The sequence below is a fragment of the Tetrao urogallus genome, assembly GCF_951394365.1.
Source record: "Tetrao urogallus genome assembly, chromosome: 1".
In the NCBI taxonomy this organism is placed as follows: Eukaryota; Metazoa; Chordata; class Aves; order Galliformes; family Phasianidae; genus Tetrao; species Tetrao urogallus.
Window position 1 is genome coordinate 178779151 of NC_136813.1, and position 248801 is coordinate 179027951.

Here is a 248801-nt window from a genome sequence, read left to right on the forward strand (position 1 = left end):
CCACTCGGTCCTAATCCCTGCTGTGGGCTCATGGCCATCCCCCAGCTCAGGCTGCCCAGGGCCTCATCCAACCCAGCCTCTACAGCTCCACAGTGGGGCACCCACAGCTTCCCTGGGCAGCTATACCAGTGCCTCACCCTCTGAGAAAATGTCCCCCTAACGTCTAAACTGAACTCCTCCTCTCCTAGCTTAAAACCATTCCCCTTTGTCCTATCACTATCAGACTATGAAAAAAGTTGATCTCCCACCTGTTTATAAGCTTTCTGTTAAAGTACTTGAAGGATACAGTGATGTCAGTAACCTCAAATTTACCTTCTACAAGTCTACAAGACTTTGCCTTTGATTAGCATTGCCCACTAAGCCTCTCTCACCACAGGAACTCAGTATGGCAAGGAAAAGCTAGGAGTCATGCTTCAGAACTTACCACCTCTTTTAAAATTAAGAAAAAAAAAACGTTTTACCTAAGTATTCTGTATGATTCTATATGATTCTAACATGTTGCCGTGCTAACCTTCCTACTAGAGAATCTAAATGATGCCAGTTCATTATTCTTCATTATTATCTAAACCTTCGTCTGACCTCCAGAACTCAGTAACTTTTTTTACTTACTGCTGTAGAAGTGTGTCCGACAAAAATCTGGAACATAGCTTTACATCGTGAGGCCATCTCAGCATGGCAGCTAACATAGCAGGGAAATCACTATTTCCTATTATCTGAAGAATGGCAACCTGCTGGTTTTATCACAAAATTATGGGGCCTTTTAGGTTGGAAGTAACCTCTATTTCATCCAGTCTGGCCTCCTGCTCTCAGCACGCAGCCACTGCTTGCCTTTCTGAAAGCAGCTGGATGTCACAACACAGCTGTGTGACATGTGAGATGTGGATTTGAGTATGTCTTATAAGCTGATTCTAAATAGCCATCTTTTCTTAGTGTCTGTGTGCTCCATTTAAGAAGTGTGGACTTCTAGTGCAGGCTTTAAAACTCTTTTTAGGGACAGAATCCTACCACATAGGCACTTCAGGAGGTAAGTTTTAGGTGTCAAAGACTTTTCTGGATTTGGTACATAAAAATCTGTCCTGACTAAAGTCGTGTGAAACAACTAGATCACAGAAGAGAGCTGAAGAAAGCAGCATACAGTTATTATTAGTAATTCTCTGAATTCCCTCTGTGCTTTGCTCTGTCTTAGCACTGAAATTGTTCCTGCCTCAAAGGGATTAAATTAGGCTAAGGTTCAACATGTGAATTTTAGAGATAAATGCAGAGGATGGGCAACGAAGAGCACACAGAAAACAAATAACACCAGATAATTACTTCAGTTGATAAAATCAGTGAACAGGGACAGTGCAAAGTTATTTATCTAGGTTTTACTAAGGAGATTGATATAATTGCTCATCAAATGATATGTTGATTAAAAAGTAGCGCTACACAAAATGAATGCAGCATGTGCTAAGAAGATTTTAACTCAGAAAATAATGCTAGAGAGCTTTATAATGGCATGGTTTGGGATCAGTTCTGTTCAATGTGTTTCTCATTTACTGGGAAACTTCACAGATACAACATAATGGAGACCATTAGTAAGGAAAACAAGTAATTCTATCAAGTGATTGTTCTATCAAGTGATTAGGATTTTATTGTAAAACAGGTTCTCTAGAGTAACGATGTAATGTAACTGAATGCAAACACGTTCCTCTAGGACTCAAAGATACAGATTACACATGTAATATGCAGAGCTCTGTTTTGCAGAGCAGAATTTCAGGTGTGGAAGTAGAGACTGCAGCTGCAAACAATGTATCGTGTGATAGAGTAGGGGAAGGTGAGTGCAGTCCCAAGCACTTAAGATGGGAAAATATTCCCCCTCGGTAAACAGTATTTTGCACACACTAGTTTTAATAATAGAAAGTTTTAAAGGACTGAGAGGAAAATAATTTGCAGCAAGCAATACACTTGCTGCACACCAGCCACAGCCCTCCTCCCTTAGTCATGCCCACATCTCACTGTATAATCATGGAATCATAAAATCATAAAACCACAGAATCATAGAACGGTTAGAGTGGAAGGGACCTTTAGTTCCAATCTAGTTCCAACCCCCCCCCCCCCCCTTTAACCCAGTGCTGGAGCTGATATCCTCAGAGACAGTGTAGCTGGTGTCCTGTTAGCTTGCATTGTCACCTGCCAGAAAGGACTTTGCAGCGTCATCTCTCTGTTTTGGGAGAAGCCATAAAGCACCTCGTGCCCTGCACTTTGTGCAGCTGGTCGCTTCTCTGCCAGCTGTGCTCTGCCAGCTGTGCTGTGTGCGGGTTGCTCCTCCCTGCCACCAGCTGGCACAGCAGCTCCATCAGCAGTGGGCTGCTCTGGTGTCTCTCTGGATTATTTCACAGAGAATTCCCTGAAGTGTCTCAGCTCTTAGGAAAGGCTCAGCGGCGCGTGGGGATGCGATAAAGTCATTGCCACTGAGAGGAGATTCCTCAATTACTGCCTTAGTGAAAGCTTCAATCCCTCTCCTTGGATTTCTGTCAAATCTCTCTCTCAAGCAATTTACTGAAATGTGGAAGTTGCCCAGGCTTTTCATTTCCCAGTGCCTTAGCTGATTTTAACAGAAATTCTCTAAATATCACAAAATACTTAGGAATTTTATATCTGTTAATTCGTAATGTGTTGTCTATCATATTCGTCAGCTCCTGTTGTCCCAGAGGGATTCAGAGTGGGCACAAAATCCTGCTGCTCCCAAGGATGGCCATTCTGCTTTGAACAGGTTCAGGCTTATCCAAGCAGTAAGACAGGTAGTGTCCTTATGTATGTATATAACAACAAACAGCATGAGTTTACCCTTCAATATTGCTTCAGATTGCAGGATTTTTCTCATGTGAATTATTAGCTCTGCAAGAAACACTTCCAGATAGATGGTTTTCCTGCAGCTTCAAGGAAATGCCTAAAGCTTTAGAGTTTTCCCATGTGTTGCATTCACTGCAGGACTAAAGCAACAGGGAAGGAGCAACCATGTTGGGCTGTATCAGTAAGACTGATCACTTGCTTATTTTTGGCTAGATGTCAGAGTGAGATTAAGGAGCCACTTAGGCCACAGAAAATTATGGATGACCTTTAATCTTCACTCAGCAGATCCCTCCCTGTCTTAGGAAGCCTCTAGCTGAACCAAACCAGGCAGACAGGCATTGCTGTCATACATCCAGGATGTGAGGACCTCCCAAATGTAGCATTTAAATGATTTGCCTTGCTCTTCTCTTCTTCAGATCACTTTTACTTAACAATTTCTTTTCAAAGGAAACTTCAGGAGGCAGATATCACTCTACTAGTGTAATGGGTTACATGATGTTACATGTTTGGTTCCCAAAACCTGGCAGGACTGGAAGCAGAGCCATGGCTGGATGGGGAAGAGAGGGAAAGCCATCACACTGCAGCTCTGCAACCACCATCTCACAAAGCTAATGGGGAAACTGCAGCCCCCTGTCCTGCCTCCTGGACAGCCTCGCCCACACTTTGTCTGCTTCTTGCATTCATTTCCCTCTCTGTCTGTGGAGGATACTGTTATGAGTAGCATAAGCTGTTCTGTCCTTATCATTGCTGTTTCACTGTTATGATATTCGTTGTTTTTCTACACCTTTCATAATGAAAGACATTATGTAGGAGATGATGGGCCACTTAACTGCTTTGCAAATCTGGTTTGCCCAGGAACTTCCAGAGAGGAGATCCTGGGAGCAGAGCTCCTCCTCAGGATGTAGCTCTCCACCTGCACTCATCAGGGATCCATCTGAGGAAGAACAGCTTGGATTGGCAGTCCAACCGCGGCCTGGTGCCCGATGATCCTCACAGCTGCCATTGGGAAGCAGCAATACCCAAGGGGTGGAAATATCCCATCTGGGTTGATCTACAGAGCAGCTGTGTGCCTGGGGCTACCGTGACCAGTGAGACCCAGCAAATGCTAGCAGTGGCATCTTTTGAGCAGGAAGAATCTCACTCTCTGTACCTTTATTTCTTGTGTTCAGCAAGACCACAGAAAATATAGCACTTACCAATAAGCCTATAGCAGTTTCTAGTCCCAAGTGGTGCAAAACAAATAGCATTAAGAAAAGAAACTGTAATAGGTTTGACTTGTTAAACACATACAAGCATTTGTTGTGTAGGAACTAAACATAAAATTCATTGTAATTATGTCAGTGATAATAACAACTACATGGAAGATTAATTTCTTACTATCTCTAAATTAGCATTTTCTAGAGATGGAAAAAGAAGAAAGCATGGAGAAAGCATTTATGCTTGAAGGGGTGGATTTTGAGATCTACTTCTAATAAGATAATTATTGCTTTTTAAAGTTCATCAGGAGATATACTTACAGTGCTTAATGATGGCTCTATTAAGAACACAAAGCCAGATAAACAACAGTGTCTTGCCTTACGGGATGTATAACTAAAGGGTGCGATCTAAAGCAGCAAAGGAAGGAACAGCAGAGTAGGCAAAAGTGAGAGATAAACTGCTCTACTTGGAGGCTGAACACAGTAAAACAAAGGGCTGCTAAAGAGCATTTCAAGTATGTTAATTAAACTATGTCACCAGTACCAGTACCAGTAATACATAAGGTACTGTATATTTTACAGACCTGTGAGCATCATTAAAGCAAAAAATAAGTCATGTTTAAAAGGATATCCTTCACAAAGCAGTGTCTCAGTACTTGCTGATTTGACCTCTGCCCCTCAAAACAAAGTGCTGTAATGGTATTATAGATGTAACATTAGGAATCATAAAAGTTGATTTGTTATCGCAGAGAAATTAGAATTAGCAGGCTAAATTAATAAAGAAGAAGGAGAAGCATTATTTGAAGCAGGAGTATATAATACTCTATTGGAAGCTCTGAGTTCACCTCACCTCTCCCATAATGAGGCTGAAAGTTGTTCAGATTTCAGAAATGAGTTTTCAGAGGGGAAAAAGGCAATGCATTTTGCTAGTCCTTCCTAATGGGTGAGGAGAAGCTCAGACAAAATCAAGAAGACAAACTTCCCTGTAAATATTTTCTTCTGATTTCTTCCCAACTCTTCTCACCATTTTTATTAATTTGTAGGGAAAACTGCAGACCGAATTTTTCAAGCTTTATGAGCTGCTGAGAGCAATTTAGCCTGGAAGCTGATGTTTACCTTTGAAATCAGTACAACACAACAGGAGCAAATCAAAGAGTTAAGGCTTGGGGCTGAAAAGTCAGTATCTACCCCATACACTTCATGGCAGATTTATTTCCATATAGCCCAAATGCTCTGCGATGGCTGCCATGCACTGTGTGCTATCCTAGAGCACTTGCTCTGTTGAGTTTCATGTGAAAGAAATTCCTTTCATATGCTGCCAGACCCAAGTGTAGTAAATGGGGACCAGCAGGACGTTCAATTCAAAAGCTCATCCCAACCAAAATGCTGATACAGGAGAACCTATGTCACAAACATCACTTGCAAAGAAGTCACTGAAATTCTCTGGGTGACTCAAAATATTTAATTCAAACCTTCAGACAATTTCAAGTTCGGAAAGCAGGCAAAAATTTTGTATAATGTGTTTCATAATTCCCTTTTAAATTCTGTGTAAAACTTCCTGTTGTTCTATTTTTATGACCAGCTTAACACGAACATTTAATGTGCAAGTGTATTTTACGAGTATATAAATAGCTGCTTTTTCAAAACAAGGCTCAAATGTGTAGCTGCAGGTGATTCACTGTGAAGGAAATTCAGAAGCACTTATAATACATAAAAAATATGGTTGTCTGGTAAGTGTACACAAAAGAAGGTTCATCCATCTATGATGGATCTCTTGAAGACATTTCTGTCCTCTTCAAATTGTTGTTTCATGGTTTGAAGTTCCCTTTAGATGCTGAAAAACAAAAGGAGCTCATTCAGATTGGCCAACAGACCCCAGCATCTCCCTGTAAGCCCCGGTTTTACTTTCATGGCTTTTCATCTCCACGGTAATTGTACACATTGTGAGTTGGAGTTTCTCAAACGCCTTCTCCCTTTCTACCCTCTAACCCTTTATCATCACATGAAACAGATTGAGAAATAATAAAGTGCCATGTAGTTCGTGCATGATATTATTCTGTTTTATGTATTACAAAAAAAAAATTGTTTCTTCTCTACCATAAAGTGCAGTACCTCCAGCTGCTTGATCTAAAAACATTTCAGTCACAAGGAAGTGCTCTTTTGTCTTTACCAATTTGGCAGTGGCTCCTAACAGTTATCCTTTCAGACTTTTCCTATTGAAAAAAAAATAGGGGGTTATTGCATGTATCTTAAAAATTATTGTGGAAAGCTTTATATGTGTGCACATAAGTATTATATAGAGACAGCAATTATCATGCTTTTTATCCCAGTTTTCTCAGAATTATTCTCCAGTATGCATAATCAAGTGGTGAAAGAAATGATCCATACCAATTCAAAGAGTAGAGAACTGTCTCAGACAAATGTAGAGCAGGAAACCGTGGCAAGACTGAGCAGATCCCAGTGATCATGTAGGGATGAAGATAGGCATCTGGAGAAGGCAGCTAGCTATTGGCAGCATATTTCTCATGACAGTTTTGTTGTTGGTTATTTGTAGATCACAGGTATCCCATGAAACAAACATCTCATTGTCAGACATTGTTGTCTAATCACTCCTGAAGATGAAAAGCTCAGCCAGGAACCAAGGAGACACCAAGGAGTAAAAGAATGGGGGGTGAAATACTGAACAGCCTTTCTGCTGCATCCGGGTGTGAGTTTGATAGCACCTTAGAACACTCTGCTCTGCAGAGCTCCGTGGGCCTTGCTCTGTCACCAAGCACAGTGTTGTAAGGGAGAAGGTTGAATTTCACAGCATTTTTCCATTTCAGAAGAAGCTCCTTCATGCAACAACCAACCCCTGGGTTTGCAGCAGTTTGTACAAGGTCAGTGGCATGTATAGTTTGAGCACTTTCCCATCATCACCCTTGCATACATGTGCTCCCAGCAAAAAAAAACCCTGGGGGTCTCCTTTCCTCAGAGATGTGCTCACCTCGCCTTCCTTTCACAATCCTCCAAGCAACAGAACCTTCAAAATGAATTAAGCATTCAAAATATATTACAGATCTGAACTCAGCTGATTATACCAATAGCATTTTAAGATCTTAGTAACTGTGCAGAGGCCTCTGAAAGCACTGACTTGTCACAGAAATTCTAGTGTTTTGAAAAACCTACAAAACACCCCTTTCATTATTCATAACTGCAAACCCAAGAGTGATTGCTGTGATCAGTTGATATGACACAGGCTAAGAATACAGTTTTCAAAAAATCCTGAATTATTGAGCAAGCGTATTTCTTTCAGAAAAGCATTCATTTTTCATTTAAAAATCTCTGCTACAAGAAGATTTGCCACAGCTCGTGACAAGCTGTTCCAACAGTTAAAATGTCAGCCCCAGAATTTGTCTGGTTTCATTAATAGACACTAGAGCTCACCTTTGCTAGTTTAAACATCTTCTGACATCAGATTTTGGGTCCTTGGTGCTCTCACTGGAAGACACGTTTTCCAGACCTTCCAAAAGTTTTGTGTTTTTTCTCTGCATCAACATGTTTTTTTTTCAATATATCCCGTGAATTTCTGGCACCAGATTGTGTGGCAGCAAGGTAGGACCAGTCCAACATGGAAACAAACATTTCTGCCTTCACCTATCTGTATGCCTGAGATTGCTCTTCTCATTTTTTTTATTAAAATTTCCATTGGAAACTCATTACCCAGTAGTCATCCAACAGGACTCCAAATGTTCTCTAATGTGTGTTTGCTCTACCACTGCCCCTAATGTCACGATCTTAGTGGTCAGTGTGATTATCTCTGTCCTCTTTATGGTTCTATAAGGAAGAAGCCTGGAATTAAGTGGGTTTTGAAACAGAAATTAAGATTTTCTCTTTACAGAACTCCTTGAAGTTCAGAAGGACTCAGCTTTTGGTTCTTATAACTAACAAAGGCAAGCTGGAGAAAGAAGCTGGCTGCTGTCACTTTAAGTCCCAGCCAGAGAAGTTCTCTCTCCACTGAAGATTTATATCTGTAATAAATTTAATCCACCTATACCAACACTTGGGAAATTTCATTTTTAATCTAATCTAATCTATAAAGATGATGAAATATTTGGTTGCAGATTCTTGGATCCAATTCATGTCACTTGTAGCACCTACTCTGTTTTTGTGTTTTTGTCAGACTCTTTATCCTTCCCTCAAAAACAGAACAGAAGGGAATTGTCAGGATGGGAAAGAACATGAAATACAACCAGAACTTCAAAAAAAGAAATGTAGAAGATCCACAATTACACATACAACTCAGTGCTTGGAGAGGATAAATAGCCTGATAAACACATGCACACACACACAAGCACAATTTTTCTCTGATGGTCCTAAATCAAATGCCAACCAATGGCTATATTGCTTACTTTTATGAAATAAATGTGTGTAATCAGATCCCCGGTGAATGGTTTACAGACTGGTGATTTCCTGATGTGTTCACTGATGCTACAAGGAGTGAGAGAACAAGAAAGGAATAAAATTCAGGTTGCAATACAAGCCTGAATAGCACATCGGTACTGTTAGGAGTATATTTTTCTGCTCTTATTTTATTAAAAAATATGTGAAATTGCTAGGTTAGTCACTGATTTCACAGAAAGCCAACAAGCATCAGCTGCCATCATGTAGTTATGATGCAAGGTCTCTCAATGGTGCTCGAGCTCCTGCAGCAGACCCCTCTCCCAGTGTTTGTCACCCTTTATCCACACTGTCAGGCAGATTAGAGACAAACTCTCCTCACTAGACACACACATGTGCATCAAAACAACCCAAAATCCTGTATTGTTCAGCATCAGCTCTGCCTCTGCACATCCTGAGCTGACATCCTCAGCCCAATGTCTTCTTATCTTGTAGAGGGAAATATAGGGGTAGAGAGGGGTGCTTCTTTTTGTCTTTGCAAAGATCATGCTTAAGGGGAAAGTCTGCCTTAGTTTTCCCCATCTGTCCCACACTGTCAAACTATCTGTGCCAAGCAGCACTGAGCTTTCTGATGTGGAGCTGTGTCACAGTACAGACACATCCTGAGTCTTCAGACTTACGCAGCAGGTGCTACTTGAATTATGTTTTACAGCCGTGTGCTAGAAGGATGGTTGCCACATCAATTGCCTCAGATCAGCTTTTAACCCACTGCCCATACTCTAATCTCCCTCAGTCACTTCTCACCGTCTTCATCTCTGTCTGCCTGTAGCATCTGATCTCACTGCAGCCAGCAAATGCTCTAAGAACATCTAGGCCTTCAAATTTCACTGCAAGACCCAGTTCACAAAAAGCAACCTTTTACCAGTCAGACAAAGATGTGTTTATTCTGCAGTGAGCAGGAAATGGGAATTTACTTCTGCATTGTGGCTCTGGATAATCCAGAATAAATGTGTTCATGTAAAAACACCTGGATGAACTCTGCCATGCAGTACTCGAGCCGGATAATTGAGACGATTCTCATTCTTATCAAAAGACTTGCACTAACGTTAGTAGGTTAGTGAAGAGTTTCCCATTGAAAAGTAAGCAGTGGTGAATCCTTCGAGGGGACAGTATGCTGTGGCTGAGACTTTTTAGTGGTGAATTTTGAAAGACAAATCTGAGTTTTCTGTACTTCTTGCAACGTGAGATGAGAGAAGGGTCACAAACACTTTGAGAAGCTTGGGGAAGTCTAGCCTTCCTGCAATTCTCTGAGAGAAGTTTAACTGCTGGGAAGGGTTGTGCCAGCATCCTACACTGGATCCCAGCTCATTTGCGAGTTCTTTACTAGAGTAACTGTCAGCTGTGAAAGCTCTTATTGTTGCAAATTGAAACTCGAGTTTCCTTGAATAAATATCAAAAAAGGTAAAAATAATGCTATAACTTAGAGCTAAAAGTGTTGAAACAGTGGAGTTTGTGAAGTTCTGATCCAGACATAGTATAGATCCCCTGCCAGATGTCATTGGAGGTGTACTTTGGAGGGGAAGCAACCGTATGTGTGGTAAGATACCCCCACACTGGAAAAAGTCTCCAGAGAGAATCAGATTCTCAAAAGAAATTCCCCAGGTTTTCAACCAATTCTGTATGTAATGGCTGGATCCCAAGACGTACCCAAGCAGTGTTTATGACAGTACTGGAGCATGGATAACGAAAGCAAGTGGTCTCTGCAGCTGTAGATTTTGTAGTCTGGGATTATTGCCAGATGTAAAGCAGCCAGTAAATGGCAGATTCTATTTTATATCATAAATGGAATTAACAGCAGCACTGCAGAGACTATGAGCTGGAGGTCCTCATGATCTTGGGAGATTGTTCCCAAGCAAGCCAGAAGCAGCTGAGGTACAAAGCAGACGCATGTGCCCCAACCTGAGGAGAGATGTGTTTCAGAGAGTCATTCTCGGCCTCTCCAAGGACAAGGCTATGTGAGTTAAACTGGCTGTCCAGCTGTTTGGGCTTTTGTTTGTTTGTGGCAATGCTCATTAATTACTATTAAAAATTGTATTTAATAAATACTGAATTACAAATAATACACAGGAAAAAGGCAGACAAAAGGTGCATCAGCTACATTTTAATGGCCAAATTCTTCTTTATGTTAAAATCATCTGAGGTCAACATCTGAGGGCCACGGATGTCAGCATTTTCTAAATATTTTAATAAATTTCCAGGTTGAGTTCATGAGTAAGTGGGACAGAAATCCCCAAGATGAGTTTCTGTGGAAAAAAAAGACAAAGAAATAGTGAACAATCTTAGGTTAACTTAATAAAGACCATCAGAAAACAGGAGATACTGGGCTTAGGCCTTCATGATTCCCTCAACCACACCCGATAGGCAAAACTGCTCATCTGATGACAGCATCCAATTCAACATCCCTTTTAGAAATTCAGCAACACCTTAATATTAATTAGTGACATGAATTAGATATTAAATTATGTATACAATACTTGCCTCTCTCTCTGTTCTGTGTTAAATTTGGTATATTTTATGCTACCCATGTAATTTCCATTTTCACTTCTTCACCAGTTTCCATCATTACACTTCACAATTCATAATCTCTTAAAATGCATTATATCCATTTGAACCTCTTAGCTATTTCTTTGCCCTCCCACAAGTTCACGTTAACATGACTCTAAAGAGTCCATGCTTACATCACCTCTTCAAAGAGAGCAATATTTTCATCTTCCCTCAGGAACAGACCTCCACGACTACTTGGCCAGCAGGAAGTCCCCTTCTGGAATTACTTGCCTTGTACTCAAACTCAGAGCCAGATTCAGACAAAAATACTGCAGATCCATCCAAATCTTAACCAAAAAAGCACTGGAAAAACAGAAAGGCTGCACCAGCCTGAGTTTCTGCTCCTCAGCAGATGAAACATGGAAGAAAAATGACAGTGTTCCTATACAAAGGGCATTTCATTTTCAGCAGGAGCCTGATTCACAGAACTGCTCCTCCAGCATTGCTGCTGTGGTGACAGGAGAGTTCGTGTGGCTTTCAGGGCACGGTACTACCAGGGGAAAAAAAAATAAACAATCCTAATAATAGGAGGATTCCGTGGCATTACAAATGTCAGGGTAGCACTGCATGAACCAGAGAGAAAGTGGCTTATTAGTAAGCAAACTGCTTCTATTTATATACAAAAAACTACGGCTCAATTATGCACTTAAACAATACTTCTAGGCAAATTTGCTTTCTGTAATGCAAAAGCAATACAGTAGAAGCACTACTTCCTACTATCCTCCTTCAAACAATCTTTGTGCTTGTTAGACTATTATGCAGCATGTAATCTCATTAAGCCTGAGAGAAAGCAGCAAATTTGACATTTAGAATTCTTTTTTTTTTTTTTTTTTAATTTCAGGAGTTGTAAGTTTTCATATCTAAACCCAGGCTGCTAATGCTTTTTGGGTTGGTTTGTTTTTTTAGAGAGATTCTCATTTGAGAGGCTTATAGGCAACAGCATTACAATGGCTATACAGGAATGATGGGAGAGGCTTGACTACATCTCTTACAATAGTGAGAAGAATGTATTTAACTTGTCTCGGTTACAGTTTAATTTAAATGTATTAAATTTTGTTCAGGTTGGACTTCTGCTCCAGCAGCCTGGCGACTTTTTTCAGTGGTATTTGAAGTAATCACAAAGTCACAAAGATCACCTTTTGTGCTTTAATCAAATTTTAAATGACACTTCTGTGAGAAGCTTTATACTCTTTCTTAATCATCTTTTTTATGTTCTGCTGTTAGTGAGCAGTTATCATCTGGATCTCTGAGACTGGTGCTTTCGAGCATGTCTCAATGGAGTGTTTTCTTTACCCTGCCACATTTATGTTGCTTTCAGCTTGCTTAGAGGCAGTTTGGCTGTTAAACAATTTCTTCCCTGGAGGTAAGACTGATTACACTTATTTTATGACATTGTCTCTGAAAGTGAGTTTTTTATGATTTTCCATGGCAGAAATTTATTCAGCAATTTTCTTCTTTTACAGATTTCTTCAATAAAATAGATGTTAGAGCCAAGTTCATATAATGAGGATCACTCTTTGATTACAAATAAACTTGAATCATTAGGCCTAATAGGTAGAGTAAAAGATGTAATATCCACAGCTTGTTGCCTCAGCTCTGCACCTTAGAGCAGTGAGACAGTGATCAGCGCTACGCAGTGCCGGGAGTTCTCTAGGCTCAGACCTGAGCACCACATGCATTTCAGCTGTGACACATAACTGGTGACACATAGGGAACAAGTGACCAGAGACAGGGAATTTTACTTGGTGTTGCTCTTTTTCTCTATTCTTCCATGGTAAAGGAAATTGGAACTGTGTGTTAGGGCTGTCCTGCCCATCCCCTGTGCAGCATTTCCTTGCTGGCACTAAAGAAGCAGCACAGTACAAGCAAGCCATGGACACTGACCTGGGTTGCTGAGGCTGGAGAAGTGATTTTTCACTTTCAGACACTGAAACTGTAGCTGCTGTCTCACTGCTGCAACAACTTCCTTAGAAGCTCAAACACGTGGCAGAGGTTTGCCTTTCTTTCCTCTGATGGCAGGGGGGTGCTCATTAGAGCCAGCCACTTTGCATTCACTTATGGATGCCAAGTATTTGTACAAAAGTATCTCCGCCAGCTCTTTTCAGTAACCGATTAATAACTTTGACAGGTTTTCTTATTTTATCAGAATGATGATAACGCCCACAAAACAGGTAACATCTCTCCTAGTTTGTGGAAGTATATCTTCTTTTCATTATTTTTTAGCTTAAAAACATGAGAAAGAGCGTAGCTGTAATAACAAAGATTCACGTTTCCCATAACAACTTTTTCTGTAGCGCCTTTTTTTTCTAAAATTCAGACTGTTGTACTTAATCTCCGCTTATACTTGCAAATGTAGAAGTTGTTGACGGGAAAAGTTGCTACTCATAGACTATTCCCACTTCCCTAAGATTTTTCGTAATTCCTCAGCACAGCTCTTACCCCATTCAGCTCATAGGAGAAGGTATCACTACGGACAGCCCTTCCGTTCACAGCAACGGCATCAGGTCTCAGCTTCAGGCCAAGAATGGTGATTTTGTTGTACTTCAGAGAGTCAGCCCCTTGGTAACCATTTTTAAGTATTTCTGTCTTCAGGTGTCCCTTCAAAAAAAACCACAGAACATTTTAGGACTATCACATCTCTTTGGAGGTGACCTACTTGTGTGCCACTACTGTTGTAGTATCACTTTTGTCAACCAAGGTATGTCTTCCAGTGTAGAGAAAGAAGTCTGAGAACATAAAAGAAAATTTTCACACAGAAGGGTCTTGTGTATCATTGTAAGCTAGCCAGGAAAGAAACAAAATAGCATTTACAGCATTTATTTGGAATCTTCTTGGGCCTGTTTTCCTACTTGTAATCAATACAAATTTGGCTCTTGTACCCATTTACAGGGCACAGTAGCACATGCAAAACCAAAATCCAGATACAGAGATTCAATTAGTGACCTTGAGATTGATTTAATCAACATCAGCAACTGCTTTAAATGATTACCATCTTTCACAAGCATCACTTGCTAGATATTTTGCCTCTATTCTATGTCCTACATCTCCACAGTGCCTGCTAGGAATTTTTGATATACATATTCCAGACCCAAGGACGCTGAAGGAATACGTGTTCAAAGAGCTGTGTTTGTTCTGCTTCTAATTCACTGTATATCGTGTGTTTAGGGATAAACCAAGAGGATGTATGAAGTCATTAAACAAATTCATTTGGATCACCAGTGACATTAATTACCCATACAACAATAAAGAGGTATCATTGCACTTGTTAGGTGACTGAAGTTGTTAAGGAAATAAAGATGAACTACACTGCTCAGAAAATGAAGAATCGCTATGCAATCACAACTTTTTAAAAAGATGCCAAGGAGAAGCCCATGATGGAATATTTTGCATATATTAGCTTTTGTAATTTCAGTGGTGCATGGTGAACGGTTGAGCAAGTCCAGATCTACTCTCCTTCAAGGCCTCGGAGAGACTGAGATGTGGTAATCCAGGAAAATTAGTGACTTTACCCTCCCTAAGCACCTAGCATGATTAAAGCAACTGCCCTGGGTTCAATTTGGAGTTAGGAACCATACTGGTAGCACTCAAAGCCCTGTAAATGTAGAACACAAGCAAGTCCTGGAGCTGAGGCTGGCAGTCAGGACTTTCTCCTGCACTTCTGAGCATCAGTCATGACTTCTTCTCTTGCCATCTTGCTCTAGTGCTATAAAATCTATTCATCATTTATTCAAACATATTTTTTCCTTAAAATTGGACCTGTTTTTAAAAAAGAACTCATGTATTTTTCTAGATCAGTAGTTTTAACACATGAGGCAGCTTGATTCAGGTCACTTGGCCATCATGTGTACCAAAAAGAAAGGTGACGAGTGAGTTAAAGCTTCTACTGCAGCGAGGTAATATGCAAGGGCAGGCGGCTGGAACCATTCTCTAAGGCTTCAGTGCCTGCACTAATCCTGAATTCTCCTTTGGACTTCTTGACTGTTAAATGAAAACATAAAAGAGAGGGTCTACCCCTGCAGCTGTTACCCACAAAACTCTCAGGATCCAGAGTAAATGTTGTCATTATGTGATGTGATGCCTTACCAGTTAATCTCTGAGGGACCAAAACCTTGTGCTTTTCTAAAAGTAGAGGTCATTAAACTATTCATCCCTATTTTTTTTAGGAATATAGAAGTGTGCAACATACAGCAAGATGCTCAAAATGTTTCTCATATTTCTGCAATTTGCTATTTGAGATGGACTTTTTTCTTTATAAACATATAATAAAAAATTGGCATTCGAGATTATTGGAATGCAGATAGGGACTTCAGTTTTGGATTTACAACAGAAGTCAAATATGAGCAATGAGAAATGGAAAAGCCAGTAAATCAACAATCTAATTCACACAGACCAGAATTTAATATAAAACTGGATATTGTTTTTTTCTTTAGCCTCTCTGCAATAAATTATTATACACAGACTACAAAAAGCTGAAGTGATTTTTCTTCTGTTTTGCTGTTGAAAAATCCACCTCCCTTTTCTTTTTTAAGAGGAAAAAGTGCTTTTTCATGGAAAATAAATTAAAAATGTAATTTAAATTCTAAACAAGCAGCTTTACTTCCCAAAAAATACCTCACATACATACAGGACTTCATAACAAATCCCATTGGCTTACTCCTACTTGTTCTTTCTCCCAGAGGAGACACATTCTAAGAGCAATATCATCATAAGTATTTACATGATTTTACTCCTCTGAAGATTTTCTGTAAGACTACTTAGGTGAAAACTGTGCCACAGCGTATGCAAACACTGGAGTTGTAGATGAGATATAATTTGTATAGATTGCTGAAGTAGGTTAAGATTTTCTTCAGTAACTCCCACAACTTGCTGTCATGCATTTAATGAGTTTCCAGTGGGTTCATTTTACAGTACTTTTCTGTGTTGAAGCCCAGGCTGACGGGTTTTTTTATTTAGCTTTCTCAGGATATGCGTGAGAAGCGAACAGTACATGGAAGGCAGTGCTGCCCTGACTCTGAGCTTCACAAAGCATCTACCAGCACTACAGACTGCTGGTGGCTTGCTGAATTACTCCACAGGGTAACCCATGCAACAGAAAATACAAGCTTGGTGTGATCAAAGCTAAAAAATTGATGCCCTCTCCTACCCATAAAATAAAAAAGTGCTGGCAGCAGGAAGGCAAGGAAAACATCCCCCATATACAGAAGATGCAACTCAAGAGAAATATTTGAGCTGAAAAAGTAGATTTTCAAATTCGTATCACACCAGGGATGTTAATGGTGTGTCACTAGGACAGTCAACAAGGCAAACACAAAACTGCAGCCTCATGCCTGTAGCTGTCTGCAAACGAAAACATGAGGTAGGTTACCAGTTTAAAAGGCTGAGCTATAAGGAGAATGCTATTCAGAGGAAAGTTAAATATCAGTGTCTTACTGCGCTGATCAGCAGCTACAAGTATGTAGGTGCTGTGTGCACTGCTACTTACTGCGCTGAATGTATATTTAGCCAAGAAGTAGTTTTCATTTTCAATAGTATCTGTCAAAACATAGAACGAGGAGGATTAATATCAAGAAAGAAAAAAAACCAGAGCAGTTCACTTTAATTGTAGCAAGTGGCTAATGTCTCACAAGGATTACTTGCGGGTTGTTTAATCTCCTCTACTCTTATTGGCAGGTTTGCTGCCTTTTTGAGCACAGCAGCCATTTCCGATGTCGAAACATCAAAGAGGTTGGAACGGACCTCTGGAGATCATCGAGTCCAACCCTCTGCTGAAGCAGGTTCCCTGCAGGAGGCTGCACAGGTAAGCATCCAGGTGGATTTGAATATCTACAGAGAAGGAGACCACAACCTCTCTGGGAAGCTTGTTCCAGTGCTAGATTCCCTTAAGGTAAGGAAGTTCTTCAAGCTCAGGTGGAACTTCCTGGGTCCTCCCTTTATGCAATTTACTGTACCTCAGCCTTCCAGAGTATTCTGCTGCCATCCTGTACGTTCAGCCCCAGAACAGCATCCTGGCTGTGTACAGCAATAGTCACTACTTTTGAACCGCTGGGAAGGCAGCCAAGGGGAGCCCTGTGCAGGCCCTGTTTATGGGAGTTCAAACTCACCGATGGAATCACCGTCATCCCAGAAGAGGGACCCAGAAGCTTCTCCATGCTCATCCAGGGCTATAATGAGCCCAAATGGGTTCAGACGGCTGTAGGCAAACACATAGAAGAGATTTCAGTACAGGCTTCTGTCCACCATCCATTACACATTATTTAACAAAAATTTCTTAACACAACTATCTCTCATTTCAAGGTACAAAAAGGGCCACACAGACAAATAACCTAAAACAGCTCATGATGAAAACTTACCTTGCCTTGTTTAATTGAAGTGCAAAACTACCTACCTTTTGAAGTAATGGGATGGCCAAGTTCCCCTTGTCTCATGGCCTCACATATGACAACTGGGCAGCCTGGGAGGTGGCCAATCACTGAGGCTACCTCTCTGTGAGTTGGCCTGAGTCATACATGGAGCTGCTCCCTCCTCTCCTGCTCCCTTGGCCTCTCAGCATGAATCAGCCCTGAGGCCAGCACGTTAGCATGGGTGTGGGGAAACAATCTTCCTCAATGGAGACTGGAGCATCTCCATCTTGCCAGTGGCATTTGATAAATTCATCCAAGGACAAGAGGTTTGCATTTTCCCCTTGCATATGTTTCCTGTGGATGGCTGACAGCTGGTCAGTATAGCAGCAAGAGGTGCAAAGCTTCTCCCAGTAAAGCTGTAGAGTTTCAGCTGTGCAAGCAATGACGTGAATCACCTCCGGGGTGACTTTAATCCAACAGAGCAAGGAATGGGATAAAAATACCGTGCTTATCAGCTGGGAGGTCATCTAGAAGTTGCACATAGCCTCTTTTCCACATTTTTTTTACTGCCTTTTGGCTGGCTGTAGGTCTGACCCACGGTGCTGTTTCTGAAAACGGACAAGGATAATGACTTTACCTCTTGGTAGTTGTTGAGGCTGGAGCCTGTTCTGGCAGAATATGGCCTCCACGGATGAACAGAGGGATCTTGTTCAGTGGGGCGTAGACAGTAGCATATGTCTTGTGCCAGGTACTTGGTATCTTCTTACCCTAACATAAAAATTGACGCAGTTAAAAAAAAATGCAAAACTGGGCAATAATGTCATCATATATTGCTGGAAAAAAGACCAAAGGATGTATTTTCATCTCAAATACACTGGTTTTTCTCAAATAGAGACAAAAGGAGAATTCAGGAGTGTTATTCCAGTTCCTTTTTTTTTTAACATGAAAGAGAATTTAGCCCCTGCAGTGATGCATATGCATGAAGACACAACCGTCATGAATGAAAGCGTCTTTAAAGATGGTATCATTACACTGTATGCTGTGGAAAGAAAAAAAAAAAAGAAAAACTCATCAAGGCACAAAGCAAAAAGCAAAAGAAGCCTTTGCTTCGTCTTTTTATGCATATGGAAACTGTCACATTTCAATGTAAGGTGAGTGATTCATAATCATTGGGGAATGTAAACTGTAGGTTTTTCTTCTCTTTTAAGGACAAGCCTTTCCTTTTACATTTGAAGATGGAAACTGTAGGCAACTGGGATTAATCCTCTCCATCACTTCTTTCTGTTTTAATCCCTCCAAACCAGGTGTCAGTAGAGTAGGTCACAAGGGGGCTTGGCTCCTGTCAATGGTAATTACAGCTTACGGTTATATCCAGCCTTACTTCTGCACAAGAACTGTGGGTACAGCAAACAGGTGCCAAGTGCTGGGAACTGCACTTTGATAATACATGGGGCATGCCCCACAGGCAGGAGACACTAAGTACATCAGGATGATGTCCCCATGCCATCCCCAACACAGGGAGAACAGTAGCAAGGAGGTCTGAGCAAAATGGTAAAACCCCATGGCACCATGGGCTTATGAAAGTAGAAAAGGGAAAGAGCTGGAGCTGGATGAACACCCTCTGAGGACACCAGCCAAATGCTGCAGATGCCCAGAGCAACTCTAGTTAAAAAATAAGCCCAAATTTCCTTCCAGAATATCTCTGTCCTTCTTGCTGCTCAGGCAGCACAGCCCGGGGTAGCTAGCAGCAGCCTTGTGCTCCTGGGCTCAGGTTTCCAAAGCTCTTACCATCAACCTAACTACTGCTGAGCCCACTGCTGGTTTCATCCTGTGTATTTCAGCAGAGCACAGCTCAGAGCTGAGCCCTTTGGGAACCACAGCACTGGGGTTGGCATTTGAGTGGTCGAGCTGTGCAGGACCTGGAGCTAGAAGGGTTGGCTTCTTCCATGGAGCAGCTCAGTCTGCACCTCCTGGAAGCATCTTCTGGAGGGATCCTCATGATGCTCTGTGAATATGCCTTCTGCCAAGAATGATGCATGTGCAAAACCCCATGCACAAAACTGTTGGCAGCATGTTCTCAGGTTTCTGTCTGTTTTTACACAGGGGAGGATTTGGGTACAATAATTTAAGCATGCAGTGAGGGTGAACAGAAAGAAAAGAAATCTTGACAGTGTCATGAATTTCTAGGCTGTTCTTGAAAAGTCGGTTCTCTGAGTCTTCAGAGCTTTGCAAACCAAAAATAGAAAACAAAACACTACTGAAAGCAGTGCAATTTGTTCTCCCAGCTAGCCTGGTGCCGACTTTTGTGCTCCGGTTTTCTTAAACACAGATGCTGAGGTAAAATTATTGCTGAACATTGCTAAAAGTTATTTTGCTGGAATTGTGACATATTAAGTTCTGTAAAAATGTAGGAAACAGAATTTTAAAAATACTTACTGTGTAGTAGTCAAACCATGTTGCCTCAGGGAAATACACATCCACTGATCTCGCTCCCTGTAATTGTTATAAAATGATTAAGTCTGTCTCTTTTTACATTTCTGATATTACATTAGCTTTATTATATTTGAGCATGGGTAGATGTACACTCAGTCCTCTAATAACATAAAATCTAAGCTATGAAGGTTGAATTATTATCGCAGCAATGGACTGGTGCTGGCTGATCTATAATGCTAAATAGATGACCCTATCCCGTCTGGGGGTTTTTAGTGCATTTCAGTGGGATGAGTCAATATTAGAGGGTTATTTCAGCCTGGAACACAGCTCCATGGCTTGCAGACATAAGATCTGAGCAATGCCAGTGGGCCCTGTGGCAGGCTCTGCAGGGCCCACTGCCTGCAGAACAGGCAGAGAGAAAGGTCTGCAAGTAGGGTGCACAGATGCTTGCTTTGTTTGCAACCATTTAAAGTTGCAGATAAATTATATTAGAGAATGAACTGGTATTTGCACAACTGCCACACTTTATTTGGCAGCATGAATGGTATCGTGTTAATACACAAAATGAAGCCAAAGGCACTTCAAATTAATCACTCTAGGAAAAGTCAGAATCAAAGCATATTTCTTTTTTGGGGCACAAGCTACTCATTTCACAAACAGACTGACTTTGTTTCTTGAATCAGATGCCTGCTTTACAGAGTTATGGTCCTTCCCTGGGAGGATATGAACAGTCAAGGAAAAGAGCAGCGAGATGGCCACTGCTTGCCATAACAGGGATTGTTTTTCGTATTAACCAACAAAAGGATGAAGAAGTGGCTGATTTGTTAATGCATGCAAATCTTGTATTAGAACATGGTAATTGCTAAACTGGGAGAGTGTCCTGTCCTGTGGCCTGCCTCCCTCAGCAGCAGTGCTGGATGTTGAAGGGACAGTGCCTCAGCTCTGCAAGCAGTGTGGGGTAGCATACCCTGTCTGCTCATCAACTGCCAGCTGACAGTATTTGTAAAACACCTTGAAAGACTGAGAGAAATCTCAGTAAAGTCAAGATGCTCCTCTCCCCAGATTTATTCAGCATTGTTACAACAGCTCTGGATATTCTGGCTGGCAGAGGAGTGTTTGATTGCCATCTGACTATTAATTGCCTTAGCGAGGCCCTAAGTAACAACCAGGGTGTAAGGACATTCCCCATTTTCATTGTGATGGCTGTTCCCTATGTCTCAAGGCACAGAGGGAAAGCCACCCATGGTATCCTCTAACAGAAGATGTATCTATCTTCTCCAGGTGTGTGTGCCCTGTTGCAGCCACTGGTGGCTGGTGACACCATGGTGAAGGATCCGCAGGCCGCCTCTGCCCTGCTTGTAGGAACAAGCCCTGGCTGCCACCATACACCCAGCGAGGTGTCATTCCCAAGGCACTGCTTCCCCGTAAGGCCACCAGCACCAGGCCTTCTTTTCTGCTGCAGTCCTCCAAAAACACAAAGAATCACTAATCTAGATTCTCTATCATTTTATGTATCCTTATAATGATCCTTTTCATTTATTTATTTGCAGGAAGCAACCTCTGGCTCATTGCCCTCTTTCTCCACATTATTCATCACCTTGCTGGTCTGAGACCCTGTGAAATCTTCGTGTTAGTCACTAGCTATTAGAAACCTGGGGGAACATGAAGATGAAGGGCTGACAAATGAAGTGCCACAGAGGAGCTGGAATGAAGGAACTAGAGTTGCAATTTAAATTCACAAAGGTGCAAGGGTTATATTTAAAAAATGTACCAAGCAATGGCTTGCTTATGTGTTTGATCATCAGCATCAGGTAGGAAATGTCTCAGATATTCTGGCAACATACTGATCACAAACTGCTCCAGGATACATCACATGAAGGTGCTTGCCCTGCTCAGCTACACACTGCTGGCACTCCTGTCAGGCTGCACCCTGCTAGCAGCCATCAGCAGGCAAGGAGAGGAGCCCACCCTTGCTTCAGCTGAGCAATGAGAGCAAACCCACCTGCAGCTCTGTTCTGGGGTCCAGGTCAGCAGCTACTCCCCAGCCCCAACATGTGGCCAGCACAGCCATAGGAAAATGCTGGGTTTTTGAAATCTGCTATACCAGCAGCTGACATTGTCATCATTTTGTAATGATTGTGTTTGCATGTGGTTCTGGGTAACACCTAAATTGGCGCTTGAAATGCTGCAGTTCCCAAACACAGTGGGCACAAAGTGAAAACAAAACCAATTTGCTTTAGTGCCTCTGTGTTTCTCCCTCACCCAGCAATTATTGCTGTGTGTGCCCTTGGAGGGAGCTGCCAGCACAGATGTAGGAGCATGAGGGACAGTGTCCTGCCCGTTTACACCTGCATAGTGCCCAGCAGCAGGGAAATGCTGTGCCCTAAACTGCATCCTCCCACTTCCAGCGCCAGGCATCCCTACATTACTTGGGCTTGTCTTGAAATGCTTTCTGCAAGCTGACAGAGCAAGGAAGAAATGGATAGATATGAGGAAACATTCCCTGAATGTCATGGAATGCCCTAAGCAGATTTCTTTTATACTTGTGTGATGGCATTTTTAAATTATGGTACTTGCCTCTTGAAGAACAGGAGCAACCATAAATGCAGGTCCCCAAAGGAAGGCAGTATCTATCCCATGAGTCTGCTGATCAGAGGTAAATCTGGTGTCAAAAGAGAGACACACATTGTTAAATCACATTTTTATTGAACTTGCAACATGTCTCAGCATTACTGTCTGCCACAAGAAATCTGCTTCCTTAATGTTGGAGCAGCACTGTGTCCACTTCTGGGACTGGTAGGATGCAATGCATGGCTGCAGCTGGCACACTGCACAGGGGAAGGCTGGCTTTGGGTTTGTGGAAGCCACAGACCAGGACCAAGAAGAGGGAGAAAAGAAGAGGCAGAACATTGTGCTCTAGGATCTAATGCATTTGGAAAAAAAAGCTTGGATTCTGCTAGGACAAGAACCCAGGGGCACACACTGGCACACAGAGGTGCCACCTGAACACCAGGAAGAACTTGTGTGCTGTGCGGGTGGCTGAGCTCTGGCACAGCTGCCCAGAGAATGTGGATCTCCTCCTGAGAGGTGCTCAGGAGTCTCCTGGACTTCAGGTTCCTGAAATGCAATATGTTCGTTTTTCTGTCCTCTCAACAGCTTCTCAGTGCTTTTAGTTTCACTGTAATAAAATTAGAATATTGTTTCAATGCATTATGTTGTGGGAGGTTTCAGGGGAAAATCTGATCAAGAAATACTGGCAGCAGGGAAGCCAATCATCTTACTTGAGCTTGGGAAGAAGCATCTCAACATCTCACTAAGCACTGCTTCCTTTTGCAATTACAGCAACCACAAATTCAGCAAACAAATGAATTCTCCCATTTTGAAAATACAAGCCATTAAGCGCAGCGTGTTCGTGATCTATGAAAGATGCTGCATTCCATCTCCATGCTTCCCACGGTTAGATAGCAGCCTCTCTGCTGTTTTACTTCCCCCCTGGTAGGCTATTAAGCAGAGCTTTCCCCTCCAGGAGCACAGTAATGGATTATTACCCCCAGGTCTTTTTGGACAGCCAAGCTGCCAACATCTCTGGTTCACCAAATGAAAGCCTCTGCAGGAGACACTTAAAACATACACAGGAATCTACTGGGATTCTGTTCCTGTTTGTTGTTTGAAATGAACACCTAAATGTTTGAAATGAAATGAAAAATCTGAAATGACCGCATGAAATAGGTATTGCTTGGAGACTCTGCCTGGCCAGAGTTGTTTTCATGGTGAGGGCTGTGAATAACAGCTTCACCTGAAGAGCTAGTACAGTTTCTTAGTTGTCCTCTGTTTGTTACAAGAAACAGAAAGATTTGATGTAAAATTCCATCATCTGAACCTCAAAAATTCTGTTTCAGTTCTGTCTCTACAGCTCACATTTCTCCTTTTATTAGCATCTCAGTTACTTTCTCTGCTTGCACAGACACTCTAAACCAAGGAGCCTTAATAAGAAATAGTAAGAAATCCTTACTAAGTAACAACAGCAATCACAGCTAAGTAATAACAGTAAGAAATATTTTTAAGCAATTTCAGGTTCCAGCTATGGCAATATCAGCAAGTGATATGGCCACTAGGATGGTACCTGGGTAGTCAGTCTGTGCTGATCTCCTGATCTCTGCATTCCCTTCCTGCATTTTAGAGGTTTTACTTCCAGTAAAAACCTCAGTCTGGTACCACAGCTAAATATCAGTTAATGGTGGGAGTGCATCTTCTGGCATAGTCTCACTCAACAGGAGTTTCAGCTGGTGCCTCTGAGGCTGTTCTACAATTGAAATAAAAGCAAATTCAGTAATTCCGATGAGCCCAAGTAGAGTACAGATAAAATACACGGGGAATGGACAGATGGGCGGCCTTAACATCACTGAAGTCATGCAGTATTAGCAGAGATTAGCTAATATAATTCCCAAAGTAACTTGGTCATTCTCAATATTCACGTAAATCTGATTAACCAAAAATACTGTTAAAATGAGTCCTTGAAAGAGCATAAAACCCACGTAAGACAGGAGTCCCCATCAAACTGCTCTCAGATGTTACTCTCTTCAGTAATGTAGCAGGCTGAAAAGGGGGAAGGATACTGCCTTTAAAACCAATCAGTTAGCCATTACATTGAGTAGGCAAAATAGATTTTGTGTATTATCATTCTGTATTAGTATGTTCTGCACTTTAGAGTAATCTCAGTTTAATTTGCAAAGATGCCTTACCCTTTAACGAAAATGTTTTTAACCTAAAGGGAAAAGGAACATTAAACAGACCAGGACATAACCTGCACTGATAAGACTGAACTGTAGCAGAGCTCTGGGCAGTAGCCTTTCCCATGCATTATTTGCACTCCTTTTGCTCACAACTTTGCGTAACACATTCTGAAAAAGAAAATTTACCAAAGGAAGGTAGAAAATAAATTAAGGGTGCCAAGAGGGAAACTAGACCTCACTTTCTTCCAAAAAGAAAAAAGAAGACCTGTTCCAAAAACTGAGGTTGCATTTTCTGAGATTTTTTTCAGCATGTGTTTACTAATCTTCTCTGTGCACCTGCTTCTACACTTGAATGTTTCTATCTCTGTTTTCCTGTGCCGTTTGTGGAAACAGATGTAGGTATCACACATAGCATGCAGATGCAAGTGAGAAATTGGAGAATGAAAATACCGTGGATGACTGGAAAATGGAGCCTTCTCTCCATGAGGCTTTTCTGATATTCTGTGCCAGAACACAGATGTTATGGATTCGATTCAAGTGCAGAAAATATAGGTATTTGACCCCTAACTTTAAAAGAGAGGGCTGCATATTTGCCTAAAACTAGAACCTTCTTACTATTTCACTAAGGTCTTTTTTCAGTAGAAACAAATATAAGCAGTATTTTAATATGCATATCCGTCACATATGTTAGAAGTTCTTTTTGTTGCATATATTTAGATTAGATTTCCCTTTAAAATTGTTCTTTTTAAGAGAGAGCATGCAATGATCTTGCCATCACTATTACCAGGCAGGAGCCAATTTGGTTATACACAGAAGCTCAACTACTGTGAGTAAAATGGGATAAAGACAAGAGACTCCAAACTTACTCATGCATCAGTGACCGTACCACTGTGTTGCCATGGACGTGAGACTCAAAGAACAAGGTGTAGAGGTATGGCAGCAGGGAGTATCTGATCCGGAGCGCAGCTCGAGCTATCTTGGCAAACTCTGCTCCAAAAACTGCTGGGTCTTGAGCCTGTGAAGGAAAAGCTTTGATTTGCAGTGTGCGTTATAAAAATGGATGCAAATTCAACAGAGAAACCTGCATGCATCCAAAGGGAAGCTGTTGCTGGTTTTATCCTATGAAAGTGAATATTTGTATAAGCAAAAGTGATGATTTGCAAATGGGAAGAGTGTGTTAAGAACTACAAGTCCTCTGTCCTCTGGTACGGAGAAAGAGAAACAGAGGAAAAAGAGAAGGCAGACAGCCTGCAAACAAAGGCAAAACCATAATTATTTTATAAACATTTTTTGTACAAGGATGAAAAGTGGAAATAAATTCATGCCTTTGCAAAAGCTAATGGGAATGACCAAAGTTGCTGGGTGCAATGGGGAAAAATCTTCTCCAAACACACAAATCTCAGCTTCAGTTCTCCTCCTGTGCCCATTGCTTTGGGTGCCCCATGCAGGGAGATGCTCTCTGGAGCAAGAGGAGCGTGCATGCTGGATCCCACCATCAGGTGGACATTTTGGATCTATTTAAAAGCCAAAGTGTCCATCCACTGCCACTTGACATGGAGCACACAGCCCATGGCAGTGCTAGCGCCAGGAAGACCTGCATCTCCTCCAATCCCCTTGTCTTAACTTCACCAGCCCTAAATTGGGCTTACCAATAAGGCATTAAGCTCCCTTCTGCCTGCACAAAATTCCCCCATGAGATTCAGTTTTCTCATCCAAATCTCAGAGCATATAACGCATTCCAAGGATAATGGAACAAAAGAGGAACAGAAGTACTGGAGCGTTTTATACTATCCAGTACTTTGCAGTCAAGAAAAGTACTAACTAAACCATTTGAAATGCCCAGTGGGATAGGCAAAGTGGATGTTTATGGTTTTATTTTGACATTTAACTTAATGCTAACTAAATTCAATATTTAAGTTAAATTTCTCCATTACTACATCTATATTGGAATAATCTTTCCTGTGCCACTGAGCTCTGGAGCACCTGTCTACTTCTTCGAAACTTGCACTGTATTTTTGCTGTTGTAAGTCTAACACTGTATGAACATTGCCAAAGTTCAGGAAAAAAAAAAAGATTTCTGAGGTGGTGCTGAGTCACCAAAACACCATGTTCATTTCTGTCAGAGAACACGATGTTTTAAATGGCTTTAAGTGGTCCAATAAAACCCAGTGTATCCTCTGACCCTTCTGTCATTAGGTCACAGCCGAGTCGCAGCTCTCCTCACTTTTCCTATTAAATTGCCTATTAAGTCTTGAGAATGTTAATAACATTCACTCACCTGGGTCACATCCCAGTTTGCATGCCCGAAGGGACAAGTGAACCTGCACAGATAAGGGGCCTCTAATTTTAGTAAACAACGGTAAATAGAAAATAGTTATCTGTAACAGCACCTAAAGCCCCACAGCCACTCGTTCTCCTAGAGAGAAATACCAGCACATCTCAGGAATTATTGCAGATGACAGGTGCATGGGAACTGCCAGGTCACGGCCTGAACCAGTGGTTGAGCACCAGGTGAGAGGCACAACTAACCCAGGCAGCTATCCCTCCTCACTCTCATTTAGGAGATAGCAGCATCTCTGGATAGAGATTACGCTCTTCTTGAGCTGTCACAGCTAATCAGGAAGGATGAGCTACTTCTTCTTTGTCATCTTCCCTGATTCCACAGTGCTTATACCCCAGCAGAAGGCACTGCTATTGCCTTCTGTTGTTCCACAACAGAGTAAGTTCTGATTCTCTTACGCTGTAAGAGCATAAGAGCACTGTAAGTTATTGTTCCTGCTTTGCCCTTTTTCTGGATGGACATCATACTTTCATGCAGAAGAGGTCTTTGTGGGGGTTATAAACATTACAACATTTTGATGACAGGACTGTGAAGAAAACTTAAGGTTAGCTCATAATCTTAACCCCAATAATGCACAGTCCAGTTTACAGAAGAAAAAAGTAATAAAATGGCAGTTACTGAACTAGCACAATATTTCCATCAAAGCTGCATGTAACACAGTGTGCTTATGAAGACAGCAAGACTTGCAAATTGTTCGTAGTCAGAAACAAGATGATACTTATATCTGAGACAAGACTTGAAAGGACTTTATGATAAGTTGAAGCCACAGCTCGGGTCTGAGGCTGCATTATTTCATGCCAGCTATGAGCTCCTTGGCTGACAGCACTGACACCTGACCTTGGAACTTCTAACTCTTTGTCTGAAACTTGTTTTTAAACAGCAAGTTTCGGTATAAGGACCTCTCTCCCCTTCTTTTCAGTAACTCCTATTAAACTTGTACAAGCACTGAAACAAAAACTGACGTCAGCAAGTGAGGAAAAGAAGTGTGGACACTCAGCAGCTCTGAAATAAAAGCTGGGCTGTAGTAGGTGAAAGATGAAAAGAATAAAATCTTACCTCTACAGGGTTAGATACTATATATTTTCTCAGAATTCCTGACTAATCTTTACATTACGGATAGGAAAAACTTACTTCGCTTCCTCTTGTCAGTGCAGCACTCCTTATTTCCCAGTTAAGCTCACCCATGAATGACAGGTTAATTTCTGAGAAAGTAATACAAATCATCTTTGTCGATATCGTAATCATAGACCGCGGCTCTGCATAACTTTATTTACTTACAGCATTTCCCTCTGCATTGTGGTTTCTGGAAAATGGGTAGAAGGAGCCAAGCTGCGTCCAGCGCAAACAGAGCTCGTAGGTTGTGTTGGAGGCAAACCCACAGATGTCGGCACCAACCTGAAGAGAAAATATAATTGTGTCAGTGTTTGTGACTGTGGTGGCTGAGGCCCAAAATGAGAACCCAGAGGATTCTTAATAAAAATAATGTGTTGGAAGGAGATGCTGAATTCTGATGACTGTGTGAGAATGGTGCGGGATATGATGACACAAATTTTGCTGGGAATGAGATTTCACTGACTCCTATATCCTACATATCACTGTGGAAGATCTGAAATATTTCAGTAATTATACAAATCCTCCAGCCCAGCTTGCAGAGTCAGAAACCTACAGAGGCAAGTCAATGATAAAACACTTCACGGAGGTCTATTTGGGGTGGCACACGGTGATTTAATCTGAAGCTGGCAGTGCTATTTTTGTTTCTGTTTAAGCAGCCAAGATTGATGACATTTAGCTTTCCCTAATCTGCAGTTCCTTACGCCGTGCAGGCTGATACTGCTGGCCATCTCAAGCAGCTTATTTTAGAAAACATTTGAGTTGATTTAAAGTGATACTGGGACGAGGCAGCAATTGCTCGTAGGATTTCAGACTCACAAAGGGGATGCCAAAGAGGTTGAACTCCAGCATGCCGATGATGGAGTAGTGCATGTCCTTCCACTGAGAGTTGTTGTCACCCAGCCAGTGACCAGCGTACTTCCCGCTGCCGACGAAGGTAGAGCGACTCAGGACAAACGCCCGCTTCCCAGTTGCCTGCTGGACAACACTATGGCAGAATGCAACAAGGTCATTAAAAATAAGAGAGGCAACCAAAAACAGTCATGTGATCAGCATGAGCTTTCCAGCACAATTTTATTGGAGATGGTGTTATTCTTGAAACTTTTATTACTCTGATGTGAGTCATGTGAAAGTGTGTCTCCAAAACTGTAAACAATGAAAAGTTCTACTCAATGGCCAAAGTAAACAATTAAAATCTATCTCATCCATGAAACACTTTGTGTCAGATATGCCTAGGCTTCCTAAAAAATATTTTGCATTTCAATTATTCTCAATATTGTCTCAAAGTGAAAATTTAAAACAAAATTATTTCTATATTAACTCATTTTATTTAATGTCCTACCATTTCTTAAGAAGTAATATATATATTTTTTTTTTCAATATAAGATTTATTTAGAGATTTGTATTGGCAAATAAAGTCCTAATATTCTGGACTTAAAAGTTAGGAGGAAAAAGAAAGAAATGTCACCAAACCAACATTTAAAATCAACACAGAAAGCAAACACATAATCTTTCAAAATGTCATCCCTTTCTTGTCCCCTGATTTCCTTCATCATTTGATTTATGAGATTTCATTACAGAATTGGTGCCAGAATGAATTTTTCCTTGCCTTTTAAAAGTTATTTTGCTCACCATCAGAGGATGAATAAAGTGCAATATGCCTTATTTAACAAACCTATTAAACTGTTGATCAATATAGGATAATCTCTGTATGGAATTAGATACTGTAACACTACAAATTGCCAAAACTCAGGTTCAATTCTGCTGTATTAGAAATTTGGGAATCAAAACTCCTTAGATTATCTGGGAAATCCCAGCCTGAAATATTAACCATGCTGCTTACCATCCACCTCCTTCTCACTTTGCTTAATGAGATCTGTGCAAGAGCTTTCACCCATGCTTGTAATGGCCAACATTTCACTTTGTTTCTGTAGTGCTTCAGAGGCTTTAAAATCTATCATTTGCTTCCATAGGAAAAAAAAACCAATAATATACAAAACCACACCAAACTCAACAGTTTCCATATAGGCTTACAAATATGATGCTTATGGGCTGTGCAGAGCAGGAGACCCAATTCTTGGCCAAGAAGGACCTGCTTGGTTTGTGTTGTACAGCCACCACCAAGCTCAATGACTGTATTTTTGAGCACTGCGGGGGGCAGGAATCTCTTTTTCCTGAACCTTTTTAAGGTTGTCCTGCATACAAGTGCTCTGCTTTGTCTCTACAGTATGAATTTGGCTCTGCTTGCAAAAGTAGGTGCTAATGAGAGTAATATTGGATCGATGCAACTATGATCCAGATCTGCGCAAACAGTTTGCAACACGTAATTTATTGGATAATTTTCAGTCTATCATGAATCATTGCCAAAGTGATTCTAATGTTCTCAAATACATTTGTGGACTGAAATTATTTACAGAATATTATGTGTGAATAGCTCTTGGCCCTAAGCTATGCACGGGATGGTCGTAGCTAATTTGTTGTATACAAATTCAAGCCATCTGACTGCATACGTGGGTAAGATGACACATTTCCTATTCTCTGGCTTCATTAGCATAATTCTTTGAATTGTTTTATATATGATTATGAATTTGTCATTTATTTCAGCCAATATCCTACAGCTGATGCTGGTATGCTAAATATTCATGGCTTCCTCCACTCCTGAAGGAAGTTTGGCTGAATAAAATAAGCAGCACAGGAACACGTAATATTCACCATCTTGGAGGAGGCTGAAAGACAACCCTGGTGGGGGCTCCTGCAAGGGGAGCACCTTTGAGCAGATTGGGATGCTGGGCTGCATGGCCAGTGAGAGTAATGGCTGAGAGATTCCTGCTCTGCTCAGTGAAGCTGGGCTGCACAGGAGCCAGCAGATTGCTTCTGGCTTTTTCCCAGAGCTTTCCTTCCTCGAGGCTTGGCACAGATCTGCAAGTGCATCAACACCTTAAATAGGCTCACTTAGCCACCTCCCCTGGATGCCTCCACAGTACAATTGGTACAAATGTGTGCTAAGTGCTAAAATAAACCAGTGCAAGGACCCCTGCTTTGGCACTTACACTGTGTCATTAAACATATCCATGTCTAAGTTCTCTGCTGGAAAAAGCGTGATTTGTCCCTTTGATTTAATCAGTCAGTTTCCATGTCACTCCAGCCTGGCAGCTGCAGAGTCTGACTGTGCAAGCCCATTTTACGTGCTTCCCTGTTGCAAAGGGACAGCTTTACAGTAGCCTATTACCACTCTGCTGCAATGCAGCTCAGCCATGTCCCCACAGAGCTCCAGGCAAAATGCAAAATGCTGCCTGCCAAGATCAGAGGCGGCTCCAACAGCAGCAGGGAAGTTGAGTATGGATCCTTCACCAGCAGCCATGGAAGCTCCTTTGCTTGGGCCACTGTAGCGAAGCTGTTCCCTGTTGCTGCTCTGGCACGGGAACAGCTCTAACACTGGATGGATAACAGCTCTAACACTGGATATCTTGCTCTCCTTGCAGGAAATAAACAGTCAAAGAGCTAATTCTGATTTTAGCTGAGAAAAGTAAAAGTGGAAAAGATTCTGCTTCCTCTGACAAGAGTCTCTTTTCTTGAAATACTTAATGACAAATAGCAATGTGAAACCTGTAGCTGCTTCTTATCAGGTACCATTACAGATTTCCTAGGTAACGGCAGCTGCTTTTAAAATGTCTCACCATCACCTGAAACCCACTTGTAGAAATAGAGAACTCACTGGAAAGTTGGAGCAGTCTGTGACCAGCCAAAGAGAGAGTGCGTGTTGTAATGCTCCCCCAGGTAAGTCCTGGAGTCGGGACACAGAGTCTTCTGAGACAGGGAGTGATCAGTAATGCCTGAGAAGGACACAAAACATTGCATGTCACAGTTCAGATCTCTTTGTATTTCTACACTTTTAGGAGTGAAAATGTCAAGGGACTTGGTAAGAGGAAAGGCTGAAGAACTGCAGGATCTGCACCAATTGGAGGCCAGCAAATAGCTGCAGGCACAAGTGTCCTGACAGTATGGTGTAACCCCTGCTAACGAGGTTCAAATTCTATGTCCAGTAATTCAGAATGTTTGTACGGGCATCATGTACTCAGTAATAAACAGAGAGAAAACTTCTGCATTGCTAAGTTAAGAATATATATATGTATATATTCTTTACATAGTTACAGATTTTCCAGAATAGCAAGGAAAAAAAATAGCTAAAAAATCAAAATCATCACAGAAATTTAGATGCTAAGGGAACTTGTGCGTTCACATGAAATTATGACATCCAGGTTTGGATTAGTGCTCAACTGCACATATAGGTAGGCAGCATGACCCTGCTCTACTGTGGCAAAATTCATGTCTCTTTTCCCCCCTGAAGACTTAGGAGGCAGCAGGACTGATGGAACAGCCCCAGGTAGCTCGCGAGCAGGAAGCAGGGATGTCAGGGCTATAAAAGGGAGGGAATAGCATGAGATGCAGCAGTCCAGTCCTTGGGAGGCCATCTGCTATGGCTTGATGCTCTGCACAGAAGAGAGCAAGGACAGATTAAAATGGATGTATTCACAGGCGGATGGGTTATACAGTAACTCTCCATCAGCAGATCACAGGCAGTGGAGGCAGCAGCAGCTTTTTGCCTTCAATAATAGTCAGGGGCAGCCCTGACCTTGCTGGCACAGCTCCAATCCAGCTGAGCCAAAGGGAAGAAATATGAATTGGCTGCACAGATGCTGCCTGGTCTTTGATCCCACATTAAGGAGATGCTGGCAAGACTCATTTGGTGTGGAAATGTGATTCTCATCCTCTGCAGGTAGCCTCCCTGAAAATGCCATATGCAATTCAGCAGGAATTGGGCAGGTCAGACATTTGGGTTATACAGTGGATTTATTTTTAGAGATGGAGTTGCTAGTGTTACAAAATCCTCTACCCCCCAAATAAATAAAAAAGAGGCTGACAAATAGACCTCCTTTGTTTGCTTAAGTGAGTGCAAGCATTATTGTAAATATCTATCAATGAGCAGGAAACTTCAATGCCAAATCACACTTCACTGTACGTTTGCAGTTCTTTACTACAAAGTGCATTTCTCTGCATCTGAAACCCCGTTAGCCTGTCTGCTCTGCTGGGCCACCAATGCTGGAATCCTCCTCTTTGGATCTTTAGACAAAAAGGCTCCAGTGTGGCTGATCTGCATCAGAAATACTTTAATTTGTAGGTAATTTCCAAGAAATCTTATCTGGAACAGCATTAAAGAATACACTGATGTTCTGGGAAAAGTTACACTTAATGCCCCAGTGACACCCAGTTATGAACCCTGTAAAACGAGGTGGGATATGAAAGCAAATGCTGCCACGTAATATCATAACCTTCTGTTTCATTCCTATTCTGAATACTTTTCATTCTGCTTCAGTAATAGATTGCACGTGAATCTCCACTGTAAAGTGTTTTATAGAAAATTGATTTGAAGGACTTCTGCTTTTTAGAAGGTCAAACCATGGGTCCAGGTGATTGTGGTTATGATATGGGAAAGGAAACAGACGGCTGCCTTTCCAAACACCTGAGACACTGAGAGTGGGACTGCTGCAGGCTCAGGTGCCCGCAACAACAGTGAGCTCCAAAAGCCCTGCATAGGGAGATCTTAACTTCTTGTTGGACTGAGCTGCCCAGGCCCCATCACCGTACACCTGCTTCAGACAGAGGTGCAGACAACTGTGGGCACACACAGTGTTGGCAAAAAGTGGAAGACAATAAGAAACACTTAAATATTGATAGGAAACATCGGGTAACAGCTCTCCCACACTTTGGAATAAATTCCTCAGACTTCTGTCTGCAGAACGAAGGCCAACACTGTGAACTGCAAAAAGAAGGAAGTGCATTTGCACAAGAGAAGTTGATCAAGACCCACAGTGCTGAAATATGGCCGTTACAACAAAATGGCCCCCAAAAGGGAACAAACATCTAAATCGTATTTTAAAGTTCTGCTCCTGGTTTCAATAATTTACTATGTTTTTATTATTTTATGTCATGCTTTTGTTATATTTAAGTTTCTCTTGTACACTGAGTGAAGAGAAATGAGCTTTAATAAATAAAAGGAAGAATTCACATGACATTACAACAGCCTGAAGAAGAAAAAAGGACATTTCCAGTATTTCATTGTCAATACATCATTTATGTCCCAGTTTCCTGTTGTACTTCAGCCTTGATCAGGCAGCAGAGCTTTCTTAGGGAAACATTGGCTGGATTCAAGCGAGGAGCACTGTCACTAATTATAAACACTCAGGGCTTCCAGGGGGAGAATGAGCATGCCATTGTTTCAGCTATGGAAGAGGTGTTCCCCCTCTTAACAGAGTCCCATAGGCCTGGGCATTTTAAAATTTAATTTTAGCCTATAGATCTTGTCTAATAAAGGACTGATTTTTTTTTTTTTTTTTTCCTGGAAGAAAAAATAATTAAGCTATCAGGGATATGCAACCTTTTCTGTCATGAGTTGTAGAAAAGCCAGGGACTGCCCAGCCCTGGGTCCCACAGCATTTGTGGCAAGACAGGGTGGTTACTCCTTCCATAAATCTCCATCTGAGTCTACAGTTATTTTGCCCTTTCTATGGAGAAGAACTGTTGTTCAGAGAATGTCAGGGAAGGCCAGACTCTGTTGCGAAGCTGCTCTGGTGACCAAAGAAGGTATTTTTGATACTATGCTAAAGCTGAGCCAATTGTGTCCTGAAGGAATCTGTAGTACTGCTCTTGGCAAAAGAGAAGAAAGAAAATTTTCCTAAGAGTTTATGAAAGAGATTTGCAAAAAAGCTTTACTCACTAGGAATGTAAGGAGGATTATTGATATCATTAGCAGCACATCCAGGAAGTTGGCCTGTTAAGTCATTGGATGGTTCATTCATATCCTTTAACAAAAAGAGTAAGACATGTCAAAAGCCATGTTTTCTGTTTGGAAAAGAAGGGAAGGCAAATATGATCAGACTTACAATCCAGATCCCATCGTAGTCAAGGACATCCTTAAACTCCAGACACAACTGGGTCCACCATTCCACTGTTCTGGGGTTGGTGTAGTCAGGAAACACTGAGTATCCAGGAGGCAAGGACTAGAGTACATAGGTACAAATGTGCAGATACTTTTTCATTTCTGCTATGCATCTTCTTTAACACTTTGAAGCAATAGTAGATTCAGCACATAAGAGAATTTAGTAGACTGACCTTTCCGATAGCAGGAGTTACGCCATCGGAGTTGTTTATCCAGACTCCCATTTCCTGTCCGAGGTCATATGGCCTGTAAGTACCTGGTTCTTCATCCTTGCTTATAAACGGATCCTGAAAACAGTGGTTACACTTGATTTATCTCAGAGACAATGATTACTTTCTCTACTTCTATATTTCAGAACAATTTGATGTTATTAATACACACTGCAAAAATGTTGGAAGAAAACAGCGTTAAAATTTAGTAAGAGTAGAGAGCACGTAATACTTTAGAAAAAGTCATTAAAGAGTTGCTGGTATTTCTTGTGTAAGACCAAATTTAAGTGAAATTAATGAGCACCTTCACGTTTATTTTTACGAAACTATATTCAACAAATTTTGAAGAGGCACCAAATTTTATTTTCCTCCCTTCTGAGGTCACAAAACTTGGCATCTCTGGATTCCCTCCAAGAAAACTCCCATATCAGCTTATCCAACTTCAACATCTTAACTTTGGAACACCTAGAATATCTCAAAGAACTTGAAGTTGGGACACATCCAACCTTGTTAGACATTTCTTCAGACCCAGTGTCAACTGTGGTTGTTTTATGTCAACCCGGTGCAAAATAGCCCAAGTCCTCTACATCAAGTGGCCAAACTTCTCGGTTCCCAACAGGTGTGAAATCACCAGCAGCTTACATCCTGCAGATCATGCCTTCTGCCACCATCATGGCCCAAGAGTAATCACCAACTCCCACTGCTGCCCGTTACAGAGACACGGCCAGTTTCTCTGCCCCAGGATGGCCATCTATGGCCATCTAGCTCATTGAAAGGAGGCCTGAATTGTGCCTGGGTAGGATGGTGGCCCGCCATACCAGTAAGTAATAATAGTAGGAATACTCTGAGATGCCTGTGAAGAACTCTGCTCAGCAGCCAAGTGGGAATAAAAGGAGGTTAGTGTGCTTAGCAGAATGCCCCTAATTGGGAGCAGCTATCTGCTTTGTATTATTTAGAATGAAGGAAGTTTGCAGCCATTTTAGAAGGGAATTCTTCCCTTTTCTCTTAGGAAATGTTATCCCCTCAAGCTCTGCTTAAGGCAAAAAAAACTTTCAGTTACTACACACAAGAGGTAGAAATGCAACTGAAACAATCCTTCCTTGAGCAATAATACAAAGGAATTTTAATTAAAAAGTTATTGGAGTTTAAATACAAAACTGAAGGACAAAGAATATATGATCTCAAATGGTAATATCCTTTAAGGGCATGCTTTCAAATTCATTTTAGTGCCTAAATTAATTGCCTGATTTACTTGTACGCCCTACAACAGCTGTAGCCTGGTGAGGAAATTGTACTCTTCCATGTGTCAAAAACAAAAGCCCCTGCTAAACCCTCACCTTAACTGCAAAATAAAGTTCAGCTTTAACTACGTAGCTCCAACATCACTTCCATAATTAAAGAGTGTAAATGTCTATAGTGTTTTTAACTTATTGAATAGTTCCGTTCTGGAAAAGAGAAAACTGTCCATCTGCAGTAATTATCTTATTATTGTGGAAAATATGGCTCTCAAGAGACTTGAAGGCTGGAAGAAATCAGCTTAATTAGCTACTCCTAATCCAAACTTCTGGTATCCTTCAGCTGAAAGGTTATTCCTGTGCATAAATCTAATATATTATGCAGGTTTATCTATGTCCTAAAGAGAAATAAACTCTCCCAGTCCTAGTTTTGCATTCCATTGGTTGTTTATGGGAGAAGGAAGTTCATATCTGTTAAATCTTCCCTAACTCATCTTTTATCAGCTCTTAAAGAGGAGATGCTGAACAACCATGAGCAACCTCTGACTGGCTGCTCTGAAACCTGTGGGTCCTGGGTCCCCTAGCACTTACCGAGACCAGCACAATTTCACCTATAACCTCAAATATAGATTTTAACTCACATCCATAAAAACTCATTTCTGGAAATTTTAGCCTCTACAGCTCATGGAGCTAGATTTTAAAATGTTAAAGCTATTAAGTCTTGTTTTGAATCATAATCATGTTTGCACTGACTTCTTTTCTAAAAAAAGAAGAAATTCTCAGTCATGTCATCTCTAGCTGTTTTCGTTTTTCAGTGTTTTAATGGAAGGTATGCAAGGTATTGAATTAGAGCTCCTCTTCAGTAATAATGTTTATAATTTTCCATTCTAATATTTTTTTTTACTTTCAGAACTCTTCTTTGTTTCTAAACAATACATTTGTTCTGACTCAGAATAAGTCACAGCTGAAGTATGCACCTTATTCAGCACAGTAATGATGACAAAATACTGACACTCCTGCAAAATCTCCCTTACGTGGAGGTTGCTTCTCAAAGACAGCAGGAGAGAGAATTGCTGAGGGGCCGCACTGCTACCAGAGTGACCATAGACATAGAGAGCTCTCAGCATTGAATGAAATGGAACTTGGCTTCTGGATGGTGAGGCACCGGCTGCACACCAAATAGAGATGTGCAGAATCCATTCACAGCCCTTTCACTGGAGATTTTGCATGACATGAAGTGACAACAATCAGAGCACATCTCCTGAAATCAACGTGAGGTAGCCAACAGCCTGCTGCACTTGGGCAACTTACCCATTACTGTCACTACTCAAGGGGATCTAAACAGAAGATAATTCTTTCTGTATCAGACTGGATTATACTCATCTTGATTGAGGTTAGAATGGCTCTCATTTGGGAACAAAACTTTTCATATTGTTCCAGCTCCTGACTCAACTTATGGGAATGACGGAAATCACTAACAAAAATAACAGCCAAAATTTTGCAGAAATAGTAGCAGTTGTATATAATAAAGGAGAGGTAGAAAATGTCACTAGCAGTGTAACCTGTACTTCCCAGGAGATTTTCAGAAATGGACAGCAAACTGGATCTTGCCTATGTTTTTTCTCACAAGCGTATCTAAAGAGATGGAGCACAACACAGTCCTTGTTTACAGGTTAGTGGAGAGGGGGAAGGGGGACCTCTTAGTATTCACATGGGCTTATTGCATAATTGAAGAATGGTTACTATATTCCTTGCATCTGCCTAACTACTGAGTTTAGATTTATACAGCAACAGCTACTTGCCCTGCTCCAGCAAGTTCAGGAAGTGCTTTGAAAGCGTGGTTGAAGCTCGCAAGTAAGAAGAAAATGTACCTCACCCATTATAATGTGACTTCACCCTTGTAGCTTCCTACACAGCAGAAAGTGCAGAACAATTGGAGACATCCTAACTTTGATGAGAAAGGTGTGATTACCACGTATTTACCAAAGGGTAAGAGTGCGTACAGGAAGAGCTACCCCAAACTCAGTGCTTTACTCTTTATTCATGTCTCATAAACTAAAGATAACTCAATAAATAAGCAGGTAGTGTTTAAATGTTAGACCTGCAAGAGGCTAAGTGATCTTTAGAGAGGTGTTGAAAGATGGAGGGAGTGCAAACTGCAAAGCAATTGGAAAGAGCACTCATTCCTGTCTGTGTATGTGCTCAAGTTCAGATGGGTTAGCTATTTATAACGATGTATCAAGTTAATTTGGGGCTAATTTTTTCTTGAAATTGCTCTCCATCAGAGTGACTTAATATTGTTACTGTTTAAGAACTGTGCCTTGGACCTCCAATGACAGAAGCTTCCTCCAAGAATGGAAGTTTTACTGCTGCACCCTGGTACTTCTCAAAATTTACAGATGCAGTAGCACTGGGACAGGTAAGGAGATGTACATTTGAATTGCTGGCAAACAGTCCCACCATAAAGGCTGCTATTTCCATTACCAAAATGTAGGTGAGCTCTCAGTGTGTTTTTGTTTAAAATTCCTGTCTGTGAGTGCAATTATAGTGCAAAAAGTTAAAAATTAAGTCAATCGTAAGTACAGAGCAGGCCTATTACATTGCCAAGGAATCTGGTAACTGTTTTAAAAGGAGAAAACACTGCCATGGATCTTTGAGGTACTGTTTGGCCCATCGCCAGCAGTATGCTAAATTTCCAAACAGATTTTGGAGGAGAAATTAGACCAGGGAGACACTTCTGACTTGCTATTTGAAGAAGAATGTCATTTTTAAATTGAGAAACTGCGGAAGCTCCCGGTTACCTTAGCTTCAGGAAAGATTTAACATACCATCAACCATGAAAAAGGCATTATCCCACAGATTCGGACTCTGCTGTTCAGTATATTATTCCTCAAGCCTTTGAAGACACCGCCATTGATCAAGGAAGAAATATGACTTATTTTAAAAAGGCTGGATCAGCTTAGAGCTCAAACATCTGTGGTCTGCCCCTTCTCAATTCATCTGGATTAACTGGTAACTTTACAAGGATGAGTCACCAATATAATGGAGGCAAAAGTGATGCAGATCTGTGTCATATGAGGCATTTCTTTTATAGAATTAAGGGAATATTACTGCCATTCTCCAAACACTGGGGGAACATTGTCTGGAGACTGTGAAATCCAGGTATTTACTAGACAGACTGCATTCAAACTGGGGCATCTGTGAGGGAGAGCCACTACAAAGAGATCTGAAGCTCACACCCCCATTAAAAGGGAGTAAAATACCTTTGTTAATTTAAACTAGTGAAAAAGGGCTGAGGGAGAATAAGCTTCTGCAAATAAGTATATCAAGAGCGCAAACAGCAGGATGTGAGACTGGCAATTTGAGCTATGTAAGAACCTAATGAAAGGTATAAGCTGATCATTTAGGAGATGTCCCTGCAAGGTCATTGTCTCCTGTGGGTCACCTCAACCTGATTATATATTATATGTGTGTTTATTTATTTATAACTGCAATTTAAGGCACTTTTTTTTCCCTAATCCTGCCCCTTGTGATCACAGTGAATAGATTATGACTGTTCTCTTCAGCAGCACTTTGTGCCCACTTGCTCCTTTCTCTGGGTCTTAGCATCCCTGCACTTTCCCATCACAGAAATGGGAGGTCATGCCACCACCCCTGCCTTAGCCAGGCTGTACAGTACTGTGCTGCAGTAGGGCCCTGCAGAGCAATGTCTTATGGACTCATCAAAGACTATTATTTAATTTACTTGCCACTAGCTTCCGTACCACCACTGTCTTCTCTGTGGAGAAAAGTAATGTCAGTGCAAGGACATGTATGGGGACTGCTGGGGGGAGAAGGCAATCTTGCAGGAAAATTTGACAAGGGAAAATAGAAATATCTGATTTTCACTTCTGCTCAAATGAATTCTTTTGTGTTTTCCTCCCTGGGGACGACCAAAGGCCATCTGGACATAATCCTGGGCAACCAGCTCTAGGTGTCCTTGTTTGAGCTGGGCCTTGCACTGGATGACCTCCATAGGTTCCTTCCACCCTCAACCACTTTGTGATTCTGTACATCAATATTGGTTAAAGGTTTAGCATACGTTTCCCACAATTTTTTGTGCAAACAAATTTCTCTTACATTAATTCAGATGAAAAAAAAAACATAAGACAACATGATTTATAGTTACTAGCTCCCCAGATTGATTGTGAGTAGATCTTTTCCACTATTCAGCTATTTCTGTCTGCATGTTAAACTCATTTGCTCATTATCAGAAAAAGAACTGCATTACAGCAATGCTATCTCAACTCAGACCTGAAAAGAAGCAATTTTTTTTCTTAGATGAGTGGAAAAAATGAAAGAAAATTGATGTTATGGTAAAGAGATAATACTGGCACACACAGGTATCTGATAAATGCAGCACATTTAAATGTGACGTCTGCTGAAACTGTTGTTCAGCTCTTCTCAATAAATGACAAAAATAGAAGATGTTCCACAACAGCATGCATGCGTTAGCACCTGGATACTGCTATGAGCACTATGATGCAAATAGTTCTTATAAATGGAAAAATAATTAGTGACATTTTCAATTTACCAGAATAATGACACTGTGCATTCCTGCTGTCTTCAGCTCTTTGATGTAGTCTGGCAGACCCGCATAATTCGTTTTGTCATATGTGAAGTCCAGGCGACGATCCATGTAGTCGATATCGAAATGCTGGACATCCTAAGCATTTTAAAAGCAAACATTGATGTATTTTAAACAGAAAATCAGAATGGGTGCAACCGTGTTCCTAGGGAGGAATTAACCTATGAAATGAGACCTAAGAGATTGATCATAATAACCGTAAAATTCAGTCCCTGTAAGTTTATGTGGCAGCAGTGGGCAGAATGGATGCATGGAAGTCCTAGCTTAGCAACTACTTGGCAGTGATATGCATCAGCTCTGCCATAGTTTGTGTTTAAAATGCCAGCACCTTGTACTGCCACACACCAATAAATTGCTGTCATAGCGTTAAAGCACACCCAAGCCCAACCTGCCTGCAATGCAGCACTTAAATCTCATGTTTAAAGCCACTTCTAAATATTCTTTTGAGCTTTGTAAAACTATGTAAAGATATTGCACAGAACTGACTTGTGAAACCACTGCATAAGATTATGAGCATCCTTTTGTTCTACAGTTCTCTTCATGGGATAATCACATTTCCTCTAATATAATTTTATTCATCTCATTTCAGATTTCAAAATGAGCACATATGGAGAAAAATTCATGCTTACAAAGGGGATGTCGTAGTGATGCATGCGTTTGGCAGTTTCCTTTACGACATCGAGGCTGGCATAACCCCACCGGGACAGATGAAATCCCAGAGACCAGTAGGCAGGCATGTGTGGACGTCCAATGGCCTAGAGCAGGAATGAGGAATACAGAAGTTCAAATGGTGAGGTGAAGATTTTAGGGAGACAAATCATCCTGAAAGGCCAGGAGAGGCTCTCAGCTCATTTAAGCCACAAGGGTCAGAATACAAGTATCACACGCACTTGAAATACCCCTTACTTTCTCAGACAACTCACTGCACCACATACTTCATTGTAAAACGTACAATATGCTTTGCTTTAACAAGGGCTTTAAAACAGGTTCTCCTGGTGGACCTAACCCTTTGGTCAACAAAAGGCAAATCTCCAGCATTGCATGCATGTCAGCTTTGCTGATTTCTCTTGCCACATCCAGCTGAACTAATTCATCTGATGTTTATTTGAGCTGTCTGAAGTTTTAATCATATTTGCACACCTCCCTGATGAAATCCAGTTGCTCATGACCGACTGTTGATATTGCTGGCCCACAGCAATGTGTTGCCAGGTGTCACCAAACCCCCTCAAGGTCAGAGTTACCATTTGCTCTATCAAAATTCTCAACTGAAACACAGTTGCAAGTTAAGCATTACTTTATAAATATTTGATTTCAACCTGCTCCCTGTAATTCAGCTGCAAATTGCATGAGGAAACTTGTTTGCAAGCAGGGGAGTGTGAGATGTCCTGGTCTGCTTGCCAGGGAAGCTGCTGGGGCAGCAAACAACGACTGTAGGTCACTTTGAGAAAGATGGTGAAACCCTCCCTTGTCTCGTTGCTGTACACTGCTGTTTTCTGGGGGAGATATTTCAAAATCCACATTCCCATTTTAAACAGTTAGATCCCATGAAATTAGGTTTTGTTCAGTAATTCTAAGACCCTTGCAGGCAACACATGAAAGTCTACTAGCTAGTAAGAACCCATGATTGTTAATCAGTCACAGCTATTGACTCCCTTTGGCTACGTAACCATTCCTCCCTTGTTTCCTTATAAATCTCCATACCTAATTATGCTAGGAAGTGGAAACAATTAAACTTGAATACTGACAGGTAAAATCCATCAACTTTAATTAGATAAAAGAATACACTCCTGGCACTTCCTATCAGTTGCATGGCTAAGCCCTCCAGATATTTCAGTGCATAGAGGTATTTCTTCCTTCATGAATTTGAACAGAATCTGACCAGGGACAGTAATGCTGGACTTAAAATTGCTCCAGAAGATGTCACAGACTGTAGAGGTGACGGGAATTGCAAACTGCAGCGGACAGAAAAACAGATGGAGGAAAAGCAGAGGATGTTTTAATGCCTCTGAGCACTTCACAGAGGAACTTGCAGGGTCACTTGCTTGTCCACAAACAGATGATGGTTCGTGTACAGGCAGGTCAACTTCACACATTCATGATGACAGCATGACAGATTTGTCTGCACAGTACATTTTCACTGATTGGGATTTCTCACCTATGGCAAGCTGTAGGAGGCCAGAACATCTGGGGGTTAATGGTTTGAATCCTTCCAGCAAGGATGGGCTGACTGAGCACTGCACCCCTCATGTACTTGTTCCTCATCCCATTCCACCAGATTTAACCCTTTTCAGCCTCCTTACCTCCTATGTGAAGGTGGAGATGAAGCCAAGAGAAGAAGTAAGCACGACTACCAGCAGCTTGGTACTGCACCATTGCCCTGAGAGGCCCTGGACAGAGGAATATGGCCTCAAATCACATATAGGGGACACCTGAGGGCAGAGACCTCCACCACAGTGCAATCTCCCCAGTTGCACCTGATCCCGCAGGCCATCCTTCCAGCTCTGCTAGGGTTTCCTGTGGAGAGCTGGGCAGGAGCAATGGCTCGGGATTATCCCCTGGGCACCTGCAGCATAGTGCTGTGGTGTCCAGCACAGCACCTTCAGGGCAAGTTTGCTCCTCTATCACAACTGCACTCACCATATCACCAACAAATTCATCCAAGGAGGCAGCAGAGCTTGTTTTAGCCCAGATATGCTGCAAGATGGTCTCTGTGAACCCCACCATTTGTGCTCCAAAAGCAGCTGCACAGTCTGCCTGTGTTTTCTCTGCAGTAAACAGAGGATGACCTCTCCAATAAAGGTTAAAAAAACAGAACAAAACAAAAGAACTCCCCGATGAAACAAAACCATTTGTGTACAGGCTTCTTCCCTTGGATAAAAAGAAGATGGAGAAACAGCTGATAAATATTAATCCTGCTGCTGGATGCAGAGCCCGGTGCCCTGGCAAGATGCCTGCATGGCACAGAGACCAGCACCAAGGTCATCCTCTGAGCTGGCTGCCATCAGTCCAGAGGCAGTGGGAGGAAGCCTCCAATGCCCCAGGTCTTTCCTGGACACGGTACACTGCTGGTATGCATGCTGATGAACTTGGGACATCACCCACGCCAAATTCAATAGATGAATGGGGATTAATTTCCACCCTGTGTGCTGCACTGAGTGCCTGGTGGATGGCAGCAAGGCCGAGGTGAGGCTGGGGCCATCAAGGCACCAGGCAGGGCCTTCCCCTGGGACACTGCCTTGTCCCCAGCACTGGGGAATGCTGTGGGTTGGCTGCGCTCTGTGCCATGGCTCTGCAGACCTCAGAGCTGCCCTGAGGCGAGGCAATATTTTGTGACAGCATCCCTTGAGGAGCTCAGGATTACAGTTGAACAAATGGAAGAAAATCCACCTTGCAAGCAAGATATTAACTTTTAAAGCAATTAGTTCCCCAGGTTGGCCAGGCTGGAGCAGCTATGGTAAGCGTAATTGAAATGAACAGAACATTTGAAGAGGAAGGATGAAAACAGGGCAGCTGGGAAAACAAATGTTCTTTCTTCTAATTATGCTGTGGACTCTCTCTAATGGATCCCCCTGAAGCTTCCTGATAAAGTAAGTGGCATATGGTACCTACGTGCAGATGGATTGGCAGGGGCAGAGATGCGATTCTGCAAACCTGAAAGTTGTGTTGGATTTGATACATATTTAGGATCTAGTTAATTCATATAGATTGCATTCTGCATACAAATGAACATAAAATGCAGTGCACAGAAAATCTGATAGGCAAAACTGACTTGCGAAGAATCAGAAAAGGTAAATGAGGTATAGCAGGGGAACTGAAGGAGGAAAACATGAGAAATGCAGAAACAGCAAACATATGGAGGATCCAGACTGAGAAAAGAGAAAAAAAAAAAAAGAAAGATACAGTAGTGCAGAAGTAGAAAAATAGATCTTATTTTCAATACCACCATTCCTCCTGCACTTGGTTCATAAATAACTAAGCGTTGTTTAATAGGTTCACTGTCAGTTTACCCAGGTTTGCATAACTTAGCCTTATGTAATTTTTGAACTTTTCTCAGATGCACCTGAGAGCAGATACATCTGGGAGGTCTCCTGAATGTACTTCTCAGTGAGAACAAAGCTCAATGAGCAGCTAAAAGCTGTGCCCAGGAAGCAGGTGAACAGCATTCCCTCTCCCTGTGTTGGGCTGTTGGACAGATGACATTATCACCATGGGCATCTCAAGTGGATGATGATGTGAACTAAATTATAAATGTCAAACAATAAAAGGCAGGTCCCTGTGCTACTGCTCAAGTAGGAGGCTGGGCTGGATTGCTCCTGAGGTTCTTTCCCCCGGAACTGTCCCACAGGTCTGAGAGGAGGAAGTAAAGCAGCACTTAGCTCTTAAAACAGAGTTGGGAGTCATGCACTATGCTCTGTTAGGAACTCATGTTTTACTGCTGTGCACTTTTACTCCATCCTGAGCTGACACTGGTGCATTTGACACCCTTGATCCAATATGGCCTTTGGTTGCAAAGTCCCAGCTGGGCTCATCTCTTCAGCCCATCACTGCTTCTTCCCATCCTCCCACAGATCTGGGGCATTTGCCATAATACGTGAGATTACTATAACTGTTCTGCACACCGAACCTCTTCTGCAGTAGGAGAAAAGTGTGATTACCATCAAATAGATATATTTAACTGTGGCAGGACCAGCTCTGATTTGCTGGGAGCCGTGCCCCTCATGGCCAGGCTCAAGGATGGGAGGGACCAGAAGCACTGGTATGGAGGTTTCTTCTTCCCATTACACCATGCTCAACACACATCTGATAGTCACCATCACTGCTGCAGAGCTCAGTGATGCTGGCAGGCTATGTTCTGGAGCCCAGTTCATGAACTCTCTTGATCTGTTCCTCACAAGACACAGCAGGGCTCCTGCTTTCCACTCGCTGATTTCCCACTGCCTCCATCATCCTTGAAGCCAGCTTAAAGCAGATTAGCATGGCCTTCACTGCCATCCTTCTTTGCTCCAGGGACAGATGGGGGGGCTGCTGAGAGCTGCCTTACAGGCATCAGCCACACTCCTCACTTCCAACCCCTCTCCTTCCCTGGTCAAGTCCTCTTATTGTGAGAGAAAACATAATTGAAAAATAGTCTTTTCTGTCTCTTCCACCTTCCCACATATCTTGTACATAAAAGCCAAATCATTACCCTAGAGACTAATATGCTAATTGCAACATTTGTGACCTGGGAATTTCAGAATGTTTACTGAAGAAGTTATCATTTCACTGTGAAATTGCTACCATGCATTCTTCAGGATTCCCCAGACAGGCGAACACAAGCTCAGAGAATACAGAGCAGGGGATTTTTTGTCCTGGTGCGTGACATGTCTAGTTAGGAAATACCCACCAGCTCCCTTCTCCTTATTTTCTCTGCTCCAGCTGCATTTCCAGAGAGGCAGGGGTGGAAAGTGAGCTGCCAGCACTCCCCAGCTGGGGAGGGAGTAGTCTCTCATTCTATTTTCAGTTGTTGGCCACCCGCTAAGCCACAGAAACACTGCCTTCAAACACCAGCAAAACAAAAGAAACGGGGATGGTTCTCACCTCTGTGCAGTGATGCCCCTGAAATAGGGACTTTCAGCACAGAGATCACAACTCTGTCCGTGTGGATGGGTCTCTCGGCTTTTAATGCTCGATCACCAATGTGGAAGTAAAAAACCAGCTTTCTGGTTGATCTATGACATTGGAACTGCAGGGTGGAAAGATGTGCAGAGGGGTTGGGAGCTGCAGACTTCTGAGAGAAGGAGCCAGGTTAGGGTAGGCATAGGGTATAGAGGCTTTAAACAACCAGCAAGGGCAAAATGCTGCTTTCTTTACATAAAGAGTTTGGTTCCAAGACCGTGTTTCTGTGAAGGGCCCAGTTAATGCACCACTTGTATTTCGTGACCAGGAGGAGTATGTCACCTGCCATGTTTAGCAAGGTAGCTCCCACTGCTTACACACTCCTGAACCAGCAATTTCCCCATGTATTCTCAGTTCTTTGGAAAATACTGAGCAACTGAAAAACAAATAGTTATGCTGTACTCTGTGAGACAGGAGTAAATAAGGTTTTTCCACATCCCTGCTCTCAAATACCAATACACGAGTTTTCATTAGTGAAACACAGACTAATTTGTCCAGAATCAAAGGGCAGTTCTCCTGGCAAGCACAGGTTTGATGCCTTTGAAGTTCATTCTACACCTCGGTAGGCAAGCAGAGATAAAGCTCCCAAACATTCCCATCTGTGCTCAGCATCCTTTTAATGCTTCCTTCTCCCAGTTCTGTGGCAGAGCAGGAGAGATACAAGCCACCCTTTTGCATTGAAGCCTCTTCAAGCAGGGTTTGAAACTTCGGCCACTTTTACCCAAGAGCTCTAAAATATGAGGTGCCCACACGTTTTGTAAAAATCAGTGTCAGATCAGGGGAGAGTGACTCAAATCATCCCCAGTATCCCTCATCCTGCCCTCTAGCAGTCAGACTGCTGCCAGACAGCTCCCTGTCACTGTCACCAAGAAGCCCTTTGGAAGCTCCAGAATACCCAGAGTGAAGAAGTTGAACCAGATCAAAACAACCATGAGGGCCTTTTCTATGCATGCAAATGAAGGAGAAAAAAAAAAAAGAAAAAAAAAAAAAAAAGATGAATGATTTAGACTAAGAGGAAAAAACAGCTGCTTTAATCACATCAATAGAGCAGACTAAGCTCTTCATTATTGTTTCCTCCTCTCATAAGCTCTCTGATTCATGCAAATCAAGAAGACAACAAAGGGGAAAGGGCTGGAAAATCTGTCCACCTCCCCCAGCTGAATACCAAATGAAAAACAAGGAGAAAACAACACTATCAGCCACAAGTTTGGACGGTTAGTAGAACATATAGACAGTGTTCATATGTTGTGAGAGTGGGCCACACAATCAGAATCCAATGATTTACATAACTATTTCCCTTATGGGAAATAATATTTCCCTTATGGGGAAAAGTTTCCCAAAGTGTAGCAGTAGGAAAGTACCTCTGCTGTAGTAATGCAGCGTAGCCCAGATGCTGATAAGAAGGCTTTTGTTTACAATATTCATTGGATTTTGATCAGTTCCTAGCAACGCTCTGCCTATCAGCATTTCTATATTACTTTTCAATGTACCGATCTGTTAGAATCATGGAGCAGAAGTATGTATAATTATAAAATTATACCAATGAAAGGAAGGTTTGAGGAGCACCTGAAGTGGACCACAGCATCAATTGCCTGGCTTTGAGGCAAATCTAGATCAATATTTGGCCAACTTATTCTTACCAACTTCTGACAGAGCACATTCTCAGCCTCCTTGGATGGTCGATTCAAGTGTTCAGTTCCTATTATAGAAAAAAATGATTTCTCTGCCTCCAAATGTTCATCTTCTGCAGACTAAGGCAGCACTGTATTCCCATTGGAAACAAGGAGCAAGCAATCACCATTCTCATCACAAGAAGCCTGCTACTATTCCCCTGCTTTGAGTTTTGTGCCTAGTAGCTGAGTACAGCTGTGCAGGAAGGGGCTTCAGCAAAAATTCATTTCAAAGTGTCCTGTGTTATTTTCTTTTTGATAACAGTCTGTGCTCTCCTTAGTCTTCTTCTAATACTAATGTATTCATAGGACTTCTGTTTCTGCTGTTTGTCCTTCCTCACCACATCAGCTGCCACTATGTATGAGCGGTGGGACCAAGCTTTGGCAGAGTTGCATGCTGCTAACCCAGTACCGATGGAGCTTGTTCCAAGGCACTGCCCCACGTGCCCTAAGCGCTTCCTACTAACCTCTGTGTATTGCTGAATGACATTTTCTGGAGTTGGACCAAGGAAGAGATAGAAGTCAAGGATCCCTCCAATAGTGCGGAAAGTTAAGGATGGGTTCGGACTCAGAGAGACTTCTGAAAAGGAAAAACAGGTACTCAGGACTAACTTACTTTGCACAGTGAGTATGTGTGCTGGTCTCCTCCAAGCATTAATATGTCCCCCAGGTAGAAGTGCATGGGGGTCATTCCCTGATGCTTTGCCATATGATCTGATGGGCACACAGAACCTGTTCATAGGCTAGCAATTGTCCAGACTTTCTGCAGTCTGCATCTTCTGATTGGCATCCTGCAGCAATAAATCACAGAAACCCACACAGATAGGTTTGCCCAGAATCATTTGTCTCAGTTTCATTTATATCGCAAGAAACGACAAGCTTGTGCTTAATGTTCCACTGTGCTATTTTAATCTTCCTATTGGAAGTCATTGCCTGCCAGGGGAAGCTGCTTTTATAGACTGAATGAAGATTCCCCTTCTCTGAAATTATACTATTGGATTAACACAGTAAGGTGACCATGGCAACGCGCAAAACTACTCACTGCAGACAAAATATAGGACTAACCTAAATTGATTTGATTCAGTTATTCCAGTCCCAGAGGAAATTTATTCCACCTTCTCCTTTCCCTGTATATGCATCTATTTTTTAAAAAATTAATCATATATTTTCCCTGAAAATGCCTTACCTCGTTTAACAGTCATTCTGATGGAATCTCTTTGAAAACTTTGTAGCAATTACTGGAATCTCAGTTATGCAGCAGCCAGTTGTGTTGTATCACATTAAAAAAGCAATCTCCAAAACAGCTGGGTTTTTTTTTTGCATTTACTAATTTACTGCCTGTCTATATGCAATCAGTATAGGGAATCTGTACATCTTCCTACCTTGCGCATTGGAATTCAGAAGGAGAACGCCATGGGCATTGGAGTCATCCTCTACACACATATAGAAGGGGTGAACGCCATAGAGGTTGGCGAGTGGCTGAAACAAAAGTAACACATTAGGTATAGTTAATTTTTGCCATTTTTTCATGGTTTTGGTCATCTAGGTATGTATTCAAAGACAAGGAAATCAATTCATTCATAGAGACTTGTTTCAAAAGGTTGGAGATTTTTTTCGTGTAAAATGGCATGAAGTCAAATTGATAGAACAAGAGCTGTTTTTCTGCCTCAACACAGTTCTTATTAGCCTCTCTTAATACAACCTTCCGCATTCTGCTAAACTCTCTGAAAAGACAAGGGTAAAACATGCTCTTCTAGTGAAATTATTCATCATCCATTGACCTCAGTTTTGCCAAACTTTCAATAAATTCTGCTGAAGTCCAACTTGTTTGGGTGAACGGGGATCGATCAGGGAGCAAGATTAAATGCTTTCCTGACCCAAGGTTTTGATACATAAAACATTCTTTTTCTGATAAGTACTGCAGCATGAGAAAGACTCGAATGGGAAACATCAAATTCTCCTCAAAACGACTTATGATTTTGCCATTTAATTAAAACTTATGACACCTGCAATACACATGGCATTCAGTCTTTGCCATCAGCTCCCATCAACAGTGTTATCATGCACTCCCTGGGCAGAGCTCTGCCTCAGCGCTGCCTTGTGATACAAGCCCAGGACAAAGCGTCGCCCAAAGTGAATTACCGTGGGTGCCTGGTCCCTGCTGAACATGCTGTAGGTAGCAAAGTCCATGCTGTGTTTGAAGGACACATGCTCCTGCTCACCAAACCCATACACCGATGTGGATGGCACAGCTGTGGTAATCTGAAGATACTGGTTGGAGAAAAACAGATCAACCAGGGGACTGTCCCACCTGGGACAAATGGAGGGAAATGTGGTTAGTTTGCTCATCCTTGGTATGCACCATTTTAAGCACACATCCAGTTATTTACAATATTTCTGTACTTTGGAGAGTAATAATATGAAAAACGTTGAACTCTATGTATGCTTCTAACGTACTTAACACACATCGAATTCATCTTGCAGTGACTGCAGACATCTTGTCTACTTATACAATAAAATGCTTCTGTATAATTTCGAAAAGAACAACTGAAATAAGAGAAGACACTATCTATAATCCTATTACCAAAATAAATTGTTTCTTGCGCTATTTCTATGACAACCAATGGGGCCGGCTAAAAATTGTTATTACACAGTGGGCTTCAGAATGCTTAGTGAGAACAACAGGCACTTGGTTGTTATCTGCTTTAACTTTCTAACGCTTTGCAGGATGAGGACCAGATGCTTTTGTTACCTCAACTTTGCAGAGTGCAGAGTGCAGCAGAGTGACAGCGTCCTTCAGACTCTGCTCGGTGAGATATTTATGTTGTGATGGCTCTTCCCTTGCTTCTCTCGCCAGCCAGTGCCTTTATTTCTATTGACTCGTCTGTGGACACGGGCTCACATTTTAATTAGGTGTTACATTCTGTTTGCTATCTCCAGTGCTATAATGAACAGAAATCTAGATGGGGGAGAGCATAGTCAAGCTGTGGAGAAGTGTTTCATTAATGGTGCTGTGTATGCCATGAGTACCGCATTTAGATAGCACCCTCTCGAGCCTTGTTTAACCATGAATGTGTTACAGCTAATTAAAATAAATGAGCCAAAGCGACAGAGCATAGAAGTGGTATAACTCTCCTTTTAATGATCTTTTGTCAATGATTTTGACAAAATTAAATGTTTGATCAAATTAACCAGTAAATCGGCATAGCAGAGGACACACCACAATATGTGAAGGCCACGCTGCCCTGCCTGCAACCCACCAGCCAGCTTGGGAACCCTCTGCCTCTGCTTGCCTAAGGTAGGCATGATTCATTGCTGCAATCCCAGGTGAGCCCTAAGTCACACACCTGTGCTGAAGGGTGTGTGCCTTCTGTAAAACATCTATATGGCCTTTTTGACAAGGAAGAAAAATAATGATTTGCATTTAATTTTTGTCTTAGTTGCTCAACAGCAACAGCTCTCCCTCCCTTTCAGTACCTCCTCTATCCATGAACAGTGCTGAATAGAGCTGTTTTCTCATAGCAAGGCTAATGCACCCAAAATATTCCTGAAAACCAGGCCCAGCCCCTGGAAAACAGGTCTTTCTGTGAGAGGCTGTTGTGCTCCAGCACTGTGTGGCTGCACTCTGGAGGAGTGCACCACATAGCAAAGGATACCAGAGCAGAAATGCTTTTGGGAAGAGCTCTAATATCTGTCCTGACTCACTGAGCACTCTCAGTGATGTTTGTTCAGAGGACATGAGGCTTTGGATGTCTCTGGCACCTGGCACCTTGGCCAGCCCCTCCTGGGCAGGAAGGTACCAGGTGCTGCAAACCACAGCCCTGTGAACAAAACCTCTACCCCAACAAGTCTGCAATGGCATGGAGAGACCCTAATGCATGTCATGCATTCCCCCATGGCACTGCCATAAGCTCAGTGTCTGCATGGGATCCCAGAACTGGGTCCCATCCTGCAGCCCCATTTCAGCCATGGTCCTCCATCAACATGATTCTCCTATCAATCTCTGCCCAACACAGCGCCACACACTAAATACAGCATTAACAACCACAAAAAACAAACAAAAAAAACCCCACAGGTTATGGCTCTCTCATTTTTTCTAGGCACCATTATGTCTTCTCCATTTAAAAGAGAGTGTGGTCAGATTTTTCTCTGGCGCTGCTTCTGCCTCCCATCCCCAGCCTCTGCCCTACATGCATTGTGGTTGGCTATTCAATTATTTTCTTGTAATGTTTGCTGGTATTCAGTTGGCAAAGACCAATCATTTATATGAAAAAACAATGTCTGACATTCCTCAAGCACTTGGAGTTACTAAAAGAAAATGTTAGGTTTCTCCCACCTCCCCTCCTTGCATCTTAAAAACAGACAGAAAGAAGGAAACGGAGAGGAACTTGAAATGACACCGTGTGTGCAAGAATCTCCAGCAGCCTTGCAAACAGTAGCAGTGCTGTGATGGACAACAGCACTATGCTCGAGGAGGTTGGGCACGGCACAGGTAGAACATCCAACCCGGCCTGTACTGGAGCTGAAAACCAATGTTTTCACAACACTGGAGGGAGATGGCTACAAGGCAATGGTTTCAGAAGTGGAATCATCAGGCGTTCAGTGATACTGAGGTTCTTTGCCTGACTAAAGGGCTTGGCTGAGTCACATTTCTCAAAGCTGGACAGCTGCTTGTACAAGCTGGGACACCCTACAAAACCTGCAGATCCACAAGACTTGGAATAAATACACAATGCTTCACTAGGAAATGCACAAAGGAATACTCAAAATTGTCTTAATCTGGGCCTGATTTTTTCCTTCTTTTTGCCTTGAACCCAAGGGTAACGATCTCACTGCTTTAAGCTGTGAACACCCCTCTCCTGGTCTCACTCAGTGAGAACATCCTCTCTAACATCTGCTTTCCTTGGCCTCCAGACCCTTTGGAAGTCACAGCCACGTGAAAAGCTATAAATATGTATGTGGAAACAAAGGTGGAAAATGCAGATGTCTATCAGAAAAGAGGGTCCAAGCCTCCCAGCTGAGCTTAAGCATACTATTGCTATAAAGCCAGGAAAGCATCTTTGTGGCTGAGGATCATAGACCCTGAGTCCAGGAGGTGCCCAGATGCACCCAGCCCGCTTCTCCCCACTCACACTGCTGGGCAGCATCAGTGCAGAGCCCAGGCTTCCCCAGTTTTCCACTGCACTCAGATTTCCAAAAGATGCTTCCACTGTCTCACAACAGCCACACTGCTTCTTAACTACACATCCTGGGAAGACCAACTGGCCTGCAGAAGGTATGCCAAGAATATATATTTTTTATGTTTATCTTACTTTTAAGGTGATTTAATGAATAGGAGGAGAAAGTCAGTGCCAGCAACAAATCTTCCACAAATGCGACAGTTTAAAAAACAAGTTGCAGGGTATATTTACTGTTACTGACATAGCTCTGCTCTTCTTCTTCTACTGAATTCATTGTCATGGTATCAGGGCATCTTCTGTAAGTGGCTGGGTATATAATGCTTCATTTTTGTTTCAAAAAACACTTGAATAAGTGATATGCCTGCAATATTTCTCGCCTACATAGCATAAATCTTAATGATTAGAAGAGTAAAATAATGGCTCTTGCAAAGCAGGATCAAATCCAAGTTACCCATGACACATACAGTTTGCTCCCGTTGCTTTCAGCAAAACTGCAGCTTAAGACAATAACATTATAAATCATTCTAATAGCCTTGCCTATGTAAAAACATCTTCGCGGTAAGTGGCATCCACGCTTACTACCACAATCAATAAAAAAAAGCAGCTGAACTCTGCAGCAGACTTTTTGAAAACGAAGGAAAATCTTGATTAGATTTTTGTTATTTGTGCCATGTCCTCTCGAGTGCAAACAAAATATTCCTAACTCTTAATAGAGAGAAGGAGCTTTCACGTGGCTTGGGAAAAATGCTCTGCCCTCCATTATTCATATGACATCATGAAGAAAAATTCACTTGAAGAACAGATATTAAAGTGCAGAATCAAATCAATACTCCATCCTCCTGCAGCCTGCTCTCAGCAATGGCCCGTGCTGGGTATCACAGAGGCATAAGAGACAGCCCTGCAATAATCTGCTTACAGAGGAAGTTTCTGGCTGCTTTCATAGAATTAGCTTATGTTGTGAGACACAGAGACAGAAACATTTTTTTTGTACTGATGATTTTTCTATTATGCATCAATGCGCATCCTGCTAACTCTCCCGTGTCAGCACAGCCCTGGGGCAACGAGGCCCACAGAGGAATCACACACTGCAAAATTAGAATGTCTTTGTTATTTTTCGCTGCTTTAAAGCAAACAGTTTCTGGCCTTTTACCCTCTGTTCTTAAAGAAATCAGAGCTTTCTTTAAGCCTTCATACTCATGCCTCATACCACCACCAACAGCAATTGCTGTTGTTTGTGGCAGGAGCGGAAAAGAGCAGAGCATTCAGCCTGGGAAGGCATGCCGCTAACAATGCAGAGACTCCTGTCGGTTCCCTCACCTGTTTTATTACAGCCCAGCATTTTCACTCCTGTTTTCACTTGAAAAGGGCCCTGACCAATGACAGCCCAATTTCCCAGCAGAGCTGCAAGATCAGCTAGGATAGCATGAGCAACAGCTTATTCAACTAAAGCTGACTGCTAACTTTTGGCCAGTTTGGGCCACTCCACCAAGATAGGTGTTTTCCCAGGTAACAGAAGCAAGTTTGGGAACTTCACCTTCCCACAAATTTGGGAGCTTCATCTTCAGGGCAGAAGATCTGGCCCCAGTCCCTGTGCCTCGTGGTTCAGATCTGGGGCTTGTAGCCCTCCATTTTATTGCAGCTTTGGGTCGCATCCCCAGCAAGATGGAGAACACCTGCCACCTGCATAGGAATAGGTCTCACCCAACCTTGCAGACAGTGGCGGCTCTTCTCCCTCCCACAGCTTCTGATTGCTCTTGGCACAGGGAGGACATGCCCTCACCACTAATGGCACAGCAGGAATACAGGAGAGGGTAAAAACAGTGGGGCAGAGAAATGAAAGCAGTAAATGAGAAGAAGAGAGGTAAGAGGGAGGAAAGCCAAGGAAGAGAAACAAAGGCAGCAGGAGAGCTGCCCACCAGCAGCTGTTCATCCCAGAGCCACCAGCAGCACCTGGATCATTTCCCTGCATGACCCCATCTGATCCTCACCCTGTGCAGGCAAAGCAGAGCCCATCCTTGATTGCCAGAAAATGTGGCTGTACTTGGCTTTTTATTCCTGATCTGGACTCCGCATGAGGTTTGCAATCAGCTGCTGATGGCTCTTCCCTGACATAATTCATTCCTCTCCCCTCTTGTATTGATTGCAAAGCACTGGATTTATCCTGCACTCCTCAAGCCAGCACTCAGGAGGCTCAGCTATCACAGAGACTCCTTATATGCAGCTGGGAGGAACGCCTGTAAAGCACATCCAGGAATCTCTGCAGACTCCAGGTTCCACTGCTCTGCTCTGTGGTGCTGTGGATGCAGTGATAAATCGCTCCTCAAAGGAGGAGGCAGTGGGAGCACGAGTGGCAGAGCTGGGATGGGCTTTTATGTCAGGCAGATGGAGTGGGACCTTGCCACCAGCTGTCCTGCCATCCTACAGCTCCTGCGTCTGCAGCTTAGAATTACAAAATCATTTAGGGATGGAAAAATACCTTCAAAATCATAAAATCCAATCATCAGCCTGATTTAATGAGGCCCATCTCTGAACCACATCCCTCAGTGCCATGCCCACACATCTCTTAAATACCTCCACAGATGGGAATTCCGCCATTTCCCTGGGCAGCCCATTCCAACAGCTGACCACCCCTCCCCACAGGGAAATTCTAAATCTTTTCTGGGGCAACTTGTGATCATTGCCTTGCATCCTATTGCTTGTCACCACAGAAAAGAGACCAATGCCCTCCTCACTGCAACCTCCTGTTGGGCAGCTGTAGGGAGCAACGAGGTCTCCCTTCATCTTCCTTTCTTCCAGACTAAACAACCCCAAGCCCTTCTGTCACTGCTTGTAACTCACGTGGTCCAGCCCCTTCACCAGCCTCACTTTTCTTCTCTGTGTATGCCTGAGCTACTCAGCACCCCTGCCAGGGGTGACCCTTCAGCCTATAACTACCACCAATGCCGTTTGAGTGAAGCAGAAGCCCCCAGAAGCACAGAATTTCCCATCTCTAAGCAAAATGCTCCCTCTCTCTGCTGACAAAGATCTTTTCTTAGCAGTGCTGCTCAGAGGCTAACCCTGTGGCCTGGGGTCACCGCAAGGACTGAGCTCTCTGCCAGCCCTAGTTGTTGTGCAGGCACCTCTCCCTTCACTGTTCTAATTAATGAGCTTCTGCCAAAATCTCTCATTACAAAGAGAGGAAAATTGGGTCTTTAGCTTAAGCCCACTGCTTTCACAAAGCTGTTAAGTCTAACGAGGAATTAAATTATTTTTGTTATCGTGCAATGCATAATGCATTCCTTTACAATAACCTGCAAAAGGAAAACTTTACAGCATTGGCTGCAGTGCCCAAAAAGAGATGGCATGAGGCTGCAGTTAAAAGGACAGACAGCTAATTAAAACCCAGTTCCATCTGCAGCCATTCTAGAGGCTACATCACATCACACATGTGAAGCCATCCCTGTATTTAATGCATAGATTATGCTTATCTTTTGAATCTGTTTAACAAAGAGCTTCTGGAAAAAAACAAAAAAACAAAAAAACAACACAACAACAGTGATCTGACCTGCTCTGTTCATATTTGGCTGGACTCTTTTCAGTGGTGAGTGGAGACAGGACAAGGGGAAACAGACGGAAACTGCAGCATAGGAAGTTCCGCACAAACATGCGCAAGAACTTCTTTACAGTGAGGTGACGGAGCACTGGAACAGGCTGCCCAGGGAGGTGGTGGAGTCTCCTTCTCTGGAGATGTTCAAGACCTGCCTGGATGCCTACCTGTGCGACCTGCTGTAGGGAACCTGCTTTGGCAGGGGGGTTGGACTCGATGATCTCTGGAGGTCCCTTCCAACCCCTACAATTCTGTGATTCTGTGATATTTGGGGTTCCACTTGGATCTCAAGGACCCTCTGGGAGTGCACTTTGCAAAGGGTTCATCTGCTCCAACACTGGCAGAGTTGGTGCCAAGGACAAGGGGTGGGTGTAGTCAGGAGCTTCACCTCAAAACGTGCTGCTGATCTGAAGTGTTAATACAACCATACCCACAGCCTTCCACAGAGCACAATTTGATCCTCTCTCACAAGATCCTAATGCGAACATTCCCAAATTACAATGCCCTGTGCCTCTGCTCTGCCAATCTGAGTGATGCAGAAGTGATGTCTCACAGAGCGACAGGCCAGACCCACCTGCACCACCTCCTGCTTCCACTGGAGTCAGTGGTAGCTGGAGCCTGAGGGCTCCTGAGAACACGACTTTCTCAGGTGTACAACTGGGAGAGTGGCACAGGAGCTTATGCTCACCTTCTGGTGCATTACAGCACCCCATATTTCGGAAAACAGTGCTTCAGTACTTCCACAACCTCAGAACAGCAATGCCTCAAGCCACGTGCCCAGAAACTAGCAGTCTTAAAGCTTATTCGGCTTAACAGATCATCATTCTTGCGTGCCTGTGGATAATCACTCATTAGACAGGCAGATACCCTACTAATAATGAGGATTTTCAAGGAGCAACTGGATTTATGCTGGTTTGTGCTTGAGGCGGTGTCACACAGCAAAACCTGAGGAAGCAGCACTTGCCCCGTCCCTCCTACTGCCGCCAGAGCGCGGTGCTGGCAGCACTCTGTACTCACAGCACTGTGCCGGTGCTCTTCCTCTTCACTCGGAAGTGCGAGGAGTCAGATGATAACTCCACATCATAGTTGGCATCCTCAGCAGCCACCCCTGGGGCATCAATGCTGAGGGGCACTTCGAAGCGTTCCCGGCTGGGGTCGTACACCTGGGCAGGGAAAGGACGATGGTTAGCTGGTGCGGGGTTGGCCTTGTAACGGCATCATCCCCGTAATACTCACCTTAAACCTGAGCCTGTCCTTCGTCTGGAACTCCACATCCATGACAATGGGAGAGATGTCATCACCAAACAGTGACACTGTGCTGCGCTTGTCCAACGTCACCCTGTGACAGAAACCAGCCTCAGTCCCACTGCTACCTCTTGGTGCAGGGAAACAACTCAGCATTTCTACATCAGCTCTTAAAAATAATACATCAAGCATTAGTTGGTACAGAGAAAAAACCTGAGGTGAATCTCCCATTTGCTGAGATCCACCTCCTCATGGCTGAGTTGGTGGCATTGGGCTGCTGACTGCAGCAGAAGACTGAGCTCCCAGCACAGTGCTCAGCTGTCGTGAGATCACGGAACCAAAGAATCACTGAACAGTTTGGGCTGGAATGGACCTCAGAGCCCACCCATTCCCAACCCCTGCTGTGGGCTGGCTGCTCCCCAGCAGCTCAGGCTGCCCAGGTCCCCATCCAACCCAGTCCCGAGCGCCTCCAGCAATGGGGCACCCACAGCTCTATGGGCAGCTGTGTCAGGGCCTCACTGCCCTCTGAGTAAAGAAATTCTTCCTAATATCTAACCTAACAATTTCTTATTTTAGTTGAAGTCTTTCCCCCTATTCCAGCCCTGGCACTGACAATTTCCCCTATCTCTGATTATTGGCTTTTTGTCCCTATGGATGAATTCAGCAGCATGCAGTAGCTTTTAGTTTACTGAGAGTTAAGGCTAAAAATCAGATGACAAAGTCTTACATTGTTAGCTTGGCTCTTCTTGCCATTAACAGGCAAGAGATAATGGCCTCAAGTTTCACCTGGGGAGGTTCAGGTTGGATATGGGGAACGACTTCTTCTCCAAAAGGGTGGTGAGGCAGTGGCACAGGCTGCCCGGGGAGGTGGTGCAGTCACTGTCCATGGAGGAGTTTGTGAAACATGGAGATGTGGCACTGAGGGATGTGTTTAGTGGGCATGGTGGGGATGAGCTGATGGTTGGATTAGATGATCTTAATGGTCTTTTCTGAACTTTCTGATTCTGTGATGCTATGATTCTATGAAGTGTGTGGTTTCCATGCACTGGTGGCATGAGCAGAACCCCAACTGCACATGGCTTACAGAAACACAGCTGCCACCCCCTCCCTCACCAGACTCAAGCACAACGGCTCACTGCCAGCTTACCTCCAGCCTTTCACTGTCTTCTCCATGCTCCTGGCCAGTGAGTAGCCATAGGTGCTGTCCTCAGAGAAGAAGCACCAAGGAGCATTGGGGACATCGGTGGCACACCAGGTGCAGCCGAGTGCCTCGCAGCTCTGCTGGGTCGCACCGGGCTGGGGGTGGCAGTTTACACGTCTTGCTGCTGGCACCGTGCACTGCTCTGTGCTGGAGCCATGGCTGCAGCCTAAGGCTAAGAGACAAAAAGCAGTCAGGGAGCGTGGAATGACACACAGAGAGCCACAGAACAAACAGTAAGAGCTTCTGCAGTTGCTCTTCTTTTGATGAGGTGTTTTTGCCTCGCTTTAGGGCCAACACTACAACTCCCGTGGCTGAGATGTCATCAGAGCAGCATGCCTACTGGTGACCAAAATGAGCAGAACAAGAGGTTCTGTCCCCATGACCACCCACTGCTGTCCCAGTGCCTGGCTCCTGCACAGGGATCTACTGAGGGCACCCCTATCACATGGCATAGGGTAGTGGGCTGACAGTTGACTTCTGCCCTCTCAATCATTACCAGGGCAGGTTCAGGTTGGATATGAGGAAACATTTCTTCTCCAAAAGGGTGGTGAGGCAGTGGCACAGGCTGCCCAGGGTGGTAGTGGAGTCACCGTCCCTGGAGGTGTTCAAGAAACATAGAGATGTGGCACTGAGGGATATGGTTAGTGGGCAGAATTGGTGGGGATGGGTTGACAGCTGGATTAAGTGATTTCAGTGGTCTGTTCCAACCTTAATAATTCTATGAAAACTCGAGACTAAAGCTGCTTGAAAAATAATTATTCTTTTCCATAACATGACAGTCATCTTCACTTTTCACAATTTTTACCTGGACTGGTGTGTACCTGGAAGCTTAAAAAGTGTTTGCTGACACAGTCCGAAGTATTCCAACATAATGAAGTTCACAAGAAAATGTGCACAAGCAATTTTTACATATACTGAAAAAAATTACAGCATAAAACTGTGGGTTCACTAGAAAATAGCATCATTTGGCAATGTCAGAGTTTTTGTAGGTTGCTCTGAAAGTAATGCATCCTATCTATTTCCACGGAGACCACAACAGCTACAAAAAGCACAATAACACTGTTTGATAGAGCAAATTCTCAGCTACTGAAGTCCATTTTTCAACACAGTCACCACCATCAGCATCCACCATCACCAGCAGTGAACAAGAGCCTGCATGCCATACTCATAAAAATCTACAACAGCATAGGTGACTCATGTGGCCACTGCTGAAACGCACCACCCACTGCCTTACAGTGCTCGCATCCACTGGTGGTCTCCATAAATGATCAGCAAGCATCAATAAATGTCAGTGGGTGCCATTTTTTCTGCATGGAGGATTTCAATGACACATTTTTGCCCACAGCATCAGAGGCAGATGGTGGTGGCACAGCAGTAGGGGTTGAACCTTCCCTTCAGTATTTCATTGCATTTTGTTGCCATGTGACAGATGACAGCAGAGGGGCAGCCTGACACAATGGTGCGTGATATAGAGGTGCATATGAAGCAGAAGTGTGAAATCAGCCCACACGTGCCAGTTAACATCTGGGCAGATGGAGCACAGAGTAAAACCACCACATTTCACTATTTTTTCCCAGTAGGAATCAAATTTCACTCTTTTCATTACTTACAACATAACTGAACACACCAGAGCAGGTTATTAACATCTCATAGGAGACTCTTATCAACTTATTTCTGTCTTGAAATGTCTTCAAAACACTTCATAAGGACATTGTGAATAGAAAGTTTGATGGAAAAAAAAAATTGTTTCTGTAGGAGCCTAGAAAGCCCCCCTTCTGAATGAAGCTGGAGCTCTCCTGGAAATTTTGGTAGCATATTCAGGTCTGAGCAGCTGAATCAGGCTGCCTCCTTCACATCTTGTTCCCTAAATTCCTGCTATCCATACAGCATAATGGCAAGGGAAAGGTGCAAATTCCTCCTTCTACCCTTTTTTTTTTTTTCCTCTTATTTTTAATTTAAGGCCTTTGCATCATTTTTCCCCTGCACTTATTCCCTATGTTTGTAAGCATGTGTTGAAATGAAATGCAAAAGAGCAGCCAAACTCAGCAATAGCTGGGGCTACGCGCTCCTTTTCCCTGATAATTTCCATGGGAACAGAAGCTAAAGAGAGGGAGCTTGAAAGATAGAAATGAAAAAGCATTCCTGTTTGTTTTTAAAAACCCTTACTTTACTTCTACGAAATTGTTAAAGGGCGCTGCAATAAGGCGTGAGCAAGGAGTTAAAAATCACCATATTCCTTCTAATTCACAAGTACAAGCCCTTGCATTTTGGGCTCACCTTCACGTTTGCTGTTTCCCTCTACCTTTATCTCTCAACATAATGAGAATCAGCTCTATTCTCTCCTTATTAGACCCCAGACTGATTCACCACCGATACACACAGGTAAAAAAATGCCAGGAAGCAAATTATCCAAGGTAACATTATCTTTCAGCAGCTGAATGACTTCAGTCCATCTGCTCTGGTACCCAAGAGCTGAATGCACCATTGGACTGGGGTATATTTATAAAATGAGCCAGCACTGTTACCTTCCCATAGAGTCACCTCATGTGGAGTTCAGTCTACGCCTGTCTTCTCCTTTTCCATGTGAAAAGAAGAGCTCCCACCCCAATAGCTTTCCTGTTGTTGCCATGTTTAGATCTTGCTTTTAAGTCCTGTGACAAAAAGAAGTCCTGTGCACCTACCTGCCAGCGCGGTGACCAAAAGCCAGAGCCCCCTGACCCCATCCATGACTGAACGCTGACATCTGGCCGCAGCCTGCAGCCTTATATACCAGGCCAAGGCACAACACACATCTCAGTTATCTTGTTCTGATTATTAATGAGACATTACCAATGTTTTCTCAAATCTAGCCCAGGAAACTCAGGCTATGGTAACATGTGGCGTTGGAATCATTAAGCAGCAGATAAGATAGGGCTGGTGACAAATTTGTTCACAAACCTTGATAAATTTCTCAACTCCAGCTTTGAAAGAGGGTCATTTTCCCAAGACTTCCCAAAAATTATTTCCCAGAGACTCTTCTCTCTTTACAGAACCCTCTCCAGAGCCCTGTGTTTACCATTTTCTAATTTATCATTTGTCAGATACACAACTTTATACTAAAATGAAACATCAGGAGAAAAACCAACACAGCGGAAGAAATATCCATTTAAACAAGAACTGGGACTGTGACCTTTACAAAATGGCAAATTTCCTCCAACTATTTGATGGTGAGAACTTCCAGGATAAGCTTGTGTTGTACAGTAAGGTTCATTTTGATGCGGTGTCTTCCCAGAGGAAAAAATAACTTTCTATACACACACTATCAAAGAGTTATATTGGTGCTAACCACAAGATAGCTTCATAAAACAAAATGTCTGTTTTCAAGCATTACCAGAGAGAAGCATCTGTAACTCAGACTGTTGCAACAACAGACTCTCACCATATGGTCCATTAAGACAGAACAGCCTGACAGCAAGCAGCAATTTCTTAGGCTTATAAAGACTTTCAAAAAACAGTAGTTGAAAACCACAGTGTTTGTATGAATTACAGACTGGGAAAACAGCAGCCCTGTTGAGGACATGGGCTGCCCAGAGAACCCAAACATGTACCAATGCCTGAGCCAGGCAGAAGGGGAACCCTGCACCAGGCACAGCCTCTCGCACATAAATCCACTCCATTTCCTCAGGTCCCAAACAACACATGTGTGCAGGCACCTTTTAAATTCCTCAGAAGCATGAGAGGTAAGGAGCAGCAACACCAAACAGTGACTGCTTTAACTCCTAACCTGTATGCTGCTTAACAATACATATCATTACTTATTTCTGCCAAAACCTGGGCTAAATCAGACTTAAATCACACGGAGTATGCAGTTTCATCTGCTTTCCAGCTGAGCTGAGAAGGAAATAAGATCTTCTCAAAGATGAGTTAGGAGCTTCAGAGCTTCTCTTTGCTTGAGACTGTGTAATAAGGAAGAAATGATCTCTTGAGAACAGGGCACATCTGCTCCTTTTGAAGTCAGTACTGTACTTGGTACAAGGGAATCCTGCTAGAGTTCCTGAGTACCACTGAACAGAAATAATGGCTAACTAGAAGACAGGACTGGGATACCAACCCATGGGCTCTATTACCCAGCAAGGAATTCTACTGTATTATGTAACATTGTGCATTTTCACATGTGGAGCCTTTGCAAGTGAACTGTTTATTAGGAACTATGAAGAAAAACACAAAGAGAAATAGTTCACATTCACATCTTTATTTAAGTGTTACCTACACAAGCTATAATTTACAGACTTATATTTTTCTGGGGAAAAACAAAACAAAACAACCAACAACAAAAACATCCAAACACTGTATCTGAATCTACATAAGTTTTTAAAATCTGCAGAATTTACAAATTAATATTCAGAGCAGTTGGCTAAATTATACATCCTCCCTCAATATCCATATTCTAGGAACTTTAAAAGTCATACAGGCACATGATAAGATATTTTCTTTATACAACCATCTATTTACATAGCTTTCCCAATACACGTGGTTCAGTTCTCAAAGTAACTGCCAAGGTTTGCAAAACAGTGTATTTAAAATACATTTAGCAGCATATAAAATTAGATAAAAAGGAAAGATATTTTGCTTAAAAAAAAAAAAAAAAAAAGAAAATGTGAGATGATAGAAACGAATTCATAAGAAAAATAGATTAAGGTATACTTCTGTGATGACATTAAGAACATCTAGTCATTACAGATTATAGGCAAAACACTAATAAAACACACCAGTTTATGAGCATTTTAGTTCTAGTCCTGAGCACGGAGTGTACACAGCTGCACAGCTTTGGTCAACAAGGATTATATGCTAAGGTTAGCACAACTCATGTAGCATTTGCTGTTAGCAGGACACAGACATACCAGAACGATCTGCCCCAGCAGCTTCCTCCTGTTCACTTCACTTCCCTAACAACAGGGTAAGTGACCTTTAAAATCTTGAAACAACGCCTGTCATAATCAAAGGCTTATTAATAGGACATCATCAGTCCCTCGCTACCCTAAAATGCGACACAGCTGATCATACTTGCGAGTGAAATACAGCAGAGCACTCTTTAATATATTCCTGGTTATAATTTTGAGATGGTCATTAGAGAAGACTGACTTCCAGTGAACTCAAACTGCAAGTGTTACACAAGTGCACACAAATTCAGCCATTATATATAGACATACATACGTGATCACTGAGATACAAGAACGCTACCCTTGGGTTTTGTTTTCCCTACATACAGTACATACTTTAAGGACAGCAGGTCTAGTAGAAGAGTTCACTCTTATTTTTCAGCTCATTCCAGTCATCAGCATTCACTTAATAAGTATACAGCAAACTGCATAGGGTGCACTTCAACTTCATCAACATCTTTATTTATGCCCATCTTCTCAGTTACTGGCCAGATCTTCACTTGCATCTCCTGCATCGGAGATCTGTCCATCTATCACATTCCGAGCTTTCCAGATCCTCACAGTTCTGTCACTGAAAAACAAACAAACAAAAAGTCAAACCAGAATTTTAGTTAGGTGGTTAAGTTGGAGAGGGAGCAAGACAGGAGAAAAAGGCTGCAGGTGCCTTATTCAGAAAGGCATTTTTAGAGAACTGAGGAATTTGCTTCCTTAAATAGCAATATAACCTGCGAAGGCGAAGCAAACCCTATGAAGCATAAGCACTCACTCATGTACTTACTATTGAGAAGATTTCCTCAAATGGCAACTCCTGTATTTCTTATTTCCTTCTCCAAAAACAAACAACAACACAGAAACACCTCAGGATGCAGCAGTCAGACCAGACTTTAGCACAGCATAGAATTTTTCTGACTCAAACACCACAAGTTCTGGAGGCCTTCAGCACAGTATTACAAGTCCCAAAAGGATGGAATTTTCTGCTAATAATAAAATTCCATTTGCACGTGACCTAAACATATTAATATCTTTAGATATTAATTAATAGGGACATAATCTTTGTCAACTCCAACAATGCTTAGCACCAGGACACAAGATGACAGTGTTCACAGCTCCCATGCAAAGCCTGCACCTCTAAGTGCAGTCCCCTCCACTTTTCTTTCTTCAGGATTAGTTTAATTTCTTAATATGCCCACATTTACTGAGGTAGCAGATATCAAGGGGTTTAAACGACAGGAAGACAACTTGCAAAGCTTCTGCTCTAGGCGAGCACTTAACATGGTATCTAGAAACATCCCCACGTGTCAGGAGTTTGACATTTGGGAATATGTCAGTGAACAGCCTAATTGCAGAGAGGTGCAAGATGGTAAAATACTCAGTATTGTCCCATTCTCCCTCTGCCATCCCAAACATCAGTCTCTGAACTGTTTTACTTATGCATGCCATCACTAAGAAATTACTGAGCATGCACTACCAATATATTTATTGTTATCCATTTATCATCTACACATATGCACCATCAAAGTTCCAGTATTTTCTTCTCCCATCCCAAAGGATCACTTTCGCATACCCTGCAGTGCACACACCCCACTGCAGAGACCACTGCTGTAGGTTACTGGCACTGAGAGGCATGGACCAGGTCCTCCCACTTCTGCTAATGACTAACACAGCTGAAGATCTAAACACGTTTGCATGGGTAAAACTATAGCTAAAACTATACAAAAAAAGGGGTCTATGGATCAGAAAAAAACTCACTCTGATGCTGTAAAAATCTGGCTGGAGTTGGTGCAGATTGCATTTATAGGACTGTCGTGTCCCTTCATCTCCCCAATTGGTGCAAAGGTGTCAACGTTCCAGAGCTTGAGGGTTCCTCCTCTGCAGCCGCTGAGCAGAACTGGAGCACCAGGCACCAGGCCCAGAGCACACACCCAGTCCTTATGAGCATTAGGAACTTGCTGAAAAACAGAAAGCAGATGAATCTCATAGGGTGAAAAAGAATTATAGATGATTGAGCTCAGAAGCAGAAACTAAAAAAAAAAAAAAAAAAAAAAAAATCCCGATTCTAAGCCCAATTCCAGTCCTGTGGTTGATTATCTATTATGTCAAGCCCTGCTACTACTTTTTTATTAGAGTAAGGAGGTGCCTTTCTTCCATGAGGCTACTTCTATATGAGTCACCTTGGATTTGTTTCTCTTTGAAAATCAGTGCTACAAAACAAGAAAAAAAATCCAACATGCACAACTGCCCTGAGGTGGAACAGAAAATTACTTTGGGATAATGCTAAATCTATGGATAAACAACACGGATAGACAACACGGATAGACAACACGGATAGACAACACGGATAGACAACACGGATAGACAACACGGATAGACAACACGGAGGAGGGTTCAGATGCATATTTGAATGCACACATGGTTGCTGTGGGTTTTTTGAGTTTGTCTGTAAAACTTTGAAAGCGAAAGAAAATCCAACACACTGATAAAAAAAATACACCAGGGAAGCAAAAAGCCTTTCTCCTTTCTTATCTTCCCATTACAGTTCCTAAAATGATTTTATGATAGGGCACTTAAAATCATTTACTATTTATTGAGGAAGGACACTAACATTTTACTGCTGATTCAGAAAGCAAAACGCTTCACAGAATGGCCAAGAACAAAAGACACCAGGGATACAAACACCAGGCATGTAATAGCTCAAGTCTGCTTTCTTTTAAGGGAAGCAGGACCAGCTCTTCACCAATTCTGCAGGAACTCTTTGCTACCATTCCCAACGTGGAGAAAGCTTTCAGGAACATCCTGCAGCTTTCTAGGAACATCCTGAAGCTTTAACTATAATATACACTGCTTGGGATGCGTTGCACTAAGTGATGCAGATGATCTCCAAATCTTTTTGAATAATATGTTTGCTGAGTAATTTTCACCAGTTAAGTCTTCCAACTCAGGACTCGTGTCTTGGAATGTTACTATTTATATTTTGAAGCAGGTTCAGTTCTATTTCAAGCTTTGATCCTTATCTAAAACGGTCGTGTCAAGGAATACCAGGAATACAGATGAAAGCTGCAGTATTTAGATTCTACTACATCAAAATTATATCTACATTTACTGAAAAATAACTGAGTTACAAATGTCCTTACCAGCAGGTCAAGGGAGGCGATTCTGCCCCTTACTTTGCTCTGGTGAGAACCCACCTGAAGTACTGCATCCAGTCCTGGAGCCCCCAACACAAGACGACATGGTGTTGGAGTGGAGCAGGTCTAGAGGAGGGCCGTGGAGATGACGGAGCACTTTCCCTATGAGGACAGGCTGAGAGAGCTGTGCTATTCAGCCTGGAGAAGAGAAGGCTCCAAGGAGACCTAATATAGCAGCCTACCAGTACCTGAACGGGGCCTACAGGAAAGCTGGGGAGGGACATTTTATAAAGGCATGTAGCAACAGGACAAGGGGAAATGGCTTTACACTGGAAGAGGGTAGATTTAGACTAGATATTAGGAAGAAATTCTTTTCTGTCAGGATGGTGAGACACTGGAACAGGTTGCCCAGTAAGGTTGTGCATGCTTCCTCCTCCTCAGAAGCATTCAAAGCCAGGCTGGATGGGGCTTTGAGCAATCTGGTCTAGTGGGGGATGTCCCTGCCTATTGCAGGGGGGTTGGAACCGGAGGATCTGAAAGGTCCCTTCCAACACATTCATGGTTCTATGATTCTATGTTATGTCTGCAGAAGCACAGAATAGCTGAGATTGGCAGAGATCTTTGGAGATCATCTAGTTCAACCCCCTACTCAAAGTAAGTTGTCCAGCTTTTTTTTTTTTCCCTTCCCCATTTAAATGGAATTTCCTGCATTTCAGTTTGTGCCCACTGTTCATTTTTTTATCCACTGGATACTACTGAGCAGTATCTGGCTCCATTGTCTTTTCTCCCTCCTATTTTAGGTATTTACATATACTGACAATGTCCCCTTGAGTCTTCTCTTCTTCAGGCTGAAGAGACCCAGCTCTCTTGGTGTCTCCTCATGAGAAAGGCTCCAGTTCCCTCATCCTCTTTCAGCACAAAGCTCTTTCAGCACAAAGCACAGTTTCAGGTCTTTGTTGAACTTCCTCCAGTCTGTCTATGTCTCTCTTGTACTGGGGAGCCCAGAAGTGGAGATAGCAATTCCTGATGCATCTCTCCAGTGCAGAGCAGATGGGAAGTATCAACACTGCATCAACTCTCATCCTAATGCAGTCCAGGAGTACACTTGCTGCAAGAACACTTTGCAGCTGGTCCCCAGGCTGTACTAATGGTGTTTGGAGTTACTCCTTATGGGATGCAAGACTTGACAATTCCATCTGTCAAACTTCACAAAGCTCCTCTGCACCAGCCCATAGAAGCCCTTCTGAAGGGCAGCACAACCATCTGCTCTACCAACCACTCCTCATGGCTTTGTATCACCAGCAATCGTGCTCAGACTACACTCTGCTGCATCATCCAGGCCATCAATGAAAACGTTAAAGGGAATCGCTCCCAATATTGACACCTGGGATACAGCACTAGTGACTGGGCTTTGTGCTGCTGGTCATAATCCTTTTAGCTCAGAAGTTCGGCCAGTTTCCAGTTCATCTCACAGTGCACTTCTCTAGTGCTTCACATTCTTAATCAGTTTGTGAATAAGCATATTTTTACAGACAGCATAAAAAGCCTTGTTCAGTCTGGATAAACAACATGAGATTCTTCCCCTCATCCACCAAGCCCGTCAGAGAAAGCTTCAGTCTGACTGGGTATACTTCCTCCATGAATCCATGTTGACTACCTCCCATCACCTTCTTGTCCTTCGGAATAGTCATCATCTAAACTTGAACATTTACACAGCCTGAGAAACGTACTAAACATGACTGTCACATTAGTCATGTGATTTTTATATTACCTGAAGAAGGTCTTTCTGAGCCAAGTCCCATTTCTTAATTCCATTATCTCTGGATCCACTGAAAAGGTTGTCTCCCATAATAGCAAGTGCTTCGATGCCATCATAGTGAGGAGGTTCAAAATTGTGTGTAGGACTTACGCTTCCAAGAGCCCCTTCAGTTACATCAAACATCTAAAATAAAATAAATGTTCAAATATGATTAGCAAAATTATCTGCTATCTAACCAGCTTGGAGATGTGCAGTGGAGCTTGTGGGTTCAGATACACTCTGGCTGAAGTAGAAAAAAATGGCTGCAAATAAAGAACAGACTCTCTAACATAGAATGAAATTAATCACAATGATGAGACACAAGAAAGCATCATAATCTAACTATGCATAGTGAGATTCATATTCTCACTATGCATAGTCTTTAACACAACTCAGAGCAATCAAAAAGTATGTGCTAATGAATCACCCAAAAGACTGAAGTGCACAGACCTCTCTCCATTCCCAGTTCACCACTGGGGTAATGCTTACGCTCCCATGCGGGAGCATACAGAGCATCTCTGCCAAGGGAACTAGGCCTGCACCCCAAAACAGACGCATTCTTTGAAGTAACTTTGAGCCTGTTAAAGCACCTAAACAGGAGATGTTGCAAATATGTCTCTAAGACCTCACACACCTGAAGTTCACCTCACATGCAGTGAGGAAAAAGATTAATTATAGACAATCTGATCCATGATGTTTTCAAGAACATTCCATCACATGATAAAAATACCACTTAAGTGCTAGTTATTAAGATCAAACATTATCCATAATCTATAACTGATAGAAGAATTTCCATTCGGGTTATCAGATTTCAGATATGGGTCACTTCTGCTGAAGCCTGCAACTCATACTGATGTTAGCAGTTAAAATACATAGGCAAATACTAATGGCTTACCTTTATATAATGGTCCTTTGAACCAGTGACAATAAGATCCTGTCCATTGGAAATTCGATCCACAGTAAGGCACATGACAGGACCCAGGTGACCAGTTAGCTTTCCCGTAGACTGAAATCTTCAAGAACAAGAGAAGAAATGACTGAGGATTTTCTATTTTTTTGTGTTTCCAACATAAAACATAAAACATAAAACAGTTTCTGCTAGAATGGGTCTTCTAACTTATCCTCTGGTTACATACTCTGCTTATACCCACATAAAAATGCTAAATCATTGTTAAGTGGAAACCAAAGCTTCTATTTCAAAAAACGAACAAACACATCAGGCCCCATAAAGTATTTTGAATCGTCTCTTTGAGTGCGGGTTCTGTTTGGAAAAGTACTATCTAATAATGATCATAGCCACACATTATATTGCATTACATCAGTAGATTCTCATAATCTCATTGGCAATTACCAGTCACAACACATGAATTTATCACATCATTCTTCAGTGCTTTTTTTTTTCCCCAGTAATTTTTACTTAAACAATTCATCATAACTTTACCATGTGAGGAAATAAAGAGCTCTTCCACCATTATCTCAGTAACAACTGTAGCAAAAATTAGCTATTGGCTAATTGGCTATATTTCATGGTTATGGATATTACCACACACAGGAAACATCTCACTGATTTTGCTTCATATGCGCATGTGACCTCTGAAGGAAGGCTCTTCCACTGGTGTTCAGTACCTTTTCAGGTCCCACATCCTCACTGAATTTCCAGCAGCTGCATAGAGGAATGTGCCAGTTGGATTTAGTGCAATCTGATTAATCTGGTTCTCTCCAGCTGGGATAGTGACCGTTCTGTTGGTACTTCCCGAACACACATCGCCAGGCATTGCCTGGCCTGAAGACCTAAGCAAAGGGAGGGAGCAGAAAAAAGTAGAAATTAGTAAGACAACTCCATTATGTTCTCCTTACTTTACATGTTGTTTAAAATAAAGCCCATTTACCTGAGCAAAAAGACTATAAAGCCAATAATGAATACCAAAGACTTGCTAAAACACTACAGGCATGCATGCAAGCAAACTCATGTTTTCATATATTACCAACACCCTACACTGACTTAGCTTGAATGTGTAAATAAAACCACCAGCCCCAACAGCATATTTGAGTTACACTGTGCACTACTGAATTTAATCTAATTTAATTTTAGATTAAAACTCATTCAAGCTCCTGTTATTCAAGGTTTAACATACTTACGTCAATGTCCGAACACACTTAGCAGAATCTCTGATGTCCCACACTTTGATATAGGAGGTTGAGACTGTGAAGACCAAACTTGTGTAGTTGCAATACTTTATAGAAACAACATTGTTTGGGTGACCCCCTAGAGACATAATCTCTTGTCCAGTTACCAGATTCCAGACTTTACAGGTACGGTCTACATGAAGTCAAGAAAAACAAAAAAAGGGGGGGAGGGAATTAAAATTAAAGACGTCATGTTTTTCCAAAAGGCCAGTAATTAAAATAAACAAATGAATCCATATATCCATTTGCACTCAAATGTACTGCTCTCTTTTGATATGCACTGCACAAAATGTCCACATTAAATTGGCCTTAAAGAGTACACAAGGGCATCATCTACCATGATCAAAGCAAAGCAAGGCTAATCCTTCTATGTCAAGTTCTAGATATGCACATTAGGTCCAATAATATTTTAAAAACATAAAATTCCTTCCCAAGGAAAGAATGGAAGAGGAAATTTGGATGCTGTCAGGTTTGGATGATTGACAACTATCAAGAAAATCACCCAATTTTACACGTACAAATTCTTCATCAAGATCATAGTTCAGGAAGAAATGTACGCTTCAGGTTGAAGGAGGGCTGACAGACACAATGAGTATAAAGGCAAAAAGCAACACAAACTATTCAGTGCAGTAGCTGCCACTGAAAATTCCAGCCTAAGTGCTCTAGTCATAGGTTTCCTTCAGCAGCAATGCAATTTAAACACTGCAAACTTTTGTGTGCTAAAACCCCAAACATGTAGAAGTTTAAGAATTTTGCAACATGAATACAGTCCACACCTGAAATCCTCCTTGTTCCACCATGTCAGAATCACTCTCTATATTTCAGGAGTACATTTTTAACTGGAATAAATACTGGGAGCATGAAGAGCAAACTTCACGTGTCAGCAGTTGTGACAACAGCAGGGAAGAAGGTAAGCATGAGAAGCTAGCATATGACAAGAAAGCAAATATTTACAACATCTGCAAGCATTCCTGTGTTAAAAATATACATATATTAAAGCCTTTCCTCCTTTGTAGCCACTAAATTTGAAATCTCAATACAGATCAAGTGAGCAGCATTTGCAGAAGCTGAAAATACTTCATGTTCTTGCATTTGTATACAGTCACAAAATGCCAAAACCTTGGCTAAAAACTTTGAAGGCCAAAAGTTTGCCAACTGTGTCTTGGCATTCTTAATACACAGGCAGTAGAGTAGCTAGAAACCACATCTAAATGTTAGCAGTGGAAGATCTACTCAGATGGTGCTGTCTGTGTTAATACAGGAATAAACAAGGATGCTCTGAAGTTTCAGAATTTATATGTTATGTGAGAAGGAGAGTCTGTTGGAGGCATTAACTTCTTTACAGCCACCACTGCAAATTATCTGATCTTTTGTGGTCAAGAATAACACTGGATTATTATACAGGCTTTATCTGGGAGAACAGGAGTGTCCAAGAGTTTCATGCATGATTGCAAACTTAAGTCCTTTGATGTAACTGTCTCATATGAAAAAGCCCAGAAAAAGAATACAAAAGCAAACACTCCTCAATATCATCTAAAAAGTTATGTAAAATAATTATTGAGGTCTGGTTATACTCCCTTTAAGTCAATCTGAGTGAATGGTGAGTCACCAAAAAAACAGGAGGGAACTGTTTTCTTCCAAAATACTATTCCCACCAGCTTGAAGAGTTTATAGATTGTTCCACCCAGTAGGAAATGCAGTGACTACTAAAATGTAGCCCATCCCATAACAGCTATACAACTTTTACAGACCAAAGGGGACAGTGGGACAGTTAATGAGATGCAAACGGTAAGTAGAAAATAGCCTAGCTTTGCAGGTTTAATCTGTTTGAACTCTTTAGGCAGGACAGCCAAAGAATCACAGAATGGCCAGGGTTGGAATGGACCTCAAGGATCATGAATCTCCAACCCCCCTGCCACATGCAGGGCCACCAACCTCCACATTCAATACTAGACCAGGCTGCCCAGGGCCCCATCCAACCTGGCCTTAAACACCTCCAGGGACGGAGGTGTTCCACAACCTCTCTGGGCAGCCTGTTCCAGCACCTCACCACTTTCATTGTGAAGAATTTCCCCCTGACATCCAACCTAAATCTTCTCTCCCTCAACTTAAAACCATGGTTTTATTTCCCCTTGTTCTGCTGTTAAGATATGCTAATTCCTACCTCTACTACTACAAAGTCTTAAACACTGTCTCCCATAGTATTCTCCTGGAGAAGCTGGCATCCCATGGCTTGTACACATACTCTCTTCACTGGGTAAAGAACTGGCTGGATGGCCAGGCCAAGAGAGTGGTAGTGAATGGAGTTAAATCCAGCTGACAACTTGTCACGAATGGTGTTCCCCAGGGGTCAGGGCTGGGGCCTGCCCTCTTCAATATCTTTATTGATGACCTGGATGAGGGCATTGAGTGCACCCTCACTAAGTTTGCAGATGACAACAAACTGGCAGGAAGTGTCAATCTGGGGATAGGGAGGCCCTACAGAGTGATCTGGACAGGCTGGATCACTGGGCTGAGGCCAATGGGATGAAGTTCAAGAAGTGCACATGCCAGATCCCACACTTTGGCTGCAACAACCCCAGACAATGCTGGGGCAGAGTGGCTGGAAGACTGCGTAGAGGAAATGGACCTGGGGGTGTTGGTTGGCGTTTGTACTCAGGACTGGTGAGGTCACATCTCAAGTACCATGTTCAGTTTGGGGCCTTTCATTACATTGAGGGATCTGGAGCACAGGTCTTACGAGGAGCAGCTGAGGGACCTGGGATTGTTCAGTGTGTAGAGGAGGAGGCACAGGAGTGACCTTACTGCACTCTACAACTTCCTGAAGGAAGGCTGTGGTGAGGTGGGAGTCGGCCTCTTCTCCCCTGTAACTAGCAATGGAAATAAAGGGAATGGCTTCAAGGTGCACCAAGGGAGATTAAGATCGGACATTAGGAAATATTTCTTCTCTGAGAGAGTGGTCAGGCACTGGAACGGGCTGCCCTGGGAGGTAATGGAGTCACCAACACCAAATTTTATGAAAATAAGCGATATTTTAGGTTAAAAACAGGGATTTCTATGAAAATAACCTGGAGGTACTCAAGAAACATCTAGATGTAGTGGTGAGGGACATGGTTTAGTAGCAAATACTGGTGATAGATATACAGTTGGACTGGATGATCTTAGAGGTCTTTTCCAACCACGGTGATTCCACAATTCTATTCTATAATTCTACAGCCCGAGGCTATTACTTTGCATTGCACATCATGTAAGCACCTGTTACCATATCATTCAACTAATATTAATGTTGTTTTTGAGAGTTACTTTTTCCACTACAAATAAATAGCTAAATACTAAACAGTAAGACCGAAAACCTGTACATAATTGCAGTAAATCTTTCTTCAGCTTATGTTGCATTATAGGCACTCACAATTTTCCACTGCATTCACTGCAGTAAGCACAAATTGGGAATTTCACAATAACCAAAGATGAAAAAGCAGCCTGCACATGCACCAGAGATATACAAAAAAGTTGCCTAACCTTTAGATCCAGTGAAGAGAAGGTCATCTGTTGCATCTACACAAAGCACAGGCTTGGCATGTCCTTCAGCTGTGTAGATACACTGCAGTGGGGAAGTTCGGATGCATTTTGAAGCAGGAAATGGGTTGATTATCCCCCTAAAGAAAAAAAAAAAAAGGAAGTGTGAGATGGGCATAGTAATAGACAAATCAAGTAACTAACTTTTCCCCTACATTTTGGTAAATTTCATTTTCTTACATGTAAGGGTAGAACAACTGAACGCCTTTCATAAACTATTTAAAAATTTTTACTATTTAGCTTTAACAAGTGTCAACATTGGGCTAAAGGAAATCACATACAAAAAAAAAAAAAGAAATAAAGAGGCAAGATGCTGAGTGCTGGGTACATGCAAGATACTGAAAGCTACTGGATTCATTGGAACAGCCATAACACTGCAAATTGCAGAAAGACAACTTAGTCCAAATAGCATGCCTGAAAAACGTAGTCAGTGTAACGTACACAGCCAATTCCAAACTCAGAAGCCATCTGGCATTAGCTTACAGGTAAGCTTGGAGAATTGCCGACTTGTGCATCCGAGTAAGGGCCCCTACTGCACCTTGTACCCACTGCCAAACTTCAGTGGCTATAAGAGAGCATGGCGGGAGTACAGATACCCCCAAAGGAATCTTTCCATGTCATTTGTAGCTAACTCTGTAGTGGTACAAAAAGGCTGTAATCCAGCAGGAAAAAAAAAAAGAAAAAAGAAAAAAAAAGAAAAATCAAATGATTTATCACCAAATAATAATTACTAGCAGTCTAAAATCCCATGCATACTACTGCATGTACAGAGGGAACCCATCGATTTCTGTGAAGTGCAGAAAAGCCTTCCTCGTTGGCCCTAGTAATGGCCACAAACATGCAACAGAACGCTGTGACCTGACCAGCTCACAGTTAGAACTCACTGCCACGCTTGGCTGGGGACTGTATTCATAATTACAAGAAATAGCCATGATGTCAAAAAACCATCAGCTTTAGGAAAATGTAAAAAGTAATAATAACAATAATAACAGTGACCCGCAGAAGCTTGCTACAGGAAGGAAGAAGCCTCTACTGCTATGAGCCAATTTTGTGGCAATTAGATTGTTTATCTGGTACAGTCGTAGAAATTATGATTTTACTGCATCTTTATTGCACAGCACATCTTTATTCACAGAATTCCTAACTTGGGCTAAGAAGTTTGTACTCCAATATGCCCCTTTTTACAGTGTTTTCAAGAATTATAGAATAGGTAGTTTACTTTCTTTTTATTACTACTGTTTTAGGTCTCCATGCTTTTGTTATCTGACACTATACAGAACTAACATTTTTTCTCTGTAATATTCTCCAGTGGATCGTGCTGCTCTAGACTGAGAGTTACTCCTACTGCTGCTCTCATCCACTGTTTCCCTTGAACATGAGGGAAAAAATACATGTCCCAAAGCTGTTTATCTATCTGTGTGCAGTGTTGTGAAATCTGCAGACAAAACATGCTGCAGATGCTCCTATGACGAGACAAAGCTACCATCACATTATTGTCAGCCCTCTGACCGCCTTTCTGTTGATGAAATCCAATTTTTCACTGAGTGCCAACATTCTAAGCCACAGTTTAGCCACACAGAACATGAGCAGAGACATTTCTTTAATCTCTGGAACAACTATGCATCCTATCAGAAAGACATGGTAGAACTTACTCACTTTTATTTGCATTAGAATTTAATTCCTAGTGACCAAAGCATACAACTGAACAAGGAGGAATTAAATAGAGAAAGGCATCGAGAAAACAAGAGAACATTTTCTCTTTTTCAAAAAAAGTAGACAGAGAGAATATGTCTGGGGAAAGTTGTACACCCTCCTTCATTTAAAACAAAATGACAAAAACACTTGACATGCTCAAGGAGAAAAAAAAAAAAGAAGGAAGGGGGGTGGGAGAAAGCAGGGAAGACATGCTGGACCAAAATTTCAAATTTTTAACCCTCTGACAAAAGCAAAAAAAAAAAAAAAAAAATTATGGTGCACAAGCTCAGGAAAATTCATGCAGCAAAATGGAATTTCCTAAGAACTGGAATAACTTCAGTGAGAGATGCCAGGAAAACAGAAAAGAGAAAGAGAGTACCTGTGTACCTCCGACAGAGAGGAATCACTTTCATCAGACCTACAATCAACAGTGGTGGAATTGTAAGGAGAAAGAATATAGGTATCAGCAGCAAAGTAAAGCCTCCATACAAGAAGAACAAACAACAGCATGGCCAATTCAGAAGAGCAGTGCAAGCTCACTTATAGTAGGCAGCATTGCTCAAGATATGCCATAAACTCATGATAATATTAGGGAAAATAGGAAGAAGTCACAAAAAAATCTAAGAATGTAATTTACTGCCCAGAGAGCTATCTCAAGCCAAGAAGCTGAGTAAGGCCTGCTAAGCCTTCTTTTTTCCCCAACTTTTTCTTACAAAAGTAAAAGACAACAAAGTAAAAGGGGAAGATGGGAACAAAATTTAACCTCTGCAATATAATTACTAATGAAAGTAGGAAAAGGGAAAAAAAAAAAAATTGATCAATGCCTGTTAAGTGTAGAAGAAACATCCAAAATGTTATTCTGGAAAATATATATGTATTAAACACACTGATAGTTCCCTGAAACAGGAACAGCAATTTGCAAATTATTCTTATTTCAAAATACTTTACCTCTCCTTTTCGAAAAGGGTTTAAAAATAAAAATAAAGACACAAAACACACAAAAAGAAAAGAACAAACATTTGCAACGTCCTAAGATTTCTTTCATTTCTAACTCAAATCAGATTCAGCAGTTTCCATTTTATTTCAAATCCAGTTTAGAGAAAATGAAAGAAGTTAAGTGGGAGTTAGCAATAAGATAATGCAGCTAAGATACAGAAGTTAGAAGCACAGTTAAGCTACTGGAAGCCTTGTAAGCTACTGCTTAGTATTCGATGACTCTGCAGACCACTGAAAAAGAGCAAAGTATTATGAAAGAGAAAACAAATAGCACAGAGAGACCTGTTTTCTGTCTTACTATAGTCCAAGCCAGAGGTTTATTCTGAGTATAAGCTGCAGTTGCAGGGCACTATTATCAGTAGTGAAACCTGCAGTAAAGATTCTGTTCAACTCAAGGCTGCTGCAATTTGGACTACAGCTTCTGCAGAAACAGATGCTTAACATGGTAGGAAACTGAGCTCTACTTCTTTCAACCAGGGTATCAACACCACCTGCTCCTCCAGACCACCCCAGAATGTTAGTCTGTTCAATAATTTGGATATTCCCTAAACAACTGTGTTCTAGATATTTCAACACTCCACCATCCAGAGTACTATTGTGACAGTGCTCCGAGCTGGAATAACTGGAAACCTGGCAAAAGTGTAATTTCCTACACTGTTAACTAAATCCTACTTTCAAGTGCAAACACACACAAAAGCACGTATCTAAGTATTCTACTTCTCTTTTCTGTCACATCTGAAAGCTTTAAAACTACAAGTACCAGACATAACCTAGAGGAAACAAGGTTCAGCAGGAAATTGCTTTTCTTGAATTTTTTTCTGCACTTTCATGAAATTTTTGAGTATTTTACTTGAAAATAAAAAAAAAGTACATAAAAACAGGAGAAGCATCTCCTCCTGTTTTGTAGGAGATGAAAGGCGGAATATCTAACAGATACTACACTGGTAACTCAAGTGTGCTCTGCAGTTCCCTGGTTGGGGGCTGAGGCTTCCCTCAGTGACTTACTTATCCTGCTGAACTGATGTGTTTCCCTGAGAAACAGTAAGACGACTAAAAACATTCATTTCATTACGGGGCCGGCTTGGTGGGGAAGTAGGAGGTGACAGACTAGCCTCTGGGGTTCCAGAATCTGAGCTACAAGAAAAAAAGAACATCTTCTTTAACAGATTGTGAATGGTTAGAGAGGTTAAATGCAACATGCCTCACAATGTTAGATCCTCTTTTTTTTTTTTTTTTTTTTTTTTTTAAGAAAAATAAATAAAATTATAACGCTTGGTACAGATGTTTCACAAAGAAGGCAATAAACTTAAGATTACAAACTGCTGCAGATTGCAAGGTGGCAAAATGTTCAAAGATTACTTGCTAACAGTGGAAGCTCCATGTAGGAAAAAAAGAATAATCACATACGTAAAATGGAAAAGTGCTAATATAACTGCAGTTTCTTGGAGAAACTGATATCTTCCCTTTAGTAAAAACACAATAAATCATTTGCAAATGCTCCAAAGGACGTTTTCTCAGAGCTCTGGCCCAGAGTTATTCATGTATAGAAAGATACTCTGGGAGAAAATGAACAACACACACACAAAAAAAGCAAACACACACACACACACACACACACACACACACACTGAACAATAAAAATGTTATTGCCAACAATAAAAAACTGCCCTAAAATTAAAGAAACAGAAAATACAGATTTATTTTTCAAGAACACATATCCACAGTTTAAATTGTTTCAGAGAAAGAAAATTTTAAAGATTCTTACAGTTTTTGATCTTTTGCCTTTGTCTTTTCCATTGTTTTCTCATATGTTTTTCTCTTGGCTAAAGGTGAAGGTTCAGATATCTTCTTCTCTGACAAAGATGGCTGTCTAGAACTAAAGACAGAGGAATCATTACTTTACTTTACTCTTGACAAAATTGCTTTTCCTATATTAACTGTCATTTTTTCACTCAGAAGCAAGTAATTACTGCAGCTCCTGAGAGTCTGGGTCTATATTTGCTCTCACATTTTAATACAAAAAATATACCAAATTTATTAACCTTCACAGTTCATTGACATATCAAGAGAAGATACTGAAAACAAACAGGAGATCTACTAATTCAATAATAAAAGAAACTGACTAAAAAAAAAAAAAAGATAACGGTAGCTGGAGCATGTATTTCAAATTCAGATCACAGAGAAGACAGAAGGTCTGAGATCTAAAATGGACACAAAGAACAGAGAAATCATAATGGCTCTTACGAATGAATTCAACTGTTAACTAAGATATTCAAGAAGAGATACTAAACTCACAATCAGTAAGGGGAAAAAAAAAGGTATTTTCCATAGCGAGTCTGACCATTACGACACTTTTTTCCTACCCTCTCCTCCCTTCTTTATTTGTCTCTCTAGCTCTTTCTCCAAAATAATTCCAGTCACTGTGGTCTTCATCTCAACATTCACTCCCCATTAAAAACAGCAAATGATCAAGTGTGCAGTACTAACATTAGCATTCAAGTGTCATCATTTCACCACAAATGAAAAACAGGATCTGGAAGGTCTCCACTCCTGTTTCTCACCAGCTGGGCAAACAGAAAAGCCATATGTGCTTTGACTTATGCTTTCCTAGTGTGCTTAGAGGTTGTTTTTTTACCAATATAATGACCAGAAATTATTACTAAAAGGAAGAAAGCAATTCTGTGGATTATGAAGGTGCTTTTGTGCCATAAAATGTTATTAAGCAGACGAAATCAAGTGGGCAGGCAACCATCTTGACATAGTTAACAGCATCACTGCTCCACAGATCTGAATCTACTTATCTGCAACTTCTCCATGAGAAAAGCTATGCCAGTTTCCCTTGAAAGGGAATATAAAATGTGCCATATAAAATCCATCCACTGGTGTGCAAGGTAACAATTTAAAATGGAAAGCATAACCAAGAACAACTACTTGACCAAACTGTCCTGATCGATGACTTGTACACCGAACACAAGCACCCATAACAAGGAGAATGTCCCACCTCTGGGGCCTAGTGCCATGAACTGCATGCAGACCCAACTGTCCCCAGCTGCAAACAAACAGGGCCTTCACAAGGCAGGTGAATGGAGAGCAGAAGCAGTAACTTCTACAGTTTTGCATATAAGACCAGCAGTTAAAGAGCATAAACAAGAAGGATAGATAGGTTCAATCCACTCCATGTTACTTACCTCCAAGCATATTCTGCAAAGGACACAAATGAAGGGACAGAATACACTCTGTCCCCTCTTTTTATGTCAGACCAGTATGTATTTAAGAATGAAGAAGTTCTGAGTCACAAGGAAGTCCTATGATCAGCCCAATAGACAGATTTTTCAGCAAGGATGAAGAATTTGAGCTAGTCTTTCCTGGTTTGGTTGCCTACACATATCCTGCGTAGTTGCTAGAATAAAAAAGCCTCACCATAGGCAGAGCACAGACTCTTCTACCTCACACCACTGTGCTGTATAGTCAGGCATAGAGCTAGCTCTCTCTTGCTTACTCTCCACATGTCCCTTGAGTCTTCCACCTCTGGCTCCAAAGAAGGTGTAAAGAGTACGATTATATCAAGAATCCACTTTGAAAACCTGGAAATGCAGGTATCACAGAAATGAAGTGTTCTTACCAGAGTGAGGTTCCTAAGTACAGGTGTAAGAACAAAATACCCCAGATCAGGTGCATCCCTATTGATGACCTGAATGGAAAAGTGCAAGACACACATCTAATTATAGGTTTTCAGCATCCTTTAGGACTTCCATCATATCAGAGACATCTGAACAGAGCTGGCAAATCTGACACAAGACCTACAGGAGACCACTCTGCTCTGCAGAGGCTGCTGAGATTAAGTAGGAGTATCAAAGGACAAAGAACCAGCAGTGCCTGTAAACAGAACTCCAAACAAACTGACTGTTGGACTCGGCATTAGCCATGGACATTCAGGTCCAGGTCTTGGAATCATCACAGAACTAAGAAAATAGTGGGGTTTCCACAGCAACGTTTGTGCGTAAGCACACACTTAACTTTACATCTCAGCATAAAATTACTGTTACTTCCAGAGAATGCATATTTTGGATTACTTTTATTACTTCCACATCTCAGAATGCCAATTAAGTGACACAAGGAAGTTAAAGCTCACTGCGGGTAAGATTACATTCTGCTTCAGAATGTAGTTTATTACAATAGCTGTGAGTACCACATAGCTCAAATGGGAAGGCCAGGTGGCTCACAAAGACAGCCTTTCTTCAAAAATGACCTGCAAAAGCAGGCATGCTGTAGAAAGTATACTGAGCTCTAGTTGTTAAAAAAAAAAAAAAAAAAAAAAAAAAAAAAAAGAGAGAGAGAGAAAAAGAAAAAAGCCAGAGGAAAAAAAAAAAAAGAAAAAGAAAAAAGCCAGAAAAACACCCTTTCACTTACAGCAAAGATATCACTATAGGCCAGGCTGATTGTGGCAATTTTGAGCAATAAGAAAACACAAGAAGTGAGGCCTGCTGCTGACTGAACTGATTTACTGACAACTATATAATGCTCACAGAATACAGTTGTGTAGAAAAATTCTGTTTTGCTACATGCTAGATGACTTTCACAAAGCAGATGGAGCTAGGCAAAAGTTGCTATTACCTGAGTCCTGGTTGTCAGGCCACAAAACTTGATGTTTTAAATCTTGAAGCTTCAACAATCTCTAGTGAACTCAGCCTAACAGCTAAAATATGTGGGTTTCCCCACATATCCTAACCCCCCCAAGAGCATTATTTTCAAGCATATTCAACATGTAAAATGCACTGAAGGCATCAGCATCGGTTAATAATTGCTGTCAGCAGTGTTTTATGGTTCAGTTTTATGTTTTTATGGTTGCCACTTCAAGCACATGCCAGAAACACACAGTAGAAATAACACAAAATTGCAAGTGTACATCAGATGGAAACCACTGTAAAAATATTATGCAGATAGGACAGGTGAATAGTGAAAGATGCCTAATTCCAGCATTTGTGACATGAAGATGGCTATGGGGTATGTTTTTTCCATATCACTGAATACAACATATGCAATTAGTTTACACAAGAGCTCATGGAACACATGAGCTAGTATCTAACAATACAGGTCTCTAGCATCTCTAGCAGTGAATGGCTAATAATCACCAGTAATATCACAAGATATAAAAAGAACACTAAGAGCAAATGAAATAAAACACATTGGAATACATGAGAGACAACTACTGGCCTCATAATAAAAAGGATGAAAACAAAATTTGTAGTTTAATTTGGTATCAAGTAATAATTTCAATTAGTAAAACTGTTCTGCTGATAAGCACAGTCTGTAACTAGAAAGGATTTTTGAGGATTCCTAGTATTAACTGTGTCTGTATCAGCTTTACATTAATTGAGCACGCAAGTGTAAAGATTTCTTCAGGTTAAGCATGGTCTGCATGAAGTCTCCCACAAAGATTTTACCTGACAGCTGAGACCACACTCAGATACTATTGGTACACTGCTCCATTTTTTCTTGTTGCCAGTTATTTGCTTTGGTTTGGTTTGGTTTTGATCTCCCTGCTGTTCTAAGCATATTCTTGCTGCACCTCAAGAAAGCAAATTTCCCAGGGCACTAATGAAACAAAGTATCTGAGGTACTAGATGGATTTTTTCCCAAGGCAATTTAGAAACAAGGCAATGATTATTTCACTATGACAAAACAAGAGAAGTTTGGATCTCCTGTAAGCAGCACATTATTTTCAACAGTGTGTTTCTAGACACACTAACAGTGTGTTTCAGTGTGTCTAGAGTGGTGACAGCAGAAAAGAAGGAAAGGTTTTGTCAGTATTATTTAGTAAGCTTCAAGTGTATTAACCTACCTTGTAAAGTTAAAATAATAGATTAGAAGAAATGGGCAACATGCATTTTTAAAAAGCAAAGAACAATTAGTACAGCATGGCCAAACTTACATGCTGCCTATCTTAGAAGGTAAGCCAGATGGTGGGGGAATAAACTCTCTGTCCCTAGCAGAAGTATCATTTGTGTCAGTAGTCATCCCACTTTCTTGGGTTTCTGCAGCAGATGCAAGAAGGCCAGGCAAAGTTGATTCTGCAGCACTAATGTCAGAGACTAAATCACTGCTATCTGCATACAGCAATTCCATCTGTGTAGTGGTCCTCCGGCGGGCCTGGAGATAAACAAAAAGCAAGTTGCGACTTAATCACGTTCTAGAATGTTTCAACAGTGCTATATTTAAGATTATCATTAGCTTGTAAATGGCATTTTCCTCAAATCACTTGGCAGCTTCCTTTAGAAACTAAATTAGGAAGCTCATCTGTACTCCAATGATTTCAGAGAAGGTAAGTCAAATTCAACACTGAAAAACATTGACTTGACAACTGTTTGAAAGGATGTGCTTGGAAACTAACTACAAGCATCTATTACTCCCTAAGATTTATCCAAATGAAATGTTTTAAAGCAGAGGAGTAATGCAAAGTGTGAATTTAAATAACTACAATTACAATGGAGTAACAGCTTACAATGACGTAAAAGTAGCTGCTACTTGGCTTAAACTACTTCTAAATTGACATAAGCTGAGATGAATTAAGATTCTCTCAGCATTTCAACAGCTAGGAAACAGCAGAAGGCCTCACAGAGGAGCCAAGCTCTGTGCAACAATCATTCTTAGAGAACTGGTCGTGCATGTTAGGAGTTTAGTTGCTGCAAATTTAAAATCTATTCCTTAAGGAAAGCAACGCCTCTGGGAAAGGCAAAAGCCCAGTGTGAACACAGCCCTCACAAAAATGACGTTTACTTCATGCCAACATTTTCAGATCAAACTCCTTCAGTTTACCTGCCCAAAGAGCTGCGCAGCCAAATAACACTATCAATAATTCAACAGCCAACTTAGATACAGTCCTCCAGAGTCAACTGCAGATCAAAGCATAGAGGCTAGAACTTCTACTTCCATTTGCTTTATGCTCCTGCGACCACAGCAGCAAATCACAAACAGTACACATTTCTAGTTCCCACTGCCATTAATATTAAACTGCAGCCAACCTACCTGTAATGATAATTTTAATTTAGAACCTGAAGGTCAAACTTTATCTTATAAGCTCCTTAAATTCCTATGACTGCAGAAGCAAATTTAAAAAAAAAGTTTTCTGTTTCCACTGACATTAATATTAAACAGCAGCCTCATTAATTGTAGAATCATAGAATATTCTGAGTTGGAAGAGATCCATAAGGATCCTCAAGTCCAACACCTTGCTCCACACAGCACCATCCAAACTTCAAACTTCATGTGTCTGAGAGTCTTGTTCAAACACTCCCTGAGCTCTGGCAGCCTGGGGCCTTGTGCAGCCTGTTCTACGCCCAGCTACCCCCAGTGATGAATCTTTTCCTAATCCCCAACTTGAACATACCCCGACCTCTACCCTTCATGATGTTAATTAATACTAAACTGCAGATCTACTCAGTTTGGAATGCTATTAATTTATGAAAATATCTGTTCTCTAAGTATGAAAATTCAGCCACAAGATACTGAAAAAACAATGTATTTTTATTATTACTTCACAGAGAAGAGTATTAAACAAAAAACACACTACATAAAAATCATACAAGCATTATCTCAGTTCACCTTCTGTTTGTCTTTGCTCACTTATGACTCTAGAGCAAAGTAATAGCATCCTTCAGAAGATGCATTTAAGTATGAATTCTAATTATTCTACAGTATACCTTGCTTTTGGGTTTGACTTCACCACAAAGCTTCAAAAGATCCGAAGATAATGCACTAAACAAAAAATTGCAACACAATTAGTAAGAAAATAGTTAACTTTTTAGAATGCATATTTTAATTTAACATTTCTTTCCATTGAATTGATAGGCAAACTGAAAGGAAAACACATCACAGGTATCTTCTGATGAATATGTAATATGTGTTACAAAAAGAAGAAAGGACAGTAATTTTTTTAGAACCAGACCCAGTTAGCTGTTAACAAAGATCACTCACCTTCCTTCTGTCCCAGGGCTATGCAATGGAGCATCCTCATCAGTACTATCTTCCAAATTTTCTAGAAAAATTCCAAAATAATATTGTTAGCCTGTCCAACTACAAAAGGATATTCGGGCTTTGCATACTATGCAAAACAATTCAGACAACACTGAATGTAGATGATCAGCATATGAAAGATAGGGATTTACAAATATTCTTCACTATTTGCTAGTCAGTTCTCATGGAATTTTCCTGGTTTTTTCTATTTTTTTCTGTAACCTTTTCACTGATAAGTTGTCCTGAGTTCTTTCACACAGCCTAAAGAAATCATAGACCTTGGCATACTGTGTTGGATGTGGTCCTCTATTCATCGTAGCAGAGCAACATGGATGACAGAGAAAAAGAAATAAACTGTAGAATGAAATCTGGAAGAAAGAAAGAGGACAAAGCAAAAGACATTATCTGCAAGACATGCAAGAGAAGATGCAAATCAATGGACAGTGAGGATCTCTGTTCTGACTCCTTTTTCATAATCATCTTGCTCCAATACTGCATCAAATGTGTTACAGTGAAAGAAATAATGCATTTTTAACTAGCAAGTGAGATGAGGCTCAGATCAGTTTATACAGAATTGCAATATCAGCCTGACAAGAAACAAGCACTTCATTAGTACATAAGCATCTAGGTTTCAAAACAGGATGACCACCACGTAATACTGTAGAACCGTTTCTAAAAAATACTGATTGTTGAAGCTAACTGCACAAAGTTCTTCAGTATAAAATGATCCTGAAGAAAAATGGAGACATAAAGCTGTTCACAACAGACAAACCCAGCATGCACGTCACACCCTGTAACGCTGTCAAACATCAGATCGATGCATGTCTGCATGCAAATGGTGCAAAACATTAAGCTAAGAGGATCAGTCCAGGTCATATGTACAACAATTCCAAACTGCTGAGAAAACAAATTTTCTTACTTGCATGTTAGTATAATAATACATTCTATGCATAGTTTAAAGATATAGATATTAAATTCCTGCAAGTTCCATATTTTTGAACATAATCATGAAACGTTAGGGATTAAATAATACTCTCACAACTTTCTTCTAAATCTCTTCTTTATTGTTTGAGTACTTTAAGATTATTTAAATATCTCTGCCAGAAAGTAAATAACTTCCGTAATACAGAGAACCAACATATTTAGTACCCATATTAAAATAAGTGTGTTCACCAATTTTTAATTCATGTTGTAATTCATGAACTTAAATTTAAAATATGGAATTTAAGTATGTTTTGGAGAAATTGGGGGAAAGATAAATAGTCTCCAGCTGAACTGTCCAAAGAAATAAAGAAAGGGAAAATGCTGCCTTCTTGCCCATGCTACTTCTAAAAAACGTTTCCTGGAAAAGTCGTGACCTTCTCATAAAGGGCTTGTGATCAACTCTGCTGTACCTGTGAAAAGTAGAAAGAGCAATATGGCCACAAAAGATGGGATTCTACTTGTGGATTCCCACTAACATGTCCTGACATGCTACATAAATATTTTTCTGGAGTTTATCTGCAGTGGATCACAGGAAGCCTGTGAGAGGCCCCAGGTAGAAAACAGCACAAAGAGCCAACAAAAAGGGACAGAAGAGCAAGATTCCACAAGAAGTCCTGAGCAAGAGGAGATAAAAAGAAACAATTAAGCCATTGAAGGCAGTACTGCTTATGAGGAGCAGGAGACATAACTGTTAATAAACCAGTGATCAAAGACCAGTGGAGAGCTTTTCTGATGACTTCATGACGAGGTCTTCATCCTCACACAAAGAAAAATGAACAGTGCCAGAACAGTGCAGCCAGCCAGCAATTTAATCCAAAGGCGATGACATTTGAGCTGCTCTTTCAGGATCTGCACGTACAAAACTCTTAGTCACAACCAGACACAACCAGATGTCATGGGTGGGAAGGTGCTTCAGAAAGGAGTGACTTCAAGACCCAACTTTGTGGTCACATTAACGTCTCAATAGGTGCGAAGAGTTCATCCACACACAAAGTAGGTGTGCATAAGAAGCCTGGTCTGAAGATAAAAACTGAGCCTGTGATGTAATTTGATGCAGACTGAAACCTTTTCTTCAGTCTACACTTGAGCACAGGTACACAACTACACTGGAGAAATGCAGGAGTTCCCCAAGCCAAGTGGGTTTCAAACTGCTAAAAACATACAGACTGCAGAGCTGCAAAAAGGCATCGAAGGCAAGAGCAGCTGATGACCAGGACTCTGAAGGTACAGTTACTGCCTGGGATGGAGCTCAGTACTGCCCCTGAGCTTCCAGGCAGCCTATTGAGATACTGATTTACCAGGGAGCCTTGCAGCCAGTGTGCCCCAGCCACACAGCTGGCAGTCCCAGCCTTGAAGCCTCTCTTCAGTACTTTCTGAACTTCCTCCAGCTAAAAAGGTCTACCTACGAGTGATCTACAAAATACAGACTACCAAAAGTGCAAATTTCAGTGTGGACTAAGGTTAGTATGGCATATTCAGTTTAGATACACTCACAGTGAAGCTTCCTTCCTATTAAGTGTTAACGCAGTCCTGATTGACGTGTGTTTTAAAAGCCTCAGTTCAGGCTTTCAGAGTATTAAAAAGCTTCTTTAACACACATATTTTCCAAAAATTTTTACAACAGTGCTACTGTTTTAATGCACTTAACAAAATTATTTTCAAAAGGTTGCTTTAGATGCCTCTAACAAGTCCCATCTAGAGCTAAAAGGAAATGCAAACATCCTGGCTAGAGAAGCTTTATTTTCACTCCAACAGGGGTGAACAGGCACACACATGCACATGTATACAGTACAGAGGCTATTTTAGACAAACTACATTACTAATAACCACTGGTGCATCTGAAGAAATACTCAGCAAATGCAGCAGCATGCCCTGGCCTGTTTATCAGGTGTCACCTGCCAGGGCACTGCACAGCTATAACTGCTCTCACCAGCTCTGGCAATAATCTATACATTTTAAGACAAAGTCTGGTATATATGATATATTCCTGGATAGCTTCATGGGCTTAGAAGGAACAGATGATATAAAACAAACTGTTACTGACATCAGGAATATTTGAGGTTTCAAACATAGCCAATTTCGTGACCAGGAGTCACAGGAGAGAAGGAAATGTATGTCATTTACTTGAAAATTGTTTAGAAGCAACAAAAGATTCATCTCCCCAAAATTAGTGGTCAGCAACTAAATCCAATTGAAAAAGTGAGGTATCTGGATTCTGTAAATTATTTACATTACAAAGTAATTTGTCTACAAAAAATGAACTGCATTTATGAATCATTTCTTTTTCCTCAGTCAAAATCATGTCTAACAAAGATAATGTGAGGCTAAAGGTCGTTTCAGAAAGGAAGAAATGTTCATTAAGCTCATAATAAATGAGTACATTTACAGCATGCAAACTTCACACACACACGAATTCTAAGAAATACCAGTTAGTGAACATGAATGAATTAGTAATTCATGCAGCTGTACAGTACACAGAAAGCTAGACATACTTACCCAGTGGTATGCTATCTAGGTCTGTGCAATAACAACAAGGAAACAAAAGCAACACTCCAATCAAAACATATCCAGTTATAAAGAGAAATAAAACAAAAGTACCCAAATGTATCCTATTCTTTTCCTTACTACTATCTCACAAGAAGTAGAATAGATGCCGTAGCAGACATACGATGCCACTTTGAAAATCTCTAACAAATGATGATTGAACAGAATTACGTTTAGAATTCCACTTTCAAAAATTAAAATCATATGAAACTGTAAAAGCAGTCTTTTATAAAAGTAATAAGTGAAATACTCGAATTTTAAGGCCTCAGTAATAAAAAGCTTCTGAATTTCCTACATTTCAATGCTGAGTGGATATACTTACACATGACATACATGCATATCAATTGTGAAATAATTAAAAATTTAATACATTAAAATACAGCATCTATTCAGAAAAGAAACAACCTAGAATGCCCAGTACAGCATGCATGAGAGGCAAACGTGACATGCAGCTGACTATTTGGAATATAAGATGACAAAACTACCTTGCAAAGCATGACCCAGTAAAGCGTCAAGTTCGGGATTCAACTCAGCTTTCTCTTTTAGCATATGAAACAGCAGCTGGTTTTGAGTAGCACTAGTAATTTCTGTCTGCTTAAGGCGCCCCTCAAGAACTTTAATCTGAGCTTCTTTCTGAGCTGCTTGGAGCCCCTAAGAGAGAAAATAAGCATGTGATTCACGTGTACATTGTCATAAAGTGCCAAATACTCATTATGAAAACATTACTTCCCAAAGTTCTATGAAAAGCTCATCTTGCTCTACTCAAAAGCCCAAGTCTGACCAAAGCACGCCATGAAATATGTTATCCTATCTTGAAACTAATTTTTAAAATGGATCTTATTTTCAAGAAAGTTGCTGTGCCAGTCTTAGTAAAAAAAACAAAAACAAAACAAAAAAACAAAAACCACAACCACTGAACACTATCTCAGAGCTTGTTAAAAAAAACATGGAAAGAATTCGATTACTAATTACCTCATATTGTTCCTACAACAGCACTAGTTTTTCATAGAGTGAAGTGGACTCTTCTGGGGATTGAAAAACAGGTAACAGCTTGAAGGGTACAAAGGATCTCAAGGGCCTCCACTCTGAGCCAGTGCAACTCATTAGTGCTGACCTGCTTTGCTTTGTTTGTGTTTACTTTCTATAGTCATAAATTCAAATTAGCCAACCTTTACCAGCTCAGCTCATGATACATGGAATAGTCCTGATGCACACACGTTTCACAATCTGCATTACCTTATTGATACCCATTGTGAGGAAGTGATCAAGCAAATATCGGGCTTCTGTCAAAGTGCAAGCATTTATCACTGCCGTTACATCCAAGGTCTCTCCTTCTTCCTACATACGCAGCAATAAAACAGTCAGGTTTGGGAAAAAAATAAAGGTTTTTTTGTAACAATACCATAATTACAGAAAACAGAAACAGTAAGAGAATGTTGCAACATCACCCAGTTATTCCTTCAGGTACCTCTACACCATGCCACACAGTTTCATCCTGGTGGGGTTTTTTGTGTGTGTTTTTTCTTCCAAACTATCCCAAAACTACCTCATGGTACAGATTCCACATCCTTCCAAGTCTCTTGCAATGCTTCATTTCTTTCCTATCAAAATGCTCTTACTAGCCTCTAACTCAGAGCCCTTCTTTCTGCAGACTACGCTATTCACAGCGCGTACAGAAATAAGTGCGTTTCTTTAATCTCTGCAGCCTTTGTATATTTGAAGATCTCTCCCACTATTCTTGTCATCATTTTTCTGATTACTCTCAGTTAGTATTAAGTACTCTGGAACCCTTAGGAATAATCGTTTGTGTTCACTACCGTTTTATTGTTAGTTTAAAGTCCAGTAACCTCGCAACATGCTGTCCAAAATTCAAGGAACCCTGATGCGATTAAAACAGTAAAAGCTGCTGGCAATGTACAATGCATTAAGGCACAACTTAGCCCAGTGTGGCACAGGGAGAACTCAGAAACTGCTATATAAAAAAAAAGAGTTGGTGTTACTGTTTAGACTTCATACCATCATGCACTGAGAGATCTAAAAGACTGTCTGGTGTGCTCTTCATGCTGGATCATGTACAGTGTGATGCATATGAAGTTTTCACACATGAATTTCACTGCTTTTGATAACACACAACTTTCTACATCAATCATAGCAGCAATTTAATGGGAAACTGTCTGTCTAAAGTCTATCTCAAGCAGCTTTTCCTGAAAAGCCTCCTTGATTACAGATAGCAACTGTTCCATAATTGAAAATTTATAAAAATGCAATAGGTAATAAAAAGAATTTACAGAGGTGATGACATACAAAATTGCTTACGTATATTTGAAGCATACAAAAACAATACAACAAAATAGAAGTACATCAACAGCTGCAGAAAGAGAACACAACCTGATAACCTTTGATTCCAATAACTCAATTTGGCACCAGGAGAATAGAAAGCATCAGTTTTGATGTTTAAACACTTCGCAGTATTTAACTTGCATTACAACATTAAGCCCAAGATTCATATCTCAAAGTCCAGTTGTATAAACAGCCTTCACTCCAGACTCCACTTATTCCTAGTTCCTAATTCAATAATCACAGAATGAAAATAAAATTCAGCTCTTATTTAAAGCATATTTTCAAGGCTGCTTCTCTTCCGCCTTTCCATTATTTAAATTAATATTTGACCTACCTTTGCTTCTTCCATTTGCATAATATTTGCTTGGCAGTCAGAAATGCTGTCATTAATGTAGTCTATATTTGCAGTTAGTGATTCCATTTCTTCGTTTATGTTCTGGACATTTCTATCTGCTTCACTGCCACCCCCATCCCTGATGAGCTTCTCCCTTTTCTTTGAAAGCTTCTCTCTTCTTCTTGTAAGTTCTTCACGTTGCTACTTTGCCCAAAGACAAAACATTACATAGAAAATAATTAGTAAACACTTAAGGCACTGAAGTATACCTTCTTTATGTTTTCCTTTCCTTTTTAAAATTTAAATAACATGTCATTATTTCTACAGGAAGAAAGAAATTCCACACTTAAGTATATTAATATATTTACACATTAGCCTATTATGGCTTCTATTCCTTGCTAAGCACAGAAATCCTATCATCCAAAAGTGCACAGAAGTTAAAAGTTTCTTCATTGACAGCAAGGGATTCCAAGTCGCTGCTTATGCTGGCATCACAGCAACACATTTACCACAAACACAAACACAGTGCTCTCTTTACAGTCACTATGGCCACGCAGATCATAGTCCATAGCAGCTCACCCACCGTAAGTAACCTATTCATATCTGCCTCCATATTGGAAATGGTCATCCTCTGCATAATGATATCAGTGACTCTGCGTTCAAGTAGCTGCCACTTCATCCTGGCTGCCCTTGAGGAGTAAACTCTGCTTGTCACTGCTTTCCGCTGGTATTTCTTCCTGTGGTAAATTCAGGAGAAGCATACATCTGAGGCTGAAGTAGTTCAGATTTGAAGGTGGAAACAATCAGGCCAGAATACTTTTAATGGATGACTTAAAAATACTTTGCAAAATTTCCTGCAATTTGCCATTGCACTAGACACCTACCTGCACTCCCCCACCAAATTCTACTATATTCTAGTACATAGCATTTGAAAAAAGGAATCAAACCCTGGCATCTTACATGATGCACAACTGAAATAAAATGACATCTAAGAATCATTCCCTGTTTAACAAGGAAACGTACTTGAAACTGCAGTGGAAAATCATCAGTATATATATCAGTATATATTAAACAATGTTTTGCAACAAGATTTTATTTGAATTAAACATTACAGGTCTTGGACCAATAAGGATATTTCTTTAAAAATAGATTAACTGGATTTTGAAATTTTAGTACAATTTATCCTTTAATGTTGTTTTACGTTATTCCACACTTAAGCTCATAAAATTGAAATTACATTTGATAATGATAAAAAAAATCCATTCTATGAGCATTACCTGACTATAGTTTGAGAAATGCCAACAACTGAAGTAAGTGTCATTACAAGAACATCTGCTATAAAGTCCATGCAATTTCCAGTTCTCGACAAGTTCTTAGAGTTTTAACCCTTACCCTGTTCCATTTGTAACAGATAATGCTTGAACCCTTGCAACAGGAATTCTCATCTTCTGCTGTGCTGCTGTCCTCGAACCATCATGCTCAACTGATGAGCTGGAACTTGGTTCTTGAGTAGGATGTTCAGGCAGACTCAGCTTTCGACTCACTTTTCCTGCCACTTTATCAGACAGAGGCCTGACTTGCCGACGAAGGGCTGTGACCTGAAACAAGAGTGCAAAGACACAGCTACCTCTCCCTATATCTACACTCAAAGTTGCAGCAATATAATACCTTCCGTTGTCTAAGATGCATTACTGTTTTATGACAATACCTCTTCAGTTTTGCGACGTAAGATAACTTCCTGATTTCTTTTCTGAGCTTCCAGAAGCTTGAGCTGGTGCTGCAGAAGAAACATGAACAGCACATTATATTTCCTCCATTTTCTGTTACAAGAAATCTACCATATACATAAATTAAAAAAATAAAATAAAAATAAAATAAAATAAAATAAAAAGAACTTCACACACTAAACTAAGTTTGCAGAACTCTTGTGAAGTGACTTGAGAAGTTGCAGCTCTTGGTCTTTTTAGGACAAAATAAAAATGAGTGTTTCAATAAAGTTACTCTCTATCAAAAAGAACACCTGCATGCAATAGCATGACAGTAGCAATAGTTTTGTAAAGATTCAGTGATAAAATAATACTGATACACATAATGAGTAAGTCTTTTGTTTTCTGTTGCACTTATAACTTGAAACTAGGAACTGAATGATCACAGAAGTCAAATCAAATTATGTGTATTTTGACTTGCAAAAAAAAAAAAAAAAAAAAAGCAGGTACATGCCAGCCTCAATGAATGACTATACATAGGACACATGCCTTCAATTTAATGCTGTCTCAGTGACAGCCATTTATCCCAAATGCAAGTTCTTTATCTGTTAAATCACCTCTCGTTTGCGTTGCTCCTTTTTAAGCTGTGCAATCTCTCTGTTTCTTCTTGATTCAGTCATTCTAGCTTTCTCCTGCTCTTCTTTCATTTGTTTCATCAAGCGAACCTGTAAAGAAGTCATCACTTAGAAAAGCCATTTGCATTGAAGTTCTATTCCCTGCCCCCATTTATATAAAGAGTTTTCTCCAAACTGCCATCTTGCAGCATATTACATGCTTTTAGCAATTTACTTCCATCTAATGTCTTCTTCACTCAGTGCTGAGTAACAGGTAACAAGCAGCACAAGCAGCTCTGCGTGTTTCATGCAGTAATTTCCATTAATTAAACCTAAAAGGGCTCCCCAGACAGTCATGCACACATAGGAATAGCCTAGTCTTCATATCTTCTGTTTTCAGTCCTTTGAGCAGCTGACAGCATGTAACATTCATCCACTGGATAAATGCACAGGTGATCTTATTTTCCAGAGAACAAACAGTCATTGCCTGACACTTCAACATACTGAAACATACCTTGGTTTTCTTCATCTCTGTCACCTCTTGCTGCAGTTTCTTCAGTTGCTTTTCATATTGAGATTGATTTTTAAGCAGTCGTGCATGTTCTTTTTGAGCTGTTTGAAGTCTCTGAAGTTCTTTATTCATGGCTTGGAGTTTCTTTTCATATTCTGACTTGATTTTTTTTGCCTTTTCTTCTGAATATGTCTCTACAGAACCTAGAGCAAAAGAGAATTTTTAATCTGTTTTTTTTTAAAGAGGTTTTTGCTTTGCCACGTCAGACAATTTTCCTCTGCTTTTAGCATTTTTTGCAATACACTTGAAAATTTTCATTTGTAACTAGCTCCTGTCACCTGCACTGTTTGAATGCAGGAAAATAGATATCCAAGTATCTGAAGACAGATGCACACATGCATGTTCACACATGTGCACAAGCTGATAGGATTGCTCAAACCATATCCCAAGAGCCATCAAGCCTAGTATCTGCTTCTGAGCTGTTGAAAAGGGAAGGTCTAAGGAAGAATAAGGGAACAGTGAAAGCATATTAAGTACACAATAATAAAGCATATATAGTATATTTTCAGTATGAAACAGTCAAAACAAATCAATAAAAACACTTCCCCCTATACTCTCCCAAAACTTGAACTCATTTGTCGCTCACGACTTCCTGTGCACAGTTCATTTCTCATCTTAAGACTACCACAAACTAAAAAGCTTGGTCTGTAAAACACTTCTGCAAGGCTGCTTTGATTCTCAGTCTTAGCTCATGACAGCTAAAAGAAGGGGGTGAGGTCGGAGCCAAAGAAAACTTGTAATTCGAGTACTATCTCAAGAACTGTGTTAAAAAGAAAATGAGAGCTCCTCGAAAATTGAAATCAAACACCTGTCAGAAGCAGCAACTCCCACCAGACCTCAAAAAATCTCTCACCATTCTGGTAGAAACAATAACAAACAAAGTATGATCCACTTGCATTATGAGTAAAAACTAGTTCATATTTCCCGCAATTTCTTACCACATTTGGAAAAGGAAGCAAGGATGTTAGAAACAATTCAACTTGCAGATCTTACAAATTTCAATTTAAATAAAGTTGTAATTCTTACCCAAGTTTTGAAGAACTTGATCCCTTTCAAGTTGAGTGTCTCGAATCTTATGTTGTAGCATCATTAGTTTCTCCTCATATTGTTTTTTCAGTGTCTGCAATCTTCGCTGGCTGTTCTCTAGCTCATCTATCAGTTTCTGCTTAATGGCTATTTCACAGGTGATATTTGCCAAGTCAGCTTGATAATTTTCTGAAATAAAAAGATTTGGATAATTAAAAATGAAAATTCCTGTTAATGTAACAATGAGAACCACATAATTGTGGATTCCTCCTGCAATGTTAGGGCCATTTCGTGGCACGTAATTTTACCTATGAGAACTTCACACAAAATACAATGCAGCAAACAAAACCACTATCTGGAAATCCTGACCATATCACTCCTTTAAACACCCTCCATTCTAGGAATGGGAAAGGAAGTAAATATATCTTTCACTGGAACATAGTTACTCAGCTGTTATAATTCTTTACATTTAAATCTCATCAACAGCAATCTGTCTTTCCCCATAAAAAGTTACTCTGTGAGAGTTCAATCACCTCAGGGCTGCAGAATAACTCTCATTCAGAAACCTAGCAGGTTAGAAAGGGAAAATATGGCTACTGGCAGACTCCAATAGGAGAACTTCCTTTCTCTAGCTTGTGGAAAAATGAAGTCAAAATCTTCAGAAGAGAAGCTGCAGTATTCACGAAGGTGGAATGAGGGAAGGAATGAGAAGATTCAGAGAGAAAAAAAAAAAAGAACTAATCCCCACACAAAATTCGTAAATGCTTAACTAATTGCTTTGTTCAATCAGGTTTTTTTTTTTGGTTTAAGACTACGTGCTCCAGAACTAATTTTTAAAATGTGGATTTATTTCAGGTTCTGCAACTGTTGCTAATTGCTTATGTGACTCTCAAACAAGCGGGAATCAACAGCTCTGATTTGCCTATTTGGCCCAACTCATGAGTGAATTGCTGGTAACTGCTCTCTCTCACCCTGGCAATCCTAATTTGCATGCCACAAGTACACCAGATGTTGATGCTTCTACATGAATAGCCACAACATCTGTGAACTGACGAAGGTTATGGGCTTCCAGCATTTCAAAATTAAATTTTACCCTCTTTCAAATTAGCCAAATGGGAGCTGTCAATTGGTGATTAGTCCTGAGTTACAAAAACAACCTAGTATTTTTGCTTCATATATTTTAACTAAAGAAGAAATGCCTTATTAAGCACTCGATAGCTTCTGTTTAGTTTTAAAGCAAGCAAAGATACACTCGATCAGATGTATGTTTTAGCACCATAACTCACAAAGAATTCACTGGACATACAATCAACAAAGCATTATGAACAGCATTGACAACATGCTATCTTCTCTGCCAAACAAACAAAAAAGTGAACAAACACACACACACAAAAAAGCCAAGAATGGCACACAGGATTCATACAAAAAATCTGCAGAAATATTGCACTGACATCACCTTTTTCATCAGAATCAGAATCTGACTCATCTGAGCTTTCAACAACTTCCATGTCATCTTCATCCTCATCATCTTCCTCTTCTTCATCTTCATGATCACTTACTTCCTGAATTTCCTCCTGCAAAATGTGGAGTGGAAAGACATCAAAATGTATCCACACTTTTCCATCCCCCATTCACTTCCTACAATCACTGAGAAGCAGCAATATTCACTTCATTCTTTCCTAATTTTCTTTCAACAACAATATAAATCAGTACACAGGCAATAAACAAATCAACACAAGTACTTGTAAATACTTACTGCTTCCAATTCATTATTTGCTCTCTCTGAAGTGCCTTTTTCATCTCTCTTCTCCTGCTCGTTATCTGTGTTGTCATCCTTAGCACTAGTAGAAAAGGCACAGACAAAATATTCACAAACTGAAATAGCAAGTGCTTCCCATCCCCCCAAACATTAAGTTTTAATTCAAAACAAAGATGAAACCAAAGTGTGTTTAGACAAAGTATACAGGTTGTGCATGGGTAAAACACAACTTCCAAGCTCCTACAGAAAACAAAAATAATGCTTCTTTGCTCTTAATCTTAGTTTGCCCAATAACATTAATGAGTATTACACTGTTTTAGACCATATTACACGACTGGGACAATCAAAATATAAATGTTTGTAAACCACAGCTGTACTCTTTTTGCATGGAAGTTGCAGCATACCCAAAACAGCTTTTACTAAACAAAGAAAGAATATTATGTGCAAGTACAATATACATTATAGATACATGCCCTCAAGTTATAACAGAGTCTACCATGCCTAAGTTTTCTCTTAAGGTTTATGCATATTTCCTAACATACCATACTATAACTATTTTTTGGATCAGTTGTCTAGTTAGACATCAAGAGAATGCTCCAAATAGGCAAACATAACAAAAATAGTTTACAAAAACAGAATTGTTGCTATAAGAATGTGTTTCAAAAAGAAACTTTCCCAACAAACAAGATTGCATTTTAGTACACATCTGTGTTTCTGTTTTTCAGAGTGCAATTCAAAACTTATGTAACTGACAAGTACTTTCACATTCTTCCTCTCTTGAGGACTTGGACTGTAACCATAGTGAGGGCTTATACAAATTGCAGCAGTTTTGACTTGGTGTATTAGCCATTAGGATGGCTTCTTAACTTTTAAGTGCACAGTTGAGATGCCACATGCAAGCGTTAAAATTTAAAATTGACGGCACTCTGCAAATTGCCCAGGACAAACTGTCAATCCCTCTAGAACTACACATGCAAAATGGAAAAGATTCTCAACAGAAAGGAAATTGTGACAGAACTGGAGTAGACACAGTAGGGAGTAATAGTGAAAAACATGGTTGGGATCACATAGGGTGGACTCTACTTCACCCAATTTCAACTGCATAACGGTGGGACGAGTTATGTGCTGTCACTGATTAGGCAGATTCATCTTCCTCTACTGACACCAAGAGGAGCCCAGATGAGAGACATAACTGATAAATCCAGTACTCAGTGCAGTGACAAAAAAACGTTCAGAAGATTTGAGAAACTACTCAAATCTAAAAGTCACTTTAAATAAAAGAGCTCTACTCTGAAGAGTGCTAATTAAGAGACAGTGCTTCTGCGTATAAGCAGGTTTTTTTCTTTCTATTGCTTTTTAAACAGATCAACGCTAGATGGCTCCCCCTGTCCCGCTCCCCAGCAGTGGCACAGAGCCCAGCTGAAGCTGAACAGAAGTGGGCAGACTGCCTTCACTTGGGCAGCAGCCTGCCTCCATTAGAACAGAAAACAAACACCAGACAAGGAATACTGAGCCATGCAATCTCATTTCCACAGATTCCCATCTCACTCGGCCCACATGTTCTGGTTTATGTTGGACAGCAAGTCTAAGTGCTAACAGATCTAGTTGCAATCTTCATGCACAATGAGAAAAAATTCCCAGGTTCCCTTCTCCTGCAGACAGTACGAAGCTCACCACTAGAGAACTTGTGTTCTGCCTAATGAATGGGAGAAGGCAGGAGGAAGGAGGGCCAGCAGCTCCTCCAGGCAGAACCACGCTGTTCAATGGGTATTCTACTGCTCTGCAGGTTCACATTATCACTCTACATGAATCCAATGTGGGTTTTTGGATCAAAGTATACAGCTGAAAAACAAAAGCTCCTTCCTCTTCAATGTGACTGTTCTCTGTGACTATCTAATATATCTACTACCTTGGCTGAAACTGAACTGAAAGAATGGTTAATGTTTCAGCAATGCAATTTCAATAAATAAGTAAAACTTAAGGGACTATGAACAGACTTAACTGAAGTGTGAAGGCCCAAACTCATATGCTAAAATTATTGAATTGCTATATTGCCTACTATAATATTTTATATGATATTAGCTACAGCACCTTCCTCCTGCCTTCCATCTCATACAGGGCAGGCCATGCAAGAAAGAAAACTACCAAATTCTACAGCGATTCCCAAAGGCATCACCGTCCCACAACTGCTTGCAATCCCAAAGTCAACCTCAATTCCACAATAGAGATTTCTTCCTATTGAAGCACTTGCCAAAAGCCAAAACACAGGACAGAATTTTGAAGAGCCAAATGAACTACTCTTGGGGTTAATAATCTATCCAACTTCTTTCCTTGTATGACAACCAGTTAATTGAAATGACAGTTAATTAAAAACCTGGGAAATATTCCAACCTTCTTTCTTCTTGACTGCTTTCCTCAAGTTTCTGTAGCCTTCAAAAGCACGAGGTACAGTATTGGAAGGCCAAGTCAATGAAGGACAAACCAGACAGTGAAAAGCGAAAGTGATAAGAAGGTAAAAAAAAATGATATATGAGCTTGTGGAGTTTAAAACCAAATTTTAAAAAATACTGTCAAAAGACAACAAGTAGTAAAAAGGCAATACATTTTGAACAGTTGGAAAGTAAACAGAAAACAAAGCAGCAGCATTTGTAGGTTAACTGATCTGTCACCACCAACGATTAGAAATTCAAGTTATACTCGTGAAGAAGTTATATATTTCACTTTGAGAATTGTTTCTAACGTGGGTTCAAAAATCTCTTAGTCCTAAAAAGAAAACTAAATAAAACCAAAGAAACCCTCTTTACTTTTTCCTGTTAAAATTCGCAAGTAAAACACTGAAAAATACAATAGGTGCTGCCACTCTTATATATTATCAGCAACATCGCGGAACAAGGACGAGATTTTTTTTTTTTTAGTAATAATATTCTGAATCATATATTCTGAATACAATTCAAACTTTTTTTGAACTGCAATTATTTCTTTTGTTTAGTCTTGTTATTTGTTTTTATGTAAGAAGAGAATTGCAGGTTGGTTTTTTTTTCCCTGGGATTCAGAAATACATTCCAGTGATTGCTTGTTATTAAAAAAAAAAAAAAAGCATCAAAAGCAATGAGATGGACAAAAAGTTAGTATTTTTACTTGTACTTTTTCATCCTTCGCAAAGGGCATCATAGCTGTTTAGAAGCATCTGGATAACATAAGGAAGTGTAGAATGTCCTAAAGTATATTCTTCATGTTCCCATTATGAGCAAGCTTTGAGTGTGAGCCCTTCCACTTGACATTGCCTGCTACCTCTCCTCAGTGCCAGCTAGGTGCTAACATGCTGAACCATATGTGATTTTATCACTAATTTAGTTTAATAAAGGCTATGGAAGTCAAAAGACAACAGTCAAAAAAGGTTACAAGATGTGTAAGGTTGACTAACAAACATGGGAGATTTGCTGTGGGACTTCTGGTGAGTCAGAAGTTTGCGGAAGTATATGTCAGTATTTCAGATGTCAAAACATTACTGGGGTATAAACTGTCTCCAACAATCTTTATGATGCATGCTTATTAAAGGCTACAGATATGAAGCACTACATAACTGCTGCTTATTCAAAAACTAACTCTTAGGTCTTCAAGCTACTTCAGAAGAATTTATATAAGTTGCATGTACTTAAAACTGCACCTTTAATCAATCATACTGATCCTCATGCAGGAAATGAGCAGATCAAGAAAGGTAGTAGGGGCAAAGGTACTAACTAGTTTTACCAATCCCATCTTCATAGGAAAGCACTAGTTAGACAACTTTAATAATATCAACCCTATAAAGAAGTACTACAGTAAAAGCAGCTAAATGCCTGTAGGAAACAGAAGTAGAGCAAAGAATCCCTGCCAAACTACAGGGTAAATGGCCCCTTTGCAATACGTCAGTATATCCATTTCCAACATCTGACACTTTGACAAAATAAAAATTAACAATGATATGTCCCAGAAACAGACTTTACATTTCATTTGTTAGATGGAAGCAATCTGCAATTGTGCAGTCTCTCAAATTCTAATTCTTCACATTTATGGAATTATTTTCCTGGCACACGCAACTCAGAAATATAAAAACTGTTCAGAAGACTACAGATGGGCCAACCTTTACCATACTTAAGACTAGAAAATGGAAAAAGATTATAAAATGGGAACATAAGACCCATTTTGAAATGTAGGGGCTTTCAAAAGGGCTCTTTCAACTTGAATTCTCTTTTGGCTCTCCAATTCTATAATGCAAAGTTTATAGCAATTAGTCCTCGCCCTTGGGTCAGATCACTGGACTTTCCCACTGACAATATTATCATCCTAGTGTAAACATCACTACTTATAGGCACATCTTTCAGAAAAAGACCAAAATTAAGACGTACCTCTTTTATTTACTGCTGTAGAAAACTTCCAAATGTTTTTGTTTTGTTTTGCTTTTGGGGAGGTTTTTTTGGTGCCTTTGTTTTGGTTTTTTTTTTTTTGTTTGGTATCTCTTTTAGAAGTAAACATCTACCACACTAAGATCTATTACTCAATGTGTATAGTAACTTTTACCAGTTTTCTGCTCACAATCCTGTCAACAATCATCAAATACTCAGACACTAACTGAACAACTGGGGCTCTAAGCATGTATTTAACACATGCTTAATTTTAAAATTTTAAAAACATACAAAAGCAGATCTTCTTCATAGAACCATAGTAAGGCCTGGGTTGAAAAGGACCGCAATGACCATCTAGTTTCAACCCCCCTGCTGTGTGCAGGGTCGCCAACCACCAGACCAGGCTGCCCAGAGCCACATCCAGCCTGGCATTGAATGCCTCCAGGGATGGGGCATCCACAGCCTCCTTGGGCAACCTGTTCCAGTGCATCACCACCCTGTGTGAAAAATCTTCCTTCTAATATGTTAAAAAACATATTGAAGTGTTTGTCTGAAGTGAGGCCAGAAGATTCTGCTGCTTTCACTTAATACTTCCACCCTCTCTTCAAATTCCTACAAATGTAACACACAAAATCAACTTAAATACCCATGAAAGAGTGTCCTGAAAAAATGAGATGCAACAAAGAATTTAGTTATCATTAAAAGAAGTGTTTTCCAAAAGTATCAGACATCTGTATAATGTAAGCATTTACGGGTAAGATTCCAAGCTGCACATCTCACTAACAAAGCTACCTTATATTTCTACTGCATTTCAGATTTGTTAAATTTATGTTGACTTGTAGACAATAGATGAGAAGCGCAGAGAATTGCAAGGAAAAAGGAAAGACCTGTAATAGAATCAAAGTCTTGGAGTGCACAGATTTTTGCTGTACTAACTGCTATCTGAACAGGCATTTATATCAATGTATATGAGCATTTTAGTAGATGAGAAATTGGACAACAAAAAACAGCTAAGCATGACGTTGCAGAAAAGTAGGAAACCTCAAACCAAAAACATTTATAAAAGCAGAAGGTAGAGAAAGCAAAAGAAGCCATTCCAGGAGCTACCAAAGAATTCCCAGCTATTCAGAATATCTTTTCTTTGACACATCAAGGAAAAAAAAATAATTTTTGTTCTCGAAAACTCTTTTTGAGTTTCAAATGCTTTAAAGTTAGGGAGAGCACCTGTGCTTTTACAGTTGAGCATAACTATGACATAAGAAAAAGAATTGTTCTATCAGAAACATTCATTCTGCAAATAACATATATTCCTTTGGAAGAAAAGATTCAAGAGAAAAACAGCTGTTCATCTGATGTGTAAAAGGATTTGGGAAACACTAGTTTAGGAACCAATCCCCAACAGCAACAGAAGATGTACTCTGAATTGTCAAGTTCGAAAACTAAAAATAAAACACTTCCTTACTAATGCAAAGAAATAAAACTATTATTTATACACAACCTTTTTTTCTTTTTTCTTTCTTTTTTTTTCAGCTTTTCTAGATCTTTCTTGGCTATATCTAGAATTTCCAGTGTCTCTTTTTCTGAAGAAAGCATTGAAAATGCAGATGGTCCACCAAAGTATGTGGATCTTGTTGAAGCTCTTGACAAGTTGCGTCGAAGATTTTCATTAACTGCTTCACTTTCTAATAATTTTGCCCTTAAAACAAACAAACAAACAAATATAACTCTTTGGTATCTGCAATTGTAATGCATTATCTTCAGGTTTAGAAGAAACCACAATACAAGATAAAAAAAAACAACCATGGTAAATCTCCTGGTCACATGACTTCACACAGTGGCTATGGAAACTGTACACATTTCATCAAAATAAATTCTAAATGAATAATTATTGAACATCTACAAATATATAGACACACACTATGTTAACATCTATATGCAGTGTATATAGATTTTGTATGTTCATTACACAAGAGCTACTGTATAATATAGAATACTAAGTGGGAAAGCCATATACTTTTTTTTGCAATGACACAGTTCCAAGAAAGAAATGCAAGTGTTTAGGATATTAATCACCTCGAACATTTTTAGGTCATTTGTCAGTGCTATAATTTATACCAGGCTATGAAGTTACCACAAAAAAACAGTGTCAAATTTTGCACAACAACCAGTTGAGCATTCAGCTGCTGACATTACCAGTATTTGTTTTAAACGAAAATGATTCAAAGACATATTACATAAATACCTGAGATCTTCAATTTCCTTGATATAATTATGAATCATGTTGCTAATTTCTTCATTTCCTTCTCCTGGAGAGAGAGGGGAATGGTAACACTTAATATTTTCATATAGATACTAGGCTCAACGTACCAGCAAAGAAATAATCATATCGTCTACATGTTTAGATCTTATCTGATTCATTAAATGTATTTCTTTTTTGAGCTGCATTAGGAGTTTGGTTCCTTTTTGTGTCCTCGATCAGGACTATTATAAGTAACTTCTTCTATTCTGTGTTCAACCCCACCCCCCCTATTAGTAACTTCCAATAATCAAAAAGATCCCAACAAAACACACAAGAAGAACAACGTGTTGTGGTATTTCTATCAGTTGATTGTTTTACGAATCGAAAAGCAAACAGTCGCCCATCTCTGGGTCCTCGTGTACTTAAATATTTAGCACTGGGTTAACTAAGCATACAAGTAATTCCTATCCAAAGGGATTATTTCAAATTTCATGCTGCTGATAATCCTGAACAAATGGTACGGAGTCCCAAACTACCTCTATTAACAGAAGTCTCTGGAAATGAGGTGAGAACTATATGGGTGCCTTTCACTGCCAAAGCAAGTCCTACAGTACCTTCTAAAAAGCATATCTCTTCCAAGGGATCCGTGAAACAAGAACATGAACTGATATGAACTCATGTACTCCTTAAGCAGTTTACACACAAGTAAGCACAACGCACCCACAGCATACCTGCTCTGGCTAGAACTTGGTTGGCCTGATCACTCACAAGCTGTGTTACTCTGGCTCTCAGTGCATCAATAGTTTCTTGCATGGCTTTAATTCTAACACGCAGATTATTGTTTTCTGTTTGCAGCATAGCATTTTCATGAAACATGTCATTGATGCTTTCAACTCCTTCTTCATCTATAATCCTTTTACCCTTAAGTAAATACATAAGTTATTACTAGTAATGAAAAATTATGTGTAGAAAAGCATTTTTAGTATTATTTTTAAAATCTATTTTAAAAGATAGTCCACAGATTGCTTAACATTCCACTTAGATGCTCACTGCAAAAGATGATTCTTTCAAAGATTTCAAAACAGTACAGAAAGTTGCCACAGCACTGATATCTGCAAGATACTGATCTTAGCATTTTGGTCCTCCCCGCACAGTTCCTGAAATAGAACTTCTTAGAGAGATTTAGAAATGAGAAGACCATTCTTTATTAAATTAGGATACTACTTCAAGAACAACAAAGGGAGATAACAATGGCAGCCACATTTATTGCTGAAAACAATATCCTTTGACTAGAATTCTGGCGTTGCGTATTATGAGTATCTGGCCTATATAACTGAAAAACCATTTTTAAAGCATAATAGTTTTAGTTCTCAAGTAAGTATTTAAAAGCAACATACAATAACTGGTACGTGAATAAACATGTGAGCAATCTAAATTGTGGTCATTTTTCACTTTGGAAGTGACTGTTTCTCATCACTGACCATGGGGATGCCTGGTAACAACTGGATTACTGGACGTGTTTTACAGATTAGTGTTATTATTCACGCGCGTGTGTGTGTGTAAAGCAGAACTAGCCAAGAGAAAACAAGCTGTGGAATTATAATCATTTTAAAGCAGAAGAAATCCTAAGAGAATACACTTACTGTTTTGTATTCCATAAGCTCCATCTGTAGCCGTGTAATCTCATTGCGCAAAGCATTTATTTGCTGACTAGCCCTATCCTGATTAACCATCACCTTGTTCTTGATGTTTCGTGCACGATTCGCGTACTTCAACGTGTTCAAGGTTTCCATGAAGTCTCGATCTGAAGGGCTCACACACGCTATCATGAGTGTTTGACTGCAAGTTACAAACATAGGTTTACAAATCAAGAACAAAATGAGGACAGACAGGCTAACAGGTCTTCAAGTACAAGGTGAAACAAGAGCACTGACTTCACAATATTTGTGTAAAGATTCTAGACGTAACTCAAAGTACTGTAGAACCCTGTCAACCACAAAGCTCCAGAACTGTTACATCATGAATCACTCTAGTTTAGCATAGGAGATGTTAGATCATCATGCGTAAAACTATAAAAGCAATTAATGGATGCTCTTAGAAATGCTTTCCTAATACTTACATAATTTGTAATTTAATACCAATTGAGATTTAAATTCTTAAAGCCAACCTGAAGCCTCAAATAGTGATTTGGATCATGTAGTTGTCAGGACACATTAATTTACAAGGTACCAACCTACTAAATCTGAATGTGCACCTCTGGATGCCCATATGTGCCCAGAACAGTCTAAGGTACCTATTGCCCACCTACTGTTCTACTGAGATCCAGATTTTCCTGCTTTAGATCATCTCTTGCACTCTAACAGAAGACCAAAATATAGAATTTCTCCTTATTACCTCTGGCAATAAGTGGTTTGGTTTTTTTTTCACTTTTCACAACACCATTACTTAGAGCTCTTCCACAAAAAGGAGCAGGAGCTGAGTTCTATTCCCAACACTGCTTCTGGGCTCCTTCAACACCCTCTAGCCATCCCACTGTGGGATACACAGGGTGAGTACATATGGCATACTTCAAGTAAGAGACAGAGCAGACAGAGCAGCAAGAACCAGGGTGACAAAAACAGAAAACAAACAAAAACCTTATTACCAACTAAGTGTTTTAGTTAATCAACTGAGAAGAAGGAACAAGGTCCCACCCTACCCTTGATCCCTGGAGCTCATGCTCATTTCACAACAGAAGAGAACAATTCAGAGGGGTCAAAAACAGAATTCCAGCTGTAGATCACAACCCAATGGTGCCAACATGCCCTAAATTCTCTGCAGACGGGAAACACCTATATTCGGGTAGACTGAATTGTCCCGATCGGGCACTGGAGGAACACGCTTTCCTTTGTTGTATATGAAAGCATATCTGTTGTGTTAGGTGTGCACAGACTGCATTAGACAAACTTGATTCTGATCTTCATCTCCTGTAATTTCAGCTGAGACAAACAAATTACTGCTTGCAATCCTTCCAAGCCAAGCAATTATATTCACCATTGGAAGCTAAATGGAAAGAGAAACTAGCCTGCGGCTATGGGAAAGGCTCAGTATAGAATGAATTTTAGCAAGTCTTCCTCAGACCTCCTGTACATCATTGTATCAGCTCCACAAACTGCTGAGGTTTAGTTTAGTTCTGAATAATGTACAAGATTAAGACTGTTGTGCCATCAATTTAGAATGTGATTACTTTTTCAAACCTCAGACAACTGTTTCTGCTAGCTGTCTTGAAAACTGATTAACCAGAACTCTACTTCCCCATCTGTATTTTATAGGAGACTCATTTTTAAACACTGTTCTACACTTTCAATTTTAACATTTCTTTAGAATGCCCCCTCCCAACCTAAGGGAATTAGGTTAATAGAACAACTCAGAATCACTGTTTAAATGCACCTTCAAATTACTACAGAATTACAATTAAATCAGGATTACAGTGAGAATAGTAGACTGATACAATGCTTTAATCATCACTAGCTCAGGATCCACTGCAAAGTAACCTGAATCACTTTCCAGTAAATACTTGCAAAGAGAAAGGATAAATGTGCACTGCAATATCTACAATGGAATTTGGAAAGCAATGGAACAGATTTCTATTGATCTAACCTGATTTCCCAGAGGAAAAATTGCATATTTATTAAAATTGAGCTCTCCCACCGTTTTTGTTTGCTAAAGCATGGATATGAAATTATTTAAATTGTGTTACAGTTTATAACATCTCCTTAAGAGCAAACTGCTAATTTGAGCTATCTTATTTGTATTAGCTAAATAATAAAACTAAGGTTGAAAGAGTGGGAGTAGAGAAAAAATTTAACATCAGTCAGAACAGACAGAAATAATATTTCTTAATATTCTTGTAAATGCTCTGGGACAGCATTTGCTGAGCTTTTACAGTAAACTGTGATTCCTCCTGAAGCACAGGAGAGGGAGCAGTTGAGCTACAAAACAGAAAAATGCTTTGAGTTGAAGTATCATTTTAGTTAGTGCAGTTTCAAAAATGACCTTTAACTACTGTATTTAGTATATAATCAGTCAAGAAATTATTTTTTTTTGTAAATAGTTATTTCTAGAAATGGCCTAGAGATATGTATATGATCTTTCCTGATTCCCCTTTATCCCCTCCCCCTCCCCCTCCCCCCCCACTACTGGGTTTCTTCCTCCCTTAAACACTAATGAACATCACAGGCCTATTTTACTCACTTCGGCTGTCTCTCTGCTATTCTCACACTGCAATGCTGCAGGCTGCTGAAGTAAACTGAAGTTAAATTACTCCTCTGTTCTTTTCCTCCCTGTTCTTCTGTGAAACAGAACGCTTTCACTTTCTCTTAAAGACAGCAATCAGCCACATCAGACTAAATAGATGAATATACATACTGTCTTACTAAAATGTACTCAACCACACTGGATTTTATATTTCTACATGCTCACACTGCATGTTTGCTCAAAGTTTCCAGAGTCCAAGTCTCTTTCCTCACGTCTGTAGAATACACACGTAGAACAGATTCACAAGAACAGTTCTAGTGATACAGACATTTCATTTTAATGGCTTCTAATTCACCATCAGATAGTTGGACACATACATAATATCCTGAGATAGATGGCCATGGTAAGAGATGGCAGCATGCGTGCTGAGCTGCCTTGTTCAAAAAAGGTACTTTGTGCCTGGAACCTGACACTGACCACACCAAGCTCCTGCACACGGTGATCAGAGCAGACAAGACAGTGAGGCCCACAAGGACGTGCAATCTTAGCTATACTGCTTGACCTGCAAAATCTGTGTTTTAGGCCTTCATCCAGCTCCTACAAGGCCTAGCTTCAACAGAAGCCAGCATCTATGAGGACTTCAAAATATGAAATGTATTTATTTTTGTAAATGCAAGTAAGTGCAAAGTAACATTTAAGCCCAAGCTTTAGCCGCTTGAATGCAAAAAAGTCACCTCCATAGTGACTGATTTCAATTATGGTAGAGGAGTGGTACTAATAATCCAGTTATTAGTATCACCCATTTCTAAGAAAAATAATGGCATAACCATATGCAGGTAAGGCATAGGAGTGAAGGGAAATCAGTGACAAAAGCTTCAAGGACATATCTTAACATAAACCTTCAGATTAAGAAGTTAAAATAGCAATAATCAGATAAAGCTCTCTAGAGAGAATTCTGATACTGTTTTCATTGTTTTTCTGGATTTTTGTTTTGTTTTGTTTTACAGCTTCATATTTTAAAGAATTTTACAGCAGTGAGGAAAGAAAAGTTGCTTCCTGTATATTACTATACTGCAACACATCAAATGCTAATATTGTTTAACAATTAAGGTAGGAGGGGAAAAAAGCAATTAAAAAAAATCTCTGCTTGAAGCAGAAAGCTTTAAAATATGCTGTAATTAATAACGCTGTAACACAGTAACAGATTAAACATTTCTGGCACCCATCACCTAAGATGGACTTACCCTTTACCTGGAAACAATAACTTCAAAGCAACTCAAAGCCTCGTGTTTAGTAAAGCTGTAGCAGCAGTGAAAAGAATGATGCAAAAACCATTACAGTATTTCCTTGCATTGCCAGCACTTTTTATTATGACTGTAGTTTTTTGGGGTTTTTTTGTTTGTTTGGTTGGTTTTTTGTTTGTTTGGTTTTTTGGGTTTTTTTTGGAGCCTCCCTCCAGCAGAGATTTATTGTTTCTATCACGGTGATAAGTGTAAGGGTTATTTTACTTTTGGAAGATGTACTCACTCACTTTCATTCAAAATGAAGCACGTACAATGTTTTCATACCTGTTTCCCCCAAGAGAGTCTTGGAGTAGTCTTGTAAGCTTTGAATCTCTGTATGGTACATGAGTTGCCTTCTTACTTTTATCTCCCAGTGCACTTATTACATTGCCAAGTGCCAGCTATAAAACACCAAATCACATAGCACAGAAGTTAAACTCAATTCCTGAGTAGATTTGTTTTAAAATAAGTTAAAAACTGAGGTCATAAATTGTGGAAGAACAAGAAAACACACGAAACTTAACATACTAAAATGCTTTTTACGTTGTACAGTTTACAAATTTCCATGCTAACAGTGAATCAAATGACTTGCGGTCTTGTATCCTCAGGAGAAAAGAGATTAGCACAATGGTGTGCACTGTCCGTTGATATCTCACATCAGTAACAAACTAAACTTAGAACTACTTCATGAAAGAGGGTAGATTTAGGGTAGATATAAGGAAAAAGTCTTTTATAGTGAGCATAGTGAAGCACTGGAACAGATTGCCCAGAAATGTGGTGGAAGCCCATCCCTGAAGACTGTCAAGGTCAGCCTGGATGGGGCTCTGAGCACCTGATGGAGCTGCAGCTGTTCCTGTGCACTGCAAGGGAGCTGGACTAGATGACCTTTAAAAGTCCCGTACAACTCTAAGAATTCTAGGATTCTATGTAACAAACATTTTGTTTCAATGACTATTACAGCTCATCTACATCCCTAACAGCAGCCATGTTCTTTTTAAAAATTATTTTTTATCAATCTGCTTTATGATAAGCTTAGAATAATACACAGAGCATTACTGTGATAAACAGAATTTACTGCTCTATGGATAAAAATCTTCAAATGCAAATTAGTTCAAGTATTTAAGGCTTTAAATTATGTAGTCGATGGCAATCGCACTACTAGAAAAGCTTTATTTTATGTTTATAATCAGCCAAACATTTGCCTGTGAAGTTATTTTTACACAACTTGCACAACTCCACATATTTTAACAGGATTATTCACATGCAAATTAAAACACATTCCTCTAGGTGGCATTCTGCACCATCAATTCTTAATACAGTCTTGCAAATGTTTTACTGTATCCAACAACAACAGAAACACATGTTCTCCACTTCCCGTAAATGTTTGGAACTGTTTAAACCACTTTTGTCTGTGTTTCCCAAAGCTGAGGGGTGGAATTCAGGGAAAATATGAAAGTTTTGTGCTTATGTTAAGTAATATTTTCGCCACTTTCATTTCCACCCTTGGACATCCTGTATCTCATTTCCTTAAGGATACATTTGCCTCACTAAAAGCCCAGGTTTCCATTGACTCTGTGCTTATGTCAATGATGAAACTGAAGTGAATCCTCTTCCACTGACTACAAAATATAACCACTATCCTGATAGTAAGAGGATCACTAATTAAATTCCTGTTGCATCCCTGATACTATACACTAGACCAGGAAAAAAAATATTTCAATATGTTTTCAAACATGAAATGAACTTGTGCTATTGAGTCTTCAAAGAGCCTACACACAGCCAAGTAGCTAAAAACAAAGGTGCAAAACCACAGTCTTTACTGATAATCACAAGTTCTACTTTTCAAATGTACTCATAAGCACAATATTTAATAGCTAATTAAAAAAAAAAGCATAAAGAGCCAGTACACAGATAAAAAAAATGAAGTGATGCTATCAATTAAAATGTTTTTTCCACTTTGAAATGTTTTGCCTAGGGTTGTTTTACACTACATTTCATAACAGTAACATAGAACCAGCATTTAATTATCAGTTGAATTTGTCCACTGTTCATGCTTTCCATGCCTCTACTGCTTGCAAACAACTTGCAAATTTTCCTCTATTGTTCAAGTCTTGAAGGAATTTAAAAAAACTAATAAGTGAAAGGAACTCCACAAGGTATTTTAACTATCTATACTTCACAACAATTAATAAGCAGCGTAACTTTCTAGTTAGGGTCTAGTGCAACCCAGAAATTGTAAGCAAGCTAGAACCTCGTAAGAATCAATATGTTGATCTATTACATTTTATTCTACAGGCCTCATTTGCACATGATGTACTTCTATTTTTAGGAATTATCAGAAGCAAGGGATTGAGAAATACAGTCTGTACCAACAGCCTATGGAAACTAATTGCAAAATCTTACTAGTCCACAGTTGATGGAAATGCCTTCTTTTGCTCTTTCTCCCGTAGCTCCCGTTCGCTTTAACCTTTCAGATCCTGCTAGGTCAACAAAATGGAACTTGGCAGTAAGAGTTTCAAACTCATTCATCTCAGCAGATTCAGATATTATCCTGTTATCAGTGGCATTATCCTGAAACAAAGGAGAGCCCATAAAGCTTCGTAAGATCCTTTATGCTAGTCAACCACAAAATTCAATCAACAATTATTTACAGGAATAGCTTTTTGTAATGTCTATCTCTTCCTTATGTACTAATTCTCTTGTAATAGCAACAGCATTTCTTGAGAAAACCTGTTTCAGTAATACTTACTAACATATCAGTCTTTAAGACCCACCTCTAGATGCTAGTCAATATCTATTATTTCTAAGTAAGGCCTACAGTTGGTTTTTGGGGGGATAAACAGATGCTTACAAAATATTAAATGAAATGTTTATGACATTATTACCATCCAAAATTACAGAAAAACTTAGTTTGTAAACCTGCCAAACAAGCCGAAGTTACTTTGATTTTACATCTCTCCAATCCCCATAATCAGTTTCACTGTGACTTGTGTGTTCAATGTTACTTCACGCATTTTTAATGCCAGTTTTCCCAGCAGCCAGCATTCCATCAGTACTTTCAGTTTGACCAGGAAATAAGGACAGCAGAAGGAACATGGAAAAAAGAAGAGCTTATCATAGAATCATAGGATGGCCTGGACCTTCCTCTCTTTTTGCCCTGTGGACAGCAAGAACAAACACTTCCAGCACACCCCAGGCAGCACAGCTAGTCTGCCAGGGAAATGCACCATGAGCAGGGACTAGCTCCTGAGCTTCTTTCCTTTCATACTCCAAAGCACAGTAATAAAGTTAGCTTTTATCATGAGCGTGCAGGTGCCCTGGTCATCCACCCCGGAGAACACAAGCACAGTGCCAGCAGCCCTGGAGAAGCTGCTGCCCTCACAACAAAAGTCTCCCAAAACTTACACTACAGAAGGCAGCAACAATGGAAACTTGAGCAGGATTTCTCCCTGCTGTCCATAAAGGTTTTGTATAAATTTGTATTCAGGCTGTGTTTATGGGCCTGGCCTCTGCTCTCCCAAATGCTGCAAGGAAAGGCAAGGGTGCTGCCCTCACAGCTGTGAGTCAGGATCCAAGTGTCCTACTCCAGACACTGACACCATCCTGCTCACATCTCTCAAAAACGGGACAAAAACACAGCCTGTCAAAAAGCAGAAGGCAGTGGCCAGCTCCCCTTCTTCACACCAGCCTCTCTCACAAACCAGGCAGGGCCAGAGGAGAGTCCTGCAAGGCTCTGTATTTGAGCTGAAACATCCCAGCTGCTGAAGAGTGCCCACAGCAGGCAGGCTGCTCTTGATGCCCCTGGGTGAGCCATGCAGTGAGTGATGTGGACAGCTTCAAGCACAACCTCCAATCTGACACCTCTACCACACAGTGATTCAGGTGCCCTGACAGTTCCTCTCCAAGTGAGGAGACCGCTGCTCTCACCACCAGGTCCACAGTTCTGATGTGCAATGCAGGAAGAAGTGCTTCTAACAAGGGTATAAAGCAGGTCTACATACCACAGGGGACCAGAGGGCAACCCTCATTTTGCCTGCAAATGATTATTTTTAGTGTTAAAAAATCAAAGAAAGAATCCACCCCCCCAAAATTATTACAAATCCAGTATACTGTTCTATGTGCTTAAAAACACATTATCTATATACCTACATACTCAGGAGTTCAATGAAATAACTGCATGAAGTTACAACACACCTAAACAATGAACTGATATAACTAAAATAAAAACACTAATTGTCAGAATCTTATGCTTTTTTTTTCTTGCTCCTTGCTGGAAACCAGCACTTCACCTGGAATAGCCAGCACTTTCAGTTAGCTGACTGTAACCTTAAGCCTAACTGTTAAGATACTTAAAAATGCTTTTCCAATTAAATACAAATTATATTTTAACTTGGTTACTGGGGTATGTTGCAACAAAATCCAGAAGAAAACGCTAGAGGAGAATGGGCAGGTTCATGTAGGAGGCTGCAATTTATTGTTGCCTCTGGCTAGAAGATGGTTACATATGCACAGATTAAATCAAATTATTATAATGCTTAGCAAATTCATTGAGCACGATGACGACTGTAGCATCTTTAGTAAGTGTAATTCAAATGTCAATTGCTGCCAAAACAATATTCACATTCTGAAAAATGGTTAAAGTGAAGCCAGCAAATAACACAATCACAGCAAAGACACATACTGTGTTAAAAGCAGGACAAACTCTGGTCTGACATAGATGTATAGTAAAGATAGCATGCGACCGTGAGCTCTGAACATTCATCTGAGTACTGGCCGTGGTTCGGGACAAAGCCCCCAGCTTCAAGCACTGCATCATCTGGAAAACAGACAAAGAAGGACATTGCATGGCTTGCAATTTAAATAAAATGTGCTTTGTAACACCTATTGCTTTGGTTTAGATACAAGTAAGCTTTTTCTCCTTGTTAACAATTCCTATATGCAAAAAATAGTAAGATTTTTAAAATAAGGTTTGTTGTTGTCGTATGGTTTTGAAAGAAACTATTTGAATATTTGTACCCCTCTTTTTACTGTCCCTTGGTAATAAGATGGCAATGCTCCATTCATCTCTAGCACAAATATACGACTTCTGTACTTTCTGTACAAAAACATACAGTACAATGGCACTGTATCAGAGTTGCAATGTACAGACTCTTCTGAATGGCAGTTTACCTCACATCAGTCATCATGCAAAGTTTTCCTGTCACGGGAAAAAGTAACATATGAGATTTGGGAGATCAAATTTACATACAAGTCAAAATTTTACTTTCCAATGGAACAACACTGTTTGCAAATGACTGTCTCTGGAATTAAGGGAACATTGATATTAGACATTACATTTCAGTCTAGAGAAACAAAAGAAAATTTCAACTCAGTTTGCACCCAAATTGTCTAAGAGGCAGAAAGCTGATGTTAGCAAGTGTAATCTCTATTTGCTCATTGAACAGAATGTTAACTATACTTGCTTCTTAAGATTTCCTCAGAATTAAGTTCTGAAAAGTGTTACAACCATTACTACATGAGGATGAAGAGTAAGAATGAAGCGTGAAAGGTATAATGACGTTTAGCAAAACATACAGGTAGCATTTTTAGAACACATTCAGTATGCTACAGAGAAACTTATTTTCAATGGTCACCTCTGATTCTCCATTCACAGTTCGGGTTGTAACTCCCACTGTATAAATTCCTCCAGCTGAATCTTCATGTATTTTAATATTTGATTTTTTATTCTTTGCATCAATATCACGAGTGGTATCAAAGAGATCAAGAATTTCTTCATTGTAAAGCTGAGGAGAAAAAAAAAAATTACATAATGTAAGAAAAGAATTCCTCCAAAGACTGATATACATGTGCATGGCACACACAGAAGGTTCTAAATATCCACCATATGCCAAGGCTTCCAATAAAGGATGCTGTGAAAAACACAAACTTACAATGACAATAGCATGACAGATGGAACAGTTGCAAATCTGGGCATCTTACTATTATGCCACCCTAAAAATCAACAGCTTTCTTCACACAGCATTTCCACTGTCCTTTTTCAAGTTCAGAATTCTCTCTAGGCAAACAGTAGCCAGAGGGACTAAAACCACTGCTTAAGATTAACAGTGACAAATCAGTGCAGTTTGTTAAACATTGAAACACTTACAGGTATAGAACACTGGAAGACCTAGTTTACTTCAGCAATAACAAGATGTACAGCTTGTCTCTTAGGTAATACAAAAGATTATGTGGTATTGTTTTTCTCCCCCCACTGTTGACAAAGTGGTGAAATACTGAACTAAATATTACACATTTAAAACAAACTTAAAAGAAACTTCCTGAAATTGATTCTCCCTGTTAATATCACATAAGTGTCAGATTTTATATGTTGGCAGAGAACATAAATATTATAGTCAAAGCAATTAATCTAGACAATAGATATATCGGAAGAAGTTTCAGCATAAAAGCTGTAAGACTTAAACCAACAGCTGCTGCAAAACAGAATGATCGTGAGAGTTACAGCCTTTCATTAGTAGCTGTGCCTACAAGAACAAAGGGAACTGCTTTTCTGCAGCACTGACTTGGGATTTCTCTGGGCCTACTGCAAGAAGTAGTGACTCAGAAGCCCAGTTCTATGCCACTGAAAATCACAAAGTATTTTATGCTAAGTTTCTTTTTCATTAAAGAAATCGACCAAGTGTACTGAACAGATTTTGAAAACTGAAGTCGTCTATGGGAAAGTTACACAAACAGGCTAAGCATGGTTCAAGATGTAAAGCATTACTGATTTCTTGCTTTGAAAGTTTCATGAAGAGTAATAGACAAGCAACAGCAATACCTCCCATGAGTAAATGTGTGGTATAGAAAAGGACAAATGACAATCACCATAATTATTTCTACACTTCAAAATAACCCAGTAAAGAAAGCTACCCTGATAATTGGAATAAGATAAAAAGGCTCTTTTCATAAATTAAAAGAACAACAACAACAAAGCAAACAAACCATATAGTATTTCCTTTTGAAATCTGGAAAATTAATTCAAAACATCTTGTGGGAAAAGAAAAGAAGGGTCAAAGTAGCAACCAAAAAAAAGCATTTCATTTGCTTTGCAAAATACATGAAGTTATACACACAACCACATACACAGATCACACTTACCTCAAGGAACTGTGCGTTAACTTTAAAATCTGGAGGAGGAAGTCCTTGTTTAATAGCAGCTTGTTTCTTTTCTTCAATACATCTGAAAAGATGCTTAACAGCACGTGATATAATGCCCTGTTCCTCTTCTGTTATGTTGACATCAAATCCAGTGCCCATGGTGTATGTTTTGCCAGCACCTGTCTAAATAGAAAAGTAGCACTCACTAGAACATACGGATTATCACAGTGAAAAGTGATTTCTGAACTATTACTAGATAGAGATTACAAAGACAGTTTTTGTCATTTTTACAATACTAAGTGCAACAAAATGTGTAAAGTGCAGTTGTTGGACAAATTTGACCTACAATCAAATACATCAAATAGATCAAATACAACACAGGTGGGGACCAGTTCTAATTTTCTTAACCTCTCTCCTATAAGCTTCCTCTAAGCTGCTTACATCAGCCTTAAGTTATCATATGAGGTCAAAAGAATAGTTAATGTTTTCAAATGAGGCTGATTAAAGCTCCATTTTTTTTTATTTTTTTATTTTTTAAGTAAAATCAGCATTTGCAGTTCTCTACTGAAGTACATTATACAGTTTGCTTAATTAAGATGTCTGAATATCACTCAGGAGAAATATTACCACTGTTCTCAACCTATACAAAGCATCTGTACCCTGACCAGGATAATGGCTTAATTAAAAGTGAAGTCCTACAGAAAATAAGATAGTGTGGGTTTTTATTTAATTAGCAGGTCAAGTCCAAGACAAAGATAGTATCATGTTGTCAAACATAATCTACTAAACTGGATCTACTAACTGCTTTGTTTCACCAGGGCTAGACTTCACCTAGCTAACTTGAAATAAGACATTCAGTAGTACTGACATTCAGCCTCCCACTAAGATCAACTTCCATGTAATAAATTCCTTAAAGAGAATTCAGAAGACAACAACGTGTTCTCTGTGCTCAACGATATTTCAGCTTTTAGCTAAAAAACCGTGCCCCATTTACTGATGGGGGGAGGTATCTGTTCTTTAGGAAAAGACTCTGGATTCTGGTCCCTAGAAAAAGAGTAGCCTGGAGTTCTCCAGAATCCATTAACAGATACCAAACATCCCCTTCCCCAAAGCATCTGAAACTGTAACTTTTCACTGCTACTATTAATTCAAGCCTGCTACTCATACACATCTGCTGCATTCCAGTTGCCATTAAGCACAGAATCTGTACAGGCTCCTAAACAATATTCTAAAGAATATCTTGTTTACATTAAAACCAAGCCACCAAAACCAGGTTCGTGCGCTGCGAAACTTAAAAGAAAGATCAATTACAAGAAACAGTTAGTGTTTATTTCAAAATAAATATTTTAAATAAAGTTGTAAAGCTTACCTGGCCATAAGCAAAGACAGTTGCATTATAGCCTTCAAAGCAACCTTCAATCAGTTTTTCTATACACTGTATATAGATTTCTTCTTGCTGTGAGTCAATGTTAAACACATAATCAAAAGTGAAGGCTTTATCTTTTCCCAAGAACACTTGAGGTTCACCAGGTGTCACGGATGTACAAATATGGCATCCTTCAATCTTCTCTTTGGCTAGCTGTGGTCTAATTCTGTTTTAAAAGAAACAAAAAAAAGAGCTATTAAAAGTTCACCATTAGAAAGAAAAGCACACAAACAACATAAGAGACCTGAAAAAGTATTTTTTTACTGATTGAAAAATTCTCATTTTTCAGGAGGACAGCAAGATTCCTGCTGCCTGAGCTGAAGTACTATGTCACAGCCCCACTCACACAAACATTTATGCAAACAGCAGCATGTTCCCTGAAGGTTCACCTCTTAACTACAAGCTGACGACTAGCCCGTAACCTTGGATATTTCTGTACATACAGGATGCACTGCTGAAGAGTAACCTGCATGATTTGTTTCACACCTTGAAATCAGACCTTCTAGTTTATCCAGATGACTTCTTGTACTCATTACAACAAGATTTTTTTTAAGCAACAAAAACATGGAGAAAAAAAAAAAAAGTAAGTAGTAATTTGGGAGCAGGGATCCCAAAGCCCACATATTATCTGAAAGGAAAGCCCGTTTGCTATAATAGAAAGTAAAGGAAGAAACATGAGCCTTCCTGCTTCTCACAGAAAAGAACACTTCCATGTAATCCTTGATTTTACCTAAGCACATTTTCAAAGAAAAGAACAATTTTTAAACAAGCTGTAGAAGTGTCCTAATTCCTCACTAATTCCTTACTGAGAAATTCCAGCTTTTTTTTTTTTCAGTTTGTTCAGTTTCTGATAAACAAGTTTGAGGAGAACAGCCAATCCAGACTTCTTATATATTACAAATGTATTGGTTCCCTGCACCCACAGTCCCACAGCACTGTCAGAACTGAATTCATGAACTAGCTCTGTGACTAGAGTAGACCATGGAAATTTGTGACTCAATTTGTTTAATAGTTAACTACCAGGAAGAAAAAGCTGTGGCCAACATCACAGCATATTATTCCAGCTGTAATTAACTAATAATTTGTTTGCTGAATCAACTTCAAGATTTTTTTTTTTTTTTTTTTTTTAAAGTGCTTCCAGGTTCTCAAAGAAATACATTATTTCAAACACACGTACAGCCTTACAGATAGTGGAAAAGTAAGGCTAAAGGTAAGGCTACTAAGACATCAGCAGCATAGCAACATGCAAATAAAATCAGGGAACAGTGTATTTAGGTTCTCTGTTCAAATCAAACTTTGGGAACTTGTTTCCTTCATTGTTGCCACTTTCAATTATGCCACATTGAAGTTGAAGACCTGTATACGCAGAGCTTCAGGCATACTTCATACCCGAAGCTTTACAGGCTGCATCTACAGTAGTGTTTTGTTTGGAGTGGCTACATCATTTTGAAGAAAACTGCCACGATACCCTCACCTAGCACATGCTGGTTTGGATCACAGAGCACCCGCAGAGAGCTCAAATTACACCCCTTTCAGAGGAAACTAAGCCAAAATGCTCCTCTGCAGGCACATGAAACTTGTTCCAGAACCTAATGGAAACATAAGGGTCCAAACACTACCTACTGATCCACTGTGACCGTGCCAGTGCCTGCTGGCTGTTAAGAGACTCTGAATGAATTAGTCTGTCGCAGCACACTTAAATTATATGACCAGACACACACTCTGATTCAAGTTAACATCCTGCACAAAGCACTATCTTCTTTTTACTGCTGACAAGCAGTTTTTCAACTCAGGGATGTGCATTGCTGTCAGGAGTATTTCTCAGAAATTTTATGCCAAAAGCTTCATTTTATCCCACAATGTGACACTTCAGAGAGGAACGACTATAGGATGTGTAAAATAGGCATAAATATTTCAGAGCTAGTATTTGCATTTGGAGTACATAAAATAGATCACAGATTCTCTCTCTATACACAATCATCCTTTTTCTCTTTAAGCAAAATAAGCAAAATCAGGAATTATGTAGCTCCTTTGCTAACAAACTCGATCTGCTAGCAGCAGCATCCACTCATCATAAAACCTGACTGGCATTCCCATACATAAGCTTGTGATAAAGTTACTTTGTTCTAAATTAACTAGCATTCTGTAATAAAGTAGCTTTTACTTCTAAGTAAAAAGCAATAGTCTTCAAAGTTCAAAGTGATACTCATCATATGCCTTTCCAAAAAAGCATCCTACCCAACTGGAAAGCAGAGCAAAATACATTGTAGCACCTTGCCTATAGCATACAATATTTAGAAAATACCAGCTGGGTGGGCTATGCCTTATTTTTATGCCTTCACGTCAGCCAAAAAGCAATGAAATGCTCATTCTTTTGCCTCTGCACTGCCCGCCCTGGATTAGCGATCAATTGTTCTTCCAAGCATGAAGCTTGAGGGTTTCTGAAGTTTCAGACATGTCTCTCACCCTGCCCTCTGGTACAATGAAGCCTAAATGACTTTTTCACAAGATCAAGATGGAAAACATGTTCTCAAAATTAAGTAACTTTTTCTGCACCCTAAAAATCCAACTTGACCCGCAGATCCAAAAAGCTTTTAGTACTGTCTTGTAAAATGAAGATTGATAATTAATACCTTTTCTTCACATTTTCACTTTTTTCTTATGCTTCAAGTTTCAGAATTAATTTTCTACACAGAGGGATTCATGCAGTTATGAAATGTACCAAATGATTTTCTCCCTCCTGATACTAATTAAAGGCTCAGAATGACCACAAAGAAAAACCGCATGCCTAAACATAAAGGATTTGCACGATTTCCAGAGATGACGGGACAGACAAGCAACCTGTTCTGCTGCCATCTGCAGAAAAGCTTTCCATGGCAGCCCTACCAGTAAGCTCCCCGGCCTGAAACTGAGCAGCACCTCCAAGCACTGTTACAAAAGCCAGCACAACAGAAAGCTGCATGTGCCCATGTGTGACTATCAGACCACAGCAAGATTCCGCTCCAGAGACCAGCAGAGCCAACGGAAGCCTGTGACACAACCAGCAGAATGTCTTTCCAAAGATGACGCGCCATTGAGATCTTCACCATCCAACCCGTGATGTGTTCAAGGGACACTTCTTGTTCTTAATGTTATAAGTTCAGCAACAAGCTAGCATGATGAGAAAACACAAATGCCTTACTTTCAAACCTTATGAATCCTTTCAAACCTTATGAAACTTATGAATCATCCAAGTGGATTACCTGAAGTTCATAGCTCTTGAAGTCTTTCCACCTGCACTAAGTGTGCAATCCAGGGAGTCTCAGGCCTCATGCAAGTCGATTTCTGCTCTAGCACTGCCTTTAGGAAAATTTCCTCCTCCCTTCCCAGCCCCACACATCAAATAGGAAAACTTTCTTATTTTTCTGCTTACAGCCAGACCTTTCCCACTCTCATGACTTAATGTGGTCACTTCTGCCTGCAAAGCAGGCAGCGCCCACACTCTAAGATGTGAAAGAGCTCATTTTTGTCATTTCTCCTTGCCCAGATCCCAGTCTGGCAGTCTGCCACCAGGATTTTCTCCAGCACCAATACGACTTCACCCATTTTGTCTTCTGTATGACCCCACTCCACCTGTTTTTCAGGCTACTCTCTTAATTGCATACAATCAGAGGTTTTCCATCTATTTCCAATCACACCTCCTTAGATGTGGCAACTTCCCCGACATTTTTACAACACATCCTTCCCTCACCTCCTCTCCAAAGCACGAACGCACCCAAGCCTTGTTTTTATGTACTTTTGTAGAGCCTTCAGGCCACACACATGAAACTTAATCCCCTAAATCTATTCTGCCTCAGCACATTGGGACAAGCTGCCTAATCACAGAGGGTTAAAATATCCAGAGATGGCATGGTAAGGCACTGCATTGTCCTGGAACTAATCTCTCAGTAGAATAGGTGCATAATGCCTCTCCTAAAAAGTATCAGCTGGAACTGACTCGGATTATACAGTTCAGGAGGGTCAATACCCAGTGTTATGCAAGCCATCAAACTTCCCATAATTAATTTGTTTAAATTAGATAACATCATAGTATTATTTTTGAAAGTATCCTTAGTTTATTTTCAGAGATGAAAATAGTCACAGAGATTTAGAAGTATGTATAAAATTATAATACACAATGTTATATACACACTGTCATAGATATCATATATATATATATATATATATATATATATTCTTTTTTTTTTTTTTTAAATACACACATATATCCTTTCAACTACTGAGCAGTCTTCTCCCTCTGCCTGTTCAGTGAAGAATCTCCTTGTTACTTAATTTTTCCCCTAGGAGAGCCCTCACAAAACTAATGATCTATGATCAAGCCCTCCTTTAATCTTCTCTTTCACATATTAAAGAAAATGAGACTCACTTTTTTTTTTTTAATTTGCATCATCGTGTTAAGTTTTACTCTATTGTAACTAAGGGTAATAATTACAGTTCCTATACACTTTTCAGCACAAGAACATAACAGCAATAAGCTAGAAAGAACTCCTAACAGTGACATATAAAGAGCAAAGAATCAAATTATTCTTGTTTTAAAAGTCAAAAGCTAAGTGTTGTAAAGAAGAAAAGATGCTGATGCTGTCCTCTGTAAAGTTCATTTTTATCAAACTGCACCTGTGGGGGACATTTTTTGCCTTGGTCTGGAAGACATAATTCTATATATAGCTCCAATCACAGGGTTCTATGCAGGAAAGCAACTAAGCAGCCTTACACCCAAGACTCTCCAACACGCATCTCTTAACAAATGGAGCCTACTAAACTTCACACAATAAGTTTCACCTGTGAGCATATGAAATATTAAACACAGGAGCAGCTAATAAAACATTTAATGAATGGAAAAACAAAACCTTTCCAGAACCAGAATAAGAGAAAATGGCTTCCTGCCATTATTTTGGCCTCACAATTCCCTGCCCTCTCTATTACACTACATCCAAAGCCTGGATGGGGCTCTGAGCAACCTGGTCCAGAGGGAGGTGTCTCTGCCTGTAGCAGGGGGTTGGAACTACATGATCTTAAAGGTCCTTTCCAACCCAAACCATTTGAATGATTCTATGATTTATACTCATTAAATCACTCCTATTAAAAATACACCTTCAACATGGAGGCAGTTAAGAAAGCTAAAGAGATTTCATCCCAAAGATACACAAAACTTCTGCTTTTCACTATTTTTGTTTGCACACACAGAAAGCTTGCTTATTGATGTATATTAATCAGCACTTCCAAATGAGGCCACAACCATAGCCTCCAAGTGATTTGTATGAACTAGTCAATCAGTACATTCATCCTTTATACCTTAATGAAGTTTACAGGCATGAACAAAGCTGCCCCATGTCAAATGCCAGGTCTATCTTGTTACCACAGCAATAAGGACCCAGGAACAAACCTTCCACCTCCCACCAGCACCAGCTCTGAGTTTCCATTCCAGCTGCCAGCACTTTTGAGCACAACACCACTACATTTCCATTTCCTGTGTAAACACCATGGTGCTAAGAAACGAGCATGTGTAAAAATGCTTTTATTTAGCGAGTTGTTATTCACTAACCTTTGGTGCAGATACAGCTCTGTAATGTCTTTCTCAGCATTTCCAAAGAGGTTGCTGGTAGCCAATGAAGCAAATATGAAAAGTCCAAGAAGTATTTTAGTGAGATTTTGTCCTGCATTTTTACCCAAGAAACATATGCATATATCTACACTCCAAGATTTTGTATTAAAAAAAAAAAAAAAAAAAAAAAAAAGGGTATTACAAAGCAATACCTCACCTCCAACCCAACTCCTTCTGAAGGAATAACATGATTTTTTTTTTTTTTTTCTTCCTTTTAAGCTACTTAAGAATAACACAAAAGAAAACCCCAGTTCAAACCCAAAGCCCACAGCTAGTACTGCATGGCAATCTCCCATCAAGGCCAGCCCTGCATTGCTAGGGGATCCTGGAGATGAAGTCCCAGGCAACTGTCTTGTGCCAGCAAGGTGGCTCTCTCAGAGCAAGCCATAAATGCAGTGCAGCTTTGGTAGCCCTCGATGAGTGAAACCCTGTCTGCCTGTCTCAGGTGCTTACAATGGCAGAAAAACCAAGCCTTCATGATGCACTTTAACTACTGAATGCATGATGAATGACAGTCAACCTTACATACAAAGGCAAACAAAGCATACGGCAAACTCTGGGTGCCTTTGTAACACAGTGCTGTCTCTGCAGAAAGTAACTGTTTCTGAATGCCTTAATTATTAGTATTCAGTGGTTTTGGCTAATCATACCATTAATATGGAATTGCACTGCACCACAGGTGTACTACACCTGCTGCTATTAAGCTGTAAAAAGGGCATGTTCATGCAGTAACAAATAAGTTACAAGGATTTAGTACTATGCTGCCCAGCAGCAAAGCTGTGGCAGCTGAGCACCTGGCACAGCACCAGGTCACCCCCAAGGCAAAGGGGCCAGCTGGAGCCCCAGAAGCCTGTGCACCCCTGAGCCATGCACCCATACACCCAGCCTGGGCAACAAGGAGCAGCTCAGACAACTGTAACCCTATCACTCTTATGTAAGGCTTGGGCACTGCTCCCATCAATGTTTCTCTGCAAAGTTACCATGGCTGCTGTAAGCTACATGGAGCTCATCTTACGTGTTCCAGGAGTCCATATTAATCCAAGGTCCAGGTGTAACTCAGACGATAACTGCATCAAGCAAAGCAGATAATCTATGTGTGTACCAGTGCTTCCCGCCTTTAGACATCTGAAAGCATTCAGGCACGTCAGGTAGGATGCAGATGCAAGTTTGGCAGTACCAGAGAAAAAAAACATCCCACAGAACAAATGGATTAAGATCTAAGGGTTAAGAATTGCAACAGGCACAAGACTGGACAAGAGGGACAAGATTTTATTCCAACGTCTTATTAAGATGCTGATAAGGAATCAGCATCCCTTCCGTCCATGTGTACCCATTAAGCATGACCTCTAAACCATTAGCTTAAAGCACACAGCAAGACTCCAAGATGCTACGTTATTAATAGTTGCCTTGTTTAACTACAGACAAAAAATAAAAAAACCTCTTCAAAAACATGAAGGCAGAACACTTTTTTCTGTGCTGAAAACTGTCACATCCAACTTGTAAATAACAAGAAGACAGCAAATGGAGAGCTGGAATTAGATTTAGCTGAGGAAGTACACCACAGCTGTAAGTAGATTAGGCCTGTTCTTCCTCTATGCATGCAATCTCTACCTCATCAGCTACATTTTTTTTTCCCCCTCTGTTTACACACCACTTCAATTTCACAGGACAGGCGCCCTTCCCAGCAGCTTGCCGCACCACAAGCTGTTGGTGCCGGGCACAACGCTCGCTGTGCCAGGCTGGGGCAGGCCCACAGGCTGCTGCTTTGCCTGGCTCATGGAGCACAGCATGGCAGCTGCATCTCTGGGCACTCCCTTCTACTTGCCAGAAAACAGTGCAGCTGTATGATTTCATGTTAATTCTTGTGCACTTCTGTAACAAGCTAGCAGGCCATGCGGCGCAGATTGCCTGTCAGTGTCAGGATGCTGTCATGTGCTGCTGCCCAGAACAGAAAACACAGGGAGGGGAAAGGCCGGGCCTGCCTCATGCAGTCCTGCTGCCCTGCTGCTCCCTCCTCACACCTGGCTCCTACAGCAAGGATGTAAGAACCCAAAAGACTGGCGGGCCTCTGACATATTTTGTTACAACATGAATGAATTCTTTCATCCAAACCTTTTCCCAGACTCATTTACTTTCTAGGGAGGTCAGAAATCCACAGCTTTTGAGAACAATTTGACTTTTGAGTGAAAGAGAGAGAAAAAGAGTGAGAGAGAGAGAGAGAGGGAGAGAGAGAGAGAGAGGACTGTACTGCAGGATTTGCACAGGCCTTGGTTATTTCTGGTTCAAGACAAGGTCAGCAGTGCTGGAAAAGCAGCGTGACCATAAGCCTCCACATGTCTGCCAAGCACAGACCTGGCAGAGCTCCAACTGCAATTTGATTACAGCTAAACTGATTGTGGAAATGACATTTCTAAGGCAAACAGTTTTCAAAAAACTATCCTACAGTAGCACTTGCCTTGGTTTCTTTTCCTGAACATTCAGTATTACACCTGTCTCTGACACAGTGAAATAACAATACATAAGAAAGAATTAGATCTAAGCAAATTGGGCAAAGCTGAGTTTATGAATTAAGACCTGAAATACCTATGGTTTGTTACCAAGAAATTAAACACAGAGTTATGTCTTCCTAAAACTAAATTAATTTTATAACAGACAGGAATACATGCACACCTGCACCACACCATAAAGTCACAAAGGACACTGGCCCTTCCTATAATCAATTAAATGTACTCCAGTACTGAAAGGATTACAGACACTTAATGCCCATATAGCTCATTAGCCTGAAGAGGCTGTCTTTCCTCATCAGGAAGCACAAATGAATAAATTTAGAAAACAAGATGCATGAGCAAGCATCTCTACTGTTACAATGCAGTCGAATACAAAGCTCAGTCAGCATTAGCAGGTCTGACACCAAGCTGTACAGACTGTGCACAAACCCAAACTAGCCACACAACCAGAAACAACTCCCAGCAGAAGGGTTTAGCTCTGAAACTATAGCATTTTTCACCTTTTATAAATTGAGCAAAAAGAAACTCTAGAAGGCAATGGCTCATTTTAGTTGACATCTAGTGTTGAGTCATGCTGCTGTTAGCATCAGAGCCTTGGTATTAAGTAATTAGGGCAGTATCAGGAAAAGGAATACACTTTTTGTTGCATCTGTCTGATACACAGCTGAACACTTAACAGAGATTAAATCTCCTAAACAAGTGTTACATAACTTAAGATGAAAAAGCTTAACTGAAAGAGTTCAAGGTAATCTTGCTGAAGAGTGCACTGCCTAGCCTAAAAGTGAGGCATAATAATAAGAAGCACTGCCAATATTTTATACACATTTTGCTTCCAGAAATGTAAAGACTAAAAATTCAACTGAGCTGAAACAATACTGTCAAAAGTGATGGGGTGAATAGAGATTACCCAATGCCACAAAATACTTCAATCACTGCTGCTTTACCAAGTAACAGCACAGCATTTATTTAAGCATAGGGGAAGAAGAGACAAGAATGCAAAAGCACAGTCTGAGCGCTAAAGAAGCCACATTTAAAGTTCAGGGATCAGGGCGTAATTCAGGCACTTCTTGTAAGCTGGGGCCCAACATCTAAATACAAAGCTATTAACAGTTTGAATCACAGCACCAGTGGTAATGTTTGTCAGCTCTTTATAAGGCACATTTGCAGCTACGACATAATTATGAGCATCAAACTTTAATACAGTTTTGCGACACTGGTTTCAAAAACATTGCCCACAGCATCACAGTAACAGAGATAAATGAACCAATAGTGCCCACACAGTATTTTCCATTAGAGGTGCAGAACCAACTGCAGCTTTCTGTTTCAAAAGATGGACTCTCCTGCACGCAAGGCAATGACATCATGTCTGTACTAATCCCTTCTTTCACCTCCCCTTCCTGCCCCCCCCCAAAAAAGTGTTTTTGCATATGTTAAGGCAAAGGAATAACTTGAGAACAAAATATATACTCAAAGCAATTATATGAATTATTTTTAAAAAAAATAAGTGCACACATTTAGGAAATTCCTAATATTACTATTTACCAATGCTTCCAGGGATATCAAGAATGAGAGCCACAAGTACCTTTAGTAATAAGCACCAAACCAAGCAATAGTTATTCAAAACTTTATTTTCCTGTAGAGAATACGAATGATAAAACAAACTGATGTAAGGCAAGATGACAAAAAAAAAAAAAAAAACCAACAACCTATCAGTCATGACAACACCAGGCTCTGCCCAATTTCTTCCTGTTAAGTGCAAGCCCTTTTTAATTCGTCGTTTCTTCAAAATTTCTTCAAAATAGCTAAATTCTTAAAAAGAGATACTCTATCACTTTGTTTACAATTAAAAGGCTTCCAACATCTGCAACAAAGGTTAACTCTTATTTATTGACTCCTTTTCTCAGATTTGCCTTTCCTTCTCACAAATGCCCACCTACACACACACCCACAGCCCATTAGAGCTACAGTACAGAAATCATGACAAGTTTATGCCAAGACTGCAGTAGCCTTAGAAATCTGTTTAAAAAAGAAATTATTTCTCTATATAAAGTTGAATATCTCATCAGTTATACACTCGTAAATCTAGGGCAGCTCCTTGTCTTACAGGCAGAACAACAGCTTCAAGAGTTACAATTCACATCAACTTCACTTACCTCAAAATGAACAAAAAGTTACTAACACACTTACCATAGCTAAAACTACAAGCCACATCTCAGGTAATTACAGTCAAATAATCCCACTAAAGAAAAGGAGGATCAGGTCAATTAAAAGAAAATTACAAGTTGTCATTAGTTATTACTGAAATGACTGCTTAGCTAATACTATTAAAGTAACAACCACGAACTTCACAATGGGACAGGACAGCTAAAAACAGTGTTTTAATAATCTGCTCTGAATAGGGCCTTCATTCTTCATTTCTCAGTGCAGCATTCTTGGAACAAAAAACACTGCATGACTTCTATGCCACTCCTTATTTAAAAATAAATAACTAAACCACCAGTGTTGTATCCACAACACCCAATACACTGTGTTCCAAAGCAAACTGCAGAAAATTTCTTCATATTTATTGTTGACTGTTTCCGATGAACAGAAGTTGCTCTGTTTCAAAACAGAAGGTAAACTGTTCCAAGCAATGACTGAAGGCTCTGAGCTGGTAAATCCTAACTGTGCAGTAAGGGAAAATAACCCACTCACATTATTTAGTATTACCTATTTTAAAACTTGCAAGACAGAAAGGAACAATGCTACTCACTTCCTTCAGTCCTTCTGGTTCCATACATTTTTCTATGTCTGAATGTCAAATTCCGGTTTCAATTATTTCCTTCACTATTTCCTTCATTTGCAAGACTGCAGTACATATCTATGTTGGCTGCAAGAGCATAAAAAATTAGAGATCCTCCATCCTCATTTTCCTGTGCAGTGGTACTGCATTCAGCTGCCCTTATGAAGACTTTACCACCTTCCTGCTCTTGGGCAGCTTCAGATGATGCTTTAGACGACCTCTGAAGTTAGTTGAAAGTCAGCAATTCAGGAAACTATGCTAGAAATGCACTAGGTAGCATTTTTCCACTCTAAGCCATGCTCTGAATTGATTGTTTGGTACAATGCTGGATGCTCTTTCGCTGGAAGCAAGCATTTCAAGCAAACATGAACTGACTGAACAAACATGAACTGAAGCTTTTATCTTCTCCAAAAGCTGAGGTAGTTTGGAGTCTCCTGGTACTAATTCTAACAACACTCCTCATGAGGTTTCAACCAGGCAAAAAATTTGGACTAACCATAATCTTTTTTTCTACTGATTGCACACTGGTTTTCAAATGTGGTAGACAGAGAAGAGGGGAGGGAAAAAAAAAAAAAAAAGGAAAGTTTCTTTTAATGACAGAATAGAGGACTGGAGCACCCTCCTAATGAAGGAAGGCTGAGGGAGTTGACCTCATTGAGCTTAGAGAAGAGAAGGCTGCAGGGAGACCCCACTGTGGTATTCCAGTTCTTGAAGATCATAAACTGAAGGGACACCAGCTTTTCACGTGGACTAGTAGTAAAAGGACAAAGGGGAATGGTTTTAAACCAAAAGAGGGGAGGATTTAGATTAGATGTCAGGGGAAATTGTTTTAGTCAGAGGGCGGTGAGGCCCTGGCACAGCTGCCCACAGAGCTGTGGGTGCCCCATTCCTGGAGGCACTCAGGGCCGGGTTGGATGGGGCCCTGGGCAGCCTGAGCTGGTGGGAGCAGCCAGCCCACAGCAGGGGCTGGGGATGGATGGGCTTTGAGGACCCCTTCAATCCAAACTATTCTATGATTCTGTTCAACATTTATATTAGTCAGCCACAGCTGACTAATGAAACAGCTGGTACTGCCTATGAAGACTATCAGTCTTTAAAGATTTGTTCAGCATTGCTAGAAAAAAAAAAAAAAAAAAAAAAAAGTAAATTCAAGGACTTAATCCTAGAACTTAATACAAAAACCAGTTCCCATACAGAAATTCACATCAGAATGCCAGTAGTCAGACAGCTCTCTGCTACAACACACTGCGGGCTGAACTGCCACCATTACATCCTCAGCCCCTTCTCCAGGCTGGGAGACAGAATGCAACTACATAGAGTTAGGGTAGAACCTTGTCACAGACAAATCCAGTTCTCCTCCTTCATAAGCTTCCACTTCTCACAGAAACAAACACCTCTGGCATGCAATCACCATGTTAAAACAGTCCTGGCAGAAAAGTGGAGGCCTGACAATAACGAAGACCAGAATTTAAATGCGAGTACTGCATAGAAAATAGCTTTACAGCTGATAAACCACAAACATTTTTGAAATATTTTTTAACTTTTCATATTTTATTAAACATAAAAGATTGAAATGTTCAAATTATTTGTATTTGCCTGGCTTGGGCTAAAATTTTTGCAGTAAGCAAAAAGCTATAGCTACTTCAGCTGCCTGTACACTGCAGTATTACTTTTCCCCACTGTCAGCAGAGCATCCTCTAAGTTGTAGAAACACACTCATATTACACTTGCTTAAGCTTAAAAAAAAAAAAGCTGTTATATTGCTTAAAAACTGGCTGATGCTTAACACCTGACTGAGGTTAAAAATATGATGCTTTGACATTACATATCTCAGGACAACATTAAGAGTTAAAGCTATCCAAGTAACTCATTGACTGTTATATTCAACTTACCACTTGAGCAAGCAGGAGAGATTTTGAGGTAACAGAAAGTGACAGCACTTGCTTTTCTACCTCACTGGGAAAGTATGGGCCAATTTCATATTCCTGGCTTTTTGTAACATAAAATAGAAAACGCTGCTCAGTCTTCTGGTGGTTAAGCTACAACAGACAGCCAGATCGATCTTGCTGGCTGTGCAAATCAGCGTGGAAGTCACTGTGCAAATGCAGTCATTGCCCTGGTTTAACTGCTGCTAGCATACATACCTCACTGCACTAGCAGAGTACAGCTTGGAATTACCACTATTAAAAATACTATTAACATTGTTTAAACAAAGTTTTAGCTCCAGGATAGAGCACGTCCTAGAAATGAGCGCACCCTGGTACTGCACTGCAACATAAACTGACAGGTTCATGAGTCAGCTATGTCCTCAACTCATCAAATACACACTGTGAGTAAAGTATAGAAAGAACTAGTTACTTGTGTCTCCTTTAAACAACTAATATGGATGCAAGCCTAACAGTGAGGCTGAGTGCTTTCTGCTTCATGTTCTAGCTGGATGCTTAATTTTTCATTAAGGCTCAGATTAGATTACAATTCCAAACAGGACTCCAAAGCTACAAATGCAAAGTCACTTTTAAGAACAAATAATCGTGCACTGACAAACCTCAGACACATTAAGACCAGCTCTCTCCACTCACACTGCACACAGGGGAGGCTCAGCCCTTTCCTACGGACCTCCCCTTTGTACACAGCCGCCGGGCTCTCGCACACAAAGCAGCAGCACCTGATCCCGTGATCCCTTCTGTCTGCCCAACACTTCACTGTGGCTCCTGGGGGACAGAAAGAAAGGTCTGTCCAGACACGCTTCTCCAGGGTCAGAGCCAGTTTCTTTGTCTTGTCTGAATTCAATCAGCTTTTCTTGGCACACAATACCTCCGCACCATACATTTCCCAGCTGCTCTCAGAAACTATTGATGCAAATTATTCGTGGTCTGTTGATGCAAGAATCTTTAGTGGCCACATGCACCGGAGGTAGCACGGATACTTTCAGAACAAGTGTTTTGACAAAAACTCTTCCAAATGGCCTTAAAAATTTAAGCTGTTCATTATGCTGCAGCACAACAGGACATCAGTAAAGCCAATTTAGCTTGCTACAGCCCTGCCACAACACTTGGGAGCAAATATCTCATTCCTCCAAGCCTTTAACACTGAGCAAGGTAAGAGCTCTGTGGCTTAAACTGGACTTGATCAGGATTGATCAGTGCAGAAAGGAAGGTAAACACAAAGTTTGCCAGGATCAATAGCAAATATAACAAATACTTTGCTAGGAGTAGAAAAACTATAGACATTCGAAAAAAACAATGCAGTAATGGCTTACTGGCAGCACATAAAGACCTGGGAGGCTGTAATCATAGAATCATTTAGGTCGGAAAAAACCTTCAAGATCATACATTCCATCCAAACTGCCCTATTAAGCCCCCATCACTAAACTGTATCCTTTAGTGCCACAGTGTCATCACCATAGTGACTGCTGAGAAAGCAGTCAGAGTTGTATCTTCTACATGGAAAGTAGAAGCATGCCACACAGAATTACAGAGAAACTATACCTACTGCTGCAAAAACACAGCCTCTCACAAAAATACCCACAGTGCAGTAGAAACAAGCTGGAGAGAGAAACCAGTAACAATGGACATGGAAAAAGAAGTACGGTGGATTAAGAGCCACTTTGATCTATGAACGTCAATCAGTGAATCAGTCCTCAAGAAAGAGAGGCAAAAAAATGGATGAAAGGTTTAGATAGATGCTGTGCTGAGAAGACTGGAGGGTCACAGTAAAAACTTTCAGAATGCTATGGCCTGCACCAGGCTTCCAGAAAGGGTCACACGAACGGTGTTAAAGCCATTTCAAGCTATTTCCTTACCAGTGCTAAGAAATCAGACCACGTGATGTTATTACAGCGAGCTACAAACCTTACATCACTAATTGCTGTGAATCAGCCAATTGCCTCTCACACCTACACAAAGAACATCATTTCCACTCAGTGGGTGCTCTCGGCTTTGACCACATCCTAACCACAGCCCTCATCATAAATCTCAACAAACACAAAAAAGTTACATAGATACAACAAAGGCCTATCTGAAATCTACTTCCATCTAAAAGCCAACTAAAATCTAACTTTTTGAAGGAGAAGCGTGACAGTTCAGCAGATGGTACCACTTTAAGATCCTCACAGAAAAGTTTGCTTTCTCCCTGGTTTCAACTATAGACTTTGCTTGCCCATGCCTTATCACCTGACTTCTGTTTGCACAGGAATATAGAACTCTGACATCAAATGAAGTACAGCTGCAGTGCAGCCCTTATACAAGCCTCATCACATGAATAATTAGCAAGGCCCAAAGGAAACTATGGATGGATTATTTCCCAACCATACTTAGAGTTAACTATTGCTAGACCACTGAATTAAAAATGCATGGCCAATGAGTGTTAGCAAGATAAACTGAAACTAATGAGCCACAGATTCAGAAGAGGGAGCAGGATTATCTAGAACTAATAAAAGATTTCCCTGCCTCAAAGTTTGAAGTCAGGATTGGTTGCACTTCACAAACAATCATGCTTATAACTAAACACGTAATTGGATTCTCAATTAAGTCCTGTTGTCTGGTGTTATACAGTATGCCAGATAATCTTATCAGAGTCCATGGAAATAAAATGTACATAATCTGTGTCTTTTATCTACCACCCAACATCAGTGTCATGTGGAGGTCCCACAACCACTAACTCTGTATTTATATGGATAAGTTAAGCCTTGCATTTCCAAGCAGAGACTGCAAAGCAGCACATTTGGGTTCCTGATTTCCAATCCACAGCAGCACTGTTGGCAGAGGGACCTTGCAAAAGCAGCACAAATGCAGTAACACAGCCTCAACAGCTGGAAAACAGTACAGCAGTGACACACCACCACAAGCCTGCTGTCACAGCAGGACCTGCATCAGTTAACAATTTAAATCAAGCTTCACCGGAGCTCGTAACTAAGTGAGAAAAATTTGACCAAAAAAATTAAGACAAAAACCAACAAAAAAGAACTTACATCCTACATAAAAGATGCCCTCTCACAATCTGTAGCTCTTCAAATTAACTGACCGCATCCCTTGCATTCATACTGAATGAACACTCAGGAGATGAGTTTATTGATATTTTAATGATAGAGACGACCCCATAAACAGCAGCAGGATTCCAAGGCCTTACAGCTCATTCCTGCACTGAATGAAGCAGCAGCAGAAGGAAAAAACAAAAAAAGAGAGAAAAGAGAGATGGCCTGTGACCACTGCCTGAGCATTTGCTCGTGCTGGCACATAGAACATATTCAAGGGGGCACCTCGTATATAAGTTGTACCAGAGGCATCACTGCCCAGACAGTACAGCCAGACAATGCCAAGTACTGCAGCACATCTCTCTCCTGAAAACAAACGCTCTTTCAGCTACTTCTCCCAGCAGCACACTGTATGTTATACATCCAGCATCACATTACATCAACCAACACTGGTGTTCACATGTTAATCGTTTCACTGATGTTTGGTTTTGCCTACCAGATTTTCTTCTGATGTTCTCCTTATCTAATACTAAGCTCTCCAGAGATCAACTTTCCAGCCTCAAACAACAAACAGACAATGAAAACAAACCTCTAAGATCTAATTTGTATACCGCACTAGAAGAAGAGTTACTCAGAAGGAAAATGCTCTACAATCAGTTAGTGCATAAATCTTGGGCTATGGCAATACTTCAAAATCATGCCTTAAACTGATTAGTTTTGAATGTCACCCCCAAGAGCCATTCTGAGAGATTTGGCATTCAGAAGCTAAGAGATAAATCTTGCTGAAATGGAACACAGCAAAGTGACCAATGCAGCATTAACAAGCAACAAAGAACCAAGCCAAAACTATGTCACACAGTAAGAGTGATTCAATAAAAAAAAAAAAAAAAAAAAAAAGCAGAAATTTCACAGCTGAAGTACAGCTATTGCTAAAACACATATTAATGTGCTAACTTCAAATTACTGCACTTGCATATTTTGAACAGAAAGTGCATTAACAGTCAGGTTCCCACAGTTTATTTTTGTTATCCGAATGGAAAAACACCACATTGCCAGTTGATGTAACTTCTGAGCAAAGGACAGGACCTCTCACACACATTGCTGGGCTGCAATGGCTATGCCCATCAATACTGAGGTAGCAACAAAACAGGAGAGCTGTTTCCACTAAAATGATGTCAAGCAATACACTACAAGCATTCTGCCCCACTGGTCCATTGTTAGATATACAGCCCTCCCCCCAGACAGCTTTAATTTGAAAAGAATGCAAGTACAAATTACAGAATTCACATTAAAAAACAACGTTAACCTACATTCTAGTGGCTAGCCTACAGTTTGACAAATCTCCTTGACACATGTGATATAATTTGGGAGGCAGTAATGTTTCCTAGTTGCAGTCTGAGAAATCCTGACCGGTAGATGTGGTCAAGAAAAGATGCAGATGCTACAAGTTTTGAGGCACTTCCCTCTGTCTACCAACACATTCCTGTTTTAAATAGATTGAACTTCAACCAGAAAACACACAGATACAAGGCAGATATCAACAACATAAAGCAAACTGAACATTAACTTTGTCTAGTGTTACACATTAATTATGTGGAACACAAATCCAGAGGAATAAGGAGAGGGAAAGAAAATAAATAACTAAATCATACTCCTGAAAATATTAGAATCCATTTTTCCAAAGACAAAACATAAACTGACAAGGCACAAACTATGATTAATTTCCTAACAGTCAAAGGAAGCTGCTCCAAGATAAGTAACTGATGCTGTGGTTTGTATTCACAAGGTTATCACATGCTTCATGTGATAATGCAATGACCAACTCCATGCATTTCTCTATGATTTAAAGAATATATACTGCCAAACATACCAGAATTATAAGAACAAAACCCAAACTGTCACTGGCAGAACAAGGAAACTGACACAATTATTCTAAGAGATGGTTAAGGAGAGCATGAATATCCAACAAGCAAGAAATCAGTAACAGTGCTGAAGGTTAATTATTCTTGTTAGTCAGCTTGGCCAAAAAATAACTGAGTTTAAACTGTGGCAAACAGGCAAAGATGACTGCCAAGCATTCTTGCAGAGAGGAGGGGGAAGCATGTTGTTACCTTTTGCTGAATCACATTCCAAAGGCTTCCACAGCAGCAACACCACATCTATCACCACATCTATCACCAAGTGATCTTCAAGATCGGGGGTACAATGGTAGTGGGTGGGAAATAGATTTCAGAACAAAACGAACCCATTAGCCATGTAAAACAGAACAAAACCGTCCAGTTTACTTCATGCTGTGTCTGATTACAACACATTACCCCCCAACAGCAGCCATATTACCAGCACCACTATATGACTGCCCATCTGCCAAGACCTCGCTCTGCCCATCACATTCAGAACTCATCTGAAGAGGTTGTGGTCCTTTTGCTGAAGCTCTCCACACAGCTCACCCTCCCCAACAGCCTGTAGACACAGACCCTACTATAACTTGCTGGCTTTTAGGCCTTGCCTGTTCTCTTCCAAATACTTGAGAAGATTACCAAGAAGACAGAGCTGAGCTCCCTTACTGAAGTCAGGAGGAGAGACAGCAGTCACAAACCAAAGCAAGACACTTCTCAACCCAGTCTAAGGAAAAAAAAAATTCCACCTGAGAACAGTCAAGCATTGGTTATTCCAAAGACTGAGCAATCTCCATTCTTAAAGGTTTTTCCAATAATAACTTGATAAAGTCCTGAGCAACTTGCCCTGAAGTTAGTTTTGAGACTGCTTTGAGCTGGAGGTTTGATCAGATAACATCCCAAGGCTCCTCCAAACCTAAATTTGTCTAAGCTTACCCTTCCAAATTTCCAAGGCTTTTCTGTTAACACGGATGTTGTCACATTTCCACAAGCATACCATGTCATCTGAATGGGATCGTTCTCAAGAAGAATTCCCTGAGAGTAGCCCTGCCGAGAAGGACTTAAGGGTCCTGGTAGATGAAAAACTTATCACAAGCCAGCAATGTCACCTGCAGTCTAGAAGGCCAACTACATCCCGGGCTGCATCAAAAAAAGAGGTGGCAGCAGGGGAGGTAGGTGACTGTTTCTCTCTACTCTGCCCCTATGAGGCACGATATGGAACACTGCAACCAGGGCTGGGGGCCCATGAAACAGAGAAGATGCAGAACTTTTGGACAGGGTCCTGAGGAGAACCATGAGGATTGTAAGAGAGCTGGAGCATCTCTCCCACAAAGACAGAATGAGGGGGCTTGGGCTCCAGGGAAGACATCCATGCAGCCTTCTGATATTTAAAGGAGATTATAAACAGGAGGGAAATTAATTTCTTACATGGCTAGATAGTGACAGATCAAGGAATAATGGTTTTAAACTGACGGAGGGAAGATTTAGACTAGAAGTCAGAGGGAAGCTTTTCACAGAGAGAGTGGTGAGGTGAGGTGCTGGAACAGGCTGCCCAGAGATGTGGATGCTCCACCCCTGAAGGTGTTCAAGGCCAGGCTGGAAGGGGCCCTGGACAGCTTGGTCTAGTGCTACATGTAACGGTCAGCAATCCTGCTTGTGGCAAGGGGATTTGGAACTAGATGACCTTTGACATCTCTTCCAACCCAAGCCATTCTATGATTCAAGTGTGCTGAATTCAGGCCATGACAATGGACATGCAACTTCATGGAATTGCAGGCAATTGGGATGGAAGACACATGAAAATGTCCTAGAGATTACTCACCCACTCTACTTTTCTGTACTAATATCATCTATGTCCATATCCATGACAGATATCAGTTTGATTTGTTTTTAGAAGTCTCTCCTATGGATGATATCACATCTCCGCAAACTGCCCCAGGACATCCATCCTAACAATAGATAAATGCTTCCTTCCTGTCTTTTACTTTTCTTACTGGAGGTTAAGCCTGTTAACCTGGCTGGAACATGAAGAACAATTTATTCCCTTCTACTTTGCATTTGGCACTAAGTATTTCAAAACACAGCTCTTAGCAATCTTCACCTTCTCATATCTCACATTATAGAACCAGCCCTGTTTTTAGATGCCCAGTAATCACCCTTCTCTCCTCAATTCCCTCTAATTAGTCTGCATTTTTTCTTGAACTGAACTGAAACTGAAAGCTGGACATCAGCCAAGACATTATCAGGATTATCATGGATGACTTTGTGCCTTGCATAAAAACTTCATTTTCTCTAAAGTCTAATCTTCTTTTTTTGCCACAATACTTTCATTTCATGATTAATTTTCATATATTATTAAAAATCACTTGCCTATAACAACAGCAGAGAGTACACTTGCCCTTTACTGTCAGTCAACTAGCATCCAAGATGTAGGCTAACATCACTTGATATAAGACCCCTCTCTACCTCCCAAAAAACTTCTCAGCAGTCAGAGGAGTTAAAAAACAGAAGAATCAGCCCAGGAGGGGCTAGCCCTGCTTTCAGACCTGGCAGCACAGAACAAAGCACTTTCATCTGAGGCTCTCAACTGTAGAATGTTTATTCCTCTTTTGGGCCTAACAAGGCTTTACTTGTTGACATTCAACGAACAATGAAAGCCCATCTGTTCCCCAAAGGCTTTGCTAGCAACTATAATGAAGCAGACCTACAGGTAGCTTCAAAATTCAGAGCCAAAACAGCAAGTTTACTAGATGACCAGCCAACACCACGTGGGCCATGAGGAAAGAATTAGCTTTGGGAGCATTAAAAAATACATAGATATTAAGAATCAATGTACTTCAGTATTAAATGGCTTACCTGTCAATAGCAGTTCACTCCTACCCCAGATCTGTATTGTCCCTGAGTGATGGGCTGGGTGATCAGATCAGACAGAAGTGTAAATCGCACTACAGGTAATGCAGATTAAACTGGCGGCCCTCTTTCTGACCTGCTATTACTTCAAACTGTAAGTAGGGTAGCCCTTCTCTTCTCTCTTATGTGTAAAAAAAAGATATGTATAATATTTACTCTTCCTCAGCCCTGCATGAAAATATTTGAAATACACTGAGGACCAGAGAGTAGTTTTATTTGTTTAATGAGAAAAGTATCTCAAATGTACAGATTATTCACTTGTGACATAATTGTAACTAGAAAAAAGAAAACATGGGAAATATCAGTAATACCAGTCTCCAAATTAACATGTATGGGTAATACTTAGCGGGGGGGGAAAAAAAAAAAAAACAATGAAAACAAAATGCAGTATTCAAAGGCATCACATTACAGAGCCAGAAATAAATATTTATTAAACATTTAGACTTCAAAAGGAACACATTTGAGACCAAGGACTGAAAGACACCTTACCTGGACAACTGCTACGGAGCAAAAACCAATGAAAAGTATTGTTTGCTTAGGATCAGTCAGCCATTTCCTATGGATCAGTGTTTTGCATTAGCTTTTTTTATTCTATTCTTTTAATATTAAAAAAAAATTTAAGCAATCAGGGGAGAAATGGGGAGAGGGTTATGGAAACAAAGCCATACGGGTGCTTTAGCAAAACAGAAGTTTTTGATTGTAGCACTTTCCATAGAAGGTAATGACGAAGGTGTTTTACCAGCAGCTGTTTTTCTCATTATACTGCATTATGTATTATTTACACAACTCTGTAAGTGCTTACTACACTTTAAAGCTGTATCTTTGGCCTGAGGAACTTAAGACACAATTCTGAGCAGGCAAAACAGGAAGCACCAGCAGAGCACAAGAAGATTAGAAAAAAGAAATAAAAGAAAGGCTCACTACATACCATCATATCATTCAGACTCATAAGGTAAAGACAGAGGCACAGTGATTCTGGACAGAATCAAGCACAAACTAAAAAAGAGGAACTACTGCAGCTGGCAGAAGTATCTGAACAAAACCACTGCATGAGAGATGAGCAGTCCCAGGATCTTGGGATAACGAGCCTTTAGAAGGACTAATCAAGTTAAAAATACATGAAGAGGGAGGAAAAAAATAAAAAAAAAAAATCAGTGTCTTTCAATCTACTGTGTAGCATTTCAGGAAACTTGGAGTACTTGAAGTATACAGAATCTGCATTAGATGTACAATGTCCTGCAAAAGTTAAGCATCAGGTAAGCACCCGAGCTACGTAGCTGTCCTATAGCAGTACAAATACAAGCAGCACCAATGAGAAAACAAACTCTTCAATCCATTTCCAAAAACATCCTTCAACTTGTACACGTGTAGATTACTGTGCATAAAGAAAAATCATTTTAAAACCTTCTAAGAATGTTTTGTTGCTCTCAGCCTCTCTTGCTGGAACTCCACCAACTCAAGGGATGCATCATTCATTTTTGCTTGATAGAATTAAATCCTAAAGTTGCCTAAAGTGTGCACTGTCCCAGACAGCAAGCCTAGCACTTGTCAACTGATCAGAAAAATAAGTTACACCAGCACTGGTGGACTTAAGCAAACCTGTTGAAGGCTGCTGAACAACAAAAATGGTACCCACTCCTCACTCCTGGTGGGAGGCATTTTACTATTAATTATATATATGGATTAATTTATTATTAATCCAGTGGCTAGCTCTGTATCAGCAGCTTAACTGGTCCACTCCAGCAGTACTAATATTACACTTAAAAATCTTGTTAAGATCATGCTGTGGTTGATGCTGAGTAGACAGCAAGACTTATGGCCAGAGACTGAACACGGAACAGTAAGTGTGGATATAAACACCACCAGACGAGCACCGTAAGCATCTATCACCCATCCCAATTACATACAGTCCATAATCAGCACTTCACAACAGATCCTGCAGCATATGAAAAGGTCATAAAGTAAAAACAAGAAAACAAGAAAACCACAACTGGTTTTAATCACACAATAAATGAATCAGTTGAAAAAAGTTAGAATTTTCAGAACCAACAAGAACAACTTCAAGGACGGAAAGGTTTCAGGTATGTATGTCCCTTCATGACTTTTCAAAGGCAATGCAAGCAGGTTCACATTTTAAACATTTAAAAATATATTGGAGAGACCTTCTCTGCACATCAAAGTCACTGTGCCACTGTCTTTAAAACCCTTCCACTGGTCTCCATTTGCAAGTTGTTGCTATGGTAAATGCATCAAACTAGAGAACTTGTTGGAAAAAAATAAGGCTGAGTTTCTGCCTTTAGTCACACTGGGGCAGACATTTATCTCAGCCAAGTTTCACTAGGGAAAACTGGAAAGTAATACAGAGAACTACAAAAACAGAAAGTAATAACAGAAAGAAAATGAGCACAGATTTAAAATAATTTTAGAGAAGAAGGGAAAGAGCACACAAGAAAAAGGCACAGCTCATGTAGTTACTCTTGCTGGACTCGTTCAGATTGTGTTTGATTTCTAATTAAGTTTTTTTGTTCTCCAGTTCAAACAATACTTTTAACTTCTTGTAAGTGCTCTACACAGGAATTAAATTAGTATAACAACAACAAAAAAAATCATCTGCTCCAGCAGCCCCAGATATGACAGAATACAGAATCTTCTCCTTAATCAGCTAAAAAAATGCATCTAAAACAGCTTTATTTCCTATCAGTAATCATGCAACTTAAGAGAAAAGTGAAAACTTCAGCAGCCATCTCAGTCTCAGCAGCAAGGAACCTATGAAGCACTTGGAGCAAAGAAAGGGAAAGCAGAGGGAGGGAGCAAGGCTCCCTCAATCCCAAGCACAAGAGTCATTCAGTTACTGTAGAAGAACTCACAGGAGCCGCACAGAAAAGAGGAAAAGGTGAAGCCCTGAGCTCAGTAATGGGGCTCACATTGTAGCACAGACATTCCTTTAACTCTCTACAGAGTGCAGCAAAGAGAACGTCACCAAATGGAAACCAGATTTCCAAAGTGAACTAAATTCCCAAGTCTTCTACAAGCTTTACTTAAGTTCAAAATACAATCCACCTGCAACCACGGACAAACTAATACCACTTCTGGTCGGTTTTGTTTTGTTACAATTGAAGACGCATTCATCTTTTGGCAAGGAATACATAACGTGAAGGGAAATGCCTGACTAGGCTTTCTTTCCCCTACACGAAAGAATGAGTTTGTGGTTACCTCACGAGCCGTGGAAAGGCAAGTTTATTTCCTAGAAAGCAAGATCACAGATCCCAGCCTGCCCCAAGCAATATCAGTCACGGATGATCGAGTCAGATATGATGAAACCTGAATTAATTCAGCAGCAGATGGTGCTGTGTTTTTTTTCCTAGCTAAAATGCAAAACATATGGATGGGGTGGCATAAAGTTTCAGCAAAGGACAAGGGAATGTTTGTTTAAGTCACGGTGCAAAGAGTAACATGAAAACTTACAAAAGATATGCAATGTGAGCTTTCCAAAAGCTAGATTTCTTTGGTATCCTTCCATTAACAGACTCTCCAACAGAAATATTTCCCAACACTTGACAAGACTAACAAAAAAAAAAAAAAAAAAAAAAAATCACTATTTAATACTGCCAAACAACTTTTTTTTGCCCTTACAGGGCATTACTGCATAACTGCATGCTGCTGGACTGCTGAACTTCATTCATACATCATTTTCTCAGATATTTTTCCCCAAAAACTTCCACATCCTTACATAACTACAGCTGGATTGTAACTGAAGAAAATTCATTTTTAGGATCCAGAGGATATTACTGTAATCTATTCTGTTGCTTAACTACTTACAGAACGATTTAAATAGTAAGAGATGCTTAGCGCTGTACGGGAAGCATGAAACCAGTACCTCCAGAGCCTGCAACACATACACCACAGCAGGCATGGATATTCAGCTGACATTTGCGGAGCCATTTGCAGAACAGCAACCTAAGTAAGAAAATTAATTTTAACACACAAGGTGCTTCAAAGCACAGCCATCAAAAAGGCAGGTTCCTTCCACTCAGCTCCTTCTTTCCTGCTTGCAATAGCTGGATCCAGCACAGAGGAAAATAACTTCGGTGCAGAAGCTATTAGAAATAGCTGGGAAGAACATGAAAGATGGAAAGGTACTCAAATAGTAGATGGGAAGGAAAAATAAAAAATAAAAAATAGAAACTAGCAAAAGAGCAAGAAGTGCAGAAGAGAGCCAACTAAGTAGCTCAGGAACTGGGGACAAGGGAGGAACAAACCCAGAGCTTCCAGAACAAATCTATGCAGCAGAAGGTTGAGGTTACAAGGAATGAACACATCCCATCTGCCTTATCAGAAGTTCACAGCATATCCTGATCTCATGCCACAAGCAGCTTGATTAGTTGGGCAAATAAATAAATAAATAAATAAACATACTGACATTGAATTAGTAATCAGTACATTTCCCCTCTTGGAATACCAGAAATAGAAGGTGAGCTACAATTATTACTTTTACTGTTACTTAAAAAGTTTCCTGACAGATGCCTTATATTTTGTACATGAAATTGCCATACTTGGCAAACATCAGATTTCACCGTGGTGAAGCAGCATTACAGTGTATGGCAGAGAGGCAGGGCGGGTACAAGAAGGGCACCTCTGAGATGATTCAGGGAAATCTGGGTGGCCATATCCCACAGCTCCTCTTTGCTTGAGAGCTGTAACAGCCCCGACAGCAGCAGCTGAAGTAGTGGTACTCATGCTCTTGCCAAAGTAGTGAATAAAGCACATCAACTCAAACATAAGGAGGATTTAAAAATAAATGAATTAATCAATAAAACACTTCCACAGCTCTTCCCTTCACTGCCCTCTGATATTAAGTATACCTGGTGATAAAACACCATCCCCTAACTACTCATTTTCCTGGTTCTTTGCTTTTGGCCATTAACACAGTTTCAACTGGATTCCATCCTCCTCTATGACAGCATGCCCGATGCTACAGCTCTATTTCCTTCAGCTGCACCACCACACAGTTCATACCCTTTCACTGTCTGCTCCACCTGAGGCATCATTCAACCACATCTCAATGACCACTGTACTTCTCCTTGGTTGTTGGTCACTTCCAGAGCTATTCACCTTTTCACATAACTCTTTATTATTTCTTCCTCTGTTCTCATACAGCATCTTAAAAGGCTGCATTACCAATCAACGCTGAAGCTTATCATCTTCGTGTCTGGGACTCTCAGTGACTCAGCATGAATTAAAGCCATCCTTCTCTTGTGGAGCACTAGAAGACAGACACTTCCATTTTCCACAATTTTGTTGTCTTCTCTATAACAGGATACATGTAACAGACACTGTTTTATGCTTCAGAGGCAAGTCCCCCAAGCAAGCCTTCTGATGAGCTCCATCCATCCATTACTATTCTCTTCAAGAGTTCCCTTGTTTAACTTGTGTCAAAAAGGCAAAGGACCTAACTCCAACCTTTCTGTATGCTCAGATCAGCCTTGGTAAGATCACAGAATGGGTTGGGAGGGGCCTTTAAGATCATCTCATTCCAACCCTGCTGTTTTAGGCAAGGACACCATGCAATAGACCAGGTGCTCCGAGCCCTAGGATGCCCATACAGAGTGAGGACAGGCACTGCCACCTCCCCTGTTGGAAACATTTCAAGTCCCAAGCCCCAGATAGCTCACACAATAACTAAGTTCCACACCAATACATGCTGTGGCTAGAGAGGATCGCAGCAGTTGGTGAGAATCTCATCTACCCAACCCATAAGAAGCCTGAGTTATCGTGGCTAACATGGCAAATACTCCAAAATTTGAAACTATAACTGACATCCTTCTGTGAACTTAATTCCAGAACTACCTGCCTGATGGCCTCCAGCACTTCAGAGCTTCCTCAACAAAAGTGAATCTTGGTCTGTTGAAAAGACATTGACAGAAGGAAGGGGTAATTTCAGCTTGACAAAAAGAGTAGCTTTTCACATGCAAAAGAAAAAAGAGCTCAGAATGCCATCACGAGGCCTCCCTGATTTCATGTGAAAACAGGCACTACACACAGGCACACAGAGGAACACAGAGCAAAGCTCTCTGTTGAAGTTGCACACAATTACCAAAATAGTCCGCAACTCTTTCAGTGGAGGCTGCAATACAGAAAGAATTTTTTTTCTTAAGTGGGGAATTTAACCTTAGTTACTGGATTACCTGCCAAATTCTTTTCAGCTTTCATGCTTCACTAAACAGTATTTAGCTCAGTGCTCACAAACCCATTATTACACTAAAGAAAATGGGGAGCAATTAACATACAAAATGATAGCTTTAAGGTGGTGCTGGTTGGAAAGAAAGAAGTATTTTTGAATAGTGTTGTCTACCATTAGGTGAAATAACTAGGTTTTGGAAAAAAAAGAAACAACAAAACAATTTGCTAAATCATTTCAGTAATGTCTATCCTACAACTCGTGATTAAGGCTCAAGCTAACGCAGCTATTCAGAAAGCTCAGGGCAAAATGCCTTTGAAACATCTCAGTTGAGTTACTACTATGTGGGTTGCAACCTAAAAGCCAGGACTCCTGTTGGGCAAGCCCTGTTCATAAAACATACATGTAAAAACAGACTAAATCATTGTAACAGCAGAGACCAATGCTGAACTAAGCTCAAGTCCCCCAAAAGGACTGAAGAACCAAAAGAAGGAAACAGAATTCAGTAGTTTTCATCAGCACAGCACTGTGCTGATGCAACTGGTCTTGCAGCTCAGAGCACTACAGCACTACACAGAATACACAAACAGAAATAACAGAGAAGTTACTGGCAAGGAAAAAGCAGTTGTGCAAGGGTTTGATCCTGGCTTCTAAACCGAGAAGGAGAAATGATTAACTGCATGTGAACAGTTAATCTGACAAAGCAGGCAGATGGGAGCAAAGATGCAATCCCTCATTCCTAGCAAGCTGTACTCAGCTGCAGGACCTCAGTTGTCCAATTATGCTACAGAAATACGCCTTGTAACATTTGGGATTTGTTTTCAAGAGCTACCGTGATCCATCGTAATGCAGCTGAGCCATGCTCATTCACTTTTATCAACCCTTTGCCATAGATTATTTCTAATCTATTTATCATAACACGTCTACAACCATGGATATATCTACACCAGCAGCTTTTAGTCAATTCCCAGTAACAACAGCCCTTTGTATTTTAAATGAACTCCTACACCGCTATTTTCCTTGGCTTGAAGGATATTTAATATTTTCTTCAAATGACAGAGCAGTCTGCTAACCTGCAACACGCTCTATTTTGGGGATCACACCTATCTCATATTTTCCTCTTTAAATACACAGCCTAATCGTGCTTTAGAATAATACCTCCCTGTACTCTGTGTGAAAAAGGCTCGGGCAGAAAACCACTCCCTCAGAAGCATCTCTCTGCACGGGCAGCACAACTGCAGCGTACATCCCATGTTATCACACAGGGGCGGTGCCTGTTTACCAAAAATGTTATTGAGCTGTTCCCCCCAACACACCCACCAGCAGCAGCTCTCAGCAGCACGGCTTATTCCTACGCCCTGTTTAGCACAGCTATCCACCTGCTTTGTCTTCCTGTGCAGTCCCTGAATTACTCCATAAGGTGAAGCGCATGCGGTGGCTGCAAAGCCCAAATGGAGAGACAGACCTTGCCCGAGGTCTGACCGCGTGTGCCACCAGAGCAGCAGCAAGTAACGCAGAGAACCTTCTTTAGAGGGGAAAAAACCCACAATCCCCATTCAGTACCACGACCCCAACCCAAACACGTGCATTCTGCTGTACGTGTGCGTGCGTGCAGGTCTATTTCCTCTTATATTTGAATTATGTAAAGGCATCCTGAAACTTAAGACATCCGTAGGCTAATCTGGAAGTTCTTCAAACGTAACATCTTCACGTAGAAAACCGGGAAGAGCCAGGAGCTCGCTGCCGAACACCAGATTTTTATCTCCGATTAAAAAAAAGTGTAATTTGAATGAGCTGATGTCCCCGAACGATTGAAGCTCCGTTCCCAGCACGGCTCCTACACAAACTGCCGTTTGCTGCAAGCAGCCGCGCGATTCGCACCGCGGAGCGCAGGAGCGGCTGCGGGGCCGTCATTAGCGGGAGCTGTGCGGCGACACGGCTGAAAGCGCGAGGCCGAGAACGACTCGACGAGCAAGGCGGCCTCGGGAAGCGTTTTTCCACCTCTCCGCCGCTTCCGAGGGAAAAAAGAAGTCAGAATGAGGCCCCGCGCGGAGCTCCCAGCGGCGGCGCGCTCCGTCCGGGCGGACGCAGCTCCGCGAAGGGCCGCCCCGCTCCCCCACCTGCAGCCGCCGCTTACCTGACGGCCACCCGCACCGAGCTCTCGTCCTGGCCGGCCGACATGCTGCCGGGTGGCGGGCAGCGCCGCAAGCGGGGCCGAGCGGGAGGAGCTGAGGGCGGCGGCCGCGACTCCGCTCACCTCCCGCAGCGCTGCGCTCCAGCCATTTTAGGTGCCGGAACGGCTAAGGTAGAGCCGCGGAGCTCGGGGCGGGACCGCCGCTCCTCTGCCCCCGCCCCGCTGCGGCCCCGCCAGTCCCTGGGCGGGGAGCGCCGTCGCGCCGTCGCTCGCTCTTGCGGTCCGCCGGCCGGGGGGACGAGCCCCGGGCGCCGGCCCCAGCCCCGGGCCCGCTCCAGCCGCAATGCGTCACGGCCCCGCCCCGGGCCGGCGGTAGGCACGGCGCGGGCACGCGGCCCGACGGGAGCGCGCGGCGCTCGCCCCCCGCTACCTCCTTCCCGCCCGCCCGCCCCTCGGGAGCCTCGTGCCCGCCGGCCGCGGGGCTGCCGCCGCCCGAGCCCGACGCTGCCGGAGCCCGACGCTGCTGCCGCCGCCTTCACCGAGCGCCCGGCGTTCGGTTGTGAGCCGGGTGGGCGGGCAGTGTTCATTCCCGATGCGAATAGCCGGGAAACGAGCCCGGCTATTTTGCCCCCAAACGATCCGCATTCCTCGGGAGGGTTTTCCATCCGTCTGGGGAATCGTAACGAGATGCCAACGAGCTCGCCGTGCGAGCGGCCGGGCGTTGCGGCAAGGGCTGCTCAGCCGGGCGGGGTGCTGAGCTGCTGCAGAGCCGCTGCGGCCCGTCCTGGCGTGCAGCGTCGTTGGGCTATCAGCGATTATTTACATCGCATTTACAAATCCAGCTAAAAATAACGCTTAAGCAAACACGGCAAGCACGAAGGTTATTATGCATTGGCTCTCGCAGCTTCAGTAAAGTGGATACTTTCTTATCCAAATGTATCCGATGCTTCTTTTCTGCTGACGCGGCGCTAATGTAACGAAGGCATTAAAGCCGCATTTGCGCTTGGGCAGCATCTCCTGCTGGGTGGGCCCCAGCACGGCGGCCTCACCCTGAGCATGAGCACGCGTGTGAGCTCTCGCGTGTCCCTGGTCGCTTATCTCTGCCTGACTGCATCCCTTCCTCTCTGATCTGCATTGGAAACGAATTAAGCAAGCTGAGTCTGGCAGAGTTCCTCCTAAGCTTAACGTTACTACAGGTGGGTCAGTGTCTGCATCTGAACCGTAAAGGATTTACCCTCATGGTGAGGATTTGTTGTCCACGTTGCGATTAAAGAGAAAGTGATAAGGTGGCTGTAGGAAGTAGTTTGGGGAGTAAAATGCTTCTCAATTATGTTTATTTTGGTCCTACTGTATCATAGGCATGTTTTCTATCTTAAATACTTCAAACCCAGTGCAACGCTCCTCTGAAACTGATACAGCAAAGTACATGTAGCTTCTCGCCATGTTTCGTGTGAGTTGCCTCCTCTTCATCCATCCAGATGGAAAGCAGGAAAAAGACATAGCTTCTATCCCTTGTGTGACACATTTTCTCTGTACCCCCATCTCCAGAACACGCACAAGCCTTTTGTTAAAATGAAGTGCTTTATTTTGGCTTTTCCTCATTCTTTCAGTGTAAAAAAGTATTGTGCTATAATGTTTACTGATTCAGGAAAATTACAATTCTCCCACTTTTTATTTCTTAAAATGTAGATGCCTTCTGCTCTCCAGCACCCTATTCACCTCACTGAAGGATTAACTTCAATAAGTTAGGCACGATCAGTCCCTCACCTTCATTGTGTAAGTATCACCAATGTCTGATTTATCTTTAATAAAGCTGTATCATAACACTTACAGACTTATGAAATCTCGAAGCAAAAGAAAGAGCTGTGGAAGTCCCATTTCCTGGTTCCCCTTGCCATGCCCACAATAGGACCTGCACATCTGTTCACTTCCAGATCAGCTGTTCTCATGAAGGGCACAAACTGCAGTGCCGGGGAGTAGCAGGAGAGTTTCTGTCTGTGATCCCTGCTCAGAGGACAGCGAGGGACTGCCTTCCCTGGCAGCAGCACTGTCACAGCTGGTGCACTTTCACCCTCTCCATTCTCCTGCCACATGACTCAGTGCCACGTGCCATTCACTGGGGCAACCAAAGAAAGATCTGCATTTGGGAGGGCAAGGGCTATGACTGACAAACACAGGCGCACACGCGCACACGCTCTGCCCACATGCTGAATCTCCTCACGGAGTTCCTCAAGCAAGCATCAGAAATTATAGAGCTTAAAATCGTGAGCTGTACACGACCTCGATGAGCATCTCAATAGACTGCAGTGCAATCTGCCACACTAATCGCAAGCAGATCCCATCTACGTGTCCAAGACCTGTCTTGAACTGTGTCATGCCTGTGGACTACTTGTCTAGGCCATGTCAGCACTGTACCAGCTGATTATGAAATGGCCTAATTAGAGTACCGCAAGTCCACTTAAAATAGTGGAGCCTTCACTTTAAGTATTTCAACTGTGACAGTTTTCTAGTGCTCACTAAGCAAGCTTAAACAGGAGTTTAGGAGCTAGGGCCATTGTAAGGGGGTTAACAGTATCTTCTTTGACCTGCTGAAAGTACCATTTAGTTCTGAGAAGAACCAATGGAAATAATAGAAAGTTAGAGAAGTTTGTCCTGACATTTCACAACCATGAGGATCTATCTCATAATATTTTGACATTGTTTTGTTTTTATTTAAGACTTAATTGTACAAAAAGAAAAAAGGACTTGATGGTCCTGGTGGACGAGAAGCTGGACATGAGCCAGCAGTGTGCACTTGCAGCCTGGAAGGCCAACTGTGTTCTGGGCTGCATTAAAGAAGGGGTGGCCAGCAGGGAGAGGGCGGTGATCGTCCCCCTCTACTCAGCTCTTGTGAGGCCCCACCTGCAGTACTGTGTCCAGGCCTGGGGCCCGCAGTACAAGAAGGACATGGAGCTCTTGGAGTGGGTCCAGAGGAGGGCCACTAAGATAATCAGAGGGCTGGAGCACCTCTCCTATGAGGAAAGGTTGAGGAAACAGGGATTGGTTGAGGGAACAGGAGGAGGAACGTCCGTTTACAGGGGTGGATAGCGATAGGACAAGGGGAAATGGTTTCAAACTGGGACAAGGGAGGTTTAGGTTAGATATTAGTAGGAAGTTTTTCACACAGAAGGTGGTGACACACTGGAACAGGCTGCCCAAGGAGGTTGTGGGTGCCCCATCCCTGGAGGCATTCAAGGCCAGGCTGGATGTGGCTCTGGGCAGCCTGGTTTGCTGGTTGATGACCCTGCACACAGCAGGGGGTTGAAACTAGATGGTCATTGTGGAACTTTGCAACACAGGCCATTCTACAATTCTACAATTCTATGAAAACCATATCAGATAACAGCCTCACTTTCAGAATATAGCTGTCATGTTCTCTGGTGCTTCTTCTCCTAAGTAGTGGAAATAGTTAGGATATCATTTTATTAATGAATATTGTCTTCTTGAATTTGTATGATAAATGAACTAACTACATACCACCCACAATGTATTCCATAATTTTGGAAAGACACACTGTGGAGCCTAAATATGTATGCAAACCCTACAGAAAATATGCATTCTAATGAGTAATTTTTTTCTTCACATTTACATGGCAGTGGGGAAAAAAAAGAAGAGATTTTTGCTCCTCATGTAAGTGGTCACAGACTTTATAAGTTTTTACTTGCCTGAGTCTGTCATAACTCTATAAGCTCTATGACCCAACAATTAGCGGTATTCCATCATCATCTGACACAAGAAGGGTGACTGAACTCTCGTGAAACTGGGTTTCAACTGATGTTGCTGACTGAAATCAAGTCAGCAATATTCATTCTTTAGCAGTAATCACTCTATTTTTATGAACATTAAGCTCTTTAACATCGAAGAATACAGTGCTTCCAGGTTTATTCTTGGCAAAGTCAAACCTCTGTTTTTATTTCTCATGTGATGCCTCAGGGTTTCACAAAACTTAAGCTTTTCTGCAGCCAGCCTTTCAAAGATCTTCTCCCCATGCTAAACTGAACCAGAAACTGTTGGAACTTGATTTTGATGGATTTTTTTGAAGTAGGTTTTTCTCCTCTGGCTTCCTTATTTCAAACTGCAGGTCTTTGGAAGTAGTTAAGCTTATCAAAGACATCTCAAATGCTTTCTATTTTCTTCTCATCACTCACAGAGATTTTTGATAAAGCACAGAGGAAGGTGTTAAGCCATTCTAAAGTGAGAGGCAGGAAGGTACCATGGGGCCTTTAGTTCCAGTAAATGTTGAAAACAAACTGCTAAAGTTTCTTGGCTCATATGGGATGAGGGAAGGTACATTCAGAGTTGACAAGGAAGAAGGGAGTGCAAGATCATGTTTGCATAATCAGAGAAGCAGCAGATAAGGAAAGGAAACAAGCTGGTTTAGCATAGACAACTCTGGAGAGAGAGTGGTAGAGAAAACAGAAGGGATGGGGTGGAGAAGAAAGAGGGATCTCTGGAGTTAAAGCCAAGTGATGGCTCTGCAGGGTTGTTCCTGGAGCTTAGGAAGCACTAGGAACCTCCAGAGCAAGAAAAAGTGAGATGGATCTTTCCTGTCTACCTTCCAGAAACTAAATGAACCGTAGAAGAGAAAATACAATGGAAAGAAACATGACTAAGGGATCGTATCTGGAGCTGAGAAGATTCAGTGGGAACAGAGTTGCCAGCTGTACAATCACATTCAATGAAGAAATAATTTCTTCATGAACTAGTGCTTTCCGTGCACAAAAACTGCACTGTATCACTGCACCACTGCTAACAAAACAGTACAAAACTGTAACAAAGCAGTCATTCTCTTCTCTTTGCAGCTCAGTGTGTTTGTGCTATGTAACAAAAATGTGCTGATACACATACACTTGTTTTTCTTTCTTCAGGACCAAAATATTGAGGTAGCTTGCACTACTGCAACTGTAGTCTACACTAAGATGGTTATACCAAGATAAATGTTTTGATATAAATATATACATTGCATGGAGCTGTGTAACACACATAAATTGCTGCTGCTAGACTAGAAGAAAATGAAGAAGGCTGAAATACATCTCTGAATAAATCCTCCCCAAGAGGGATCGTAACAGACACATGGCTCAAGAACATGGGTTTGTCTAGGATGAATTTGCCTTCTATGCCACAGAGTTTTAAGAATTTGTTTGTTAACTGAAAGTTGGAATCAGCTTTTTACAGCAAAATCCTGTAAATTTACCCTGCTGATTGGAAGTCCCTTCAGGTATTTACAGAAAGGATGTAAATAATGGAGGAGAGAAAAAAATAGATCAGACAGTTGTGTTTACAATAATGTAATTCATTTTGATGATTTGTGATAACGCTATTCTAACCTGCACAGTATTGGGAAGGTTATAACCCAAGTCTGAGAAGGATGAGGTCTTGCTGTGGCTCTGGGCTATTAAACACCGACCAGTGTGCAACCAGTCCCTGCAGGGGACTCTGTACCATGGATCAGAAATGTGTGTTTCTAAGCCTGATACTTGGGCCTGACTCACTGATGTCTTGATAGAATCCCAAATTCTACTAGATCAAGATAACAATGTTGTGCGTTCTCCATGCTAATGGGAAAGACTAAAAAAGTTTCCAAGGAAGAGCACATTAGGCCAACTGTCTTACAGTTTGAGCCAAAGCAAGCACAGTTCTTCTCATTTTTTGCATGGGGAAATTGAGGCAAGAAGAAAATGAGAATTGGAGGTGTCCATAGAAGAAATGGTTGTCAGAACCAGTATCAGGGCTGATTCAGGGGCCTGTGCTAGTGTTGTTAGACCACACCTTAATGAGATGAATTATTAATACAAAAGCTGCACGGGAAATTCATTTCTGCTGCCTCTCACCAGAACCAGCTGTTCAGACTTGAATGAGTCAGAGTTGCACAATACCAATCTTGCCTTTAGGATACAGTTACCCAACATGATGGGCTTTTCATAATATCCCTCCCAACAGTATCCTCATCTTTCCTCTGTCCTTCACCCTTCCCCCATCATCACCATGCTGTCAATTTTGGGTTCAGACTTCACCTGCAGAAGGTACCAAAAGGCAGCAATCCCACACACACAGTATCTGCGGTGGCAAGGCAGCCTCCTGTCAGCAGACTGTGCCAGTCTGCTCTAGATAAGACAAAAAATTAGCTCACATGTTTAAATAGTGAGCATCGAAACCCTGGCACATTCCAGATTAAATCAATTTTAAGTTCTCCACCTCTGGGAAAATGCTCTGATGAAATTAGTTGCAATGAGGTCAGGAAAGTTTCCGTTTTCCTGCAGAGCCTGCTGACAGCTACTAGTAGAGGAAGGTCAGTGGGCAGATTTAGCATCGCCCTGCCCTTCTGTGTTGCTCTCACAAACCTCCTCTTTATGTATTCACAAGACACAGTGTGTTTAAGCCCCAGACTGCGAGTTCCTTGTGCTTGTTTTACCATTTTTTTAAAGACGAAATCCCATTTCCTACTTGGCGTCCTTCGGCATTACTGCAACAAAAACAATAAATAGGTATAACAGAAAATAAGGATGGAAGTCAGGTGAAGAAATGCCTAATTGCCTGCACAATACTGGGACCACAAGCCACAGGCAGCGCTGGAGCTTGGCGGAGAGCGAGTGGGTGGTGTGTCACCTGCAAAACAGAGGGTTGGGCAGGCAAAGAATGGATCTTGCAAGAACAAACTGAGAGTATTCAGCTTGATAGCATCATGGAATTTAGAAATTAAGAGATGACAGCTGTAAATTAAGCATGGCACAAGTTGTTTTATTCTCCATGTGTATGCAGACTGGCTTGGCAATCCCACAAACTCATGAAATTAAAATAAGTAGTTGCAACAGAGTTGTGACAAGCTTCATATAAGGAGTTTCCAGATAGAGCTTGCTATGGAAGGACCACTGCTATAAGAAAAGAATTGTGTTGTGGTGCAGCAGCAACAGAAGCCACTGCTATAAGGTCTGTGGCAGACTGCAAGGCTCACCTTTCCTTGCCAGGAAAATCTGTGCTTCCAGCTCTCCTATCCAAGGCAGAGATGAGGCATCACCTTCCTCTGGAAGAATGCAGCATGTTGAGCTTTGCTTTCCTTAATACTTATTCAAAGTAGCTTTCATACCACTCACTGCATATGTATCGTTTGGGAATGCTTGGGCCAAAGGATAATAGGCAGAACAGCGAAGGACTGAATCTTATTTCAGTTTTTTCCCATGGACAAGGTGCAAGTATTTAGTTTGCTGCTGAAATGGGACAGCATGTCCCTGCACTGCAGCAACTTCTGGAATCCATTGCCACAGGAGGTTGGGGAAGCAGACTATTAGCAGGCATCAGAAGGGATTAGACAAGATTTGTGAACAACATCTCCATTACCAGCTAATAAGAGGAACAGACAGGTCAATGCCTGTGATCTTAGCAGTCTGGGCCAGAGGAAGATGTCAGGTACATGTGCAGGGACCTCACAGACCCATCTGGGTCTTTCAGATCTGTGCTTGGCCAGCCTGTGCGGGCTGTTGTGCAGCTACACCAGGACCATCACCGGTGCTGGGCACATGTGGCATTTTTGGGTTTTGGTCTGACCCAGCAGGACATCCACCTCCTGTGGTTTGGCTGGATAAAGTGCCTAAACAGTGCTCTTCCCACCAAAGTCTCATACAACCATGATGTGCTTTAAAGGGAACTGGCTTTAACAAACTATCACTTAGGCTCAGAAAAATAATTGATACCAAGGGATGGAGAAAAACAGAAGATTTCATTACTACATTAGGAATTAAAGAATTGTTTGGATTAACAATATGGAATAACACCAAAAGGGCTCACTCCAAAAAGTGCACAAAATCAGATAGTCCTTGGCACTAACTTGGCACTGACAGAAAGAGTGGGCAGCCAACCAGCCATGGCTTTGCAGCAATCCCTTTTTCCAGCAGAAGAGTCTTATGCCATTTAACTTCTCCTCCCATCATTTCTGAACATTTCTGTGGCCGTTCTGTGGAGTTTTTCCAGCTCTATCTTGCCTGAGTTCGGGTGGCTGCACTGGAAGCTGCACACATGATTAGGCGCACCATGGATATTTAGCAGAGCACAGCAATGCACTCTGTTTTTCCCAGTCCTTTTGCAAATAGGTCCTGAGATTGTGTTTGCCTCCTGGACAGGCACTGAGCTGACATGCATTATCCCTAATTTAACATCTTTTTTCCTGTACATAATGAGCTCTTTTTTTTTTTTTTTTCCCAGATTGAAAAATTGTTTTCTTCTGTCTTTGTGTCCAGAATTTCTTTTGCTGCTCATTATCCAGGAGTTGCTTTGTCTTAGGGGATCTTTCTAGACCTTTTTGTAACTGTTGATGTCATTATCCCTTTGTCTGCCTTTTCATGGAAAATACAGATTTCAGCAAAGATTCTCATGAGGCTGCTGATAACAGCACTGACAGATCTGTACACTGAGAAACCAGCAGGAATGAGGAAGCATTGTAATGACAAGGGAAAAGACTTGAAATAACTTTATATATATAGGCATACCCAGCTAAATAACAGACAGAGAGAACATAACTAAATAAACAAATATTTGGAGGGAGTGAACAAAGGGTGGGTTAGGGTGGAATGCAGACCATGGCTGAGAAGGGCACAAAGGGAAAGGCAACATGGACTCAGGAACAGATTTCTCAACAGTGACTTGTGTGCAGATAGGAGAGAATCTCTCTATGGAAGTAAGATTCCCTCACTTCCAGGACACTGCAAACAGCACTGGGAAAAAAGAACCTGAAGCAACCTGATTGCACAGCCTGATGGATGTCTCCAGGCTCACAGAAGATGACTAATCAGCACAGGAAAGCATTGGTTTTCACTTTATATTACTGCTTATGGGTTTTCTCTTGTTTGAGAAGATCCTGATGGAGTAAATAGGGCACAACGTCATTTAAAAACAATAAAGAAAACCAGAAAAGAAGAAAAGCCCATTCTTCTCACACCCCATGGAGTAGTAACTTAGTGGAGAAAAGAGCACCACCTAGTGCTACTCGCTGTTTGCTGATGCTGTGCCGTCCTATGCCCTTCTTCAGATTTCGGCGCTCTCCCACCGTGTGCTGCTCAGCAGCAAGGGGCATCCCAGCTCCCGAGGAGAAGAGCAGCTGGTTTGCCAAGGGCCCGACATCTCTCCGTTCTGTGCAGCCTGAATGAGGCAATGCCTTGGGCACCCCGTTAGCATAATTAAGGTGGTTGCTCTGATTCATTCAGGCCAGATTCTACTGCCCTTACTCATACAGAGGAGATCTGTGCCTCACTGATGGGCCCTGCTGCTTTCACCGGGCTGGAAAACATTAATCAATGCTCACAGAGCAGGCTTGGAAAAGCAGACGACCAGATCCCTGCACCTTGAAAAACAGATGGTTCTTTGCCTTTACTTTCTGATTCTACAACTTGTGCCAAGCTACTAAGCTTGTCTTGATGCAGGTGAAAGCTCTATGCCTTTTTATTGCCTTTTCTCAAATCAAAATCTGCAGGAGGAAGATCTTCAATGAAAACATCGCTTTCCATGAGAGCTGCCTTTGCTGTCATTAATGGATCATATGCAACCTTAATTCTTTTTTTTTTTTGCATTTATTGTTAAAACCCACCTTGCTGCTTTTGTTTATGTCTTTTGGTTATGAATCCATACAATGTTTGTATTCATATTTTTAACATTGAACACCTTCTGTTCTGACTCACAGCTTCACGTTTTCTGTCACAGTGCAATTAAAATATCACAAGAAGGGAAGAAACAGGTAAATCAACTCAGAATGATTCTGCATCAGCTGTCGTTATGTATTATGTAAATAGGTCCAGACTTGAAGATACTTGTAGCATTGGCTATGTGGGTTAATTTACATAAGGATGTCTATAGTAAAATGTCTTCCATTTACATTTTTGAGTCTCCTAAGTGATCTTCATGAGCCATGCTACCATGATTCAATTAATCTAGTAATGGGCTTATGTCTTCTACCTATGAAGCTATTCAGCATCGCACCGTACATCCCGACTGGAAGGTGATAAAAATCAGCTCTTCAGATATTTTCCACATCCTCTGATTTGCAAAACCAAATTTTTCCGTAGAGGTTTTTATTTCTACTTTATAATCCTGCATTTTTCCCTATCCAGCAGCCTCCTCATAGGTTCTCTTCAGCTGAGAAAGAAGTGATCTGGGTTATCTGCACCTTTCTGCCATGTACCTGTACCTTCACTGCTGCAACCACTGCTGCCCACAGATACCACTTGTGACCATTTCTTACCTGGTACAGGATTTTTCTTTTCAAATTTTCAGGCGACTTGATTTGGATGCTTTTCTTTATAGGAATGCTTTTCTTTTAACTTTAATGAAAGGAACCTTGATTTAGTCTAATATATTTATGCCCTTTACTAAGAGAAGTCAGCAGAATTTGCATGTACTAGTGTGTACATGTGGACATACGCACATGCTGTTAAATAAGAATGTACAAAGTGTGAGTATGGTCTGTGACCATATAGTGCCCAGTTACTGGTTGGGCTCCATGGGACATCAGTGGGGAGGCTGCCAAATAAACCTGATGCAGGATGTCTGTAACCATCCCACTGGGCAGGTTTTTCTCTTGAAAATATGTGTGTGATATTACATGAAGGACATTCTCATTGTATCAAAACTCCTTGGCTCTAGAACAAAGACATGTCATGGCATGGATGCATGTTCATTAGAGCACATATACATAGGGCAGATGTCTGTAATTGCATTTACCAGCTGCTTGTTAATGGGAACCACCAGCCAGGTACATTGCACTGTATTCCCAAGGATGTACTGCTCCTTCCACAAGCACACATGGGAAAAATGGGCTTCCAAGAGCTCACACTACAATGACATGGGACATATGCAGAGCTGAACACATGTCCAGATCACCAAATATCCACTCCTGACCCAACGTGTCCAAGAAACTCCAACCATTGTGGCCATGCTGAAGTCTGTGGGTGAGCAGTGGCTGACATTGTGGCTCTGTAAGGGATATGGTGTCTACATGATGTCATGGGATGAAATAAGTTGGAAAAGGCTGGCTCCGGTTTTGCATCTTTCCTGTAGTAGCAACTGTGGGGAAACTGGGAGTGACTGCAGGGAGTGTTATCTCATTGCACGTGGGTTTGATTCTGTCATTGCACTGAGCAATTGAATTTAACATCTATTCATTGTTTCACTAGTGACAACATAATTAGCTAATTAGTACGGACTAATTGTTAAAAATACTGTACTGCAGCTACGCTAAATAAAATAGCCTGTGTACTTCTTTCTGGGAGAGTTATGAGTTCATGCTTTTCTCCTTAGGAATCAAAGAAACTCCTAAGAAATAAAAACCAAACCAGCAATTCAAAGCCAATTCATACTCTGCTATGACTAAACCAGGTGCAATAAGGGACTGGCGACTGCACAAAGGTTGGGTTTATGGCCTTGCGCAGGGCGCAGTGTGTAGCCAGGAGCAGGTGAGATCCCTGCTGGCACCAAGGGTTCATTACAGCCTGACACCAAGGTTTGGATTTATAAGGAAACCAAAGCCACCAGCCCTGCCCTTCAGACTGAGAGGTTCCACTGCCTGGTTGGGTCCACTGACTCCACACATAAACCAGAGGCACCTCCAAGGGCTGGGGAAGGAAACCTCTGCCTCTTAAGACAGAGCAGCTGTGTTAACATCAGCCTGGAAGGGCTGGGTTTCCAGGACACCTCCTTCTTTTCCTGTGCCCACTCTGGGGGAGGTTCTGCAAGGGTGAGGCCCTTTGCAGACAAGAAATCAGAGTCCAGCTGTGTTTTAGCCACAGCTTTTTGCAGGAGGAAACAAGTGACAGCTATTTAAAAACTGTGACAGACCAAAGATTTTTTTGTTCCCAGACTATCTGTTTCTAGTTATGGTTTTGTTCTGTGTTTTCAGCCGGCATATAATTACCATGAATTATAGAGCAGAACAGGGTGTGTGTAACCACACCTCGAACAAGCTGGTTCTCATTGGCTTGAGCAATGGCTGGAGCAGCTCAGGTTCCCAAGCACAGCTTTGAAACACAGTCTGGGAGGCCTGTGCAGAAAGCTGGGCTGCTTTAAAACTGATCCAAGTGACATGTTGTACCCCTGGTGACACTGATAGTACACACCATTGCTCTTCAATGAGCCCTGAAGTGCACACAAAAACATTAAAGCTCGCACATTCCAACAATATTAAAGAAGACACAAATACTTGCTGACAATAACTTTTAGCATATGCCTGTTAAATCCTTCTTTTCATGTTTGGGCAGAGAAAATACCCATCTTGCAGATTTTGAGCCAGGACTGTATCTCAGTTTAGGCCTTAGACTGTCCTGTGGCAGAAGTCTGTCATTCATTAGAAGCCTTCAGGAAGCGTCCTAGAGGCTCAACATGCAGAGGATTTTAAACTGATGATGCTGACAAATGCTGATGCGCAGACCAAACCTGTGGCTGAAATGCTCAGTAGCAGAGCACGCTGGCAGACAGCCACCCAGCCCACCTGCCTGGGAATCACTGCTGGTGCTCCAGCCAAAATAAGAGGTAGCTCATTATCACTGGATAATAAGTCCAATTATTTATGGCAATAAAATATGTAGGCAATATATGTTGACATTTCGCCTTCCAAATTACTTATTTCAGCACAGATCTAATTTTGCAGGTAGGATAATACAACAGCGATGTAGAAATTAGTCTGAGAACCTCTTAGTGCTTGTGCTTCTGGCTGACAAAGCAAACTGCAGAGAATTAAACCTGCTCTCTATGCAGATGTTTGCAGGGATGGTTGATGGGTGCAGGGCACGATAAAGCCCCAAGGCTCTATAAGGAATGTTTCCATACTGATTTCAATTCCAGTATCTTTCACTACAGGAGTGAAGGTTTCCAGGTTGAAGGCCTTAAGTCAGTATTTGAACACTGAATTAACCAATTTACCTGGGAAAACTGACCACACTTTACTGCTGGGTGAACTGTGGAAAAGTTCTGCCTCACCTGCCGCTTTGTTCAAGATGAAATGCATTGACACGGAGGCCTGGAAATGGGAAACATTTTGTTTTTTCTCTGAACAGCAGAAGCCCCTGCTGTGAGATATTCCTCAGACCAAAATCCAAAGTAATATTCAGAAGACAACAAGGAGTTCCTGTGCAAGGTACTCCTGCTGGGTTAGGTAAGCAGCTGAGCTGCTAGTTGCCTGTACTTTGCAGTGCAGAGTAATAATTAACAGTGATAAAAAAATACACATGCCAAAGTCCAAGCCACATAGTGAATAACTGCCGTCATGGAAAACATCCCCCATGGGCAAATTTTGATGTAACTGTCAACACGGGGTGTCAGCTAAAGCAGCCTCTGACCAGCCCATTCAAACTCCATTTGGGCTCCATTCAAACCCTCAGACACCAACCAAAGTCAGTGCAGCCCCTCGTGCACTCAGCAAACCCTGAGTGCCATGGGAGCCAAGGGAACGCATGGCACGCTGCCCTTCACTTGGAGGACAATTCCTGCCTCTAAGCCCCTTTGCCATGAAAGCCTTTGTAAAGCCTTTTCTGCCTAACCTTTAAGGCAGGAGGTGACAAATTGTACTTAGTGCTTGTGGGCCCAGCTGCAGAAGCATGCCACACACCACCACCCAGTTCACAATTCAGTCTTCAGCATAACTACATATTTCTGCAGGATGCTCCGTTACATAGTCTGCCCTTCCTGTAGATTTTCTGTCTGAACTAATAGCATGTCTTTTAACCCATCCATCAAGTTCTTTCAGACGAATCTGAACTTTTATCTGTGTTGCTATCTTCAGCCTTGTGCTGAGCTATCTTCTGGTGCCCAACATGCTTTATAAATTGATTTGTGGGTAGCAAACACTGTGATTTATGTGCTATGACATTTCCCCCTTCTTAGCTACCGGTAAAATCTTGAGAAATCTCTTCCAGGAAAACTGAAATTTGCAAGTCGTGGCTCAATTCGAAGATATATTGTTGCCATTAAATGACATAGATACAGATAAAAGAAAATGTTTTCTTATTCTATTAAACATCAGCATTGCCATTCTTGTAATTTTATCAAGAAAGCCAAAGATTTGATGTTTTCCATAATGCTCCAGCTCCTGCATGCTCATAATTACGCAAGAGTAAAACCATTCCATGTTTTAAGTTCTTTACCCAGAGAGTGGTGAGGTGCTGGAACAGGCTGCCCAGACAGGTTGTGGATGCCCCGTCCATCCCTGGAGGTGTTCAAGGCCAGGTTGGATGGGGCCCTGGGCAGCCTGCTCTAGTATTGAATGCAGAGGTTGGTGGCCCTGCCTGTGCCGAGAGGGTTGGAGATTCATGATCCTTGAGGTCCCTTCTAATCCAAAAGCCATTCTGTGATTCTGTGATTTCTGTAAAAGAAAGTATCCAGTACTCATATTCACAAAGTGGAAAATTTAGATTAGCCGTATTTTGAAGAATCAGAAATCTAAAATACACAGATAAAAATATCCAGCATTTGTTGTTTTGCAAGTACATTGCTATTTTCAAGCAGAGATTTTTGAGGTGTGGCGCTAGCAAACCTGAAATCTTGCTACATTCCTCTTCACCTAACTATCACAAATGGAAACAGATGGTGCAAGTTGTCCCCAGCAAGTAGCACGTAGTTGTGAAGCATGAAGAAACAGGTTTTGAATCACCAGGGAAATGGCATCAAAATACACCTGGGTAAGGACATGCAGGCAAACATTGCATCACGTCCCATAAGTCGCATGGCCAGCTGGCTGTAGCATGTGACAGCACTGCTCTGAAAGACATGCCTTCGAAGCTTTTGGATGCAGTACAGGTGACATGTCTCAGCAGTCATGCCAAGTGCTCATTTATCTTCTTCAGTGTCCTGTGTACAACTGTGTCTGCTGGATGCACGAGGAAGACTGCCAAAAAGGCAGACACCAAAGAACTTTACTCATCTGTTTCCCAGGCTGCAGCAAGCGGTGCTGTAGGAACACTCCTGTCTTGCCATTGCATTCAGGATACATGTTTAATAACATAGGATATTTGTAAAGATTTATACAGGTGTAATTTATTGCTGAGTGGTGCTGTGTCCATGTGAGGTTTAATAATACATCTCAAAATGCGTTATTAATGGACAAATAAAGAGTAATTTCACATCAGTTTGAGATACTCGTCAACGCACCAGGAGCCCTCATGCACCACTTTGTTTCTCAGCCACACAGCAACCAATTTGCTCAGGTGATGTCCTGCTCTGGGGACAGTCTCCTCAGGGCAGAGAGGAGCAGGCTGCTGAGGGTGCTCTGTGGATCAGGGTCTTGAATTCAGCCTTGTTCTAACGATTCACAGGAGGTGGACAGGCTCAGTGTGGCATGGACGCAAGATCTTCCCACAGCCAGAGGAGTGGATTTCCAGCTGTTCTACCTCACCTCTACAGTTGGTTAGCAAGTGGGGCCCTGCCTGGCAGTCTCAACTTCTCTGCTAGCTGGGGAGTGGCTCCTTAATCCCATTCTTGCTTGACTTCATGGCAGCCCTTACACAATCCCTGGCAGCGCTACCAGGCATCTCTGTTATGTGAACACCCCCAGAGCTCTAATGTACTCAGCTTGAAACAACTTCAAAGATGCACTGCTTCTGGCCTTCAGAAGAAAGTTGCTGCTGCCCCCAGAGGGGTAGCAGTCCCTGGCTTCTCTCTTTTGCCTTTCCCTTCCCTCAGCCTCTTCACTTTCTTTTCTCTCCCCTCCTCTGATCCCCTCTCGGATGTTGATCCTTTAACATCACCATCGCAGAACTGGGACCCATTTATTTCTCCTTTCCTGGCTGCTTCCATCTTAGCAGAGACCCCCAGCAGGGAGGCAGGGGGCACTGGCAGCTTTCCACTCCCAGAGGCCTTGCAGAAGGACACCCTGCTATTGCTGCTGGCCCCTGCCCCATCCTTTGGTGGGAACAGGAGAACAGAATGGTCAGGGAGAGGCCAGGCTGAAAGCAGAGCCAGTTCTCACCTCTTTGATCACAAACCTTGTAATGGTTGGATATGTTTTTCCTGGAATTCCAGTTCTGCGGAAGTAAATAAAGAGGAAAAAAAGCAACCTGTGTTCATGGCCAGAGAGTAAAGACTGAAAATATGAAACAAACACAGCATGGTGAGGAGGGTGCATGTTGCTGCCGTTTTTGTGCAGCCTTCTGTTGGGGCACCTTTCCTAGCACCTCCTCTCTCAAAGCCAGCCTGGATGTAAGCAAGGGGGCTCAAAACTCAGTCAATAAAAAGAACAAACAACTGTTCACATGGGGAAAAAATGTATTTTCTATAATATCTGACTGCCCTTATTTTTGTTTCTTTCACCATGGAAGGATAGGGCTGGGAGCCTCAGGAGCCTTTTCCCTCTAATTCTGGCTGTTGTCTTAAAACTGCCAGTCTGAGGACAGACAGGCAGAGCCAGTGATCCCTGCAGTGGAAATCTGTCTGAAGGGGAGCTCTGTCAGCCTCAGATCTGTTTTCTCTGGAAGCCTTTCTGGGCTAACCTCTTCAAAGTGCAGGAGGGAAACACCATCTGCCTGCTGGATTAGAGGAAGAATGAATGAGATTTAATTAAGATGATTTTGCCCTCTAGACAGGTTGTTTAAAAATTAATTTTTCCTCTCCTTTCCCTTCAATTAAGTTTATAAGCTAGAGGGAACAGTGCACCCTGAAATATTGATTCTGTCTCTCAGATTGCAGTGACCTACATTTGTGGGTGCTCTGTCCATGATCAGGATTGTCACTGTCCTGCACACTGAGCATGGGAAGAGTGATCAGGCTGCTGGCTTGGGTTAGATGCAGAGCTCAACACGAATCCTTTAATTTCTTTTAAATACATCATGATTCATTATCTCAGGCAGGATCCTATATCAGGTGCATGAAGAAAGCTTTGTGAGAGGCAAGCCGAGGTTGGTTGATCAAAGCTACGCCCTAGGCAACATGAGAGAGCTTCCCAGCCGACTGCATCTGGTTTCTGCAAAGGCAGACAGCTTCAGTTTGACTGCTGGGGTTGACTAGAAGGAAACTTAGATGTGTTTCTTTTTTTTTTTTCTTTCCAATAGTTCTTCCCTCTCAGATTATCAGTCATGTCAACCCTACACAACAAGGAATAACTAAAGGCTTTTGGCTTTCGTCCACACCTGGGAAGCTTACATCATCCTCACTGAAGGCTTCAAAAGTGTGGCAAACAAGGAGTAAAACATTGGCCTGGCAAAGATGAAACTCTTGAGAAATGTCCTGATTTCCAGGCCCTGCTTGTAATTCCGCGGATCGGGATGCATATCTGCTCCACTTAGCTAACGTAGCATGCAAACAAAGAGAAAAAGAATTTGGGAACGATTTATGGATCTGTGAATAATTTTGACTTCAGCTCTCACAATTATATGTGCCATGGTGTATTGCATGTTGGGTCACTCCCAAGAGTTACTGAGTACCATAAACCTACATTAACACAAAACAAAATATTATGTGCCTTCATAATGCTGAGGGTTGAACATCACTCTCATTTATGTCTTATGATGGCATTTTCTTAGTCCACTAACAGCAAAAAGCTCTGCCTATGTTACCACTAGAACACACTATCTTGCTTTACGGGAGATGCTTGCCAATAAAATTATTCCAGCTATACACATATTCCAGTCTTTGGCAAGGGAGCAACACTTTGCAATACTGGTTGATATGAGTCTGCAAACTCAGCAGTAACATGAGTTCTTGCAAGTTCCTCTCTAAAAATCTAATCAGCGTCATTAAGGAAACCTATTAAGAACAGATAGAGATGCTTGATGACTCGAAGGCTCATGGTCCAAGCACTGGTTCTTTTGGGTTTCCCTGACATGCACAGCATTTCTCCAGGAAGGAATTTAGCTTCACTGCCCTTTGTGATGTTCAAATCTTTGTCACATTCCCCTCGTGCTAGGAGCCCAATGGCCTGGAGTTCTAGCAGTACTTTCAAAGAGTATTACTGAGACTTAGCATCACAAGCAAAACAGTAAATCAGAGCCTGTAAGCCTGCACAAAAGTTTCTATATTTGGGTCTGATTGTGGTGCTCAGTCATACCACAACTGCAGACAAAACTGGATGAGGTAAGTTAAGCAAGACAAGGGTGCTGAAAAGCTTTCCCACCTTCTAAATATTTCCATATGCTGGTAATTGCATTTGCAGTAAAACTCTTAAGACCATAAGGCCTCCATGGCATGCTGCAGAGCTGTGTTCTTGCCCCAACCAAAGCAACCTGTGGATGAGAACTCAGCTTCAAGTGCAACAACACAAGTTGTGTTCTGCCCACACGCCTCATTCTTCAGAAGGTGTTGTTGTGCCTCTTGTCTCCACCCTCAAGAAAGCTAAAAACACTCTAAAAGATCATAGCAGTCAGATGAGATTAGAGAACCAGATTATAGCCAGTTTAAGACATGAAAACACCAGAGGTCTTCTGGCCATGCTGCAGGCTGGCATGGCAGGAGTCAGCTCTGCTGTGGAGCCCAACAGTGTGTGTAAAGCAGCCGAGCACAGTGCTCAGCCCGGCACCGGGTAGTGAAGTGCTCCTGCATGAAGAAGTGCCTTTTCAAGGTGGGCAATGCTGGATGAACGTGCATTCATGCATGGGCCAGCTGGGTGCCAGGGCAGGGCAGCCGGAGTCTGTCTGTGTTTGCCCCCTACAAAGGCACTCTCCTCTACTTAGAAATCTCAAAATCTGTGCGTGCCAAGCAAGGAGTACAGCACATCTGTGGGGCTGTTGGTTCTGTGGGACTCATGGGTGATGGCTTAAAGGTTTGAGCAGGAGGAAGTGCTGTCAGAAGAGCTGGAGATGCTCAGTCTTTCACAGCTCCAGTTCTTTGGCCCTTAGCTCCCGAATTCCAAAGCTTTGCAGTTCAGCAGAGCTGGGAGCACTCCATGCAGGTGTGGGCTGCGGCCCTGCTGACTTCAGCAGCGCTGCTCCCATTCTCATAATTACTGCAGGCCAGGAGGGGCTGTGTTGGCAGCGTGTAACACAAGCCTCAGATACCATGAAGCACATCGAGCAACGCCCTGCCTCAAACAGGCCTGAAAGGGAGCACCACGTTACCCATCTGGAGAAAACCTGTCCTGGCTTTGTCCTAGCCCAGATTTTTTTGGCTGCAGCTTCCAACTTTTGAATCTTCTTTATGCCTTCTGCAGCAGCATAAGACTCTGAATTAGCAAAGTAAACACGCGTGGCTTTAGGCACAATGTTTTGAGCATGGCCTTGCACTTCATGGCAGACATTTGGTGGTGCAGCCCTGAGATATGTCCTCAGTGAGAGCAAGCTTGGCCACCTGGTCAGGTTTGTCTGCAGCAAACCCCTTAGAGCTCTAGCTTTGACTAGAAACTTTGATGGCAGAGAGGGAGTTAAAGTTGAGAGCGGGAGGATTTTAAATGAAATAATCCTTGGCGAGGTTTCTCAGGTGCAGGCACTTTTGGTTGAGACCCCTTGCCTCCATAGCTGCCTCCTCCAGGAGCAGGGCAAGCAGGCCACGGCTGGGCCGTGTTGGATTGACCAGTCCATGGCAGATTGATCAGACCATGGTGGAATGGCCATGCCATGATGCATTGAGCGGGCTGCAGAGGATTGACCAGGCTATGGTCGAGCAGGCAAGGCCTGGTGTGTTTAAGGGAACATCCAGCAGACTTGTGTTTAAGAAGGAAGCACTTCCAAATACCTTTAAAATGGATGGTGCCATCAGGGTTTTCTCCTGGTTGTTAATTAAACCTCTCAGACAGAGGGAGGTTTTAGCCAGTGACTTGAAGGAGGAACTTGACCTTACTTCTGAAGTCCTTGAAAGTAAGACTTGACAAAGGAAACACAGTCATTCTCCCTGGAATGTGAGCCTTGCCTCAGCTTTCACCTTCTCGTGAAATGCAGTAATAACTCTTCTTTTTTCACCCGTAATAATATGTGATGCATCAAATAGAGTCCTTGTCCTCTGGTGCTCAGCTATGAGCCATATGGCACACAATAAGTGAAGATTAGCGATTAGACAGGCCTTGAGTTCAGTAACATGATTACAGTATAAAAATAGGCATGAGGCTGAAATTGCACCTCTACTTGTGCTCATTTTGCACAAGCAAGAAAATGGAGATTTTCATAATTTTATTTCTGAGGTTATCATTTCATATAGAATATAAAGGGATTTCTGGTTGAATTGTAGAGATCAGACAATTATTTATGAATCATTTATATTTATGTGCTACCTATAAATACTCCAAAGCATGTTATGAAAAGTAATTGTGTGTTTTTGATGACCGCTTTATGCAATTCAAAGAGGATTCTGTGTTCTTCTCAAGTCTCAGCTCCACCACCCTTTTATACCATTCTGGCAGTGCAAGCATAAACTGATCTGGGAAGAATCTGCTCAATGCAAGAATGTCTTACTACGAGCAGATGCCAGCAAAGCCCCACTTTCTCACCACAAGCTGCTGCACTGTAGTACCTTGTGTTAATATCTGTGGTGGTTAAAAGCAAAACAAAAAACAAAGCAGGTGCATCTGACAGCATCCATCAGCCATCTCTTATTTGTTCACTTGGCATCAAAGGCACACTCCTCCTGTCTCTGTGGGACATCTCCTGGCATGAGGCACCAGCACGGGGGTGGTGAGACCAGCCAACAGCTGCACCCAGCCCAGCAGGGATGGAAAAGTAGGCCAGAAGGGTGGGAAGACTTGGTGCAACCCATATCATAGAGATCTGGAAAAATGCAACACAGAAGGCACCAACTGATTAAGAAGTCTCTAATAAACTTCATGTATTTCTTGCACTGCATGGCTAGAATTAGAGAAAAAGGTTGTAGGTAAGATACAGAGCACAAGAATATTGGAGAATTACTGAGTGCGACTCTGGATTGTTTCAGTGCTAAATAGGTTGGCTTTGCCTCAATACCTGCCTGATCTTTACAGTGAAAATTATCGTGTCAATTATAGTGAAAATAATTTTGGTTTCCCAAAGACCCAGAAATCATTATGAATCTGATCCATTTGAAATGTAGCTCTAAGGCAGTGCCAAATGTTATCGCAATTTTCATGCTAAAATCAAACAATAAATGTTTCTTCTTCTCTTGACACTTATGTTATACTACAAACACAGTGTCAGGACAGCTTGTCTCTATTTGTATCTCTGTCTTTCCCGAACCCCTCCTCCTCCAACCAAGGATTACTGCATAAACAGACACCAAGAAATCTGATGTGCTATTGCATGATTATTTTATATTTAAGCCAAGTTTAATTATTCCCTTTGTCCTCCGTAAAAACAGAGGGAATAAGAAAAAAAAGACATCTAACCCCCCCCAGGCAATCAAGAAATATGTTTAATTTGAGAATCATTTCTTGTGTGAGAAAACTTCTAAAAGATGTAGAAAAAACCTAATTCTCACTCAGTTTTTCATTTTGAAACATAAATGTAACTGACACAAACCTCCATTCCAGGTGCCGAAGCACGCGGCCCTTCAGCTGGCACGTTCCAGGGGGTTTCTCCCTTGGACTGGTTTTTCCAAGCTCACCCAGTCTGGTTATTTCCTGGGTCCCAGCCCAGGCCCAGTCAGCTCCTCAGCTCAGGACGGCCACCGGCCACATTCTCCTTCCTTTCTAATTACCTCTTTCAAAATGGATTCTTTGCACACACCAAACTTGCGCTGGGTGGGTGCAGTGTTTCTTACACTTCACTGCTGCCTTGGCTCAAATGGTCTCATTTACATGAGGTTAAAGCCACTAATTTAAAACATACAAAGCAGGTGCCGCAGAAAGCCGTCATCAGAAAGAAGGCCATGGAGAGACAGCGAAAGGGGTTCAGCCTGATATTCCCCACTTACCAGAAAATTCCAGCCGCGAGAAGCCTCTCAACACCTCAGAGTATTTCCTGAGTCTGCTTGGCCCCTCACCCTGCTGCCCGTTTCTTCTGGGAATGACCCCCTCAGGCAGGGCACTAGGCTCCACTGCCCTACAGCCAGCACACACATTTCTCATGGCTCACGCCCTCTCAGAGCGGATGCACTGGGAGGGAAGCATGGGGAGAAGCCTTCAGCCACTGAACATCACATCACAGGAATCATACAAGAACACAGCAACAGAACAACAACAGAACAACAACAGAATCTTACAAAGATCATAGCAAGTTTGTGGATGATACCAAACTGTGTTATGGTCAGTATGCCTGAGGGATGGGACGTCATCCAGACAGGCACAGACGGGCTCCAACAGTGGGCTCAAGTGAACCTCATGAGTCAACAAAACCAAATCTGAGGTCTTGCACTTGGGTCGTGGCAACCCCTGCTATCAGCAGGAACAAGCTGGGGAATGTAAGGATAGAAAGCAGCCCTGCGAAAAAGACCTGGAGGTGCTGGTGGATGGGAAGTTGGACATGAGCCAGCAATGTGCCCTTGCCAACCATACCCTGGCTGCATCAAAAGCAGCAAGGCCAGCAGGGCAAGGGAGGTGATCCTGCCCCTCTGCTCTGTGAGACCTCACCTGGAGTACCGTGTCCAGATGTGGAGTCCTCAGTGCAGGAGAGACATGGACCTGCTGGAGTGTGTCCAGAGGAGGGCCACAAAAATGATCCAAGGGATGGAACACCTCTCCTATGAGGACAGGCTGAGAGCTGGGGCTGTTCAGCCTGGAGAAGAGAAGGCTCCAGGGAGATCTGAGAGCTGCTTTTCAGTATCTAAAGGGGGGCTGTAAGAAGGAAGGGGACAGACTCTTGGACGGCAGCCTTATCTAGGAATGAAACACTTGTTTTAACTTGCAAACATACAACACCCACCCCTAGCTTTCCAGCCCCAACCCAGAGATGAGCGCAGGAAGGGGCTTCCAAAGCGCACACAGGTCACGACTGCTTTGTGAATGATTCATAAGGAATGCTAAAAACAAAGTAAATGCAACATGTTTTATTTGACATTGGAATAAATTACAACTGTAAAGCATGATTTATTGCTTTATAAATTGTCTGCTCTTAAAAGGCATTAATATCAAACATAAATGAAACAAAGACACATTCGATTAGCAGTTCAGTTCTCTGAAGCTTTATGAACAGCTCAGTAGAGTGATTTCATTCTGTATACGACTGAAATCTCAGATCACAGGCTCATAAACTCGGCTTTGACATGCATTATGATCATTCAGACATACTGAGGGGACTGTAGGTGTGTTTGTTCATTTGCTTTAGGATATAATTTTTATTGCAATTTTCCCTAAAATATCCCACTGAATATCCAGTCCTTCATTCCTCACTCAAACACAGATCCCACTGATTTAAAAAAAAATACTTAAAGGATGCTTAGTTTTTTCTGCTCCTGCAGAAGAAGAGTTTTCAAATCTAAAACCAGAAATAGCGTGGTCCCAAAATGAACTTTTCCTAGATTAAAACCCTTAAGTCCCATGCACAGAGTGTTTTCTCCCACTTTGATTCTGGAAAAAAAAATCCCATTATTATCTGAATTAACTGGGAATTAAATTATTGAATCACCATTTTTATTGCACAGTTAATCCCTGCTTGAGACTGGTATGAATTTTGCTTAGCACCTTCACTCGTCCAGGAACAGACCCAAGAAAGCCCAGTGCTGGGGCATGAGAGGATGCTGGCAGCAGGCTGGGTGCGCCTGGCTCTTTGCAAAGTACAGCCCTTGAAAGGACTTCAAGGGCAGAATCTGCCCAGCTCAGCAAGATGTAATGCTGAGAAGGTAAGCCAAAAAGACACTTCCTTGGCTTCCTGGGGAGCCACAGTTCCTGGAAGCCAGAGAAAGAATGGACTCTTGTGAATAACTCTCATTGTACCAAGGAAAAGGATTCCACTGAGGCATGCCGCCCTGCTCTGGCCCTCTCTGGGAGTGCTTTAACAAGCAGCTGCTCCTGTATGCTGGCTGCAGAAGAGCATCTCCTTGTGCTACTCCCCCAGGAAAGAGTGTGACCCTGTGCTTGCTTTTCTGGCTGTGTCCAAAGCAGCACAAAGTAAGTTGGCTCATGTCCCTGACAAAGGGCAAAGTTCTCCAGAAATGAAACTCCTATCTACATGAGACTCCTATCTATATCAGCACTTGGAACAAGCCAGAGAGCTTGCAGAAAAAATCTGCAGGGCAGCTTCTCTTCAAACTACAATATCAATTTTAAGATGTATGAATCACCAGTACAGAAAATCCTTCTAAAAGTGGCTCAGCATTACTCAGACAGCTCCTATTTAGAGAAGGTTCCTCTCCTATCAGCACCCTTGTGCTCTTTTCATGCCTGCAAGAATGCAAACAGCAGAATGGGATGCTGGTTTTTGTTACTGTGTTACTGAACAGGAATGGCCAATCTATTACTGGATCCAAGAAATACATATCAGACTTCAAGATTACACTGATTCTAGTGCAATTTCAGTTTTCAATAACATTTCATCAGTCACGATGCATGTTCTATGCAGAATATCATTAAAAACAAACAAACAAACAATATTTCTCCTTCTAAGCAGTTCCCACGGAAGACCTGTTCTGTTGGGCCATAATACAGAGCCAGCATTGATCTCTGCAGGGCAGTACAGCAGATTTGGGGCGCTGTGCCCACCAGCGACAGCTCCCAACAAGTCAGGTGCCATTGCAGTGCTTTGCTGGAAGATGGGAACTATACTTGGGAGCTGTGCTGAACTGGGCCAAGCACTCAACATTTTTCAGTGTCCTCCTCACATAGGGATGAGCCTGGTTTAGCTCCCAGCCACACAGTAAAGTGCATCACGGAGAGGCGGGAAGCAACGGAGCCCGTTCCTCTACCTCAGCTCCTGCCTTGGGAGAATCTTGTGGAAAAGTGGTTTTGTGGCTGCTTTCTGCCAGCAGGACGGTACGTTGCAGCTGCAACAAGGGCACGCACATGGTGCACACCTGATTCATCACAGTGGTTCAGAAACGTAGCTCAGAAATGCACAAGCCTTTGAAATCATCAGTCATCTCATTTACGTTCACCCAGAACAGATTCTTGGCTGACTTCTTTCTTTCCTTAGCAGATATGGATTTCTTTTGAAGATGAGAAGCAGGAAAGCTTGCCTTCAGGGACAGGCAGAGACACTCACAAATCAAAACGCACGCACACATCATCCACCACATCAGTGACCTCTAGTCTGCACTCTACAACACAACAGCTTATTGTTTGAACCTTCACTTCTCATCCCTTTCACAGATTCTCAGGACTGATCTTTCCTCTTCCAGTGAGAAGTTCAGTGAGGACTCTATAGCAAAAAACTAACCAGAGGAACAAACTGTTGCCACCAATGCAATGCAGGATTGCATTCAAGCCATGGACTCTAGAGGAGCAGGGTGAGGACCTGAGTTATTCCAGGTTCTGGTCCAGCATGCAGCAAAAAGGGAGACAGCCTCACGGTTACTGTGCTGGCGTTGGGCAGACAGAGTTAATTCCCTACTGATCACACCCTCCTCTTGTGCTTGAAGTCACCAGGAAATGTAAACAGTCTGTATTAACAGACTGTTCAAACATACCCAGCAGAATGGCAGCCTCCAGACAGCTGAACTCCCAAGCAAAGACACTGACAAAGGCATCACCTCTGAAATGATGAGATGCCAACCCAAAGCCTTTTCTCCAGCACTGGTGCTGAGCACCTCCCTCTGAGATGTGAATGCTGCTCTCCTATGAAAAGCTGTCCATGGCATTCAGTTCTGAATACAGTTCAGAAAATATCCCAGTGCATTTCTCCTCTCTCAGCAATTCTTAACAGCTTATGCATTGCTCCTTCTCAGAGTAAGTCGCCAGAAAGAAATCTTCTAAGGAACGAACAACTTCAGGATTGCTACATCTCCTCTAAGGCATTTACCTACAGCAGATGAAAGACCTGCAAAGTCTCTTGCCTGAGCTACTCCTGAGCTGCCCATTTCTGAACAGCTTCCAGCAATGGAGGAGGAAAGGTCTGTGCACACTTGCACAGTCTCCCCATCCAAACATGTGCTGCCGCCAAGGAAGCCAATGGGCCACAGTAAGCATTTTGTCAAGACTGGCAGTGCACTTGCAGGGATCTCTCAAAATCCATTCCCACCTTTATTTCTAGTTCACCGAGTTTGGCCTGCAGCACTCAGGCCAACCCTGAGCTCCAGAGGGATCAGCTTGAAGCCCCTTCTGACTGCCTGGGGACATGGCTCCTACTGAACTGGGCAGCCAATGGCACAATCAAAGAGCACATCTGGAGCAAGGCTGCCACTGGTGCATTTTCTTCTCTGCTCTGCTCACAGGGAGCACAGTGTTCGTCCACTCTAACAAAACATGGCAGGCATCAATTAGTGGTTATAAAATGCTCTAAATTTTCACAAACCTTTGTAAGCACTGAACATTTTAACTGGCAGGACAGCCATGCCTGAGAATTCAGTGTATGTTTAGAAACAGACACGCTGTCCTACAGTTCTCATCACAAAAGGTCTCACGGAACAAACATGTGCCTACACTGAGATTTTACCAATGGAGGAACCAGATCAGAGGTGCACACTGGCTGGGTCAGGCCCATGAAGCAGATGAATGACTCAGTGAAGAAAAACAAGGTCTCCTAATGTTAGGCCCAGTGCTCCATCCGCCCACCAGAGATTACTACACAGGGGACAAGTACCTCCCCAGAGGGACGGATATAGCACCAAGGGCAAAGAGCCTTTGAAGTTGAGCATCGCAGCATAAAGTACAGCACGTGCATATTACATATTTAGCTCCATCCTTGTTTCTCTTGTCACAAGGGCAGTAGTTTGTCAAGTCAGTTATCTTCTGGTCAGCCTGTTGCATTACTTCCTATGGAGATGCAGACAAAGACGTGCACGCTACTCAGTAGTAGAAAAGTTTTGTTTCACGTGGGCTGAAAGTTTCTTATACCCAAATGAGATTTTTGCATGCATCCACATACTCACCCAGATGCTGCCTCTGCTGTGCTCCATGCCTGAGTGTCATGCCATGTTTGCTCTGCGTAGCAGGCATATCATACGCACACAGTAACCTGGTACAAGAGCTCATTCTGCAGGCCGAGTCTCAGGCCAAAACTCACCTACAAAACCTAAAAGTGTTGCTACTTCTTTGCAGTGAACTGGGCTTTCACTAGGAATTAACATAAGCTGCAGCGACTAATCTTATACTCGGTGCCCCTGCTTGTTTTCCTTTCACAGTTCAACCACTTTCTTCCTTAACACTGAAATGCTGAAGTCTTACATAGCATTCTGAGCATTATTCTCTGCTGGCTGTATTTCTCTATGCTCCAAGCCTCTAGCACAACGCATGCAAAGGATAATGTCTGAACTTGTAATGCTTTTAACTAAAAAAATACTTCTAAAAACATAAAACATAAATTATTCATTCTTCTTTGTCCATTGTTTTGAGCACTGAGTCTTCTCCCAAGATTTTACACAATTCATTCAGTCTGTGCTGCATTTTAGGAATTCCTGCAAGTTGGGACTCCAGTCTCTGTTTTTCCTCACTCAGTGACAAGCGGACGTCCGTGTTCAGCTGTTCAAAATGCCAGCCTCCTTGTCCATCAAACTGCAGCAAGTGAGTGTGATACTTCCTGCATTAGAAAATAATGCATCAGTAATGGCTCATTTCTGCACACCAGTCTGGATGTTTGTGTCTATTCTCAATGGTGTCTCTCAGGAAGCTGAGTGCAGGAAGCTGCAGTTCTGGATAACTGGGTAAGAGTCTCGCAAGCTCTTCAGTGACTCATATACCTAGGACACTCCTTTGTGGGGGGTTTGGGCATCTCAAATCCAGTCACCAGGACTTCCCCAGGCCATCACCACTGGTGTCATTACAGATATCTACCACATAATGCCTGATGAGCATTCCTCCCAGCTTCAGTCTGCTGCACACCAAACAATCCCTTCTCTTCAGAAGAAAGAAATAGAACAGGTGCCCCAGTTCATTTTATTTATTTCTCTTTGCAGGAGATGTTAGATCTCCTTAGAAGAAAATACATTCAGGCAAGCATCGTGCACCTGACGCTACTGACAAAACTGGTTTGTTCAATTTATACCTCAGTTTGTTCCCCTGCATTTTATAATTCAAGGAAAGGCTGGATGTTGTGCTGAGGGACATGGTTTAGTGGGAGCTATTGGGAATAGGTGAATGGTTGAACTGGATGATCTCTTAGGTCTTTTCCAACCTTGGTGATTCTATGATTCTATGAGGTGATTGTTCCCCTATATTCAGCACTAGTGAGGCCGCACCTCGAGTACTGTGTCCAGTTTTGGGCCCCTCACTGCAAGAAAGATATTGAGGCCCTGGAACGTGTTCAAAGGAGGGCAACAAAGCTGGTGAGGGGTCTGGAACACAGGCCATATGAGGAGAGGCTGAAGGAGCTGGGAATGTTCAGCCTGGAGAAGAGGAGGCTCAGGGGAGACCTCATTGCTCTCTATAACTTCCTGAAGGGAGGTTGTAGTGAGCTGGGGGTCGGCCTCTTCTCTCGTGTCATTAGTGATAGGACCAGAGGGAATGGCTTCAAGCTACGGCAGGGGAGATTCAGGCTGGACATTAGGAAGTATTACTTTTCAGAAAGGGTGGTCAGGCACTGGAATGGACTGCCCAGGGAAGTGGTGGAGTCACCGAGCCTGGGGGTGTTCAAGAAAAGGCTGGATGTTGTGCTGAGGGACATGGTTTAGTGGGAGCTATTGGGAATAGGTGAACGGTTGGACTGGATGATCTCTTAGGTCTTTTCCAACCTTGGTGATTCTATGATTCTATGATTCTATAAGGTGGGATAAATAAACTTCCAGTCCTAAAACACTGCAAGGAGTCAAACTAAAAGTCTGTGCAAGAGTCACAGACCTTTCAGTGAGTATCAAGGTGTGTGCACTACAAATATTCAAAGGTGTGCGTGTGGGGGGGGTTTGCCAAGACCTGACAAGACATTTATCAGGAGGTGCAAGAGGAAGAGCAGAGAGCTCCCTCAGAGCTGCCGTTACAACTGTGCAATTTATCACTGTAAATTATAGAAGATGAAGCACATCATGAAAGGGCAATTATAAATCCCATGCGGGGAATGTGACAGTTTAATAAACTCAGTAGCTTATGACACGAGGTTCAAACAAGATTCAGCTCTAGGCTTACACTCACCACTTCTTGCATATTAATCTTTGAGACACAAAATATTTAGCCTCCCTACTTTTTTTCCCCATTAAAAAATAACAATAATAATAAAATCAGGAAGCCAAGAGAGCTGACTAAGACATCTAATTGTGGTGCTCCAGGAAGGCAGCCAATGTTCTGAATGAAAGAGCAAATATTTCATGGTATAATCTTAAGGAGTTAAGCAGCATGTGACCCTTATACAGTGCAGTCTCTATGAAAGTATATCTGAATGAAAGACATTTGATCCTTGTTTCTGAATACTCAGAACTTGCTCTTTGTTTCTCAATAACAAGGTCATCACATCCCACCTAGCCACCTGCTTTTATCAGTTCTTGCTCCCTGCAAATTGTCAGATTTCCAATAGTTTCAGTAACACTGTGGAGGCTACAAGAGCGATTCCAAACTTTTCCGAACAGCATGAGTACTAAGAAATAAGAAATGTCCATGGAAATCTGAATTCCAAGATCTTTCTCACCAGTTCTTTCGCATATTTTCCCACTGCACTATCACTACTTATAGGTGGAATACTCTCAAATACTTGTTTTCTTGAGCAGTGGTTTTGAAATAATCCCAGCCTCCACCATCACTGTCTCCACAGAGGAAGAATGAACGCTCAGAAAACATTTTCAGAGAAGCAGAAACTGCTACAATTTTGTTTCTTTACGGTGACAAATTGGTAATGTGCTTTTTTGTCATCGGCTTAAAAAAGCAAACAATGTGATAATGGAGACCAAGGACTTGAGTACTGATAATCTCAGCTGATGTCAGCTTACACCCTCTTATCTCCATTTTCCCTTTGAAGTATTTGGTTGTTTTAGGTATTCACCAGCTATATTTCCTTTGAGGGTCTCCATACTAAGTACTACCTCACTAGAACATACTTCTCGTATTTCTCTTTTTACTATAAAATCACATTTTGAAAGCTCACAGGCCCTGCAGATACAGAACACTGCTGAAGTTAAACCAGTGGATGTATCAATTCCTATGAAAGAACAAAGAGCAGGTAAACCACTACTTGCCATGTTTCCCATCTTCTCCCAAGCACTGGTAAACTTCCCCAGGCCAGCTCATGTACCTTGTCATCTTTGAAGAATAATATGGTGATGAGTCGTGGCTGTGGTGTAGTGGACTAATTAACTGCCTTTCAGCTACCTGTGTGTTGCCATTTATAGTTAATAACTGGCACAAATTTAAAAAAAAATGAGAGGGAGGAGTAAGTGTGTCTCAAATAATGAAGAGAAATGAATGGTAAATGCATTTACATTGTTATTATTTTAGACAGATTATCTTACAAAGTGCAGTAGATATTGATTAAACAACTGCCCTAATACAGAACAAAGGCCAACCCATGTCTGCCAGAAAGCTGAAAGCAAGGCCCCTCACAAATTCCTGGCCATACTTACCAAAGAGAAGGTCTGTGTGTTATAGAAAGCAGGGATATCCCGGCAGCTTTTGCAGCTTGGAATATCTTTCCTTCAACATCAATGCTTACAGCACTCGTGCATTCATCCAGCAGTGCATATTTTGGCCTTTCAAAAGTAAATAAAGGACATAAGTCATCTATGTTTTGGACAGTATTCCTACACATTTAATTGAGAGAACAGTAGAAAGTAGCTGTTTTTTGCAGGAAAGCCACTTCTCATCTGCAGTTGGAAGCCAGCTAGCACCATCAGGTACAGATGTGGCTTCCAGGAAAAATGTGTTTTATTTCCTGGTCCATCTGAGCACACAGTGCTCTAACTCCTGTGTCCCAGTTTGACCTGGTATTACTCTGTTCTGTCAACAGGCCATGCAATAACTACAGCCAGCTCACAGAGTCTCAATTCACTGCTGTGCACTGACTGCCTTTGCAAGGTTTCCAGTCTTAAAAATAAAATAAAACCTGGAGTTTGGCTTTCCAACTCTCACAAGCTCTAAAGCCGACAACCAGTTTTCTGCAATACTTGTAGGACAGATGCAGGGATGATATTTGTGCCTGATTAGATAAAGAAAGAAACATTCACAGAATGTAATGCCACGTTTGCTAAAAGCAAAGTTTAAGTAAGAAGCACTACCCAAGCTACAAGGTGAACTTGCATGAATAAATGACAAAGTATGCAGTCCTATACCACAGTCTAGAAGTACTGCACATTGTATAGAGATTACAGGCTACTGCTGCTCAAACTACTAGAGCAAACCTCCCAAACTCCTCCTCATTTTCAGATATTAAAGAACAAATCAAAATGCTTACTTATGATAAAACATACGAGCCATGCCCATCCTTTGTTTTTCTCCTCCTGATAAGACATCTTTCCAATCCATGATGGCATCCCAGCCTTATAAAAAAATGCAAACAAAGCATGTCAGGACAACATAGGTTTGTGATGAAAATACACCTTCACCTGCAACATCTCTGCAACCCCCAACTAAAGTAATAAAGTTCAGGGTTCTGGATCACATCTGAAACACTTCAATGCCTTTCCACTGGCACTCCATTGGAAAGAAGTCCCAAATGTCACGTCAGTGTTGAAAGCAGAATTTAGATTCTCCCAGTTAGAAAACTTGACTTACTATCTCTGTGAACAGACATCACTGACATATGTATAACTAACCATTTTTCTGCCACATTTTTGCTATTCCTTCTTGAAATGCACGAGTGGAAATTCAAAACAAATTCAGCATATGAAAGGAAATAAATGTAAAGAACATAAGCAGCAGTGTCAGATTAGAATGCTTATTGTCTGGCTCCTCTCACTGCTGTGAGTCAGCAAACTTTGCAGGAGCACAGACACAGACACACAGATGCATTCCCTGTGCCCAGACAAGCAGCCAACGTACAAAGCAGAGCACACAGACAGGAGCATTTTGCATACAAACTTCCTGATATTTTGGATTTAGAAGTGACCCACAGCTGTTACAACACTGAGTATTCTTATTTAATATTCTGCACAGCCTCTAAATGATTTTCTTTTTCATCACTTTCAGACACATGCAACAGGGTGGTGAGGAGCTTTACCTGTGATGTTACAGTGGACGTGTGTTTCTGTGAGTATTATGGCATGGCTCATTCCAACTCACGAAAAACTATCTTCAAATACCAAATCACAGCATTAGAAGTAAGTTTCTAGTTAATCCATAGACAGAATAGCAAAACAGCAAGTAAGGGGAGTTTTGAAATAGAGTGGGGACACAGAGAAAATCTGGTGAGACACTTCTCTCACTTATCATTTATTAATGAGAATAAGAGCCAAGTGAAGAAAATGCCATTTTTCCCAATCAGCTCAGAAGCACCGTAACTAAAAAATGAACAGTGCAAATAAAACCCCTTTTCTGAAAACAAACAGTTGCCAGAAAACACTATGAGCAAAGTCAAGCAAGCAGGGAAATGATCATCCCTCTGTACTCAGCACTGGTGAGGCTGCACCTCGAGTGCTGTGTTCAGTTGTGGACCCCTCATTACAAGAAAGACATGGAGGCCCTGGAATGTGTCCAGAGAAGGGCAACAAAGCTGGTGAGGGGTCTGGAGCACAGGTGCGATGGGGAGCGGCTGATGGAACTGGGATGATTTGGTCTGCAGAAGAGGAGCCACGTGCAGTGCTTTCTGCCAGCTGGCTCCCAGCAGAGATGAGGCTGTGTAATGGTCATCACCCTGACCAGTTCTGGGACAGGGGAAGGATACACAGAAGCTGTGTGTGATGATTGGTCCTGATACTGGGACCACACAGAAAGCTGTAGTGCTGCTTCACCAGAGCTTCCAAAGAAAGATTAAAAAATGCCTGGAGCACTCCTTTTTGATAAAGAGCGCAAGAGAAATGTCCTTCATGAAAACCAAAGAAATAGTTACACTTCCAAAGGCAATGCTCGTGCTACTGTTTATACTTTCTTGGTTTAAAGCTGATAAAACAGATGAGCTCCGGGGCTGTGCTGTGATGGAAGCTTTGGATTTCAGCAAGGGTGTGGGTGGGCGCGCATGTGTGCACGTGCCCATGGAAGCAGCACCCGTGTTCTGATCAGCTGGTTTATGAAGGATTAGCAAGAGACAAAAATAGAATGAGGTTCAGGAAAGGGACGCAAAATGGAAAGGAAATATCACTTGTCAGCAGTCATTCTATTCTTTCCTCAAAGGGGTAAGATCTAGCCTCAGCTCACCAGGATAGAAGGGTCAGGTCTGTGGTCCCTTCAGCTTATGTTCTACTTTAATATCAGCAGTGCATCTTGCCTCCTTCTACCTTGCTCCCTCCCTCAACTTTCTTATTCACCATTGTTATGTCTTAGAAAATAGATAAGGACTCCACTTTAGTATTATCCCTTTGCAATTTTAAAAATGATTTTCTAATATCTGGACAATTTCTTCTGAACACTTAGAAATCTAACAATAAACCAGCTTACTAAGGTGCATTAACAGCAATGCACCTGCTTGTTTCTCTTTTCTTTCTGCAGGTCAGTAAAGAATCTCAGTGTTCTGGAAGTATCAGCCAAGTCAGGGGCTTTCATCACCCACAGCTACATCCATTTTACAAATGAAGAAAAGAAATGGCTTGTCTATGAATGCAGCACAAATCTCTAAGGCGGTACAAATGTAATCCTGGCATTCAGCACCCAAATTCCTCACCCAGCCTCTTGGTACACACAGCTTTCGACTGCATGCGAGAAGATGTCACTGTGATAAACGCTAGATGCCTCAGAAATGCCTTCTGCAACCAGTAAGACAAAGAGCATGTGCAGTGTGCTCAGGCAGAGGAACAGCACTAGAAACTGATAGAAACAGTAGAAATTAGTGATTGCCTCCTGATAGCAGCAGCTCATTTTCTTGCATGGTCTCTTTTGTAATTCCTTTTTCTCAATTTTCTTAAGAAAAAAAAAAGGGTTACATTTGGGTTCTGTAATGCTATGCATCCCGTGTCCTCATGCATCCCTGCACCTACATGCAAGATCAATCAGCTGCCAAAAAAATAGCAATGTAGAAGTTCCTTTTCCTGAGCTCATCAGATATGGACCGGAGGATTGCAGAATGATAGGAGAAAGGCTACAGCAGCAAACTGCAGTCAAAGAGGCTGCCCCAATGAGTTTCTGAACATGGAGCCTTTCTCAGTATACGTGTCCCCAGGCAGCTGTCAACAGGAAGGCAGTCCTGGTGCTTTGCAGGATGAACGTACAAAGGGAAATCCTGAGCTGAGGAAGGCACAACGAGACAAGCAATTGCATGAGCCCAGCTCAGTGCGGCACTGCAGGGATTTGTGGCTCTTCAGAGCAAATGGAAAAGCTGGTGGAGCATGCCAGTTACTGCCAGTGCCATTAACAAAAGCAAATCCAGGGCTAAAATGATCCAATGGAAAAATCTCAGAGAGAGAAAATCTACTTGTCATGTGTTTATATGTGGCTTAGCAGGAGGGTTCCTTGGACAAGACCCAAACTTGTGACAAATGCGCACAATAATGAGCAATAATTATAATCTGGGGTGCTGAGAAACCATAAACAGGTTGAACTTGTTCAGTACTGTCATCAGCCCTAAGCAGACAGGCCTGGCCCTGCATGCAGCACGCTGCCTCACGCACTCACGGCTTCTTTCATGCGACAGGCTACCAGGCACCCATGGCTCCCATGCTAGTGACATGCGCTAAGTATACAGGGGTTTCTAGAGCAGGTCAGCAAAGGAGCCACTCCACGCACATCCATGCACATCTCCATACTACTCCTCAGGTTTCTGGATGTGCATTTGCCTCCCACACTGCATACAACCTTACTTGTTACCCTCATGTTGCATGCAATTATTGTGCTGCTGTAGCTAGCAACGTTCCAGGTGTTGATGGGGGACCTCAGTGATAGCATTACTAAGTAGCGTTAGCATCACGCACAAAAGCTTCTTCACGCTGCCTCACTGCACCCAGTACATTGCAATCCTAAATCACTGTAATTCTCTTCAGCTTACACCAAGTTTGCTGCGTTTTAGATGAGAACAAGGTTAAGGAGAACAGATTTGTTGCTGGAGTGCAATGGTAAGCAATGCAGTGCCATTCCGCAAACACAGCTATGGGATGCTGCAGGAAGAGAATTCTGCCCCAGCTGCAATGTCTGCAGCTGGCATGGGAGCTGTGCTAGGGCTGGGGCTCAGCAGCAACAGGACAGATGTTGTTGGGGTGGGTAACTTGTTTGGAGTTTTTTTGGTGTATTCTGCTGCTACTGACAATTTTTTCTGTAACGGTAACATAGAAGCTAAATACTCAATTGGACTACTTATTAACTATTCAAATTACTTTTAACTGGGTCAAACCTTATTGCTACAAAAAGAGGAATTTCTGCCATTGGCAGCAATAATAGCAGGCTTTTTTGGCTCCTCTACCCTCGGATCTGGATGACCCTTGAACTGATGCAACATGAAAGTAACTCAGCCAAAGACAGTAAAGTTCAGCCAGGACAAACAGATTTGGAGCCAGAGCTGCATACTCCTGGCTCCATCTGTCTTTTCATAGCCACCCACAGGGAGCAGATTTATCCAAAGCTATAAAGTGCCACATTATACGTGCATGGCATTCGTGATCAATTAGAGCAAGAAGGTCATGCCTCAAGGAGCCGGCTGGCTGGCACAGGCACAACACCGCAGGGATGGGTGAAAGGGAGCACAGGCTATAGAGATGAAGGGGATCTACAGCAAAAATACAAGAATTACAACATTTTGTTTCTATAACGAGATGATTGGCAGATGAGAGCTTTATTCCTGGAATGATTTATGGAAACTGTCTGAAACAGCATTGACCAATCACACAGACCCAAGAATCTGAATAACTAAAATTGGTTTTGTTGCTGTTTTGTTTTCAGATGCTGTACGTTTACAAAATATGTATACAAGTAGAAATTTGCTTAGAATTTTTCAGCACAACTTTTTCTATTGGAAAATGTCATTTCTTTTTGTTAACTATCAGAGCAGTTTGCAAAAAGAATGAGACAATTTTGGGCAAATCCTTTGTTCTGCAAGTTTTACATAGGACTTTTCATTATTTTGCAAACAAAAATTTCAGTTCTTAGTGGAAACCATTCTAGTTTAAAAATCTAATTTTAAGTAAAAGAGTAAAATAATAAATAATAAAAATAAACCTTCAGCTATGCATGAACAAAAATGTCAACTGTTCACTTTTGAGAAGCACTTCTCTGGCTTGCTGGTTCAAAAATAAGAATATGATCTTTGAACTGAACTAGGGGAACTCTGAAGAAAATGTAAGTATATCAAATCCATGCAACATGTCACATCACGTCACAGATTTCCTTCTCCTCCTAATGCCCAAGGAGAAAAGAGACTAAGTAAGTGTATTACAGCCCTAAAAACGTCCTGGTATGTAATAATCTGTTCCTTGTTTTCCGGCTTTGCCCACTTGTGTCATTTTAGATTAAAGTCTGTAAGACACTCTTTGTAACATTTTTTTCTCCCAACCACAGTGTTCCTTTATCCTCATCTGAGTCAGGACCCCATGCAGTTTCCAGAGCCCTCAATACTTTTTTTTTACAGCTCACTTCTTAAGTCTCACTTGTGCAGTTAGACAAGCAGGAGAGCAAAGATGGGATCAGCAATAAAACTAGATTACTGTCTTTTGGCATAGAAAGTGGAGCTAGACTGATCCAAACCTGGGTTTTCAGTTTGGCAATGCAGAACACCAATCCAGGCAACAGCATCTTAGAGGTGAAGTAACAGTAACTGCCTCATCATCAGTGACACACTCCAGCTGCAAGGCTATAAACCACAGTGATGCACATTCAGAGACCGCCGGGGATGGATATGGTTTTGGCTGCTGAGGGTCATATTCTGTTCAGTCTGTCTGCAAGTACCAACAGGCTATGAACGTACACTCCACAGTGGCTTCCTGCCACTTACAATTTAACTGCTTCTCCTTTTCCAGCTCCCTATTCCAAAACATCTGCTCATTCTTCTGCAGACTGCACACTTGACTTAGAGACCTGAGTGACTCAGGGATACTAACAGTAATACTTTTAGTATCAGTGGAGTGAGTACAGACCTCCTCTGCAATTATTCCAATCACTGATTTTAGCTCCCTGACCCTTCTTTTTAATGCTTGTTGTCATTGCATCAGGTCTGAATGAACTAGAATGCTGACATTTTTACATTCTATTGTATCCTGAGGGTCAGCAGCCATTAGTACATTCTTAGCTAAGAAGCATTAATCCATGAATCCTCCTCTTAAGGCAAACAAATTGAGAGCATACTGGCAACTTAAATGACAAGTGGTAGATGGTAAAGCTTTGCTGTCAGTCAGTGGCATTTGGTTATTGTTAACTCGTTTACACTGGTGTGGTTGTTGCTGCTAATGTTAATGGAGGAAGGTAAAGGTCAGCCTCACTAATACATACACCCAAGGAAGGGATTTTGTAAAAGTTTTTACAAGAATATGCAATTTACCTCCCTCTCTCTGAACTATGTGGTACAGATGAACCATATGCAGGATACACTCCAGATCTTGATCTTGGTAGCCTTTCTCATGCATGTCTTCCACGGAATCGGGATAGATGACCTGATCACGCAGTGTTCCAATGGACATGTAGGGTCTGCAAAACAATTCAGAGAAACCAGTCATCTAGAGCTGACTCTGAGAGAGTGTATCTTATTGAGGATCTATGAGCAGAGTCAATACTTTAAATACCACGTTGCTAAAACTGGATTCATCTGCAGATACACTGTGGGTGAATGTTTTTCTAAACTTATCTTAGGGACAGCGTATTGTTTACGTAACAGGTGATTACAAAAGAGTAACATGGGTATTATTACTATGAAAACAAAATGACAGAACAAACATCCATTTCACAGGCCATTCTGAGTGTTTTTACTAGGAATAAGAAGCAGCTTCTGATCTTACCACATCCCCTGACCAGGTAATCTCATCCCTCATACTAAAATAAGCTGTCCCCACTCTGGAGCCAGGGTTGACTGTCATGAGCTGTGCACAGGTCCTAAACATTCTCCTAGCCTCTACACAAAGTCATTTCAAAGAACAGTTTTACAGTAGTTTAGATGCTAGCAGGCTATCCAGGCACCCTAAGACAGCAGTTACCTCCCACCCAATTACTGGGGAAAACAAATAAATGCCAACAGTAAGCGTGGGAATAGCTCTGTTTACTCCAAGTGATCCCAATCCAGCATCTGTTTGCAAAGGCCAGGCCACTATATGTAGAGGCCTCATGCTGATAATTCCCACTTCTGACCTGCCTCATCCAACCATATATAATCAGTGACTTTATCAACCGCATTGATGCTGTGTGAAGACTAGACTTAGTAAGGACTCAATAGGTCGTCCTGGAGCTGAATTTACTGAAGCAGTGAGATGCTTTAGGGTCAAAATTTGGGCTAGCAAAGAGAAATTTAATGCACCCTACAGAACCTTGGTTTATGGACTCTGATGGATCATTTGAGAAATAGGGCCAAAGATTGCTGGTCACAAGGTTATCTAGTTCTTACAAATTGGAAACAACCTGAGAACAATCTGTAGGATTTTGAGATCAAAGGTGAATGTAAGAGCTGGACAGTCAAGCTCAAGACCCTGACCTGCTTGTTGTGCCATTACGTTGTGTTACACTAACTCCCTCTGCCAAAACATTATTTATCTTACTAAAGCTGTGGCAATGGCAGGGGCTGATAAAAGAGGAGCAGCTAACATTGGGCCAGCAATAAGAAGTCTTTCAGGCAGCTTACTCTTGCCACAGAGAACAGATTGTTGTTTGTGCCGCTGAAGACCACATTGGTCTGTACCCACCTGTATTTACACTACTTTCACCACCAGCTGGGTGAAGGTGGGAAGGACAGGGTATCTAACTGCTCACAAACATCTGGTCATCTCCCTGCTGTTGGCAGCATGGAGCAAAACCAGAACTACAGCTCAGATAAAAGCACTGCTGCTTCTTTTTGTTCATCACGAGCAGTGAACCATTTACCTTAACAGGGCTGTTGCAAAACCTTAACTTAACCTTAACTTAACTTAACATTATGTAATTTCATGAAGTAATGATAAATTACATTTCCACAGAGCTCTTAAAATAAATAAGTAAAATCTGCAAAGGTTTTCATTAATTGCATATGTAGAAATCACTTCATCTGTGCCAGACTGCTGCCATCTCTGGGACAGAAGACAGCAACTCCACCTAGGCTAAGAAAAATTTAGCTGAGGATGTGAATAAAACTATGCAATTTAGGTGAAGCTGCAGGTGAGAGCAAGGAGAAGAGCTACCTGTCATATAATTTGTCTGGGGATTAATACCCTACTCTTCTGAAGTATGGTTCTATAATCACTAACAGCTCTGAGATTTAACCTACAGCAAAAGCAGGAAGGCAAAGCTCAAAAACACCACATGAGGCCTCCTGTTCCCATGCTGAGTCACCAGCACCACTTCCTGGTACAACTGGATTTTCCTTGTGGTCTCCTATCTGAACGCACCGGTTGATACCAAGCTCATCTCTCTCCATCCAGTTTGTAAAAAGAAACAAAAAGCCCAGCCTGCAGTATTATAGTGAAATCCTTTAATTAATAACTAAATGGTTTCAGGTTATGGGTCTGTCCCAGAATGTGGGAGAGTAAGTTCTGCTTCCTCCATCTCAGAAGGAGCCACTCATGTCCCTGAGGGCGCAATTCATCTTGCTTGGCATAAAGTCTAGGGCTTCAGCTCTTGCCAAAACAGAGAGGCCCCCCTGTGGTTGATCTATTGCATTTATTTTAGGGTGGGAATGGATTTCCTCCTGGAGTTGTCTTAGTCGCTCAGTGGGGGGCAATGCACAGACAATGAACTTAGCCAACTTCTGAAGGGCCAAAGCTAGATGAGCTTTCTCTCACGCTAAGCCACACTTACCTACCCACAACTTGGGTTACTGAAGACAATAACCTCTTCATCTACCACGCATGCCTTATAGACAGACTAAAACCTGTTAAATATCAGAGGTTACTGCAACAGAGTTTACATGTGTTTAATAGCTAGACATTAGGCAGCAAGCAGTCTGAGAAGCTGGATACAGCAAGTATAAAATCTTGTCTTTGCTAGTTAGCTCCTTGTTAAAAGATGGCATTCATTACATTTTTAGCAGTTCAAACAACAAAACCAGTCTTTTTGTCCTGAAGTTACACTTTAATTTAACTGGTCATAATTGATTTCTTATGAAGTTTTTGCTTTCAGATGGAGTGTCTCAGTGTCTGGCTGGAAGAAAGCAACTTCTGTGTGGGTCATATGTCTGTGACAGTAATAGCTCTGCAATTATTGTCATTATTTCCCTGCTTTCTGACAAGAGAGTTGGTTTTGGAGAGTATTTAAGATCAGTAATTATTTGGTTTTTTTAAACTCTGATATCAAACATCCAGAACACTAAGCAAACATACAGATTCTTGCCTGGTTTTCTGGAATTTCATGGCATTTATTGGTAGAGACATTTTCAGCTCTTACAAACCGATATTTTTAGGTTAAGTTTGATGTTTTCATTGTATCATCAGTTCCTGTATGGTACATCTAGTGCTTCGCTTTCCAGAGTTGTAACTTCATCTTGCTAGTAACAAGCTGTCATCCCCAAGGTTTACGAGTCCTCCCTTGCAGTGCAGGCTTTAAAGAAAGATGATACCAATACAAGCTGCAATCCGAAGCCTGTGATGTGGACAGGTCCCCAGTGCCCTGTTGATGCCTTGCATTGTATGCAACACGGGCCAAACATTAGAGAAATCACTTGGGAGGAAGGGGAAGTGTTGCAGTTGATAGCATCTCTTTACTGCTGATAGCTTTGGTGGAGGGAAACCAAGGGCAGGTGGCATGAAACGGATTGGAGCACGTACCAGGCACTTGTCTTTTGGGAACACAGGATAACTGACACTTAGGAAATGTTAGGCAACACCAATTCAAAGGGATGGTAGATCAATGTTGCACACTGAAAACGAGCAGTACTAATATCTGTTAAGTCATTGATGTCTTAGAAAAACAGAGGGCTTCACTTTTTGTGTACTGGATTAAGGAAGATGTCTTGTTTTGATGCCAAGAAATGTCACAATTTTGAACATGTAACACTTAAAAATATTTCCTGAATGTATTTAAAGGCTTTTTGATCTTCTAAGCATATAAACTGTGCTAAAAGAACCGATTACCTGTTCTGACATCCAGTACACTTAAAAGAATTATATCAACTAATCAAAATTACCCAGAGAGGTTGTGGATGTCCCATCCCTGGAGGCATTCAAGGCCAGGCTGGATGTGGCTCTGGACAGCCTGGTCTGGTGGTGGGTGACCCTGGTCAAGCCAGGACAGTTGAAACTAGATGATTTTTGAAGTCTTTTTCATCCCAGGCCATTCTATGAATCTATGAATACACACTTTGAGAATCTCTAAAACAATCTGAATGGGTCAGAATCCTAATTAGAAGCACTCTGAAATAAACAAGGGACTGAAAATACATCTTAATTAAGTGGTCGGTGTCAGAAGTTAGGGGAGATTAGCCCAGGGAACTGCTTCCAGGTACAGTACATAGGGCTCCTTGTCTTCCTTCACATAGGCTGTGATTAACACTTCATCCATGGAAACTGAAGTCTAAAAATACGAGGCCTGCCTGTGATTCTGAAACCCAACTCCACGCCTCCAAATCGGGATTTGACTTGTCATTTGCTGCCCAAGTATGTTTGCAGTTATTACTACACTACTGTTCTCTCAGACAGCCAAAGTTACATGAGAAAAGACTAATCCTCTAGAAAATGAGGTGTGACGTAACTATAAACTTTTGACCAACCTATCTTTAATATTTCTGTTTATGGCTGACAAGGTGTATATTTAATATAACCAAGAAAGAGATAGAGGGGGAAATGCTACACCTGAGATTCTCCATTACAGATAAATTGCAGGTTGGATTTTCTAATGAGACTGGGATCGTTTCCAGTGCCAGCTATGACATCTGAAGCAAAATATACTCCAAATTTAGGAACATTTACTCAAGAAGATGACTCTGGAGCCCAAGTTCCAGCCACAGAGGTGCCTTCCTAGGAAACCTGAAAGATCATCATGAACACTAAAGAAACTCCAGTCATGAAAGCATAGCTCACGCCTACAGATATGCCCAAATGTCCTCAAAATCCTCAGAAGGGATTTTGCCTGGCAAGGACAATGAAAGCAACAGTTTCAAATTCAGCACAAACCACAGTGGCTACCAGGCATGCAAGATGAGGGTATGCACTCTAAGCTTCTGGTCAGCAAACCTCTCCTAAGAATTGGGTTCAGGCTAAGTTCTCAGTTTGCAGGGGATCATTTTCCCATTTTTCTGGGCTAGTATCCAGGTCAAAGAGAAGTCAAAGGGAAGGGCACTTTCTGATCTTCCCACTGAAGCAAAGAAAATGCTGCTTAGAGATAGTAATTGTGTCGAAAAGGAGAGTAATCGGAAAGAATCTAATTATATATTATACTGGTCAGACTCCTCAACTGGAAGGAAGAAGAGTTTGATAGCAGTCCTCACCACATATTATTTTTGTTGTTTCTTTTCAATCCAGTGCTCTCTAATCTAATACGCAGTAGTAATCCTTTCTGTAGCACTGTATAAGCACAATGAAGGGGGTTCTAATTTTATTTATGTGCCTACGTGCCTGCTCTCAGAAGAGGACTTGCTATAGACAAAGAAGTTAAACATTCAGTTCTCAGTCTGGCACCTACAGGTTAGCAGAGGCAGGAGTTCAGACATACACTCCGAGATTCCTATGGATTAACTCTAGGTGGCTCTCTATACCTACCACATAAGTTTCCTAGATAATTTTCAAAAAGCCCTAAATCTCTTCTGGAATGCCAAGGGCATCCACACGTATTTAAAACTTTCTTGTTTGTTTGTCTTTTGAATGCAAACGTTCAAAAAAGCAACGGCATCAGTTTACTGCAGTGTATCTAGTTCAAGGGATTTTAGAGCCAGCTATGGCTCCAGCAACCCTTCTAAAGACATAAATTATTGATCCCTCTTTACAGTACTCTACAGTTAACTTTCCTCTCCACTCATACAGAACTACCCATGAACATCCGCTAAATATTTCAGATGGATCAGTTACCAGAGCAGAATGTAACCAGCCTATAGCTATTCACACAGTTCATGGGAAATGAAGTGCTCAGAACAGAAGATTAATTCTCAATGCACACAGAATCAAAGACTGGAAACAATCACACTAGTCACTTTATGGCTTCTTCTGCATAGAGAAAAGTACATCTCCAAGAAAATAATCTGGGAAGAAATAATAAACAGAAAGATAAGCCTTTAACTTCAAGCATTATTCATGCTCAGGCACCATCTCATCTCATGATTTACTTATTCACCACTACTAAATACTTACAATATAACTAGAAGTGGTCAGATGACAATCTGAAAAGATTAAGATGCCATCTTCTAAGATTACGGTGAACAATTTACAAAATTATTTTCTTCTTTACTCTATTTGTATCTTGTGATAGAAAGAGAAAACAAAAGAACATATGTATAATTAAAAACAAAAAATAAAAATTAATCAATTGAAAAAATAATTAGTTTTTAAATAAATACGAAAGTAAATAATAATAATAATAAAAAAAAAACAACAAAGCTAAGATAATTTGTCCAAACAGTGAGCAGCTATGCAATCTGAACTAATTACATTCCCTGCAACAAATCAAATCAACCAGCCAGCCAAATGAAAGAAAAATATTTGCAGGCCCAGTCTTTTCATGTCATCCTCGTGATAAAAGGATCAACTGGAAGGATGACCAGGAGACCAATAAATAGAAGAGAGAACACAAAGCTATTCTGGACACAAGTCTGGCTTCCCAATTCCGCCAGGCATACTCAACCCAAGAGGTGTTTCCAATCTTCATCACAGCAGTGTAACACAACGAGCGAGGCAGTTTCCCTCTTTCAGAAAAAATCCAGATTATTCATGGTTTTGCATATCAGAAGCGATACCATATTTCAGAGAGAAGAGGAAGCGCAGACAGTGAGGCAGCAACATCAACTACTGCTTCTACTCTGAGTTTCTGCAATGCTTAGCTGTCTGTGCCATTGTTTGTTCCATGCACTGGAACTTAGGTATGCAAGCAGTACCAGGGCAACACCATGTTTCCAATGAGACACCTGCCTACAGGTAGGAAGTCACACACTGCACTGACTTTGTTCTCTAATCCTCTGCAAAACACTTTTGCTTTACACACACCAGAACGTAACACAGGGACACACTGTGTGTGTGGATATATAGAATGTTCAGCACCCACTGTAGCCTTCTTATAAGCATTACCTGAAGTAACCTCACAGATGCTGCAGTAATCTCTAGCAGAAATTAAAATTGATCATTAATGTAAAACTTTAGGCAGAAGTGTGGAAAAGCCTTTCCTATTTGGAAATACATGCTTCCACCTAAGCTAGGTTATTATTCTGCTCAGCTTCAGAAACCCACCTGCTACATGCTCCCATAAGGCTATCTTAATGGCTCAAGAACAAACAACTGAAAACACAGTGTTCTGGACTGCTCAGCTTTATTTGCAGAACAGGCTCATCTTGCCTAGAAGTTACTCATTCAAGTCTGAGTTAGTCACCCTAGGCTCTCTTCATGGTGAACTGATGCCTCCAGAAGGTCTTGTGTCTTCAGTGTTCGCCCTAGGACATGGGTAAACAGCAGTGGACTGAACCAGAAAACTTGTACATTGAGGAGTTCATAATCTTTTCAACAGCTAATCTGAGTGGGCACAGTCTTTGGCCGTGCTGCACATGCAAGTTGGCCCTCAAGCCCATGCTGCACTGCACTTATCACTTGGCTGCACAAATTTAGTTGGCTAATCATAACAGACAAACCTGTAGGCAGCTCCCACTTGGCATCAGCAATCACACCACCTGCGTGTCCTTGTCTTTATCTTGAAGTGAAGCAGCATGTTCTCATGACAACATCCTTCTGCTTGACAGTGGAAACAATAAACAGAATTGTTTGTTTCTAAGACAGCCCTATCAGAGCTCTGGAGAACCTTAGCACAGATAGGATCACTGCAGCAGAGGACACTGCCAGCCTCAGCCATCCTGCTCCTGTGGTTATTTATGCTATCAACTTACTCATTCTATTATCAATTAAAAGAATTTTAATTGCTGTCTAACAGAAAGCCTTTGGATGGCTTTCTTACTGAGACCGACAGTCACCTTTCACTGGTGCACTGCAGCAGTGAATCATCTTTTGGAGGTAGATAGTTCTGTCATTAACAAGCTCACATAAGGATGTCTAACTTCGTGCTTAAATGAACTTACACAATTTCTACCTTTAGTGTCTAAGTTCACTGGTGTTTTTTTAACTTGTGGGGGTGGAGGGGTTGAACACTTGTGTCCAAAACAGCTCATATTTCTCCCTCTGGAAATTGGATCATTGTTAGTGAACACTGCCTTGTCTCCAACGGAATGTAGAACAGAATCACCATTTTGAATAAAACTTTATTTACCTTGGAAACCAAAGAGAACTGGAAGAACAGAAGGTGACATCCTTAGGCCTGCAAGAGCAGACCCTAAGAAAGGTGTCTGAATGAGCATATCATGGAGTGACTGGGAGATGGCTGAAGGTCCAGTTCACCTTGGAACCTGGACACAGTTCTGAATCGTAGGGCACAAGAACAGGCAAAAAGCAGAGCCTATGGTGCATGGCAAGAAATATCGCCTTCTCCTCAAGAGGGAGCTGTTGGCTATGTCTACTATATGGATCAGAGAATCATAGAATGGCTTGGGTTGGAAGGCACCCCAAGGATCATCAAGCTCCAACCACTCTGCCACAGGCAGGGCCACCAACGTCCAGATCTGGTACTAAATCAGGCTGCCCAGGGCCCCATCCAACCTGGCCTTGAACACCTCCAAGGATGGAGCATCCACAGCCTCTCTGGGCAGCCTGTTCCAGCACTTCACCACTCTCTCTGTGACAAACTTCCCCTTGACATCCAAAATATGGATACTTCAGAGCGCAGGACTCTGCAATGAGAGTTTTTGATTGAGAGCTAAAGCAACAAGTAGAGGAAAAGTCTTCTTCCCAGGGCAGATGATAAAGTTGTTATCAGGGCTTTCAGCTACCCCCAGCATCTCTTCAGTATTGTCTTTGAATCATAGAATGGTTTGGGTTGGAAGGGACCTTTAAGATCATCTGGTTCCAATCTCCCTCTACAGGCAGGTCTTCATATGGAATAAAAGTTGAGTATGTATCAACATGTCTTGATTTGTCACCTACATCCTGTCGACACTCCCAGAGCCATAGCTTGCCTCAGACAGTCTCCTAATCTGAAGGGATTGAGGGATCAAAACCCCAGTGCTCTGAAGTCCTTCACAAACATCAGACATATGTTGCATTTATGTAAATACATCTTAAATCTAAACTCCAAATCCCAATGCAACAAGTTGACTAAAGCTTTCAGCCTTGGGACTTCTGTAACTCTTTACCTAATAAAAAAAACTTGTAAGCTTTAATCAGCTGACTATGTCTGGCTGCTACCTTATGCAGCCTGAAAGGGAGTAGCTGCTAATCCATAAAGCCATTTTCCATCTATGACTATTAGCATAGGTAAAACTTATTCACAATGCACTATCCCTGTGATCAGTCAGCACAAAGCAAATTAAAATCTTCAAATGTTACAGCTGTGAGTGAGCCTTCAGTGAGAACAGAGAGGTCTCCTTGTGATCTCGCCCAGCTAAGCTTCAGCTAACCCACAGGGCAGTAAGACAAGACCTTTCCTATTTTAAGTGAGGTAAGAAAGAACTCCCTTCAACAGAATGGAGAATTTCAAATACTTCTACCTGAGTCACAGCAAGATGAAACGGGAGAAGCTGTACCCTGGCCAAGGGGATAGCCTAACAGTCCTCACAGATGCAAGGTCACCCCTTCTAATCAACAGCAAAGGACTGAGTTAACCTGCCTTTATCTTGAAAACAAGCAAATAAAAAACTAAACAAAGTAGCAACCAATACCTTACAGCAAACCTGTATCAAGATAGCATGCATAACTGAACTACATCATCATATGTTTTACATTATCACCATCTATCATAGTGATAGACTCATCTGTCAAGTAAGTGGTGAACTTTGAAAATAAGCATATTTCAAAGGAGTGCCATGAACTCCATAACAGTATCACAGAAATGCTGAGTGTGAAGGAATACATATCTCTAACACATGTACTAATGGCAAAGTACTGAAGAAGTAAGTTAGCATAGTGGTATAATATCAGCAAAATGCTGATAGGCAATGAAGATTGCTAGCGGTGTTGGCATGTGTGGTCAGAGTACAGGAGAACCCCAACATCTCACTAAAGTGATCACAACTAAGAACAGCTGTATGAGCTGACAAGAGATATTAGGATGTGCAAAATACATCCAACACAGCACAGAGACATTTGAGCTTATCTAAGCAAGCTGGGGCAAAGGGACTTGCATAGTCATATTAGCACAGCACGACACCTGGACTATTTTTTTTATCAATAGAGCACACACCAACAAGAACATAATCTATTATAGAAGAACTATATTATTCACTATGTATGCATATACTTTCATATGTAATATGGAGTACTTGGAAGTGAACACAACTGTTTTGTAAGATGAAAATGTTTAGAAAGTCAACAACTGTCTGGAAAACAACCACACTGTAATGTCAGCGGCCTCTACTAACTGCATCCACCCTCAAAATAACATGGGAACCATACAATAATCTGCAAGGTTTCATATGCTTATAATGTAAAAAACAAACTTATCGCTTTATTATTTATATCACCCAGAACTGAAACATTCTTGTTTAGAAGACAAGGATATTTTTAGAATAGAGAAGAAAAAACACCAGACAGGAAAAGACTTGCAAAGGAACATCAAAAATAGAACAGACTTCCACAAAACCTAACAGTTCAAGAGGGCCACAGAAATATTTAGCTTGTTATGTTCCATACTGTACTAACATCAATAGAAACACAGCAAGATACAGATATATAAATCTAAAGCTATGCAGAACCAACAACATTTGACACTACTACAACTTTAGCTGCCTCCATTTTAAGATCTGACAAGCCTGACACTAAAGGAAAAAAATATTACAGCTCTAGCAGAATGAGCAACAAAGAGCAACAGAGTACAGAACTGGACCACAAAATCATCCTAGAATCATAGAATCATTTAGGCTGGAAAAGGCCTCCAAGATCAACAAATCTAACCACCAACGTGCCCTATTGAGCCCCATGACTAAACTGTATCCTTTAGTGCCACAGTGTCACCACCACAGTGACTGCTGAGAAAGTGGTCAGGGTCACGTCTTTGATCAGAATGCCACATGGAATTGCAGAGAAGCTATGCCTACTGCTGCAGCAACACAACCCTCCCAGAGAAGTAACCAAATGCAGTAGAAAGAAGCTAGAGAAAGAAGCCAGTAACAATGGACACGGAAGAAGCAGCACATTTGATTAATAATTACTTTTTTCTATGAATGTCAATCAGTGAATCAATCATCAAGAAAGAGAGACAAAAACAGCAATTAATGTTTTGAATATGTCCTATGCTGAGGAGGCTGAAGAGTCATGGCAAAAAGCTTTGGAACCAACCAGGGCTGCGTGTTACTTGCCTCAGTGCAAATAAGATAATGTTTTTTATCAATATCCCTATGGTGACAGCAGCTTTCTCTGCAGCTTTACAGTGCAGAGACAATGAAATATATTTCTATTGCTGTCGTCAAGGTAGCCTGCAAGTACGTAGGTGTAAAGTTCTGCTGGCATTTATAATCAAACAAAGAAGAACCAAGTAGAAGAGAGCCAACGTACGCAGAATCTGAGTTTCCTAACAAGTGAATTAGCTGAGACTTATAGTTGAGAGCAACAGTGAGATTAAGCTCACTAATTCCACTGAAACTTCCCTCTCACGTTGAAGGCAAACAGCTGGAATAGGGCACAATCTGGAGAAATAAGACCAACTTTACATACATTGCTGATGGGCTATTAAAGAATTGATTGCTTCTTTAACTCTTTAAGTACTGCTAAGCATAACACACATCTTGTGATCTTGTACCTAGCATTGATACTCATGCTACCCACTAGGCATATTTCTTACTTATGTTTAATTTCAAACAATGCTTCTGAATTCTGATTTGAGTTGTCATCATTCCTTCCCATCCACAAACATTCCTCTTCACCCACATGCTACCTTCTTGACCAGTTATTAAAAAAAAAGTAATTCAAAGAGGTGATTGACACAAATGAATTTGACTCTGAGAAGGAGAAAAAGAGATGCAGAAGAAGACATAAGAATACATGCTCTGACAGTTACTAAGGCTCTAATGAGAGGTGGTAAGACTTGTTAAGCTTTCTCAAATGACCATTTCATAACAGTGATCCATCCTTGAAAACAAGCTGCTTTTGGCACCACACTAGTGCTGGACTGCTAAAGGGAAGACAGAAAGCCTCCCTCCTTTTTGCCCACCTCTCTTTCATACGCACGTCACAGCCAGCACAGAGCTGTGCTCACAGAAAGCCTTAGGTTTACATTCCCTGCTCCTCAAAAGGGCAATCTGGCCCATCAGCATCCATGAGAACCATGACTGCCAAATTCAGGAGGGCTGGGCCCTGTATAAGTGGGAAAGAATATCTCACAATGACTTCAGACAGGTAAAAATCCAAAGAAGCAGAATAATGATGCTAAGCAATCTACAAAAATGTGGACTCTTTGAGACGCTGTTTAAAAGCCTGCATAAGGCTAGGAAAAGCTAACTACAGTGTCTAAGCTAACTACAGTGTAACTACAGTGCACTGTCATAAAATTTGGAGTATACAGTGAGATAATTTGCTTTTTAATATATCACACTTCTGCGCGTAGCCTTCGAACTTTGCAAAAACACTTGGTTTCCCATGCACTTTTGCAATACCACAAACACTTCAACACTATGAACAGAGATTAAAAAATAATCTTTTCAGCAGAGTATTTTCTTATTTAGAGGTTACCATGTTTTACATCAATACCCATAAGCAGATAAGGTTCTCTTCCACGTGACTTGAAGAAGCAAAGTAGGCTGAGGCACAATTACATTCAGCCACAGGTACACAGGAAGAAACTCTTACCAGGCTCCATGGTAACTGTATCGATTCACAAAGTGCCACCTTCAGTGTCCTTAGGACAACAATGAAACCTAACAGTGCTGCTCTAATTCAGTGCACTAATAGACATCCACCAATTTGAGAGACTTTTGCTCCACCCTAGTTCTCACTTATCCAACAAATCAAAGTATGATGTAGATGGAAACCAGGTGATACTGTCTTACCAATCCCAAACTCTCTCCACGCAGAATCTAAATTTTCCCTAAAGTTATACTGCAATATGTAGGTGATGAAATGGAGGCATGGCACAATTTTTTCCAGTCTGATGTGTTAGAATTATTTCTAATAACAAACAGAAAGCAATTCTGACCAAGCAGCAATTTGTACAGAGTTAATTAAATGGTTGCACCAGTGTGAACTTCCAAAATAAGCAGCTCTAATTTCAGGACTTTGGAACGATCTACAAACCACTACCGAAATTCTAAATGTATTATAGAGCCAAGAAGGGATGGAAAAAACAAAGAAACAACTAAGTGTGTAATATATTTTGGCCATAAATAAATGAGGTTTTAAAGATCACTTCGAGGTGGAATAAAGGAAGCAAAAAATACAAGGACCACATAAGGCAATCCACATCTGATCCAGGAATGCGTAAATTTCAATCTGAAACTGAATCTCCTTCAAGTCATTCTTAGTATTTTTGCTAGTGCAGTGGTTTGCAGAAGCTATGTGAGACTTCTGCACCAACTCTTAGAATGGTACCCCTTCCCTCCCTCTGATCTGGAGCACAATCTAGATGCACAATTCCCAGATATTTCAACAAACTCCACCTGTTTGGGAAGAGGATGGAACCAGGCCATGCCCTTCTTACATAGGCGGTTGACAAACTCACTTCAGATGTTTATAGACTCTCTAAGCCCAGACAGCAAATGCATGAGGAAAACAAAGGAGCTCAGAATTCTTAAAGGCATCCCAATACAGTCACACTGACCCACAAATACCTAAAAGATTTGCACCAGGGGGTGCAAAATTTCTTCTTGGAAAGAGTGGTGAGGCATTGGCACAGGCTGCCCAGGGAGATGGTGGGGTCACCATTCCTGGGGATGTTCAAGAAATGTGGAAATGTGGCACTCAGTGACATGGTTTAGTGAGCACAGTGGTCAATGGCTGGACTAGATTATCTCAGTTGTCTTTTCCAACCTTAATGACTGTATGATCCAAATACAAAGGCCTTAAAAGTGATGGGGCATATTTCTGAGCCTACCAAACCTGCACCAAGACAGCTGAGAATATTCAGCCACAACAGGGAGTATTCTTGCCAAAAGACTGCTCTCTGTCACTCACTTGGAAATGTTACCTCTGTCACTCACTGTTACCCTTAGAAATGGAATATCTTAATAGTGTCTAAAAGGTCTTCTATGGCTGTAGTCTAGCAGGATAACAGAACCAGAAAGGATAGTACAAAACTGCTGTTCAGTAAAATAAAATAGTAGACTAGCAACAAACTAACCAAAAGCATTAAAAAAAAAGAAAAAAAGAAAAAAAGATTGTTCTCTGCAAGAAACTAAAGGAACTGAAAAACAGGAACACCTGAATGGCATAGGTCATAAAAAAAAATCAGCCACGTCTGCAAAATCTAGCAACCTGGGGAAAGGTAAAGGTGGCAGGATGAGATTGCAACCACCATCTCAGTTTGATGCAAAAAGCCCTGCTAGACACCAGCAGGCAGCATGCATGCTAACTGGGATACATAGTTAATAGAAAACTATGAAGTAAGATCTATCTATTGATTTTGCTTGTAAACAACAAATGCACGCACAGAATTACATCGATATCATGTTGTGATCTGGGAAGGCGTGCTATCTTTATGGTATCACCACCTGGCCCCAACCTTGCGCAAAACTGAAATAAGAAAATCTTGGCTCTGTATGTGGAATTGGCAAACTGCACATTGGGTGAAAGAACCCCGTATGTGGGACAAAGGATGCAGAGTTCATGTGGAGTCAAGGCGTGGCAACGTCCCTCAGATCTCCTGGAGACAATCCAGGAACAGCACGATGGCCTCAGTGGAACAGGCTGGCAGAGAGGACGTGGAGTCTCCTTCTACGGAGATATTCCAGACCCACCTGGACGCCTACCTGTGTGACCTACTGTAGGAAGCATGCTTTAGCAGGGCATTGGGCTCCATGATCTCTAGAGGTCCTTCCAACCCTTATGATTCTCTGACCTCCACACTGCACCCTTTCTCCTGGGGGATGCTATCAGGATGGACTGCATAGGAGTGATACCTTCAGGACCCTCTGCTAAGATGGCGTATGCCAACTTCTGGGGTCAAAGAGGATGGCAGAGATGCAAGCTGAATCCTAGTTGCTGGCTGAGATATCTGAAATGAAGAAGTGTGCTGGAGGAAACTATTCCAGCACTGCAAAATTAGGAGAAAGCAGCTAAAAACAAATAATGCTGACAGAAATCAAAACCCAGATAGGATTGAGTTCCCCCGAACAGCCCCTTACAAAATCTGCCTGAACACAATAAGAACCTTGATTCTTCAAGACTAAAGGGGACATCAGTGGGAAGGGCTGCAGGCAAGTAAGCCTCAGATATTGCTCTGAGAAGGGACTAGTACCTCACAGAGAACAGAAGTGGCTGAAACTCAAGATTTTCTGCAACAAAAAAAAGAGAATAGCTTTTGTGTCATCTAAGAATGAAACTGATCTTAGGAACATTTCACACAGTAGGAATTCAGAAGTACTGTTTTGAAAAACATTTAATAAAGCATTTTGTTCAATTGCCTGAATGAAGGCCTCGAGCTGATGGGAAAAGTGATGGCCCAGCATTCAGCCTGTCACACAATGATAACATTAGTGAATATTGCCCTTGTCATCTCTTTATTTCTGATCTGACTATAGAGTAGAAGCAGGTAAGGTCACTTAAACCAAAATGTTCACTATTGTTCACTATCTGCAATCAGACTGCAAGGAATACTGGAAATACAGTTGGAATTACCAAAACTTAACACAAAATGTGCTACAGAAGGGTTGAATATTCTCAAAAATAAAAGCCTTGTCTATTTCAAATTGGACCACCTAACATTAGCAGAGACTTCAAAAACGTTGAAATTTTTGCATGCATTCATCAGAAAAGAGTAAAACAAGGATTGTAACTCTTATAGCTACTGCAAAGATAAAATCTTTGAGATTTGAGGATAGGAAAACCAATGTGAAAAAAACAAAAACAAAAACCACTCTGTGTGGAGTTCAAAGTTTGATGAAGTGAAATAGAACAAAAAAGAAAAAATGAGTAAACACTTATTAAATAAACGAGGCAGAGTGTCTCCAAAACTAGTTTCACTTGTTTGTATATTGATATTTTCTTCAAAAGAAGAATAAATAAAAATACTGTTTTCCACAACCATTCAGTACTCTTAAAATTATCGCTAATTATTACACAGAACTGCTTCTCACCAGGGATTTTGAACATAGCAAAAGAAAAAAATCACGTCCCCAATGCCTTACAGCCTTCCACTGAAGAGAATAAAAACAAGAAATCACATTTTTATAATCACCTTATGCATATTTCTGTAATCACTTACTGTATTTAATTAATCTGTTAGATTTTTATACACCATCTTCCATAAAATAGTTTATAAAATTGCATATGAAAGGGATATAAAGGACATATATAGACATATCTACATATATCTATATATACATATATATATATATAGAGAGAGAGAGACATATATATATCCCTTATAATTACAAACTAAGAACTGCAGGTACCCAGTAATCATCAACTTAAAACATGGCAGTAACCTCAGACAAATACATACAACGAAAGAGGCCATGAAGTAGCTTTCCACACGTTTTACTTCTTCCTAACCATGATTTATGTATGCCAGTATATCTCAAAGAAGATATATTTGTGCAGGCATAAACATGAGACAAAAAAAAAAGAATTCAACTGCAGAACCCCTAATTTCTTATACAACCAGAATGCAGTTCTTGCAGAAGTGTTCACAAAAGTCAGTATTTCATGAAGACACTAACACAAATCTATGACTTTAAAGCTAGAATGAGGTTTTGTTAAAAGAAAAGACATAAAATAATGGTGCTGAAGTAGAAACCTCATATACTTCACCTTCCAACTTCACATCTTGCACAATCAAGTCCTCCTGACTTTCTGCTAGGAAGACTATGTGTAGGTATGTAAACACATGTATGTAATCTGCTTTTGTTGCCCAACTTCCAAATCAAATTTCTTGTCTACATAGTAGCATTCAAATAATGCAATTATTTCTAGGAGAATCTAGAACATTACATGTCACGTACTTCAATTTCAAAATTGTCTTCATGTAGAACATTTATGACAGTGGCTGGCAATAAATTATACATAAATTTGAAAACATTACAGATAAATTTTCTGTGTTACCTTCATTTGCAGCAAGGAAAATCTGTTCATCAGTTACTATTTTCCATTCAGCTTAATAGCTTGTATTTTTAAACAAGACTACAGACTGTATCATGAATATTTATTTTGCCCATGGGAAGAAATGAACTACAGAAAGCAATCAAAGATTCTCAGTGTTTGATTTTGCTTCCACAAAACAACCTATTTAGAAGTCTCCAAGGAGACATTTTAGGATCAATTGCATAAATTATGTTAGAGAGTCCAACAACAAGTCAGAACACAAATGAAGAATAAAACAGCCATGTTTCCTTCAGTGAAACAAGCATCCATTATTTAAAAAAAAAAAAAAAAAAAAAAAAAAAAGCAGTTTGCAGTTATTATTTGATTAGATTCTTGTTTTGAAGTATAAGCTGAAGTTGTTACAACTATTTTGAACAATTCAAAATTTGGAAAACCATATATCCTCACTGGTTTTGATTTAGAGTTTTAAAGTGAAATGGGAATATACTAGGTCTATTTCAAACTGTTTCACATTCTAGTCTGTTGCCATGATCCCAATCAACCAGAACTCATTAGCCACTGGGGGAGTGCAGCCACCACAAGATGAGTACATCAGCTACCCATTTCCAGCAACTGAAGATTTGCATCAGCAACAACAAGGAATCAATATTTTTTAGCACTCCCAGTGCAGCTGAGGTGGTGCTTAGCCCCTTGTAACTAGGCTGTAAGAAATGTAAGATCAAAAATAAGAGCAGCAGGGTCAAAATTCATGTAACCAGATAAATAGGTATCACATACCTTTGTGGTATATAAAACATGTGCTGTGGAGGGGGTTTGTAGAGGATTCCTTCATACACAGGCCACAAACCGCTTAAAATTCTGAAAAGTGAACTCTTTCCACACCCATTGGGACCAGTGATTAAAAGGTTCATGCCCTCTTCAACCTAAAGTGATAATGAAAATGAAAAGATGTTACTGTGCAGTGCTCAAAGGCCCCCAGAAGGAGTTATGCAAGCATTTATATCAAATTATTAAGCCTTTTCATTAATTACCTGCATATTTTTTTAGTGCAATCATTCTGAAAACTGTAGAATTAAATATAAGAATAAAAATCATTTCTATAAAGTCTGAGTATTTCTATAAGTTATGCTAATTATATCATTACATCAATCCATCACAGTCAGAATCAATTATTCTAACATAAATTCAGTCCAAAATTGTTAACAGCACAAAGAGCAGTGCCAAGCCATCAGTAATACTAATTTAAGCAAAGTGAGCTTGATCAAATGATTTGGAAAATATAATTACCAGTGTTATTTTGGGTGCAATACATTTGGTTTCATTCATTTAAACAGGACTCTGTGTATATATGAGTGTATATTCATTCACAATCACAATGTCAATATTTTATATAAACACATTGATTGTTATACTATAATTGCATTACATAATGTCTTTGTTGAGCCAAAGAAATAAATATAACTGTCCCTTTGGTTGTAAAGCTGTAATTTCACAAATCTGCAATTCCTACACTGGAGCCACTGGAAGCTTTGCTGTAACTAGAACCCTGCACTGCTAATTCAACTACTCCAGTTCCATACAGATGTGATGAGAGAAAAAACTCTGCTTTAGGTGAATTAAAGAGCTTGCTGCAATTATTCATATTACTGTTCCAGTCATTTCAACCATTTTTAAAAACAATACCATCAGCATTGGAACATAAGATCAGGATACATAGGGCAGAAATGCAGTAAAGGACAGAGAACAGTATCAAGTGTAGCTACAACAGTCTTTTTAAAACTATTTTTTTTTTTTTTTGAGTAAAGACTCCACTGTTACAGTGTAAAGGACTGCGAAGCACGCTGTCAACTATTAGTACTGTTCTTCGTGGTTGTCAGGTAAAACTAACAACAGGCTCAGCTTTTTCACAGTTGCTGTGAACTCAGACTTTTAAAGGAGCCCATGTGAGCCAAGCATCCCAATTTTACTGATGTTACCTAACACGGATGTGGACTCTCGCATACACCTTTTAAAACCCTAGGTCTAATTTTTCATGTGTCATCTCTCTTCTTTTTCTTTGAGCACTACACAAGTCTGCCTCTACAAAGCTACTATGCCTACCTTTCTGGACTTCCCCTTTTATCCATATGCTCCGCCAAGTACTTAACATAAGGTACATGAATTCTGTGCTGTTTATGTTAATGTGATGGCAACAATTCTTGCATATCATCTTACTTTGAAGTTTAGTCTGGAAACCACCACATCGCCATTCGGGGTAATAATAGGAACATTGTCACAAATTATTCCATTTTCAACATCAATAACTTTTCCTAAAAAGAAAAAAAAAAGCAACACTTAATGTTTTTTGAAACTTCCCATGAAGCAATGATACCCAACAGCCTTCGTGCACAGCTGGGAAGCATAAGTTAGTGCGTTCAGAAACTGTTTTATGCTCCCCAGGTTCCTCAAGTGAAAAATTTGGATAGTAAATCTTAGCAGGTCAGAATTACACTGTCAATATTAGCCAAGAGTGTGTAATGAATCCTATATTTTATCATAAATACACAATATACATCTCTTCATTGTATATATATAATATACACTCTTCTAACAGAACCTAAAAAAAACAGGCTTATAGACAAGTACCAGAAATTACTATTACATACAAGAAGCAAACAAAAAGGATTTCCCTTTGTATCAGAAGACTGCATCTTCTAAAACTTAGATTAACCTGAACAAAGGAAAATGAAGCTACAGAAAAGTTAAGCTCATTACAACAGGATCTGGTAGTATTTCCTTCAGCTAAGGTTAAAGTCTCATGTCCTCTATTAGAAGGCTATTTGTTCAGTTGCTTCCAATTTTGTCAAATTACAGCAAGCTGAAAAAAAATTCTCTTTCATTTATCAATCTAAGTGCTATTTTTCCCTAACATAAGTTTCATTTGAAACAGTAGCACCAACATGAAACTATGGAAAACAAAACTGTTTTGCTATTGAAAAAAAGCCATGATTGCAACCTTCTCATACCACTGACAGGCTCCACTACCTTCAGACTCCTCAATGGCACTTGATATACAGCTGGGAGATCAACCACCCCCCATCAGCCATGCAGTTCTCACAGGTTCATGAACAGGCAGACAGATTTGGCCAAGACATTTCTCAGAAAAGGGCTGTACCTTTTTTCACTCCAACTACAGGAATATTTGCACTTGAGTTGGCACCTAACTGTGGAGAAGATCTCAAGCAAATTTGCAAAATTCACTCATGTTTCTGAAGAATGCAATTACAGGAGAAAAACTGTAGTTTAAAAAAGGATGTATGACACACAATAGTAAGCTAAGTACTAAGTAAACTTAATTCCCATTCCCAAAAGTCAGAGTGACTGACAACCACAGTGTGCTTTTAAACCTTGTAATCAGAAATACAATTTTACGGAACTTCTGTACAAATGTATACAAACATATTCAACTTTAAAATTCTGAATATTAGATGCCTTGTATATATAGCAATATAATCATCTGTTAAAAATATTCTAATACTTCCCATATTTTCACAATGTTCTTATTGACAATGGTGAATGCAAGGCAAAGCACAGTCATTCTTCAGGTACATAAGTTTGTACTGGACAATTTAAAAGGAGTGTGTGGAAGAGCTGTGAATACTGAGAGTTTTCTAACAGTGGAAATGTACATGCATGTGATCACGTGTACTTTTATCCACATAAAAATCCACTCTGTGGGGATTTCTAAAGTACCAAGACTGAAAGAAAGGAGGAAAGCCAGCATACAATGGTACAATGGCTCTTGTCAAAAAAAGTCCAGGGCCTGTGGCCTAGATTCATCTGGCCTCAATTCTGCTTAAGTCCTTGTGCCTAGAGTTCCGTACTGGCCCGCTGCCTCTGAGAGCCTGCAACCACTGCATACCAATGTTAGCCACTGCAACATGGGGGGAATTCAGGCTAGGTGAGATGTGCCACACAGGTGGAATCAAAGCTCAAAAGGAAACACAAACAGTATTCTTTCACATCTGAATGTATTACCTTATATTTTTAAAATACAGAGTTATCTAAATGGCCCCAAAATTACTTTGCTGCTTCAAATAACTAAATGAATTTTTCTCTTGTACATGACAAAATGTAACAGCTGTACAACATCAAATGCCAGCCAAATACTGCCAAGACCTACAAGATTAAGGCATCAGCTGTTTCCACAGCTATCCACTGCACTGCATCACACCGTTTTGAAGGGCCTTCTCAGGAGACCATTGAGAAATTTGTGCAGAAGGGTAATGCCATTGAAAGTGTCTGAAAAAGTATTTAGTAAAGAGCACTCTGGTGCTTTCCACTCCAGTGAGATTTAAGTTTTCAGAAACTGGAGGGTGAGAATGAGGTTTTCCAACACCAAAGAAGATAAAAAAGGGAGATGGTGTATAATGGAGCACAATAAGAAATAGATGAACACAGGAAATGCTTTGTGAAGGGTGCAGACAGAAAGACAGAGGCTCCAGAATGATACAAGTTATAGGGACGGGAGGAAGAAGCTGCATATTCATCAGATTATTTGGGAGAGGGGGGCACAGAGAGCTGTCAGCCCATTTCCGCTAGAATATCCTCACTACAAGATGAAAAGGTGAGCAAAGGCTGAGAGTAACTGAAAACAAATTATTATTTTTGTCAAAAACCACTGAACCAATTTCTCTTTCCCTCCTACCCTAAACAAAATAATTACATTTGAAGATGAAAATGTTACAGTTTCCTTTTTCTGAAAAAAAAAAGAAGTTAGAGGAAAGCAGGCACTGTCTATGCAGTGATAATAATACCATCACCACAACCACCACTTAAAATAGTACAGCCGAAATACCTTTTTCACTGTAAGTTTTCACAGAAAACATTTGAGCAATCTCTGTGGAAACGTTCTAGAAAAGCACTGCACAAGCACCGAGTTACAAAACAGCAGAAAGATAAAACAGAAGGCAACGCGGTCTCTGGGGCACTAAAACTGAGAGAATGATTTGTTATAGAAACAAATCCTGTTCATCTACTGCCCTCTGCATCAGCCAGACATTCCCCCAGGAGAAAGATATAAAAAAATGTGACTTAATTACCCTTGATTTCTAAGGGTCCATTGACATGTGATTCTATTTTATCTTCATTCTTACTGTTGTTTTCAGCGCCTTGAATAACAGCAGTTCTCTTGTAGATGCCTCTCTTCACCTCATCGAAGACAGAAAACATGTTGTAGACACGGGCTGTGTATCCTGCTAACTCAGTAACCTGTGAAACAACAAATGCCTCATTGCAGTTGTACTTCACAGATTCTGTAAATAAAATGCTTGGCCAAAGATTCACAAAAAACATTCCCAGCTATTCTCAATTATTACTCTGGAAAGATCAGTGATGCATCTTTTGTCACCTATCAGTTCTTCCTCCTTTGAGATTCTGTCCTAACCAAAATGCCACCCACAGCTTGTAACAGCCAGCAGACACAGTCTGAGGAGGACAGATGCCAGCCAATGTAATTTACTATTGCTCCAGTAAATAAGGAGGTTGCAGGGACTGCTCTTTTTCATCGATCAGCACAACCTTTAACCTAGGCAGAATTGCTAGCTTAGTTCAAATTAGCCTATCATACAAGAAAAAAACAAAATTTCTGCATTTTCCAGGAAAATACAGACTGACAGCAGTTAGAAAAATAGGCACCTGTAATTATATGGTTACTTCCTTGTGTGCTCCAAATCTCCAGCGAGAAAGATGTGTTTCTCCTGTGTAAAACAGGCAGCACAAGGGTATTTGCTAATGAAAAATACAGCACAGAAAAGAAATGATTGTCCTATAATCTGCATGCCGGGTACCAGAGCCAAATCTGAGATCCTGAATTGCAGATGGGAATTTTTAAAATAGTGAAGTCTCTTGCAGGGCTTTATGATTTTTTTATCCCTTTATCTCAGTTACCACCTGGTGAAAACAGGAAGAACAGATCTCTCCTCCAGGAGATTTCTTATTCACAGGCACTGACATTGCCAAAACTCCTAAAGAACTACCTCCATCTGCTGGCAGCAAAGAATTAAACCTGGGCATCTTATTATGTGTGAATTATGAGATGTTTTTAAAATGAAAGATTTTTATAGTAAAAACAGAGAGAAAGATAAGAATAGCAAGAAAATCAGCATGAGATTATAAAATGTTTAGCTTGTAGTTAAATACATACAAGCTATAATTCATCCCACCTGCAATGGGCATAAAAAGATTCAATATATGCAGAAACAATCCTGTGAAAATTTCACTGCACTAGACACAGATCTGAGTCCTAGACAGGGTCAGTGCTCCACTGGAGATTAACAATTACACAACACCTCAAAAAACTCAGCTTGAAGAGAATAACCAGCCAATATTTCAATTCCACCAACAAGCAGTGATGCTTGATGGAAAAAATCCTGCACACAGTGAATGAAAAACGTAACAACTGCACCCCACAACAAAAAAAAAATGTGTAGGAAGTTTCCAAACCATGATTCTACAAACTTGCCTCATCATAACACTAAGTGCTACCATCTAAATATTGACCCACAAACAAAAGATGAGCCAACTTGTCTGCAAGCTGAACAATGCTGACTAGAAAATGGGCACTTGGGTGGATTGGGTAGGCAAGAACTGGAGTCTCACTGTCACTTGAAGTGGATTGAAGCATGCTGTCATATTGGAAACTGCCTGAACCACAAAGCAGGAATGATAAACTGGTTGAAGTACTGCAGTATTTAAGAAAAGTAAAGTGTAAATTTAAGACAGAAGCTCAAAGAGCTGATTTTTGATCTCATGCTGGCTGTGTTATAATTTCACTATATGATAAACCTCATGAATTTGTTCAGCTGTTACTACTGTGTTGCAAGGGATTTGTTTTTCCAAAATATAATTGCACAATGGTTGTAAGTCCCCACACAGATCATATAAATGACTTAGATATTGAAAATAAAGTAGAATAACATCCGTGCATAATAGCTTATCTGGCAGTCCCTCTAGAGCAGAGGTCAGGCAGGGAAACAGCCAAAGCTGCGTAAGTCAAAATCGCAGTCCATTAGAACCATTAGAACGCGGAAAAACAACACAGACTCTGGCCTTATCAGAGACTGTTTGAAGGTGCCAAACTACCCCTCCTCTTCCAATTTAAAAAGCTGTAGCTATTAATGCTGGATTCCAAGTAAAGGAATTCATAATCTTTGATTGCAGTGCGTGCCTCCTCCCATTGCACTGGGAAAAGGCATCCCACGAAAAGGACAAACAAAAACTAACTCAACAAACACAGAACCACATTCAGAAGGAAACACTGAGAAGAGTAACAGCTTTGCCTGGATTTTCACTTGCTTAATAGTCTGTGCCTAGAGAAATTGCCTGGAGAGATCACAGACAGACTGCAAGTAGGGTGATGACACCCATATCTGATCCTCCAGACAAACATCCTGCATTTCTGGGCTATTTGCAGTCATACGGCAGATTTTTCCTGATAAAATTTCTCTGCTGTACAAAATTACTTACAAATTAACAGGTTCAGAACAGTTTAAGTGGACAGGAAATAAGTGTTCAGTTCTTTCTGCATTTCTTATACTTTTCAACGTGAGAGTCCCAATTCTCTGGTCCACTGAAAAGACAACAACCTGAACTCAGTTTTGTGCTCCAAGCAGAAGAAGGCTCTGAACCTCTATCAGCCAGATTCTGGGAATTTCTATTGCTCTCTGATGGCACCTGAACACAGGTGTTAAAGATAACATCTGTGTTGCATCATATCGACAGCTGTGCACTTCAGACTCATTGTGGACCTAACTCTAAAGATCAAACTATCAGTTCAAAGTTTACCATAGATTTAGTTGAGACAGTATTTACCTTAAAAATAATATTTTTTTTTATTTTTACATTAGACGTAAACCCATTTTACTCTTACTTCCTTTACGTTTTGCACATGACTGACGTACGATACCTCTTTGTATGAAGACATAATCCTTTCAATAGCATCTGCACCAGAGATCAGTAGGTTTCGTGATGTGGTGAAAGCTTCTGTTCTTTCACTAACCATTGCCTGCTTCTGGCCATCTTCTAATTCTGAAAGTTTTTTAAAAGAAGAAAACTTAAAATATTCTTCTGAAAATTATCTCCATAGATCAAATTATCATCAAAATGTGAGCTTTTAAATTAAATAAAAAATTAAACTCTATAAAAACAACCCTTCAGAAAGAACCATTGAATGTAATTAGCATAGACAGCTTGGTAACAAAGGGTAAAGGGGAATGCACAAAACGCATCTTCTTATGCCAAATATCCTAGTCTTTTATACTACTTGTCTCCTTGGGTAATTTCATCCTAACATATAATTATCCAATTTACAATTTTTCAAAATATGTAAAAGTGAAACCTAAACAGAAGATTTTTGATAGCACTTTTTTACTGCTTTTGTATTCACATATTTGTTTTCAGCCTTGCTTATTTACCTACTTATTTACGAAAGAGACATTTGTCTTGATGCAAACTTTGTAACATGGCAATATTTCTATAAGAAAGCAGTAAGTTCTTCTCTCATTAAAGATGTGTTTAAATAGGATACCTCTTTCTCTCAGAACAGTTTCTCTGTTCATCAGACCCCAAGAAGAATACAGCAAACAATATTCTTTCACTTGGGAACTGCCTCACCTCCCTGGCAAGATCAAATTCCAGAAATCTACAGGCAGTATCAAAGCCAGACCTATCTTTCTATCTTTATTAGACACGTGGATCTAAATACTATCTTTGACACTGACATATCAAAAACAAATCCCTACGTAATTAAGTTTTGAATCACTGAAATATTACATGGATCATCTGTGGAAAACTTTCTATATTTCTCATATATTAACTTTGCTTATACACCTCAGCTATATGTTTTTCCTGTCCTCAGATATTTCTATAATGTAATTTTTAAATAATTTAACCAGTGAATACACTGTCATCTGATTGTGTGCAATCTAGCCACTTAGGCCACAAGGAGAGGCATGGTTTAAAAAAAAAAAAAAAGAGAGAGAGAGAAGATGAAGTCTCTTGCAAAGAAAGGAGGGATTATGAAACTCCTGCACATGATGGCCTCATTTATTTACAAAGTCATTTTCACTCCAGGAAGAGTAAACTTTGGTGATAGCAAGAATTCAGTTAACTCACTGCTATAAACTAAAATAACATTTGTTTCTGATTTCTCAGAGAGCCAAACTTTACTGGTTTTGTTGGGATTATAGCTCATGCAGCCCACAGTATGTAGAACTACCAAAAATAAATCATTTAGGAACTGGCCTAAAGCAGTATTTCCTCCTGGATGCATTTGCTTTCAGCTGTTTCCAGCACCCAGGCTTGCTCACTTACCAACAACATGGAGATCTCTGCATACTGTTCATTTTAAGCATACTCCAAAAAGAGGTATTTGACAAATTAAAATTACACAGAATTTATGACTGTTTTGCTGTTTCAAAAAATACATGTCTAACCCATCAACGTTTTGTGGACTTGCCTCTGATTGAAGAAGTGTGACACTGAAACAGTGCAGACAGATTGTCCCTACTTCACGCAGTATGTAAACATTTCCCTTTTAATTTATGTAATTGACACTCCTTCTTGTGTTATAACCAAAATAAGAGTTCATTGTGTCCACCAAAATCTGAGCCTTATTTTCAAAAATGGCTACTTCTCAGAAACCGATGAGACCTTTGGAACACCAAAGGTTTAATACAACAAAAATGAGAAATATCATCAAATGGAAATCTTCTCTTTGCCAGTTAATTTCCTATTTCCTAAATATCCCCATTAAAAATTATTCTTTTTTTTTTTTTTTTTTTTTTTTTTTATTGCAGTATATATATATACATTTTTAAGATTTCTTTCTTTCCCCTGAAGAAGTGTATGAAATCTGCTGCTTTACACCAAAGTCTCAGGTCTGGTCACAGAAGAAGTTTTATGCACTTACTTTATTCTGGCAATTTGTCCTGAAGTCCAACATCTGTTCCTTCAGATTTGAATTAACTAGCACCTGACCTGCTGAGGCCTAGGGCACCGCTTTGCCAGCTAGATAAATGTTTGATCCAAGTCCAAGTCGGTTCAATTCTTTCAATAGTTGTTACACACTGGTTCTGACAGTATCATTTGTCAGTATTAATTACATGTTTATGAAGAACCATTACAATATGCCTCAGGGCTCCATTCTAGTTTCACGCTCTAACGTTATGTTGCTGGTACAAATATTCTTTGCTTTACAACATGAATTATCTCTGTATCTTCTTTTTCTACATTTCAAAAATATTTATCAAAAATGTACTCATGAGTAACAAGAATGCTATTTGGTTGAGCATGCACACAGATCAATTATCCATCATTTGTTCTATATACTTTCACTGTGGCTTAATCCTTGCAAAGGACAGTCTTTTTCATTTTTTATTCATGCCGTAATACCAGGGAGATACATACAATGTGCAATCAAATGACTTTTCTCTGACTGCACTCGTTCTCATCCTGCAGATGGACTCTTACACTGATGATGGCACTCTCACACTGATGGTGATTCTCACTCAGCACTTCTGCTTCCGCTTGCACAACCTTCACTAGTTGCATGAGGTGAAACAGTTTTTACAAACTCTTCTGTTTGGAACAGGACCTTCTGATATTTCTGAAGCTGTTAGCAGGATGCCAGCGAGGGTGCTGATATGGTGCCCCCTGAGCCATGTGACAGGCAGCAGCTCAGGCAGCTGAACACCCAGCCGCGCACAAGCACAATTGTGAGACTACTAAATAATGTGTGGGCAGGTCGAACCGAGCTTGTCAATTGAGCTGAACAGCCCTGATCTGAAACGTCCTTACCAAAACCTGCACCAAAAACAACACCTTTATTCCTATTTAAATGTACCAAATTCAAAACTCATCCTCCTGCTTATGTTGTAGTATCCATGCTTAATGAATCCTAGGGAGTTTGTAACGTTTTCTGCGATTCCACCTGTGCATAAGGCAACCTGTTGAGGCAAACTCTGACTTGTCTTCATCCCCCCTCCCTAACTACCTTCCTTTCTGCTCTCTTTTTTTTTATAGCATTTACAATAACAACAGTCTCAATTCACTTCTTGGAGAAGTTATGTCAACAGAATGTCAAAAATGATGACACGAAAGCCTTCATTGCTCTTCTCCCAGTGAGTCAGGGAAAAACAGCAGTTCCTAACAGCCAACATGTAATACAATAACTAGCTATAATTACACTGTGGTTTACAGAACAAGGAGATAAGCTCTCTAGGAAAGCCAGCAAGAAGTATCATTTTTTAAAATAGTAGGAGTTGCTGCAAGAACCAGCATGGCATCCCAATAACAGCCAGTGAATGACAACTGCAACTGTCGTTATAATCTGCTGGGAGTACCCCTTAAGTCCCAAATGATAACTCTTTGTCAGCTTTATGCTCTAAGCTGTATCTTTTGCATTGCTCCTCCCCCAAATGACTCGCTATGCCTGAGTTACACATGAGACACGGATGTGGTAAAAAGAAAAAAAAAAGGCTGTGAACAATAAAGAAATGTGAACAACACTGAAGGAAAGCAGTCTTTTGAGGATGTAACTTTACAGAGCCATTTGGAAATAAATAAAAATGGTATTACCGCCATCTGCAAATCCTGTTGCGGTGATGATGGGCACAGCGACCATGACCATGCCACAGCTACTCCAGACGTACTTCATCAGGAACTGCTCTATCATGATGTACCATAAGCGCTTGGATAAAATGAGATTCATTTGATCTGCCAAAGCCTTGTAGCTTTTTTGCAGTTGTTTCATTTCCACCTACAGTTTAAATAAATACATTTATGCAATACAGCAAAAATATACATGCCATCCAAGATACATTCACACATGTGCATGAACTAATCAAGTATCCAGAGCTGTGGTCCCTAAGTGTGCAGTACTCCATAGTCACAGTGCTGTATTCTCATATTCTCGCAGCAGAAGTGCACAGCTTTATTGAAGCCAGAGGACCTGGCTCTTACTTATGTTACTGTCCCTTTATGCCATATTGGGAAGCTTTCAGTTCTTTTAGCATCTGATATATATAAGAACATATGACTTGTCACAATAGCTGACTCTAGCAATCAAAACAAGATTGATTCTACATCCTTTAAGGAACATGCAGCTGAAGAGTTTCACAGCAACCGAAACTCCTCAAATTGTAAAGTGTTTGGGGATCAATTATCTCTGACTTAAATCTGCAGAGCTCTTCGCTGAAACGCAATGCTTCTTGTTTTTGTGAACGGCCTAGAGGAAGTGAGAATTATCCCAAGAGGTTTAACAAGTCAAAGATAGTTCCAAGTCAGTATGACATCATGCACTCAGTTCAAGCCAGAAGATGTGGGAACAGAAGAAACTGTTTAATTTAGCTGTACTGCAAACACTATGGAAGGCAGCCCTGGAGAACGATCGCTTCTACCAAAACAAACCATCTGCATTATATAATTGTTGCTTGGACTGAAAGAGTTGGCAACACCTCAGGCTAGTTACCAGTCTTCATTTTCACCTCATGTGAAACCACTTGTTTTTCCAAGTCATGCTTGAAAGCTGTAACAGCCAAAATTCACTTCTAATAAAAATACTAAGAATTCCTTCATAAGGTGGCTTTAAAACAACCCATTAGTTTATGTAACTATGGCTGCTGAAGTACTGTACTTAAGCTATTTTAAGGCTCTGATGACTGCATCTTTGCTTAGCTGTGTAAAAGAGTGTCAAAGGTTGTTTTGGTCTCTGTGCTATCACGAAGACGTCCCCTAGACTTTCTGCTGTGGCTTGCTAGTGATTCCTGAAGCACTAAAGCTGGGAGCTCACAAACAAGGAAGGGAAAAGAAAAGCCTGGAAGAGTTAAGAGGAGTGCACTGGGTGGGGAAAAAACAATAGTGACGATCGGCTTTCTAGAAAAGCACAGGGTACAGCTGCAAAACAGGAACACTGTCAGAGCACAAGGGAACTACACTCTGCTCCCCCCTGTGAGATTGCATTTTCCTAGGAAACGGGAAGTGCAAGCTGTAAACAGGTTTAAATGTCAGAGGGACCACAGTGTGTGCACAGGGTGGCAGGGGAAGCACCGGTCAGCTCCAGTGCTGAGGAAGCAATCCCAGCACACTCAGATTTCCCTCCTTACCTTGTGCCCCCGGTAAAAGGCGATCTCTTCCACGTTGGCGATGATGCGCGAGTGCACGAAGCGCAGGTAGCCCTTCTTGTGCGCCTCCTCGGCCACCAGCTTGCCAAACTTGGGCGAGCAGGCTTTGAGCACGCGGGCCGTGGCGTAGACAACAAGGCCGGCCAGCAGCGTGGGCCCGATGGGGTTGGCACCCCGGGAGCGTGCCGTGCGGATCAGGGTGTAGGAGGTGAGCATGACATCCAGGATGGGCTTGGTGAGGTTGGAGTAGAGGTGAGCCACCGACTGCGAGAACATCATGATGTCCTCGGTGAGGGACTGGTCGGGGTTGGCCAGCCGCCCGTCCATGCTGATCACTCGGTAGTAGGTCTGGTTGGCGAAGTAGATCTCGTAGGCATGATTCACCAGGCGCGTGCGGAAGGCGAGGGCCAGCTTGCACTCCAGGTACCGGATGGTGCTGTTGACGAAAGTGGCTGGGATGGCGATCATCAGCCATTTGACCAACTTGACGACAAAGCTCCGGGGCTCTTTTTCCACGATGCTCTTCACGATCTTCCCGTCAAGGGCCGCCACATAAATGGAGAGGAAGGTCCTGGAAACCAGCGCGACGGAGTGGAGGCACAACAAGCCGAGCTCGGCGCTGACCAGCTTAGGGAAGAACAGCCTGCGCAGCTCCAGCAGCTGTTTCAAGAACTCCGCGTTGACCGCCGGCGAGGTTCTGCCCCGGCCGCCGCCGCCCTGCGCCGCCCCCCGGCCCGGCTCAGCACGGCTGCCCGCCCGCCTCAGCCGCCGCCGGAGGACGGGGTAGAGCACCTTCAGCCCGTACGCCGCGGCCAGCAGGCAGGCAGCGCGCTTCGCGGCGCTGGAGCGGCTCCATTGCAGCCGGCGGGCCGCCGCGCGCAGCATGTGGGTCATCGCGCCCGCCCAGCGCCGCTCCTAGCGGCGGCGGCTCATGCCCGGCAGGAAGGCCGGCCCCGCGGGCTCCTCGCCGGACTGCCGGGCCGGGCTCCCGCCGCGACAGATGCCGAGTGAGCGCTGCCTCCCCCGGGGTGACGGTTTCCTTCCCGGCCCGGCGCGTTGCACAACGCGGCCCGGCCCGCGACACGCCATTGGCTGCGTCGAGCGGGGCGGCACCTCCGGCGACCCGGCCGCTCCGCGCCGCTTGTCGGCCGCAGGCTCGGCCCCGTAGGCGTCGCGGTGGGACCGCGGCTCGCGGGCCTTCGGAGCTCCGTCGGTTTCCCCCCCGCGGCCGCTCGGCCTGCCTCGCCGCAGTCCGCGGCCGCTCGGCCCGACCGCCGGCCCCGCGCCCCTCCCTGCCGGAGGAGGGACTCGGGTCGGAAGCGCGGCCCGGCGGCCGAGGGGCTGCGGGGGGTGCCTTCCTGTCGTATGCGGGTGTGTAACAAAGCGTTTGTCTGCCGTGGATGAGGACGAGCGGATCTGGAAAATGCACTGCAGGAGTTCAGGGAGCTCTCCCCTAGAAGTGGGCAGGGGCCCGTGCACCCAGCTGTGACCCTGCACGAGCACAGGCAAACTAAGCCGCGTTTGTGTTATGGACGAGTCCTTGGGTAGAGAGCACTGATCAGGGTTGGACAGTAATGCAAGCTTAGGGGTGAGTAAATGGTTTGAGAGAGCTTCGCTTCGGAAAATCAGGCAGCGCATCCTCAGCTGCAGGTGCTGTCCAAAATGCCCTCGGGCTGAGATCAGCAAAACACAGCCAGGCAGCATCCATTGCTTGCTGCCTCCTTGGGGGTTGCTCAATTTATTTCCCTAGTGCACTGGAAGTTATGTAGAGATGTGGAGTAATCCTGGGACTTACTGAAATTTCTGCCACTGAGAACAGGGCAGAGATCTGGATAAAGGTCCTTGTAGCTTTTTTTTTTCTTTTTTTTTTTCAGTGCACAACTCAAAGCATAGGAAAATGTCAAACTGTGAAGCGGAGTAGTACAGTAGTACCGCTAAGTTTCAGTTACTAACCAGGCCTGGGTTCACCGCTGATTACTTTGTCAGCAAAATAAAAAGGTTGCTCAGGGCACTGACTGGATATGTGGCTGAGAAAGTGCCTCGCTGAGGGCTTGTCAGTCTTTAATTCTGATCTGCAGTTAAGCACTTCGCATTCTGGCTTGCGAATATCACAGCGTGCTCTTGGAGCTCTCTTGCCAAACCACAGTTATTTGCAACATTTCATTACTCCAGCATTTTCGTACTAAGGGAGAGTTCACAGCTCTCTTTCGGTTCTGCATGTCTGCTGACCTTTCACTTCAGACCTTTCGGTGGCTTGGTAGCAGAGCTGTGAGTGTGGGTGTACACCCACAGTTGGGTCTGCGGGGAGGTTTAGGTAAAGCAAATCTGGCTGTGCAGTGTTTCAGTCAATGAATGCAATGTATTTCGATGGTTTTCAATCTGCTACCAACACTGAACAGAACTTCTAAAATATGCTTCTAAAATATGCTGCACCATGTACTCTGACATGGTGAGAAGAGATTTCTGGATTTTTTTTTAATTTTGAGCTGTTCATGTATGTACTGGAGTGGGGCTTTGGTTAGAGCCAAGTTCAGCAGAGGATGATCATACAAACCCTTACTCAGCTAAGTAACTCACTGAAGTGCTTCCAAAGTTTCTGTTGATTTCAGTGTAATCACTTGCATGACTGTGGAAAGGCACCCAGAGAATTAGTTGGCATTATCAAGTGAACCAGTGACAAAACATGCCTTTAAATTCAGCAAGGGACACAAGATGTCTGACATTTGATTTTGAATTTGTAGTAGAAGAAAATGACCTATGCCTACTTTAGAGAAGCTGTTTGCTATAGGCATATACCCCAGCATACTATCCAAATGTAGCCATTTGTTTGGGATCAGGTGATCTAAGCTGAGCAAGAAAGGGTGAAAATGGGGATAGAGTATTGTTCTGGCAGTACTCTATCCCTTGTTGTGACTTCAGGGACATCCATGGTTGCTGCTGTAATTTAAATGCCGCATGACCTGTAGTTTATGAGAATGTGTGCATAAGGGACCTGAGTAGTCTGGTCGACAGTATAATCCATGGCAGACTGATCACAAACAGCTCTTATTTATGACAGTGACCTGATTCTAGACAGAATATTGCTCTAAAAGTGCAAACTGGATACAGGGAGATGGAGAGGGAAAGGGCCCGGTCACAGTGAGCTACTGACTAATGATATCAAGTGAAGAATGACACTTCTAATGCTTAGGCTCTAGAACTTATGAACCTTAATATCTGGATTTTTTAGATTTATTTTGTTGTTAGATTAATTTATCATTCCATCATGATAACTCAGCTGAAACCAGCAACTGCAGAACACAATTATGAGAAGGGTTTGTCTATTCGATGCTTTCAAAGTCTCAAATACATTGTTCTTTTTTCTTTGCACTGCTAAAGGTTTATCTTCTCAGATCTTCAGAAAAAAATGCTAACATTTCTGCATTGATTCTGCACTGTAAACATGAGATGCATGCTACATACAGTTGTAAGTGGTAAAATCATGGAACTAGTATCCATTAGTGATGGTTATATTTGCACTACATCCCAAATACTGCATTTGCTGCCATCTTTCTATCATGACTCAAGAATTAATCTGAAGGGACTGTGGCTGGTGGGTATGACAACAAAAATTAATCTATTGATTAACTCTCATTTGGGAGACTTCTAAATATTAACAATAAGCAAGCTGGTTCAGATCATTGCTCCATGTTTTCAGCTGTGAGAATTTCATGAGACACTGAGTTTTCTTCTAAGAAATTCCACTCTTACAAGAGGTTTTTGAGTGTCTTGAACTCAGATAAATTCTTACATAAGTAATAATATCTTTTGACAAGTTCCTCAGATCTGTTTAGTGTGCATGAAGAGGGTCTGCTTGTTTGGACTCTGGCTTCACAAGATCCACTTTCTGGCCATCTGTGCCTGTTCTGGAAAAGACACTGAACAGCAGAGCTCCTTCAGTCCATACCACTTCTGAGTTTGTCAGCCTCTGTCCCATATCCACACCCACCATGAATGCAAGAACTAAATATACTCTCCACCCTCTCCTTTCGGCCAGTGGCAAGACCTTCCATTTTATTTCATAGACTCTTAGAATCATAGAATGGCCTGGGTTGACAAGGACCCAATGATGGCCTACTTTCAACCCCCCTGCTATGTGCAGGATCACCAACCACTAGACCAGGCTGCCCGGAGCCACAGTTTTACAACTTCCTTTTTAAAACTTTCAGATTTTCCTTAAAAATGCTATAAAGACTATAGCAGTCATTCTTTTCTACATGTTTATAAGGCATGGCGTCTGAAAGTGAAACGCATATGCTGGTGCTACACAAGTTGATTTTCTGACAGGATTTTGCTCTTGGTTGGTGTGTAAGATGAATTATTTCAAAGTTTATACCTGTCAGTATGCTGTTGTCAGTGGTACTGTCCCTGCAGATGGTCTTTCAGGCAGATACAATCCCACATTCTTCTCAGCTGGGCTTTGAATTTCAGTCTGTGTAGATCATGTGTCTCTGAGGTGGATGGTTTCCTACATCTCTGGCTTCTCTGCTATCTAATCTTTGGGCTAAAGCATCATTTCTTTCCATTTATGCTCACTTCCAGCTCCTTCAAACCTGCTGTAATTGAGCTCAGCAAGGAGTGTACATCAAGAGAAAGAACTAGAAGAGATAGTCTCTCATCATGCAATTTCAACACAGCAGGGGAAAAAACGGCCTTCTGTTGTATGTTGGGGTAGTCATTGGTTTCAATACATGTTTTATTTAAACTGAGGTTGATTTTCATTCTTTCTACTTGTTCTACAAGTGTGTATTTCATTCTTTTATAGATTTCCCAAATCCCAAATGAATACTACTCATCTCGTGTTGCACAATTTACTGTCATTTTTTTCTGATGTAACGCTGAAACCTGGTACATGAACATAAAGAAACCCACTGTGTTTCTCTTTAGATGCTTGGCTGAAGATTAGTATTTTGTGGTCAAGCTTTAAGAAAAATTGGGTTTTCTGAAATGTCTAGATTTCTTTGAACTAATGCTCTTAGGGCAAATCAAAAAGGCCAGCTGTTCTTTAAGGATGAATGGGGGAAGGGCTTTTAGTCAAATTAATTGAAAGAGGATTCTGTCTTTGAAGATAAACTATTTTTTGAAAGGGAAACTTTGTTTTTAAAACAAGTTTTGACTGTTAAATTTTCTAAAAAGGGCAAAATACTTTAGGCAAAATAACCAACTAAATTCATAAGAATAGTATTACTGTATTTCTGAACTGCCTTGTTTCTCAAGAAGGGAAATTGGTAGAGGAGTTTTCCAAGCAAAAGTTTTAACTTGGAACAGACTTATTTTATTTTATTTTATTTTATTTTATTTTATTTTATTTTATTTTATTTTATTTTATTTTATTTTATTTTATTTTCAGTAATGCATTCATAGTATTAAATAATTAGGTCAATGTTAAGGCATGTAAGTCTATATGGTATTTAAAAGTACCAGAAATTCCCACCCTGTACAGAGGACTCAAAAGCATTGTAGGTACTCTGCATGTTTTATATAGATATCTACAGATGGATTTAGTTACATAATACTAAATTTCAAGATCAATCATTTTGGAGAAAAATCAAAATTAGAAATATGTGAAATAGACATACACCAAAATAATAAAAAGTAATGTTGTACAATATTAAAACATTCAGATTTAACCGTGAGAGTTTCAGGGCTGTTTTTTTGCTGTTGTTGTTTTCTTTTTTAACTACACATTAGTATACTTTTAGTGATCTCTTCCCTTGTTATAATCTGCATTAGACAAAGGTACTTTATGAGAAGTAATGTTACAATGGAAGATTCATAAAGAAACCACTTGCAGTCAGTTCTCAGAAATGGTTTACAAAGACATTTTCCTTCTCTTTCACTCTTTCCAGATTTTGCATAAGCATCACCAGTTCACTCAGAGCAAAGGCTGTCCTGCTTAAGGAATGAAGGGTATTCAGATCTTCAGGATACAGTAAAGCTGTAGACAGCAAAAGACACTTTCATTTCTTGCAGTTTCATTTTAGTTAGCTTCTTCCTCTATGGGTTGGGACACAGTGTAGGAGCCAAACATGTGTTTTGAGTCATCCATCCACCAAATCATACTTGATACTACAGGAGTTCAAAGGGGATTTACTCAAAGCTGCATGTCAGAATCTGTGTGATCAATATTTCCATACCAGCCCTCCTGGAGAAACCTGGTTTTCCATCACTTCCGTCATACCACTTTGGACAGCTTTTCAACATCACTTTTAAGTAGAGCTGATTTGATAAAAAAGAAGCATGTCAGAGGGGAAATCTCAGTGCTGTGAGACCACAGCCGCTTTATTTTAGTAACAGGTGGAAAGCTGTTCTGAAGAGCCTGCAAAATAAATACTTTCTGAACAAATTACACTGAAGAGTTTTTAAAATGTTACAAATATGGAAAATCTTCAGGGTTTTTTTCTTCCTAGTACCAGTTCCTGACACACTGAGAGCATCTACTTATTCTGTTTATTTCACTTCCTGGAGAAGTAGTTAAGTTCCATGAAGCTCACCATCAGGAACTTTTAAAAATAAATAATATCCTGCAGTTATTTAAAAGTCTGGCATCACTCCAAAACACAATCAACTCATTTGGAGTTTTCAAATATTGACAGTGAAGGTGCAATGTTTAGAGTCTCAGATCTTATTTCAGTGTTTACTTTGCCTTACAGAAGAAGAAATATTTGTAAATGTGATGACCATTTGAATGGGTGCTTTGGCTTTATCTGGAGAGATGAATTCAGGGAGGGGAAGATTTCTTACATTAAAAGGAATTGTTTGAATCTGCCACATCACTTTTCTTTGATTCTACGAAGTACTGTTACCTACTGGATTCAGTAAATCAAGCAGAAATAAAAGTGTAGTTTTTTCCTTTAAATCCAGATAATGATGTGAAAGTGTAAGTGTAAGAGTAATACCAATACTGTGTTAGGGGAAAAAAAGACATTGTTAGACATAATATTAACATGTCAAACATTTACACAGGGTGGAAATACAAACATAATAGAAACTGATCAAATGAGTTTAATCTTTCATTGTGATCTGTCATAGTAGCTGATGAGTTGTGCATAAACAAGCTCTTCAAAATCTTCCATGTAAAGTATATATATTTATAATCTAATAGTGCTACAATAAACAACCAGGCTTATTGATCAGAAATATCTGAGCTACCGCAACAATAACACATTCCAAGTTGTCCAACAACTTTGTTCAATTTAACAGGTTATGTTAAAGAAACAGGCATTTTCACTTTTCCAATCTTCTAGCCATGGATTCTATAAAAACACCATAAAAATTAAAGAAAATGCTTGGCTAATTTTTAATATTAGTCTTCTAACATCTACTCTGAGCACTCTGCTCATTGTTGTACCAACAGCTATCCAACAGGTACCTTGAAAAGTTAAGATTATTCAGTGCAGTAACCATGGGAAATTTGTATATAAAATTGTACTGGTGGTTTTGTAAGTGGCAGCGAGTTGCAGGCACAAGAACGAGGGGAGCTGTGTTGTTCCCCATTCAGTCCTGGGACCTCCCACCCTTTTGTGAGGGTGTGCCATTATTTATCTCCAAAACCTTGTCAGACATCTCCAAGAATGAGGGTGCCTGCTAGCAACAAATGCTCATTGATTCCCCAGCATGACTGGGGAAGGGCAGCATTTATCTCTTGCCCTACGAACTGTGCCAGTTGCAGCAGTGGCACTACAGGCTGAGTCTGCCAGACTGAATGTCAGCTGCTCTGTAACCCACTCCAACAGCTGTGCATTTCATGCACACGGGACAGCAAAGAGGCTTGTGATTCCTTGGCAAAGGGGAAATGGTTTCTGTCAGCAGACTCTAAGGGACTGGCAGTGGCAGAAGAAGGGTGGCATCAGCCAGACCGTTGCCTATTGCCCATTAGCCCTTTGCTCTCCTTGTCCTCCTGCTCTCTGTCTGTGTCACACTACCCCTCTTCTCTGTTAGCATTGGGAGCATGGAGATCAGCAGCCCTGGTGCTGCTGGTTAGGAGCAGGCCCCACAGGAGAGCCCTGCCCGGGGCTGCGCACCCACTGGGGCTGCTCCCTGTCCTCGTGGCCGTCGCCAGCTCTCCCCCTCCCCAGCACTGCCAGGGACAGCCCTCCCTGCTTCCTCAGCAGCAGAAAATGAACTGGGTGGGTGGCAGCCGGTGAGTGAAACTCTTCAGGGCCACCAGAAATGGCTCCATGCCAAGCAGCACAGCTCTGTGTTTCAGGCCTCGTGTCCCCTCAGAGACCTGCAGGGCCACGGCATGGCCTGGCGTCCCCTCAGAGACCCGCAGGGCCACGGCGTGTGGCACCCCTGTGTCCCCTCACAGACCGTGCATATCTAAGATTCACTGAAATATTTTAAAAAATCACCTATGGGTTGATAACATTAGAAAAAAAAAACCAGCATAATATTCAGTTTCTTTGGGTCCTGTACCTCTTACCAGTCAGAATTTTAACCCCTACTGTTTTTGTCAGCATTTGAAAGTAGCTTTGGTAAACACGGTTTTATACTCATCCTGACAGTATGTGCAGAATCCAACTAAATAAAGCCTTACGTATCTGTAAGGCTCTCCAGACAAATGGAGTTTCAGAAAGCTGCTGCAGAGGGTTGACCTGGGCTGCTTGTCAGGTGCCTACCTGTGTCACGCTGCCACAGGGAGAAGATGTGAAAGGAAAACCTTGTGGCTTGAGATAACAGCATTTCTTTTAAAAGAAAAGGAAAGTGCATGTGAAAGCAAAGGGAAAAAAAAACGAACTATTCTCTACTCCCTGTCCATGGACAATATCTAGCCACTTGCTGGGAAGTAAGGCCTCAGCATGAGCAGCAGTTGCTTTGGAAGATTTGCCTTTGTACAAATGTATACCCATGCCTACACCCCCACAATCTTTCTCCTGTGTTTTATTGACATCATAAGGTATGGAATAACCCTTTGGTAGATTTGGGTAAGATCCTGTGGCTGTGTTCCCAACCCACCTCTCACCCACCTGCAGCCTATGGGTTGGAGCCAGCTCTGATGTGGTGCGAGCACTGCTCAGTGGTAGCCAAAACATCTATATGGTGTCATGGCTGCTCTGGCAACACGTGCAGAGCACAGAACTATGTGGTATACATCGTATATACACATATAATTTATATTTATGTACTTTATTTGTATAATTATATGTAAATTTATATGCATGTGTTCAGAAAGAGTGTGGGTCCTTTCCAACTCAGGATATTTCATTCTGAGTGCTATAAATTTGGAGATAGTATTAAAAAAAAGAAAAAAAAAAGTAATTCCAAGGATCTATTCCATACTTCTAACCATTACATAAATATGCAACTCTTACTTGACCCAAACATTGCACCCATATTCAATGTGTTCATAACAGTGACCCAGAACTCCTATTTTAAGCATGGTGTCCTGCAACCTGCAATTGATTTAAAACTATGTTTAGCAAGTAGTTAAGTTATGGCTGTTTGCTATATAGCACAAACAACAGCAGCTTAATACAAGTTGTACTGACAACCTCTTTGATCTCTCTTATTTTTTTTCCTAATGTTCACAATATGCCATAATGTGCTGAAAGGCAGAAAGGTGCGATGTGCTCTTTTGCTTTCTTTGTTAATGTGGTTTTGTAACTGTGTTGCAGCATGAAATTGAAAATTAGAATAAATATTGACAAAGATTTCTTGCTGTGTTTTAAAAGAAGTGAAGATTTGATGAATTGTTTCATTGCAAGTTAAATACCTGCAAGTTTTTCCTTCTGAATGTTCAATATGTTTTATATCCCTGAGATAGAGTGGGACATAGCCTTACTTAAGTAAACCAGGACCAGGCAAAGTGACTTCATCAGAGTTATGCTGAGTTTGCTACCTCAAGGTTTGACCCATTATAGCTGAATTTGCTTGCAAAATTCTCAGTAACATTTATGTAAAGCTCAGTCCATGACTCAAGGTTATACCTTTATAATTAAAACAATAATTATTTGCATCTTTCAGGAGCAGAGTCATACTAAAGCAGGAAAGGAGAAAGCAAAAGGTAAATGGTTCTAGCCACCATGGATTTTATGTTATGCAATTGATTGTGTTGTTTCACTGTGAAAAATCTTTCAAAGCAATAGGAGTGAGGCACAGAACTGTAGCATAACACTTATGTGTTTGCCTGACTGTACTTAACTTTTAGAACAGAAGTCTTTTTCTAGGTTTACTACACTGAATTCCAGCAGCAAGAGGAGGGAGGAGGAGAAGGCATGAATGGGCAAATGAATGCTCTCAATTCAAGTTTTACTGAATTACTTCTGGTACTACATTTTGCTTGCTGAAGCAGCAGCTGTTTTCAGTAGATGCTAACAGATTGGAAAGTTAAAGACTGTAATACAATATGTGGAAAAAAGTTACCAAAAACATGTTGGGTATATTAATCACACGTAATGTACAAGAAAATCCCTTGTCATGTAATTCAGGATGACAAGAAGGAGAAGTTCAGAAGAAAAGCCTGTCCTTTTTTTGTCTTAGGGTCTTCAGTTTTTAATATCCCTCTTCTGTTTAAAGTAAAGATGTACCATTAATTTATTCATTTTTGGGGCTTGCTACTAAAGATTTTTGAGATGATTATTAATACTCCTACAAAATGGAGATTTTCTTTACTTAATGTCTACAAATAGAATTCCAGTGTTACGCAGAATTTTCTTCTTGATATATTTAGAATTACAGTCATATTTCTTCTTGTTCCTTGCAACATAAAGCATTTCCAAAGTCCCGGTCATAGAGGTTTTTCTTCTTTCCCTTTTGTCTCTCTCTCTCTTTTTTTTTTTTCTTTTTGGTCACAAGACCCTATTTATTGCATCAAGCAAGAGAAGTTTGAAGAACAAGACACTCTTTGTGTCAATTTAGATGGCCATGACTAATAATCTTGCTGATTTATTTGCCTGCTGGTTACTATAAGCTGCCTAAAAAGCACGGGTTTAATTTTTTTTAAAGACTTCTTTTCCTTGCAGGATTTTGAGATGTCTTTTACTTTGAAAAATGCTTTTAATGATCACATACAGAAGTTGAGATGCAAGTATATAAGGACTAAGTTTTTGGCATCAAGAGAAAAATAACCTATTTTGAGTATCACAGAATCTGAGAATCAGAGAATGATTTGGGTTGGAACAGACCTTAAAGCCCATCCAGTTCCAACCCCCTGCCATGGGCAGGGTTGTCACTCACCAGATTAAGGCCCCATCAAGACTCAGAGCCCCATCCAACCCAGCCTTTACACCTTCAGGGATGGAGCATCCACAGCTTCTCTGGGCAGCTTGTATGAGTGCTTCGCTACTCCAAAAGGAAAAAATACCTTGTAATATCTAATCTAAATCTCCCCTATTCTAGTTTAAAACCATTTTCCCTTGTTCTGTCATTATCAGATCATGTAAAAAGTCAGTCTCCCTATAGTTCACAAGCTCCATTTAAGTTCTGGAAGGCTGCAATAGATTCTCCTTAAATATGACCAAATTATACTAGAATTACTTTTCAAAATAATATAAATAAATCAAGTTATAATAGACTGAGTGTGTGAATTTAGAAAAATTTAAACGGGTTTTTATTTATAAGAATTGCATCAAAATATTTATATATTCCACTGAAGTGGTACGAAGCTTCTGTCAGAAACTTATTCTCTCTTTTAATCTCTTTAAAAAACACAGGAATTCTTTGAGAAGAAAAAACTCAAATCAAAGATGAAGCTTCTGGGAGTATCATCTCCTAAAAGTTCAGCAGTCAGCTTAGATCTCCTCAATCTGTATGTTGTTAACCAGATATCGACCAAAAAAGACAGCACTGGTGAGTTTGTGGTAACAGCACTTTGACCTCATTGCTAACAGAATCACTTATCTTTTATTATCACTGCTGTTATTTCTTTTTCTATTGTGTTGAAACTTAATGCTTAAATAGTCATTTATTTAAAAAATAGAAAATAGCGATTAAATACGACAGTAATGACTGAATAAAAAGTGAGGACATAAGAAAAATCAAGTGACCTATTTCAGCTTTATAGCCTTGCACACTTATGAATTTCCCTCATGCCATGTATTGATTTTACCCTACCTCCACTTCTTTTTCCCTTTGCCATTAAATCGGACCATTTGTGTTCCACTTATAGTACAGTAACTTCTTTTTCTTCCTTTTTTTTTTTGTATTTAGAATAGAAGGTTTGTTCTACCCACAGTATCTTTGTTATAATCTGTCATTAAGCTCCGCTCAAAATCTCTACAACTTGAGTTCTAACTCTTATCTTCTGTGACATCTTCATAAACAGGACTGGGGCGCAGTTGCTGTCCTGTGCTCAGAAAGATTCGAAGGTGGCTGATTAGGGCAACACAGCCTGTCCACAGACAGCAGTTGCCCCACAGTTTTGTGCTATGGTGCCTATTAGAATAGAGCTCTTACATTACTGGTAAGAAAACAAAACAGAAGTTTTAAATGGATAAAGCAGTTTGAGAAACCCAAACAACATCTTTGGCACTGTAATGAAAAATTAGGGAGCTCAAAGCTTAGTCTCTATGTCCAGTGCTGACCTTCCAAATACTTTCACCACAGGCAACCTGAAAAAGCCAGTCCATGTTGATATAACTGAAAATGTGAAGGCACCTTTTAGAAGGAACAACCTAGAGCTTCCCAGGTCACCATTACGAAACCAATTTACAGCACACTTAGATGACATCAAGAACAGGTACTTGTTTAAAACGGGCTGTAATTAACGATCATAAAGTTCTGTGAAAGGTGTTTCACAATTTATTTTCATTTGATTTCTAAAGAAGTTAAAAGGAGTTACCATTGCAGTACAGATCTACCTTGTGTGTATTTATTAACATGGATGAAAGCATGTACTTTGGTGGCAACAAGATAACTGGGAGAAGGGGGTCTATGCTAATACAGTAGCACAGGAGCATAGAAAGACTAATCTGAAACTGGTTGGTCTCTTGATCTTTTGATCAGCGGATCCCTTTTGCTGCTGTGCTCATGAGTGTCTTGCCTTGAAAAGACTGAACAAATATTTATCTGGGGTATTAAGTATGCCTAAATATCCATTGGTAAGACACTGTTTTCATGACTGCTTCTGACATTCCAGGGATACTCTAATCATCAGAGTAAGGAAACATACTCTAAACTCAGAACTGTACACAAAGTTCAGAGCTTTAAATATACAGATGTATTACTTTATTCATGTCATGTTGTTCATACACTGAGTTCCTATCACAGAGCAGACTATTCAAACAGCACTTTCTACTTACATTGTTTGCCATCCAATTTCAGGCACGCTTAAGTGACTGACTTACAGACCGGCTGCTCAAAATTGCATACAAATCAAGGGTTTTTTAAACATCTGGAGAAATACTGTTAAATTAATTTGAAATTAATACTCTGGTTAGGAAGTTTTCAATCTTACAGATCTTACATTTCAGAGGCTGTTTTTGTTCATTTTACAAGGTTACAAGAGCAAGTACTGGACAGCAGAAGGCAGCATCTCTTAGAAAAAGAAAAATACCAACATCAAGTAAGTTTATTGTTCTCAGTGATGTCAAGTTAAAAATATGTAGCAATGTTTTTTTTAAGTGGTTTTTCATAATGATCAGATTTAATGAGTACTTACATGTGAAAAGGCTTATTCTTTAAGACTACATTGATGTGTTAATTGCCAATCATATTTCATACTTCTTTTTTTCTGCTATTTCTTACAAGTATTATGAAAAGCTCCACTTGTTTTGGGCGTTTTCCAAAACATTTAGAAATACCTGTGCTCTGAACTAGTCACAAAGGACAGATTATGGGAAAGGGACTAAGGCCAACATATCAGAATATATGAACATTTTTTCTTGAACATGGTATATCTGAAAAGAGATGTAAAAAGTTTAGAAAGGTTGGATCCTTTTCAACTATGCTTAGATGATAACAATGTTAGATAAATCAAATCTCTTTGCCATCTCTTATCTAGTTGACACAAGTAACAGAACTAACTTACGCTGAATATACGGAACGTGAAGACAACACAGCAACAACTTTTAGCACCTGTCCATTGTCCCCTTCTATTTTTTGGTCCTCTAACTGTGCACAGTTTTCAGAAGAAAATTTCAGTACAAAACTAATGGGTGACCCTTGGGAGCAGACTTATGAAGATAAGCCAAAGAAACAGGTTTGATTAATATTTTATTACTTTCTCTATTTGAGGCATAAAATTAGCATTATGGTGAAGATAATGATTAACAAGAAAAACTTCTAGGCTGATGGCAATGAATATTCCATAAATACATATGTATTTCTTTTACTGGTCTGGAATAGATTTAATTGAGCCTTTGTTCACTGAGCTTTCAGTACTGTTGGTATCTGCACAAAGATTACAGTGGTGAGGACAGCTTCTCAGTGACAAGAAATAAACAAATGTTATGTATATGCAAAAGCCAGGAAAGTACTAGTTTATCAGCCTCACCTCTGTCCTGAAAAGATTGTGGAACCTCACCTCCTGGATGCTGTTTAAAGTTCTGTGAAGAACAAGAAAGTGTTTGAAAGAAGTCAGCATAGGTTTACCATGGCCATGCTATGCTATGCCTGACCTTAATTCTGTGATGAAACGACTTGCCCTGTGGATAAGGAACAGCAGTGGATATTATTTACTATGACTTTAGGAAGGCTTTTGACAAGGTTTACTGTGGTATCTTAGTAGCCAAAGCAGGGTGGTATGAACCAGATGAGTGGGTGACAAATTGGGTAAAAAAATCAGCTGTACCATTTTGCTGAAAGTCCATGGGCTAAAGTCTAATTGGCAACTGGTGAATAATGGCAGGAATACCCAGGGTTTGGTATCAAGTCTGATACATCTTATCAGATACATGATTTGGACAACAAGACAGATTGCACCCACAACATCACAACAGGTTCATAAATGAAACCAAAAATTGTCAGAGTGGTCATTACAGTAGCAGGGCTGCTATTCAAAGGCATCTTGTGAATCTGAAGGCTGACAGGAACCTCATAAAGTTCAACACAGAGAAACACACGTCTTGCACCTCAGAAGAAATAACTCCACGTATCTGTGCAGGTGGGGATTTGACTGAGTAGGCAGCAGCTTTGCAGGGAAGGACCTGAGGGTGCCAGAGGATAGTTGTACATGAGTCAGCAGTGCATCCATGTTGCAGGAAAGGCCAGATAAATACAGGGCTGTGTTAGAGAGAGTTTATCCAGCACTCAAAGGCGAGTGATTATTCCCCTCAAAAAACCAACCAACCAACAGACAAAAAGTGTTAGAACACATCTGTAATACTGTGCCCACTTTGAGTCCCCCCCAGTCCAAAAGAGAGATCAACAAAGTGGAGGAAGACTAATGGAGGGCCACAAAAATGTCAAGGGGATTGGAGCTCCTGATGAACATTGAGACTGAATGAAGAGGGTTTGCATAGCATGTGTAAGAGAAGGTTTAAAGAGAATGAGGAGGGGAACTCATTGCTGTCTTCCAGAATCCAGGCAGCACAGAGCCAGAGATTCCCCATGTAATGACAAGTAGTAAAAATCACAAGTTTAAACACTGGAAATTCTGCTTGCGTAGAAAAAGTTGTCACAAAAGTAGCTGAGCACCAAAATCGATCGTCTCAGTCCTGAACAGATCTGAGCAATCTGGACTGAAGCTGGCCTTGCCTTGAGCAGGAGGGTGGGTTAGTTCCTCTCTCAGAGCCTTTCCATACAATAGCATTCTATGGTTTTGTCTTCTGCAGTGAAGCATCAGCTTGCTACAGTCTATCCAGCTTGCTGAAATGATGGGGGCGTGGGATACTTAAAACGATGTTTTGCATGTTAGCAGTGACATGCAAATACAAAGAAGTATGAATTGTACAGAACTCGCTTGGGCGGTAATGTCTTGGCCTTTACTGGAAAGATAAAATTGAGGGAAAATAAGTAAAAGAAACTAAGATAGAAAATATGTATATTGTTTGCAAACCCAATTTTGAATTTTAAAACACTGCAACTATAGATTCAGAGTTTTATAACTTGGACCATTTTCTCAGTCAAGAACTATTTCTGAGCAAGACCCATGGATTTCAAATCACTCAAGCCAATGTATTTTCAGGAAGTCTGACACAGAGCCTCAGGATCTACTTACGCCATCGCACAGGTAGGCTGCCTTCCTGATTTTACATTAGAGAAATAGTTACCATTAAGTTAGAGGAATACTAAAATCATTTGAAATTTATTTCCACGTGATTTTTCACTGATTTCTAGTGCTCTTGAATAGGAATTGATATCAAATAGAAAGACTGAACAAGCAAAGCTATTAAGATTTACTGAAAGACAGTAAAATGTGATTTTGGTAGGCTTTTGGAACCATGGTCTACTTTTGTGGTGTTGTAAACAGGATGGTATTTTGTAATTCATCCAGAAGCATGGATTTAGCAAGGGGATTGGCTAAGAGAAGGGCAGCTGCTGGCACTCTCATTAGTTCTGCTCTTTGTAACAAGTGATGACCCCGATGCCTCAGCACTTCACTTACATTACTTACATTGAGGTTTCCAGGGAAAAAGTATTTACTCTCCTATTTCATGTGCAATAGCTGCTGTAGCTTTTTAAAAATCATCATTATTTTATAATCGATTAAAAACACTTTTATAAGAACATAAAGGTATGGACAGAACACAAGAGAATGGACAGAAGCTTTGAATTGATTTCTCTTGCATGTGCTGATCACGAGTTTTTTCAATCACGGAGGATTTAAGGCCAGACAAATTTGTTCTGTTTGTTTCCAGGAGTTCTTACCACCTATCTAGGGGTCTTATTTTCCATTTTTCTTTTTATTCTGTAAGTTCTGCTCAAGGTTGCATCCATCTCTAGATGTAGATGAGGTAGAGCCAAAAAAGGTCATCTATTACTTGGCAGTTCCTGGGTCCAGCAGGTTGTTTACCAGGGGCACCAAGGCACTGATTAGCTACTGATGATGTGATATAAGATGGACATATGAGCTTCCACTCTTAGCCACCTGAACATTCTCTCTCCTCATGGATTTCACAGTTTCTCCAGCAAAGCCCAAAATCAGGATAGCATTCACCTTGCCATATATCTTGGTAACTTCCTGATGAATATCTTGATGTTAAAGCCCTATGTAACCTTACATTGCCTACATCTCCCTTCTAATTTCTCCACAGACTCTCAGGCTTGCTCTCTGTTTATGACACCTCCCACAGCCTCTGCCCATTCACGACTCACTGACAACATTCCATCTCCTTTTCCAACAATTTGTCTGATCCATTTTTGTGTTTTGTCCATGTTTTGTTGTCATCCATTACGCTCATTAATTCTTTTATCTCAATACCTGTCAGTTCTCCTAGAGAGGGAGTTTCTTTTGATGTATACGAGAAGTATGAACTTATACAATCATTTAATGAAAATGTAATGTAATGATGTAAGAACTGTGCACCGACCTGTGACCCTTCGTGGTCATTAAATATTGACTAAAAATATAGATATCCTCTATTTTTCACTCTGTGTCATACCTGTCCATTTCCTCATCTTCAATTACCTTTTACATAGCATTACAAAATGTTCAGCAAGAATGGAGAAGGTGCCTCTGTATTGCACCACAAAATGTTTTTACCTTCCTCACTTGACTGCATCCAGGTTTCTCCCAAAACAAACTCCAGTGTGATTATTCTTTTAAAACTAAGGCATGGGTTTTACATAAGTAGAGGGCACCACTTTCTCCCTTAAGTTCTCTGGGATCTTTTTCCAATTCCAAGCGTTTTCTGGTCAAGACATTACAGAATTTTTCTTCACTAAGTTTTTACTCTGGTACTTTTCCATTTTTAAGTTCCATTGATAGCACTGCTTTTTTAATTAATTTATTTATTTTAAAATAAAAGGCATGTTTTGTATTCTCTGTGTCCCAGAAAACTCTTAACTCTCTGCTCAGATCTTCAGAAAGGTCACTCAAGAGATCAAGCTTAGAAAGAACTGGTAAAAAAAAGCTAGAGTAAGATTCAAATAAGTGAGTGCAGGACAGCTTTCATGCTAATGATAAGCATGATAGCATCTTCAAAAACACTGCTATGAGAAGAAGGGGAGGAAAGTATGGGCAAAACAAAATGTCTAAATGATCTTCTAACTCTAGATCAGTTCTCTGCTTAAATAGGGTTACTGAGCAATGCTACACAAGAAGTCACTGCTAAAGAGACCAGGAGTGAAACAATGCATGGATCTTACTGCGGGCTTTCAGCACAGGAGTGGACTGTTCGATGCCTTTTGACAGATCGAAGAAGCTGTCAAGCTGTCATCCTTTTTTTCACTCTTAATCCACAGTGTTTGGTCATTTGAGTGGAGCAGCAGTGACATACTGTGGTTGGTTTTGTAAATCACAGTTCCCTACTGAATGTGATGACATGCTGCGTGTCTCTGTGTGTTTGGAGACGCAGTGAAAGAGCCCTGCTTAAATCAGCCTTATTACACGTGCAAATAAAACACAGGACACTCATTCTGCGGCAGTAACATGCATTCAGAACAGAAGCAAGTGTGTTGAGCAGTGAAGTCTTTGAAATTTTGTATCAATTTGATAATCTGTAGAGTTAGCAGTTAGGATTTTGCTTATTTGTATACAAAGCAAGTTATATTTTTTTTCTCCCCTCCTCCAAAGTCTAGACTATATGAATTCTGCCAGGAAAGACCCAGTGATAATGGCCAGTAAAGAATCAGAAAGCACAGAAGGAATAAAAGAACTATTGTTTGGTGTCATGAAAGAAACTGCAGACCTGAGAGTTCCTCAAGATGAAACTGATTGTCCTTTTCTGGCCCTGTTTGGAGATGAGAGCCAACCAATCTATAATAAAGCTTCCACAAAGCATTGTCATCCTTTTCTTAACCAAAACACTGCTCCTGTTTTTCTCATTGATCCCGGTGATAGAAATCAAATGACTAACAGAAACTGTACATACAATAGTGGAGAGGCTCATCCTGCAATTCATGCAAGAAAAAATTCCGTAGACAGACACCGTAAAGGGCTTCTCACAGCTCCAGAACAGGTTTTACGTGAAAACAACAACGCACCATTTGCAAACTACAAGAGAAACAGCCTTCATAAAACCCACCTTCAGGGCTGTCATGATGGACAGCTGTACTTAATATCACCTGGGAGCAAAGAGAAACCTTCAACATCTGAAAAAAGTGGTGAGTGTCAGCAAGTTCAGGATGGACATTCTGTGTTTCATTCTCCTTTCAGTCATCTCATGCTACTTTTTTTTTAATAAACAGATGCGTGTTTGCCCTGACCCAAAACGTGTTATCAATCTTTGCATTGCAGCAATGCAATTTTAAATCCAGTTAGTGAAGTTACTTTTACAAGTTGATAGAAGGAGGTATTTTCAAAATATTTATGCTTTTGCACTTTTAAATTGAGGTTTACTTTTTGATTTTAGAAACATATGGTTGTTATCAGCAGATTAATTTAAAGGAGAACATGCAGAACCATTCAAGAAATAAAAGGTGAGTGCAATAAAAATTGTCAATCTATTAATTAGTGATAGCTGCAGAGACCTTCCTGAACTGGAGAAGTCCTGTCTAAGAGGACAAGGTGGCAAAAATTCTAAACAATGTTAATGAAGATCCAAGTTATCCCAGTGAAAATAATGATGACTAATGTGAATAAACTTATGTGCATGTAAGCTATTTGTTGTACCATTGTACACCTGCTTGGAATAACTACATAGGAAGGTTCTTTGATAGAACAGATCTGAGTCCCTGCAGGTAAGTTGTCACTCTCATCTGACCTCTAAAACACCCTGTCCACTTCCATTGCCCACACAGAACATCAGTGTCTTCCCTGCACCAAACGTGGCACATGTGGCATATGTGAGTGCCCCACGTTTTGCACTGAGGTGGTTTTGTCACATATCCACAGTCACCTCATGCTACATTCTACGAACACACAAACAAACAAACCAAAACTTAGAGATTCTTGTTGCTAAATCTCAGGTTCAGAAATAAATTCCAATATTTCAGTAGGGGAAAACATTTCCTGATCAGTGGCCAAAATAAATAAATAAATAAATAAATAAAATAAAATTCAGAAGTAATTTAGAAAGCAAACAAAAGCAAGGGAGAAGTCACTTACCAGAGAACTCTGTTTGCATCCCATAGAGATGAACCTGCGAAAGAATCGGTCTGGAAACAGAACCAGCTTTTTGAATTAGAAGAGGTAACTTTTTATAAACATTTTTGCATTACCTACTACCAGAGTGTTTACATCATTCATTTAGAGTAGAAAAGAAGTATCCAGAACAGTTAGAAATTGAAATTGCTTTATCTGAATTTATGTTTGTGGAATCTCCTTTTCTTTGTTGCTTTATATGGAAAGTCCAGAAAGAACAATTTCTAGTTAAATGGTTCAGATAACAGTCTTTTAGTCTTTTAGGTCCATAATAGTCTGATTCACATCCAAGCTGATGCCTGAAATACATCTTACAAGGTACTCTTTACCCCACGTTATGATTCTGAGGCAGTGTCCAAAGACTGTATGTAGGATATTTCAGTATTGTAATGAAGTTTTCTGCCAGTATATACATAAAATCTTCTGTAGATGTTTTGCCCACAGCTGTACTGCTCAGGGGTTTTGTATTCCTTAACACAGTTTGCAGTGAACTCAAGGTGTACTCCTTCGTGTAATAGAGAAACTGAATGTTCTTCACTTAATTAACCTGGGGCACTGATCCAGCTCACTCATTGTTAATGCTTGTTTTTGAAAGTTTGCAAAAGCACAGCGGGAAGAGTACAACTCTGGAGTGAGTTCAAACCCTCACAGGATGGAGCAGGGTTAGTATCATTTGGATACCATTACATACACATCAGATTTTTCTCTACTTATGAAAATGAAACTTACTTTTAAATCCAGGGAAAAGTATGTTCAACTTTTTAGGATGTTACATTTTATGAGCACTTCTATTTTTATTCACTAGCATTACCAGGTAACTAAGTATTCACTTTCCCTTGAAGAGATAAATTCAGATTAACTTATTTCTGGTGAGTATTATCCACGTGTTTTTCATTTGGGTCCCTTAAACTGCTAAGCCAGCTCTGAAAGTAGGGGGAGCTGCAAACAAACTAACTATCTAACTAACTAACAAATAATTCACCAGTGAGATCAGGTGTGTGTTTGTCTGAACACCATTTCTCAAGTTTATGAACACTGGCATCTTGTAACAGTACGTAGCTGTATGGGTCAGCTGTTCCAGCTGCAGCTCAGAACAGATCTCCCAGGAGCCACCCAGACAAAACACAGCCTAAAGCCCATATAGTTTGTATGGTAGCCAATACATGCAGGGATTTTTCCATGTTCTCTCCCTACCTCTATCCTGCAGAACCTCTTGGGTAGCACAGCTTTGTTGCTAGTGCAGGCTGACAGCACAGCTGGAGCTTTGGGACACCCATCTCACACATTCAGTCGTGATAATCTGTCTTGAGAGGAGGAGAACTGGGTATTACCATAACCCAATTTGACTTTGCTAACACTTTGTTCTTTAAATGATATCTTAAAACTGCTTCAGAAGTAGTGATCACGCTCAATTTTGCATGCTATAATTGGGAGCTGGATGTTTGGGAAATATTTAGTGAGTAACTTTTCCTTCTGCTGGAGCTCATTTTTCAGATGTGGAGTCACCACTCAGCAGCCCATCTCCCAGTTACTCTCCAAGACAGACAGAAAGCTGCCTCAGCTCCAGTCCTGACGTGGTGAGCACTGCCCTGAGTGGGTTTACAATAGATGGTTAGATGTACGTTTCCCTAATTTAACAGACCTGTGGTCTGGTCTCTTGATAACGCTGAGCCTTGTGGAATTACAATAATGTGCCATTATTATGGGAATTGTTATGGGAAGATGTTAAGGAAGTTTCTGCTCTCTTTCTTGACATGAAGGGAGGAAGATTTGGCGCTCTGTACATTCTCAGCCATTACTGAACACACACACACACAAAGGCCAAAGCATAAGAATAAATAAGAATAAATGCATGAGAACAAAGACCCTCCTCACCCACCCTCTTTCCAACAAAGGCAGCCCTCAAGAAAGAACACAAAAGGCCAGCAGAAAATTCTAGCCTTTCAATTGATTTCATAATTTATCTATGAGTTGATTATTAACTTTGTACATAGTCACTGAAGTGTTTTAACAGTTGCATTCACACAATTCACACTGTTCATACAGTCTGAAGAGGAAGATGCAGCCAGAAAGAAGAAATATGTGGACAAGCAGCACCTCCAGACAGACAATGCCAACCTCATCTCAGCCTCTGAAAGCACAGAGCCCCTCAGGGCTCCTCATAATGGAGCTGTGCCTCCCCAGCCCGCCAGCAGTCAGGCTATGCAGGGAGACGGCCATCTTCAGCAGAAACACTGCATTGCACACAGCAGAGAGGGAAAGAAAGAGCGCGCCGCTCCACGGGAGGGCAGCTTGGTGCCCCAAGCCCATAAGAAAGCACAAGTCGTGCAGAGCGCGAGGTGCGATGTTTGGGTGCAGACCGAGAGCTCTGGCCCTCAGGCAGGGAAAGTGGATGCGGCCACGCAGTGTGACCCCATGCGGGTGTGCAGCTGTGGGCGCTCCCTGCCCGCTGCCCGCAGCCCGCAGGGCCTGCATCCTCCCGGCACCGCTGGAGGGCACAAAACGCCTGAGCATGAGGCACTGCCGCCCGCACGCAGCTCGGCGGGGACGGCAGCGCTCTTCTCCGAAGCCCGGTACCTCGCTTTGGCTGACGGAAGAACGCTAGACATTCTGAGCTACACTGATACAGTGAAGGGGAGAGAAGAGCAGTGACCAGCTGATACGGCATGGAAAGAAACAGAAAGAGTGCTTCCAAATTTTGTCCTGCTCCCAGTAGGTTTCATTTAACAGGTGTATTTTGATTTTTCTAACCTGGCTTGAAAAACTATCGTTTGTAGTCTGTTCATTTATAAACTACGGATCTCTGTCTATCAACTGCCATCTCTGACTTTCTGTAGATCTCAAACTGACAGCATAGGATCGATTTTATGATAGCTTAATAAACATAAACTTTAGGAACTAGATTTGCTTTCCCACTTGTAGGGTTCTGGAGTTCGAAGGTGACTTTGCTTCTTTTGAAAGGAGAGGAAAGATTCCATTTCACTTCAAGGCACATCTGATGTGACTTAATTCTCACCCATTTTAAGAGGCAAAGCAGTCTTTGGTTTGTACCAAATATCAAAATGGAGATACGAAAATGAAACAGAAAGCACACAGCAGCACACATAAAGTCAAATGCAATTTTAAAAGAACTAATTTATTCATTTTTAATAAAAAAAAATCCCACCAAAGCCAAACAAAAATGTCAGCAGAAAGATTTAAACTTCTTCCCACAGCACATCTATGGATTCGTTCTCTGACTTTTAACACTGACAAATATTTTATGTGTTTCTATGTTTTGCCAGTGGATTGAAAGTACGAAATAATTTCCTCCTCACTGCAGCATTAGTGTAAGGTTGCAAATAACAGCAAATAAACGTTTCTGATAATATTCTCTCTGAGTTACGTTCTTTCCCTTTAGAAAGATTCCCAGCAGAGGTGGCTCACTGTGCTGCTGCCGCCATGCACTTCTGTATCCACACCTCCTCACACACACGTGCAAAGCTGTGTCACGCAGCACAGGAGCCGTGCTGGTACGAGGTTGGCACGTTGCACTTGTTCCCTCGGAGCCGATGTCAGCAGATTCACTGCCCTTATTTCCATGGGGTCAGCTCCTTTTGGTTCTCCATTCTGTAATAAAGGCTGTGTGGTTGTGGGTTGTGTCGTGCAGCACTGAAGAGCCCCTTTGCCACTCTTTGTTCTTATCAGCAAACCAGTGGCTCTATTTTCTGCTGGCTCCTGCAAAACTTAAAAAACTAGCAGAGGTTTTTGAATTGTTGAACAGTTTGCAGGTTTATGGCTGTGCCATTTTAGAAACAGCATCTCTCAGAAGCACCAGTGGGCTTCCCTTCACCCTGAAGAAAATAGTGTTTTCCCTTATATAAATAAATTGCCAACACAGAAAGGGATTTGCACAGCCAAACTGCTGCACTGTGTAACTATCATTTACCCAACTCGCCTCCCACTTCTTAAGGCTCGACATAAGCAGATTTTCTTTCTTAGCTTGCCTCAATTTATTGTCAAAGCAAGCTGCCATGTCATTTCTTAGCTGAAACTGCTGTGATCATCTTCTTCACAGGGGGGGATAATTTATCTGAATAATCCTTGTGGTTTGCCGAAGGCTCAGCAGTTCCCAGGGCTCTGTAAGGCACAGTTGATCACTCAGTGTTATGAAACTGCCACCCCAGCCCCTGCTGGCTCGAGGCAGGACATTTCTAGCACTGCCACAGCCAGCTGCTCTGCTCCTCTCAGCCTTTCTGGTACTGTGTGCCCAGCTCCATGGACTTACCGTGCTCCCCTTGCTCAGCCTTCCAGCCTACAGGCTGTGAATCGCAGATACCCCCAGTAAAAGGGACCACGAGGATCACAGAGTCCAGCTCCTGACTCCACACAGCACCAGCCAGAATATAACTCTGTGACTGGAAGCAGTGCCCAAATGCTCCTTGAACTCCAGCAACCCGGGTCCGTGCCCACCGCACGGTGTGATGCAGACCCTTTCCCTGACCCCCAGCTTCCCCTCCCCTGACGCAGCTCCATGCCGTCCCCTCGGGCCCTGCCGCTGTCACACAGAGCAGAGCTCAGCGCTGCCCCTCCGCTCCCTGCGAGGAGCTGCAGCCATCAGGCCTCCCCTCGGCTCCTCCGCTGTGGGCTGAGCAAACACAGGGAGCACACACCCTGCCCTCCAGAGCCTTCCCCATCTTGACAGACCTCCGGTGGATGCTCTGTAACAGGGACAAGCCCTTCCTCACCTGCTGGCAGTGCTGGGCCTGGTGCACCCCAGGGTTTGGCTGCCCTTTTGCCTGCCAGGGGACTGGTAGTGCTGCACAGACCAGTGCGAGTGTTTCATATTAAGTAACACCTCAGTGAGCTCTCACATCTTCTACAGCATAGAGCCTTTCAGTGGCTGCAGCATATTTTCCCCACTGCACTAAAGCTGCTACCAAGAGGCTTTCGGTATCTGTCAGGTTGCAGCCAGTTTTCAGCCTGGATTCCAGTAAGGGTAGAAATTACGCAGCTGAGAGGCAGGCACACAGACCTGCGGTCTGCAAGAGCTGCACACATCTCTCTGATAGGATAATTCACCGCTCAGAGTATGTCAATCAAAGTGGGCCTCCGTATTCCTGAGCAGGGAGATGAGAGCTTACAGAATCCAGTTACCTTACGATTTTACCTGTGATTGTGACTCAGCTGCAGGAATGAAGCAGTCTGTGCAGAGGTACATGTGCTGGCAGCAGTGTAAATGAGGCAGCATATTCCTTTCAGCCACTGGAGAAGTATTTATGAGTATTTATGTGACTATCACCGTGTTAGAAAAGAACAGTGCCTCCTCTTCACTGCAGCGTGCCTCCCCCTGCGCTCAGGGGCCTTCTTTCACCTCCAACTTTTTGTGACTCTGGGGAAGCACTGAGTGTGGTTTAACAGGAGCCTGCTGGCAGCATCCAGTCCTGACTGCTTCAGCCCATGCCTCAGCAGCTGCCGCTATTTATTCTCCAGTATTTGTTACTGCTGCAACGATCCCCACCCCACCATGCACTCCACGGCTTTCTGTGAGGCAGGGACATGGGCAGAGATGATCCTTTTTCATTAAGTCACCTCTCCAGAGGTGAGCTGAGCCTCTGGGGGGCCCATGCAGGTGACATTGCTTAGCTATGCTCAGAGAAAGCAGATTATAAACCAAATTGTGCTGGAGAAGAGGTCAGAAGCATACCTGTAATTAACCAAAAGACAGTGTTGGCCTTTGAACATTTCGAAACAAATATAGGTGCACAAACAGACTGAAAATGTGACCCCAAGCTTCAGTTTGAAGCAATCTTAATGTTCATTGGTACCCTGCTTTCCCTATAAGATCAGCTCTAATTGCAGTAACCTGCAGGGTAAGGAATCAGGCGAAGTTTCCTCGGGCAGCTTGGAGCCAGGTGTTACTGTGCCAACAGCCTCTGCGTACTGCATAGAAATCCTTATTCCATTTTCATGAAGGATTATCACTGTGTGAAATGAGAAGCTTAAGTCTCCATACAAGTAATTATTTCTCAGGTGGGAACTGTTTGTGAACTGCCTTTTTAATGGTTTTAGCAGAGAGCTGATTAAGGAAGGATGAGGTTTCCTGAAAAACGTATTGGCTCTCTGCATCCAAATCCTTGTCTATCCCCAGCAAATCCAATGACATTTCTGCCGCCATTCCTCAGCCTCTTTTCATCAGTAGCTTCTGACAAGCTGGAGGTGACTGTCTCACCTACTCATGTCACAGCCACCCCCTCTGAGGCAGTGATACTGAGCTCTGGTGAGGTCCCGCAGCTCGATGAGCCAAAAACAAACCTTCCTCCCTCCCATCTTCCTACTCAGCTGCCAGTTCCCACCCTATGCCTTGACAGTCCCTGCATGGCGTGCAGCCATTCTTGGGATGGGACAGCCAGGGGACAGCAGCCCGCAGAGTGCTCAGTGCTGGTGCAGAAGACATCAGTGAAGGTAAGGCAGGAGGCTGCAAGAGAGCCACTGTATGAGAATTAAACATTTCCAGGCCAGCTGTGTTGGGTACGCTTGCAGTGAGAGGGCTGTGATTAATGGCAGCAGTGCCCCACTCAGCACACAGGGGTTGGCTTGGCTGCAGGACCCAGAGCTGTGGCTGTTGGGATGACAAGGCGATACATCACACTGCAGAAATGTGCTCTGTTCCCTGGAGTGGAGTAATTCTCCTGAAGCAGGATGTCTGCGGGGAGATTTGACCTCCGAAGAAGCAATGCTCCCTGCAAACGGGCACATTTTTGGAGCTCCTGAGCTGGAAACAGGAGCTCATTGGCAGTAGTCAGATGAGTTGATGTCATCACAGTGTGAAAAGATGAAACCAAGTACCAATTTAGCAGCAGGGCTTCTTCCAGAGCATCACTCCCCAACAAGGCTGAGGCCGCCCGCTGCAGGGCCAACGGGGATGGAAACGCCCTCTACTCCGTGCAGGATGACTCGTTATGGGGCTGCCACCAAACATCTCCTTCTGCAGCTGCTGCAGTGCCAGGTGACAGCACTGAAACAGGCTGCAACTGGGTCAGTGGTGGTGTCCATTTTGGCAAAATGCACCAACTGTACCACGTCCATCTCTGTGTATGTCGCCTTGGGAGATTAAGCACTGGACAAACACCGCAGTGCCCAAGAAATGTCAAGAGAGAGAGAGAGGGGGAGAGAGAGAGAATGAAAACCTGAAATCTAGATGAAAAACAACTCATACTGGGAGATTTAGCCCATTCAAACTGTTTATCAAAAAGAGATTGCAAGGAAACCTGGTTACTGCACAGAGTGGGCACTGCTGGCAATAAACACAGCACTACTGCCTCTGGTGCTGCTCCTCTATCAGCCGACCCTGCTGGGCTTCAGTAGTGCTGTGAGAAGCCCAGCGTCAACCTGCACAGGAGCCTTGGTGACAGCAGCCCCAGCACAAGCCCTCAGTGTGGCAGCATCTTTGTGGTGTGGCTCTGGTGTGAATGGGCAGCGCCCAGATGTGATGTCCAGGCTTGGAACAGCTCACAGAGATCTGGGAGAACGTGCTGCTGCCCGCAGCTCAGTCTAGGCTCCTTTCAGCAGCAACATATCTATGGATAATTGTTTTGTGAAAGCAGCTGCAACAGAGGGAATGGGAGACATCCAGAAAATGGAGTGTTTGATAGCAGGGCCACCAGCTTTTCATTACTCCAAAAGCCGCTGTGTGGTTTTGGTGACAAGTAATCTGAACGGCAGCCATTCATCACCTTTACAAACACTATCAGCCAGAAACCTAAGCAGATCACCTGTCAGCATGGAAACCATGAGCTCAGTCTGCACATCCTGCAGACCCAGCGCTTTGCTGAGCAGGATCCCAATGCCAGCATCCCCTCAGCAGCACTGCTGGGAGCCCTCAGACCCCAGGCCAAAGGGCCATAGCTCGGTTGGAGCGAGGCTGAACCTCACAAGGGGCCCACAGTGTGTGACATAGCGGGGAGGAGCAGGACCGCTGCCACTTGGGCTGGAGTGTCCCCAGAGCCAGCTTTGCTCAGGAGGCAGGGAGCACTGTGGCCCTCTGAGGAGCCGTCCTGGTTGCACATCACCTTGGCACAAGTTGTCTGCCCCTCAGTGCGAGCTGTAATTAATTACAGTCCTTAGCAGCTCTGTCCCACTGGGCCACCGTCACACTGCAGCTCAAAACATTCTATTTAAGGTCACATCAATCCTATCCCAAATTATTGTTCTTTTCTTATTTCAGGTAAGCGCACGGACTGTTTTAGCTCGCTTTGCTGGGCAATGCCATTTTCCTGTTCTATGAGTATCCAAACAAATAAGACCTCGAGGAACATTCTGTAATTAAGTATCACCTTTTATTTTGTTCATTTACACTTCTGGCACTGACAATTCTTTGAAGATATTTACTTTTATGTAAAGACCAAACGTCATTAAAGCAATCAGAACAGAAGTCAATTAAATAATTATACATCACTGAAGTTTCAGAAAATGTACAACACTTTCATATATTATAGGCTTGACTGGCTGCAAAAGGAAATGGCACATGTTTGACATTGTTCAGATAACAAAATAACTTGGATGATCTGACAGTGAGTTTTGCCCAAACCTGTTTTGTACCAAACACTACACCATGCATCCTGATGGCACCATATGCATGTTATTATGGAACGCAAAAGCATTTATTTCTACCAATTTGGTCTCCAATAAAGTCTCAAATACCCTAAAGAGAATTCGTGGCAGAAAGACCCGGGCGATGCTTTTGTAGGGTTGTGAGATTCCAGATGAAAGGCAGACACAAGACCTGTGCCAATTCCCGCCATGCCCCGGACCAGCAGGACACTGGAGCACATGAAGAACGTCGAGAACAATCATCCCACCACTTTCATGGGCACCACTCAGATACCCAACAGCGCCCAGACAGCGGGTGCGCACCAGGCAGGGCGGGGGCACGAGCTGGGGCTGGCAGCCCAGCACCAGGGAACCCTTGGGCTTCCCCCCAGCACCCAGCCCACCAGCTGAAGTTTCTCCTGCAGAAGTCACGACGTCAGTCCTACATTCAGTCCTCTCCAAAGTCTGTGTGATGTTTAAGGCAGCGACAGAAATTTGCCTTTAACACTTCCTGAACGGATGTTTCCTTTAGAAATACAGGGACGTTATTCATAATTAATCAGCGCTCCCCTTCCTTGTGCAAATACAATGAAATGTCAAACTGAATTTTGAAAGATCGGAGTGCAACTGAAGCACACTTGAAGCTTTATAATTACACACACCAAGTCATTCAGCTGTAACACACCGTGTAGGAAAAACGTGAGGAAGTGGGCCTTGAGGTGAACTGCAGGTTCCCAAGGCCGGGTTCTGGTCCAGCTCCCCGTGTGCTGTAGTGAAGCCGACAGTGAGCCTCGAGGAGAGGTGTGAAACATGCCGCTGGGTCACTCTGAGAGCTCAGCCTGGCTAAAGGGAATGCTCATATACACAACTCTGGAACACCATTAACACCCATTTACAAAACACTACAGTGATGATTATCGGCACATAAAAAAACTCTCTATATGAAAACATACACAAAATAGATAAGAATTGCCTTTTTTTTTTTCAGACTTTTAAAATCTATAATATAGTTGCCTTTAAGGAGTTTTAACCCCCGATATCACTAACAACATTATTCTTTAACAATGTTCACCTAGGTTTTACTGTGCTGACATTTTTAACACTGCCACAACCTAGACCACTTTGTGGACTACGCTTACTGTACTGTACACAAGGCGATGGAGATTGATAGAAAACCACCAAGAGTTTTGCACAAAAATGTGACTCGTTAAAATCCAGAGAACAATTGTGTCACTTGATAGGCAGCAGCTACATGTAAGCTGTAAATATTACCTGCAATAAAAACACATTTTGCCATAAAGCACATACTGTGGCATTATCTGCTTCTGGCCTGGTACACAAAGCTCTGTTTTCTTCCCAATGAGGAATGGGGTTTGGTTGGCTTGGCTCTCTCAGAAAAGAGTGCACAGATATCTGACTCGTTAAAGTGCTTCGCACGACTTGCTACTCTGACTTAGCTCCTGCTCTGTGCAATGAAGGCTCTGACCCGTCCCCGCTGAGTTTGGCCTGCAGAGCCTCTAAGGCAATCGCAAGGAGAACTTCAAGATGTCTGTGTTGGAGCAGCAGTACGCTGAGCAGTGCAGGGTGGGTGTGAGGCTGAGAAGCACGGGGCCTGCTCTGACCGACCCGCAGTGTGTTTGCAGGGAGTGCCCAAAGCACAGGCCCTCCTGGACTGCCTGGAGCCCCGCAGTGAGCTTCAGTCAAAACTTCCTCCTATTGTCCAGCTGAGGACAGAGACTTCACAGAGGAAGAAAGCATTCGCTCTGCTATCTCTATTGCCGTGTCCTCACTCCCATGAAGAGGGGAAACACAGCCCCTGCCCTCAGCCTGCCCGTCCTGCTGCCCTCTGCAGGATGCCACCTGCGCCGGGAACCTCCCTGGTTCCCTGCCCTTCTGCCCCTCAGGAGAGATGGCAACAGCTCCTGCCAGCTCCAATCCTATCCCTACTGAAACGTGCCACATCTTTTGTTTCTTACCCCACACTGTCTGACAGGGCAGGCACTGAGACTCGCTGGTTGTCAGTGTCTATGGCAGCAACCTAAGGCGCACGTGTACAATGCAGCTTCAGCCCTCAAAAGAGTCCCAGGGGCTTGCTTTGCTTTTGTTGGTTTGGTTTTCTTTTAAAACCAAGTTTGTTTCTCCCTTTAAAAAATGATTTTGAGCAACAAAGTGACAGTGGGAAGAAATAAGTTGCAAATTACTTCACCCCCCCCCCCCTCCCCTCAACACTGTAAGAATTTGAACATGGTTAATAAACCTCCATAGGTGAATTAAGGTGAATTAAAATACGAAAGGTTAAAAACTCATCAGGAATTGTTCCTTTTATTCTTGCTCATAGGTCCAAACCTGTGAAGTATCTGAGCTGCTGAAATATTTCAAACTGTAGTGTGTGATCAGTGTCTGATCCACACACAGCCCTACCAGCAGCGCTCCTCATGCACAGAATACCTGAATGAAGGTGCAGTCCCTGCAAAGGAACTCCTACCCACCTCCTGCAGAAAGCTGTCTGTAGGACAACATTGTGCTTAGGTGTGCTACTTATGCTACTTCATAAATTAACGTTCTGTCGTAAGAAATGACTCAACTGCATTTGTATTTGTATTCTTCTGTCTGGAATGTCACTAGCACTACCCTTAGCAAAAATTCTTAAAACTTAAAATAAGCACAAATATAAAAATCTTTGCAAAATAGAAACATTTGTTTAATTATCTTCATACATTATAAATGTTCACAGATTCTAAAAATAAAACCCTAATTGCCCTAATTATGTAAGATTAATTTCAAGTATTTGATCTCACTTTTAAGATACATGATGCTTGGTAGTAGGTCCAGGGTTAACAAGATGTGGAATGTTTCCTTTGTGTAAAGCAACCCTAAGAGGAAGACTAAAACCCAACTCTGTGGGTAGGAAAGGGGACTGACAGCAAAGAAGCCAATATATTTTGCATCCTCGTAGGAAGTAGTGACAATAAACAAGATGCTTGTGATTCAATCGCTTTGCCTCAAGAAAAAGGGCCCAGGATGTAAAACTTCAGAAAACTGCTCTAAGAGAGACTGAATTGTAGTGTGGGAAATAACCTAGCGCTACACACAACCGAATGCCACTTCTGAGAACGTCCAGGAAACAACGCTGGCAAAGAGAGATTGTCTTCTGCTGCTAAAAAGTCCCAGCACTGCCTGCAAGAAAAGAAAGAGGCTGATCTTGTGACAGCAGTTTTCATAGGGACTTCACTTTGGTTATGCCACCAAAGTGCTGCTGTTTCCTCTACCTGTGGACATGGAGGTAAGTGCTGGAACTGGGAGCACAAACCAGTGCTCCCAGTTCCAGTGCTTCCATCAAGGGACCTTGGGCTCACGCTTCTGGGGATCAGAGCCGTAAGTCCTTGTCCTGAAAAACCAGGAAATACCTGCTTCAGTCTGTCTTTGTGCAGCATCCCAGCGTGCACACGTTGGGCAGTAGGCACCTATTCACGCTGCTCTGGATAACAACCTGCTCTGAAGCAGGGTCTTCCAGCAGCTATTTTTTGGCTTCAGAAGGAAACCAATTCACCCTGAACTTCACCTGTGAGAAGCGCCCCCTTCTCTCATTTCAGGTACTGCACCTTTGGCGAGGCTTTGAAGCAGCAGCAGCCCAACGGCTGGTCTGAAACTGATGCGTTCGGATAAAGGGCCGGTGAGCCGGTCCTTTCCTGCTGCTGGTGCTTACAAGCCTGGGAATATTGTGCGCTCACAGAGAGGGAAGGAGGGTGGAGGATTGGGATGCAGCGCTGTCACCGCCCCTCAGAGGTTCGAGGTCAGTCTGCTCTTTGCAGTAACTCACCGCTCCCTCTGTTTGCTATGCTTTTCCCTTTTATTCCCAGTCAAGTTACAGAAGGATGCTCTAAAATATTTTCTTTCCAAAAATATTTCTTTGATTTATGAAGTAAAAAAGAAAATCACCTAAAATACATCCAATCACTGAATTTCACTAATTAGAGAGTAAGAAACCTCTCCTGTGTAAGATCAGACAGCATAGCATCATATTTCATGATTACAACGAAAACTCCACATATTATCCAATAAAAATAACTTAGTAACAAATGTTCACTATCATTTTGACAGTTCCTTTACACTCAAAATATTTTTCAATCCAAAAAGAGCCCACAAAGTGTATCTCTAAAAGGTAGTGGATCCAACAACTTCTTTAATCCTTACACAATGAAAAATAAATGCATTTTTACCAAGCAAATGGGGAGCAGCCTACAGGCAGAGGAGGCTTTCCACATTCATGAAGCAAAGGTTTTAGAGATAAGAATTTGAATTTTTTATGCTTTCAAACTCATACCTCCAAAGAATTAAAGCCGTGGAAAGAAACAGGGCAAGGAAAAAAAATAACATTACACTTTTATGTAGCTGCATAAAATTCAATTTGCCAAGGCAGGCAATCACGGCAGGTGAATAAAACACCATTAATATTTTCATTACCACACTAAAGGCAGCCAACTTGATTTTTGTGCCTGACGGTTTCTTGACAATTTTGCAATGCTTCAGTAAGGCAGTTAATACGAGATGTAGGCTTCTGCCCATCACTAATATTTTTCTTTTGATCCAGAAAGACACGGGTTGAATAAGGGCATTTGAAGGAAAAATTTGCTGGGATTCACTGCAATAGGAAGATAAACTGAAGGCAATTTGATTATTCATTAGCAAAAGGCACAGGAGGAATGACCACTGTGCATTTAGCAGCAGAAAACCTCTCCCTTCCTTTTATTTCTTCCAGCTCGTGATATTTTGTGTTCAAAACTAGGCACAAACCCAAATGTACACATGCTGAAAAGGAGAAAAAAAAAATCATTGGTTTCCAACTGACTGTAGCCTCTCTGTTGTCCGCAGCAATGCACACCACCAGCTCACTGGTACATGCAGCCATGTC

General features: G+C 41.3%; 3 protein-coding genes across 8 annotated transcripts; all 3 read right to left on the minus strand.

Annotated features, from left to right (window-relative positions):
* Positions 1 to 14892: 14892 nt before the first annotated feature.
* LOC306945000 (sucrase-isomaltase, intestinal-like) lies at positions 14893 to 62302 on the minus strand (the record flags this gene model as incomplete). Its single annotated transcript, XM_079533681.1, has 21 exons — positions 14893 to 14990; positions 16443 to 16544; positions 17114 to 17202; positions 17991 to 18121; positions 22364 to 22448; positions 25386 to 25534; positions 28139 to 28255; positions 28790 to 28958; positions 31686 to 31803; positions 34746 to 34830; positions 34912 to 35028; positions 35141 to 35254; positions 40985 to 41116; positions 41668 to 41793; positions 48831 to 48943; positions 49746 to 49842; positions 50506 to 50674; positions 58147 to 58292; positions 58366 to 58543; positions 59522 to 59747; positions 62257 to 62302. The coding sequence occupies 21 exons, from the start codon at positions 62300 to 62302 to the stop codon at positions 14893 to 14895; spliced, it is 2607 nt and encodes an 868-aa protein (XP_079389807.1).
* A 2669-nt stretch (positions 62303 to 64971) lies between these two features.
* On the minus strand, positions 64972 to 147534 carry KIF21A (kinesin family member 21A; the record flags this gene model as incomplete). 5 transcript variants are annotated; one of them, XM_079541698.1, is made up of 37 exons in its annotated part: positions 64972 to 65065; positions 66244 to 66443; positions 69391 to 69561; positions 70313 to 70430; positions 71044 to 71208; positions 71557 to 71737; positions 75124 to 75260; positions 77255 to 77293; positions 78877 to 79005; positions 79637 to 79747; positions 83804 to 84021; positions 85572 to 85626; positions 85846 to 85906; positions 89365 to 89385; positions 89898 to 90063; positions 90649 to 90750; positions 92087 to 92287; positions 92670 to 92823; positions 93479 to 93684; positions 93795 to 93863; positions 94410 to 94517; positions 94921 to 95120; positions 96004 to 96192; positions 97460 to 97577; positions 97760 to 97844; positions 100154 to 100192; positions 103646 to 103843; positions 104390 to 104453; positions 105118 to 105307; positions 106030 to 106225; positions 110191 to 110306; positions 112309 to 112476; positions 114587 to 114721; positions 115539 to 115688; positions 117043 to 117225; positions 118412 to 118634; positions 147491 to 147534. In XM_079541698.1, 37 exons carry the CDS (start codon positions 147532 to 147534, stop codon positions 64972 to 64974), a joined length of 5004 nt encoding a protein of 1667 aa, XP_079397824.1. The 5 variants fall into 5 exon arrangements, with proteins under 5 accessions (XP_079397824.1, XP_079397826.1, XP_079397825.1 ...); XM_079541700.1 differs by lacking the exon at positions 100154 to 100192 and having other exon boundaries at positions 103643 to 103843; XM_079541699.1 differs by lacking the exon at positions 100154 to 100192 and having other exon boundaries at positions 103610 to 103843.
* Positions 147535 to 174779: 27245 nt separating this feature from the next.
* On the minus strand, positions 174780 to 216048 carry ABCD2 (ATP binding cassette subfamily D member 2; the record flags this gene model as incomplete). Of its 2 annotated transcripts, XM_079542064.1 has the most annotated exons (10): positions 174780 to 174990; positions 177953 to 178078; positions 178780 to 178864; positions 184936 to 185081; positions 202772 to 202917; positions 204209 to 204303; positions 207076 to 207244; positions 209940 to 210061; positions 213611 to 213791; positions 215137 to 216048. In XM_079542064.1, 10 exons carry the CDS (start codon positions 216046 to 216048, stop codon positions 174780 to 174782), a joined length of 2193 nt encoding a protein of 730 aa, XP_079398190.1. The 2 variants fall into 2 exon arrangements, with proteins under 2 accessions (XP_079398190.1, XP_079398191.1); XM_079542065.1 differs by lacking the exon at positions 174780 to 174990 and having other exon boundaries at positions 177949 to 178078; positions 209940 to 210055.
* Between the last annotated feature and the right edge of the window lie 32753 nt (positions 216049 to 248801).